General features: G+C 40.9%; 1 protein-coding gene across 7 annotated transcripts; it reads left to right on the forward strand.

The window, feature by feature from the left end:
* The first annotated feature begins 47,967 nt into the window (after nucleotides 1-47,967).
* Nucleotides 47,968-226,095, forward strand: CHD7 (chromodomain helicase DNA binding protein 7). Of its 7 annotated transcripts, none has more exons than XM_021671224.2 (38): nucleotides 47,968-48,220; nucleotides 107,968-109,806; nucleotides 140,672-141,102; nucleotides 154,929-155,070; nucleotides 160,040-160,177; nucleotides 161,197-161,262; nucleotides 167,591-167,646; nucleotides 175,684-175,798; nucleotides 179,027-179,110; nucleotides 180,617-180,754; nucleotides 180,851-180,972; nucleotides 181,328-181,571; nucleotides 182,633-182,809; nucleotides 186,849-186,992; nucleotides 188,388-188,643; nucleotides 194,571-194,781; nucleotides 195,307-195,502; nucleotides 196,156-196,323; nucleotides 196,563-196,742; nucleotides 200,061-200,171; nucleotides 200,261-200,466; nucleotides 203,260-203,459; nucleotides 203,645-203,804; nucleotides 207,901-207,990; nucleotides 208,434-208,537; nucleotides 209,879-210,008; nucleotides 210,415-210,487; nucleotides 210,645-210,702; nucleotides 211,396-211,624; nucleotides 211,873-212,081; nucleotides 212,204-212,872; nucleotides 213,761-213,921; nucleotides 215,366-215,593; nucleotides 215,837-216,280; nucleotides 219,961-220,182; nucleotides 221,248-221,388; nucleotides 221,650-221,754; nucleotides 224,116-226,095. In XM_021671224.2, the coding sequence occupies exons 2-38, from the start codon at nucleotides 108,142-108,144 to the stop codon at nucleotides 225,031-225,033; spliced, it is 8,991 nt and encodes a 2,996-aa protein (XP_021526899.2). In that variant the 5' UTR covers nucleotides 47,968-48,220; nucleotides 107,968-108,141; the 3' UTR covers nucleotides 225,034-226,095. The 7 variants fall into 7 exon arrangements, with proteins under 7 accessions (XP_021526899.2, XP_021526942.2, XP_064240293.1 ...); XM_021671267.2 differs by having other exon boundaries at nucleotides 213,764-213,921; XM_064384223.1 differs by lacking the exon at nucleotides 47,968-48,220 and adding an exon at nucleotides 68,595-68,677.
* Nucleotides 226,096-264,556: the final 38,461 nt, after the last annotated feature.

The raw sequence follows: 264,556 nt of genomic DNA on the forward strand, positions 1-264,556 counted from the left end.
GCCTCGACCTCCTGTGCTCAATCAATCCTCCTGCCTCAGCCTTCTGAGTAGCTGGCACTACAGGCACATCCCACCACGTGCCACTAGTTTTTGTATTTTTTGTAGGGATGAGTTTTCACCATGTTGCCCAGGCTGGTCTCGAACCCCTGAGCTCAAGTGATCTGCTCACCTTGGTCTCCCAAAGTGCTGGGATTACGGGTGTGAGCTACCACGAGTAGTCCTTTATCAGTCTTGAGTGCTTTTTTTCCTTCTTTCTTTTTAAACTGACATGAAAGTCACATAATGTAAAATTAGCTATTTTAAAATGGACAATTCAGTGGCATTTAGTACGTGCACAATGTGTGTAACCACCACCTCTATCTAGTTTTAAAATGTTTTCATCACCCCAAAGGGGCCCGCATTCCAGAAGTTACCCCACAGTACCCATCCACCCAGCCCCAGGCAACCACCATCTGCATTCTGTCTCTATGGAGTTACCTGTTCCGGATATTCCATATAAATAGAATCTTACGATAGGTGACACTTTGTGCCAGCCTCCTTTCATTTTGCATAACGTTTCCAAGCTTCATCCACACTGTGGCTGTGTTAGTACTTCAGTATGTGTCTATCTGATGATCAAATAGCACTCGTCTGATTTTTCTAAATTGAAATAAAAACATTCCTTTAATTTTTTATTTTAAAATTGATTAACATTATACAAGCATATAGTTTTTTTAGAAACCGGATAGTATTACAAGGCTTATAATAAGAAAGCAACCCCCGCTCATTTTGTACCCACCTCACAATTCCCTCCCCAGGGCTCTTAGCCCTGTTTCTTACCCACTCCTTCCTCCGCATTGGGCATCGCTTGTCTGAAAGCCAATGGCCCCCAAACAACTTCCATCTCCCGTGTGAGGAGGGATGGAAGCTGAATCCCTGGCTATGTGGCGTTTGGAGGGAACCCAGAGGCAGCCCCCGACCTCGGCTCACTTCCCCTGGTGACCGCAACCTGTTCATCGACATTTTGCTCTGCTAAGTCAAATATTTGTTGGCGTTTCTTGCACACTGCTATCTCTTCTCCTATTATCTTTGCCCTGTGCGTTTGTACATTTTATTCCCTTGATGGCATTTATTGAGGTCTTGTGAAGGTGATAAATGCATGTGTTCAATACACCTTATTTAACTAGAAATCCAGTACATTCCTTTTTAACAATAACTTCATCTTCCTTTTAACTTGTTAAAATGCAACATGTTTGCTGCAAAAAAAAAAAAAAACTAAAGAAAGGAGAACATTTCAAAACTACTCACCACATCTGGATTCTCCACAAACCCAACGCTGAGATGATTTGGGTGCCAATACTTTTGCCGGGAGGTGATCCCAGGAAGCAAGGTGAAAGAAAGCAGAAATGAGATGGGGAAGAGAAAAAGCTCACCAAGGTGTTGCCACTGCTATAAACGTTACTGCTATCGGTCCCTGGTGCTCATTCTCCTGGAGACCCTCTGAGACAGTGGGAAGGACACAGCCAGCAAAGGGCACCTTCTGTCATCGGTGGGGGGTTCTCCTGGGACATCAGCTCCTCAGCACTCTGCTTGCCCTATACACTGGCCAGAGATGCCCTTGGGCAGACAGACTAGGAAACTCCTGGGAACTCGAAGTGGTGACACGAGGATGGGCCAGGGTACCAACAGCATCTGCTCAAAAGACTGAGCCAGGCGAGGTGGCTCACGCCTGTAATCCCAGCACTTTGGGAGGCCAAGGCGGGTAGATCACGAGGTCAGGAGTTCAAGACCAGCCTGGCCAATATGGTGAAATTCTGTCTCTACTTAAAAAATACAAAATTAGCTGGGCATGGTGGCACACACCTGTAATCCCAGCTGCTTGGGAGGCTGAAGTAGAGAACTGCTTGAACCCAGGAGGAGGAGGTTGCAGTGAGCCGAGATCATGCCACTGCACTCCAGCCTGGGCAACAGAGCAAGACTCTGTCAAAAAAAAAAAAAAGAAAGACTGAGACGTCCACCACCCAGAGAAAACAGCATCTTGCTGGATTTCTTTCTGGTTTCCTTCTATGATTACGTATACATGCCTTCTTTTATCAAAATGAAGCGACACTGAGGACACTGCCTTCTTCCCCACTTACCTTGCATAAAACCTTCCAACGTTGCTACATAGTTGTAACGATTAGGAGTGTTCAGATAGGGGCTCTACCACTTACTAGCAAGAAATTGCATCCCCTCACTGGGTTCCTCAGCTGTAACATGAAAGGAATCATCGCCCTTCCTCATACAGATGTGTGAGGAGGGTGAAACACATTGTAGCATGTCAAGTTCTTAGAAATCTGCTTGGCACATGCTAATCACTGGACAAATGTTAGCTCACTGTCATGCTGCACAATTTTGATGGCTGCACAGTATTTTTTTTAGCAGCTAATATTTATCGAGCCCTTATTATGTACTAAGCATTTTACATGAATTAACTTAATCCTCCCAAAAAGTCTGTGAGCTGATCTGTCACCCCATTTTACGGACTGAGAAACTGAGACCAGAGAGGTTATTAAGCAATTTGCACAAGAGCACAAGGCCAGTAAATCAGGAAACTAGTTTTTGGCATCAGACAGTCTTTGCCAGCCTACAGCTATGAATAAAATACAGTTGCCACAGAGTTTTCTTGGAGGATGTCCTCTTAACCCACATAGGAATGTGGAGAGGAGTAGAAACAACACAATCATGTTGTGATTATTGTTGATCAACAATGTGTATTGCATTAATAGAACAAGAACGGATAGTTTATCTGTTAAACCTATATCCCGGGCACTTTACACTCAGGCAAGGCATACTTTTGTTTTCTTAACAAAATTCATGGCCCCCAAATTCATCTTAGAAAAACACCTTTGGTCAGTGTTAGAGAGTGAAATCCTCAGGTCTGGCTTTCAGCTGTGGAGGAGGTTCCAGAGAAGGGGTGAAACCTTTGGGCTGCACAGAATTTCACTGTGAGGGTATCCTGTAATTTATTTAATCAGACCTTCCTATTGACTATTTAGATTTATAAATAATTTAGGCAAAACCATCAACACTCAGTTATTATCTTCAGAGATAAATCTTTGGGGACATCCACAACTCTTTCACTTGAGTCCAGGAGTTCCAGACAGCAGTGAGCTGTGATCATGCCACTGTACTCCAGTCTAGGTGACAGAGTGAGACACTGTCTCTAAAAATAAAAAATAAAATAAAATATAAAGATTTCTTTAGAACACATTCTTAGAAATGAAATTACTGGTTCATAACGTATAGACATTGTTAAAGATTTTATATCTGTATAATTTCCCTCCAGAAATGTGCCCTCCAATTTATACTCCAATCAGACTTCGAGAATGTTCTGTTTCCTGCACTCTATTACCAATAGTGGATTTTTTTAATTTGAAAAATATATTTTTGGCAACTTGATGAGCTCATATTTTGTTTTAATATCATTTATTAAGCAGTTAATCCTTTCCTCAGTACATTTAAATGCTTTAATTTCAGGCAACTTTCATATGCATATTTGAACCTGTTTCTCAAATTTTTATTGTGCCATGGATTCTATATTCTAGGCTATTGCCACCATTTGAGACCCTCATACTTCTCTTGGGATTTTAGAAAATTGAAGTAAATGTATGGTTTAATTTGGGGGAAATTGATATTGTTATTATACTAAATGTTCTCATCCAGGAGCAAGAAGATATGCCCTTCCATGCAACAAGGACTTTTTTTTTTTGAGACGGAGTCCCACTCTGTCACCAGGCTGGAATGCAGTGGCACAATCTTGGCTCACTGCAACCACCACCTCCCAGGTTCAAGCGATTCTCCTGCTTCAGCCTCCTGAGCAGCTGGAATTACAGGCATGTGCCATCATGCCCAGCTAACTTTTGTATTTTTAGTAGAGACACGGTTTCACCATGTTGGCCAAGATGGTCTTGATCTCTTGACCTCGTGATCTGCCCGCCTCAGCCTCCCAAAGTGCTGGGATTACAGGTGTGAGCCACCGCGCCTGGCCAGAACTTTTTTTTTTTGAGCCGGAGTCTCGCTCTGTCACCCAGGCTGGAGTGCAGTGGCACGATCTTGGCTCACTGCAACCTCTGCCTCCTAAGTTCAAGCAATTCTCCTGCCTCCCAAGTAGCTGGGATTACAGGTGCCCACCATCACGCCTGGCCAATTCTTTGTATTTTTAGTAGAAACAGGGTTTCACCATGTTGGCCAGGCTGGTCTCAAACTCCTGACCTCAGATGATCCACCTACCTCAGCCTCCCAAAGTGCTGGGATTACAGGCATGAGCCACCACATTCAGCTGTAACAAAGACTTTTTAAAAACATTTAGAGATAATGACATGCATTCTAGAAACACTTCTGTTTTAAGGATCTCTGTTTTCAAAATCTAAAATTTGTTTTGTTTCTACATTTTCAAATTTAGTTCATTTTAGGAAGGAAATTTCTGCCTGTTTTTATTTTTTGTTTGATCAAATCTAAGATGTTCTATAATTTCTACTAACTCTCATTTTCATCGGTTCTTATCTATTTTTATGTTCAACTTCTTGTTTTCTATACATCTTTTAGTTTATTATCTTAAAAAATAGTCTTTCTTGGCCAGGCACATTGGCTCATGCATGTAATCTCAGCACTTTGGGAGGCCAAGGCAGATGGATCACTTGAGTCCAGGAGTTCAAGATCAGCCTGGCCAACATGGCGAAACCTCGTCTCTACTAAAAATGCAAAAATTCGCTGGGTATGTTAGTGTCCACCTGTAATTCCAGCTACTTGGGATGCTGGGGCAGAAGAATCACTTAAAGCCGGGAGGCAGAGGTTGCAGTCTGCACTCCAGCTTCAGTGAAAGAGTGAAAAAAGTAAAAACAAATAAAAATAAAATAGTCTTTCTCTTATTTTAGCTATAAAATGTCATCCAGGAAGAAACAGCAAATATTCACTCCGTATGCATTTGATTCAATTCAATATGAATGAAAATTCTCAAATGCTGAGTATTTGCCAGGTAAATATAGCAAATCATATAAATGTGCTATTTGATAATATAATATAATATTCTTTCATACTTATCATCCAAGTCATTGAGAAACAGTAACTGTCAGGATCATTGCTTGTGCCTCAATATTTTCCACATTGAAACCCTGCCCGGTAAGCTGGCTCTTATTGACTTATTTTAACCTTCTTCTCAAGAAAAATTGTCCTTGGTTGGCTCTGTGGCCTGTTCTTTCTGCTCCTGGGATTTGGTGAGAATATGTTGTTTCTGTAGGCCACCTACATACCACACTTCACAAAGAAGGCTTTCGGCTCTCTTTCTCCTCCCTGCATTGGTGCTTCTGACCTTCTCAGTCCCCCTGGACCGGACTCCCTGCTCCTCTTCTCTCCAGGCTTCTTGCCGGGTTCCCGGGATGTGCACTGTAGCACCATGTGAAACTGCAGGAAACTAGAAACAGCGTGCACTTATCAATAAGGGAATTTTAAAGTAAAATTTCAATCGATTCTGCAACTAACTAGCATATGATCTTGAGCAAGTTAGTTAATCTTTTCATGTCTGTTTTCTTAATCAAATGAAGATACCAATAATACCCATTCTGTGGGATGGTTATGATGATGAAATGGGCTAATACTTATAAAGCAGTAGAAGAATGCCTTATCCGCCAAGCAATATCTATGTGTTGGTTAAAAAGAAAGAAAAAAAGGGGAGAAAAATCTAATGATGTTCAGATCAGTTCTGGCTATTGTAACAAAAATACATCTTAAACAACAAACATTTATTTCTCACAGCTCTGCAGAGCAGGAACTCCAAAATCAAGGTACTGATGTATCTGGTTTTGAGAGACAGCTTCTTTTTCATTGTTTCTTCTGATGGCCAAGAACTCCATCTCTAACTTTTTTGTTTTCCTAAAAGGACATTAATCCCATCATAAGAGTCCCACCCCCATGACTTCATCCAACCCAAATTTCTCAAAAACCCCACCTTCTAATACCATCTCACTTTGAAGTAGGGTTTCAACATATGAATTTCAGGGTGGGGCACATTCAGTCTATACCACATGGAATACTAAAGAATGGTTTAGAAATCAGGGTTCTCTAAAGCCAGGTGCAGTGGCTCATGTCTGCAATCCCAGCACTTTGGGAGGCCAAGGTGGGCAGATCATCTGAGGTCAGGAATTCGAGGCCGGCCTGGCTAACACGGTGAAACCCTGTCTCTACTAAAAATACAAAAAATTAGCCTGGTGTGGTGGTGGGCACCTGTAATCCCAGCTACTTGGGAGGCAAAGGCAGGAGACTTGCTTGAACCCTGGGGGAGGAGGTTGCAGTGAGCCGAAATTGAGCCACTGTACTCCAGCCTGGGCAACAAAGCAAGACTCTGTCTCAAAAAATAAAATAAAATAAAATAATAAAATCTTGGTCAGGTGCAGTGGCTCATGCTTGTAATCCCAGCACTTTGGGAGGCAAAGGCAGGCAGATCACCTCAGTTCAGGAGTTTGAGACCAGTCTGGCCAATATGGCGAAACCCCGTCTCTACTAAAACTACAAAAAAAAAAAAAAAAGATTAGCAGGGCATGGTGGCAGGTGCCTGTAGTTTCAGCTACTCAGGAGACTGAGGCAGGAGAATTGCTTGAACCTGGGAGGTGGAGGTTGCAGTGAGCCGAGATCACGCCACTGCATTCCAGCCTGGGCAACAGAGCGAGACTCTATCTCAAAAATAAATAAATAAAAAAAAATAAATCAGGGTTCTCTATATATGACATATTGTTAAGTAAAACAATTTACATGTGAATCTATTAAGTTCAAGACGCATGATGTGGAATAATACATTTTTATGATCATAGTTACACACATACACATGTGTATATACATATATGTATGTATCACATATGCAGGAAAAACTTTATAGGGGAATACATCACAAATTTTGACTAGGGTAACTGATTTCTGGAGACAGAATTTTTCTGTTTTAATTCTATACACTTCTATACCGTTCGATTCTTCTTCTTATTATTATTCCTTATCTGTTAAGAGACAGTGTCTCCCTCTGTCACCCAGGCTAGAGTGCAGTGGCGTGATCATAGCTCACTGTAACGTCAACTCCTGGCTCAAGGAATCTTCACACCTTCACCTCCTGAGTAGCTGGGACTATGGGCATGTACCACCACACTCAGCTAATTTTTTATTTTTACTTGTTATAGAGATGGGGTCTCACAATGTTGCCCAGGCTGGTCTCCAACTCCTGATGTCAAGTGATCCTTCCACCTTAGCCTCCCAGAGTGCTGGAATCACAGGCATGAGCCACTGCACCTAGCCTTGTTTGAATTTTTATAAGGATATCACATTAATATGTTACTTGTATTATATAAATTATTGTATATTATTTGTGAAAATTATTTTAAAAGAAAAATAGGTAAAGAGCATGAACAGAGACAATTTCAAAAAAAGAAATTCAAATGGTTCCAAGCATATGAAAAGATGTTTACAATCAGTGAAATGTAACTTGAAATAATGATATACCAATTTTTGCCTTTGCAGGTGGCAAAAAATACCAGCCAGTATGTAGAAACTTATGTTGCTGGAATTTATAGTGAAACATTTAAATTTATGAGTGTGTGCGTGTGTGTGTGTGTGTGTGTGTGTGTGTATGAAATGAACCAGTGATCTCAATTATATACTTCTGCCTCATCTTACAGAAATTTTGGCACACATGCATAAAGATGTGTGTATAGAATGTTTCCTTAAGCACGATTTGTAATAACAAAATTACTTGTATTTCTATTATAGGGTAGTGGATTGTGGAATACTATGTAATCATTAAAAAGATTATTAATTTTTTTTTTTTTTTGAGATGGAGTTTTGCTCTTGTTGCCCAGGTTGGAGTGCAATGGCCTGATCTTAGCTCACCGCAACCTCCGACTCCCAGGTACAAGCGATTCTCCTGCCTCAGTCTCCTGAGTAGCTGGGATTGCAGACATGCACCACCACGCCCAGCTAATTTTTTGTACTTTTGGTAGAGACTGTGTTTCCCCATGTTGGTCAGGCTGGTCTCGAACTCCTGACCTCAGGTGATCCGCCAGCTTCGACCTCCCAAAGTGCTGGGATTACAGGCGTGAGCCATCACACCCGGCAAAACACTGTTAATGTTTTATGTACTCAGCTGGAAAGTTCACATAGACAGTTCCCAACTTACCATGGTTTGACTTAATGATTTTTTTTTTTTTTTTTTTTTTACTGTACAACACTGTCAAAAGCAATATGCATTTAGTAGAAACCATACTTCAAGTACCCAGGCAATTATTCTGTTTTTTACTTTCAGTATACAATTCAATAAATTACATGAGCTATTCAACACTTTATTATAAAATAGGTTATGCTTGATAATTTTGCTCAATTGTAGGCTGATATAAGTGTTCTGAGCACATTTAAGGTAGAGTAGGCTAAGCTATGATGCTTGGTAGGCTAGGTGTATTAAGTGAATTTTAAACTTACGATATTTTCAACTTATAATGAGGTTTATTTTTAACTTTTTTATTTTTCGAGGTCCTAATAATTATTGGGTAGCTCATGATGAGATCAGGACACAATTTCATCATAAATTTAAAAAGCACCTGTATTATATTTAAAGAAAAAAATTTACAGAACAATATTTATGATAGGATTCCATTTTTGTAAAAACAATAACAAAAATGAAACTGCTGGTAAACTGAGGAAAAAATAAAAATAAAAAAACACTCAACTTCAGTGTAAATATGCTTTCAAAGCACAGAAAAGTGATGTCCTCAAGTTTACACATTGTATTGAGTGGTGACCAGAGCAGGAGGGGTGGGGTGAGGAAGAAGGAGAAATTATAATATTTTTGTTTGTTTTTTAAGACAAAGTTGGTTTCTGTTATCCAGGCTGGAGTGCAATGGAGCAGTCTCGCTCACTGCAACCTCCACCTCTGGGCTAAAGCGATTCTCCCACCTCAGTCTCCTGAGTAGCTGGGACTGCAGGTATGTCTGGCTAATTTTAGTATGTTTTGTAGAGATGAGGTTTTACCACGTTGCCCAGGCTGGTCTCAAACTCCTGACCTCAAGTGATCTGCCTGCCTCAGCCTCCCAAAGTGCTGGGATTGTAGGTGTGAGCTACCCTGCCTGGCCAAAGTAATAATGTAAGTGATAATGTTTAATGTCGGTCTGCATTGCTTGTATTTGTTTCCATGTGCTTCTATTGCATTTAAATTTTAAAGTTGTGTGTGTGTGTTTTAAATAGTCAACATTTTCATTAGCAAACCCACGTGCGACTATATTTTCATAAATGGTAGATTGTAAAAATGTAGATGCTAGGCCAGGCACAGGTGGCTCACACCTGTAATCCCAGCAGTTTGGGAGGCTGAGGTGGGAGGATCACTTGAGGTCAGGAGTTCAAGACCAGCTTCGCCAACCTGGTGAAACCCCGTCTCTACTAAAAATACAAAAACTAGCCGGGTGTGGTTGCATGCACCTGTAATCCCAGGTACCAGGGAGGCTAAGGCAGGAGAATTGCTTGAACCTGGGAGGCAGAGGTTGCAGAGAGCTGAGATCATGGCACTGCACTCTAGCCTTGGTAACAGAGTGAAACTGTCTCATAAAAGAAAAAAACAGTAGGTGCTAGGGACATATGGGCAACCTCTGTACTTTAAGCTCAATTTTGCTATGAAGCTAAAATTTCTCTGAAAAATAAAGTCTATTTTTTAAAAACCAAGTGCCCCAAATATTGTTTTGGACATTAAAATGTTTAGCTTTCTATCACAGATTCCAAAACTGGCAAACTCATATCAAGAAAGAAATTGCATGCAACATATTGTTTCAAAATAAAATGTTATGAGACTTTTTTTTCCTGCATTAAACACTTTACATAAAAGGAAAGAGTTTGTTTGAAAAAACAAGCGTAAAGGTTAAGCATATTCTTATCAAATGTTCCTGCAATAACGTTCCTTGGTATTTACTCATATGAGTTGAAAACGTAGGCTCACACAAAAGCCTACAAATGAATGTCTCTAGCAGCTTTATTCATAATTGCCAAAACTTAGAAGAAACCAAAATGTCCTTCGATAGGTAAATGGATGAAAAATGGTGGTACATTCCTGCGATGGAATGTTACTCAGCAATAAAAAGAAATGAGCTATCGGGCACAAAATGAAGTGAAGGGGATCTTAAACACATATTGCTAGGTGAAAGACGCCACTCTGAAAAGGCTCTTCACTGTACGATTCCAACTACATGACATTTTGGAAAAGGCAAAACTATAAAGACAGTAAAAAAAAAAAAAGCAATAATTGCTTGGGGTTTTGGGGAGATGAGAAGACATGAATAGATGGGACACAGGATTTTTAGGGCAGTGAAACTACTCTGTGTGATACTGCAGTGATGGATACATTTCATTTTGCATTTATCAAAACCCATAGAAGGGGCCTGACATGGTGGCTCACACCTGTAATCCCAGCACTTTGGGGGACTGAGGTGGGTGGATTGCTTGAGCGATGGTACAATCTCCACTAACTGCAAACTTTGCCTCCCAGGTTCAAGTAATTCTCCTGCCTCAGCCTACTGAGCACCTGGGACTACAGACATCCACCACAATGCCTAACTAATTTTTATATTTCTAGTAAAGACAGGGTGTTGCCATGTTGCCCAAGCTGTTCTTGAACGCCTGAGCTCAAGAGATCCGCCCATCTCAGCCTCCCAAAGTGCTGGGATTATAGGTGTGAGCTTAAAACTACTGATTTCCGTTAGTAATAATAATAGGCATTCACCAATTGTAACAAATTATCATATGAATGCAAGATGTTAATAAAAGGGGAAATGAGGGTGGGAGAGGCGGTTCGCAGAAACCTTTCCATAAACCCAAAACCTCAACAACAACAAAAAAGTAATCTAGGCTAGGTGCTGTGGCTCATGCCTGTAATCCCAACATTTTGGGAGCCAAGGCGGGTGGATCGCTTGAGGTCAAGAGTTTGAAACCAGCCTAGCCAACATGATGAAACCCTGTCACTACTAAAAATATGAAAATTATCCTGTAATCCCAGCTACTCGGGAGGCTGAGGCAAGAAAACTGCTTTAACCCAGGAAGTGGAGGTTGCAGTGAGCCGAGATGGTAGCATTGCACTCCAGCATGGGAAACAGAGCAAGACTCCATCTCAAAAAAGAAAACAAAAAGTAATCTATTCATTTAAAAAATAATTTTAAAAATACTCTATTTGTTTGTTTAAATGTATAAAGTTTGTGGTTCATGCTTCCCAACAGATCTTCTGAAGGGAGAGCCGTGGGCAGAGCTGTAACTCAGCACAACTCAATTGTCGCTTCGAATCAAAGGCAAGGTCAGGTGCTCGAAAGATGAACAGAGAAGCATGCAAATGGCAGGAAGATTCAGCTGCTTTCTTTGCATAAACAGAAACCCCCTCAACAAAAAAATAAAAATTACTATCCTTTCAGTACTTTAGCGTTCCTGCCTCACCTTGTATTCACATTCAGGCCAAGAGCAAATCCTACTGTCAGAGTCTGTTTCCCGACCGCCGTTCAGACTCACACAAGAAGACCTCTGACTAGTTGTCCTACTGGCCCTGTCTGACCAGTCTTGGACAAGGCAGGTAGTCTATTTCTTTTATTATTATTATTATTGTTATTATTATTAGTTGAGATGGAGTCTCACTCTGTCTCCAGGCTGGAGTGTAGTGGTGCGATCTCGGCTAACTGCAACCTCCACCTCTGGGGTTCAGGCGATTCTCCTGCCTCAGCCTCCCAAGTATGCTGGTACTACAGGGGTGCGCCACCATGCCCAGCTAAGTTTTGTATTTTTAGTTTTGCCATGTTGGCCAGGATGACCTTGATCTCTTGATGTCGTGATCCACCCACCTTGGCCTCCCAAAGTGCTGGGATTACAGGCATGAACCACTGCACCCGGCCCAGTGGTCTATTTCTAAATGTGGGGTCATTTTTGTATCTGAGTGCCTGGAATAAATGCAGCTCACTCTTGGCACACATAGGTGTCCTCTTCCTTCGATTCTGTTGGGGTTCCCCATTTGCTCACATGGACCTTCATGAGGTGTCCCAGTTTCTGACCCAACTCCCACAGGAACACAACTCCTAGAAGGCAGGCTATGGGATTTTCACTGCTTTGTTCTCTGGTGTATTTCCTGCACCTGAAGCCACACCTCATTGACAGGGGTATTACAAAAATGATTGGTAAATGAGTGAATAAAGAAAGGAAAAATATATAAGCATAGTTTTCCCAACTGTTCTTTTTCCAGAAAAAACTCTTATTCTCTAAGATTGTCTTTTTCCAAGTTGTTTCTATTAAAATGGCTTTTTTTTTTCTAGTATAATAATAGAGGTTGCCTCTGTGCAAGGGACATTTACCTTCCACCATCATCCTTTGTACCTTAGGGAAGTGAAACTATTCTGTATGATGTGGTAGTGGTGGATACATGTCATTTTGCAGGCATCAAAATCCATAAAACGTACACAAAGAATGATCACTTATGCAAATTCCTAACTTTAGTTGGTAATAATGTATCCATAGGCATTCACCGATTATAACAAATTATCACACTAATGCGAGATATTAATAATAGATGGGTAAGGAGGTACATGGAAACCTTTCTATAAACCTAAAACTGCTGAAAAAAATAGACTGTTAATTTAAAATATAAAAAGTACTCTATCAATTTGTTTAGTAGACTTTTGTTTTTGTTTTGTTTTTGTTTTTGTTTTTTTGAGGCAGAGTTGCTCTCTGTCACACAGGCTGGAGTGCAGTGGTTCAATTTCATCTCACTGTAACCTCCGCCTCCCAGATTCAAGCGATTCTCCTGCCTCAGCCTCCTGAATAGCTGGGACTACAGGTGCCCGCCACCATGTCCCACTAATTTTGTGTTTTTAGTAGAGATGAGGTTTCGCCTTGTTGGCCAGACTGGGCTTGAGCCCCTAACCTCAAGTGATCCACCCACCTTGGCCTCCCAAAGTGCTGTGATAACATGCATGAGCCACCACACCCAGCCTATTTAATGGACTTTTGAATACTAACCTATTTAAAAATAAATGAATACAAGTTAAAAATAAAATAACAAAATAATATCTTTTATGATGGCACCTTTTTTAAAGAAAAGTCCATAATTGGCACAATAAAAATTTTAAATGTGCAATTCTATATTAATTTCCTAAATTTATTTAATTTGCTTAAAAAACAACTATGGCAAAATTCTCAAATCCCAAAACACTGAATATAGTGACTTGCATATATTTGGCACCCAAATATTTGATAACCGAATGAACCATCTCTATTTCACAAGGCTTGGAATAAGTGTATGGACTTCACAACAATAAAAGTGTCCCTTATGACACTGTTGAGGGCCCTTGTCACTTGTCACTGTACTCTCACAGCAGATTCCTAATTGTTTTCTCTGGGACTGGGCTCCTCCAGCTGGAAGCCATTATTCTCACACTTCCCCTAGTTGTTCATCTACATGCATACTTGGGGTGCACTCTGGGCAGGGCATGGGTGTGGGCTGTCAAGCATTGGGGAGACCTCCCCCCTATCCTGAAGCCATGGGGTGGGTTGCAAGTGAGGCTGTCTCCCTGCATCAGAGTCACTTGGGGCTTGTTACAAACACAGGCTCCAGGAAGCAGAGTGCAAATGGGAGTCCCCTGAAACCTGGTTGTAAAGTCACTCTGAGAGATCTTCCCAAGCTGCTGTGTCCCTTTCTGTTCTGTGCCCTCTTCCCCTGTAGCTGCAAGCCAAAGAACACCAATTGCAGGAACCCCAGGCTGGGCCAAGAAGGTTTCTACTAGTGGCTCAGAAGGAGCACGGCCCTGCCTGTAGCTGGATTTCCCACTCTTGTCCAGAACTGTGAGAGAATATAGTTCTGTTGCTTCAAGCCACCCAGTCCGTGGTACTTTCACAGCAGCCCTAAGAAACAAATACAGATTTTAAATGTAATGTTTACACAGTTTGTTTTTTTGGTTTTACTTTGGTGATGATATAATTTGAATTTGAACCACAGAGGGTTGTTTGTTTTTGTTTTGAGATGGAGTCTCAGTCTGTCACCCAGGCTGGAGTGCTGTGGCTCAATCTCGGCTCACTGCAACCTCCACCTCCTGAGTTCAAGTGATTCTCGAGCCTCAGCCTCCCGAGTAGCTGGGATTACAGGCGTGTGCCACCATGCCTGGCTTTTTTTTTTTTTTTTTTTTTACTTTTAGTAGAGATGGAGTTTCGCCATGTTGCTCAGACTGGTCTCAAACTCCTGGCCTCAAACCATCTGCCCGCCTCAGCCTTCCAAAGTGCTGGGATTATAGGCATGAGCCACTGTGCCCAGCCAGAACCACAGTATTGATGGAGTTCTGTGAGGTGCATACTCCTTTTCATTCCACTGCAAATCCACTTCCTGGAAACCTGCAAAATGGCATACACAATACACAAGGGAGTTCCCACTGTGAGAGCTATGGAGGCTTCTGGTTGGTCTCAGTTTGGGGTGTATTTTCAGCCCAGCTTCTCATGTGGTGGGGTGCATGTGAGTCCCCTGAAGATATCTTTAGCCTCTGGATCAGATGATCCAGGTACAGCCATGCGGATGCTGCCAGCCTTCAAACCACACTTGTGACAAGGCTTTTTGTTTACAACCCATCCAGGTCCGGGGAAAACAGTGGGCTCATTTAGAAGAGTGCAAGGGATGGATTTAGGGAAAGGATGAAAGTTTCCCAAATATGTTGTGAATCCTACTGGCTCTGGGATGAATGCTCTAACAGTAAACAGAGGACCACATTTCACCTTAATTACTTGCTTTTATTGTCAAGGTCTTAGGTCTTTCGGACTCCAATTTACTGAGGAAGAAATAGCTAAAATGCCTTGCATGAAATTGGATTTTGTTATCAGCTCCCTAGTTACCTGCTTGGCAGCTGACTCTTATCTCTCTCTGGGATTTTAAAGCTTTTCCTAAGCGCAGATGCCCTGAACACTTAAAAATGCTTTAATAATGATAATGTTAAATTAAATAACAATTGTAAAGGAAGTCCAATTATTTTCACTTGTCAAACATCTAATTATTAAAGCAGAGAAATTTATTGTTGGGACACATTAATCACTGTATTGGGGTGATGGGTGGGGTGAAATATAAGTAGGTATTGCTTTTTTATGTTAATATTTGACAGTGTGAGGAATGGATTTCAGCAGATTCAGAGCAGCATTAATGATATATCAGATGCATCAGGTCTCATTCGTCCTAGGCTACAGCATTACATGTAACCATAACCATTCACTTACATCACTACAGAGAAGCGCTAGACATTGAGTTGGCCATGCTGTACAGGGAGTGCCTTCAACATGGTCCTGTGACGGCCTCTGGGCGTGCAACTCCCCCGCTGTAAAAGTCATCCATAGCATTTCTTTACTGGGCTTTATTACTGCAAAGAAAACTTTTTTCTTTCACGTGATTTGACACTAAGAATTATTAAAAACAACTTAACAAAACCAAAGCTATGACAAAGAAAATGTTGTGTATGTATCATTTTTATTCTTGGGACTGGTTTTATTATTTTTGGAACTATTACAAGACTTCTGTTAAACATGTTGAATGTTAAGAGGAAACAGACTCTCAGCAAATGTGGAAAACCAATTACAGAAACATCTCTGCTAGAACTAGAGAAACACAGAGAGGGACCGAGGAGAAGTCTGTCCTCCCCCTTCTCCCACTGCCCAAAACACACAGATGGCAGAACTGCCGTGAAGAAAAATACGACGATTATATTGTGGTCCTTATTCTTCTGTTTACAAGCAAAAAAAAAAAAAAAAAAAAAAGCCACTTGTGAGTCAAACCTATTTATAATGTAGTAGAGTTCAACACAGAATTATTAAATCTGATACAGGAAAAAGTCATATAACTTAGACCACGATTATTTTCTACACACACACACAAAGCTTCACCACTAATAAAATAATGAAATCAAATTACATTACACTTAAATTTCAAATCTTAATTTATGGAACTTTCAGGAGCATATCTGCTGTGAACAGTATTATAAAAGCATGCTATCGTGTACACATTGATTAAAATATATAATTTTATCTACACAAATGCTGACAAGATTGAAAATTTTTAAATTCAATTTTGAAACTTCAGAAATCTGATTTAGGGAAAAGAATCAACAGAGGAAATAAACTTATTTTGAATTATTATTCAGCTTTTACTTTCCCATGTTCTACCATGACTGAGGCTTTGTGCTAAGCACCAAAAATATACAGATGAGTAAGACACCATCTTTGACCTCAAGGAACTTCCAATTTTGGAAAGGCAAGGCAGCAGTTAAAATTCAATATGGTAGCCAGGCTTTTGCAGTCCCAGCTATTCGGGAGGCTGAAGTGGGAGGATCACTTGAGCCCAGGAGTTTGAGGCTGCTGTGAGCTGACTGTGCCACTGCACACCAGCATGGGTGACAAAGCAAGACCCCATCTCTGAAAAAATAAAAATTATTTTCTCTGTAAAAACCTGAATAGTAATAAATAAGAAAAAAATAAATAAAAATTAAAGACATATACAAATAATTTAAAAATATAATGTGGTAACTGAAATAATAGTGACAGCCCACGTGGAAGGGGCTCTAGGAAGTCTTCGTATTCTTGGCAGAAAGAACAGCATATGCCAGGTTGAGAGCAGTGGGTGGGTTAGAGCGGCAGTCTGATGCATCAGAAGCAAGGATGCAGAAAGCAAAGACCGCAGTGTAGACTGGAGGTGAAGGAGGGGCTGGACCATGATGGGTGTCTGAATCAGGCACCATCTCAGGAGGACATCAAAGGTATATTCCTTAGGGGGTTTTGCAAAGACTTTTAAGAAGTGTGGGCAGAGTTAAGGGAATCAACACGGTGAGGTGCCCAGGGCCCAGCAGCAGTAGGAAGCCAGGCCCTCCTCTAGCTCCAGAGGAGAAGATGGCATGGCCAGAGTCGGGCCATGCGCTAGAGGCCAGGAAGAGTGGACACTTGTTGAGCCCTAAGAAATACTAGAACAAAGATCCAGAAAACTAGGTGCTTGTTATCAGATTTTAAATATTTTTAAATATTTGCAATATATTTTAATATTTGGGTTTGAGAAACATCACATGGTAAAAGCTTAATTATGGAACTCGTGAAAAAAAAAAGACACACCCATTATCCAATAAGAGTCCAGGTGGTTCCATTTAGTAAGGCCTGAGGAGGTGTCTCCACTGCCACTGGGGCACCTCGGGTGTTAAGACACTGGGCACAGCCATGCCTGTCACCCCGATGGCAGAGTGACTCGATGGGTCGGGCTTGCCAGCTGCTGCCCTTCCTCCACACTGTTCCCTAGATGTCACTTCACTGTACAGGAGCTAGAGAACCAATTGCTGGACAAAGATAAAGAGAGCTAAGTGCTAAGTGCTAAGTGGGAGGGTGTGTGCATACAATCCTTTTCTCCCTCGCAGCCCGAACACCAAATCCTCACACTGATCCTTAATCACAAAAGTTAAACAGACTTAGCCAACTCAATTTTCAGTGATAATGAGCATCATAAATCACATGGATTAATAAGTCACAAACAATCCCCTTCAGAACAATTTTATTTCTAACTTTTTAACCCTCCTTATATAGGTGCTGCAAACAAGCAACAACTGGGATTGATCTGACTACCCTCATTTTCTCCTGTCTTTGGCAGAGCTACAGATGAGCACTCTAATGGCCAGAAACTACAAAACCAGTGCCTAAAGAGAGAGACCACAGGAACTGTAAGGGGTAGCCACCCGTTAGCCTTGATTGCCAATAGGGATGGGACAGCTCTCAGCCAAAGGTACAGACTGAAGAAGAGAGGCAAAAGAAAGTCTTAAAAACACAGTCCTTAATCTCAGCCATGCTAATGAACCTCCAACATTCCTGTCCTGCGCTCTTGGTTCCTCCTCCCTTCTCCATCTTCTGAATATTTGGGTGACTTGTAGGCATTCAGCCAACAATTGAGTGACTGAGTATGCCAACACCTCTTTTGGGACTGACACATTAGATGCCACAAACACAGCTAGTAGGTATAGAGTTCGGTGAAGCAATAAGTCTGAAGGAAGAAAAAGAGGGGAAAAGAAAGGGAACAGAAAGACGGGAAGTGGAAAGATTTACCCATGCACTGCTATCCATGCCAAAGGTCTGTTTAAAAGAACACAGAAGTCCGGGCATGGTGACTTCTGCCTGTAATCCCAACATGTTGGGAGGCCAAGACAGGAGGATCACTTGAGCCCAGGAGTTCAAGACTAGCCTGGGCAACATGGCAAGTCCTCATCTCTAAAAAAGTAAATAAATTAATTGGGTGTAGTGGTGTGTGCCTGTAGTCCCAGCTACTCAGGAGGCTGATGCAGAAGGATCAACTGAGCCTGGGAAGTCCAGGCTGCAGTGAGCTGTGATCACGACACTGCACTCCAGTCTGGGGTGACACAGCAAGACCCTGTCTCAATCAATCCATCAATCAATAAGAAAGGACAGAAGAAAATTTGAAGGGATAATTCTGTTAAAAATTATATGCAGTGGCTCATACCTGTAATCCCAGCACTTTGGGAGGCTGAGGTGGATGGATCGCAAGGTCAGAAGTTCAAGCCTGGCCAACATGGTGAAACCCCATCTCTACTAAAAATACAAAAATTAGGTGGGCGTGGTGGCAGGTGCCTGTAATCCCAGCTACTCAAGAAGCTGAGGCAGAAGAATCACTTGAACCCAGGAGGCAGAGGTTGTAGTGAGCTGAGATTGTGCCACTGCACTCCAGTCTGGGTGACAGAGCAAGATTCTAAGAAAAACAAAATTATACGGGTGCTTGACTTAACAGGTGGCCATCTTATACTCACATAGTCACCTGAAATATAAATGAATGAAAGGGTTAATGCAAAAATGTTTAAATAAGTAAACTGTCCAGAGTCTGATCAAAATGAATTAATAATCTCTGAGTTGAAAAATAAATGTTCACATCTATATCTATACCTTTGTTTAGTGGGTGGTTGAAAATATATAGCCACAGGGCTTTGAGCAATCAGTTAGGCTGGAATCCCAATTCTATACCCACCAACCATCAGGCCTTGGGCAAGTTACTTAACCTCTAGAGTATCAGTTTACAAATCTTTTTTTTTTTTTTTTTTTGAGATGGAGTCTCACTCTGTAACCCAGGCTGGAGTGCAGTGGTGCGATCTTGGCTCACGCAACCTCCACCTCCCGGGTTCAAGTGATTCTCCTGCCTCAGCCTCCCAAGTAGCTGAGATTACAGGTGAGCGACACCACATCTAGCTAATTTTTTGTATTTTTAGTAGAGACGAAGTTTCACCGTGTTGGCCAGGATGATCTTGATCTCCTGACCTTGTGATCTGCCTGCCTAGGCCTCCCAAAGTGCTGGGATTACAGGCATGAGCCACTTCATCTGGCCCCTCCAAATCTTTAAAATGGGATAACTGTACCCGCCTCCTAAAATCTTTGTGAAGATTAAATAAAATACTTAGAACGGTGTTTGGCATATACCAAGTGTTCTATAAATATTATCACTGTATATAGATTAATTTAAAGTTACATATTGACTACCAAAGCAAAAATCCTAAGGAAAACATGCTGGAAAAGTCTCAAATTTATTTTTTGAGGCACTTAATACCTTATATAGTCTGTATCATATTGCCTAAAGTTTGTGTTTATTATAAACAGCTTTTTATTTCACTCAGCTTCATCTCTCTAAATTGTAATCTCTCAATAACTTTTAAGTAAAACCAATTTAATTATAAAAATTAACAATTTGGGCCTGGCGCAGTGGCTCACGCCTGTAATCCCAGCACTTTGGGAGGCCCAGGCGGGTGGATCACGAGGTCAAGAGCTCGAGACCATCCTGGTCAACATGGTGAAACCCCGTCTCTACTAAAAATACAAAAAATTAGCTGGGCACGGTGGCACGTGCCTGTAGTCCCAGCTACTCAGAAGGCTGAGGCAGGAGAATTGCCTGAACCCAGGAGGCGGAGGTTGTGGTGAGCCGAGATCGCGCCATTGCACTCCAGCCTGGGTAACAAGAGCAAAACTCCGTCTCAAAAAAAAAAAAAAAATTAACAATTTAAGTACTAGGAGTTTAAATAAAACTAAATCTGCTTCACTCACACAACTATTTATGGTTCACTTCTAGGAACAGCCATCAGAAATCATGCTGATGATTTCTGCTTTTTTATCCCTATATTATGACAGACAAGGGTGAGGCATCTAGAACAACTGTCATTTGAGGAAGCTGCCACAATGTTCTACAATTTTCCTTATAGCTTTTCTCTTTTCCATACCAAATAAAATAAAATAAAATAAAATAAAAGACATACTGCATCAGTACAAATTTAAGGAAAGTCTGTAAATTTACTTAACATCAAATCTGGTTTAGTGGAAATCATTCTAATAAATGAGGTCATGTCTCTTGCAATGAATCATGTCATTAAATTTATCTTCTTTTCTGAATTCTTTCCTTCCTTCATTTGTTTGTCATTTCCAAGTCTTTAATTGTTGTTGAATACTTAGATAAAATCATTGTTTTTTCTTAAGTTTTGAAAAGATATGAAACTGATGCTCTATCACTACACATCTGCTTTTAACTTCACAATTTTTTTCTACTCAGTGTTTTTAAAGCAAATACCGTTTATTTTATTCATTCAAAATTTTCATTTATCATGTGTATCTCTTATTTTACTTGTGTCTTCACATATTCCTCTGCTGTTCTAATACTGCTTTTTAAATTTTTTTAGACACAGGGGTTTAGTGTGTTGCCCAGGCTGGACTCAAACTCCGCGGCTCAAATGAACTTCCCAGGTAGTTGGGACTACAGCACTGCACCCAGCCTAATCTTCATTTACTCCAAAATTACACTCTACAAGATTACCACCTCACTTAAATAACACCCACGTATTTTGAAAGATAATCTGGGAATAACTATTATCTTCTCAAGGGCTCCTTCAAACGTCTCATCTACTCTAAGGCCTTGAGATATGATTCAATCCATAGGACACATCAACATTTCAACTATAGTCAGAATCAGAGTATTTTAACAATGGAAGCAAACTTGGAAAGCTAACCAGTCTAGCGTCTTTACACACATGGAAACGAAGACCATACATATAGTTACTTTTGCTTTCAGATGACTTATCATAGGTCCTAATTAAAGGAATCCTGAAGACAAAGCCAAGTCATTTTTATAACACTTGACCCTTTTCAAATACCTTAATATTTTTCATTTTAAAGGAAACCTTTATGTCAAATCCAATTATTTTATCTCCTTGTTGAAGCTGATCTTGTGTTTTAAAACAGCACCTTTATGCCAGTCTCAGAATCTCAAAAGTTACATTTTCCCCCTACGGTGATGTTCCCACCACTGAAAGGCCCCCAGGCGGGTGGGGACGGGGAGGTGCAGGATCCTAGCTCCGCACCCATTTTGATCCAGAGAAGGGCGGTCGAGTAGGGACTGAGACGGCCGCGACCAGACAATGTCCTGCATTCACCGCGGCCTCGGCCAATCACAGGCCGGCGCCTCCCGGCCCCGCGCGGCGCCACCGGGCAAGGCTCCAGCCGGAGGAAACCCTGGCTCCCGGAGGCCATCTGCGGCCATTCCAGTCGGAATGTGCGGCGCTTCCACCGTGCCCTGCCCGGGGAGAGGGAGTCTGGGCGACGGGCGCGGCGGCAGCAACCGGGGCAGGGTCGCGCACCGAGGGCAGAACGCGCCGCCCTCTCCGCTCGAATGCGGCACTGTCCCTTTAAGACGATCCTCCTCCCGGGGCCGAGCAGCGCTTCGGCGGCCCCGCCGCAGGGGGCAGCGACATCCGGGCTACCGGGCGGGCTGCAGCTGAGGCCCGTCGGACAGCTCTCAGTCCCCAAGGGACGCCCGGCTTGCTGCCGCTGGGCAAGAAGAAACCTCCGGGCCAAAAGATCCCCCCAAGTCCAGAGTCGCGCCGCGGCGGCCGCGTCATCTGCCGCCACCCGCCCCTGTCTCGCGAACTCGGGGGCCGAGATGCCGGGGCCAGCACGCGGGTCACGAACGCTCAGCCCCCGGGGCCGCGCGGCGCGCGTCCGCCTCAGACCCGCCCCACCTCCTGCGCGTGCCCAGGGGGCGGGGCGCATGCGATCAGCCAATCAGCACCAGCCGTCCCGAGACCGCCCACGAAATCCTCTTCGGGGGCCGTAAGGCTTGGAGAACTTCGTAGGGGGCGCGGCGGCTGGCAGCGGGTGTGGAAAAGCGGGAGCTGCAGAGGGGCTAGGAAGGTCGGCGTGGAGGCGCTCGCCCCATTCCAAAGCTGTGCGGAAGTGAAAGGGGCGGGAGCGGCTGGGAGGGGCGCGGGCAGCGCGTGAGAACGGGCGCGGGAGGGCCGGGGGCGGGGAGGCGCCGGGAGCAGGTGGTGCGGCCGGAGGCGGGCGGGAGGGGCTGGCACGTCCTGGAGACGGGAAAAGCGGGGATGGATGTGCTGAGCTAATAAGCGTAGAGCCAGCGCTGTCAAGGTTTATTTATGCAGGACAGAGAACTTGAAGAAGTTATGCACTGACTGGTGGACACACAGTACTAAGATTTTCCTCCTTTCAGTTTAAAAGTGCTTACATATTTCTGAAGCTTAGTGATATTTATTAAAATTGAAAGTTGGTCACTTGATATTTTATTATGGGGTTGGGAGAAAGAGGAACAAAAGGAATTTATAAAGCAAAAGCCATTTCTATGATGCACTCTACTAAAAATTTGAGAACGAATGTGTTTCAACAATCGGATGCCTTGAATTAAGTTGTGGGAGGTTACAGTGGGGCTTGTATTGGCTGGGAGATTCACTGCCAGGTGGTCATACACAAATCCCTACCCCAAGCTCTCATTTTTCTACCTGCAAACTTAGGCCACTGCACCCTCGCCTGTCTCACCGCATGTTCTGAGATTCCGCGTGTGTGAGGGAGGGAGGGCTGGAGCGCAGGCCGGCTCGGGGTGGGGGGTCCCTGGGCGCCGTCTGGGCCTCCCTCTCTCCCGGGCGTGCTCTGGACCGTCTCATCCCCTCCCAGCGTGTCATCCTGCTTCCGGAACCCCCGCGTCCTGAAGGCCAGGCATTTTTAACTTGGGTGCCACAGAAATCTCAAAATCTAGGCGTTGTCAGCGGAGCTCGGTACCTTCCCTACAAGCCTAGCGTGTTGCCTGTCTCAGCAAAGACAGCACTACAATCTGGTCATCGTCCCCTTACCCCGATTCCCTAAGCCCTGGGATCCGTTTAGCTTCCGCGCTTCAGGCCGCCTGGCTGTCGCTGCTGCCGCCGCGCTCCGACGCCCCGACGCCCCGGGGCGGGGCGCGGCGTCTCCCACCTGGACCCAGGCGACCGCTCAGCGCTCTCTCCGCCTCCGCCCTTGCCCCTCCCCCGTCTCGACTGCGCAGCCAGTCAGATGCTTTATTTCAATGTAAATCCGATCGTGTCACTCCTGTTTACAATCTTTTATGGGCTCTCTGTTGCTTTCGGTATAAAGTCCTGTCTCCTTACATTCGCTTAATAGGGCCTTCCTAATCCAGTTTCCGCTTTCGTCTGCGGCTGGATCTTTTACCTTGGGCGGCTCCTCCCGCCCTTCTCCTCGTTCCGGCCAACCTGGACCGCTTTCACTTCTCTCAACTTGCCGACTCCAGCTGCTGCAGCACTTCTCCGTCTCCTCCCTGCCTCCTTCGTTTCCTGCACCTCCTTCCACAGCGTGAGCGTTCAGGGCGCCCGTGGGACCCCTTTCTCTGCAGCGCACCCGTAGCCCTGCTCTACAGTGGGCTGCCGTCCGACCTGGGCGCATCCCACGCCAGCCCTTTGGAGCATAGGCTGCATTGTTCCCGTTTCCTAGGACAGTCCTGACAACACTGGCAGAGCCCAATAGCTCTTTTAGGTTACACAGTGATGGGTGCAGAAAACCAAACAAGTAACCTGAGATCTTTGCCGATTGATGCATTTTATATTGCTGTTATTTTTCAGTTTTAAAATTTTCTTATTTCTTTATAAGAATAGCATGTTTAAAAAAAGGATTTAAAACTGATGTGACGTTTTACGTCACAAACAATTCTAAATCTCTTTTTAGCAGAAAGTGTGTGTGGTGTGTGAAATGAAATCAGGAACAGTGGCTTGATGTTCAATGCACATGGGCAGAAATGTTCACTTTAAGCTCAGATACTGAAACTTTAAAACAGCTGAAACTCATGCCCCAATGATTAAAGGAAGGCTCAGAAGAAAAGAGCAGTAAGCTGAGCTTTATTAATTTGTAGGCTAGTAATTATCAATAGGTTAAGAAATTGCTCTGTTACTGGCTTAAAAAAAAATCCTAGTACTGTTAATATTTATTTTGTTTATATGAGATGTCAGTGTAACAAATTGAAATTCTCATTTTCCTAGTGCTCCCTCCCAGCTAGCAATGATAACATATGTGCCTTTGGATCTGTAGTATTTCTAAACATGGTCCTGCTACACACTTTCCAATAAAGTTAAACAGGAATTCTTTGTTGAGCTATGTAATATTTAGAGGGGAGGATAGGGGAATAAATCTTAACTACTGCAAATCGTTTCCCTTTAGCCTTACTCTGAAGGAGATCCTTGTTGGTTTTCTCATTACTGTACTACTAGGCTGTTTACTTTGTTACACTTTGGTGGAAGGGAGCAGAACTTAGTAAATAATAAAAATAAAAATAAGGGGGGAGAGTTTGTTTAATAAAATAAGCAAAAAATAAATGAAATATAGAAGTAAAGTAATAATGCACTGAATTAGAAAAATTTGTTTCCATGCTTTTGTGCTATAATTACATAAGATCTTATATCAGTCAATTTAGCTAATGAAAACAATATTTCAAGCAGAAGAAATAGACATTATAGTTATTTACTGTTTCTACAAAAAAAAAAATTCTCCAAACATGCATCTTATCTGTTTATAGGACCTGTCAAATAACTATTATAAACAAATGATAAGAGAAAAATAAATGCTGAAGTAATGGCTTTTCTTTTGGAGGTAGGCTTGAATAATTTTAAGTTTAGAAAACATTTTAGACACTCTAATTTGGTAAAAGCGCTAAGGTTACACTTCACTTACATTTTAGCTAACTGCATTTTTCACTTTTAAAGCCTGTTAAAAAAAATCTTATTTCTAAACTTGATGGAGTGGTAAAAGATTTTTTTAAAGTCTTTATAATGAAACATTTTTAATAGCTAGTTTTAAGAGTATATCTACAATGGAAATACAGTACATTTCAGCCTTATTTATAAGCATGCCAAACCTGATTAGGTGACTACTTGAAAGAAACATATTTAAAATAAGATCTAAGATTGCCAGAAAAGAAAAAAAAAAAAAGAAGATCTAAGATTGCTGTTTGCTGCATTTGTTGGTTTAGCAGAAATTTCCAGTTAATTGGGCATTGAAAAGACACTGCCAGCCTAGTAGAGATAGGCAGATAAGGTGACTAGAGAAAGGGAGAGTAGAAAGAGGGGGAGATGTGGAACTAAAAATCTCAGGACTAAGTCAGTGAGCTTTATACCTTCTGGAAGTTATGTCTGACACTTAGTTTCCACATTTACAGATTGGGCAACTATGTGCCATCTTGACTACCTCACAATACTGATATGAGGATCAAAAGAGACTAATGTATACCATAAACCTTGAGACACTGGACAAATAGTAGTTATGGATACTATTGTATACATTCAACTTTGGACTTGAAGACATTTGGTTTTCATGAAAATCACAATAATAACCATATATGTCTCTCATATGTAATATAAGAAGTATAAAGAACTCTAAGAAGGAAATAAATTACCTTTTCACAACTGTGATTCATATGTACTTGCATTTGCTCATGGGTAATAGATGATTACGAGAGACAAAATAGAGCTGATTATTAGAGACAAAAATTAATAATTGTAGTAAGTTTGCAGAGGAATCTAGTACAGTCTAGTTTTTTTATGCTTTAAGTATTATAAAAGCAAGGTGACATTTGTGTATAAGGAAGAAACTAAAAACATAGATAAAAATAGGGCAAGTATTTAATGAAGAATATCATGTTCAATACTGTCAAAGATTGAGAAAGAAGAAAAATATTCTCCATTGACAGTATTTCTGTGCTATTATTGACCCATGATAAATCTGAGGGATTAAGTAGCAATGAAAGCAATTCTGTATTATCCAGACATCTTCATGTGGCCAGCAGTTAGTCATCCTAATAGGTTTGACTGAGAACTTACTATGTGCAGAATGCTTTAGTGCACACTGCATGAATGGTAAAATAAATATAAGATGCATTTTTTTTCTCAAGGAGGCTAAAATTGGCTTCTGAAAAGTCAAACAAAACCAAACCCTAGCCCATTTGTGATTGCCTCCACTCCTTTTTTTTTTTTAATATATATTTTATTGCACTTTAGGTTCTGGGGTACATGTGCAGATCATGCAGGATTGTTGCATAGGTACATACATGGCAATGTGGTTTGCTGCCTCCATCTCCGCCCCCTGTCACCTATATCTGGCATTTCTCCCCATGTTATCCCTCCCCAACCTCCCTACCTGCCACTGTCCCTCCCCTATTCCCCCCCACCATTCTTTGCAAGGGAAGGAGAGCTGGTTGGGTAGTTCCCCTAGCTGCTCATCTTTGCAGCTGCCTTTTTGTTTGTTTGTTTGTTTAGATGTGGAGTCTCACTTTGTCACCCAGGCAGGAGTACAGTGGTGCATCTCGGCTCACTGCAGCCTCCACCTCCCAAGTCCAAGCGATTCTCCTGCCTCAACCTCCTGAGCAGCTGGGATTACAGGTGTGCCACCATGCCTGGTTAATTTTTGTATTTTTCGTAGAGACTGGGTTTCACCATGTTAGTCAGGCTGATCTCAAACTCCTGACCTCATGATCCACTCGCCTTGGCCTCCCAAAATGCTGAGATAACAGGCGTGAGCCACCGCATCTGGCCCCTTTGCAGCCTTCTAACATGCTCTCCCAGCAAGCAGTAGAGGAGGACTCAGGCCAAAATCCATCACCCTTATGCTCTACCATTCTATAATTATAGTCTGATTCTTTTGGATCCTAATGTTTTCAATTTTCTTAAGTTGCCCTTTAAAACATGAACCTCTGTAGGAGGGGTATAGATGGTGCTTTTTATTATTATTATACTTTAGGTTCTGGGGTACATGTGCAGATCATACAGGATTGTTGCATAGGTACATACATGGCAATGTGGTTTGCTGCCTCCGTCCCCCCGTCACCTACATCTGGCATTTCTCCTCATGTTATCCCTCCCCAACCTCCCCACAGTGGGGGCACTATCCTTCCCTTGGCCACCCCCCAAACAGACCCCAGTGTGTGATGCTCCCCTCCCTGTGTCCATGTGTTCTCATTGTTCATCACCCGCCTATGAATGAGAACATGCGGTGTTTGATTTTCTGTTTGTGTGTCAGTTTGCTAAGAATTATGGTTTCCAGATTCATCCATGTCCCTACAAAGGACACAAACTGATCATTTTTTATGGCTGCATAGTATTCCATGGTGTGTATGTGCCCCATTTTCGTTGTCCAGTCTATCATTGATGGGCATTTGGGTTGGTTCCAGGTTTTTGTTATTGTAAACAGTGCCACTATGAACATAATGTATGCATGTGTCTTTATAATAGAATGATTTATAATCCTTTGGTTATATACCCAGTAATGGGATTGCTGGGTCAAATGGAATTTCTATTTCTAGGTCCTTGAGGAAGCACCACACTGTCTTCCACAATGGTTGAACTTTAAACTGATACCTAGATAATCTTTTACCTGCTCAGCAGAGATTGTTCTTATCCTGCAGAGAGCAAGAAAAAGAACAAGATGAAAATGTCAGAGAAGGGAAAGTAGGCAGCAAAGGCATAGATGCAGAAAGGATCAATGACTGAGTGAGGTGAGCTCAAAGCAGCTTTGATGGCTTTGCCTTGGAATAGTGTCACCTTAGTTCTGTTTCTGAGCAGCTCTGGCGTCATAGCCTGGGGTTCTTGCCTCTGCTCTTAGGCTTGTGGGGTCTGCTTCTCTGGCCCTACCCATATTCCTTGCCTGTCATGGAATTCAGCTGAGTTCCAACTGGTTTGATGGTAAACTAGAAGGAAAAGCAGTCCCAAGGTTGGAAGACTTGAGTTCTCTGTGACTTTGAGTCATTAAGACTTTTACAGACGACTTCCATTTCCATATTTGTACAAAGAGAGGGTGAATGACTTCCCTCTTCTGCTCTGGGTTTCCCCCTTTCTCTGTGAACTCTCCCTTCCCCCTCACTCGTTTTGCTGTAATTAAGCCTCTACCACAGGCGGCCAAAATCCTAGATGACCCCAAAATGTGGAAACAACCCGAATGTCCATTGATGGATGAATGAATAAACAAAATGTGATACAGACATACAGTGGAATATTATTCAGCCTTAAAGAGGAAGGAAATTCTGACACATGCTACACGATAGATGAACTTTGAGGACATTATACTAAGCGAAATAAGCCAGATGCAAAAGTCATACAAATATTGTATGACTTCACTCATATGAGGTATGTAGAATAGGCAAAATTCATAGAGACAGAAAGTAGACTAAAGGTTACCAGGGGATGGGGGAGAGGTGGAAGTGAGGAGTTAGTGTTTAATGGGTACAGAGTTTCCATGTGGGATGATGGATAAGTTCTGGCAATGGATAGTGGTGATAGTTGCACAACAGTGGGAATATAATTAATGCCACTGAACTATACACTTTGAAAGAGTAAAAGCTATATATATTTTACCACAATAAAAAGGTACATTAAACCAAACAAACCTGGAAGGCTATGATGGGAACGCTGGCTGAAGATGCGTTTTGTGCGATTTACCTAATGCCTTGCACCTCATTTTTCTGTGTAGCTGTTTGAGTTTTGACCCAGCCTCAGTCTTTCCCTGAAAGACAGGACCCCTCTGTATTCCTCTCCAGGCAATGCTTTCCATGCTCCCTCAAATACACACTCCTGGACCTGGTCTAGTATCCACAGTCCCCTAGCTCTAGCAAAACTCTTCTACAATTTCCTGCCACCACCCTCAAGCTGCTGTCCTATCCCCAATCTGTCTCCCGTGTTCACTGGGGACATCACCTGTAACTGCTCCATTTCTGAAGTACATCCATGTGCTGCCTATAACCACAGCTTCCCATCCTTCCTGCCTGACTGATTTTATTCCACCTGCTCTTGAACCGCATGGAAATCCCCATTCTTTCGGCTTCTGCCCAGGTACCTGCCCCATTCTGATGCCTCACTGTGTACTCCTCCCTGCTTAATCTATCCTGTCTGCTGCATGATCTCCTGAATGCTGCTGGGTGGTTACCCAGTTATGTGCACTTGGACCCCTTCCTATTTCTTTATTGTCTGCAACCCAAAGTGAGGTTTATCAGTCCTTTTCTACAAGTCCATTGGTGATTTCCTCTTCTAACCTTTAAAACTTCACTCTTTAAGCTTCATTCCACAACACTTTAGTTGGCTACTAATGCCATGTAGGAGAGCGCTGTTTTGTCATGTTTCGTTCTGCATGAACAAAAGTGCTGTGGTCTCTCTGTCCCAACTGTCTGCTCCAGCAGATCCTACTGCCTAGAATACTGCTTCTCTCAATTATTGATTTTTTTTTTTTTTTTTTTTTTTTGAGACAGAGTCTCACTCTGTTGCCCAGGCTGGAGTGCAGTGGCGTGATCTTGGCTCATTGCAACCTCTGCCTCCTGGGTTCAAGCAATTCCCCTGACTCAGCCTCCTGAGTAGCTGGGATTACAGGCTCATGCCACCATGCCGGCTTTTTTTAAATTTTTATTTATTTTTATTTTTAGTAGAGACGGGGATTTCACCATGTTGGTCAGGCTGGTCTCGAACTCCTGACCTCGTGATCCTCCCGCCTCAGCCTGCCCAAGTGCTGGGATTACAGGTGTGAGCTACTGCGCCCGGCCAATTATTGATATTTTAAAATATCAAGTCATTACTTTTTGCATTGTCCTTTTCTTCCCATTGACTAGTTAATTTTAATACTTAGTATATAAATTAGAGTTAGGTTTGCAAGTACAGAAAATTGCCAAATAACAATAACATAAACAAAATAGAAATTTTAGGCTGGGCGCAGTGACTCACGCCTGTAATCCCAGTACTTTGGGAGGCTGAGGTGGGAGGATAACTTGAGGCAGAAGTTTCAGACCAGCTTGGGTAATCCAGCAAGACCCCATCTGTATATAAAAATTAAAAATTAGTAAGAGTGGTAGTGTGCATCTGTAATCCTAGCTACTTAGGAGGCAAGGCTGAAGCAGGATTGCTTGAGCCTGAGAATTTGACACTGCAGTGAGCTATCATCATACTACTGAACTCCAGCCTGACAACAGAGTGAAACCCTGTCTCTATTTAAAAAAAGAAAAAATATATATAAGTTTTATCCTAATCCTGTACAATTTCAAGGACAGACGTGCCCGTCTGATACGTGTTTACTGCATACTGCACGTCTTAAGGATCAATTCTCTTTCAGCTTTGCTTCCCCATCCTGAGGCTGTACTATGTCTTTGCAGCCCAAGATAGGCACCAGACTCAAATTACAGGCAGCAGGGTAGAGGGAGGGATAATTTTAAAAAAGGGTAGATTTAAAAAAAGGCTCACACAACAGTCTTTCTAGGAAGCTCCCCAGTAGCTTACAACCAATATTTTGTTTATATCCTGTTGGGCCAACCTAATCACACCTAGCTGCAAGGGAGGCTGAGATACACAGTCTTTCTTTTGGGAAGCCACGTTTCCCGCTAACAATTCTATTAGTGTGAAAGAAGAGGAGCAGTGAATTTGGAGGACAAGAGGAGGGTTAGGCCATAATTGTCTACATTTTAAAAGAGATCTAAATATGACATCATAATCCAGATGAAATCTAGATTTCAAATGTATTCCAACCCAATCTTAATCTCCTTTGTTGGAAGTTCTGACATTTAGACTCAGTAGTTCTTACTCCAAGCAAATCACTACATTTCCAGGGGTTTTTCTCTTATCAAGTGGTCTAAGAAACTAGCACTGTGACCTTGTTGGGATGAGGCATAGATGTGAGCTGAAAGGAAGTGGTGGTAAAGGTGTAAGTAGAGTGAAAGGCTCAGTAATTATATACAGAGAGAGGATTTTACATGTCGACACTTGATTATGACCCCTGAGCCTCACTGACTGGATTTGTTTTGCACTGTGTTTTTCCCTGAATTTTCTAGGGAGTGTGCTTTGCACTCTACTGGGCACTTGCAGTTCCACCCCGGGCAGCTGGAGGGCTCTATTCCACCATGGGCCACTCTGGGCGCACATTTGTCAACCGTTGTCAATTGATGCCCTTCTCCAATCGCCCAAGAGAAAGTGGCTTCAAAGGCCACAAACAATCTCCACGGCAGGACAGAGTGCTGGCTGCTGCTGCATGGGAGCCCAGCCTGCACTCCATAGAGTCTGCTGTGGTTTAGAGCCAACCTTTGCCATTCAATCATTTCTGTTTCCATTATTTTTCTTTTTTCACAGTTCCTTCCACTGTGTCTTCGGAAATGCTGATTCCTCTCTTTGCTTTGTGCCGTTTTTATTCGCCAAACCGATTCCCCTGTAAACTGACTTCTCTGACTCTCCAACCTCACCACAGGACCAGCCCTCCTTCTCTCTTAGCTAAGGGTGCACCGCTCCTGCCTCAGCATCTTCTAGTGGTCTGTAAGCCACTTTCTTTCCTCCTGCAGGCTTGCAAGAACTTCCTTACTTTGAAAAAAAAGGCTCCCTTGTCTTTGCTGCTCTGTTCCTTTCTCTGCTTTCATCACCAAATAAGGAAATTCACAGTACCCGCTGCTCCCATGGCTTCCCACCACTCCAAGCTTAATTTTTTGTCATCTAGTTGTATTTGACACATCTCTATGAAATGAACACCATGATGTCATCAGTGAACTTTGAATTATCTAATCCTCTATTTTACCTAATCTGGTAAAGGCATCAGAGTCCTTGATTGTAACGTGGCACCATTGCCATTGCCCATTCATCAACATTTTATCCTGTGGCTGGTGCAGTGGCTCACACCTGCAATCCCAGCACTTTGGGAGGCTGAGGCAGGCAGATCACTTGAGCCCAGGAGTTCGAGACCAGCTTGGGCAACATGTGGATACCCTATAGCTACAAAAACACAAAAATTAGCCAAGTGTGGTGGAGCATCCCTGTAGTCCCAGCTACTCATGATTCTGAGGTGGGAGGATTGCTTGAACCCAGGAGGTTGAGGCTGCAGGGAGCCATGGTTGCACCACTGCACTCCAACCTGGGTGACGGTGCATGACCCTATCTCAAAAAAATTTTTTTTAAATCTTGCTTTCTATCACACTACATACATTTTCTTACCTTATATGATATTGTATTTGGCAATAAAATAATAATACCAATAGCAAACATTTAATGAACAATTTATTTTGTGTCAGGCAGAATATAAGATGCTATACACACACATTTTTTTTTATTATTATACCTTAAGCTCTGGGGTACATGTGTAGAATGTGCAGGTTTGTTACATAGGTATACACGTGCCATTGTGGTTTGCTGCATCCATCACCCTGTCATCTACATTTGGTATTTCTCCTAATGCTATCCACCCACCCCCCTGCTGCTCTCTCTCCCTTAGCCTCCCATCCCCCGACAGGCCCCGTGAGTGATGTTCCCCTCCCTGTGTCCATGCGTTCTCATTGTTCAACACCCACTTATGAGTGAGAACACGCGGTGTTTGGTTTTCTGTTCTTGATATACACGTGTTTCATTTAACCCTCAAAATAACTCTATGAGATAGATGAAATAATTATCTCTACTTTACAGATAAGGAAACTGAGACTTGGCAGCTTACAGAGGTTAAGTGATGCGCTCAAGATGATAGATATAGTAAGAGTGAGAGGTGGAATCAAACCCAGGCTTATTGAATTCCAAAGCAGTGTTTTTTGCCAGTAGAGCGTACTGTTGCTATTCTGGAAACCTGTAGTTACTCTTTTCCTAATTTCACCTTAAATATGAAACTTGCCCAGGACTCAGTTCAGGTTACCTGCTCACCTGTCTATAGACATTCACTTTCACAGGGAAGTGTTGATTTTCGTTGGGCGAACTCTCTCCTTTACTTAATTTAAAAACTTTTTACTATGGGAAAAATTTAAACATACATGAAAATAGAAAGAACGGTATAATGACAAGCCCCCTCCCCAGGTGCTATCACTCAAGTCCAACAATCATCAATTTCTGGCTACTCTTATTTTCTCTATACTCCACCTGTCCCCATCTCCCACCCTCATTGGGTTATTTATTTATTTACTTTTTGACAGTGTCTTGCTCTGTTTCACGGACTGAAGTGCAGTGGTGTGATCACAGCTCACTGCAGCCTAGAGGTTGAGGGTCTCAAGTCATTCTCCTACCTCAGCCTCCGGAGTAGCTGGGACTACAGGCCATGTCACCACACCTGATTAACTTTTGTATTTTTCGTAGAGACAGAGTTTTGCCACATTGTCCAGACTGGTCTCAAACTCCTGGGCTCAAGAAATCCACCTGCCTCAGCCTCCTAAAAGGCTGGGATTACAGGCATGAGCCAATGTACCTGGTCTATCCCACTGGATTATTTAAGGCAAATGCAGAAATCATATTAGTTCATCTGTAGAGATTTCAGTATATATCTTACAAATATAAAGACTCATTTAAAAAACCCTAACCACAATAACAAAAATACATCTAAAATTTAAAAAGAATTTCTTAATATCAGTAAATATCCAGTGACATCAAATTTCCTCAATTGTATCTTACCTTTTTTTCCCCTAAGAGCTGCTTTATTAGATTAGGATTCAAATAAGGCCAATAAGTCACACTTGGTTCATGTGGCTCTTTAAGTGCCTTTTAATCTTTAGATTCTCTTTCCTTCTTTTTTGCTTTTTTCTTGAAATCGATTTGTTGAAAATGTTGGATCACTAATCCTGTGTAATATCCCACATTCTGGGTTTTGCTGATTGAATCCCCATTTTTTTTTTTTAACACATTTGCCTCACCCAAATTTCCAGTGAATTGGTAGTCAGATCTAGAGGCTTGATCTGATTCAAGTTCACTTTTTGGCAAAATTTCATGTAATCCCAGCACTTTGGGAAGCCGAGGCAGGCGGATCACAAGGTCAAGAGATAGATATCATCCTGGCCAACATGGTGAAACCCTGTCTCTACTAAAAATACAAAAAAATTAGCTGGGCATGGTGGCACACGTCTGTAGTTCCAGCTACTCGGGAGACTGAGGTAGGAGAATCACTTCAACCCAGGAGGCAGAGGTTGCAGTGAGCCAAGATTGTGCCACTGCACTCCAGCCTGGCAATGGAGCAAAACTCCATCTCGAAGGAGAAGGAGAAGGAGGAGGAGAAGGAGAAGGAGAGGGAAGAGGAAGAAGAAATAATCCTGGCCAGGCGAGGTGGCTCACACCTGTAATCCCAGCACTTTGGGAGGCCGAGGAAAGTGGATCATGAGGTCAGAAGTTTGAGAGCAGCCTGGCCAATATGGTGAAACCCCATCTCCACTAAAAAAAAAATACAAAAAATTAGCTGGGCATGGTAGCATGCGTCTGTAGTCCCAGCTGCTCGGGAGGCTGAGGCAGGAGAATTGCTTGAATCCAGGAGGTGAAGGTTGCAGTGAGCCGAGATCACCCTACTGCACTCCAGCCTGGGCAACACAGCAAGACTCCATCTCAAAAAAAAAAAAAAAGAAAAAAGAAAGAAAGAAAAAAGAGAGAGAGAGAGAGAAATCCTGTTTACCAGCTGGGAGCAGTGGCTCACACCTGTAATCCCAGCACTTAGGGAGGCTGAGGTGGGTGGACCACCTGAGTTCAGGAGTTCGAGAGAGTCTGGCCAACATGGTGAAAGCCCATCTCTACAAAAAATACAAAAATTAGGCCGAGTGCAGTGGCTCACACCTGTAATCCCAGCACTTTTGGGAGGCCGAGGCGGGCAAATCATGAGGTCAGGAGTTCAAGGCCAGCCTGGCCAACATGGTGAAACCTCATCTCTATTAAAAATACAACAACAACAAAAAAGTAGCCAGGCATGATGGCTCGCTCCTGTAATCCCAGCTACTTGGGAGGCTGAGGCAGGAGAACTGCTTGAACCTGGGAGTCGGAGGTTGTAGTGAGCCAAGATCGCACCACTGGACTCCAGCCTGGGCAACAGAGCAAGACTCCATCTTGGGAAAAAGAAAAAAAAATACAAAAATTAGCCGGGCGTGGTGGCACTTGCCTGTAATCCAAGCTACTTGGGAGGCTGAGGCAGGAGAATCACTTGAACTCAGGAGGCGGAGGTTTCAGTGACCCAAGATCGCTCCACTGCACTCCAGCCTTGGTGACAGAGCAAGACTGCCAAAAACAAAAAATTCTATTCACCAAGTCAGACACAGAAAGAGAAATATTGCATGTTCTCACTCATAAGTGGGAGCTAAATAATGTGTACACATGGGCATAAACTGTGGAATTACAGACATTGGAGACTCGGAAGGGAGATGGGGGTGGATGATGAGAAGTCACTTAATGGGTACAATGTATGTTATCCAGGTGATGGATACACCATCATTTCACCGCTAGGGAATCTATGCGTGTTACAAAATTTTTACCCCATAAATTTATACAAGAAAAATCAGAAATCGTATTTGCTTAGTTGGTATTCAGCTTGATTCTTTACCTTCAGCTAACTGCTACATCATTTCACTTGGATATTCTGCCATCTCTCAAAATTAACATGTGTAAAAGCAAATTTATCTTCCCTCCACAGGAGCTTTCTCTCCTGACACCTTCTCTGCTTCTGCTATCATTTCTATTGTTCTTTTAAATCACTTGGGTGATTTAAAAGATGATCAGATCTCAGATCATCTTACCCTTTTCCTTAGCTCCCACATTCAGTCATAAAGACCCTGCCAGTTCTCCCTCTAGAGTATTCAAACCCTCTCCTTTTGATTCTCCCACCCACTATCCTAATACAGGCTCTAAACATATTACAGTTGGCCATGACTTACACCTGTAATCTCAGCACTTTGTGGGGCTGAGGTGGAAGGATTGCTTGAGCGCAGCTTAGGCAACATAGCAAGACCCTGTCTCTACAAAAATAAATAAAATAAAATAAAAAAGGATTACAATTACCTCCCACTGGTCTCTTTTTCCTCAATTCCATCCCATATACTGCCACTTGACAAATAGCCCATAGCATCAGCGGTATCTTTTTCTGTGCTTCCTTATTCACAAACCTTCAATAGCGACCCATTTCCCATTGAATAAAGTGTAAACTACTGAGAGTAGTTCAACATAGTCTGGTCCTAATCTACATTTCCAGCCTACCAAACAATTCATATTGCTTAGCATTAGCCATTTATTCCACTGCCGTGGAAATCAACAGACTTAAACATGCTTAGGTAATGTTGTATCTGACATCCTTTCTTAGCGTTAAATACTGGAGACTCAACAGTGACTCAAGAGCTGGAATAAGGCAAAGCTTCTCTCTGAGGATAATGCTGGATGTGTCTCGGGAGACACTAGGAAAAGGGAAAGTTGTCACCCTGGCAAGACACTGGTTGCTGCTTTCTTTTCTTATTATTCTTTCATAACAAGATGTGTACACTCCCACCTGTTTGTCTGATTCCTGAAACGTGGGACTTGCAGTGGACCCACAATGCAGAATGCCAACCACCTAAGCTCTTCCCTTGTATCGTCTGCTCTCTATCTCTTATTACAAACCCAACACACAAACATGCAACAAAGAATTCCCAGCTACTCTTCCAAGAGCTCTGTTAAAGTAGACCAGTGGACACCTGCATCCCGAAAAGCCTTCAGCCAAGACACTTGGGAGCATTATCCTGGCTCACAGTGATCCGCCCAGTGCTATAACACACTGTCCCCTATGTAAATTCCCATGTGACACTTACAAAATTTGGTGACAGAAAGAACTAGTATCAAAAGAGCTGGTACACTGTCTTTCTGTCCATAGTAAAAGTTATAAGCGTTTTTTTTTTTTCTGTTTTTAGGGTCTCACTCTGTTGCCCAGGCTGGAGTGCAGTGGTGTGATGATGGCTTACTGCAGCCTTAAACTCCTGAGCTCAAGTGATCCTCCTGCCTCAGCCTCCCAAGTAGCTATGACTACAGGCATCCACCACCACACACAGCTAATGTTTAAAGTTTTTTTTTTTTTTTTGTAGAGATAAGGTCTCACTATATTAGCTAGCCAGTCTCAAATTCCTGACCTCAAGTGATCCTCCCACGTAAGTCTCCCAAAGATCTTGGATTACAGGCATAAGCTACCTTGCCAGCCACTTTATAAGCTCCTTAATATGCATTTGGGAATGAGCTGGTATATAAATTAAGTGAATAAAATACTACCACATTCCTTTGCCTCAGGCAAAGGTCAATTGATCACCTAAGACTCTAAGTTTGCATATTATGTGCCTTCTAATTGGACTAGTGTCCCACCCTGCTCTCCTGTCACTTCTCCCTGTCCCCAAATTCTACCCATCCTGTAGAGTTCATTTGAAAACCCCCTCCTCCTCCGTGAACTGCCTGCCTGCCCTAGCCTATAGCAAGCCTTCCTTCCTCTGAGAGCCTCTCATATTGTCTGTATGCTATTCATTTGCCACTTACCACACAGTCTTTGAATGTTAGTTTTATAAATTTTGTTTAAATTTGAAAGTAATATGTGCACATAGAAAATTTAAACTATATGAGAGAAGAGCCCAGAAAAAAAGTCTTTTTGCATCCACAAGTCTTCACCCCAGAGGCAATTACTATTGCTAGTTATTTGTGTTTAATTTTAGACATAGCCAAACATACACACACACAAATACACATATATGTACATGTGTAAACATATATGTGGATACATATGTACATTTGTAAATCCTTTCTTTTTTCCCCACTGCTGTAATCAAGCCATATACACTCTTCTGCACCTGGACTTTTTGTTGTTTTTTTTTAAACTAGCATAGCTTGAAGATTACAGCACATCTGCACATAAATATCTACCTCATCTTTTCTAATGTCTGCATAGTTCCTATTGTAAAGATAAACCATAGTTTATTTGATTAGGTATGCCATCATGGTTCATAGCTCTTTGATTCAATGTACTCTTTCTGAGGGCAGTGGAAAAACTATGTGTATGTTTAATATATTCCTCCATGAATCCAGTACAGTACCTTCCACACAGGAAAAGCTCAATAAATACATACTTGTCAATTTTCATTAGTGAATAGTCAAGTAATGTGTAATTATATTTTATAATAATATTTAGAAATAACTTGAGAGGCTGGGTGCAGTGGCTCATACCTGTAATCACAGCATTTTGGGAGGCCAAGGTTGGAGGATTGCTTGAGCCCAGGAGTTGAGACCAGCTTGGGCAACATAGTGCGACTCCATCTCTACAAAAAAAATTTAAAATTAGCTGTACATGGTGGCATGCACCTTTAGTCCCAGCTACTCAGGAGGCTGAGGTGGGAGGAATGGTTGAGCCTGGGAGGACAAGGCTGCAGTGAGCCAAGATTGTGCCACTGTACTTCAGCCTGAGAAACAGAGCAAGACTCTGTCTCATAAATAAGTAAATAACTTAGGCCGGGCGCAGTGGCTCACGCCTCTAATCTCAGCACTTTGGGAGGCCAAGGTGGGTGGATCACGAGATCAGGAGATTGAGACCATCCTGGTCAACATGGTGAAACCCCATCTCTACTAAAAATACAAGAAAAAAAAAAATTATCTGGGCATGGTGGTGTGTGCCTGTAGTCACACCTACTCAGAAGGTTGAGGCAGGAGAGTTGCTTGAACCAGGGAGGCAGAGGTTGTAGTGAGCCAAGATTGTGCCACTGCACTCCAGCCTGGGCAACAGAGTGAGACTCTTTCTCAAAAAAAAAAAAAAAGAAAAAAGAAAGAAAGAAAGAAAAAGAAAGAAATAACTTGAGAAAGTCTTATAGCATTATCCAATCACCACGTGTCCTTCATTGATATTTTCTATGGACCTTTGTTCGTATCTACAGCACAGTTTGGAAAGGCTTGACCCTGAAGTATATACTAAGTTTCAGCACCTCAGCTCATGAAGAGCAAGGGCTAGGCTGAGGGGGCCTGACGCCACAGCAGTGGCTCCAGCCTAGATCCCATGTTCAAAGACAAGAGCAGGGAATCTACAGTTCCAAGAGAGCCACTGCAAGGACACAGCACAACAGCGCACTAGGAAGCCAGCCCCACTTCCCCTCCCAGGAGGTGAGACCTTCACCAGGGAGTAAAAGGACTCAAGAATAGACCTTTTACTTTCTTCCTGTAGCTTCTTTCTTCCCTGTAGTGGCTACTGCAAAACGTGAACACTTTCCTCATGTCTCCTGACCACCTGTGAACATTGTAATCTCAGCAGGTGATTAACTACTGAGTTGGGTAGAATAGAAGATATTATAAATGAATTTGTTAAATATTCTACCACCTCTCTGCACTGCAACCTATAAATTTACTGCCATTTTAACCACTGTTTCTCTGATTTCGGAAACGCAGGTATAAGTGCTCCCACCAACCCTGAACTTGATCTCCTCTCCCTGCTCCCAAAACCTTACTCTTTTATGTAGTTGTTCCCTGCCTACCCCTGGCTCCCGCTCTTAGTCTAGAAGCATGCTTATCACTTTGATAGTAAAACAACAACAGAACAAAATAAAACAGAAAACAACTACCCTCTCTTTAATGTAAGTTCTTTCTAGATACTATCCCGTGTCTCTTCATTACATAACCAAGCTTCTATTAAAAGAGCTGTCTATGTGTCCTCAACTCCCAATAACTTCTCACCCCTTTGCAATGTACCTTCTACTCTCAACACTTGAAACTGAAAAAGTTAACAATAACCAAATCCCACGGAGCCTTCTCATTCATTTCCTACTTGGTCTCTCTGTGACCGTGGACACACTGCTCCTTCCCTTCTAGAAACATTTTACCTCGAGGTCTTATTTTTCCTTTCAGACTGATCTCTGTAATTTTTCTTCATTGGTTTATCTTTTAATGTCTTCTTTTATTACTTTTTCTGCCTATCTCTCAGCATACGTTTTACATGAATAAGCAGTGTTCCCCAATGAAGCTCACCTCTAGGGGTTTTCTATTCCACTCCACATTGATCCAGGGTTTGACCATGGGGTTGTGTTGGCCATTGGAATAACAGCAAACCTGAAGCAGGCAAAGGACTGATAAGTGCTTGTGTATTGGGTGTGCCTTATTGGAACAGAGACTGCCAGGTCATTGGGATGACCAAGATGAAAAAGCAAGTGGAGAGAGACAGAGATAAAGATAGAGATAGAGATAGGTAGGGGGAGAGAGAGAGAGAGAGAGAGAGAGAGAGAGCGAGGCTCAACTACCCCCGCTTTTCCAATTGAGTTAAACCCCCAGGTAACCCACCAGATGGATCATAATCTGTTTTAACCCGCTAAATTTTAGAGTGGTTCGATATATAGTAATAGATAAAAAATAGTATACAGTAGATACAAAAATATACAGTAATAGATAAAAAAGATCCCTGTTGTCAGCCTGATTTCCTCACCTGTCTCATGTGTTCCCACGCAAGCCCATCCATTCCAGTGGACTTAAGTGCTATTCATACTTCATAATTCTTACACCTTTATCTCTAGGCCAGATCAACCTTCTAAGTTCCTGTTTCTTACTTAATGGGCATCCCCATTTGAATATGCCACAAACCACCTCTAAAGGAATTCCCACACCAAAGCCCTGTGTTTTCCCACAAGCTGCTCTCACCTCCATTTCTTATCTTGGTCAGTGATGCAAGGCAGGTGGAAACCTAGAAGGGAATCTTCACCCTTCCCTTTCATTCACTTCCCAACATCAGTCATTCAGCAAATCTTACCAAACACGCCCGATAAACATCTTTCCATGTATTCCTTGAACTTGCTCACCTCAAATGCTGCCCTGGTCCAGGGCTTCATCACATGGTGGGCGTGTCACTGATGCTTACTCACCCTCAGCCTACCCTGCAGTTTGGTTCCCACGGCCGGCACCTCCATATTTGTCCCCTTCACTTTCCTGCTCACTATCTTTTTGTGCCTCCAAGTGACCTAGAGAATAAGGTAAACATTTCTTTATATGCTACAAACCCTTTCTCACTTGGCCCTTCCATTTTCACTTTTTCTCCCTGTGTGTGCTGTGCTCTAACTGAGCCAAATTACTTGCAGTGCTGACACTAGCCTGGTGCTGTCCCATCTGTCCCATGTATGTCTCTGCCGGCTTTCCCGCCTGATGGGCCTCCCCACCCTCTGCCATCTGCAGAGTCCAGCCAGGCTCGGCTCAGTTTAAATGTCATCTCCTCTGTTGAAGCCTCTCCTGCTCAGACTTAGTCATCCCGTCTTCTGAGCTATCACTGTACCCAATAACACCACAATTGCACACATTTTAATTGTAAAGACATGCTTCAATGCCTGCCACCCCCAGTAGATGCACAGAGCCACCTCCCAGGTGGGGTTTGCTTCATTATTGTGTTTACGGCACCCAGCACAGGGTATGATGCACAGCAAGTGCCAATAACCATTGGTGAATCATACCCTATACTCTTTCAGTTTGAATGCTTTGTAAAAGTATTTTATAATCAGTTAAGTTCGCACTACAAATGTCCATTTATTAGACTAGAAATGGAGACAGTGAGTGGCTTTGGGGATTACCCAATATCACTTAGATTAAGGTGTGTAACAGCAGGTCATGGAATATCAGAGCTGGTAACTGAGGGGAAAAGAGCTGAAGGGGCACAGTCCAGGTTGGAGGCAGCACCACTTTAGAACTGTTACCCCAGAGCTCTCTATCACTGCTCCTTCTAGACAGAGCACTGCCTCCCTCCACCACAGGGCGGAGTGGATCTTTGCTTCTGTTTTCTCTTCCTCCATCAGAAGTCAGCCTACAAGACACGCACTTAGTAACAATCTTGAGTCTAGACCATGCAAAGAAGTAGGCGGTAGCTTATATGTCTTCCCTTTTCTTGTCTTAGGAGGTCTTCCTCACTTTTTTTTTTCTCCCAGCTTCCAGTCTAGTTTTTCACATTCTCCACTCTACCAGAGAGATCTTTCTAAGTACAGATCTGACTTGTTACTCTCTCACATGAAGACTCTCCAATGACTGTCCATAACCTTTGGGGAGAAGTCTAGAGCTCTCCTTGGAACTTTCTACTTACCTAGTCTAATCTATTACCTCCTTACCCCTGCCACTTATTCAAGTGTGTAAGCATCTATTGAGTTCCTTCTACATGGAAGGCTCTATGGGACCTGGGGCTACTAAAAGACAAGGCACAGTCATTGTTTCCCAGAAGTTTACAGACCAATGATAAGATAGAACAAGAATTAATTATAATTCAACCTAAGTGTGTATTGATGGAGACAGGCATCCTTGGGAGAACAAAGGAAGAACAGCCAAGCTATTGTGGGGGGATAGAGAGAGAACACTGTGGAGGAAGACTGGCTCAGCCTCCATGCTCCACTCCTGATAGATCACTTGCAGTGGCCTGGACTCATTGGGCTATGGAAACCGCTGTTGTCTTCTCGGGAATCCCTCTTCCCCTACTTGTTCTGATGAACCTCCCTATTCTGATGAATTCTTGTGCCTACTCAAGACACAGTGCAAGGCTCTCATCTTCTAGGAAGCCTTCCCTGATGTCCCAGGTAGCAAAATTACCCCCCACCTTTTTTTTTTCTGTTGCAGGAGATGAACCTGGAATCTCCTAAAAATGAAGATTATTATTATGTTTTTAGAGACCTACAGGCTGGCCTCAAACTCTTGCACTCAAGCGATCCTCCCACCTCAGGCTTCCAAGTAGTTGGGACTACAGGCGCATGCCACCACCACGCCCAGCCTCACTCATTACTTTATGCTGTCACACAGCTTGAGCTCCTTGAGGACAGGACCTTACCATGTTCCAGTGCTATTTTAGACTCTGGCACACTGTAAGAATTCGAAAAATGTTTGCCGAAAGAATGGCTCAAACTCAGCTAAACATGCTATCTTTAGGCGCCAACAAACGGCCTAATTCTAGCCAGAGTGGTTTGCTTTTCACTTGATATGTTGACCTTACCAACCTTGCATTGCCAGCAAAAGCTCCTAGCAGTGTTCTGGGCTAATAGAGATGAAGTGGGAATTGGAGCTAATGGTTTTTCAACCAATACACTATCTGCTTAATTAAAAGATGCTATACTATGGGCTGATTACTAAAAAGTTTCACAACACAGCATATATACCCAATAAACGAAATAGTCCAGGAAGTTACTACAAGTATAGCATAAGAAAATATTTTTTCGGGCCAGGCGCGGTGGCTCACGCCTATAATCCCAGCACTTTGGGAGGCCGAGGCGGGTGGATCACGAGGTCAAGAGATCGAGACCATCCTGGTCAACATCGTGAAACCCCGTCTCTACTAAAAATACAAAAATTAGCTGGGCATGGTGGCGCGCGCCTGTAGTCCCAGCTACTCAGGAGGCTGAGGCAGGAGAATTGCTTGAACCTGGGAGGTGGAGGTTGCGGTGAGCCGAGATCGCGCCATTGCCCTCTAGCCTGGGTAACAAGAGCGAAACTCCGCCTAAAAAAAAAAAAAAAAAAAAGAAAACTTTTTAAAAAATAATGGAATCAATTCACACTCACATACTATCTATGTTGAAAACCCGGGAGCACAAATCTAACAAAGAATATTTCTTTCTTTCTTTCTTTCTTTCTTATTTATTTATTTATTTATTTTGCAGAGGAACCAAAGCCAGGTACACTTTAATTAGCATAAGAGGAAATAAACAGTAATTTTAAAGCAGTACAACTAATAAGGAAAAAGGCAACATCACATAGGCAACTATAATTTTAGACTATATGAAATGATAGAATTTTTTCTTTCTTTCTTTCTTTTTTTTTTTTGAGATGGTGTCTTGGTCTGTAATCCACACTGGAGTGCAGTGGCGTGATCTTGGCTCACTGCAGTCTCAACCTGCTGGGCTCAAGTGATCCTTCTGCTCAGCCTCCCAGGTAGCTGGGACTACACCCAGAATGGACCACCACACCCAGCTAATTTATTATTATTATTATTTTTTTAATAAAGGCAAGGTCTCACTATGTTGCCCAGGCTGGTCTCAAACTCCTGAGCTCAAGTGACCCTTCTGCCTCCACCTCCCAAAATGCTGGGATTACCAGTGTGAACCACTGTGTCTGGTCTCAAAATAGAACTTTTTAACGTAAAGGCAAGTGACCAATTTTTCTAACAAATACAGCAGCACTTACATATCCAACTGGCTTCTTTCTTTTCTATTTATTAATTATTATTATTTTTTTGAGACAGAGTTTTGCTCTTGTTGCCCAGGCTGGAGTGCAATGGTGTGATCTTGGCTCACTGCAACCTCTGCCTCCCGAATTCAAGTGATTCTCCTCCTTCTGAGTAGCTGGGATTACAGCCACTTGCCACCACACCTGGTTAATTTTTTTTACAGTTTTAGTGAGACAGGTTTACCATGTTGGCCAGACTGGTCTCAAACTCCTGACCTTGGGTGATCCACCTGAACCTCCCAAAGTGCTGGGATAACAGGCATGAGCCACTGCACCTGGCCGGCTTCTTTCTTTTATGAAAAGATTACAGAGGAAGATTATGCCATTATCCCAGTGAAGCAGAAAAAGTTTTTAAGATTTTTCTTTTTGCTGCTTTCTTCAGAATTTTATAGCCCTCTAAATACCTATATTTTAATTTTTTTATGATCTTCAATGGCAGCAAATCTTCATTATTTAGAGGCAAAATATGTTGTTTGGAGCTAGCCAAAGTCATTTGGACGTAAATTTGGTGAATGAAGAAGAATAATAGTTTTTAGTGGGGGAAGAAATAAATGCTGCTAAAGAAAGTTATTTTCTAGTACTTGCAAATTGGTTCTGAACACAATTTCAAAAAATGAGTTCCAAAAATGCATTGAAGGATGCCCTCAACACTAGAATTAGTGTAATTCACATAATATTTTAAAGTTTGAAACATTTAAGAGATAGGACTTGACTTTTAAGTGTTTGAGAAGTTGGATTTTTTTTTTTCAGTTATTTTAGATGTGCACATTATCTCCCCCACCCCAAGTATTATAGGTTGATACATTCTGGGCGATTTTTTCAAACAGAGATATTTATTTGTCTGTGGAATTCAGCATTAAGTCTGAGCTCTTAAAAGAGACTGTTTCTATTCATGTCCTAGGTAGGTCAAGTTTTCTTTGGTATTTTTCTCAATTACTTTCTGCTTAGCTCACTCCATTCTTCAATGCCCTCCTTCCCAGGTCCTTAATACATTTCCACTGCCCTCTGGCTACATGGAACTCAGGCCTGTCCTATTCCTCCAGGGCTCAGACTCCAAAATTACCATTCTCTCTTATCACCAAATCCAAATTACCAATCCACTAGATTGCAAACTCCACGAGGGCAGGACGTTTTGTCTGTTTTGTTCACTACTGTATCTCCAGCACCTAGAACCAATCCTGGAACCTCTTAGGCACTCGAAGTTGAATGAATGGCTAAGTCTCTAAATTTGTTAAGTTTGGCTAGGTGTTGGAAGGAAAGCAACCCATTGAACCAATTTACACTCATCTGTGAAAGACAGTAGTCTCTTATCTCACTCTAAGATATTTGCATACTTAAAGGGAAAGCTTGTGAATTCAAATTACTCTCATTGGGAAAACTTCAATAGTGAAGCAAATGGAGAAAAAACATTCTAGCCTAAAGGGGAGTGGGGGTGGGGGTGGGAGGGGGCAGGGTGCGGTGGGGGGTGGTGAGAGCTTCAACTCAGGAAGGCCAGATCTGCCTGGGAGTTTGCTCCTGAGGGCTTCTACTTTTTAAGGCCCTTCACGTTCCACACCACTACATCTAAAAGCTTAGAGACTTCTTCATGATGGCTCAGGGCAGTGATCAGGATAAGGAGAATATAAGTCAGAGAGAAGCTGCAGGACTGTTTTTACATCGGGCACTGGTATATTTCAAAAGTTGTTAACAAGTTAATTGTAATATTGTAATTTCACTATACATAGATGTCATGTTTCTTTCTCCTGTGAGTTGCCTTAAAATAGATGCACATCTGATATGGAGGTAGAGCATATTGTAAAAGATAAGACATAGTTTTTCTTAATGGCACATTATTTTTAAAATGTGTTCTAACACAGTCAGGTACTAGCGATTTTTTTCTAGACATTGTGTCCTGTTTTTAACCACCCTCTGCCTCACCCCACATACCTCTAAAGCATCCTTTATATGCTTTCACTGGGAAATATAAACTTAATGGAAACGGTAGCCTAACCTCAGAATTGTGATTCTTGGTTTATGACATGGGGTTTAAAACAGATGGAAGTTGATTTTAGTGTTTTCAACTTTTTAAATGTCAGAATTCTTTCTGTACTGTCTTCTATTTTCTTTTTATCTGTAAATTCCTTAATCATTAAAACATTTATTTCTTTTAGAACACAACTCAAATATGTGATGAAAGCAAGCTACAAGCTGTTCATTTAACAAATCACAATATAATTAACATATTTATAACATTATTACTAAAATCAGAAAGTACATGTCTTAGTTATTAAGTCTAGGATATTCAGACTTACTGAATAGTTGTAGTAGTTACATAATGAGATAGTTTTGATTAATCTTTTGTCCAAATAACAATATTTTGATTACAGGATTAGCACTACAGGTAGTGTAACCATCAAACAGTGAATGAGATTAGTATATTTTACATAGTTTTGCTATTTTCTCAGTTTATTTTGGAGTCCAGTAATAAGCAGTCTGTATCTGCCATAGGACAATCTTTGGTTGATATGAGTTCCTTTCTTGATTTTAAAATAAGTGCAATCTTTAACCTAACAAAATTATCTTAAAGTTTACAATTGATGGTTTAAACATTATAATTGCTCCGTACTTTGCAGTTAGAAGGTGCTTAATACATGTTTGTAGGTTGATTTCCTAAATTAAAAATCAGCAAAAAAATTTTCTTTTCCTTCAGGTTTAATATTCATTTTGCATCGGGAAGAGAAATGGAATAAGAAGCTCGGATTTTTAAGACTATGAAATCATGTACAAGTGCCATGTTGGCCAAAGAATGAGTAAAACGTTCTAGTCTCGACACGTTTAATAATGGGCACGCATCCTATTTCTTTGTTTCATAATCATTGCGCTCTCAGCCTTCTCTCTCTTTTTTGGTATGGTAACAAATTCGACAAAATCAATGCCATCTAGTTAAACTTTTTGATTAAGTAGTGATCCGGTGTCCTATCCAAGAAGATGTAGGAAAAGCGATATGGAGAAGCAGGCATGAACCCATCTGGAATGGAATGCGTCCATTGCGAATAATTTCATGTGGGAAAATAATTTCAAGTTGAAGGATAATTACTGCAGAGACGGCCAGACACCCCCGGCTGGCGGCCGCGCAGCGTTGGAAATTCTTCGCCGCAGCCAGGAGGTTCGCAGGCGGCGCGGAGCCCCGCTTCCTGCCCCGGGGTGGCGCACCCGGCTCCGGGAAGGTGCCGCGCGGGGAGACGTGGCAGCAGCCCCTGCAGCCCGCGCCCGGGCGCAGCGGCCGAGCGCTCCGAACAGCCGGGCAAAGAAGGCTGCGCAGCAGCGGCGCACCGGCCGGCGGGGAGACCCGCCTGCAGCGTCGGCGCCCGCCCGGGGACGGGAAGTGGCGTCCAGCCCGCCCTTGCGGCCCGCGGCCCTGCAGCTCCGCGCCGCCCCTTTTCTCTCGGCCTCTCCCTCGGCCTCCGCCACCCCGGCCGAATTCTTGCATAAATTATGCCAGGCGCGCCTGACGTCAGGTGGCGGCGCGCGGGCGCGGGCGCGGGCGCGGCGCGGCCCGGAGGGAGCCGGCGGCGGGCGCGCGCGGCCCCGTGGCCTCGGGCGCGCGCGGCGTGTCGGACACGCGCAGGCGCTGGCGTGCTGGGGCCGCGGCGGCGGCGGCGGCGGCGGCGGCATCGGCGGCATCGGCGGCATCGGCGGCGGCGGCGGCGGCGGCGGCAGCGCGGGGGTTGAGCCGTGGTGGTGCGGACGCGCTCGTGCTCGGGAACTATCGGATTAAACTTGAATCGAGTGAAATTACACAAAGGAGCGCCGCGGAGGAGGCGGCCCGGGGACCCGGAGACCCTGAAACTCACCAGAGCCCCGTTCGCCCCCGGCCAACTCCGCGCCCGTGGATTCAGCCCCCTGGCCGCGGCTGCCGAGCCAACTCCGGAGCCCGCTGTGCGTTTTGTTTTCCTGTCGGCACAAGGCAGCGGAGGAGCCCGACCGACCCGGTGAGCGCGAGAGTTCGCCCGGCGCCCCCGGGAGGGGCGGCGGCGGCGGCGGCGGCGGCAGGAAATCGCTCCTGGTCGGGGCAGGGGCCGCGCCAGTAGTTGGGAGCGAGGAGTTGGGCGTGTGCGGGGCGAGGGGCGAGGGGCGAGGGCGGGCGGGGGCCGGGGCCGGCGCAGGAGCGCAGCGCCGCCCGTGCAGTGTCGACGGCGTCGCCGCTCGCGGGGCCCGAACCTGCGCCCTGAGCGCCGCCCGGCGCCCCAACTTTTGCCTGCGTCCGCGGGGCCGGCGGCGGCGGGGGCGCGCGGTGCGGCCGAGGGTCACTTCCTCGCATGTAAATGGCTTTTTGTTGTGCTGCCGGCGTGGGGGGGTGTACGGGGGACAGGAGGGAGCGTGTCTGCGCGCGGGGGAGCGCGAGCGCGTTTCCTCCCGCCGGCGCCGAGCACGAGTTGCCGGCTCCATTCGAGAGAAAAAGGAAGGAGGAAAAGTTGGGCTCCAACTCAAGTGCGAGCGGGCGATGGGCGCGCGGGCGCGGGGCGGCTGAGCAGCGGCGGCGGCGGCTCGGGGACGGCGGCGACCCCCGCCTCCCGCCCCCGCCCCCAGCTCCGGACCGACCACGCCGCGCTCTCCGGGAGCGGCGGCCGCACCGGCGCGAACAAAGTGCGTCCCTCCCGGCACGGCGGCGCCAGCCCGCGCGGGGACTGCCACCGAGCGAGGTGGGTCGGTGGCGGGGAAAGTGCGCGGGGCGCCGCGTGGGGCGGGGGCAGCGCGAACACGCGGCGCGGGGGGCGTCCCGAGCTCAGCCTGTGCCGGTCGCGGGCGCGGAGTTGCGAGCCCGGAGTTGGGGGCTCCTGGGGATCCCCAGCGGCTCCCAAGTGCGCGAGGAGGAGAAGAAAGGGAGCGGGGCAGGGACGAGCGCCGGGAGGCGCGGCGAGGAGGGGGACCCCACCTTGTCGAGCTGGCCGGGCCGCCGGCGGCGGCGGCAGCTACATAATAGCGACTTTAACCTCCCAAGGCAACTCGGCTCCCCCGCCCCCAGCCCGCCGGGGGTCAGCGCCGGTGGGGGGGGGTGTCACCAGGTGGCCCCCGAGGTGGCCCGGGTGCGCTCTGCCCTCGCGGAGAACAGCGGCTCGGAGCGTGAACGGCCGAGGTGGCTGGAGGCCAAGCGGTCAGCAAGGAGAGGAAAGGAGGGCGGTGGGGGACGCGTTGTTTGTTTGGTTCGCACTGGGGATTGGGCTTGCTGGGGGCGCGGGGCTCGGGCGGGGGCGCGGGCACCGCCTGGGCTGCGGTGCGGGGCGGGCCGGGCGGCGCGGGGCCGGCGCGGTCGTGGGTCGGGGGGCGGGTGTTGGCGGCGGATCCCAGGCGGGGGTGGGGGCGCTGGTCGGGAGGCTCTGGGGAAGGAGCCGCCGGCCCCGAGCAGCCATCATTACCGAGCCGCCTTTCTCCGGATGGCTCTGCCTCGAGGAACCCGGAGCCGTGGGAGCGCACCCCAAACTCCCGGCTGGCCGCCCGCTTTGTGAGCGCCCCCGTGGAGCGAGCGGCGCGGAGAGTGCTCCTGCTGTGGGTTGGACTCTTTTCCTGGAGGTCACTTTTAGAGACTGTTCACGCCTTGGTTTTAAACTAGTTTTTTCCCCCTCTTCTGAACAGACAATGGACAAAAGAAAAGTAGCAACCCACATGGAGAGAGTTTCCTTTTGAATTGCTAGAATTAGATACACTATCCAGCGCTCCACTTGCTAAGTATACTTTTTAGTTTCCCATTGTATATTATCTAGCAATCGATTTAAATAACTTACCTTAAAATGTGTCTCTTTGGGGGCTTAATTTCTGGAATACATTACGCGTCTTAATTTAGTTTTAAAGGATTATGTGGAGGCCCTGATTTTTTATTTTCTAAAAATTTTAATTTAAGCCGTCTTTCCATTGGGCGATACCTTTCTAAGGGGTTGAGTGTTATTTCACCCCAATTCTCTCTTAATAAGGGAGGGAGTACTTAGTATACGTAGTAATCAAAGAAGAAACAAAATACGTGTCTTTATTTCTTCACTGATCTTGTCTAACGATGACAAAAAATGTCTTAGGAACTGTGACCTTAGCAGCATGAGTACCTGATTTATCCCAGTTATAATTACGTTTAGATTGCAGTAATGTGTAAGTACTAGGTAATTCCTATTTCAGGAATAACTTGAGAAGTGATTTTACGAAGTTGATTCCTTCTCCCAGCCCCCAGAGTACATCTGTCGCGCAGTGTTTTTGTCTTGGTGTTGCACAACAGAAGCCCTCCAGTCTTTACCCTAAAATGGCAGCTTTCATTTGACTGGGGCCCATTCATTGACAATGATAATAAAGAGGCTGAAAGCTAGATGCTTGGGGCATGGAGTAGGGCTTGGTTTGCCTTTCTAGGTGATAAGTAGGAGACATTTTATGTCTTCCAGTTTGCTCAGGAAAAGTTTATTTTCCCTGAAAAAATCTGACTTGTAGAAAAAAGTTATAAAGTAAAATAATTTGGAAACGGGTAAGGGCTTGAGCAACAAATTTTGGAAGCGAAATTTTCTTAGATAATTTTCCCAATAGTGGAAATAGGGCATTCTCTCTTTTTTGGTAATCTGTTGATAAAAGGACATAATGAATTTTTGTCAGGCTTGTAACAGGTGAATTTCCTCATCCTGGCACTCAATAATTGGGATTGTTTTCTAGCATTGTAGGTTTTATTCTCTTTATATTTTCTAAGTTTTTCTTCTGTGCGAGTTACTAAATTAAACCACGATGAATCGTATCCTGGGTTTATGCTTTCGAGATTCAAATGAGTTTTCAGATAAGAAATAAATTATAATTTAAAAAGACTGGTATTTGAATTCTAAGTTGTAGTTATATTCATTTTCAATGACCTTATTTTTAAATTAGTTTTTGTTAAAAAAATTACTTTCTCTTATATGTCTTAACATGGAAGGTAAAATAGAGAAATTAGTGTTTGTATAGGTGATGGTTAAAAACCCAAATATTATTTTCCTCTTCCAAGGAAAAAAATAACAACCAAGTTGAAAATATAGAAGTCAAATTTACAACGATGTATTCAGTAACTTAGTTTTAAAATAGTACTTTCATAGATACACCAGTATTTGGTCTAGTTTTTAATCAGTTCAACTTACAGGAACATTTTCAAAACTTTTTTTGTAATGAGTCTTCTAGATTAGCCTTACTTTTACTGAGTTAAAAATGAATACCATGAAGAATACTTTTATAATACAGTAACATCAAGGAAATGTTACAACTGTTTCTTCATAAAGATGAGAAGTCAATAACATGTTTATAGTTTTTAAACAGGTGAAAATAACAGGAATATTTTCAACTATGAGAGAATACACGGCAAATGCTTCCGTGTGCCTGCTGTGTAACCCATAAAAGCGATGTAGGTGCCAAGTTAGTGTAGCTCTTTCAAACCTAAGATTACAGCATTTTATTCTCTGTGCTTGAAAAAGTTTGCTTGCCACACAGTCACCATGCCTTTAGTTAATTTTGTTTCAGCAAACCTTGGCAAGCCTTCCATGGTTAAGATAATAAAAGGCAGTACTTTCCCTCAGGGAGTTTACCATCTAATAGGGGACCATTCTATAGGTACACAAATATTCACATTTGACTTTTAAGATAAACTTACAAGTAATAGTTATCTTTTATTCTTCACTAAATACAACCTTTCGGGTTTGATAGCAGACACCATACTCCTCTTAGAAACGTCTACTATAAATAATGGCATTGCAAGAATAAAAATGCTTAGTCAGGTCTGAGAAAATGGCTCTTAAAACTTCAACTTTTTAAGACAGTGATTCTTTTCCAGCTTTCAAATGATTTCTACCTGTAAAAAGTAAGCACATAGTCACATAGCTAAATTCACCGAAAAAGATGGAGAAGGATGATTTCAGGAGTATATTGGCTCTTTGTGACCCTTTCAGTTGTCTTGTTCATTCATGTGGACATATTTGTGTATCTTAAAAAAAATCTATTCTTTTTATGCAATTGGAAATTCAGAATTTAGCATTTTTCTAAACAGGTTTCCAAAACCATTATAGTTTTGTTAGCTCAGGAGATAAAATCTTCCCCTTTCTCTAGAAGACTATTATTTAGTCTTTTAAAAAATTATTGACATTCAAAGGTGACTGATATTAAAATATAAAAGAAATTGAGAATCAGTAATCACTTGGTTTTTCCACAAAAATTACAAAGATGGAATGATTTATTTCAATTTGGGTATCACTTAGGTTGCAGTGATGGCAGAAGTCCATGGGTGATTATAATGGTTGTTAAGAGCTGGGAAGGTAGTTTAAAACACTGTGACTATGTGTCCATGTTTTTCTTTTATCAATATGTTAAAATTTTTAATTGAAATCACATCTATGTGATAAAAAGAAGAAATAGAAACAGGAAGTCGTAATGATATTGTCAAATAAAAATTCATTTTATACTCATTAGAGAATCATTGGATATTTAGAGTGTGAGGACCTTAGAGAGCTGGTTGAACTTTCTCATTTTACAGATTAAGAAACTGAAGCCCAGAGAGATTAATTAAATGAACTGCCTCTGGCTGGCCACCCACTGTTGCAGAGCTTATCTCAATTACAGCTATCTTCCTAGTGCCTAGCATGGTGCTGGTGCGGGACGGGTGCTTGCCTTGTCTTTGTTGGCCCTGGAAGGGTACAGCTCTTGCTCATGTTCTAACTCAAAGGTACCTTCTGGCTTTAGAATCCTATAGTATAGGACAAGGTAACTCTTCAAGGTGTTCCTAAATTAACAATAATTTGCTTCTACTCTTTCTGGAGGGTTTTGTTTTGTTTTGAACTATGATTATCCATTTAGAAAAATGCAGAGACAATTATTTCAAAATTTGATAACTGTTCTTACTTTAGATGGATTTATTCATCACCATAACTAGATTCCTGTTGCATTTTAACTAATGTTAGGTGACTGATTGCCAACATGATTGGTTTTGCAGAGAAGGATTTTTTGGGGGGCTTCTGTTCTGCTTTTACTTTGAGAATTAGTAATGTCTTTTTAAAAGTAAAAAATAATGTAGATATTTATGAAGAAACATAACTTGGTAGTGAAGGCTGGTTCACTCTCAGGCTTGTTTACTTATGCTAATGTGGAATCTAAGGCACTTTTTAAAGTGACTCTTTGAGCTTTGATTCCACTGTATGTGTCAGGATTGGCTTTCGTGGCCACAGAATCTGGACTGTGATTAGTCTTCCTGTTTCATCTGTGTTTTTTTTTATTTTCTTATTGATTCAGCTGTTTGTTGAGTACCTATTACCTGAAAGATGCAGTGCTATGAACTGGCAAAACAGTGGTGACATGAGAAGACCTGGTAAACACACAAAAATAGAGGTACCGTAAGGTCATAGGTGTGATGCAGCAGGTGCCAGGAGGAGTGACAGCTTAGGATTTGGGGATTCCATCAGTTGGGTGGAGTATTAACCCTTAGGAAGTGGCTTTAGCACTGCCATCCGAATGATGGTAGAAGAAGGGGTTGAGGGCATTTCAGGCATTGCCCCTCACCTGCAGGGAGGTTGTGTGTTTGAGGCACTCAGAGAGCTGCAAGACAAGACTCGAGAGGCAGGCAGTATCCAACTTGGTCAGGGCTTCCAGGATATTGAATTTGGAATTTTTGAAAAAAGCAATAGGAACCACTGATGAGTGTTAAGCAGTGTTTGACATGAGCAGAGTTGTGTTTTGAAGAAGATCGAATTGGTGGGTGGAGAGAAAATAGGTTGTAGACAGTATCCTGCCTGCTTTTGTTGTGGTCTGTGGGATGGGGAAAACACCATGATTTGGATTCAGTTGGTGGTGTCCATGGGGATGGAGATAAATTGACAGATTTGAGAGATATTTAACAGTTTCAGTGAATAGGACTTGGGGATAGATGTGCTCTCAAGAGGGAGATCTCAGGGCATATAGGTTTCTAGCATGTTCCCTGCTTGGCTGGTTGGCTACTGATGCTGTTCACAGAGGCAGGGATCAGACTTGGCTCAGATTTGAGAAGGAAGATCATGAGTTCTTGTAGCATGTAATTGAGGCAGCTGATAATGGACCGTCATACCGTTGTTTTATCCTTTGCATTGCTCTTGGCATTACAGAACTTTAAAAAATAACCTGCTAGCTTTAGCCAGAAGATACTAGCATATGGGGAGCCCATCAAGGAATGTGGATGGGTTCAGTGAAATGGGAGAGGGGAGGGAAGCTTTACTTGCTGAATACCTTGCACTTTGCTTGTTACTTGCCTTATACATAGCACTTTGTAGGAGTTTGCTCATCCCAGGTTGAGGACAGAACCCTGTGGCAACCAGACCTTGCCACATTTTGTTCTTCTCTATCTCCCCTTATGAAGGCTGCTTTCTGTTGGTAGTCGCATATTCGGACGAAGTCTTTGGGTCTCCACATGCAGCTGGTGGGTCCCACATGCTCTCAGGGAGGCTGCAGTTCTCCGTCAGAGAGAGTTGTATTTTAGGAGATGGTTATAGTCATACTGAGGCAAGGTAGCAGTGCATGTTTAAATAAATGTGGAGAAGAATACCAGTGTTGATCAGAACACTTACCTGGTTTTTAGTGGAGTATGTACAAACCGGTTTAATAAGTAAATTACCTTCAAAGTTGCTTCATATTGCTGACTGTAATGTTATATAAGATAAATTATGAAGATCTGGGACATTAATTTTGAAGGCTTTTTGAGGGAAGTATTTGTATTTTTGTGTTTGCCGGCTTATATGGGTGATAATGTTATCCTTTTTGTTTTTGATCAGATTTTGTTCTTGTATGCATAAAGATATCCTTCCTGGGACTCAGTGTCTTTGATTAGGGGTCTGTTTCAAAGATACTTCTATTGTCATTGCGTGTTCCTCACAGGCCTTGCTGGTGGCCACTGTGACTCAGTCAAGCCCACTGGGTCCCTTCCTGTCTTGTGTTGGTTGTAGGGACATGCTCCATGTGAAAGTTTATCTTCACCTGCAGTAGTTTTGAGTGATTATCTGAATAAGCTTAAATTCAGGAGAAGTAATATTTCCATGTGTGGAATGGCAGGAAAACTTGGTGCACTAACTTCAGCTTCAGATGGGCTTTTGCCAACTACTCTGTGGCAATTTATCTCTAATACTATTTCTTCAACATACCAGTTTTAAAAAAACCCCTTGAAAATACATTCTGTCATTAGGTCTGACCAGCAGTGTATTCTTAGGGTGTAAGAGATCATTTCTGAGAGATGTAGACATTGAATGGAAGGGCACACGCAGGCTCCTGTGGATATGGCTTTAATGGAGGAATAGAGGAGCTGCTTCTTTGGGGCCTGTCTTCTCTCCTGGCATCTGCAGTGGCGGAGGAGGCAACAGAGGTCATGTGGTAGATTTTCCACCATGTATTTCATCAGGATAAGCTTGGGCAAATAGCCACCTGCTGCTGAGCAGGGACTGCCTGCAACCTGGATTTCCATACCCAGCCTTTGTGTAGGGAGAGGCATGGAATTAGACACATGTGTTAGTTTTGACACATCACCTTCTCTCCCTAGTATCCTCAATGTAAAACAGTCAAATTTCTACACCATATTTTCAATATGTCTAAAAAAGGGTACATGGTACCTTAGTAGTTAATTTTCCCTCTAGTTCTGCAGCAAGTTTGGGGAACTACTTTAACTTTTTAGAATCCACTGTGTCCTCTTTTCATCCCTTTGAAAGAAACCACAAACATTTTATTGATTTATTCATGTTTGTTTTGTTTTGTTTTTGAGATGAGGTCTCACAATATTGTCCAGGCTGGATTCTAATTCCATAGCTCAAAGGCTATTCCTGACTCAGCCTCCCAAGTAGCTGGGAATACAGGCATGCACCACTGTGCCCTGCTACATAAACATTTTAGAATTCTGTTCTGTTGATATTTAAAACATAATGAGCAAATGTGCATATTATTTCAACACACCTAAAAACTATTAAACATCTTTAACATAATACTAAGCAGGCAAATAGTGAGAAGTCCCTTGAAGAATCATAAATGTGCCTTTAGTTTTCAAGGCGCAGTGCGTGCTAGTGTACTAAGTGAATAATAAAATCAATTTGAGCACAGGAATATGATTTAAAATAATGCCTCAGTTGGTGATGTATTTTGAAGTGTATGACCCTAGCAATTATTTATGGTTAGGACTGGCACTACATTGAAACTGTTTAGTCCACATCCTTAAATAATTTTTTTTTTAACTCTCTTTTATAGTGTTTTATGTTCTTGTATACTTGGCCTTGTTGTGCTTGAAATTTTGCTTTCACCAATTGCAACTGATCCACTCTTGCAAGAAAAATCATGCATACTCATCTTGAGAATTTTAATATCTGATTAATAGTGTACCCCACCCTTAAGTGTGTGTTGGGCTAATCAAGTAAAATAGTGCAGAAATAATAAAACAATATATATATTTTTTGAGACAGAGTCTTGCTCTGTTGCCAGGCTGGAGTGCAGTGGCGTAGTCTCGGCTCACTGCAATCTCTGCCTCCCAGGTTCAAGCGGTAACTTCCACCTCAGCCTCCCAAGTAGCTGGGACTACAGGGCGTGCCAAACACCTGGCTAATTTTTGTATTTTTAGTTGAGACGGGGTTTCACCATGTTGGCCAGGATGGTCTTGATCTCTTGATCTCGTGATCCACCTGCCTCGGCCTCCCAAAGTGCTGGGATTACAGGTGTGAGCCACCACGCCTGGCCATAAAACAATATTAAACATAACAGTAATAGCCATAATGACTGGCTGTTACTGAGCATTTCCAGTTGCTTAGTTATTCAGCTGAATGTTTTCACAGATCATTTCATTTCCTCATCGAAGCAACTCTAGGTAATAGGTTAGAATTATTATCCCCATTTTACAGATCAGGAGACTAAAAGAGCCAAGAAGTTAAATTACCCAGGGCCATACATTTCTAGCACATGGTGGAGGAGGAATTTGAATCCAGATTAGCTAGACTCCACAATCTGTATGCATAACCATCGTGCTGCCATTGCCACTTAGACCAGCTCTGGAGCTTGCATTGTTGCCGTCTTTATAGACAAAGGTGTGTTAAAAATACCCATGCCATGCTGTGATCCTACCTATTGTTATGTCTTATCAGCTCGGGTTATTTCTGTCTGTACTTCCTCTGTTGGTGCCTGCTGTAGTTGTGGGGCCATACGTCATGGGATGCCTTCGTCCTTTGCACTTAAGGCCCTCCCTCTCACATGGAGATGAGGGGAAGAGTTGTTCTTGTGGAGGTTTCATTCTGAGGTGGCTGAAAATTTGAGTTGTGATGTCAGACAGATCAGGGTGTGAATCATGAAAATGGAGATAATTCTCCCAACCTCCCAGGGTTATGGTGAAGATTAAGTGTGATACTCTGCCTGACACACTTGGTATAGCATATGGCATATATATCAATTAGTTACTATTTTTATTAGTTCAGTTTAATCATTGAACTTACCAAATCACATGTATTGATTTTACTTTTAGTTTAAAAAGTCCCTCAAACCATAATCCTACAGATGACTGGACAAAGATGAGTGGCCCAAAATGGTGACTGGCTACACAGTTTTCATTTTTCTTCAGGGGTAGACATGTGAAAAGTAGTATCTTTGTCCATCAGTGCAACCAGATGTTACTTGCCTAATTCTCTTGTTGATTATATGGAGGTAATTCAGATATCCCAGGTACTAAAAGTGACAAATTTGAGGGAGCACTTCTTTCTCTCTAGTTGTGAGGATGTTCATCTGCTACCAGAGTTATGGCTGTCTTTCTAGTGAACCAGTCACTGCTTCTTTGTCCCAGATCTACATTTCTCCAAACATGGTGGGTGATGTCATCCTAGATGATCAGTGGTGTGGGCATGTTTGATCAACTCTGGGAATTGCAGTGTGTTCTGATTTAGATCAGAGGCCATGGGGTGTTCTCAAAATCTGTAGGAACTCCAGATTCTCAAATCTCAGAACCTTTAATTCCTCAGTTCCTTCCCCGCAAGTTCTGTTTACCACGTAAAGAGAAGAGGTGGGATCTGAAACGGGAGTACCTTTGGGTTTGGGTCAAGGACGTGAGTAGCAACTGGAACATGAGAAGGTTTCTTAGGAAAAGGAAGGCTCTAGGGTAGCTTACTTAGAATTTCACTGCTATCCAGATTGGCGGGGAAATGGAAGAGATGGAGTATAGATAATTTTCATTTTATTCTTTTCTATTTCTTCACTTGAAAATGACTTGAAATAACAAAATAAATAAGGCAAAATGTAAATAATTGATAAGTGTGTATTTATGGGAGATCCTTGTACTATTCTAACTTTACTCCAAGTTTGCAGTTGTATCAGTATCAAAAGTTTTAAAGGAACAGTGAGTGACTCCAAGGGGTTGATGTCAGTAGCTTGCATTTGTGGAGCATAGAGTTTCTGTCAGTTAGCATTTTGCTAAGTTATTTATGTGAACTGTTTTTGCTGAATCCTGAAGTAGGATTAGTCAAAATGCTGAGGTAGGAACAATAATTGCTATTTTACAGGTGAGGAGGTTGTTTAATAAATTTGTCTAAGATCATAGCTTTTAATGAGTAGTGTTGGGACTCAAAGCAGGACAGGCTTATTTAACAGCCTGTAGCATTAACTACTCTGCAGAAATTGCTTTGGATGGTCCCATCGAAATAACCTAGGTCTTAGAAGGATAGGAAGTAGAAACATCATGATCTTACACACCTACACTTTCTAGCACCAGCTCCTGAGAAAAATCGAGAGGCTGAATGGCGTCTGTTAACAGATTACAGTCAGTGAGGCCTCTCTCCTCAGATGTTGTATCTTATCAATGGCAGACACTTTCAACCCGAAAGACACATACTCGTTACAAGACTTGTTAGTGCTCCAACCCTGTTTTCATTTATCATTCCAAGATGTAGCCAACAACAAAGTATTCAACTTATTACAGAATTGACTTCCTCAAAGTTTCTCTCAGTGTTTATCCAAGATGGAATTCACTTAACATCTTTATCTCACTGCACAGGGCGAAAGTTGCCTTTGAAAGAACTCAGGATACTACTTGGGCTCTAGATCACAGCACTTGTTCCTCGTATTTGCATTAACTTGTGTGAATATGTAGCCTCTGTCAAATATTTGCAAACTGGTTCTGTGAACACACAGGACAACAGGCTGTTTTTCCACAGTCATACACTCAGTCGTATTCTCAAATAGGTATAGAGTTCAAATCTATAAATCAATAGCCCTATGTTACAGGGTGGGCGGATGTTCATTTGCCAGGGGATTAAAAAAAAAAAATCCCAAGTCTTATTACTGCTTTGTCCCACACAAACAGTCTATGATGGTATATTTTTGGATTTTGTATGTGTTTATAGTTTTTTTCTTTTCACAATTGAATAAACTGTTGACTAGCTTGAATATAAGCCTCTACTCAAAATGTAAATTTTTCTATTTTTGGTGCACTTAATATTTTAATCTTTGTCTTAATTGTGTTAATTTTCAGAGCTGTGTTTATCACCAGATTTAATATGCTAGCTTTTCAATGTTCCCATTCATTAAAAAAATAAAAATAAAAAATAAACATCCAGCCTGGTGTATGAAGCAAATCTGAAGTTTTCTAGGGAACTTTGTGGCTACTCTGGGGTGCTGACAGCCATTCCATTTAGCTGCTAAGGGCCAGAAGGATAAGGACAACTGTCTTATATTCTGTCAAATACATTAATAAGGACACAATTCAAGGACATAGGTAATTTCCCCACACTGTGGAGCACACAGGTGGTTATACTGCTGTAGCTGAATTGCTGGCTGGCAGGCAGTGCCACTGCTGTAGTGCCAACATTTTCGTTTTTGTTGTTGTTTTACTGTTGTCTTGCTGTGGTGAAGAAAGGTGAAGGTGAATGGATGGGCTGTGGAAGTGGCACAAACACCCAGGCTGCACCTAGCAGACTGGTTGACAGTTGACGACTCCTTGTCATTTTCTGCAGCTCAGTATTTTCAGGACTCCAGGAGCTGCTCATGTCATTGGCATCATTTTCTTTTTCTTTTTTTGAGATGGAGTCTTGCTTTGTCTCCAAGGTTGGAGTGCAGTGGCGTGATCTCAGCTCACTGCAACCTCCGACTCCCTGGTTCAAGTGATTCTTGTGCCTCAGCCTCCCGAGTAGCTGAGATTGCAGTTGCACGGCACCACGCCCGACTAAATTTCACCATGTTGGCTAGGGTGGTCTCGAACTCCTGACCTCGGGTGATCCACCTGCCTCAGCTTCCCACAGCACTGGGATTACAGGCATCCATGCCCCGCCGACATCATTCTTTATGGATCACTACCATAATACTATCAACAATAATAGTGCCTTTGTTTGGCAAACCTGTAACATGACTCTTTACTTCTTTATAAAACTGCTTCAGCCAGCTATCGACCTAGAGAGTGATTTGACTTGTTTCACCTACTAATACTAGGTGAGAGGTAAGAAAAATGAGTCTTTTTATTCAAAGCATTAAAGCATTAATTCATACACAACTTACTTGTGCATCTTTTACTCTTCTAATACTCTACTTTGTGTAAGGAACCCCTGTCTTCCTTTTCTCACTGTTTTGAGACAGGTGTTCAGAAGATGCTTGTTCATCATCCCCCAGGCAGAAAAAGTAAAGTAGTGGTGGCTATTTGAGTTGTGGGGCGAGGAGGGAATGGCTGTCTCTGAGCCTGGGCTCCTGCCTCAGTCCTGCAGCTAATGTTCTTATCTACTCCTTTCTTCCACCTCAGGATTAAGAAGGTACAGAGTTGTTTTGCAGAAATAATGCATCCATTGGTTTTTAAGATTAGAATGGTGAGCTGGACCGAGGTAACTTTCTCATATGTTTTCTCCAAGAAACCATAAAATGGGTCTGTTTTAGATTATTTTAAAGACCCTGTGGAATTTGCAAAAAGTTTATCTGGTGAGCTTAGAATGACTGAAAAAAATAGATATTTATTGGGAGTTAGAATTAACACAGTGACTTAGGGTGCTTGTTAAAAATTCAGATTCCTCAACTCCACACCAGATTTATTGAATTAAATCTCCCTGGGTCATCTAGAATCTGAATTTTTATCAAGGTGCTTCTGATGTACTTTGAAGTTTAAGAAGCAATGTGGTTATATCAGTATGTTAGTTATGCAATGAACATACTTTAGAAATGTGAAAAATTTAGAAAATGGTAAGGAACATGTTTGACCATCATTCATATTGTAAGAATTGGAAAAATTCTTACAATGTATTTTGCAATATTGCAAGTAATGTTATTCTCTTACATGTAATTGAATGAATGTGGCTGCTGTTTGACACACCAATTACTGTAAAGGTGAAGATGGATGACTGATTAAGAGTTTGAAACCATAGTCTTTAAAGGTGGAGCTAAAAGGGTTGAGGATAGATTGCTTCATATTTATTTATTAAATTTTGTTTTCATTTCTACCACTGAGTAATTAAAAGCTTATTTTGTGTATAGTTCTGGTTTACATGTCTACAAAGCTAATAGATTTGATAAGCTACAGTAACTATTTCGGGGCAACCATTTCAAGCCAGTGTTATTTCCAAGGGCATGTAACACATTTAAAGTGAGAATCATCTTAAAAGGTAATTTAGTGAGTGGGTTAGTGCTGTCTTGGAGGACTTGTTAGCATAATTTCCTGTAAGACAGGATGCTTATATGGAAGGCATAAAGGAAGCACATAAGGCAGCTTTTTTTTCCCAGCCCTCCTTCCACCTCCCTCCCTTTTGGATAGAACCCTTACTGACCACCATCCTGGACCTTGGCAGAAGGCGTCATTGGATTCCTGAGCTTTCCCTTTGATGCAGCCTCAGTTCCTTATTCCTTTTCTTCCTACCCCCTAAATATAGCCAGTTCTCAGGGGTTTGATCCAGGCATCCTCTGGGTCTAGTTCAGGCCCACAGCAACCTCATTTGTGACTGACTCCTACATCTGTATTCTTATTTCTCGTATCACCCCCAAACTCCTCTTTTTAATGTTCTCAACCTGTTTAAAACCGAAGTCATCATATGATAACTCCTCCTTTCTGCAAAAGCACAAAACAAAATTGTGAAAGTCCAAGCCCAGTCCTTTGTCTTGAACTTAGGCTCTGCACCGCGAGTCTGCACTGGTGACATCAGGTCCTGGAGGCCCAGTTGATGGCCTGCTCCAGACTCCATCTCTTCAGGGGACTCCACTTCCTGTGTCCTGGCCTCTTGGCATTCTTGTCCCCTCCACTATGTAGTGCTGTCCCCAACAGCCCCTTGGCAGAGCGCAGTTGCAGGCCTGCTAGGGCATTATGGTCACTGTTAACTTGCATGAGTGGAGAGAGTACAGCAAAGACCCATGTTAGGGGACTCCTTCCTCACTTCCTTCCTGCTCCCCTGTGGAGCAAGTCCCTGTCTGTCTGCTGTGCCCTTCAGACCTTGCCACCCCATTGTTCCTGCTGCTCAGAGCTCGTTGGGGCACCTGCAGAGAGAGGGTCCCCCCTCCAGCTCTGCTTCCCTGGCAGGGCTTGTGGGGTGCCTTCCACAGGTGGGGTCTCTGTTGCTGCTGAGCCCAACGGTTTAGTGTCCAGGTTCCCTGTCTTGGGCAGGGCAAGGTTGCCCCTGCACCTGTGGCCTGTCTTTCCCTGGCTGCTTCAGTGACAGAGGTGCTGGCCCCTGCTCGGCCCTCTCCCAGACGGATTAGGATGTGAGTGAGAAGAGGAGAGGTGAGTTATTCTGGCCTCCTCAAACCCATTACCACATTTCTGGCATCTGATTGGAACACATTTTTCCACGGTAGCGTTATTATGGCTAGGCAGTGGCAGGACACCGTGGGTTAGCCCAGTGCTTTTGTAGGTTAGCACCACAATGTCAATATTATAATGTTATATCCGAGGGAAAGTGATTCAACTAGCAGCTCAAGGCGTTTTGGGGAGGAGCTGCTTGCTCCTGTGAGCCCCCCTGGGAACTGTCCTGTGGAGTGTCATGCCAGCACCATGGAACCATTTGGTGGCACCAGCATCAGAGCAGTCACCTCCCTTGCCAGCGGACCCATGGGTGGGTTTCAGAAAACTGGGCCTATCCAAACTCATATAAGCGTGAACTTTTACATAAAGAACCATGACCATGGCAATTCTAAGAAGGACTTTAATGAATGCAAAGGCATGGCCACTAAAGACAAGGAAAGACTTCAGTAATGTTTTCAGATTTACATCTCTAAAGAGCAAATGGCAATTTCAGTGTGAGGCTTAACAAAATCTTTTTGGCTTTTAAAAATGTAGATGTGCCTGGTGAAAAGTGTTATTTTATTAACTCCTTTCCAAGATAAATAAGGACCACGGGCAGGCAGATCTTTGGGCTGTTCCTGCTCACTTATCGGTATAACTTTAATGTTTGTGAAGGTGATGTGAGATTATGGCTGTGCTAAGCTCTGTGGAAGATACTAAAAATGCTACTCCTAGCTGAATAGAACAGGTTAACACACTTATGACCCTTTGGAACAGGACAGTACAATCTGTAATTAAGTGCTAAGAAGGTGTGATGTGGTGTAGTCATTGTATAGTGGAGAAAGAAATCAGGAAGCGTGACTTGCCCTCTCCTTTAATAAGTTAGAGGAACTGAGTGATACTGTGAGCAAAATCATGGAGAGGCCGTCAGACAAGGGTCCTGGCAGGGAGCAGGTGGCCAGCCCAGAGCAACCTGCAAGGACCAAGGCAGGAGCCCTTTGTTCCTGGTGTCCTCCTGGGAGGGCAGATTTGCAGGAACTATGGCCCCTAGGGAGAGCAACACAGCCACAGCCAGTGCCTGTTCCCCTCCCCCCCTCAACCTTCAATTCAAGGGCCAGTCTCCTGAGACTCAGGGAAGATCACTTAGCCTGCCCTGAGGAGAGGGGCAGCAGGTTGGATAGGTAGGGAGAGGTTGGACAGTGGTGAAATTGGAAGCTTCGACTGAGTGAGATCCTGACTTACATTACGTGATGGAAATGGAGTTGAAAGGTTAGTTTGGCAACGTGATGGATTGCAGTTGAAGAGAGACTAGAGGCAAAAAGTCAGAGGCTGTTGAAATAGCCCAACCAGGAGGTGGTAGAGCTTTGGCTAGGCAGGGAAAATGGACTGAGAGAGGAAAACACACAGCCATGGACACTCATGGTGGAGGGAACAGGGACAGGGAGCTGCCTCACAAGGCCTGGCATGGAGTGGAGAATGGCTTAGAGAGTCTCCTTTCAAGAGAAGTAAGGTTGAAATTTGGAACTTAGATTTGATCCATAATAGAAAACATTTGAGGAGGGAGAGATGTCTAAAAAGATCACTTGAGAATGGTTTAGAAATAATGTTACTCCACTGATAAAGGTTTGCAATTTACAGGTCAAGAAAATAGATATCAAATATTTGAAAACAAGTTCTAAAATAAAGTTCCGATAAAAATGATCTTGGAGCTGTTTCACATATAATTTGACATTGCTTTTATAAATATTCTTACAACATTGGGTAAAATCAGAATAATATGACGGAATTTGATATTAGTATTATGCTTTCAGAATCAAAATAGCACAATGGTAATAGCACAAGAGGGCTGCAGAAATGCAGGTACTAGACAAGGAAGTTGGTCAATTTAGCATACTTGACCTTTCTTTTGGATGCGTGTGCTGTAACATGGGGAAGCATTGTCTCATGCTTTATGCTTTAACTAATACTTATGTATGGGTCTATTAAAAAGGCACATCAACATATTCTGTGAGAGAATACAACAGAAACGATTGCAGTCTGAAAGAAAAGTAGTAAAGGATATAAGTAGGTAATGTATAGAAAAAAATTGTCAATAAACACAAAAACTTCCAAATGATGGAATAATTTAAAAATGCAAATTAAATTAAAATGAGATACTTCTCCTCCTTATTAAATTAGCCAAGATTTAAAAATATTCTTTATGCTGCTAGAATATGGTGAGACCTGCACACTCACTGTTGCCTGAAGTTTTTTTTAATCTTTTTTTTTTTTTTTTTGAGACAGAGTCTGACTCTGTCACCCAGCTTTGAGTGCACTGGTGCAATCTGGGCTCACTGCAATCTCCGCCTCCCAGGTTCAAATGATTCTTCTGCCTCAGCCTCTCGAGTAGCTGGGACTATAGGCATGTGCCACCGCACCCGGCTAATTTTTGTATTTTTAGTAGAGTTGGAGTTTCAGCATGTTGGCCAGGCTGGTCTTGAACTCCTGACCTCATGATCCGCCTGCCTTGGCCTCCCAAAGTGTTAGGATTACGGGCATGAGCCACTGCACCTGGCCTGAAGTTTTATAAGTATAAACTTTTTTTTTTTTGTAAAGAAAGTAGAGACTGTATGTATAAATATCTTTACAAATGGCCATTCCGGTTGTATCAGTCATCTATCCCAAGGAAAAATCTAAAATCCAGTCAACTGTTATAAGCCACAGCATTTCTTTCTGACATTGAAAAATTGAGAATGCTTAAATTTATGCTATAGTCATGTTAGAATATCATGCAGTCACTATAAATCACGTTTCTAAAAAATATGAAGCTTAAAAACATAGGGTATAAAACATATTAAGTATATCATGGTTCATATGATTTTATACAAATTAAATATTTACTTTTCAATTTTTAGAAATATTTCTATGACCAAGTGTCTACAGGAATACAAATTAAATTATAAACATAAGAAAAGACTAAGGGAAATACATCAATTTTAAAAATTATTAGTTTCAGGGATTGGCAGTTTCACTTAGTTAAAAACCATGATTTCACAGTTAAACAGATCTGGTTTGAATCTGCCTGACCACTTAACTAACTGTGTGACCTTCAACAGTGACTTCTTATCTCTGTATGACTTACTGGCTTCTTGACCACAGACACATTACTTAATTGGTCTAAGACTCAGTTTGTTCACCTGTGACATGGGAGCAGTAACAGTATTTCTTAGTTCACAGGCTTATGTGGATTAACGCAACAGTGCATCTAAAATGCTTGTTGCATCATTAGCACCCAACTAATGTTAATTATTTGGATTGCAGGTAGTTTTTACTTCAGTCTTTCTACTTTTAAATATTCTAAATTTTATACTGTATGGATTGTAGAACCCAAGAAACTCTCTGGTGTTGTATGTGGAAGGAAGGACTCTGACAGGTTTTCAGTAATTTCGTGGTATAGACAGGGAAATTTTTTTTAGGTACCATAATTTTAAACAATGATATATCTTGAAACAATACTTTCAAATTTTGTGTTGGATTTTTCTTTTTCTTTTCTAGATTGCTTGGCAGTTTTGGCTTTTTTTTTTTTTTTTTTTAATCTCAAATTTTGTTTTGCAGTAAGTTAAGTTTAATAGGAACCTTCCCTACTTTTTTTTTAAATTTTCTGAAATCAAGGAACACAGAATCATTTTAAAAAATTTTCTCTAGGTGAGATCTGAATTTGATTAATATTAGCTGCACATTTAGCACGCAGATTTCAGACCTATTTAGAGCTAGCTTCTGTGCATCTCACCTAATTGTTTAAATATGTGAGCATGATTTTGATATTTGGGAGGTGGAGGAGAAGCCTCTTGAGACTTTTGAGCTGGAGTTAAAAGACTTATTGTGTCTTGGAGTGAGTTGGTGTAGGTTAGTAGGAAGACTTTAACATCTGGTGCTCTTTCACCTTGGAATTGTATCTTTCTCATAGAAGAAACACATTTGAGCTGCATACAGCCTGGAAAAATTTCAGGCTATGTTTTCTTCACAGGAAGGCAATAGCTCTGTACTTAAACTAAAATAGCTTCAAAGTTTTTGTCTCCTTGAAGTTATGTTACGTTTAATTTACTCTCAAACATTATTATATCTTGTATAGCAAACAGAGGAAGATAAGAAAAGTAAAAACAGAGACGAATTGTTAACATTATCCCCAAAATTATCAATAAATGGATTGTTGGTAACATAAGACTTGAAAACCATAGAATCCAGAATGTATGCAACTATTTTTTGTTACTGTATTGCATTAAATTTAAGATGGTGTCAATTGTAAGATGTGTTCTATTTCTGACACGTTGAAATACCAAAAAAAGGTTGTAGAATTGATGAAATCTAGTAAATAGTTAAAAAACAAAAACCAAAACCTAGTTTTTAGTCACTTGTATTTTTCAGTTTGGTGTATGGAACAAAAAGGAAACTCACCTGAATGCATCTGAAATTGTAACTTAAACCTCTAAATCTTTAGCAGAAAGATGCCCCAGCTATGTACGACACTTTAATCACACGTGGTACCACCTCTGATCTTGCTCCTTACGTTGTGCACAGCACACAGAGCACCACATAGATGCACTCATGAGTCAGGTGTTTGAACATGACCCTGCTCAGCTACTGGACCAAATGTTACCAGTGGTCAACTTTTTATAGTGTTAATCTGCCAGACTGCTGTCAACACACTGGGTACCATAAAACAGTGTTGCCAAGACTGTTCCACAGGAGTGATGCCCAAAATCTGTTAAAACTCACAGTAAAACAAGAAATGTACTGCTAACCACTTACAGCCTGACTTGACAGTAATCAAGCATTTGGGTATAGATTCTAAATTTCACTAGGCCAGTGCTTACCTTGTACATAAGCAAAAGTAGGAGAATGAATGGTTCCTGTTTGTCAGAAGTTTAAAATCAAATTACTCAGTAGTACAAAGCAGGGAAAGACCCCCTTTACCTCTTTGTATTGAGGATAATTTGAGAGGATTTTTGCATCAGTTAGGGTGAGGCCAATACAGGAAGAATATAGGGTAGGTAAACTAATTATGATGATTTCAGAGAGTCCTCCCCCACCAGCCATAGGAAAGAATAATTTCACATAAAATGATGGCAATTTAAAGATTTCTCAAGTATATAATTAGAGGTTGGAGGAGGTAACATGGCATAAAGGTTAGAGGCAAGGGCTCTGGAGTTAGACTACCTGGTGCTTAGTTGCAGTACTCCCTGCCTTCGGGATCTTGGACAGAAATCCTGTGCCTGTTTTCTTGCTTATAAATAAGGTTGCTGATAGTCCCTTCCTCAGTGCTTGGCATACCAAACATTCATTGAGTTGAACTATAGTTAATATTGTTATGGCTTGCTTTGTTTCTTAGTAAAGAGAACATGGAGGTGAGAGGTGTAAAGGTTTACAGAGCCTTGGTGTCTAGTAGTATGTCTTGCCTTGTCTCTGCTCTCTCATCTTGTCTCATCTCGTCTCGTCTCTCCTTTTCTTTTCGGGCAGGATCTTGGCCTGTCACCCAGGCTGGAGTGCAGTGCCACGATCACAGCTAACTGCAACCTCTGCCTCCTGGGCTCAAGTCATCCTCCCACCTCAACCTCCAGAGTAGCCGAGACTACAGGCACACACCACCATGCCTGACAAATTTGTGTATTTGGAGAGATTGGGTTTCACCATGTTACCCAAGCTGGTCTCAAACTCCTAGGCTCTAGCGTGGGCCACTGCTCCTGGCTAACTGTGGAGTTTTCAAATAAACATGGTAGGTAACACATTTCTCGGTATTGTAGTGAATAGTATGCAACTTGAGAGCAATTAGATATTAGCATATTTAAAAGAAAAGATTGTGAAAGTATGATTGTGGCAACTACCTATAGAACATTTTGCTGGTGGTATCTTGGTCAGAGTTTTCTAGATTTCCCCATGTGTCATTTGGCTAAATATGGAGTGGTTTGAACATGGCAGTGTGGATTTAAGATATAATGAAGTGTAGGAGCTGTGCTTTGTATGAGATGGCAAGGGCATATCTATTTTATTCCATAGATTTGTCTTAGGTGATATAACCCAATATCTTAATGTCACCAACAAATTATGTGAACATCCAGAAGAACTGAAATGATTTCAAACATTGGTAATTTAGCTGTTTGGTTTCTTTTTTTTGAGATGGAGTTTCACTCTTGTTACCCAGGCTGGAGTGCAATGGCGCGATCTCGGCTCACTGCAACGTCTGCCTCCTGGGTTCAAGCAATTCTCCTGCCTCAGTCTCCCGAGTAGCTGGGACTACAGGCGTGCGCCACCATGCCCAGCTAATTTTTGTATTTTTAGTAGAGACGGGGTTTCACCTTGTTGACCAGGATGGTCTCAATCTCTTGACCTTGTGATCCACCCGCCTCAGCCTCCCAAAGTGCTGGGATTATAGGTGTGAGCCACCGCGCCCGGCCAGCTGTTTGGTTTCTAATCACCTAGAGGAAGCCAGGGTGATGTGATAGGTCCTATTTTATTACATTTCACTTAAAAATTTTTTTTTAAAGACTGGAGTAGCCTGTTTTGGAGCCAGCTCAGTGTCTGTCCCATTGCTATGGAATATACTATAGCTCCTCTATTTCCTTCCCTAGAGCCTCTCACTATTGTTGGTTAACGTGGGAGAGGCCATAGAAAATTAGAATAAGAAATAGGACAAGACCTTAAGGAGTGTCTAGTCCATCTCCATTTCTACCCCGTGCTCCCTGACTTCATGTATCATCCTTCACATTCTGCTCTCAGCTGCATAATGGGTTAGATGGGATTCTTTTTTCTTGTTGGTTGTTGCTTGATAACTTGAGATTATTTCTCTTTTTTCTTTGAGTTGGAGTTTTGCTCTTGTTGCCCAGGTTGGAGTGCAGTGGTGCAGTCTTGGCTCTTTGCAACCTCCGCCTCCCAGGTTCAAGCAATTCTCCTGCCTCAGCCTCCTGAGTAGCTGGGATTACAGGCACCCATCACCACCCCTGGCTAATTTTGTATTTTTAGTAGAGATGGGGTTTCTCCATGTTGGTCAGGCTGGTCTTGAACTTCCAACCTCAGGTAATCCACCCGCCTTGGCCTCCAAAAGTGCTGGGATTACAGGCGTGGACCACCACGCCCGCCAATTTGAGATTTTTTCTCTTGAAACGTTTTAAATTCCAAACAGCCAAATTGTAGAAGATCATTATGAATGAAACTAAATACTAAATTAGTACTTGGTGGTTGCTTACCTTAGGCTCTTTCTAACCATATTGGCAGTTTTTCACCTTCACAAAATGCGTCTGGGACATTTCTAGAAGCTTACCATGTTAGAGTAATTATAACTGCTGATGATTGTTCTGGATTAGGTGTATGTTACCTACAGGTTGTGGAGTTTGTCAGTTGATGCTATGTTGAGAGTGTACTAACCTCATAGGAACTAAGGTCTCATATGTATCTCAGTCCAAACTAGAAGATAGAGACAATATTAAGCCCCAAGGCATCAGCACGACAGAATTAGATTACTGCATTTGGCCTAACATGATGAGACAATGCCACGTCAAGTGATTGAATAGTTGGTAGTAACTATTAGGTTGCTCATTTTAGGTAGCAGCCTAAAAGTCCTGCTTGCTTGGGTGCTGGCTGGTGCCTGTTTAGCCAATCACATGGTCTCTCAACATGCAGGTTTGTAATGCCAGATCTACTGTTGGCAGCCATTGGAGGCAGTATAAGCTAACGGTTAAGAGCGGGTCCTGCAGTTAGAACCCGGTTCTAATTTAGACTCCCCACTGTACCATAGGATCTTGGGAAAGCGACTTAAGTTCTGAAGAGGGCCCAGTGCCGGACACACACACACTGTAAGTGCAGCGAGGACGATGATGGTGGTGAGACGTCAGGCAGGTTGTCACCGCCTCAGAGCAGCGTGCTTCTCACAAGTGGCGTGCTGCTCACAGAGCGCAGGCTGCTCATTTGAATTCTGTCTCAGGTTTTGAGCTGAGTGAGGTTGTGAATAACATTATATTTGAGCTGGAAAGTAATCTGAAGGAAAGTGAATACAAGATACATGCTGACTTAAACTTGATGCGATCCTGAATGTCTTGTGTGAAAGCAACAGATAGGTAGCAGCAATCTGACCAACTTAGCAGACTGTAGGTACAGTTTTTCAAAAAGATTCACAACTGATCCATTTTCATGAGCAGCAGCAAGAGTTTAGTCACTCTGTCAGAGAGAGAGCTGTGTGTAAAATGTTCACAGGTTATATAGTACTGAGTATGCAGGTTATGTAGTACTGACTACGCAGTAAAGTCCTCAGTAAATGGTCATCATGGTGGAAGAGATCCCGGCTCAGAGCACCAGTCTTTTCAGTTACATGAATTCATTCATTTTTGGAAAGTCTTATAATCAGTCTCTTTATTTGAGGACTATCCCTTTTGTTTCCCAAAATAAGTATAAGTCCCTTAAGGTTAGGTGGATTATTTTTGCCTCTTTCTACTTTTCTAGCTAGTTATACTTGGATGTTTGGTTAGGGCAGATGGGATTCACTAGTTTTAATGGAAGGGCATTTTTTTTTTTTTACCCTTTTTTACCTGAAGATCAATCATGGCCTTTCCATTTACATAGTCATTACAGTGTGGATTAGTTTATTGTATCATAGTTTTTTCTTTTGTGTATCTGTCTACCTTATAATGGGAGTATTTCCTGATATTCCTTTCTTGAACTGCTTTTTATCAGACAATTACAGTTTTTAAAGAGTGAATTTTATTTGGAAAGGTAGGCTTGGGTAAGGAAAAAACACTGCTGATTTGAAAGGTATCTGGTTTAGCAACAATTCCATATGAACCTATGAAATATTTTTAACCTTCCTGGAGATCTTAAAAAGTTTCTCCTGCACTGTTTTTGGGGAGAGGCAGCCATCATCATTGTGGCTTGTTTAATTTTTCTGTAGGGCACGTGGGTCTTGATGTAGGGTTGTTTTCTGCACCCAGTGCCAATCATTAAGTTCTGGTGTTGTGCGCTGCAGTCTTGCGGAGTGGAGGCTGTGCCTTCTCCCTGCAGTAGTGTTTTCTGGAGGTATTACAGAACAAAATAGAGAAAAAAACGTGGACTTTAAAATTAATGAGCGCTAGAATCAAATAACAGCTCCTCCATTAACTAGTTTTGTGATTTAACTGCTTTCAGTTTCCTCATTTGCAAAATATAGGCAGATAATATTCAGGCATAGTTGTGAGGATTATATGGGGGCAGGTGGTCTGTGGGTGGGTGAGAGGGTGTATGATGCAAAGCCCCTAAGGCACAGTGCCCTTTCCCCAGGGAGCACTTACTAAATGTTAATTACTTTTTCTTCTGCTTTAATACTAATTTTGTGTATGTGGTGGGTATATAATCTGGAAAATGTAGAATAGTCTTATTTTCGATATTCTACTTTGTTTTTAGACTAGGTATCCCTCCTAATTTTTACTTTGGTGTAAATATAGTTTTTGTATTCATATCACATGTGGTGTCTTGTCGCTCTTGTTTTGGTTTTCTGTGACTGTCCTTTCCAACTTTACAGAACATGTGAAATCTATGTAGTCCCCTAAATAAATAAAGCTTCTAATGCTAAGACCTTCAAGCAATAAGCTTGTGGGAAGGTGGAGACTGTGATCTTGGTTGTAAACTTAAAAACAAAATCTCTTACACCAATCTTTTCCCTGTTACAGCTTTCCAGTTGCTGGTGAATAAAATGCAAAAGTGACAAAGAATTTGCATATATTCTTAGGGACCTATAGCTTGATTTTCATAGTGAATCTTGCTGTCTTTTGCTGTGTAACAAACCACCTTGAAACTTGGTGGCTTAAAAGAGAAGCCATCTATGTAGCTCAGAATTTGTGGGTTGGCAGTTTGGACTGGTGTCAGCTGGACTCACCCCTGCATCTGTGGTCAGCTGGTAGTTGATGACCTCACTTCATTGGCTGATTGTTAGCTGGGGCCATATGTGTGCGAGTGAGAGCGAGCCGCATGTTCCAGCAGGTTGGACCAGGCTTGTTGACATGGTGGCAGAAAAGCAGGCAGCTCTGGTGCTCAAGCAGTTTTCAAGTGTGTTTGCCTGAAGTTTGTTGTTGTCTCTGGTCAAAGCAAGTTCCATGGAGGCGTGTGGGAGGGACTGCTCCAGGGAGGGCCACGTACTGGGCCACCTCTGCAGCCATCTTCTACAGAGAATGTGCATCTCTCTTTTTCTCCCCCACTTCCTTTTTCTTATTGTGGTAAAATACACCTCTTAACTATTTTTAAGTGTACAGTTCAGTGATATTCAATGCATATTCATAATGTTATGCATCCATCACCACCATCCATTTCCACAACTCTTGTAAAATGGAAATTTTATACCCATTTCAGTTCCCCACATGTGCCTATCTCTTAATTCTTCTGGAAAATGCCTTTGAGCAGTTATTGGTCATAGCACCAAAATGAAAGGTCTGGGGGAGAACATGTTAAAATTCATCGCTTTCTCTTCCTCTTATGGTCAGGTAGGGTTATGGATAGGAAATGAGAGGACAAAACAAAACAAACACGGAAGACTACTTGTGCTTTCATTTTCCACTCTCCTCCCATCACCCAATTGAAAAAAAAAAAAACAAATTTGTGATACTTCAGTAACTGGAACCACGAAGCTCTCTCATTTTGTTTAGCTGCATTATAAAATTAATGTTACATTTCTGTCTGTGAGTACAAACTCATCCATGGTATTGTCCCACCCTTTTATGGAAGGACTGTCCCGCCAGCAAACAGCCCTCCCATCCTGGGGTCATCTCAGCAGCTGCTTTGGATTTTAATCACCTAAACTGCCTGCCTTCCCTCCGTCGAGCCGGTTACCAAGCCTGCTCTGTATTCTGCTGCATCTCTGAAACAGCTCATAACTCCTACCTCTCCCTGAGCAAAGTCATATCTGACTTTGCTCTGCCAGTTGAATCTCGATTTAACCATACCTCAGTTCCTGGATCCACAACCTAAAACTTTCTTTTAATCTTCCAGGGCCCTCTGCTTGTACCTCCTCTTCCGCCCAGTTCTTTGGTTCCTCTCCTGCGTGGCCTAGCTCCACTCGTGCCATTCTCTGACTTACGCCATCTTAGGGCTTTTCTCCCCTGATGCGCTCCGTGCCCCTTTAAAGAAACACTCTTGTTGTTAAACCTACTCATAGAAAAATTTCTCCTTCATCTGAGTTTTCTCAGTACTCACGTCATATATTTTGTCTTACTCTTCCCAAGGTATTGGCTGTAGAATTCATTGTTTCATGTTAATGTATTAATCCAAAAGCATATTCACGAGTATGGGCTGGGCACCATGATGAGTGTTGGGGATGCAGAGGGATCACAGTTATACCAGGTGCCCAGGCTGGTGAACAGTGGGCCGAATAACCACACAAACCTGTGAAAGTGCAACTGTAATAATTGCTTGAACAAAAAAGGAGTGGTATGTGATGTCAAGGAGTGGGTAACAGAGGCATTTAACTTAGTTCAAAAGATGTAGAAGGACTCACCTGAGGAAGACAAACTTGGGCCGAGGTCTTCCTGCCCAAAGGTTCTGTGGCTACACTGGGAGAACTTGGTCTGTACCCTAAGAGCAATGGAAAGGAGTTACTCTGATTATACCATGTGCATAGATTGGAAGGCCTGGAAGGGGAAGACTTTTCCATAGTCTAGGCAAGAGGTGGTAGTGGTTTGATCTAGTGTAGCGGTCTGGCTGTATATAAGCAGAAGTGGGTGGGTCTGAGAAAGATTTAGCAGGTAAAATAAAAAAAGATTTGATGATGAGTTGGGTGTGGGAAGCCACAGGGGCCAGAACGTGTCCTGGGTGACACATGGATTACTGCTTTGCCTAAACGGCTGATATTCATGGGACTACCCCTAACCCATATGGTGCCTTTGCAACTTAACAAGAGGTACCCTTTCTCTTGAGGACATGGCTTGGCTAGTGGAATACTGGCTGAACTTTTACACCTACTTCTTCCTCTAGTCCCTCGTGTAGTGAAGGGACTGTTCAATCACACTCCTTACTCCAGCAGCCCCTGGCCAGTCACCAACATGTAGGCTTTCTAGCTTTCTTTCTCCACTCCCATCCTAACCAGGTGAGATTTGTCTTAAAAAAAAAAAAAAAAAAAAAATCAGTGGCAGAGACTTGAGATTGTAAAAGCAGTGGGCAGGATCCAATTGAGAGGTGAGCTATAAAGGACTATGTAGGAATGAGAGAGTAAAGGGTAACTGATGGTGTAAGAGTCCTGAAAGGTAGATAAGTGTGCAGTCTAAAAGTGAGGGGATAGCTCTCAGCCTAGAATCGCATAGCTGTCCTGTAAACAAGGAAGCAGGAGGAATGGATGGATATAGATGTTAGTGAGCCTGTGCATTTGGCTTTAGGAATTCCCACAGTTAGCCATCAGAGGGGCTCCTGTTTTCTCTGCAAAGTAGGAAATGAGATTACTTGTTTATGTCTTGCCTCTTTAACCAGAGTATAAATTCATTGAGGACAAAGAGGTATGTATGTATAAACATGCTTATTTGTTCTTTCACAGCACTAGTTTGATACTTAATGTTGGATTTCATTGAAAATTGGATTTGTTGAAAAGTTAGACTTGTTACTTAGGGTTAAATAAGACATTGCATCTAAAAAAATGACTCACACAGTTTGTAAAAATATTAAATGCTGTAAATAGGTGCCATATTAAATTATTCCTAACTACTTCCTGAATGTTACCAGTTTAATTTACGATTAGATATCCATAAATAAACCTTATTGAATAAGAATGGCAGAATTTGTGCTAACAGTTTGGTGCCTGGGCTTTAGAGAAATGCACTGACCACCTATACTTTGAGATTTAAAAATAAAGTATAAAGATAATGGTGATGCTTGTAGAAGAAAAACAGGGAGACAAGCAAGCTACATGGAATAATAGCTCTTTACATCAACCCCTATGCATTGATTAACATTATATAATAAAATGAGTCACATTTGTACTGTGTTTTACTGCTTACCAGGTGTTTTAATACATGCTGGCACAGTAATCCATATAGAAAAGGTGGCATTTTATAAAAGAAGAAACTTTGGATTTTCTTAACCATGCATATAGTAGATGGATATGACATCGTTGATTCTAGGTCTCAGGATCCCAAAGGAAAGTCAAGAGCCATTCACCCTGGGCATCCCAAAAGGATACATGTTTTTAAATGGTCCTGAGCTATGCAGTTCCAAATGACATGGAGAATCTAATGGAAACCCATAGACTCTTTTACACCATGGTGATTGCATTCATTGGATCTGATTGCTGTGGAGTGATATAGCAAGCTTGATTATTCATATTTTTTTTTCCTGTGTGAAATTACTTAATGTTTGAAGTTGAGTTAGTTGAACCTTTATGAATTGCTTATGTTGATAACATTCAGAAAGTAGTTAGGAATAATTTCATATGGCACATCTTGGTAGTAGTTAATATTTTTACACACTTGATAAAATAGTGAGTTTTATGATACCAGGAAATATTTTTGTGCTTGACTAGAAGTTTGCACATAGTTTAATAAAAATAATTTAAACAATATCCTGGAACAATGTCTGAACAGTATTGGTGATGAAAAAACCGAGGGTGACACTAGACCACTTGTTATACAATTGCATATTATGAAACTTATTTTTAATAGTGGATTTTGCTCCAATTATGGAATACTCAGAAGTAGGAATTAGAGCTGTAGTATATAAAAAGACAAATTCAAGAGTATCACATTTATCTTCAAATTGTAAGGACAAAACTATAGTAATGTATAATTTGGTGATTTAAGAAGTTTTAAACCTCTCAGTGGAACTATTTTGCCATTTAAAAAAGTTTACATACTGAAAGTTAGTTTTCATATATGAAAAAAGGAAGTTATTTTAATATTGCTTAATAATCTACAAAGATCTTTTAAAATAATGTGTTAGTACTAAGATTCTGTATAGGAGCTCTGAATATGATGTAAAATCTGATGAATATTAGTAAGAAACACCTTTTGATGCTGTCTGGTACGGTCTTGGAACTTGCTTATTTATGCATCCACAGAGACTGAAATTTGCAAATATTGACAAAACTAGATTTATTGAGAGTGATTTCAGTTACAGTAGTGTGAATCTCTACATCCAGCAGTTTCCCTTGACTGGTAGCTCTTCTGTGGAAAGGAATTTGCCTGCTTTCCCTGAGTGCTCTTCTGTGGTCCTAGAATATTTGGAAATCTTCATTTAATGTCTGACTTAGTTAACTCACATGTTCCCTGTGAACCAAGTTAGATGTCTGTCTTAATGTAACTGATAGTTCAGTTACTGATTAATGGATTGGATAAATGAGAAAAGTTTACAAGTTACCCTTGTATAAGAATCTACTTTGAGAGATTTTAATAGTAACTATGGCGAATTGATTACCAGAATTGGGTAGCTATTAATAGATGACCAGCACTTACCGAAAAACCTACTTTGGCAAAGCAGGATGCCAGGTATGTGCGAGTTTGAATAAAACGCTGCGTATGATCTGTCAAAACATTGAGATTTCAAGCATTTATTATATGTAGCCAGTTAAAGTGTGGGTGAGGGTTCCTGGAGGAATTAGCTTTTGTGCAAGATTTAAAGAATGTATGATAACCAGAGAGAGCGGTGATAAAGGTCGAAGGGCGGTGCGTGGGAGGAAAGCAGCCAAGTTTTGTATTTAGGAAACAGGAAGAATTTGGTCTGGGTGAAACAGGCTCATGAAGATGCTCAAGGAGGGTTTTTTAAAAATGAATCTGGGATTATTTTTACACGGGGAAGGGCGACACCTGAGCTGTGCTTTGAGTATGAGGCATTCAAAATCACACCTTTCTCCCCATCCATTCCCAGGTCACCCAGGAATACAATCGCCATTTCATCTCTGACTTTCTCTCCTGTTGCAATCCTCCATATCCAGAGTGTTGGCAAAGTCTGTAGATTTTATCTCCCTGCATTGCCTCTCAGATCCTGCCTGCCTTTCAGTGTCTACTGCCTTCTCTTCTGGACTCCTGCAGAGACTTCTCAGTCTCTCTGGTGCCTGCATCTCATCGGCTCACACTTCTGGACACCCAGCTTTGTGTTTAACCCTTGAAAACAGATTGCCTGCCTCCACCTGGGATGCAGGCCTCTCCTGCTGCCTGCCTACATTTCTAACTGTAGGATCTGCTCTTCTGTAAATATAGTCCACAGCAGGCCTAACTGGATTATTCATGGTCCCTAAACACTCAGTCGGTTCCCGCTTCCATGCCTCTTGCTCTTGCTTCACCCTATTTCAAGTACCATTTTGTCCACTCAAACCCTGCTTTGCCTGTCAAAATTCTGCTCGTTTTCAGGTTCTGTTTCAAATACTACCTGTTCTGTAAAGCCATTTCTGATTCTCTTCAACCGAATGCAACTTCCTTATCTTACATTGTCCTTCCATTCTAGCTATTTGGGGGCACATGTCCCTGTGTAGGCTGTGCAGCCAGTAAACATACAAGTGAGGTAAAGGGCCCTTTCTTTCCTGGGGTGACTCATTGCTCTGTCACTCCTCTGTCTCAGAGGCTTTTTCCTTTTGCAGAATTCCTAAGATTTTATTGCACTTCATTATCTATGCTCCTGTTTTCTTCTTTTACATTATAGGCTCTTTGACGGCAGCCTAGGGCTATTTAATATTTTCCTATTAAAGGGTTAAGGTCTGATTTCTAAAATAGGTAACTTCATTGTAACATTAGCTAACCATAACCCAGGTGCATTTGTGTAGCTTTTAATATTTTGATAACTTGATAAAATGGTGGATTCCCTTAAAGAAGGGAATCTTGCATATGCTTGACTGGAACTCAGCTAAGTTAGAGGAAGGTGCAGATGATAAATATAATGTAAAAAATACCAACGTTTATTCACTTTATTTTTGTATCCCTGTAGCAGCCAGCAAACAGCCTAGAATAGTAGGTTTACAGATTTTGGTTGAATTGAAAATTAATAAAAACTCTTCGGTAAAAGTTACTTGCAACTAAACTATAGTGCCTAATCAGTGTCATTGTGGCTTTCTTTTTTGCTTTTCTGACTAGATTGAGTTCAGGAAGAATTTCTTGTCTACTTTTAATTCATAGCACCTAGTCCAATCTGACACATCCTATGTACATTTAAGTTTTTAAATAGAAATTTAAACTGTACTTGAGGGTAAAAGAAATTATTAGTTACAATTTATTCTTATCTCAAAAAATGGGAAACTGTTTGAGATGATCACTGTTTTAATTTGCTGGACTGCATAGTAGCCATTTCACTATAAGTATATGGAAGCATCGTGCTGTACCTTAGGTACAATTTTCAAAACCCAATTTAATCTTCAATAGCAATGATAATAGAAAACGCCATTTAAAGATAGCAGCTCTCCCACAGAGTTTAAAATGTGTCTTATAGTAATAATTTATATACATTTATGTATTCCTGATTTGTTAGTAGTGGAGTATTTAAGATTGGAGATCATAAGTATGGGTTGCTGGGAATACTTTTCATTGTTTTTTTAAATTTCAGATTTTTATTCCTTTAGTATTGCTTATAATAGTAGTTCTTGGAGTGATTACAAAAATCCACTCCATTTTGGGGGAATGAATTCTCCCAATATCCCTTTTTTCTTTACATCTTGTTTAGATGAAATGTTCTCTTCTGTTCCTAATAGTGGGAGGAGGCAGTGGGGAGAGGGTATTGAAGAAAGACATTTTAGATTTCAAAATACATGTTCTTAGTTGATTATAATTTTTGTGCAGACTTTTAAATGAAAACTTTTTTTTTTTTTGTCATATTGATGGTGAGATAGTTTAAGCAGCCATATTCTTTTTGGCCACACAGAAGGCACTCATCCTGGAAGCAGAAGCCAGCCTGATAGAGGGCAGGTGCCATCACTGCAGTGTGCACAGTCATGTACGGCGTCGATTCACTCAAGACACCCCATTTAGCTCTGTCTCTGTCTTGTGGAAAATGGACATCTTTCCTTCTTCACTGTACCATCTGTATCAAAGTTGGTAACCTTTCTAACATGGAATTGATTTCAAGATTCAAAAGCTCCGTGTCTTTTCTGTTATTAAGAACCCAGATTCATTTTTATCTATTTTTATCTGTTTCCACTGCCCCTTAGCATTGTTTTCCATGTCCAAATCCTTAATCTTGAGGTATTTTAAATGCAAATATTTTTGTCATGATTAGCCTGAAACCTGTTGGATTTTAAAATGGTGCATTTTAAAAGAATAGAGTGCAATGTGTACCTCAGGGAGCAGTGTGATTTTAAGAGGGCAACACCGAGACTTCACTTAGAAACAGCTCCAGCTGCAATGGTGATGTGTGGCTGTGATGGCCAGCTCCTAGTGTCCTGCTTAAAAAAGAGCAGACACCCGTATTATGTGCAGACACCCATCTGCACAAGCTCACCTAGGCAGGAAAGGATGCACAGAAAACCACTGAGTTTTGTTAGCTTTTGAAAGTTACACTAGGCAATAGGCAATGAAAGAGGGAAATAAAACATATTTTTTAATTCTTAGTCTTCTTTACTGTTGGGTTTTGGTCCTTTTTTATATCATAGTTTACTTTTACACTAAATAAAATAGACCAGTTGACATTGGGTGAGCACGAGGCCCTGATAACCTGGTGTTCCCTACAGTTCTGCTCCATGTACAAGTACCTCTAAGATCTTGTGGACAAGGAGAGCTATTAAAAGGCTGTGACTGTCCAGCTTTAAAGTGTAAGCATTGAATAACTATTTACTTTGTATTTAAGAACTTTTAGTAGTAGACCAAGTATAGTCCCACATCACAGTTGTAAAGGAAAAAAGTGATTAACTCCTGGGGGGAAACATCTCTGTGGTCTGCAGAATTCCATTTCCTTGTGGAGGGGATGAGAAGGTTGTAATGGAGTCCAGAGCAGTTTCAAACCAAAGTGGTGTAGCAGCTTCATCAGTATAGCTTGGCGGCCTAGTGACTTATAATGAGGGTGGCATGTAATTAGAAATTGTCCCTGTCTTTCCTGAGTACTGATGTAAACCATGGCTCAGAGGTTAATTCAAATAATAATTAATATTGGTCTCTGTCAGTACAGGGTGGTAATGAAATCTTTCGTTATTTGATGACTTCGACTTTAAATGTTGAGTGAGGAGTAGAAATGGTGTTATTCCACTCGCTAATTGTAGGGCAGCTCCAACAACTGAATGCTCTATGGTAAAGCATGCGATTTGGAAGATGTCAAGCACAGAATTTCTTTGTAGCCTATAATTGCCCATCATAGAAGTTATAACATGACACAGAAATATTAGTGTTATTTTATTTTCTAGAGTGATAATTATTTAAAGTGAAATATTAGGAAGGCAGTTGATCCTACCATTGTAGATTGAGGATCCGCTTTTGTTGGTCTCCCGTTTTTCCTACTGTATGTGATACATAAGTGTCCAGCACAAAACTACCCATTCAACCTTAACAGATTGTGTGTACACGTTAATCTGAAAACAAAACCACCAAATGACTCGTTGATTATCAAGAGCCTTGATTGTCCTTTTCGACCTTGAAAGTCATTGATTCTGTAAGTTGGTGCACCACATTTGATGAACATCTTCCATATGCAGAGGTGGGAGTTCCAGATGATGTAGAAGATAAGATAGTTGATTTAAGAAGGTTATTTGGAAATACACAGGTATCTGTTAACACAGATTAACTAGCTTTTAAAACTGCAAATGCCAACTACAGTTGTTTCCCTAAAATAATCTTGGTGGAAGGAAAATGTTTAGGCAGGTTTAAAAAAAAATAATTACAAATGCTTCATTCAATAACTTGCTTTAAAATTACAGTTTTTTTTTGTTTAATGTTTGTTGACTGAACTTTCTACAGCTTAATCGCGGAGGGTAGTGTTTGGTATCATTCTAAGCAACATCATCTTTGTAGAGAAAAGTAATAGAAATTCTAAAAATAAGAATTTTTCAATGATGGAGGACTCTGAGATGCTTCAGATATCCAAACAACAGAACCTTTCTAACATGTAAAAGTAGACACAAGAGCAGAATCAGCCTTCTGGCATCCCTCATTAGGTCCATTAACTCAGGCTTGCCTTGTTTATTCACATTCTCACTGGTGTTTGCCATGTCCTGTGTTATTTAGCAGCAAATCCCAGGTAGCATAGTATTTTTTAAAAAAACAATTCAAGTTTTATCGTTAAAAGGGGAGCTGGCTGGTTGCAGTGGCTCATGCTGGCACTTTGGGAGGCTGAGGTGGGAGGATCACTTGAGGTCTGGAGTTTGAGATCGGCCTGTCCAACATGGTGAAAACCCATCTCTACTAAAAATACAAAAATTTCCTGTCGCGGTGGTCACGTCTGTAATCCCAGCACTTTGGGAGGCCGAGATGGGAGGGACACCTGATGTCAGGAGTTTGAGACCAGCCTGGCTAACAGGGTGAAATGCTGTCTCTACTAAAAATACAAAAAAGTAGCTGGCCGTGGTGGTGCGCACATATAATCCCAGTTACCCCGGGGAGAAGGCAGGGGCCTGAGACAGGAGAATCACTTGAACCCAGGAGGCAGAGGTTGTCGTGCGCCGAGATCGTGCCACTCCACTCCAGCCTGGGCGACAGAGTGAGACTCCATCTCAAAAAAAACAAAACAAAACAAAACAAAAATTAGCAAGTGCCTATAATCCCAGCTACTCGGGAGGCTGAGGCAGGAGAATTACTTGAGCCTGGAAGGCGGAGGTTTCAGTGAGCTGAGATTGCGTCACTGCACTCCAGTTTGGGCGACAGAGTAAAACTTCGTCTGGGAGAAAAAAAAACAAAAACCCTCTTTCCAGATTAAATTGCTATAGAGATTTTTTGCAGACATTTTGTTTTTTTGTTGTTGTTGAGGTGGAGTCTGGCTCTGTCACTCAGGCTGGAATGCAGTGGCGTGATCGCGGCTTACTGCGAACTCTGCCTAATTTTTGTATCTTTAGTAGAGGCGGAGTTGCACCATATTGGCCAGGCGGGTCTCTAACTCCTGACTTCATGATCCGCCCACCTCCACCTCCCAAAGTGCTGGGATTATAGGCGTCAGCCACCGCTGCCCGGACGGAAATTTTTTTAAGTTGAAAGGCAGTACTATATTTGAGAAGGGATTGGTAAACATGCTTTCTTAGCTTGAATATAGAGGGTGATAGGCAATTGTTGGGCAGTAGGATCAGTAGGTTTAATTTGATTTCAGCAACAATCCTAGAATTCTGAAATGAGAATGACTGGGTCAAAACACTTTACTTGCAAAAGCAACGTTCTTTCTAGGGTGTTAGTGTTAAGATTGTTTGGAGGCCAGAAATTTGGAGGAGGTGGTGGGCGTTGATGACGAGCTTTTTTAGAGCTGTTGCTGCCTGGGGTAGACCAACAAAGATTACAAGAGAAGCCAGGGAAAATGCATCCCACTGGAATCTAAGTGACCTTTCCCACAACACCAGGTCTTGTCATTTCTCAGCCTAACACCTTAGATCCGCTTCTCATTGCCTGCCTGAATATGAGCCAGGAATTTCGATGTGATTTCTTTCCTTCTTTTTCTTTCTTTGCTTTCCCCTCCTGCCCCCATCCACCACCCGTTTTCTTTCTTTGTAGGAAGATAGTAGACGTAAATAATCTTCAATAAAAAGACAGTTAAGAAAAAACGGCATGCCTTAATTCCAAAACTCCGGATTCGGACTCTCAGGGCTGCTTGAGGTTAGCGCGGGGGCAGAGCCAGGCCTTGGCGGGCGGGGTGGGTCGGGCTGGGCGGCGCTTCCGGGATGGGTCAGTGCCCGAGAGGACAGGAGGCCGCTAGCGGGGCTCCTGGGGGGCGGGGTGACCCCTGGGGCGGATGTGGGGGCGGAGCAGGGTCATCGTTGGCACGCGGAAGGCCTTCGCAAGGCCCTCACTGCCGGCACCGTGGCCTCCCGCCCACACGGGGCACTCGCTTCACCTCCTGCCCGCCTTCGTGGCTCGGGGCCGGTGCTCTGGCCACTTCCTGACCGGAAGGCCGAGCCCCACCTGGCCTGACAACATGGCGGCCGGGAGAAGGCCCCGTACCACCCGGGCTTCCGGGCGCAGAGACTGGTCGCGAAGTGGGCGGGAGTCAGTGAGGCCACCTCACGCCCATGCGCACCGCTGTGAGGGTCATGTCCAGCGCTGGCACCTGGCTCCGCCCTCAGCCCTCCTGGCCCCTAAGCTTCTCGAGTTGGTCACACTACCCTCCCTTCTCGGCCTAGTTCCGCCCTTTCTTGGCCTCAGGTGCTGCACAGGCCACGCCCTCTGCTCAGAGCCGGAGCCCTGCTTGCCACCTGCCCTCCCTCGTGGCTCGGGCTCTTCCTCGCTCTGGTCGTCTCGGGAGGCCTTCCCTGGATGGAGCCCTGGCTAGGTCCCCGTAGCCCACAGCCCTCTTGTAATTCTGTGTTCCAGGTCTGCCCTGGGGAGAAGGGGACGGCCGTGCCTGGTGCTGACATAGCTCTATCAGAAAGGTGCTCAGTGGATGAGTGAATGAATGAATGTGGTGGAGCATGAGGGCCCAGGCGCCATAGTGGGGAGGGGCAGGAGGGAATATTCTGCTGGCAGCCACAGGAATAGGAAAGAGAAATATTGTGTCCGAATGCTTTTTGTGTGTGTGTGTTGGTGGGATTGCTCAATGCATGGCTCTTGATCAGTGAGAAATGTGACTGGAGAAAGACGTTAAGAGTTTTACAGCCCATGTTAAAAAGTAATAGCCGCATTGACACGATTTGCTTTCTGAGACAGATGAAGGTGAAGAGCTAACAGCTTTGGGCTGAACTTTGGAGTGCATTTTTATTAATAAGGCTAGCCCTCCTTTTTTTGTGTGCGTGTGTGGGGGGAGTCTTGCTCTGGCGCCCAGGCTGGAGTTCAATGGCGCGATCTCAGCTCACTGCAATCTCTGCCTCCTGGGTTCAAGGGATTCACCTGCATCAGCCTCCTGAGTAGCTAGGATTACAGGCACCGGCCACCATGTCCAACTAATTTTTGTATTTTAGTAGAGATGGATTTTCACCATGTTGGCCAGGCTGGTCTCAAACCCCTAACCTTAGTTGATCCGCCCACCTCGGCATCCCAAAGTGCTGGCATTACAGGCGTGAGCCACCGTGCCCGGACCCTTCCTCTTTTTGGCTTTCACTTGGCCAAAGAGGCTTCCCTTTGGGGCTGCGGCTGAGTCATGTTAGTGGGCCGCTGGTGCAAGGGAGCCATCTGAAACTCCCGAGAGCAGGGTTTCTCCTTTTCCTCTGTGTATGGCAACACTCTACTTTTAAAAAAAAGAAAAGAAAACAAAAAATCTAGCTACATGATATAATGGAAAAAAACTCTGAACTTGGGCTAGAAAGTATAGGCCACGATTTTGTTTCTAATATAACTGTGTATATGGACAGAACAGTTAACTATCCACGTCCTGTGTCTTCCTTTGTGAAAGGTGGTTACACTGTACCTTCACAACCTACTTCATAGGACTTTGATGCAAAATGATATAGCAGATGTTAAAGTACTTTCCGAAACCATTGTTTTCAGAACTTTTATCACATTGTGGTATTAGAAACCTCGGAGTCCTCCTTGACTCTTTCACGTGCTACATTGAATTTGTTCTCAAGGCCTCTGGCTCTGCCTTCAAAGTACATGCAGAATCTGATACCTTTTTGCTTTATTTCTACCACCCGGTCCAAGCAGCATTTTTTTTTTTTTTTTTTTCTGGAGATGGAGTCTTGCTCTGTGGCCAGGCTGGAGTGCAGTGGCCTGATCTAGGCTCACTGCAACCTCTGCCTTCCGGGTTCAAGCGATTCTCCCGTGTCAGCCTCCTGAGCAGCTGGGACTACAGGCGCACACCACCACACCCAGCTAATTTTTGTATTTTTAGTAGAGACAGAGTGTCACCATGTTGGCCAGGATGGTCTCGATCTCCTGACCTCGTGATCTGCCCGCCGTGGCCTCCCAAAGTGTTGGGATTACAGGCATGAGCCACTGTGCCCGGCCCAAGTGGCCTTTTGTACTTGCCAGTGTTACTGCATTAGCTCCCCAACTGCTCTCCCTGCTGCTGCCTGTACTGCCTGCAGTCTGTTTCCAACGATAGCGGTCAAATCATCTCTCAGAGCTGAAGTTGGATCATGTCCCTCCTCTGCTAAAACACTTTCATGACCCACCTCCTTCAGGCAAAACCTCAGCCCTCACAGAAGCACCCTCTGCTCCAGCCTCTCCCACCCAGAATCTCATGATATGCCACATGTTGTCTTTGCTGTCCTTTAGGGGCACAGGTACCAGTTCCCCTCTCAGTCTCCACACTTGCTCTGACCTCCTCAAATGCTATCAGGGCCGCTTAGGGCCTGCTAGGATGACTCCTCAGCTGCTTCCCAGTCATATATAACTCTCTTCTTCCCCATGAGGCAACCCCTCACCACCCAATTTAAAATCGCAGCGCCTTCCTCCAACCTGTCCCCCTGCTGTGATTTGGTTTTTCTCACTTACCTTTTAGTTATTATTTATTCTGTTTGACTCTTATCCACACGAGAATTTAATTAAGCTCCATGAAGAAAGGAATCATTGTCTACAATGTTTACTGATGCATGTCCAGTGCCTAGAACAGTGTTTGACAGATGGTAGGTGCACAGTACATATTTGTTGCTTAAAATTATATGGGAGCTAATCATTAGAGGGAGAAACATCTTCAGTTCTCTGCAGCACACCTTTTGGCATAGTATAGCTGATGAAACTGTAATCAAGATAGCAAATATTGTTATACTATAGTGGCTGTCAGAAATTAAAGACAGTATTTTTCTTTGAGACAGTCCTAATTGGCAAATTATATTTTCCCCCTGTGTTACATGTACCTTAAGCTTTTTTTTGGCTGGAGTAATGCACGAATGGTGATATGTATGTGGGCACAAATATTAATTTTTTTCAGAACTTTCTTGAAATATATATTACTCTCAGACTGACACATTCTTGTTAGTATTGATTAAATATGCTAGGAGTTAGTTTGTCTTGTCCATGAATTATTAATGGGTCAAATCTTTGTACTGGGCACTCTGGGAGCCCTGGGGCAATAAAGGTGTACAAGGCACGTTCTGTGCCTCCCCTCAGGAGCTCATTTGCTGGGGGACCGTCCTCATGCAGGAGGCAGTGAAGCTCAGCTTCAGTGAGTGCTGTGAAGGAGCAGAGAGTCCATTGTGAGATCAGAAAATCAGGCAACCAACTTCTCATCCCCACAGTCTTCCTGCTTAACTGAAAGGAAACTGAGGCCTTGTGAGGGTTATCAGCAAGCAGAACTTGGATGGATGCCAGATTTGTTTGACAAAGGCAAAAAAATTGTAATAAATTATTTTTCTAACATCTGGCCGATTGTAAGTATGGTTATTCGAAAATATTCAAGCCATAAAACATGCGTGAAGTAGAAAGTGAAAGCCCCCACCCCTGATACATTCAGGTACGTTAATTAATCTTCAGGGTTTTTTGTGGGAGAAGAGTTGCAGAGTGTGAGCACGTTATAGCTGTGCAACTCCTTTTTTCCCAAAATAATGTGGCTGATCTTTTCATACCAACATACAGAGTTCTAATTGATCTTTTCAGCTAGATCAAATGACTGTGTCCTGTTCCATCTAACTTCACTTATCTGACCTCTTTCAATGGCCAGTTGGGTCATTTCAGTGTTTCAGTATTGAAAGTGGCATGGCTGTAAAGATCATCAGCCTTTTATATACCTCTCTGTGCACATTGGGATAAATTCCTAGCAAGGGTTATTGCAGGGTCCCAGACTATGTTTATTTTAAATATGGTACATGTTCCTGGATTGGCCCCAGAAAGGCCGTATCAGTTCCTACTTCTTTCAGTGGTGTACGAGTTACCCATTTTTTTTGTTTTTGTGTGTTTTTTTTTGCACTCATCAACTGTGGACATTATTGTCCTTTACCAATTTGATAGGTGCCTTTCTTTTATTACTAATGAAGTATCATTCCATGTGTGTTTTTGGCTTTTTGTGTTTCCTTAAAGCCTGTCCTCTGCACCATTGTGCTGTTGCATCTCCAGCTCCTGTGATTGCCTTCCGTGATTGAATATCATCGACGTGAGCCTGTGTGCCCTTCTCCGTTCTAGTAGAGAGAGAGTAGAGGCTAAGACGGCTGTCTCTGAAAGCAGTCTCAGGGATTATTCCCATTGCTGCCACTTGCCAGCAGTGGCTCCTTGGCAGGCTACTTAACCTTTAAGCCCTTGGTTTCCATTTCTCTAATGGGGGTAACAAGGATTAAATGAACGAGTGCATCTGAAGCCTTAGCACAGGGCCTGGCACGTGAGTAAATGTCCAGGAAATGCTTGCAACCATCAGCAGCAGCACCTGTGTGGGAAATTACTTTCCCTCCTCCCTTTTCTGTGGGAGTCCCTGAGATCCTGCTCAGCAGCCTGGATCCTCAGTACTGGTGTTCCTTTGGCAGCTGCTGCTTTTCCAAGTAGACCCTTTTCTCTTTGTCCTTTCATGTCAAGGGCTCTGAAGTGAGGTCCCAGACCAGCAACATCAGCCTGGGCATGAAGCCTGGGCATTTTATTTCTGATTGGTCTTATGGATTGAATTGTGTCACTCTCTCCTACCCAAACTCATATGTTGAAGCTCCTAATCCCCAAGGCGATTGTATTTGGAGGTAGGACCTTTAGGGAGGTAATTAAGATTACATGAGGTTATAAGGTAGGATCCTGATCTGATCGGACTGGTGGTCTTAGACAAAGAGGAAGAGAGAGCTGGCTCTCCCAATTTCCAAAGAGGCCATGTGAGCACACAGTGAGATGGTGGATGCCTATAAGCCAAGAGAAGCGGCCTCAGAATGAATCCTGCTTTGTCAGCACCTTGATCTTGGACTTCCAGTCTCCATAACTGTGAAAAATAAGTTTTTGTTTAAGCCACCAGGCTGTGGAGTTTGTTATGGAGCTCTGACAGACTGAGATTGTTGGGGAACCACAGTCCTGGTAGTTGGGTGCCTGCTTCAGACATTATTGTTTCTAGGCCAGTAGTTTGTGCATCAAAATGCTTGGTAAAGCAGACTGCAAGGGCTTACTCCAAGAATTTCAGATTTAGGATTGGTGTGGGAAGTCACATTTCTAACGAGTTCCCCAGTGCTGATGCTGCCAATGCTGGTCCGTGTCTGGAGAACCACTGGTTTATTTGGTGTGTCAGAGAGGCTTCAGGCAGGTGCTAGGAAGACTTGGGGTAGGAAAATGGCTCTCCCACCCAACTAGGAAGTTGTTTAAACTCTCAGAGCCTCAGTTTCATTACCTGTAAAAGGGTGATAATATTTATTCTGCTCATTTCATGGGATTATTGAAGCCAGATGCATGAATGAAAGCTTTTGGGTCCTCCTCTCTTCATACAAAGTAGTTGGGCTGGGGTTGGGGTTGTTGCATTCTTTTTGCAAAAAGAGAAGAACAAACGAAATGCTGAAGCATTCTAATAGTAAATTACAAAGCAAAAGTAAGCTATTTCCTTCCTTTTCTTCACCAGATACGACCTGGTCATCTGATATGCTGACTGCTTTGGACATTTGTCTTTACCCACTTCTCCTCTCTGCAATCCTCACACCACCTTGTCTTGAAAGCCAGAGTTTAGCTAAGAAGCCTTTATTACAGTGTCTGTGGCTCCTTATTCTGGCCTTGCCTTATCAAGGATGCCTGTGGCTTTTTTTGGTGATTGAGATAGTGAAAATTACTGAGTTTCTGGTTCTACTCCATGGGTACGATTGTGGCCATGCTTTTCATGTCCAGGGTACTATAGTTGAAAGGTCTTCTTGTGGATTTGTTTTGCCATGCTTAGTGTTGTACAAGTTTTAAATATATAATTACTGGCATATTGTATTTTCAGCAGTGTTACCAACCAATAATAAGGTCGCTAATCATTTAGAGCTATGGTTTTCACATGAGAACCCCAAAGAGCTTTGGTTTATGTTGGCTAGATCTATATAATTACTACATTTGAAATTAAATCTGAGAAGTGTAAACATGTTTAGTTTATTTAAAATCAACATTAGGTCCAGTACAAGTTAATATAAATAGCGTAACTTTTGTTTTTTTTAAAACAAAAGTTTATTGAGAATGAGTGACATTCCTCCCTATTTTTGTAAATCTCTTTTATACCTGGTTTGAGAAAACAGCTAGATTCTCATAGTTGCTTCTGCATTCAGTCTGTTACAATATGTTATTTCGGTTGAAGAACATGAAGAAATCTGGTCTCATGTGGACATGTAATTAAAAAGGGAGGAATTTTTAAATAGCTTTCTCAGATAATTTGATACTACATCAAAACTCTACAAGGGGTAAGGGGTAGCTTCTTAAAAGTTAGTTTCAATGTAGAATCTAAAATTGTATGAGTGAAATTTCTGTGCTTGAGTTCATTAAAATCTATTGGTCTGTCTTGCACTTTGAATGGATCTTTTCTCCATTCGTGGTTTTATAACATCATTCATTGATAATTTGGAAAATATTGGTTTAATGAGTTACATAAATCTTTCAGATGCTGGCATATTTTATTAAACAATTTTTTAAAAATTTGTATTTGTTAATATTACCACCTATCTAATCAGAAGGCCTTTAAGTATCAGAAAACTGTCAAGTTCCTGGTGGTAGACACACGTTTTCCAAAATTCCTATTTTACGCGAATGCTCAAATTTTATATTGGCAACAAACCTGTCAATTGTTTTCCTGGCTGTAACAGGCTTATTTTGTGGATTTTTGAAATGCCTGCAAAATACTTAAATCTATATAACCATAGTTTTTCAGTTGTTTTTTTCTCTCCTAGGTACAACTGGTGGTCTTTGAGAAAAGCCTGCACCTCAGTCACACAATCTACTTCTCCTCCACCTTGAATGGAATTGGTTACTGACATTTAACCACCATCTAGAAGGAATGTAGGAATGATGACATAGAGAGCACATCTCTGTGTATAGATAGGCTACTCAGAGACATTTGGGGGAAGCAAGTACTCTGCTGGTTAAAAGAAAAAAACCTAACATAGTTGACTTAATATGCCAGAAATTATGTAAATGAATGTTGTTTTCTTCAAATAGTGACCTTGGAGACAGGACAGCACATTCAGTGATAACGCCAACGGTTAGAACGTGTTTAGAATGCTACCTTATTTGGAATTGCTTCAAGTTATGACTTTACGCTTACTCCATAGATTTGTATTTGGATGTACTGTTTTAAAGTTGTAAGGCCTCAAATGCTTGTTAAGTTTTTCCCACTTATATCTAAATATAGTTGCCTAGTCTGCGAAGACCCTGTTGCATAGTGGGGAAATTGTAGACACATTCTTTAGCAATTTAGGGTATTTATCACACAGGACCCAGCACCATGCAGAGCAGACGTAATTCCCAGAGTCATAGACCCGGGTCCCCGCCTCTGCTCTGCCACTGACTGGCTGGGTGGCCTTGAACAAAGCATTTGCCTTCTCACTGTTTCTCTGTGAGGTTAAGTAGTTGGCTTAGGTCTCAAGTCTTTTAGCTCTCACGTTCAATGATTCACAGATTCTAGAGGCATGACAGCATGATTCCCTTCATACTCTGGGATGGTGGTTCATCAGGAGGCTTGCTCCACTGCCTTCCTGTCCCTTTTGGCCAGTCTGTTTCTGGCCTAGGAAGGCAGCAGATTTCCTGTGGTTGTGATTTTTAAAGGCACTGTTTAATTCTTATTGCAGCACAAGAGTTCAGAACTTGAGTACCGGCATTCGAGTATTTTAGATTATCAGCTCCTACAGAGATACCCCATATGTTTGGGGTTAAACTGGGAGCAAGGAAAGTTGAGTGACTAGATTAAGGTTGGTACAGGACAGCAGGGGGAACAACTGACATTTACTGACTGCTGTAAGCAAGGCGTTTTGTTAATAGCCACTGTGACAGTTAAATGAATTGCTTCCAAGTAGCCCTGTGAGGGAGGTGGTGGAGGTGATGGAATGCGTATTTTCATAGATGAGGAAGCTGAAGTTTAGAGAGCTGCTTTAATTTGCCTGAGGCAAAGGGAGTGTTTGGGCCAGATCTAGCTGGTTTTTTTTTACAGTTGGTTTACTCCAAATTTCTCCTTTTTTCTTCATCCCTTCCAAGCCATTAGATTTCTTTTTTTCATTTTTCTCTGTGACTGTTTTAAGCTGTTCTAAAGTGTTGGAGAGATGTCACAATTAGACATCATTAATAATTGAGAGGTGGTGATTTTATAAATAAACTTTAACATTTATAAACTTAATTTTTGATAAAGGTCAATAAAAACTAAAGAAGAGAAAATACTGATGTTAAGTCTTAGGCCTGTGTTGAAATGGACGGCCCAGAGCTATTAGATGTATGAAATTGAGGGCAGATAAGCTTTGGGACAAGCAAGGACAGAATGTGCAAATCTGGCATTCAAGTGTTTCCAATTTGCCTTTCCATATTGAGAACAGAAATTCAAATTTTGGTGGATTATTTGTTAAAAAGAACTGTTATCTTTTATTTCTTCAACAAGTGCATTCATGTACCTGCTTTATCCTAGTCACAGTGATAAGTCTTGGGGATAAAGAGGCAGGAGTCCATAGCCAAGGGCCTCTCAGAGTCACAGGGCTCCCGGCCAGCGGCTTGAGTTCCTAAACTCTGGATTCCAGATGTGGGGAAATGCACTGATGTCAGGTTGTTAGGGATGGAAATGTCTTAAAGGAAAGTTATGGTAGCTCTTCTGAAGGTTTTTAAAAATTGTGGAAGTCAGGATCAAGGATGGCTTGAAGATGAAATTTCTTGTGGTTTCTTGATGAGAGATCTCTTCTATCTGCATAGTTAGGAATTCTGAGTAGTATCCCAAAGTGTACCATCAAGGCAGATCATAGCAGAGAGTTGAATTTTTATGTATTTTTTTTATATTACTAAGCACATTTTTTGTTAGAGATTTGAAATAGTTAAGTACAGCATCCCCGGGGATGACATTTGACATTAAGCTATTTTATTATTGGAAAAGGAAATTATGTGGGTTACTTCTCACTCAGATTTGTTCAGAAAATAAATGGGAAATGGAAAGAATATCTTAAGTATCTGCATTATAGGATGCCCTTGCAGTTACATTCTGAACCTTTGAATTGTTATTTTGATGGAAGGGTTACGGTTATGTGGCAGAGAGCTTATATTGTGGGTGATTAGGCAGAGATTGTGTGCTGCCAGACCTGTTTAGGAGTAAAGGGTAGCAAGAGGTTTTACCCTTCTGAGAAAATTGCTTCAGCTGGCTCCCTTGTTTTAGGACTAGCACTTCAGGCTTCTGGGACTGGCTCTGGGAGGTACCTCAGCCATTTTCCTGGAGATGGTGCCAGCAGATGCCAGTGCCAACTTACCTTTCCTCTAGGTGGGAAGCAGGGGGATTTCCACCAATGAGAACAAGTGAATGTGTTCTGAGAAGTGATGGTTTACAACAATTGATGTCAGAAGTACACAAGTTTACTACCAAATACAGGTTCTCATTTACCTGCAGGGAGGAGCAATTACTTTCTGATTACTAATAGTTTCCTGGTAATTTTCCCATAAAACGTAATTTTGCATTTAAAACTGAAGCTTCACTGAATCATTTACATATTATATATGCATTTGATTTATGTATATAATTATATTTTATCAATTATCTGTGCTTCTTGAAATTTGGAATATTTTTCTTTCACCAGAAGTTTGGATTTCAGAAGAGGACAGCTATACTTAGCCTATTTCCAGTTGTGAGGCTGGTAAGGTTAGCATCTTAGAGTGAAGGGACTTTTGCGATTCTCTTCAGCTCCCTTTCCACCTCCCTATCTTACAGATAAACCGAGAATCAGAGAGGTTAAGTAACTGGATCAAGGCCACACAGCCTAGTTTAATATTTTGTATATTCAGATTTTTCAGGTTAAAACAGGAAGTGTGTGATCATCTGCATTGAGTGCTAATTAGCTATCAAGTACCTCGTTAAGTGCATTACATCACACAATCTAATTTGGCCTGATAAATTAAAGGTAGGTGGGATCATATGTATTTTACAAATGAGAAAAGAAATTTCTTTGTAGTGTAGGTTGAGTTCAGAGTCAGTCTCAGACCTTCAGTGGGCTCATAGTGTTCTGCTGATTCTTTAACACAAGCATCTCATGACCACTGCCTCCTGCAGAACTCATCGAGCCAGTTGTAGCCATCAGCATGGAAGCACATCCACTGCTGGTTTCCTTCTGCCATCTGCACCCACCTTCCTGCGTATCCTAGGGGGTTCTGCCTCTCCCATCTCATCTCTTCAAAGATGTTTCCTTAATTTCCCCCTTTGCCTCTATGCCCCTTCTTACTCCTCTCTCCCTCTGTGCCTACTTCTGTTAGAGTTTAATTGTATATTTTGTGTAACAAATGCTTATGTAGTGCTTTCTAATTGGCAGACATTGTTTTAAGTGCTTTACAAATACTAATGTGCTTAATGTTCTGAATAACTCTCTGAAATAAATACAACTATTATCCCCATTCTATTTTATTATTTATGTATTCATTTTGAGATAGGGTCTTGCTCTGTTGCCTAGGCTGTAGTGCAGTGGCACGATCATGGCTCACTGCAGCCTCGACCTCCCAGGCTCAAGGGATCCTCCCACCTCAGCCTTCTGAGTAGCTGGGACTACAGGCATGTGCCACTCCACCCAGCTAATTTTTATATTTTTGGTAGAGATGGGGTTTCCTCATGTTGGCCAGGCTTGTCTTGAACTCCTGACCTCAAGTGATCCGCCCACCTCGGCCTCCCAGTGTGCTGGGATTACAGGCATGAGCCACTGCACCCTGCCCATAGTAACTACTCTTAAAGTTAATATCCAACTCGTTGAGTCTGATGGACACTTGTCTTATCTTCCTTTCTTCTTTGTAACATCTGAACGGTTGGTCACTTCCTTCTTAAAGCTTTCTCTTGGTGTTTGTTCCCACCTTGTTGGCTGACTCCTTTGCCTGCCCTCTGAGTGTTGATATTCTTCAGGATTCTGTCCTTGCTCTTTTCTCTTATCATTCTAAATATGGTTTCAGGTTGACCTCATCTGCTGCAACTTTGTCTTCCTTCTGTTTGTCAATGACTTAAACAGCCATATCTCAGCTCAGCATTCTCTCTTGAGCTCCCTGCTTCCATATTACTGTCTCCTGGAGAGCTCTGTGTAAATTTTTTTCTACACCTCTCTTCCATACCAAATAAATAAATCCTGCTTCTCTCTTGTTCCCCACATTTCAGTGCATGGTTTTTACCATCTGCTCAGGTACCCAAGCTACAGTCCTCATTATCGTCCCAGACTCTCCTTCATCCAGCAACAAGTCTCTCTTGAGTATGTCTGTCTCCTTCTTTGTAGCAACATGGTCTCTTACCTGAACTCCTGTGTGAGCCCTTGAACTGTTCTTCCTGGCTCCAGCCTCATACCATTCTCTTCCAGTCTGTGCTCCACAGTTTAGTAAAATGTGCAACTCTCTAAAAAGCATAATTTAAAAACTGTGGGTTCTTTGGCCCTGTTGATGGGAAATTTGCCAGGCCATGTTGCCTTGAAGGGTCTACTCTGAAATCTGGAGCGGGTCATTACACTAGCAAGCAATTGTAAAACTGGAAGGGTGTCATCAGTGTGCTTTTTTATTAATGACACAGTATTAGCGGAGAGAAGGAAGATGCTTTAATTCCCCACCCCAACCCAAGACCCGCCCCTCACTTGTGTGAATTAAGTCTTAAGGAGCCCACACAATCATTGACTCTCCCATGTTTTTGTGGCAAGAGGAAGGAGTGTTAGTGATATACTGAGATGTTATGTAATGGCTAATTCCACACCTATTTTAAGGCACTGTGTCTGGCATTGGGGGTACAAGTGATAGACATAAAAGGTGAGGTTTTTCTTTTTTTTTTTTCTTTTGAGACAGAGTCTTGCTCTGTTGCCCAGGCTGGAGTGCAATGGCGCGATCTCCGCTCACTGCAGTGGGCAAGGTCTTTCTTGATGTGCCTGCCTACCTGGGGACACTGTGCACATTTATAGAGATATAAGGGGACATTGAAATGGTTTTTGATGAAAGAAATATTGAAATATAGTCTGTGTTTACAGGTTAACCTTTAAACAGTATATCATTTATTTAAAGAAAAACATAAAAGGATTCTTTCAAAATTAAGATAACAAAGTTTATTTATTTTAACTTTTAGGTTGGGGGTACATGTGAAGGTTTGTTTCATAGGTAAACTTATGTTACGGGGTTTGTTGTGCACATTATTTCATCACCCAGGAACTAAGCCCAGTACTCGATAGTTATCTTTTCTGTTCCTCTCCCTCTTCCCACCCTCAAGTAGACCTCAGTGTCGATAACAGAAAATTTAGATTTATTCTACCAGTGTTATACATAATTCTGAAAGGTTAAAAGCTACTAAATAACAAGTTTGTATGTGGCCAATAAAAGTTATTTGGATATGATGATCTAAGCAATTTTGAGTACAAAGTGGTATTTAAGAACTTTTGCCATAAGTTACCTCACTGTTATAGGATGGCAGGATTTTAGGGCTAAGGAAATTTGACATTTGGACACACAGAGGTCCAGGCAGGTGTCCAACCAAAGCACAGAGTGCTTGTGAATGTGTTTTGAAGTAGAAAATTGAGATATGTGGTCTGTCAGAACATATTTTGCCAAACCTTTATTTATATTCTTTAGATTTGTTTAGTACAATAGTGACTTTCCAAATGATTTCTGAGAAATGGGCATAAAGTAGGGATTTTGGTATGTTTAGAGATATAGCAGATATTGGGGAGGAAACTTGAAAATGTGGGTAGGTATAGTATGATGCAAGTATTATCCCTGATGAAACCTAATTATTTAGATTTCCTTATCTGGATCATAATTTTATTATCAACTGATGTATAGTAGTTAAACTCATTAAAACCATACAGATGGGTGGGTGTGGCAGTCTGAGGCCTTAGTAAACACTGTATTTTAAAGCTGAGTAGGTGTCTGGTTCTTTTTGTAATCTTTGATTAAACCAAGTACAAAATTCAAAGCTTCATAGGTAGACTTAAATTATTTTCATCATCCTCATTATGCAAAACAAATGTCATGTCTGGTAGTAGCGTGTCTTTTCACTGTACTTACTTTTTCTTATATTACAGTCTCTTTGCTAACTTGATGTGTACTTAAATATTGATCTTTGATCAAAATGGACACAATGTAGCAATTTATGACTACATAAGTGCGATCTTTTTTCAAACTGAAATATGAAGCTTACCTACAAATTAGAATACTCTCCTAATGTCAAGAGTCTTGCACACTCACATGTATAAACTACTTAAAATTAGAATTGGTTAGTCAAAATGATTTTTAGGGAAAATATGTGAGGCAGAAGCATGTCATTACAGTCAGTGCTCACTGATGTAGAATAGCATGGTGGCACAAAAAAAGTAATCCAAGAATTTGTTACAAAATGCTTTGTATTATAGTTTTAAAAAATATAATAATTACTGACAATATTATAAAAGATGTTTCTTGAAGTTAGTTTTCCCCCAGTACATGACTATCTGGAAGGAAGGAAACTCAGATGACTGCTGGGGAATAAGGAGAGAGGCCAGTTTGGGGTTGAACCTTTGCTGAAGATGTAGGAAGATGTTAAGTTATATATACAGAGTTTGTGGATAAAATTTTGTCTTTTATCATGTGCTGATATGAATGAAGACATTTAATTTGACTAAAAGATGGCATGTTTAGCTGCATGGTATTTGTAGTTTTGATTATGGTGGCATTATAGAACCTACTTGCATTTATGATAAATGTAGGTACAGTACACCCCTCCATCCAAGTTTTTGCTTTCCATGGTTTCAGTTTTAGCGGTTTCAGTTACCTGCGGTCAACTTTGGTATAGAAATATTAACTGGAAAATTCCAGAAATAAACAGCTCCTAAAGTTTTAATTGTGTGCCCTTCTGAGTAGCATGATGAAGTCTTGCACTGACCTGCATTGTCCTATCCAGGAAATAAATTATCCCTCTGTCTAGCATACCTACGCTGTAGATGCTACCTGCCTGTCAGTCACTTTGTAGCCGTCTTATGGTTATCAGGTCAACTGTGGCAGTATCAACGTGGTTGTGTTCCAGTCACCCTTATTTTAGTTCAGAATGGCCCCAGAGTGCAAGGGTAGTGATCCTGGTGATTTGGATATGCCAAAGAGAGAAGCAGGAAAATGCTTCCTTTAAATAAAAAGGTGAAAGCTCGTAAAGAAAGAAAAAAGTTTGTATGTTGAGATATACATAAATCTTAGAAGTAAATCGTAAGCATTATTGTACGAATGAATCTTCTGTCAGTTAAATTGTGAGGAAAGAATAACAAATCTGTGCTAATTTTGGTGCTGTACCTCAAACTGCAAAAGTTACAGCCACAGTGCCTGATAAGTGCTTAGTTAAGATGGAAAGCACATTAAATTTGTGGGTGGAAGACATGGATAGAAACGTGTTCCAATTGACAGCAGTGGGATTCGGTACTGTGCATGGTTTTGAGTATCCACTAGAGGTCTTGGAACGTATCCACTAGAGGTCTTGGAACATATCCCCGGGATGAAAGGGGCCTACTGCATAGAAAAAATGTTTCCCAAATTTGTTATAAGTTGAAATGATTGTGAAATATTGGATGTGAAACTGTTAACTCTTTATTCTAGTCTTAATTCCATCTCCTTTCTTAAATGTAACTTGATTTGAAACCAAAATGGAATATCATAGTCACTGAATAAGTTACATTTATTTTCTTCAGTTTTTTTTCTTCCTGTAGGTTTACCTTTTTGAGATTGGGTACAGTTTTCCAAAATATTTTTTCTAATACTCTTCCAAAGATCTCAACCTTCATTTACAGTTTGAATTCCTGTTTGTATTGTCTTCTTCCATGATGAAAATTTGAATTTTTATTATTCCTGTGTATTTTTTTTTGCAGTACCTTAACAGGCATGGGTCTTCAGAAGCCCTGCAGCTCCCTGTGTGACCTCTGCCATTGGTATGCTATGATGCTTTGCCTGTCTTTGTGCTCAGGTTTATTCATGATGGATAAGGCTTCCTTCCCATCACACGTGCCCTGCTCTAGCAAAGAGAATAGACAGATTATTTTCAGTTGTGATGTTGCCCAGGAAATTTTTTTTTTTCCTTTAAGAAAAAGAATGTTGGTGGTGTATATCAGAAAAGACTGTTTATACCCTTTTTATCCCTTGCCTTTCAAACCAGGCAGGATTGAGTACACTTTTAAACTCCCCCAGAATATGAAAAAAGATCCCTTTTCAGCTTTCCAGAAATTTTTTAAAATGTAAAAGAATGTAGGAAATTGCCAAATCAGTTAATCAGTGGCAACTGCAGTAAGTACATGAAGAGCATGCTTTTTGCAAGAGCAGCTGGCTGTTTGCTGCTTTCTCAGCCCTTCAGCATGTTTGCCCTTGCCTCACCTCTGCATCCTCCTCCAGAGGTTCAGTGTCAGCCGGTGATTGCCAGAGGGTCCCCGGACAGAGCATGAGCACAGGGAAGCTCCTTCCTTCCTTTCCTTCTGTTCCACCCTCACTTTTTGTAGACTTGACCTCACCTGGAGTTTGTGTGTGTGTGTGTGTCAAGTCAGTAGCTTGAAGTAAGTCTAGAATGCATGGGAAAATCTTTCCTAATGGTGATTTTTAAAAATCAAGCTAATAAACATGGTGTCATTAGCCCTTTATACACCATCCTGAGCTTTACAAAACCCAGGATATTTTATAATATTAAGCAAGATACATACTGGCAATCAGCAAATTTTGTAAAATGTACGTAACTCTTCCATAAGTCTGCACTATAAGCCTTCTTGCCAGGTAGGTTGAAATACGTTTCTGAAATTTAATTTTTTCCTGTCCAAAATAAATTACTTTAAAAATTTTCATTTACTTATTTCTAGACCTGTGTCTTCATTTGACTTTCTTCTTTCTACTATATTACAATGAATTAGGATAACATTCAAAAGATACGAGACCTGGTGCGATGGCTCACACCTATAACCCCAGCACTTTAAGAGTCTGAGGCAAGAGGATTGCCTGAGCCTAGGAGTTCAAGACCAGTTTGGAGAACATAGTGAGACTTTGTTTTCTTTTCTTGTTTTAAAGATGGCGTTTAACCATGTTGGTCAGGCTGGTCTTGAACTCCTGACCTTGTGATCTACCTCTCTTGGCCTCCCAAAGTGCTGGGATTATAGGCTTGAGCCACTGCGCCCGGCTGTGAGACTTTTTTTTTTAGAAAAAGAAAATTAACTGGGCATGGTGGTGCACAACTATAGTACCAGCTACTTGGGAGCCTGAGGTGAGAGGATCACTTGAGCCCAGGACTTGGAGACTGCAGTGAGCTATGATTGTGCCATTGCACTCCAGCCTGGGCGACAAAGCGAGACCCTGTCTCTTTAAAAAAAAAAAAGATGTGGGATAGATACACATTTTATATAGCTACATATTTGATCTACACCTAGATATGGTATATATAGATAAATGTGTCTTCATTTCTCTTTTGCTATGCAATGTTGAGTACTTCAGGTGCTATTAGAATGTGTGCTCATCTGTTGCTGGGCCATGTTGTGTACATGGAATGAAGACCCTGCTGGATGTATTTTCTTAGTGTCTGCGATGGGACAGCAGGTCAACTGTCTCCAGGTTAGGGTCAAGGTGCTGGACACCTCAGTGGGCTTAGCCTTTAGGAGTTAGCTTCAAAGAGTGGTATTTGAATTTTGAATTGCAGGGCGTAAAGGCCATTCTCTATAGGACACAAATTTCCATGATCCTTGTGCTTTTGTGGCATAACTTATGTGTGGGGTAATATACTCCTTTGACAACTTAGGAAAAAGCTAGTGCTGTGGGCATGCACTTAGTTTAATCTGTTAGCCAGGTGCTATTTCATTAGCTGCCTTGAAAGGAAACATATTAGCCTCAATATTGCATGTAGGAACAAAAGAACAACTTTTTTTTTTTTTATCATAAAGTCTACTCAATATCCAGATTCTTCAAAGTTATGTAGAAATAACTGAAAGATTTCTGCAAGAAACCTGTGAAATAGCATGTTATGTAACACAGCATTAGATATTAATGTTAACTGCATTTTTTTGACTTTCACAAATGATTGGCAAACAGATGGGCATATCTTTAAAATTAAACCATCTTTAGATACCCACTCCTTGTAAACCGTTAGATTAAATTTGTCATTAAGGGCTATTCATAATTCTTTGAATGAAGTCAGTATTGTTTCTTTGTCAGACACAAATGTCAAGACTACTTTCTTTAAGTGACGTATCTTTGTATTGCATTGTAATTCTTTGCAACATGTGTCCTTTGTTTTTGATCCATTATATTAACTGAGTGGTCAGTGTGTGCTATCCTGTAGGAGGAGCTCAGAGTCTGAGAGCAGGACTTCCCAAACTTTACATGCACAGGAATCACCTGGGGCCGTTGTTAATAAAAGGCAGATTCTAGTGCAGGAGGCCTGGGGTGAGCCGGGGACTCTGTGTCTTTTACCAGTTTCCAGGAGTGCCAGGCATGCTCTCTCAGGACCCCACTTCCCATAGCAAGGCTCCAGTCTCCAGAAAGAGAGGGAGGTGAACACATAAGACCAGTAGTGTGCTTGACACTTTTGTAGCTTCTGCTCATGTTGGTGTTGTGGTAGTGTCAGCGAGGGCTTTGGAATCAGCCTGAAGAGGGAGGGCTGAAGGCAGGAAGCTTCCGGAGATGGGTGATAATAAAGGAACTAAGACGAAAAAGAGGCCAGGCTGTACAGTGAGGGGAAAAGGAGGCCAGAGAAAAGAACATGGTTTTGAAGGTGAGGAAGGTGTGAAATAGCTGATGGATGGTTGGTAAACTTACAGTAGTTTGATATACCTAACGGGGGTGTTGTTGAGTGCTTCAGGGGACAGAGGGAAGGGAGTTAGGGGAGTTGAGAATGGAAAGGTCGATAAGGATTTGATTACTAGTGCCTTCAAGCATGCTGGAGCATTTGGACTAGAACCTGAAAGCTATGGGAGATCCTTTTAAGGATTTTAATCAGGGAGAGATATGATGCAATCTGTGTTTTATAAGATAATTCATTTAGTAGTGTAAAAGTGTTGAGACGAGAACTTTTTTCTAAATGAATGGTGACAGGAAGGATGTAGGCTTATTTCCCATTGTTTGACTAGGTTGAAGAGATAGACGGAAATAATGTTACTGCCATAGGGCGTGCTAATATAAGGCACAGCATTGCTCTATATGATGTCAATAGTTTTCCTTATTAAAAATGTGCCTCTTCCATTAATATCAGCAAAATGAGAGGTAATGTAGTAATATGACCTTATTACTTTTCATGGTTTTATTTTTAATATGATACTTGTGGACACACAGACCTTAGAAGGACTTCACATACTTCTTTTTTTCTTTCTAAATCTTTTTCTGAATTTTGTGTAGTTGAGAATTATTCCTAACATACTGAAAATTATTTGTGAAGAAATAGGAATATATGTTGGGAGATAATACAGAAAGGAGACATAGATTGTAAGTATAGTTAACATAAAATATGATATATGGAAAGAGTACCATATATTTCATCCTAAAGGGTAGATATGGACCTCAAAAAGAATACTAATCTCTGAAGAGGAGAAAATAATTTTTACAGAAGAGGATTGCTGCCATTTAATATTGCAGTTATTTAAACATGTTACCTCTAAGAAGAAACACATAGGAGTGATATCCATAGAATTTTCTGCAGTGATGGAAATGTTCATTTATAGGCACTGTCTAGTAGGCAGCCACCAACCACATGTGGCTTTTGAGCACTTGAAATGTGGCCTGTGCGACTAAGGAACTGAATTTTAAGTTTTATTTAGTTTAAGTAATTTAAATAGCAACATGTGGCTGGTGGCTGCTGGATTACACAGCATAGTCACAGAGTATTGGCAATGCCCTGGCATATTGATGAGGAAGAAAATGTGGTCTTGGCCCCCTTGGCCAACCCAGGGGTTTCAGAAAGGGCATCATTTGGCCCATGAAGCAAATATGGAAAATACTTTGTGGCGAACTGATATGCTAGTGTTGGTGACCTGGGGGACACTTCCTGATTGTTTATCCAGGTTCTTTTCAGTTGTATAGATGACTCCTCCTCCAGCAAGCATTGGCCCTGTTAGACGTTACCAAGTGGCTATCGGGGGCGGGGTTGTGGGTGGGGCAGGTGGAGGAGATTGCTGGTAACAGGCTTCAGGATCTAGCTGAAAGGACTTGCACTTTGAGTGGAAGCTCAGCAGTGTGAGCCCTTTATCTTCTGTGTGTCCACCTATCAGTGTGTGGATTCTTTGCCCTTCTTGATACGTTTTGCAGCCTTGATGATTGAGAGGCATCTCCGTGGGTTATGGTGAGGGTGGTGATGTGTGCTGTTTTTTTCAGCTGCAAGATGCTCCCTTGGAAATTCTGATTCATGCTCCACCCCCATCCCCAGAATTATTACCACAGCTGTGTTCTATACCTCATGCTCTTTGGAGGTAGAGGAGAGAAATTTAAATAGAACAACTCAAAATCAAGCCATAAACAGCAAAATTGTTTTTGACATTCTAATAGGCAAATATCCTGTGATTTCACTCTTGCCCACATTTTGGCTGTTTATGAAAAAAGTTCCCCTTGGATGATGTTTTACTTACACAATTGGACAAAAAGTGGTTGAGCTATAGGAGATACTTTGCATATAAAAGGTGTTATGTATTCACCTATCTCCTTGCTAGGTTTCCAGTCCACACCTCTAACACAAAACACCTGTTCTGAGTCACTACCAAATTAAAACTCAGCTGTGCAAATGCCATTCTGCTTTGAGAAGAGTGAAGTAAATAATTGTTGATGTTGTTTTGGAAGGTCAGAAAATCACTATATATAAAACAAATTTAATAAGTAAAAATTTAAAATGTTATAACACTTTATGTATACATATATTTTTTCAAAATATTAATATTTTTGGTGACATTTCTTACATCTTGGTATCTTGTGCACCCATTGCTTTTATCACTAATTCTCTCTGTGCTTGGATCTGCTCATTCTTCATTTGGCTATTTCCCAGTAAAATTTACCAGTAGCTCCAATTTGGTGTTAATATATGCTTGTTTCCTAAAAGCTATATATAGGATAATTTAAAAACATTTTTGGAAAGGAAATTCTCTTCTATTTGGTGATGAAAGCAGTTGTTTTAGTGATTCTCTGAATAAAACAGACTTAATGTAGGCCTTTAATATTTTGTCCTCACTAGTAAGCTGCCATTTCATTCATTCATTTCTTTCATCTTTGGGAACTGTCACTGAGATGTTTAGTAGAAAGTTTACTCCTCTCAGTCTATAAAAGGATTTTTTTTATCTGTTAAATGAAGAGCGATTTGGATTAGAAGGTTTTCAGAGTGCTTGCTAACTCTAAAATGTTTGTAATTGGTTTCACAGTGCACTTCTCACGTTGATGATTCTGTTAGTTGAGTGATCTCATTGTGCCCCCTCCTCACTCCCAAACACAGGCATCTTCTGAACTGTCCTTCAGTTCACATCTCAGAAAATGCTTGGCAATAGGGTACTGAGTCGAAACTTGAATTACTATATCTCCTTTGTATGGATCTGTACTGCTTGCTAAATATTTTCACATCTAGTTAGACTGTTCCTCATCAGAAATTACCGAGGAGTATTTTGTGAAGTGGTAACCTACATTCTTAATAACATAAGCCCCGAATCTTAGTTCTTATTTAAGAGATTTGTCATTTACAGATACATGTAAGCTCCATGAGGACAAGAGGGAATTTCATTTTATTCACTGATCTCTTTCCAGCTCTTAGACCAGTGCCTGAATCACAGCAGGTGCTCAGTAAATACATTTTGAATGAATGATTGTGATTTGGGAGTTAATTTTTACATAAAGCCAAATCAAACATAAATGCAACTCAAATGTTTACTACCCAGGTGATAATTATTAGACTTTTAAAAATGTCATTGCTAATTTGTTATTCCTGTTTCTTCTTTTTAAATATTTTATGCTGTCCAGTATGGAAGACGTGAGCCCCATATGTCCATTTTTTTTTCACTTGAAATGTAACTGATAGGAATTGAGATGCACTGTAAGTGTAAATTACATACTGGGTTTCAAACAATACCAAAATATGTAAGCTAGCTCATTCATTTTTTTTAATATCGATTATGTCTTGAAATGACAGTATTATGCGTTTGTTGGGTTAAATAGAAATTGGTAAAATGAATTTCACTCTCGGTCTACTTTTAAAATGTAGCTACTAGAAAATTAAAAATTAAACGTAATGGCTCTCATTTGTGGCCCATGGAACAGTGTTGATCTAGACTCAGAATATCTAGATATTGAGTGTAGACAAGGGAGAAGCTTTCAAAATGAAGTCTTGAATGAATATCCTTTATAGAAACACAAAATTATACATTGCAGCTGCAACTTGGGAAAGTGGGCATTCAGATGGTCTTGATCAAATTTAAAAAAGGACCAAAACAAATTAATTAGATTAGCTCAAATCAGAAATATGAAATGCAGCTACCAGATGGATTCCTGGCATAGCTGCCAGCTGGGTCTTGAGGTCAGAAAAGGGGCAGGAAGGCCTTGGTGGCTGTCCCAGTGAGCGGTCACTAATGACAAACTACAAAGCCAGTTTTTTAACTTCCCTGCCTGGACTTCACCTTAGCGTGGTTATAGTTGTGGTGAGCAACATGCTTAGTTGATGCTATATAACGCTGGTGTTTTTCGTGCCTCGGGATGGACATTTAGTAGAAAGGTGTGGGGAACAGGAAGGAAGAGGAACACAGCCAAGGGTCAGTATGGTTACTCTCAGGGAGGGCTTTCTGTTTTTTCCCTACCCATGTCCCTCGTCTGAATCTTAAGCTGATAAAAAGTAAGCACCAACTTCATTGCTGCTTCTCCAAGTTTGATCTAGCTCTGCCTCTGGTCTCAGTGGGCTTGCAAGAGAAGGTCACCAGTGGGCTAAGCCATCCACTCACTCTAGGCTCACTTTTACCTGGAGCTGGCCCGGAGTCTCATCCAGTCAGTAGCATTTCTTCCCATACCAGCGGACCCTGGAGGATGAAGCTGCTCCTTCCAAGACACATATGTAGACGTTCCTTTCCTTAAGCTAATTTGAAAGGTTATTTTGGTAAGTGGTTGGTCTGCATAGCTGGTTTAAGTTATTATTAAGTCCCATCCAGTATCTATTTCTTTGAAAGTTAGAATGAACCTTAATAAATGACGACTGACTGTTTAGCCTTCCTAGGAGTATATTTAATTTATGAATATTTGTTGCAACTGGCACTGAAGATGCCTACCTCTCTTTATTGTGGATTTTAAAATAGTTGCATAGTAAAGGAGCATGTTTTCAGTAAAGTGGCTTTCATGCTCACCTTATTTTCACCCATCTGACCTCTGTATTTGGAGAAAGTAGATCAGAAAATTCATGGCAGTTAGCGGCAGAGTGAGGAGACCTTTGACTTTAGCTGACAGCTGTCACCTGAAAACTACAGACCCCGAGACCCTCTCAGGTGTTATGTCTGTAGTTCTGACAGTGAACAGGAATGTTGTTTACATTTTCTGTAAGCAAAATCTCCTCTTGTTAGGAATGTGTTAGAATAGGGCAGGCAGAAACGGAATTTATACGTGTCTTACTGGTAAGTTCTCAGGAGTGTTGGTCAGCCCATTGTTCATTCCCATGCTCTTATGGAAGCGTGTCAGTAGAATTTATGACTGAGCCTGTTTATAGCATCACTTTGGAAATTCTTCAACAAGATACTGTTTTTTCAAGTGGGCTAGTATCACACAATGCTTAATATACTTATAAGAGAGAAAAAATGAGTTAAATTCCAAAGATGTTTAAGATTTCAGGCATTTTTTCTATATGAATTAGTTCTTTATTAGGCTGTTGATTTAATTAGCACTCAACAAAACCACTTTCCTGTTTAGACTGTCAAAGCATTCTTTAAACTAGTTATTTTAATCCACACAGGATCTGTTAGAAAGAGTTCGAATAAAATGCAGCATGTTACATAGCGTACCTGTGCGCGGAAAGCACGTCGGGTGCGAACGCAAGTGCCTGCCCACTTGTCTCCCTACCTGCGTAGGTCCCGCCTTGTCCCAAAAGGGCTTAAGGCAGTGGTAAGGAGAGCATATTTTGAACTTTAATCTGTTAAAATAATGTTCAGTTTTGGAGCAAGTTGTGTTTCTAGTTATGAGAATAGTCATTGTCTACAAAGTATGCACCCAGCTAGTTTTCTCTGAGTGGTCACATGGGCTCCTGGTCCACCAGAGCCCAGCGTGCCTGTGGGAAAATAATGAGCCTGGGCTGCCCTGTGTCAGTGCAGACTGGGACCATCACAGGCCCAGAGCCATGAGTGAAATTGGCCCTCTTGGAGAATGAAAGCTTTTCTTTTAGTCTCTTTCTGAATCTTGTATATTTCTGCCATTAAGCATAATGAAATTATGAATTTATTATGCTGTTCTCAAGGTTGCTTTTTCAACATCATTATGAACACTTTCTTGTTAGATGCCTCTGTGGCAGTTACATAGTTGTATGTGGGCTGTAAATATCTAATTTGTATGAAATGACCGATTTTGGTATTTGTATAATCCTCTAGTCAATTTAACTAAGTTGAGCTTTTCACAGCCCTCGGTGCTGCTGCTGCTCATCTGATTACACCGCTCAGGGGAATAAGGTTAAGGGCGGGCTGTTGGTAACCAGAGCATTTCCAGGGCTTTAGTTCAGCAGATGAGCTGCTTGGCTATATTCATACATCTGCTTGCCTGCTGTGGCAGCTGCTGCTGCTTCATGTTGTGTTCTTTTGTTCTGTTTCATCCAAGAATGGAACGCTAGGAAGTGTAGTGAATGGATTAATTTAAGGTTAAGGTTAGTGTTTTGCTTGCTTTCTGAGTAACCGATCATAATAATGCTTCTGGTAGAAGCTAATGAGTTTCTCTTAAAGTGAACTAAATTTATAAAATACAGCTCAGTGAGGGAGCTAGATTAGTATTGTTGATGGAGACCAAATTCAGATGTACAAAATACTGGCAGTTTTATCATCGCATCCTAATTCTGTGTTTTCTTCCTTCTTCTCTCCTACCCCTGACTCCCTTCTAGGACCTATATCCAGACTTTGCCTGACACTGCAGGGTCCAAGAGAATTAAAGAAATATGGAATGACATGAAGAAGATTAGTTAAGGATTATAGACTTTGAGGGCAAACACCTCAGTGAAGTGAAGCACAGGCAAGCTCCTGAGCTGTGGTTTGGAGGAGCCGTGTGTTGGAAGAAGATGGCAGATCCAGGAATGATGAGTCTTTTTGGCGAGGATGGGAATATTTTCAGTGAAGGCCTTGAAGGCCTCGGAGAATGTGGTTACCCGGAAAATCCAGTAAATCCTATGGGTCAGCAAATGCCGATAGACCAAGGCTTTGCCTCTTTACAGCCATCCCTTCATCATCCTTCCACTAATCAAAATCAAACAAAGCTGACACATTTTGATCACTATAATCAGTATGAACAACAAAAGATGCATCTGATGGATCAGCCGAGCAGAATGATAAGCAACGCCCCCGGGAACGGACTCGCGTCTCCGCACTCGCAGTATCACACCCCTCCCGTTCCTCAGGTGCCCCATGGTGGCAGTGGTGGCGGTCAGATGGGCGTCTACCCTGGCATGCAGAATGAGAGGCATGGGCAATCCTTTGTGGACAGCAGCTCCATGTGGGGGCCCCGGGCTGTTCAGGTACCAGACCAGATACGAGCCCCCTACCAGCAGCAGCAGCCACAGCCGCAGCCACCACAGCCGGCTCCGTCGGGGCCCCCTGCACAGGGCCACCCTCAGCACATGCAGCAGATGGGCAGCTATTTGGCACGTGGGGATTTTTCCATGCAGCAGCATGGTCAGCCCCAGCAGAGGATGAGCCAGTTTTCCCAAGGCCAGGAGGGCCTCAATCAGGGAAATCCTTTTATTGCCACCTCAGGACCTGGCCACTTGTCCCACGTGCCCCAGCAGAGTCCCAGCATGGCACCTTCCTTGCGTCACTCGGTGCAACAGTTCCATCACCACCCCCCTACTGCTCTCCATGGAGAATCCGTTGCCCACAGTCCCAGATTCTCCCCGAATCCTCCTCAACAAGGGGCTGTTAGGCCACAAACCCTTAACTTTAGTTCTCGGAGCCAGACAGTCCCCTCTCCTACTATAAACAACTCAGGGCAGTATTCTCGATATCCTTACAGTAATCTAAATCAGGGATTAGTTAACAATACAGGGATGAATCAAAATTTAGGCCTTACAAATAATACTCCAATGAATCAGTCCGTACCAAGATACCCCAATGCTGTAGGATTCCCATCAAACAGTGGTCAAGGACTAATGCACCAGCAGCCCATCCACCCCAGTGGCTCACTTAACCAAATGAACACACAAACTATGCATCCTTCACAGCCTCAGGGAACTTATGCCTCTCCACCTCCCATGTCACCCATGAAAGCAATGAGTAATCCAGCAGGCACTCCTCCTCCACAAGTCAGGCCGGGAAGTGCTGGGATACCAATGGAAGTTGGCAGTTATCCAAATATGCCCCATCCTCAGCCATCTCACCAGCCCCCTGGTGCCATGGGAATCGGACAGAGGAATATGGGCCCCAGAAACATGCAGCAGTCTCGTCCATTTATGGGAATGTCCTCGGCACCAAGGGAGTTGACTGGGCACATGAGACCAAATGGTTGTCCTGGTGTTGGCCTTGGAGACCCACAAGCAATCCAGGAACGACTGATACCTGGCCAACAGCATCCTGGTCAGCAGCCGTCTTTTCAGCAATTGCCAACCTGTTCTCCGCTGCAGCCCCACCCGGGCTTGCACCACCAGTCTTCACCCCCACACCCTCATCACCAGCCTTGGGCACAGCTCCACCCATCACCCCAGAACACCCCGCAGAAAGTGCCTGTGCATCAGGTAAGGGGACACAGAGCCTGCCTCTGTATTGCAGTGTGAAATTCAGCATGGCTAACTTGTCTAATCGAATTTTTCTTTAAACTTTATGAAAAGCTTTTTTATTATAAGTACCTTAATTTTTATCTTGTTATTGGCTTATGCATTTTTTTTATTCAGGCAACAATTCTTGAATCTCCCTGTCCCAGGGATTGTGCTAGATGTTAAGAATGTGTAGATAACTAAGACTGAGTCCCTGCCAATGAGGAGCTGGGTGGCTGCTAGCAAGGAAATGGACAGAGGTCTTAGAATGCTCATGAGACAAATGCTTTTGTTTCCTTCTCTGAATTCTTCTTTATTCTTTTTCTCTGTGTGTGTGTTTTAAAAATACACTGACACTTGGTTTCTAGCAATGATTTATGTGTGTGTGGTAGTCTCCTCCATCCCTCCTTTTGTACTGTGATGTTTTTCTTGGGAAGCTGAAAAATATGTGTACTTTTATGATACTGATTTTACCAACTGTGGAATTTGTTAGTATGAGTTTAAATTGCAAATTGTAGAAAATCACAGTAAATGATGATTCACAGAAGATGTTCAGTCTCTAAGAGATTTGGGCACCGAGCTACTCAAGTAGTCTTCCTTTTTTGTAAGCTGACATTTTTGTTATCATTCAGATCTTATAAAAGAACAGATTAAAGTTTTAAATTATCATAGGCACAAAGACATTTTTCCATTATAAATTTTGGTATTTATGCCCTAGGTCTATGGAAGATAAATTAATGTCCATGTATACAGATTATTCTTAGTGCTATTTAAAAATACATAGTGATTACTAGAATTGCAACTCTGTTTTTGTGGTACACTGTAGCTGATTTTAGAGCTAAAAGGCATAGTGCTTGTTTTGATGGACTTATAATCAATTTTGGGGAAATAAGACCTGCATGTGAAAATACAGAAGAGTGAAAGACCAGGCATGATTATGTGACAAGTGTTCAGAGAGAGGAAATACCTTTAGGTGAGGATGCTTGGAATTTGGCAAGGCCTTACCCAGGGGAGGTGAACCCAAGTCAGCAGTTCAGACTGGGGGATGGTTTGCTAAACAACTGCTCAGGAAGTCAAGTTTGCTGCAGGGAGTAGGTTGGAAAATATCAGTCAGTGCCAGATTGTTGTGATCTTGGATTCCTTTTTAAGGAATTGGACTTAAATGGGGAGGGAGCCAGTGATACTGATTAGACAGTTCACAGGACAGGTGGAGAAGCATACAGAAGATGAAGTGTGAACCTGTTATCTAGGCCTTCGAGGACAGTTTGGTCCAGAAGGGTCAAACTGGGAGCAGAAGGGACTGAAGCAGTGTTGAAAGTAAGAGGATTTGGTCAGGAAACAGAGCTACTCAAGGCATCTCAGAGCATTTTTGTTTGTTTGTTTGTTTTGTTTTTTTCTTTTTTTAGTGGTGAAATTTGTCTTCTGCACTTTTTATCAGTTCATTTAAAAAATACTTATTTTATGCCAGGCATGGTGGCTAATGCCTGTAATCCCAGCAGTCTGGGAGACTGAGGCGGGCAGATCACCTGGGGTCAGGAATTCAGGGCCAACCTGGCCAATATGGTGAAACTCCATCTCTACTAAAAAATACAGAAAATTAGCTGGGTATGGTGGTGCATGCCTGTAGTTCCAGCTACTCGGAAGGCTGAGGTAGGAGAGTTGCTTGAACCCAGGAGGTAGATGTTGCAGTGAGCCGAGATCATGCTACTGTACTCTAGCCTGGGCAACAAAGTGAGACTTCATCTCAAAAAAAAAAAAAAAAAAGGCGAAAAAAAGCACACCAATTTTTTAAAAAAAGTTTTTTAGATTCAGGGAGGCATTTAGTACAAAGGCTCTGAAGCTTCATCCTCAGCTGGGCTTGGGGAGTGGAGGTCAGGAAGACTCCTGGGACCACAGGACAAATAGTGGCTTCAGGCAAGCTGCCCTCAGCTGGTGGGGAGGGCAGCTTCCCTGAAGCCCTTGGTGATTCTCATATAGCCTCAGGGCAAAACACCCCTCTTCAGAGCGAACCAAAAGTACTGTCCCTGAGGCCAGCAGACTTGGGTAGCTTTTAGGACAGAAATGAATGTGACTTAGTTTTTAGGAATTATTATTTTCTTATTCCCTGGAAAGTTTCTTACTAAGTGAGGGATTTTTTTTTTTTTAGAGCAGTGGTTTCTCAGACTTCTCATTCCAGCATCCTCTCTACTAGGGGGCGAGCACAGTTTGGAGACCCCCTGTGCTTATAGTCTGATCCCTGGATGAGAAGTGTTGCTCTCCTCCAGCTTTCCTACATTTTAAGAGTACAGATACCTCAATGGGCATTTCAGAGGACATGTGCGAGTCTGTGGCATTTGAGTCCCTGAGCAGTGGAGGCTCCATGCATGCTGTGTCCTGTGCTGGACTCCGGGAGAGCCCACATGCATTCCCTTCTTCTTTGAGTGTGTCATTATAGGCAAACCCAGGACATTTACAGGGATGTAAACTAGGACATTTGAGGTATTTTCATTCTGAGTACAATTAGATTTTCCATTTTGCTCATTGATTATTTGCTTTCTTATTTCTGCTTAACTTTACATCCTCTTCAGATTTTAACACTCAGTTTTGAACATAAGGTTAGGGAGGTGTTAAGTCTTAGGCACAGAACATAGACTTTTAAAGTTAGAAGGGTATGTGAACTCCTAGCTCTATTGCTTATTAACCTGGTAAACTTAGGCAAGGGATTTAACTTCTCTTTACTTCAGGTTTTTCATTAGTTAAGCAGGAAAAATAGCACCAGCACAAAGGGTATTAGATTAAGTGGGGGTAACATATACCAAGTGTCTAGTATAATGTCCACTCCATGGCATATATGTTAATTCTCCTCTAGTTTTAGTTTCTGATCTCTTGAAGTAAAAACCTTGCTACATAATTATGTCATTTCACATATAGATACAATGTAAAATTAACTTTATTTTTAAGGACAGGGAAAATATCATATAATACAGCCTTAGTTATGAAATACCTAAATTTGATTTGTGCAAATACTACCCCTCTTTTAGCCTGTATTGCCACCTGTGAGGAGGATAATGTTATGGGTAATTCAAAATACTATCCCATACCTTTAAAATCTCTCTCTTGAATGATTGGCATTCTACCCAAGCAAATATTTTTATCTAATTATGTTTTGCTTTAGAGCTACTGAAATTATTTTCCATTTTATATATTATCGAGTAGTGGCTCAGTACTATACTGGGTGTCATGGGAACCTACCAGATTAGGTTGAAATGTCCATTTAACCTGATGCCTGAATTATCACATTCAGATAGAGTTACTGACTCTTCTTGAGTTTTTCGCTTTTTAAAGATAGAAATTATGCTGTTTATGCATTTCCTGGCTTCTGAATGGAACACATTTAAGTATCTTTAAAGATAAGTTTAACTTTATATTGAAAAGTCAACAAAGAAAAATATTAGAACAAAAAGGCCACAGTTCATCAGATCAAAATGTGAAAAATTATACATTTTTGTGTATGGACATTTCTTTAATGGAAGCACTAGACTTCTGATTATTTGATAAGATTTACAGGGAAGGAAAAACCCTAGCTTATATTTCTTTTCAGTAGCTAATTAGAACAGTCTTTCTCAAACCTATTCATCTCAGACCTCTATATATTCTTAAAAATTATTGGGGACTCCAAAGAGCGTGTGTTAGTTATGTGAGTTATATATATTGATATTTACTGTCTCAGAAAGTTTTAATTATTATTATTATTTATTTATATATTTATTTATTTTTGAAATGGAGTCTTACTCTGTCACCCAGGCTAGAGGGCAATGGCTTGGTTGTGGCTCACTGCAACCTCCACCTCCCAAGTTCAAGCAATTCTCTGACTCAGCCTCCCTAGTAGTTGTGATTACAGGCACCCGCCACCACACCCGGCTAATTTTTTGTATTTTTAGTAGAGATGGGGTTTCACCACGTTGGCCAGGCTGGTCTTGAACTCCTGACCTCAGATGAATCCACTGGCCTTGGCCTCCCAAAGTGCTGGGATTACAGGCCTGAGCCACTGTGCCCGGCTAAAATTTGATGAAAATTTAAAATGTTGATTTGTTAATTTTTTTAAAAAACAGTAAACTATCATGTGTTAACATACATAATACTTTTTAAATGAAAGATTAACTTTTCCCAAGACAAAAAATTAGTGGCATTGTTTTATATTTTATCAAACATTGATTCTCACATCTGCTTCTGAATATTGTCTGTGCTAGTCATAAGCCTCTGGAAAAGTTTACTGTTCATTTGGAGAAAATGAGAATGAAAAAGCAAATAACATCTCAGGATCATGTAGAAATAGTTCTGATCTCACAGAACCTACAGAAACCCTGGCTCATAATTTTAGAACCACTGGAATGAAGGAAAGAGTGGAGGCTTTGAATCTGAGCTTTTGAATAGAAGCACCTCCGCTTACTAACCCCCTGACGTTGGGCAGGTTACTTAATGTCAGGCCATCATTTCATTATCTCTGAAGTGAGGGTTCATATACCTTCCTGGTTAGAGGCTCAGTGAGATGAGTAGTAGTGTCTTTTAAGTGCTTAACAGTGGGGACTCAAAAATGATACATCTAGCAAGTGTTCAGAATTGCCTGTTGCAAAGTTTTAAGAAGAATTTTACATATTTCAGTGTCAAACACTGTCATTGCTGTTTGACTTTATTTCTTTGGTTTTAGTGAACACTTACAAATATTGAGGCTTCCTATGTGCTTTTCTTTGAGGGAGAGAGAACAATCTTGCTGTGTGAGCTGGAAGAAACAGGCAAGGATATGCCATGAAAAACACACTGTGGAGATCAGCTCTGGGTGATCCACTCTTAAAGTGGGTGAGGCGGGGGTCTGGGAGGGCTTTCTCGGGGGAGTGCTGTCTTTGCTGAGATGTGAAGGATCAGTCTAAGTTGAGAGAAAGAAAGATAAAGGAGGAGGGAAAAGAGCTTAAGATTTAGGAAACAATGAGTGCAAAGATTGGAAAGGCTTGAGTGTCGCTAGTATCGCTGGAATGTAGGTCTGGGGCTTAGTGGACAGAAAGCTGTACAGTCCTGGGCCTGTGTTACTAGAGGGCACTAGGAGGTGTTTTCAGCATGGACACAGCACCATGGGACTCTCTGCAGCACCCAGGAGTGTGAAGAGAGTAGAGAGGGGCTGGAACCGGAAATGGAAGGTTTATCCGTGCACTGTGAACATGGATGAGAACAATCTAGAAGGAAAGCACAGAGCAACATTTTGTTCATTTGAAGAGCTTATCTAAAGGAAGACTGGTTAAGTGAATTGTCCTTCAGGTTACAGGCAGATCCCTGAGTTTCTGGGTAGAATTTACATCGCACAGTCCATAGACATGTCCCAGATCATGGATTATGCTCTTAAATGCAAAGTTCTGGTGGAATTTTTAGGATCTGCAACAATGTCCTTAAAATAAGTTTATTTTGGATACATTTGTGCCTTTTTCATTAATTTGGTCCTGAAATACAGTCATCATGAAACAGAAGTAGACAAAAATTTTAAAGGCCACTAAGATTGAGGTTATAGGTAATAGTTGACCATTTCCTCATTTTCCCTTGAGCTTAAAAAAAAAAAAAAAGAAAGACCTGGAAGAAATCAGTGGTACATTTTTTTTCCCCCCAATTCTCCATCTTTAAAAAAAAATAGACTTTCTGGGAAAACCTTTTATTGATAAATCTCAAGTAGCATCAATCTTACACTGAGATTCTTTAATTTCACCCAGTAAATAAAGAATTACAAGGGCCTGTAATCCCAGCACTTTGGGAGGCCATGGTGGACAGATCAGGAGGTCAGGAGTTCAAGACCAGCCTGGCCAACATAGTGAAACCTTGTCTCTACTAAAAACATAAAAATTAGCTAGACGTGGTGGCGCATGCCTGTAGTCCTAGCTACTTGGGAGACTGAGGTGGGCAAATTGCCTGAACCTGGGAGGAGGAGGTTGTGGTGAGCCAAGATCATGCCACTGCACTGCAGCCTGGGCAACAGAGCGAGACTCCATCTCAAAAAAAAAAAAAAAAAAAAAAAAAAGAATTACAGACATGGGCCGAGTAATTGGCAACTACTAAGTAAATTTATGGAGAAAAGTGCATATGTATGGTAAGGATTATGTATGCAGGTTGTAATCGGAAATAGACAAAAATACCTTTTTAATGGAGTGCAGACATATCTTGTCAGTACTACCTCCTCACTTGTGTAGATGTCTGGGGAAGATGGGGAAACAAAATATCTCTAAAGAAAAATTGGGTTTTACCTAAGTAATATTCAGGGGCTTTTGCAAATGTACCCACCTTCAGAAAACAGGCACCCAGGCTGGACCTCACTGGAGCAGGTTGCCCCCTTGGGTGCTCACAGAGAGAAGGCAAAGAAATCACTGCTGTCCCATCTGCTGTGGCCCACTGCTAATTCTTCATGACACCTTTAGTTAAAGCAAGCATCCAGCTTTCACTGGTCTCTCTTTTCCTGGGTGTCTCTTTCCTGCTCTCAACAGCCTGTTGTTTCTCATGAAGACTCTTAAAGTATTCCCTCTGACTACCTCAATTTGTATATACTACAGCTTATTGAGTAACCTGTGTGCGTTTTTCCTCAACATCCAACAAGCTGGTTTATTCTAGAGGTCAGAATTATACCAAGTGTAGAGTTAAAGCCCAGGGAAAATTCTACTCTGTCTGTACTCTCACCCCATAGTCTGAAAGCATGAATGGCTATGTGATAGCCTCGCCCCTTAGATGGCTTTTATTTTGTACAAGAGTATTTTGTGTGACATCAAAAATATTGTAGGCACTAATTTAGTTTGTTAGTTTACCTTTGAAGCCTGGATATTAGGCCTCTGCTGGGTGTCCCAAGTAGCCAATTGATTTTCTTAAAAGAAGTCACTTTTGATGCTGCATTTTCATCTTGGTATCTTAGGCAACTTCATGAAAGGCAGTGCCACATGAAAGAAATACTTATTTAGTGCCTGTTATGTGCCAAGCACCGTGTTAAGGAGAGATTGTTGGTATGGTGGAAGGCAGGGAGGAGACAATGGCCTGCACTGAGATGGAAAGGGAATTTTGTTATTTAAATGTAATATTCTGGCTGTCCTTTCTTTGTATGTTACTGTGTTCTAGACCAGCAGTGTCCAGTTATATTATGGGAGCTACAAATACAACCCGTTTATGTTGGTATAGATTTTCTGGTAACCACATTTTACCATTAAACTGGTAAAACTAATTTTAGTAATATATTTAATTAAACCAACATATCCAAGACATTATTTCAACATGTAATCAGTATAAAAAATTGCTTGTGAGATATTTTACCCAAGAATTTTAAAGCTTATGTATATTTTAGACAGATTGGGTGAGCTGCATCTCAGTTGCTCAGTGACCACACATGGCTGGGGGCTGCATATTGAACAGCACAGGCTACACTCTTTCCTCATCAATTGTTGCAAATTCTTGTTAAAAACAAGTCAGAGTGTAAATAAATTTATTCACATGTAAATAAATGTAAAATTGTTAGTCTAATTATGACGGTTATTTTTTAAGACAGGTGTTACCCACCTTCGCTATAAGGTTAAGGAAGTAGTAGTGGTTTTTTTAGGTATCATGAATAAATACAGTACTGGGGGTGTGGCTTTGCTGGGGATAGTAATATCAGTTCTTGACAAGATACATTATTGAAATTTGATTTCATTTGTTTGAGTTTCAAAGAAGGCTACCTAAATGGTGTTTATCCTGTAGGAAGAAGTAGTGTGTTTCTCTGAAAGGTGGATTACAGACATCCTCAAGATTTTAGCTTTGAGTGGTGTTTGGATACTTTTGGTAGTTAATTCCTCGCCCCAGTCCCCCAGCTTTTTGCCTCTCTGTCTCTAATAGAATTGCTTGTTTCTTCATGAAGTTGATTCTCCAGGATAAGCGAGAAAGCCTTCATTTTTACTATTAGGCATGCTCCCCCCTTCCCATTTCCTTCACTTTTTTCTTCTGTGCTGCTTTTTTCTTCCCTGTTTTGTTACTCTTTCAGAAAGGCAGTCTCTGGCACAGCAGAGCAATAGTTGGCTGAGGAAGGAAAATTGGGAAGTGAGTTAAGGGGACAGTTAGGGGAACAGCATTGTGAGAACTAATCTGGAGAATTTACCCTAGCCTTGACATCTTAATGTTATTTTCCATTCTCTGTAGTTACAGCTGTAAATCTATAGATAATCCCTAAGTAGCCATGCAGAGATGGCCCTGGTATTTCCTTTGTTGCTGAATGCAGCTCTTTTATCAGTGAAGAAAGTCAGTAGCAAACTTGTACTTGTCCTTTTGCCTCGTAAAACTTTAGTAGTTCATGGTGTGTCACCAGGAGTGAGGTTTTATTTTGTTTGTTTTTTCTTCACTTAGTGTAAAAAATGGAGGAGAACCTTCTAGGGTTAGGACATGACACTAGGAGTAGTAGTGATGGAGAACTTACGAGGAAGTTGGCAAAATGTCAAGAAATTGACAGTGTTGTGTTTAAAAAAGTCAACATAGATGCAGGACTACTCACACATCTTGCATGTTTTTTCCCCTGGACAATTTCCAGAACAATGGGAGTGACGGCCAGGGAAGGCTGCAAGGCATTTGCTTACCTCATATTTTAAAGATTGGATCAAAAACATGCCTTTTTGATGCTCTTTAGTATTAATAAAGACTAATATTTCTGATATTCTTTAAAATGTATTTGTCCTGTTTTCCTCTACTGCCTTCTGTGTTTAACTCTAAATCATTCTGTACCATAGTCTTCAGGAGTTCTAGACGTTAACATTAACTGTGTTAAATGTGTAACTTGGCTCAGTGTGTGAAAACAAAAAAACAATTGTTTTAGGGTGTTAGCAAGCATTATTCTTAAGAGTCTTTTTGTTTTGGCCATGGGTATAAAGAATTGGAGAATATTGAGGAGGTGCAAGCAGTGATGCTGGGAAGCTGTGTGGAGGGTTTCTCCAATGGCAAGTAGCTTAACTTGTGCCTTTCCTATCTAATCTCTTTATAGGCTGGCTGAAACAGGTTTGCAATATTAGCATAGGAATTCCACTTTTACCCATTTGGTGGGCTATGAAGTGTTCTGGCCTGTTGCCAGCGGCTGCTCAGTTTAGGGGTTGGGAGGTTGCAGGGTGCATATTCTTTCTTGTGAACAGGCAAGGAACTTTAGCTCATTCTTTTTCTGAAATCTTTTTGTTTTTTGAAGTTATATATCCAAATGTGCTCTTTAATAAAAGGGGAGCATACAGATTTAAAATTCTTATTGAATATAGAAATACTTGAAATTAGAGTTTAATTTTTAGATCATGTTTCTTGATGGACTCTTGTAACCTGAACATTCTCTTCAATTAAAAAACAATAATAGAAAATTGAGGGATTTTTGCAAGTTGTGATGTGTTTGTTTTCACTGTTATTTTAAAAAAACATGTCTAGCATGAGAAGATACCAAGTTTAACCACTTTGGAGCCCGCTTGAAATAAACTGTGGGAAACTAACTTGGAGAATTTACCTTGATCTTGACATCTTAATGTTACTCTCCATTCTCTGTAGTTACAGCTGTAAATCTGTAGATGATCTCTAAGTAGCCACATGGAGAAATGGAACTGGGGCAATAAATAAGTAGAATATGCTGACTTTGCTTTAAATTGGTCCATTACTAAGTTAACTCCATTTTTGGCTGTTCAAATGTGTCAAAGACATTTCCGTGAATGAGAGCTATTGAAATACATGAAGCCATACCTTGGATTAAAGGAGATAAGTCAGAGTTTTTTAGGGAAAGTGTTTGATTTAAGTAAGATGCTAAGTAGTATTTCATTTTTGTCAGCGATTTCTCTGAATGTTTTTTTCTGTTCACTTTAAATGTATTTATCCCGACAGTGGGACATGTCAAGGGGGTAGTCATCTTCATACTGGAACGAGGTGCTGTGGGAACCCCTGCGCTCAGTGTCCTACCTAACCTGACCTCTGAGGCAACAATGTGTCTTCCTTACTTGAAAACAATGGTAGAAGACCTAGATCAAGGAAGGAAATAATTTTGTCTAATTTTGGAAAATGTCTTTCCTTAGATCTGAGCTTAAGGCTTGCAGTTTTAGTTTTTTCAAGAAAGTTCAAAACCAATATTCACATACAAATAAGGTCTCTAAGCCAGGATATTACTGATGAAGAAAACAATAAAACAACAACAGTAAGACACTAGCCGTTCATAGAATAAAAATGAGCCCAATAATAAGATCAGGTTTTGTTTTGAGATGGAGTCTTGCTCTGTCGCCCAGGATGGAGTGCAGTGGTGTGGTCTTGGCTCATTGCAAACTCCGTCTCCTGGGCTCGAGTGATCTTCCCACCTCAGCCTCCAGAGTAGCTGGAACTATAGACACCCACCACCACACCGGACTAACCTGACCTCTGATGCAATTTTTCTATTTATAGTAGAGATGGGGTTTCACCATGTTGGTCAGACTGGTCTTGAACTCCTGACCTCAGGTCATCTGCCTGCCTCAGCCTCCCAAAGTGCTGGAATTACAGGTGTGAGCCACCACTCCCGGCCCCAAATCATGAGATGAGTTTTAATAAGCTCCCCACATTGAGGGGCCTTGTTAGATGCTAGAGTGTTATTTCATACTGAATATGAATTTAATCCCAAAGTAAGTAAATGCAGAGACGCGTGTCAGTTTATTTCTTTCATTTAATGTTTTCTCTGCCATTTTTTTAGCCTCTCACGCCTCCACTATTCTGTGTGGTGGTCACACGCTAGGCGGAGCTGCCAGGACTCTGCCCCTCACTGCTAGCGCAGGTTGCCGGGCAGGCAGGAGCACAGTTGTAAAGACCACAGGCTTCACGTACCCTGAGAGCTCCATTTGAATATGGTGCTTCCATTTTTTTCTTAAGTCATCTTAAATACATACTTAACTTTCCCTAAACCTCAGTTTCCTAATACGGTAATTGTACCGATTGCACAGAATCATTATGAGAATTAAATGAGATAATGGCTGTGAAGTTTTTTTAGCATAGCATGTGGCATGTGGTACATGCCCGATAAATGTTAAATGTTTTTATTATAACTACTATTGCAGTGGTTGTCAAAATGAGCTTTTGGAGTTCTTTTCTTTTTTAACTTTCTACCCTTTCAGTTTGAAGTAGAAAGATTTTCCCTTATTTTGGAAAATAAGATATCATCTATCAATGCCTTAAAAATCAGCTTATTAGATTCTCCATAAGGCAGACAAAAATTCATAATGTTTTTATGGGAGGGGTGAGCAAAAATCACCATCACATTACTGTATTTCTTTTCAGTTGAATCTCTAGAAGATATTACTATATATAAAATACCAGCTGCTTTCTAAGTGTCTCATTTCTTTTTAACTTCAACCAAGGTGAAAACCATCACTGAGTTTTCAGAAACTTCAAATGCAGGTTAAGTTGACATCCTGTTTCGTATTGCTAGGGATGGTCGCTGGTATTCCCTCTAGCATGCAAGAAGTTCACCCACTGACCTATAATGTATATAGCTCTATATAGAGACAGTTCAGCAGTACTAAGTCTTTGTTAAATATAAATTTAAACTTAAACAGATACGTTAAATCCAATGATCCACTTCACCCCCTTGTTATGAGCACCTTCCTGTGTTTTCATGGTGTGCCTTCCAAAACCCCGAGATGATATTATATACTTTAGTGAATGGCTTCCTCTTGAGTGGCACTGAAGACCCAGTTGTGAACTCAGTTGATTTATGAAGGCTATCACACTCAGGGTCTTTATAATCCTTCTTTATCCTAATCTTTTTTTTTTTCTTAAAAACTAACTTCGTATGTTTTAAAGAGAGGGAGACACACAAGAAAATTAAAAGGATGGTTGCAGTATAATTTAGTAGCTAAATTAAAAAAAAATAGCAAGGAAGGTAGTTCACATTTTTTCAAATAAGTAAGGAAGGTTTACATTTTTGGAGACAGTTTTTATCCATAAAAAAACATTTATCAACAATGCTGTAACACCATTGCCATTTTTTAAGAATTTGCTATTTAGAATGAGAAGAGACTTTTATGTAAGAATTGAGCTTGGAACCAGGTTTTCTCTTCAAGAAAGAGTGGTTATATCTTTGCTCAAGTTTAAATATAGGGAGAAGACCCTTTTGTTTATTGTCTTCGAACTTTGTAAACTATAGTTTTTAAATATTTTTAACAATATTTGTATATATTTTTAAATAAAAATATTGATAAAAACGATATTGAAAAAAGTAAACAGAAAACCTATTTATCTAATGCCCATCAGTTGTAATATGTTTACTAAATATTGTGTATAATGTTTATATGTATTTTACTGAATTATAATCTATATGCAATCTATGTATAAAATGAAATGTTTCCTGAATTTTATACTATAGAGTAATTGCAATCCAGGCTGTCATTTATGTTCAGTAAACTCAAGGTTTAAGAAAAGAAAAGCCTTTTAAATATAACTGTGTACTGAAATTTGTCGGAAAGTATCTAGTATTTTCCAAGTTTTTTTTTGAAGAAGGTTTGCCATGTACTTTGATATCATGCTAATAATGAATGTTTGTAGAAAATGTATAACCTAGTACTGTCAGTGAACTTTCTGTCATGATGAAAATGTTCTGTATTTTCTCTGTCCAATATGGTAGCCACTAGCCACAAGACACATTCTATAGGAGCTCATCAAATGTGATATGCTGGGACAGAGGAGAGGGAGCGAAGAGGGATCTTGCAGGGTGGGGAGAGAATGGCATTCAGAGGCCTCCTGCTGAAGGAGCTGTCTTCAGGGCTGAGCTATTCCTGATGGCTGGAAGCTAGCCAGGACCAAGGGTCACATGACAGCAGCACAGCGGCCCCTGGGGAGGGAGGTGGGAGAAGATGGGACTGCAGAGGTGAGGCCAGTAAGGAAACTGGGAGTCTTGTTCTACAGGAGTAAAGGGGCAGGAAGTAAGATGAGTTAAGTTTTAGAGTTTGAGATTTAGTTGGGACATTGGACCTTGTGAATATGGAGCTTAGTAGAGAGTTTATGATCTTGAGGCCTGGGAAGAGGAGCAGAAGCTCTTTAAACCTAGCACAGACCCCCCTGGCCTGTCCCTTCCCCTCCTGACCTGAGCCCACCACTCACTTGGACATCCTATCACTGCTCCTATCCTTTGTCTGGCTTGAGGGCCAACTTCTGGGGCTTCAGTGGTAGATAGATAATCACCTCCCACCGCCATCAGTCAGTGGGCTGAGGTCAGAGAGGAAAAGAGAAGCATACGTGGGTCTGAATTCACAAACATGCCTTAACTTTCATCTGAAGTGACTGAAATATTTCACCGTTCATGAACCATTAAGGTTTTAAAAGTTTATTTAAAAATTATGTGCAATGAAATCACAAGCCATTTTGGATTAAAAATAAGTAAGATTGAGCTAGTTCAACTAGTACTGGAAAATGGCTGTACCTTTTTATTTTTCGTATCAAATTCTGAGAACTTTTTCTGGGTCTCTTTCTAGGAGTGCTTTTGTTTGGCAGTGCCTCTGTGGGAATGAGATGAGGGATTAATTAGTTCATGGTAGAAAGGGAATATTTGTTGCTGACATGTTGACTCTTACTTAGGATATTCAGAGATGAAGTAAGAAGCTCATTCATCTATTCAGCCATTCATTCATTCATTCACTCATTCACCAGTCAACATTGTTGTGCATTTACAATATGCTGGCTGCTATGTGAGGTCCTGAAGGTGTAGAAATAAGCTGTTCTTCCCTTTAAAAATCCCAGTTATCATGCAGTGATCTAACTGCATTTATGCAGAGATAAATACAGACTTGTATAGGAGAAGAAATACAGGGCCAGGAAGGAAGGTGAAACTGGAGCCAGGTGAAAGGGGTGATGAAGGAGAAACTTACACAGACATACTACAGAACATGTTGCTTTCAGAGAACAGCAAATGTTGCAACATTGCCTTGGACCAGTCTTCAAAATGTGCCTTCATTTATGTGTGCATTTGTTAGTTCTACAAAAGGTTCAGGGCACTGTGTTGAATGCTCTGGAGGTGCAGCTGCTTTAAGGTGTAAATGCATGAGGCAGCATGAGTGCCCTTTTCAAGAGCAGAGAGCACATGAGCAGCTGCAGTACCCAGACTGAGGAGATGTGACATCCACATTAACATTTGAAGGCGTGGTGGGACTTTGATATTCCACCCGTAGACAATAGGCCTCTGGTATGTGTCAGTGTCTGCATTAGATGTTGGGGATATGCATACCCACACACCCACCCACACATGCATGCACACACATGTGTATGTGTGTATAAACGACGGGAGTATAACATGCTGCTGTCCTTCAGCAGCTCACAGTCTAAAGGACTAGAGGATCTAATAATAGTCAAGCAACGTGATGTATGTTACTTGGCCTTGTGAGAGCACTTGACTCCACCTGGAGAGATCAGGGAAGGCCTTGGGAAGGGGTTATGTTTAAACTGAGTTTTGAAGGTTGAGTAGGAATTAACTTAGAGGAGAGAATGGGAACGGACACTGTAGGCAGGAGGACTGATACATCCACAAGCACTAAATTGGGAAAGAGCAAAGTGCCTTTGTGCGGCTGCCACTGCTGGGCTTGTGGGTTGCAGCATGTGTGGTGGAGAGGCAGGACATGGGACAAGAAGGCCTGGGGCAGCCCCCACGAGCGACACTGAGGGTTTTGGCTTTCAGCGTGGTTCACAGGGAATCACCAGTCAGTTATACAGAGGCATGGGCATTTTACATTTTAGAATGATCTTGCTGAAATCAGAAGACACGTTGACCAAGATGAGACCAGCAGGAGGAAGACACGCAAAGAAGCCCTTTGGTTCGGGCGTGGACTAGAGAAGCGCAGGTGGAGGAGATGGCTGCTGGGAAGATTCGCCAGGAGGCAGGTCTTCACTACCAGGTGGACGTGGCCAGTGGGGTGGAGAAGAAACAAAGTTTTTCTCTGGGTTGGATGACTGTGTATCACAGCGACATTAACCAAGCTGGGAAATGGGTGGTTGGCAGAGGAAGGTGATTCTGATTTTTGGCATGCTAATCTTGAGATGCCAGGAGGAAACATCCTGTCTCAGGTGGAAATAAGCATCTAACTGTGCTCTGCAGACATGGAATCCTGATGACCACCCAGACTTAAGGAAGAACATAGAGGAACCAAGTCAGGAAGGGGCGGATGAGGGAAGAATGATCAGTGCGAGAGATGATAGAGAGTAACGGTAGTAGCAAAGGGTCCCCTAACTTTGATTTTTGAAAAACTTCAAATCCATAGGAAAGTTAACCGAATAATAGAGTGCACAGCTGCTTATCATTCACCTAGAACTAACAGTTGCAAACACTTTGTCACTTTAACTTTAATCCATTGCTGCCATTGCCCTCCTGAAGGAAGCAAGGGAGGAGGCCATGGAGATATTTTGGCGAGAATGCTGAAGGCAGAGGCAGCCTGTGCTAAGGCCGGGAGGTAGAAGGATGTGTAGCTTGTTGTCTGTTGGTAAGGAATTGATGTGGCTGGGGTGAGAGAAAGGGGAGAATTGGAGGAGAACGGTTAGGGGAGGCGGCAGGGGTCCATATCATCGAGGGCCTTGCAGGCCATGGTGAGGTGAGGACTTCAGATTTTCCTGTGAAGGAGATGGGAAAGTACTGGAGATCTTTCAGAGAAACGTGATAGAATCTGATTTGCATTTTGAAAGGATTGCTCAGACTCTGTAGCAAATTGACCAGGGTGGAGGGCAGGGCTAGCAACAGGAGACCAGGTAGAGAGGCAACTGCTATAGTCCAGCAGGGTCTGATGGCACTTGGACAAGGATAGTGGGGGGAGAGGCCACTGGGAGTATGTCCTTTGTCTACGTTGAAGGTGGAGGCAGCGTGCTTTACAGAATGGATTAGAGGTGATTCAAATGTAAGACTAAGTGAAGGGTCAAGGGTGACTCAAATTTTTGGCTTCTGCTACTGGCGTGGCAACAGTTTGGGGAGAGGGGTTGGGTGGAGAAATCAAGAACCTGTTTTGGAATGCATTAAATTTGAGGTGCCTTTTGGGATGTCTGCATGGGTCTGTGGAATAGACAGCTGGATAGAGAAGTCTGGAGTTGAAGGAAGTGGTCTGGGTTGGAGAAAGGACTTTGAGAATCATTGGCATATAGGTAGTATTTAAAGTGATAGGTAGATTCCTTCCCTGGGAGAGAAGAAAAAGCACAGATAGAGTTGAGATCCAAACACGGAGGCCTGGAGCACCCCAGAAATTATAGGTCAAGAAGTTGATAAGAAACCAGGAAAAGCCCGGAAGGCAGGAGGAGAGAGAGCTGTCCTGCATGTCATGCAAAGAAGCAAGGAGTGAGCGGCTGTGACAGGCGCTGCTGATAGGTCAGGTGGGATGAGAGAGGAGAGCCTTGGAGGGCACCTTGATGAGAGCAACTTTTGTGGAATATTAGTGTGGTCAGAGCAAGTTCAAGAGTGAATGGGAGGAGAGGAAGTGAAAACAGCAAATATTGTGGCTCTTTCAAGGATTCTGATCTGAAGAGGAGCAGAGCTGGAGGAAGATGTGTTAATAGAGGCTAAGCAGATGCTTGAAAAAGTGAAGAAGGTGAAGTAGAAGGTTGTGCAGCTGGAAAGAAGGTCAGGTAGGAGGCAAATTCAAAAGTAGGTTGGTAGATGACTTTGGAGGAGATAGCTATTTAAATTAGTCCTCAAGGCAGACTTGTTTTAAACGATGGGCTGTTTGAAAGAATGTTGCTACAAGGGTCTGTGTGGGAGTGACCGAAAGCCAGTGCAGAGCTCGCCTTGGCTGGTGTTCAGTGGCTGCCGAAGCTCATAGCACTCTGGTGGTGGATATCCATGCTGTGCTGTCGCAGCCACATGCTCAGCTCTGCTGGGAAGAATTTGGGTCCCCAGAGGCTTCCTGTCCTTAACTCCCTGAAGTCAATGCTGTTCGCCTGCCCGGCAGCTCTGTGCGGGACTCCTCACGGTGCTAGGGCTCACCCTGAGTGACTGCTGTTCTTGTTCTTTCTGACTTCTTCCCTCCTTCCCCGTCACCTCTTCGTGGTTTATTTGCTGTAGATCTAGGATTTCAGAGGCTCACAAACATGAATGAAGTTTGTATACTTAAGCATCGTCATTCTGTGCATGGTGAACTGTCCGATAATTATTATTTTATGACATATTCAGCATAGACTAAAGTTACTGTGAGAAAACCTCACAGATGTTAGGTATCTGTGAAATGAGATGGTATTTTATAGGAATGTTGTTCTGAAAGTTTTTTTATGGGAAAAGTAAATTGTATTTGAAGGTTTTGTTTAGATTTGTAATTGTAGTATATTTTATTTTATTCTGGTCTTTCTATCATAGTTTTTCAAATCAATTTTATTTTTCTGTGTGTATCTGAGAAACTTTCTTGATACTTCCCTCTGAAATCATCTTTACTTCCCTCACCCCCTGTTACAGTTATCTCATTCCTTACTTTATTTTCATTTTTGAAGTGTGGAGCTATAGTTATCATTGAAACAGGACCAGAGCAGAGACCCCCAGATAGTCTGAGAGAAGAGATTTTAGAGATCAGCTCCTCCAATTCCATTCTGGATGAGGAAGTTGAGGAGTTGAGGCATCTTGAATTGTTTTCCCACATAATTGTTATGGTCAGAAACCAAGACCTTATATTAAATCCTTTAAGTTTTGCTATCCTTCCTTCTAACAACTTCTCTAAAAGGAGCCACTCACAGGGAGTGGGGAGTGTACTTGGATGGGGTGGTTGCAGCCCTGCGATACCATGTGCCGCTCAGTGTTAGGGCCATCCGGGCCAGCGCCACCCTGACCCTGTCCTCCAACCTGTATTAGGTTGGTCCTTCCTCATTGAGATAAATTCGTTCTGCATATTGTTTCCTGTTTGCCAGCTGTCCCAGGGGAGGGTGGGGGTGGTGACAGATTCAAAAACCTGTGAGATTGCTCCCCAAATAATTGCTATTTACAGTTCTGAATTCACTGTAGTAGAAACTAAAGAGAAAATCTTTAGGTTCTTAAATTAGGGACGTGGTCAGTACTAGACTAGATATTAGACAATTATTACATTTTGGAACTACAGAGCTTATTCAGATAATTTTGAATAATAATATTAAGCTACTGTGAAAACAAAACGTGCACTCTTTTGTTTGAAGTATTCATACATAAATATTGCTAAAACACTCCATTTTATGTGAATAATTACATTCTTATTCATCACCCCAAATTGTATTTTAAATGCAAATATCAGAAAATTAAGTATTTGTATTTTAGGCTGAAATGAAGATATTCTGTAATAAGTCATCTAAAGAAATATGATTTCAAAGTAGGGATGAATCTTTGATATATACAAGTTGAAATAGAAACAAACCTCAAATACAAATCCTTTTGTAATAGCATCTCTGTAGCATTTTTCAAAGCGTTCAAGTATTTCCAAATAAACGTGTGTTTAAGAACTCTAAGGCTGCCAAATAGATGTTGACGCTAAGGCCAGCCTAAATCACACAGCCGTTTAAACTGAAACAGCTCAGTTCAGAGGGTACTGCTGTTTTATAACCATATTTAAAAATCTGTTCCTCTTTTACTCCCTCAAACTGGGTTCAGGGATATAATGGATCCCATTATAGGTAAAAGGTCTGTGACTCAGCCATCGAGCTACTCAAACTCTTGGCTGTTTTAATTGCCACCATTAAAGCTTTAGTACTTTTATCTCATAAAAATAGATATCATTGATGTAAAAATGTGTGCCTATTGAAGATCCATGTGTACCTCTGCCCTTATAGTTAGCTAATCAACCATTTGAGTTGGAAGTTAGTTAGGTTTTATGCAGATGGGAACATGACATAGATCACAAATTTATTCAGATTTAGTCATTTAATTAAGAAAAAAATTCCATGTAGTAATAAGGGCAACATCTAACTAGAATGTCTTCCAAGATGAAACTTGTTTTGGTTTGCCTTTTAACTACATTTAATTGATGGAACGAAGGTGGATTTTTACTAATCTCTTTCTTGAACCCAAGAGAATAGTGTTTCTGTGATTCTAATACTGTGACTTAAGTGATTCAGGGAAATACATGAATCACTCTTCTGTCCCTGTTCGACACATCTGTTTAAGTGTGGTAATTGGAGATGTTTCTCTGGCTATATTTCGGTGTATACTTGTAGGCAAAAATAAAGGCCTGCAAAGGGGAAAATAGCAAAGTGTGAAGGAAACTCCAAGAACACAGTGGAAACTAAATATTAAGTTGTGAAAAGCTAGTTTGTTCTGGGCTTTTCCTTCTAGTATTTGAGCATGTCACAGCCATTCATTATTCATATTGCAGTATGCAAACGAGGTGCAGTGACTCTAGAAGGGTTCTAAAACCAGTACATCTCAGGAAAGCTTAACTTCCTAACCACTGTGTACCTACACATTGCTTCCTCTGTTGTGAAAATAAATTAGCAAATAATTGGTGGGACAGTTTACTGAGTTATTCTGTCCTGCGGTTGTAATTGTGGGATTGTATTCAGATAGGAGAAAATGTTAACTGTAAAAGGGACTCAAATCTGAACAGTTCTAAAACTAAAACCTACCCACACAAAACATTTGTGAGCTGATATACATAACCAGGCTTCTATTCTTGCCCAGCTGTGTAGATTCAATTATAATAATTTTCTCAGTTGCATAACACTGCTGTTTGTTTATTACTGTGTTATTAGTCAGTGAATGAACCTCCCTCTTTTTGACCCCTCAGCAGTGTTTATAAAACACTTAATTGCTTTGGTGTCTTCTGTTTTGTGTGTAGTTCCAGCTGGAAGGAGTCATGGGGACACAGTCCCCTCTAAGTGTAAAACTGACTGTTTCTAATGTGCAGCAAACTTTCTTTCCAAGTAAGTATCAGGAACCTTTAATACTGCTTATAACACAGCTGCTTAGGTTTTTTTGGCTTGAAAATAAAGAGGTTTTTTTTTTTTCCTTTTTAATCTCCCTGTGATGATTTAAGTGGTAGTTAACTATCTAGCTTGTTAGACTCTAGCTTTTTAAAACGCTGTTTTGCTTATCGTAGGCACTCCCTTTATCTCACCTGGACTCTTCCTGTCTGAACGAGTCCTAACTCTGTCCAGCTGTTACCTTACACCCGGTTCTCTTTGTCATTACATCTTCCATTTCTTTGGAGAAACTTTAGCAGAATTGTATGATCTACAGCGATTAGGTAGTAGGCATAATGGTTGAGAATGTGGGCTTTGCCAGAGAGGTTGCCTGGTTTGAATTTTGACTCTTCGTTTCGTATAACCAGCTTTTTGTGATGTGGGCCAAGTTTCTTAACCTCTTTTGATGGCTTCATTTTCCCATCTGTAAAATGGTGATAACTTCATTGGTTGTCTGGAGCACTGCTGGGCACAGAGGTGCTCAGTGATACCACAGCAGTGGCCTCTTTAAGGCTTAAAGGAAGTCCTTCTGTGCTGTCTTTATGTGAAAGGATAAATATCTCACTAGGAAAGGGGAATCCTAGATAGAAAAACAATTTCACATGAGAGTTGCAGAAGGTTGTAAAGTATTACATTAGTTGTTTATCGTTATGTGACATCTTACAGGTTGAATATCTCTCGTTCAAAATGCTTGGATCGAGAAGCGTTTTGGATTTCAGATCTTTTTCAGATTTTGGAACATTTGCATTATGCTTATTTGTTGATCACCCCTAACTCAAAAATCTGAAATTCAGAATGCTCCATTGAGCATATCCTTTGAGTGGTATTTCAGTACTCAGAAAGTTTCAGATTTTGGAGTATTTGGATTTCAGATTTTTGGATTAGGGGTACTTGCTCTGTGTCGCAAACTTTATGGCTTAAAACAATATCTGTTTCCTCTCTCAGTTTCCATAGATCAGAATTTGGGCATGGTTTAGCTGGGTCCTTGACTAGGGCTTCATGAGGCTGTAGTCAGAAGTCATTAGAACTGTGTTCTCATCTGGAGTCTTGACTGGGGAGGAATCCACGTTCAGGTTCATCCAGGTTGTCCACAGAATTTATTTCCTGCACTGTATGACTTTCAGGGGAGGGTTTCTGTAATTGTGTGTTGCCTGGGGCCACCTTCAGCTCCTGAAGTCCACCTGAAGTTCTGTGCCATGTTGGGTTCCCCACCTTGGTTGCTTTCTCAAAGCCAAGCCAGCAACATAGAGTTCCCACCCTCAAGAAGGGTCCCCACCCTCTTTAAAAGACTCCACCAATCAGACCTAGCCAGAATAATTGCCCTTTACGTAACTCCAAACCAATTGATTTGGAAATCTCGATCACACACTTGAGAAATCCTTTTACCTTGGCTGTATTCTGTTGGCTTGAAGGTCACAGTTCCCTTCAGCCTCAGGAGATAGAGATAATGGGGCCTGTTGGAATTCTGCCTCCCCACAAGATGTACATGAGTTTTTATAGGAAGAGAGCAGTCTATCATTAAGCAATTATTGCAAACTAAATTTGCTAGACTCTCAGTCTTTGAATCCTGGAGAACTTGCCTAGAGTGTGTAAATTAACTTTATCACTGTGCTTCTTATAAATTGATTTTTTTTCCTTTCAAAGATTGTTCTATTCCCAATTCTGCACAAACTCCTGGGATTGTCCAGTGTTGCAGACACACCTTTGACAGTCTTTGAAGTTTGATTTTTAACATTCTTAGGAACAGCATAGTAAGTTACTTTTAATATTGACCCTTTTAAGGTAGTGGAAACTTAAATGCAAACTTGGTAAAAATTGCTTTTCCAGAGTGAAAGCCTGCATTTCTTCTTTCCAATTTAAAGATTAGACTTGCTGTTGAAGATACCAGTGATAGCAAAATACAGTGTTAAGTAAACTAAAAAATTGTTGAATTGAATGAAACTGTTTTTAGTAAGTTTGGACTTTGTCTTTAGTGTTTTTGAATAGGCTCTGTCCATGCAAAGCATTTTGACCAGCCAGGAAGCACTGTTGCTGTTTTTTGTTTTGCCCAGTTTGATCCCTAGTAAGCTGGGTTGCTTCAGGTGTGGGTGTCCACTACCAAATCCAAACTTCCAGACACCTCTTTGAGAGCACTTATGGACCTTAGGGCTAACTTGAAATGAACAAGACAGATGCCTGTGAGACTCAAATTGGTTCTGTAGATTCTCATTCATGTATTAAGAAGAGCCCACTAAGGCAATGGCACTTCATGCAAGGTGGTGAAGAAAAGAGAGAAGGGAGAGAATGAAATTTACCTGTTAAGGCCCATGAACATACTGCCTTTGCTGTTTATACTTCTAGAAAATAATGTCTAGTAAAAGAACGCTTGCCGATTTACTGCCCTAAGGAGCTTAGAAATTTAGAACGAGAGGGTGAAAGTATGCTCAGATTCCTCTAATGGGCTCATATTTTGGTTTGCTTATGATTAGTCAGAGGTACCATGATGTTCACATTGGAGACCCTGCCCTTTCTTGGGTTGTTGCTCTTATTCTGTCATTTCCATTCTGTCATTTATAAAGCAGCAACAATATCACTCACCTCACCAACCTCATAGAGTGATTATAGGAATCCGAGAGAAGAGGTATGTAAAATGCTCAGCACAGGGGGATAGGTGGGCAGCCCAGCTGCCTCAGGGGGCTACCCCTCTGCTTGTGGCCTGGGAGACTTAGCAATTTACTCACTGTTACTGCAGTGAACTTTGCATTGTGTTGCATTTGTGATGGTTTTGCTCCTTTCCTGCCCAGAAAAGTGATGGTTTCTGTGGGCCCTCTTTCCTCTCTCAAAATTACTTCAGGGATAGGAGATGTTCAAGATCAGGGACACAGTCTAAATACTGGCATACACTTTTTAGAAGGCTAGCACATGTAAAAACATCATTCAAGTCTCGTATAAACAAGCTAATTTTTGCAAGCATTTATGAAGCAACAGAGACACATCAAAAGCATGTTCAATTTAACATCAGTTCAACTCTGTGCCCTAGGGGTGTGTGTGTAGATAAACAGGCTGTTTCAACTATATGGCTCCTAAATGCAAGCCTGTGACTTCATCTGGTACTTTTCCTAAGAAGTAGCAATGGATCTATGACAAAGATGGAGATCTTTGAAATACAGTAAGTGGCGAATTGGGGAGAATTTTCAAGGAAGGGCAAGGAGCGGGCTTATTTTTTGTGGTTCTCGAGGAATTGGTTCAGTCCCTGGGACAAAGTGGGTCTCGATATTGAGTGCATTGAATCATGCTAGTGGAGTGATTTTGAGACTCACAGTGGATAATGTTTGTTAGCTGCAAAACACAGTAAGAATGCCAGTTCTTACCTACGTTTTTATCTTTGGGTGAAATTAGTGATTCTCTAAAGCTTTATTTTGGAACTAGAGTTCTTCCCCAACTCTTTGAAGGCAAAAATCTCAAATTTGTATTAAATTTTTTAGCCATCTTAACCTGCAGATTAGGGTTAGGATCTGAAATAGAAGTAAGGCTTTGATGGTTTTGGAGAAGGACAGCAGTCTGCTTCCTCGGCTTGTGCTGCAGCTATGACTAGGGTTGGAGAACTGCACAGCCACCCGTCTGGCTGAGGCTACCACTGTGGGGTCCTGGTCACATTCCAGAGCTTCTCACAGAGGCTTGGTAAAGTACATGGGTTTTGTAGCAATAGCTCCTGTGTTAGAATTTCAGTTTTGCCATTTTCTAGCTGTGTAACTTTGGGTAAATTAATCTTAAGGTTTCAGTTCCATTATTTATAAAGCAGTGATAATATCACCTCACCAGCCTCACGTGCTGAGGAACTGAAGAGAAGAGGTATGTGAAATGCTTAGCAGAGCACATGGTACATGTAACTGTACTACAGATGATTAAAGGAAACGTCATTCAGTACAGCGTTGCAGGATGGCTGTAGGACTTCCTGATACCTTGGTGCTGTCTCTCCCCTCAGCACCCTCGTCCCATTGCCTTAGGAGGGCAGCCTTGTTGGCCCAGCAGCATGGCTCTGTGCTTGCAGAGCTGACCCTCACCCACTTGCACCCTGGGCCTGCAGGGCAGCACCCAGACAAGGGTAGACAGCTGGTCAGAGTCATGGTGGTGGAGAACAGACAGGAAAGGGGAGACGGCTGGAAGGGCAGTGGTGGGTATGATGGAGGGTAAATGCCTTGTTCCTTTCCACTAGGAGGGAGCCTTGTTTCAGTTGGAATTTCTCAGACATTTAGAAAAGGGTTTAGCATTGGCAGGGTTTCACTGCTTATGTTATCCCAGTCAATCTGACTGTAGAAACACCACTACAGTTTTACGCATTAAGAATGCTGTTGGACAGTTCCTGTGGTATTGCTCCACTCCTAAATATGGAAAACATGCTTAGTGTTCTGTTTCTGATGTGAAACTTTTCAACATTAAATCTAACATGACTGACTTGGTTCATTATTTTCATGGTTTTGGATGCTACTAATTCAGAATGTGTTTATAATTCAGATGCTGTAAAGGTAGGTGGTTTATGTTAATTTTTAGCCATTAAAGATTTTGTTTGTATGGTGAATCTGTTCAAAAGACAGCTTTAAAACACAAGCAGAAAGCCAAAGATTCAAAAATGTCTTCACATACTTTTTCAACTAGATATTTCAACAGTAATTTAAAATTTTTGTTTATAAAATTTAATGATAATGAGGTACACACTAAATTATTTCATTATGATATTTCAAAATTCGTTTTAACTTTGTGATTATCTTGACTGTGTATATAACAAAAATTATACAAGTCATTCTTATATGATTATACTACTTTATTCCTACTAGTGACTTCAATTAAGAATAAAATAAACTCAGCCAATTCAGTAAGCTGTTTCAGTGCATTTTATATAAAGTTGTATTTGTGCATAGAGTAATATGCTATTTTTAAAAAACATTTGGTAATGTTTTGAGAAAGACAGATGGACAGATACACACACTTACTTACCCCTGTGCTAGAGAAGGTGATGAATTTGCCATGCCATCGCTATATCAGTATATTCAAAAGTATATTTTGAAGGATGTAGATTTTGTTGGAAAGAAGGGAAGCCATGGCTAAACACCCTTAGGACACTCTCTGTACTGTCTCCAGTGCCCCCATTTGCTAGTCTGTTAAGGGCTTGGAAACTCCTGCAGTGAAGAAAACTGAATTTTGGTTAGCACAGATTTTTTTTTTTTTTTTTTTTTTTTTTTGAGACAGTGGCTCTGTCGCCTAGGCTGGAATGCAGTGGCATGATCTCAGCTCACTACAACCTCCATCTCCCAGGATCAAGCGATTCTTCTGCCTCAGCCTCCCAAGTAGCTACGATTACAAGTGCATACCACCACACCTGGCTAATTTTTTGTATTTTTAGTACAGACAGGGTTTCACTATGTTGGCCAGGCTGGTCTCCAACTCCTCAGGTGATCTGCCTGCCTTGGCCTCCCAAAGTGCTGGGATTACAGGCGTGAGCCACCACGCTCAGCTTAGCACAGAATTCTTTAAATTCATGTTACTTGAGACCTCTTTTTATGTGACACATTTGAATATCCTTAACTTGTTCTCTACTTTTTGCCTTCTCAATTAATTCATATAGTCATTCAATAAATATGTTTTTCTGGAAATTGTTAAGAATAAGCTGAATAAAACTAGCTGGCATATATAAGACTTGAACTTGGTCCTGAGTTCATGAATACTGATTTTAACTAAGCAGAAAATATTTCAGTTCTTGATTCTCTTAAGAAATTTTTGTGCTTATTTATATCAAATAATTAAAGTTTACAATTATCCCAGTTGACCATTCAAACTAATATCTGCTCATCTTGATCCTCCTCCCTTACAAAGCAGATTTTAAAAGCTTGCTTGTGAAGCGTTTGTATGTCTGCAGTCACCCAGTCTTAGGCAGGATTTGTTGTCAAGCTGGTTCCTCTGCCTCCCCGCTTCTCTCAGCCTGGGACAGTTTTCAGAAAACCTCTCTGGTCTCAGCCTGGGTAAGGTGGTGTGTACTCTTTCCCAGCAGGTACTATGGCTGCCTTGTTTACTGTTAGAACCTCAAATGTTTGTTAAATAAATGAATTGGGCACTAGATACCAAATGCATTTTTGTTCTTATCAGTGTCATTGTTACAGTCTCAATAGGACTTACTGAACCTTTGCTAAATGCTCTTTTGAATCATTGCACATTCTTCTGGCTGAAGATCGAGCTTCAGTCTTCATACCAGAATTCCTTTTTTGAAGAGTGTAGAGGGGTCAAGAACCTGGGGAATACTGGAAAAAATAAAAGTTAAGAATGTCTGTAATAGAAATACGTCTCCAAAGCCATTTTTAAGATACCAAATAGTACGTTTCAATCTTAAATGACTACTTGATACTTGTATTTTCATGAGCCATTTAAGCAATAGTTTAGTGTTCTTAAAGCTTGTATTCATTGTTATATGGGTCATAATTGGCCTGCCTCTTCTTCACCAGAATCTTATTTTCTCTGAGAGCACAAGTGCCTCTTCCTCATTGCCTCCCCTTAGCTTAATTTGTGGGGAGGCTTTTGTTTCCATAAGTACCGTGCTATTCTGGTCCGCTTGGTACCATCTTTTCTTTTTTATAAAGCATTATTTTGATTTAGGCTTGTTTGTATGTAAACAAACATGTACATACATTTGTCTATAAATAAAATGTTTGTCCTTCAGTGCCCTGTATTACAAAATGTTGCTTTGCAGAGATCGTACATGTTGGAGGCATTGCACACACTTTAACATTGCATCATTCGCTCATGCTGTACTCAAAATTGCTAACAGGCTAAGGCTTCAGCAATATAATTAAGGCAAAACATGATGAAATTAGATAGCTTTTTAAGCCAGAAAATGCTGATGAGTTGTGGAAGAAAAGCACATTGAGATAAATAAAAACTTTCTTTTTTACGTATCTTTTCGTTTTCTTTGATGATTCTCCTGTGCTTAAAAGAAGCAGAGGGAAGCTCCCACTTCCCCCTCCAGTCTCCTTTGGTTAAATTTGCATCTTGTCCATCCTGCTGTTTTATATATAATAACTTAGTTGTATGTCTTTTCTAATTTATATGTTCTGGACAATGGAGTTAAGGAAAAGAACGATTGTCTTTAGCTTGTAGTAATTTTTTTCAACACAACACACATACCTTGGTTCATTTTGATTTATAGTTTAAGTATCAGTTACACTGTTTTAAGTTCCAAAAGTTCATGGCAGTCTTTATATATTCCATAATGTTCCAAATGGCATAAGGAATTATAATAGGATATATGTTAAGCAGAAAGTTTGACAGGATGTTATTTAAAAATACCTTCGGTATCTAACATTCTCTATGTTTGCTCTAATAAATGAGAGGTTTTAGGAATGCCCTATATGGTAATATCAGATGTTAATGGCATTGATTACCTGTCAGGCAGTGGGAATTGATGGGAAAATGTCTGCTGTAAAATTAAATAGCATTAGAGAAGACTGTACCATGCATCTGGTGGAGTGGGGGGTGTGGGGGGAGGACATGGCTGGGCCTGGGAGACTTTGTCAGGGTATTACTGGGAGCTCCAGGTTTTTTTCCCCACATGATTAAGGCAGGCCATCTGTTCTTTGTTAAATGTTTACAAAAACAGCTTTTCTCTAAAAGATTTAAGGAGATGTGGGTCTGGTAAACACTATATTTCTGAGCACCTTTTCCACCCTATTTTAGCTAGTACCAAAACATAATTCTGCTGCATATCAAACAGAATTAATACTTTTTTGTATTTTAGCTTCACTTGTTTCCTCCTTATGCAAGATTAAATTTTTTACTGAGTTACTAATTTATGGCTTCATTTATTACTAAAAGGAGCATCTAACATGATTTGTATGCTAAAGTGTGTGGATAAATTTTAAATCTTTTTTGTGTTATGTGTTTTATGCTTTTTCTAATTCATAAATGTGTACCAGGGAATCTCATTAGAAGCTGGTGTTTTGTTACTTGGAGCGAATGCCATGCAGATTAAAGAAAGGTAAACATACCTGGTATTAATTCTCCATTCTAAGTTTTAATCATTGTTTAGACTTTGCTCTTTCCCTGTCTTTCCAGGAACAACTTTTTCTTTCATTTCCTGAAAAATAGCTTGTCCCAAATAAGTTTGATCTCTGTGCCCTGTGCAAAAAAGACAGGGTTTTGGCCTTTTTAATTACATTAGGTAATAATATGTACAAACTAATTCAACTTACGTAAACTAAATAGAAAACAGTTAAATCAGGTCCCATTGATGCTTAGGTAATGATAATTTAGACAGTGCCTTTGTTAACGTGTAAGAGTGTTTGTGAGGAAAGGATAGAGGGGCCGAGGGTAACTTTGGCAGTGTTTAGTTAACTGTGTTATCCCTGCGTGGAAATCTGCTCAAGTACATCTACATCTGTGTGTTCTTCAAACTTTGACCTTGCTTCTGTGTTCTCCTATATATCATTACTCTTTTCCTAGCCTCATTCTCCCTTAGCTATGGCCAGGAAAGGGCAATAGGTATTGTAAGATTTTTAAAAATGCCATGGGATTCTGGGAGAAACTTTGGAAATCACATTATTTCCTAAAAAATTAGGAAATAATATGTACAAACTAATTTGATTTATGCAAACTAAATTTAAAACAGTTAAATCAGGTTCCATTGATATTAGGTAAATTTTAGTTTTATAAACTTTATTTCTTAGAGACAGGGTGAAGTCACCTATCAGTCACCTAACCCAAAACCTTCATTTTGCAGAAAAAGAAACTGAACCCTACATGGGTGAAGCTATTTTTCCCAGATTATACATGGCTAATGGTAGGGCCCGGACTTGAATTTTAATCTCTTGACTCAGAGTTCTGGGCTCTTTCTCTTAAACCAGTGCATCTAGAGAATTAAATGTAGGTTTCCAGGCCGGGCGTGGTGGCTCATGCCTGTAATCCCAGCACTTTGGGAGGCTGAGGCCAGCAGATCACCTGAGGTCAGGAGCTCGAGACCAGCCTGACCTACATGGAGAAACCCCGTCTCTACTAAAAATACAAAATAAACCAGGCATCGTGGTGCATGCCTGTAATCCCAGATACTCGGGAGGCTGAGGCAGAAGAATTGCTTGAACTCGGGAGGTGGAGGTTTCGGTGAGCTGAGATCGTGCCATTGCACTCCAGCCTGGGCAAGAGGAGCGAAACTTCATCTCAAAGGGTGGGGGAAAGGAGGTTTCTGTAGTAGACATGGCAGGTTCTAGTGAGAACAGTATAACCACCTCCTTTTCAGGCAGTGATATTTTTAAAAAATGTTTTTCGGGTCACTGGACACTTTAGAAATTAAGTAAAACCTGTGGAGTCTTTCCCAGAAAGACTGTGTATAAGATGTCAGGAAGAGGCGGACAGAATCAGAGAGCACTAGATTTAGAAAACTAGATTCAGATGTGAGCTCCGTCACTAACTGTGTGGCCTGGGGTGGCCACATCACCTTCTTGGACTTTTCTTTTCTCAAAGATGGGGGTAAATTATCACGTTTTTGTTGTGAGATTCAGGTGAATTAACACATCTAGCTAATATAACCTAGCTTGGTACATGGCATCAAATAGCTGCTCAATAAATATTAGGTGTCTTGGAATCGAATGTACAGTATCTATATTTTAATGTTTGATTCTAACCTTCCTCCTTTGCTCGTAGTAAGCTTTGGCGTGTACATTAGTCACGAGGCTCTGCAGATGTGAGCCTGGGCTCACCTGCCTTCTCCTCTTCTGTAGGTCTAGTACTGAGGAGTGAGAACTCTGGAGCTATTGGCTTTGATGTCAGTCTTAGTTCTGTCACTTAACATCTGTACCTTCTTGGGCAAGTTACTTCATCTTAGAGTGGCAGTGTCTTTAACTATAAAATTTGAAGAATCACCTAACACTTAGGGCTGGTGTAAGGATTGAATGGTACCACGGGTGTAAAGCATATGCCTGGCACATAGTAGATCGTTTATATTACAGTTAGTGTTACATGCCAGAAGAAGCATATGAAAAAGACAGGAAATTAGAGACATATGTAGATTTAACATTTTCAAGTATTTTGTTGAAATGTAAAGGTTCATTAGATGTCATAATTCATGGTATAGATGATAATCCAGCCAGCCCTGCCCTGCTTTAGATGGTAAGCTATGACGGAGGTTGTCATGTGCAGGAGTCACTTCCTCTGATCTTGGCTGACCACTGAGAATCCCATCCCAAATGTGGATATTTTCTACTCTATTGAACACAGTCTCTGGGTGTATCCCAAATGAATGTCAAGAATCTCCTACAAGGCATGTCACATTAATTTATTTGGGTTCTCTCTTCCTTGGTGAAATTTTGAAATGTGAAGGTTAAAGAAGTTAAGAAAACATTGCCCACCTTTCATGTCAATGCAAGAGATTTAACCAATCCAAAATCGTTAAGTGTTGGTATATGCTTTTAATTTGATATTTTAATGTCATTTAAACCAGAAATGAGTTGTATTGTGTAAGATTTATGTGTTATGTTTACACTTTTATTTCAGACTTTCACAGTACTAGAATCTTGCAATGTTCAGTATACTTGTTCTTTTTAAAAATGACTAAATTATATACCTTTAATTTGAGTTTCCATTCTCATATGAGGCTAGAACTCCACTTAGATTTATTCTTTGCGGCATAGCTTTGCTACTGTTTTGCCATTCACCATTTTCATGTAAGCTGTTTAAAAAACAGACAATGTCTTCAGTTGAATGAGTTTTTACTTCCTGAACTGATTTTTTTTACTGTATTAACTAAAGTGGTGTTTTAAAACCTTCTTATTTAAAAGATTGTCTCTTAAATAAACATACTATTTTTTGGATGAGAGAAGATGATAGATTCTACAACTGTATAGTTGGAAAAATATTTGCTACTTGAGTATAGAATAAGTTTCAGGAGCATCAGCCACTAACTTTCAGTTCTTTACTGTGAAGAATGAAACTAATTTTAATTCCTATTTGTGTCTCTTAGCATTCGCCATCGGAGCCCTTTCTAGAGAAACCAGTGCCGGATATGACTCAGGTTAGTGGACCGAATGCTCAGCTAGTGAAGAGTGATGATTACCTGCCGTCAATAGAACAGCAGCCACAACAAAAGAAGAAGAAAAAGAAAAACAACCACATTGTAGCAGAGGATCCCAGTAAAGGTTTTGGTAAAGATGACTTCCCTGGTGGGGTAGATAACCAAGAACTAAATAGGAACTCACTGGATGGGTCTCAAGAAGAAAAAAAGAAAAAGAAAAGGTCAAAGGCAAAAAAAGATCCGAAGGAACCGAAAGAACCCAAGGAGAAAAAAGAGCCCAAGGAACCCAAGACCCCGAAAGCCCCTAAGATTCCCAAAGAGCCAAAGGAAAAGAAAGCAAAAACTGCCACGCCAAAACCTAAATCCAGCAAAAAGTCAAGGTAGGCTGTGGGCAGAAGCAACAACCGCAAAACATTGATGGTACAGAAATGAGAGCCAAGTAGTTACAGCCTGTGAAATGGGGGATGGGGAGGGACACACTGATTTTTGTCATTATTGAGCTGCTTTCTCTAATATCCAAACTAAAAAGCTAAGGCTTATAATGAACTCTTGATTTACAGACCTTACTGGATAAAAATTAAAAATAATTTTTTTATATTTTTGTGAAAACTTACCATTCAGCAAATGGAATGAAGTCAGCAGTATAATTATGTGTGAGAATAGACCAGCAACCTCATTTTCAGTGATGATATCAAACTGGACAGGAAGGATTATAGAAGAAAGGTCACTATATTTCACTAAGCATTCCAGCCCTTCTTCCCAGAGGTTGAACCAGGATTGTTAATTCTCTACACTTAGCAGAGTAAGACTTCCAGGAGCAGGATCGGAATACTAGTGAGCAGCGAAAAAGAAATCAAATAGTACTTGTCCATTGGATATGTGTTCAAGAGTAACATGAATTTTAGGTTCTAGGGAAGACCCTCTTTCACCCCATACTCCCCCTCATCAATTCTCTGACTGCCCCCCAACAAAGAAGCATTTTTACTCAGTAAGAAAAGCTGAGAGGAGAAGACATTGAAGACTAATTTTTTTCATTTGTACCGAATGTTTCTTACAACTGTTCTGAACCAGTTCCAGACATCTGAATCTATTTTTCAGAATGTGGCTCATGTTAGAAAATATAGTTTCCAGATGGAACTATGGTCAGCCTTGGTTAGTCCGAATCTGTTTGCAAACTCCATTAGAAAACACTCTCCACCCTATACCCTCATGTGCACGTGTAAACACACACCTGTGCATGCACACACAGTCAATTCTGCACTTGCTGTGAACTTTTTGAGATTGATGCCCTGTGTGTGCATGCACAGGTACACAAACAGAGGAGATTAATTGTGTGACTAGAAAGATGTTGCCTTGAAGTGAAAGGACAAACCTGGACTTGCAGCTTCTGCTAAAAATAATCTAAACAACTCCAAATACATTATTATGTGGTGTTTTAAAAGTTTGAATCATAGCCATTTAGGAAATTTTGCCCTCAATATTTTTTATGGTGCCAGAGTAACTGAATTATATTCACTAACTCAATCTTACAGATAGTTTAATATTTGCATTTACTTGTGAATTTTCTTTGATGCCTCAGTGTGTGGTCTCCTAATTGAAAACCATCACTTTTTTTTTTCTCCTTGTGAACATTCTTTTAAACTTAACACATTATAAAATCTGTTTTATTTATTTAAGAAATGTTTTATTAAGTGCTATTATTTGCAAGTACTGTTTTAAGAGTTAGGGATGTAAGGGTGAGGAAGAAAGACATGGGTAGAATTTTAGTTTGACTTTATGAGGTGATTTGAAAAATATGTAACTACCTAAAGCTAAGTATTATGCTTTTGATAGGAGAAAGCATAAGCTTATTTCTCCAAAAGAGAAAGAAATCAAAGCAAAAATCTTAAAAAGAATGTAATCTTTTTTCTTTAATCTAAAACATAGGCATCTGTGTTCTAAAGAAGCTTTCTGGAGCTCAGGAAATACATCACCAGTATTAATCTTAGCATCAAGATATATATCTGATTCTAGTTTTCATATTAATTTTTATAGTTATCACCTAATAGTAAAAATTCATTTAAAAAAGAAAAGAAAAGAACACTCTATATTGAATATTGTCGTGGATTTCCAAGTATATCCTTTCAAGTTCTGAATGTACATCAGACTGGCCCTATGTTTAAAAACTTACTTAGCATATCCTTACCTCTTGTAGAGTCCTTTGGGGCAGGTATTAACATGCTGTATTTAACAATGAAATTTGTTAAAATTTCCCCAACAACTGTAAGAAACTCTTTGAAACTTTGAGCACCAAACCTAGTCAGTCCCAGGCATGCCATGTCTTCTTGGTGCAGATATAGACCCTGTGTTTATCCACTAGAGAAGCAGTCGGTGCAAGTATCATAGGCTTGCTGTCCACCCTGAAGCATGAATCAGAGTCTGTCCAGAGTGAAGTGTTTGGCGTTGCTGAATCTGAATTTTGGCTTTGCACTAGAGTCACGAGCTTTTGGTAGGAAGAAAAGGGTGTATTTTCTCTGAAAAAGAGTGTCTAGTACCTTCCCCGCTCCTGCCACTTTTGACTAATAGTCTCAGTCAATGCCTGCCATAGGCACCAGTTATTTTCACCCTAAGTGGTGTGAAAATAATTGGATGGAACACATCTGATGAGCCTAGGGATGTGCAGGTTAAAAGGGAACTGCTGCAATGTGGCCCAAAGACTTAGGATGCCACACTGAGGGGCAGGGCACGAAGAGTGTTGGCGGCGCCTCTCTTGGCCCTGGTCACTTGACCACTTATAAGGCCACTGCTGCTTTACAGTGAAGTGTGGTGAGGACATTCCTGGATTTCCCTGTTGTCGACGGTCAGACGGGTGGCTGTCCAAGCATATGGTAGTTGAATTGAGGTTTTAAGTAAATTAACAAACCAGACCATTATTTTGTTGAACCTCATTGTTTCTCTTGATCTGATAAATTGAGTATGTTGCGTTGTGGTCTCGTTGTTCTACTAAGTGTAGAAAGGAAACAGCGTCCCTGGAGCAAGGATTACTAGAGTGCATACAACTACATGTAAATTCTGAATAGCATAGTAGAATAATTATGTAAATTGAATATGCAGTGATGAAGGTAATAGGGGGTTTGGGTTATGTTAGCACTGGGTTTGAATTGCCATAGCAGTTTGCTTTTAAGCACTGGAATACAACAGTGGCAATTTTGTTTTGCAAAATGTTATGTGATACCAGTTATTTCCATCCTTGAATAAGTTAACTTGATGAATTTGTTTATACAGAAAATAATTTTCCTACAGAGAGCTAAAATAGAGGGAATAAACAGAACTGAAATGAAAAATTTAGCATGGGACTGCTCAGATCTTTATCCTGCAGCCCTGTATGCCATATCATTGCTGTGTTCTGCAAACAAGTGTGCTGTTCTTTGAGCGGGAGGTAAAGGAAGTGGCCCTCGGGTGCTCTGGCTCTCTCTGCACTGTGTCACTGGTAAGGAGAGAGCTTGGTCTGCGTCACTCACACTCACCATGGTGAAGGACATGTGAAGGCTGGCTGTTGTCATAGGCTGATTTTCCTTGTGTGCCTCCTCACTGCCTGGCATCCCATCTTGTTCTGTAAAGTGGCAGAAGCTTGGATTTGTGGCCGTTCCCAGAGAACTGGCCTTTTTGACAACCAAAATATAATCATACATGACTTTCCTCTGCAGGAGGACCTACAAGAATCTGCTCCAAAATTGTTACATAGAGTGGTGGTGAAACAGGAAAGAATGTTCAGCATCACAGAAAGACATGTAAAAACCGTGATGAGAAAAATGGGCCACATTCCTCTTCTCTAACCAGGCTGTATCTTTTTTCTCTTTCCTGTTTTATGCTAAGTATATATTTTTTTCTATCCATTTTTCTAGTGCTCTCCCCAGTTGTCCTTACAGCTTTCAAATATTGGTTGTTAATACTGAAAATAACAGCAAAGACATTTGTGGGTTGGAGAGGATGCCGTTTTGCATATGGAAGGATTCATGGAGCTGGAATATGAGGATTTGCATCCTTTTCAATGCATTTTCTGTTGTGCATGCATGTGCCTTGTGAGATGAGAAAGAATTTGGAGGAAGTACTTCCTTTGAATGATTCTTGAAGGATTTAGTGGTCCATTTAGCTATATAAAGATTCTTTGAATGTACAGAAAGAAGGGAACTTGGCCAAAGATTGTGACTTGACTACTGAAGCTTAAGTTAAATGAAACAACACAGACTTGCTGCTAATGCAGTTTCTAGGAATGCCTTTCATTCCTTGCTTTATACTCTGTCCCCAATGTTAAACTTAGTAGAAAACTAAAATGTTATTTTTCAATTAAGAGTGAAGTTTTATTTTAAACATGCTGTTCTTATTAAAAACACACACACACACATACACAAAATATCAAAAACATGTGAGGGTGCTTTTTGCAAATCATACTATCGTTATCATTAATAGTAATAGTATCTATGTAGCAACTTTCTCTGAGGAACTCAGCTTTTCAAATATTGTTTTCTTAGTTACGAGCTGAAAGAGTAGCAGCACCTACCCGAGCAATACTTTTATTTGGCCACCAAGCCCAATGGTGGTATATTTTTATAAACTAATACATATTTTATGGTTTACTCTTATATCTGTAAAATTTCTCAATAGAGATTAAGCACAAAAGTAACCCATTATGCCAGTTGTACTAATAAGTACAAAAACCCAGGTAGTCAGATATCTTCCTGGCAGGTATGTGGGTAATAAAATAAATTAAACCCACAGCCTTTCTTTGATTTTTTTTTTTTTTTTGGTAGCTGTTTGTCCTGGTGATTTTCTTATTCTTTATTTTACTCATGTGCTATGATTTACCATTTACTCTTAATGCAAGACGTTGGAAATTTGAAAAGACAGAACTAAGTGTTTTAGACCCTGTGCCTGGTGGAAGAGGGTAGATGTTTTTTACACGTGTGGTGATAAATGAATCTTTGGGCCGTTTCAGTGTTGGTGCCCATGAACATCATGTGGCTCTGCCCCCGATCTGTCCTGCCCACTCTCTGGTTCATTAAATCCAAGCTTGTGCTCTCTTTCCTGCTGTCTAAAATGCTGTCTTCTCTTCAACAAAAGGACCATAGGATCTTTTGAATCCCAAATCCTTCATTCCTTTAGGGGAACCACCTCAAGGCCTTACTTTTGCCAGCTAGCGGCAGTGGCCCCATTGTGGCCCTTCCTCTTATTTGATTTTATCTTAAACCGGCTGAGTAAGCAGGGTGAGAGGGTCATCAGCTGCATTTAGTACAGACCCTGGTTTCTTTGACATGTGTGGTTCAGTTCAGATCCATCAAGGGAAGAGAATGCCTAGCAACATTGACCTTGAAAGCAAGTGTGCCAACTCATGGTCTGTGCCAGATGCAAGGTGGGCCACATTGGGCCTGGTGGAAATTTGTTCTGCCCATCCAGTGAACTGCAGTGGACTCCAAAGCAGTGGCCTGTTGCCACTCTGGTTTATATGGGAGAAGGTGGTGTAGACCCCACTTTGAACTCTCACTGCACCCATCAAATGGAAGTTCAGATGTGAGGAGGCCGTGAGCCACAGTGGGATGTTAAAGGGAGATATTTCTGGAGACACATTCCTTGAAAGTATTCAGTGGAATGTTAGGGTGGAGTGTATGTTGCCATACAGTAGATGTGATTGCAATGTTAGGGTTGGCAGGTAAAGAGCAGAGGAATCAAAGGCTGATTTTATCTTTTATTTAAATAAGTCTGTATATGTGGAAATGAAATGTTGAAAAATGAAATTCCGTACAAATGCGGTTTGTACCTGATATGTAAAGATCTTTATGTTGGTTGTCCTCTGCCTGGACAAAGGCCCCCTTGAGTCTTTGGATGCTTGTGCAGAGCCGCTGTGCAGAGCATCAGTCATCTGAAATGCCAGCCCTCACTTCAGCTACATTTATGTAGAAGTCTATGTGACTTAGCTTTCAAACATTAAATAGGAAATTGAGAGTGCGAATAAAGAAAAAAGACATTTTTTTAAAGTTAGACAATACCCTTAAACTTCCATAGAACACTAATTTTATATGTTGCCCTGACTTTGATAGGAATAATATAATTTTGTGGGAAAGTTTGGCCTCTCCTGTTGGGGTGGATGGTGATAGTTTTTTCTTTGTGGTTTTACCATTTAATCTGCCGAAGTCTCATCTCACCTGTGGCACCTGATTGACATGTGGACAGGCAGCATGGCTCATTTGTTGTGTTAGCCTCCCTGGCAGATTAGAGACCATAATGGTGAATCTAGGGAGGGGGTTCTGACTGCCAAAGTTACCCTCACTCGTCCCCCTTTCTACTTCATGGGATTGCTATGCATGAATAAGAGTGGCATCTTAAAATGCGACACAGGTAGTCAAATGTGTGCCTTACAGTTTTGCACTTGGAAAGATACACTATGGTAAAAGGCCATTGAAAGGCATAATTTTGCATCAGTTTTGTAGTGTCTAATTGGTTTAATTCTTTATGTTATGTCCAGGAAATGGAGAGTGTGGATCAAGAAAAAAGGCATTGTTCTTTTTTAAGTTAGACAATACCCTTAAACTTCCATTAGAATATTGATTTTATGTGTAGCCCTGAGTTCTATAGGAGCAATATAATTTCATGGGAGTTTGGCTTCCATTATGATGCCAGGTGATGCCACGTAGCCAAAATGTTAATGTCTGTGTTAAACTTCTATGATCAGATAACACATTAGCTAACTAGACTTCTTTTCCATGTTACTTCTGGCAGATCTGAATTTAATCCATAAAACTCTGTAACTTGTAGATTTATTTTCTTTCTTTCTTTCCTTTCTTTCCTTTTTTTCTCTTTCTTTCTCTTTCTTTTTTTTGACAGACTTGCTTTGTTGCCCAGGCTGGAGTGCAGTGGCATGATCTCAGCTCACTGCAACTCTGGGTTCAAGAGATTCTGCCTCAGCCTCCTGAGTAGCTTGGGACTACAGGCATGCGTCACCACACCCTGTTAATTTTTGTATTTTTAGTAGAGTTGGGGTTTTACCATATTGGCCAGGCTGGTCTCAAATGCCTAACCTCAAGTGATCTGCCTGCCTCAGTCTCCCAAAGTGCTGGGATTACAGGTGTGAGTCACTACACCAGGCCCCAGGTGACTTTTGTCTAGGATCTTGCTCTTTTTGTCTAGGCTAAAGTGCATCATTGCAATCTCGGCTTACTGCAGCCTCAGCCTCCTGGGCTCAAGCAATCCTCCCTCCTCCCACCTCAGTCTCTTATTTTTTTGTTTTGATTCTTTCAGATCCAGATCTATAGACAGGTTTTTTTGTTTTGTTTTGTATTTTTTATAGAGACTAGGTTTTGTCATGTTACCCAGGCTGGTCTCCAACTCCTGGCCTCAAGCAGTTCACCTGCCTCGGCCTCCCAAAGTTCTGGGTTTCCAGGCATGAGCCACTATACCCAGCTGGTGACCCATTTTAAAGAACTTAAAACATTTATTAGTAATTCTTCATTGAAGTTGTACATTTGTTGTCCATAAGTAAAACAGAATTCTTCCTTTCCTGCTAACAGTTCTCCTTTCTTTTTCAACTAGAACAGTAGGGTGAAGAATTTGTGGCTGGGGTTTAGGAATTGAGGGTGGTGACACACCTGCTTGGAGTGAAGCACATGGATGCCAGGCTAGGTGCCTGAGAACCAAGGGCGCCTGAGGCTGCCGGGTGCAGGATTACAGGCTTCTGGACACTACGCTGAGCACTACTGGGGCCTTTGCCAAAGGGGCGCTGGAAGTCTTGGTGTGAAGTTGTTGGCCTCTGGGTTTATTACCTGCCATTCAGAGTTTGATTTGTCCCCTTCCTCATTAGTTTATTCTGTCACTGCATTTTATTACATTCTAGTTTAGCTGTTAAATACATTTTTGTCTTAGGACTTCCTTTGAAATTTTTATTTTGTGGGGTTGGTTTTACTCAATGATGTGCCACGTTTTATGCTGCTTTAATTGGCTTTTTAGAACTTTGTACTTTTATCTTTTTTTAGTTTGCCTTTTTGTCCTTTAACTTTCCTTTTCATTGTCTGAAAAACTTATCAAATAGTAGACAGGGCTTAAAGGAAATGCTCTGCTCTTAAGTTGAGAGGCTAGACACTCTCCTCTGCCAGCATTGAGCCCTTGGCCTCCACCTGGCTGTGTGCTTTATTGTGGCAGCCCAGATCATTTTAGAGTTGTGTTTTGCCACAGGCATTCTGCATCACATTCTGTGTGGCATCCCATGCCACAAAAACATCTCTTGTACTTCTTATCCATTAGGTTCATTTCTTTATTCAAAAGCCTTTTCAGGATATAAAGTGTAAGAATATGCTTTAATACCTTTCACTCTTTGGAAAGATTATAATGTAACACTTTGGAGAAGCTTGAGTCTCTGAAAACAAACCTGATTAATCCTCATGACCTAAGCCTCAAGGTTAATTTTTCCCAGTATGGTGAGAAACTTCACTAACTTATCCCATCTGAAGGGACTGTTTGATTGAGAACTCCTTCCCGTTGTCCAGATATCCTCATTAGCTGACCATATTCTCATCACACTTGGGTCTCCAATGTGGTTCTTTTTCAAATTTTCTTTCTCTTCAGGTCTTAGATCATTAGGCTGACACTAATCAGTGTTTAACTGTGTTCCATTTTTGTAATAAATCAGGGCAGCTACCTGGCTTTCCAGTAAGTTATGGCCCTTTGTATCAAGCTTTGCTTAGAAAGCCAGTAGAAGGAATTAGTTGTCTATACTGAATCCATCCAACCCCATTTCAGGTAATAGCACTAGGCCGTCCTTACTATCTTACAGTTATAAGCTGAACATGACTCCTTGCATAAAGGTAGATTGCCTAGACTATCTCTCCATTTGACAAATACTGCTCTCTGAATACAAAGTTTGTGTTCTTCTAATGCCTGCTTCTAAGAGTTCGCATGTAGTTGGTGTATGCCTTGGTGCCACTGGTGGCGATTGCAGAACTTAAGACCTTGGTCACTTAGCTATGGACCCTAAGCACATCCAACTACCCACCAGCGTAACCCTAGTCTCATGATAAAATAAGAAATGTAAGGCTGGAGGAGGAACTGTGGCCCTTCAAACCTCCAGCAGCATCCTCAGAAAATATTCTCCATCTGATTACAAGAGCTTGTCTAACATAAGGAGTGGATGGCTCTTTATCTCAGTGTCTTGCTTCATGAGTGGACGGCTCTGGGTCCCAGTCTCTACCTGCACAAGTGGATGGCTCCACATCTCTCTAGCCTCAGAGTGGATGGCTCCATGTCTCTCTAGCCTCGTGAGTGATGCCTCTGTGTCTCTCTATCCTTGTCAGTGGCCCCACGTCTCCCTAGCCTTGTGAGTGGGTGGCCCCACGTCTCTCTAGCCTTGTGAGTGGGTGGCCCCACGTCTCTCTAGCCTTGTGAGTGGGTGGCCCCACGTCTCTCTAGCCTTGTGAGTGGGTGGCTCCACGTCTCTAGCTTCATGAGTGGATGGCTCTGTGTCTCAGCCTTTAGCCTCAGGAGGGATGGCCTGCTTTTTGGTCATTATCAGTAAAGATGTGAGATAAGCATCATGAAATAAAAGAAGTTTGTGAATATGGAGGCAAGGTATGTAGATGGTATTCTTTTCTATTGGTTTCGAAAAAATACTAGGTTTCACTCTATTTTTTTAAACTTTAATCTGCTTTTACTGAGCTTTATAGGTGTTTCGTCAAGGTAGATGCTATGTGGGGTTTTCTTATATAAGTTAACAAGAAAAATATTTAGAGTAGTGCCTGGTACATACTTGGGGCTATATATGTGTTCACTGTTGTTATTGCTATTACTTGTACTGTTGTAAGTAGATAGTTGACAATTACAAGTAACCTACTAGACTTGGCACTAGAAGTGCAAACATAGTAAGACACAATTTCTTCTCTACTGGAGCTTACGTGATAGTTGGAGAAAGACACACATATGGTGCTTTGGTTTTAATACATTGCAGTAATATTACCACCAACTTTTGTATATTTTATATATCCCTTGTATAGGGTACAGCACGTGACATGTGGGCGGAGTGAGGAGATCATACCTGGTCTAGACAGTGGCGATTAGAAAACGCTTCTTGGAATGAGTGGTGTCCAGGCTGTCTTGCAGATGAGTAGGTTGGGATGAAAGTAGAGGTAGAAGAGATACATGTATGTTTTGGGGAATAGTTCTCTATGCCTGGAACATAAGAGGCAAAGGTCTGGTACATATGGATGTATGGAGGACCGCAGACATTATATGCAGAGGATTGAAGCAGAGGAATGCTCCGTCAGATTTGCATTTCAGCTGGTTACTCTGGTGACTTGAGATGAGTTTTCAGGTGATGCATTGGTGGCATTACCGTGATGCTGAGGTGGGAAATGCAGGAAGACAGAGCAGGTTTAGGAGAGGAATGAGGGCAGACATGATTTCTTCAAGGCTGGTACCATTCAGGTGTGGAATTTACAGGTGTTCCCTGTACATGGCCTAGTTATTCTTACGATCCCACTCACAGACTGCTGTGTGGCTGTCGGCCTGAGCTAGGCCCCATTTATAGCCATCACTGCAGCTGTTAGAGGAGTCTTGTGGTTCTGTATCTGTGTCAAGCAGCTCAGCACCCTCATCTTCAATATTGCAGTGTTGGATTAAGGGATGTTACTTCTTAAATACATTATTTGCCCCCCACCTAGAACAGTGGCCCTTTTCATACATTCCAGCTTCTGTTGTAATTTGGAAGAGGAATGTATGTCCATGTTTTGGGTTTGACATTATAAAAGACTAGTTTTGACTCTTACAGAGGTAAATGATAACTATGAATGTGGACTTTCTGTCCTTTCTTCACTGGTCTGATGCTGTATAGCCCTGCATGTGGGGCATGAGGGTGATGAGGCAGTGGGGAGCTGTTGTGATTAATAGTCTGGGCAGGAAATTATATGTGTCTGAACTAAAGCAGTGGTCATGGTCGTGGGGAGGAGTGCACTGTGGGTTTGTTTGCTTGCTTGTTCTTTTAGCTAGTGTTTAGCAATGTCAGTGGAGGCTTTCCTTCTATGTATGTTGCTTGGATGAAGTCATCCTTGGTAAAGGTGGGGTCCTGTCTGTAAGTTTCTGCAGTTTATTCGGCCCAAGTGGATCTGAGCCATGGCCAGAGAATACTTCCCAGACTCAGCTGCTTATTTTCCACATGGGTGTGGATGTTAATCATCTGTGCCATTTTGTCATTTAAACCTCATAATGAATCTTGGAAGAATGTATAAATATTAATCTTATTTTACAGATGAGGAAACTGAGGCTCAGAGAAATTAAGTAATGTATCCAGGGTCACAGCCTATAAATGACAGTTCAAACTGGAACTGAGGTCTGTCTGACTCAAATCAATGCTCATATCCACCATTCTAGATTACCTTCATTTGTTAAAAGAAAAATCTTGACTTGGATAATTTTGGGTAAAGCAGTTTTAATACAACACTTACTTGAAAATCTCAATTAGCTTATTGCAGAATAGTAGCAAAGGCAATTTAATTTGCATAACTTAATTTTGTCCTTGATGGTAATGTCGTGGGGGGGACACTGAAGGTTTTGTTGCCTTTTTGACTTCCTAGGGTGTTCTTTGATTTGTATATTGCTGCCTGGAAATGCTTAGTTGTCTCTTAACAACATGAATAGTGCAAGGTCTGATGAGTTTAGAAATCTTTCCATAGTCAGATCTGGGGTAAGTGCTTCCCTTGGCTACAGGCTTTTTGTCTAAACACTTGGAGAGGGCCTGTCTGACTTTCAGCTATCTTGGAGGTTCCATGCAGTTTATTCTTGGGAAGGGCAGATGGAAAATCGTTAGCACTTCTCTCCTTCAGCAAATTGATGTTTCCTCAAACCTGGGCTCTGGTTGGCTTCCAGATAGTAAGCCTTTTACTCCTGTAGGATCCTGCATGCAGGGCCCGGCAACCCCTCTAAATTAAACCGTGTACTTCGCTCTGGTATAGAGAGGTCACTGTGAAAAGCGCGAGCTGCCAACTCACTTTACCTGGCAGTGGTTCAACTCTTTGACAGGCCTACCTCTGATTTAAACAAATTTGAGAAATATGTAAAGTTTTGGAAGCAGTTTTGCACTGATTTGATAAAAGAAACCACAAAACACTGCAGCGCAGGTGTTGAGAATGTTTGAAAGCTGATTGAGGGAAGCAGATGGCTTTAGTCAGTGGCATCCAGCCAAAAGAGCAGGTGCTGGTCATGTGACCGCTGGTTACCAGGGTAATCTGATTGCTCTTGGCGTGCAGATGAAAGGAAAGGGGCCCAGTGTTCAGCTGTAGTATTGTATAATTTGTGGCAGTTAGAGCGGAAATAAATGCTGGAAATGGAACCTCATAGTAGGGGAGACTTCTGTCCATGTGTAGCGTAAACACTAGGACAGTTGGATGAGGAACGGTTGTATGGATTTTTTTAATTTTAAAAATATTATGCTTTCTGTGGATCTTTTGGAGACAAAGTTTTTAGATCACTGCCTTTTTCTTTTCTTTTAAATAAAAATAGCTTTTTTAACCTAACTGCCATTTGCTATAATCTTGAATTATTTTCTTATGTAGCTATTTTCTATGCTAAAATGTTAACAAAATAAAATAAAGCTCTATTAAAAATAACTAATTTAAGATGATCAAATATTCTATTTAGTTGAAAAAATACATTTTAGGTGTGTGATGGTACTTTATTATATTAACAGAGCTTTTGAAATATTTTATGTGACACATGCTTTACTCAAATAAAAGCATATAGATATCTCGACTTCTTTTTGTTTTTGTTTTGTAGTAGCTGAGGGTAAAAACATACTGTTTAATGTATTCTGTCAGCACACTTCCCTGAGAACTTACAAACTTCAGTAAATAAAGCTTTTAAAGATTTTTGAAATACAGCTTTTGTTTTTCAAAATTTATTGGAATTTGAGGCTCCCAAGAAAAATATTTTTTTAAAAATCATTACTGAGGTTGGATTATTCTCAGTGTTGGATAACAAATGGTGACTGGTGTTAGAAAATTTGAAGCTGATGGCCAGGCACGATGGCTCATGCCTGTAATCTCAGCACTTTGGGAGGCGGAGGCTGGCAGATCACCTGAGGTCAGGAGTTTGAGACCAGCCTGACCAACATGGCAAAACCCTGTCTCTACTAAAAATACAAAATTAGCCGGGTGTGGTGGTGCATATCTGTAATCCCAGCTACTCGAGAGGCTGAGGCAGGAGAATCGCTTGAACCCAGGAGGTGGAGGTTGCAGGGAGCCGAGATTGAGCCATTACACTTTAGCCTGGGCAACATGAGTGAAATTCTGTCTTAAAAAAAAAAAAAAAGGAAAAAAGAAAATTTGGAGCTGATTTGGAAATAGAAATGGAAGGTAGCAATAAGTGTACGTTCTGAAAAAATGTCAGGTAAAGGTTCTAGAGGTGATGGCAAACTCAAAATTGCTTTTTTTTTGAAGTTTATGCCTTTTATCTTATATAACATTCAAATTCTAATAACATTTGTCAGCAGCATACTATGAAATATGCACTTTATTAGGGTTGCTTTGCTGTATTTTTATATTTCAGGAAACTGTCTTTTGGAGAAAAAAAGGCCAATTGCAATTATCTCAGAAAACATCTAGGACCAAAATAAAGCTTATATTTAATAAAGAACACAGCACAAACTAAAATTATGTACAGCAGGAAATTACTATGTATTTTGATTATACTCTAAAAGATTATAAGTTGACCAAAAATGTAACTCAACAGTATAAAAGAGGACACCTTCTAGTACTGGTCAAAAGAATGCTTAAATAAGAGTATATAAAACTATCTACAAAAGACACAAAGAGATGATCATGATATCATTTTTCATGACAATTTATAAAAGTGTTCTGTACCTTAAAAACTTGATAGCAAAACTAGAGCTTAATCTGATTTTTTATTATGGCTTGATGTACTTACTGGCAGGCTTTTTGCACAAATGTACTGTGTGTGGTATTAGTTTTTGCATGCAATTTATTTTTAATTAGGCCATATATTTGCTAAAAGTGATTAATATGGAATTTTGCAGAAAAACTTAATTGGGAGTTGCATTTAACTGTAAATAGCCAACATGTATTGATTTATCAATTGCCATTAATACTTTTAGGATATTAATGTGGGAAATATAAGGTATGAGACATGCAGAAACACATTAAAAAGTGAACACTAAGTGATCCACTTTGAATTCTAGTAATAAGAAACCTGACTCAGAAGCAAGTGCTTTGAAGAAAAAGGTCAACAAGGGAAAAACAGAAGGTTCTGAAAATTCAGACTTAGACAAAACACCCCCACCATCTCCTCCTCCTGAAGAAGACGAGGACCCAGGTGTGCAGGTAATATAATTATTGTGATCCCCGAACCTTGGTTATTTAGCATGGGTAACTTTAGCTGTGTATGAAGTACACTAGATCTCCCCTATCTTGTTATAGAGATGCTCTTGAGATGTCTTTATTGCAGTCTGGAATATTATCTCCATAGCAATGAGGGGGAGTGGGTGCAGAACAAGAAATTACACTCCTGACGAGAGTGGCTTGGTTTGCTGTCTTTCACTCTGTAATTAGTAAGACAAAGATTCTTCATTTATTTCTGTAAATGTATATTTTGCTGTTTATGTTATTGTTAGCATATTGGTTAACATATTGTTAATATACTGGCTCATTTAAAGCTTCATTCACATTTTTACATTCCTCTAAAGTTTGGTTGGTTGTCACTTTTTAAAATTTTGCAGAATTAAAAATCAAGATAAATTTGTAGTAGCTTGTCTAAAGTTTTTGACATCTGACAGTCAGAGTTGAGATATATTGAAGTAATGTAATTCATGTAATACTAAAGTTTTTATGAACAAGTCAGTGACTTCCCGAATGGCAGCTCTGCAGAATATTCTCCTGAGTTGAGGAGAGTTTTTATAGGAATGAGTTGAAACACTAACCCTGAAGTAAACGTGAGGAATGTAGGTTCTTGTGTATAAAGTACACTGCCTTCACTGATTGGACTGAGAAGGACCCTTACACGTGACAGTTAAAAATTATTTCCTTGTTCGGTTTCCTGGAAGCATGCCAGTGTGGTCCACTGGGATGGCTGGGAATGTAACTTACGTGAATGACATCTAAGTTGTCAAGGAGCAGTTACTGAAGAGTTGTCCTGGAGTAGGAAGCCGGCCTCGAGAAGCTTTCTGGACTTTTTCTTATTTAGTACACACTCAGGATTTTTCACCTGTATCCCCACCAATCAGAAACAAAATATTTGTAGTGTACAGTTGTATTCCAAAGAACTTCAGATATTTTTGGTTTTGGCTTTTTGTTTGTTATAGTAGAACTCCCTGATATCTGAAACTTCCTAAAATAGCCTTAAGGCTAACAACCTGAAAGCGGGGAGGGAAGGAGAGACATAGAATGAATGAGTGTGTTTTGGTTTAGTTGGGTTTGGTTGTATGACTAACCTACTGATACTTTTGGCAGTGTGGGTTATTATGTAATTTTGTTTTATACATCAGTGGAAAGATATTGGGAAGGTAAGTAGATACCATTTTTTAATTGCTGAGGCTGTTTTACAACTAAGGCGTTTTAATGATTTTTATTTTTTTACTGAGATCTGGTCTTACTGAATCAAGTGTTTTAATGATTTTGAATTCTATTTTTATCCATAAGAGTATTTTCTCCTGATTTATGTTTGCCCTAAGTAGGACCTTTATGACAATAGTATTTAGACAACATTAAGAATTTGCTTACATCAGTAGAGGAATTTCTGTTATTCTTTCACAAATACTACTATTGTTTTTTTAAAAGTCTGTTTATATTAATTTAGACTCAGATGGACCTTATGAAATACTAGCTTTGTTTTTTTTTTTTTTCCTGCTGCAGTTCAGTTATAGAAAACTGCTACTCAATTCAAGTGAACATTGGTGTATCCTTTCTAGTTGGCTAGGGCCTAACTATTATGTGTTTAATAGCTAATATAAGCAACCACCCAAGATCTGACTTTTAAAGCTGTGCTTTCTTGGTATGTCTGACACAGGAAGTGATGCTGACTGGTTGTTTATTTGTTTCTTCCTGTACCACATGCATGAAGGGCTTAACATTAAAATTCGTGAGTTTTGTGATTGATTTACTAAGGGATGTGTCATATAATTTTAATTAACTCAGAATTGTGTTGCAAGGTACTACAACACTGAGATCATGGAAACATGTAAATGTTCTATTCGTTATACCTGTTTTAAGTATCTTTTCTAAAGCAATCCAAGTTTAAAAAGTTGATCTATTATTTTAGTGTCAATTCAAAAGTTTTTAAGTTATGGTTTAAATGCAGTTCTTACATTTCATTTTGATTCACAAAAATCTTTCAGATAATAATAGTTTACCAAGTCACAGTAGAAACATTATGTATTAAATAATTTAATTTTACCTTGGGGAATTGTAAAAGGAACCTTGATACTCAAAATAAATGTAAGATCAATTATTATTTTAAAACTAGCGAAGCCATGTAACATTAAGAAATTTTATAAAATTGAGTTATAATTGTATTTTGGGGTTGTTTATATGTATGAAGTGACCTCATATCCACTACTAACTAAACCCCATCACTATTGCAAAGATTTATATCACAAAGTTGATAAGAGGAGGAGCTTACATTTTAAAAGTTAAACTTACCAACTCATAAATTTCTATTTAAAAAGAAGAAAGCACCCTGTCTTACTTCACTGGATGGAACCCTTCTTGAACATCAGAGTGGGATTTAGCATAATGTGGATTTGTCTTAGACCCTTTCCAGTTACTTACATGGTACAACACTGTGACAGTGGAGCCTCAAGCAGGGAAAGCTGATGAAACATTGCAGGCAGATCATCAGGAGCACATTCCTCCTTACTGGAATGGCAGCATAAAGATGGAAATATAAATGAATCTATTTAAATTGAGTTAAATCCACATATCAGATGAAATACACATTATGATAAATTTTGCAGTATCAAAGTTGTTCTTGATAATGGCCTTTTATGTCTTGAAGAATTGGTGGTCCAGAAGTAAGGACTGGTAAAGTGGGCATGAGAGCAGGAGTAAGTAGGTCGGCTTTGGAAGGAAAAGGGAAGCTGTACAAGGTAACTGGGCCACTTTTCTTTGGAAAGGTGGAGCTGATTAATGATGACTTTAGTCCTACTAATTACATCTCATGTATGTACCATGTACAGTTCTAAATGCTTTGAACGAATTACCTTATGTGATCTTCACAGTATTCATATGAGGTAGTTACTATCATTAACCCCATTCTGCAGACCAGGAATCCAAAGTCCACAAAATTACTTGTCCATGGTCACATGATACGAGTCGGGGCCAGTTCAAACAAGGGCACTGGGTTCTAGGACTTAAAAGGTCAAATTGCTACCTAAGACATGGGGAAGGATTGCAGATGGCAGAACCTCTGCTGGAATCTCTGTTGCCTCCACCTGGAATTGATCTGGGCAGCACCAAAGCTTTGTCCTGTAGAGGAGGGTCCCAGGAGGAACCTCTGGCCCATGTCACTACTCCCTCTGTGTAAGCCACAGGGAAGTCTCTTAATAAACTTGACTCAGAATGGTCTCATATCAGAAAAGTACTTTGCACCACTGTGGCCACAGCTGTGTGTGACTTGGAGCTAACAGTCTCTAACAATCCATTTGATGGTCATATTATACCGAGTTTGTATTGTGAACTGTCTCAAATCCCTTTTGAAGAGCAGGGAGAACACAAACGTAATAAGATTAAAATCAGGCAGTCCCACTCTTTGGGGAAAAGTGCTGGGCTTGTGTTCATCCTGGCTTAAGAGATGACCGTGCTGGCCTTGCCTTAGGTGCACACAGTGAATGCTTTGCCTCTCTCTGCCTTACTCTCAGCTTTAACATTCATGAGACTCTTTAAAAAGTTTCATTTCATAATTCTTAGAAAAAAATTTATATAAAATTTTTCTTCAATATTTTTATTTCTTCTATGTGCTTTGCAAACTCATTCCATAGGTTGTAATATTCTTGAATTCATTAGCAGCTTAAAACTTTACATTTGTCATTTTCAAACTTAGATTTCACATGCATATATGAATAAAAAAATTATTTCTCCTTATTTTTAATTACCTTACAAAATGAATTCTTTGACAAAATGGTTAAATAACATAGAATTATTTTGAACAAAAAGGTCAGAACCTCTTGTTCTGCTCCATTCACTTCCCTCCCCATCATTAATAGTTATTAATAGTCTGTTATGTGTCTTTTCAGATTCCTTGTTATTTAAAGCCATACACATATACATTCATTTTTCAGCAAATACTCATTGAGGTATAGAGAAGTAAACAAGATATACAGTCTTTTTGTCTTAAGAAGTTAATATATCGATGAGCCACACATCCAAATAGATACACAAAATTTTTTATTTATCTTAAATAGAATCTTAAGCTACTTTCGGTTATGTGGCTCATTTTTCTTATTTTACAATTTCTCTTGCAGATATTCTCAAGCTTCCTGGAAGTGAAAGTAGTGAGTCAAAGGGTCTGCATGTTTCAAGTTTTGATAGACAGGACCACGTTGTCCTGCAAGATTGTACGGGTTCCATTTTGACCACAAGACTGAGAATACCCAATTTGCCAGTAACCCTGCTTATACTGGCTGTTTAATTTTTAATTTTAAACCACTATGGTAAAAAATACTATATTTTAAAAAGTTACTTTTCATAGTCATTCATTATGAATTTTTCCATTTAACCCTTCATCTCTTCAGAAATTTTCAGAGAATTTCTTTTAGGATCAAGATTTAAATATAAAAACCTTTTATTTAAAATAGCCTGAACTATGTTGGATAGTATTATAACAGGATGTGTATAGAACTTTGTAATTTACACATTATCTTCTAATGCAGTTATTTTGTTTTTGGACTCTTTATGTGGGAAAAATGTTAAAACGTCCAAAGGTAGAGGGAGTAATATAATGAACCCCCATAGATTGATTAGCCAGCTCCAGTATTGCTGCCACTTTTGATGGACATACTGACTGAGAGAGGAACCAGATTTGTTGTTATTTCCATTTTCCCAGTTGAAGGGCACATAGCTGGGAGTGGCAGAGCAGGACTACAGCTGTCCCAGGCGTCTGACTCCAGATTTCCACCCATTTCTATTGTATTTGTTACCACTGTGATCTTTTCACATCATTTACAGGATTAACATTATCAACCTTTTCCTTACGATTAATTAAAAAAAATCATTCTTCAACTCTGAGACATTATAAAGAGCATTTTTCTTTTTAATCAATTATTAATTTCAAGGCCACTGTTTTGGGTTTTTGTTTTAGAAGAGACGGTCCAGCAGACAGGTGAAGAGAAAGCGCTACACTGAAGACCTGGAGTTCAAGATTTCCGATGAGGAGGCAGATGATGCAGATGCTGCTGGGAGGGATTCCCCCTCCAACACCTCACAGTCAGAACAGCAGGTTAGTGCCAGGTCTGTGGGATTCATGGATGCATTTTAAAGATGGACTGGAAATTTCATTGCCGCAATCTGAGAAGTGCACTGGAAGCATTGAAGACTTTCAGCAGGGGAACATCCATCTAATGTTGGATAATGTGCTATGGGAAATTTGTTGTTTAGCAGTATCTTTTAAAAAGCTCTGTTCACTGCAATTTATTTTTATATAAGCCTGTGATATGTAATTTGACACAATTTTGGAGAATTAATGGTCTATGCTGAGGAAGAGTCAGAGCTAGAATATAAGGAGACTGAATATACCTCTGAGAATTCAGTGCTGTGGCTTCTGGGACTTTAATAAACCACTCAAGCTTGTCTCCTGCTGTTAGGCACTGTGAGAACCCCTTTATGAAATTACTGCCTTGTAGTACCCAGCAGGGTGTACTTTATTCTCTGTGCAATGTAAATGATGGATAAAACAGTTTGTATAAAATATGGGTAGTAATGTAGGATTGATTATTACAAAGATCTTTTGAAAAATGCATTTTTCTTACCACTACTGTACTTTAGTTAACAAACTGGTAACCCATTGAAAAGTATATTAAATGCACCTTTGTGTTTCATTTGGTAAGTTGTTATATAATGTTTTATGTGATGTCCAGAGATAAAAGATGCCTACTATAGCAGAATGATGAGTATATTTACCTCATGGGATAGATGAAGAAAAGTTATATTTTTGACTGCTAACATTCAGAGATTATTTTGTCTTGGTGGCTAGAATTTCTGCATGCTCTCTAGTTTTAAGGACCTATGCTGGTCCACATCATTAAACCATATAATCATGAATTAATAAGCACAAATCTTCCTATTGCCTTTCAGTAAGGTGAGATTTTTGTTCCTTTCAGTTGCGTTTCTCACTGATAACTTTGTACCCAGTGACCTAAAGGGTGTGGAGGTGATAGCAAAGGAGAAGGAGTTCTTGCCTTTATAGCTTAGGATGAGATGTTTTCTATTTGGACTGATTCATGTGACTTTATTTTTTAGGAATCTGTTGATGCAGAAGGCCCAGTGGTAGAAAAAATCATGAGCAGTCGTTCAGTAAAAAAGCAGGTGAGCATCATTTGGAGTGATTGAAATCGGTGGGGTGTATGAGACTCTTACGGATTGTTGGCTTTGTAATTTTCTTTAAAATTCTAATATTGTAAAACAAAACTTGTAATAATATTTCTAATCCTGTCTAATTTATTAACCCAATGTGAATCTTTGGGACATTTGACACCAAATGAAATTAAAATATATCAAGTAGTCAGTGCTTTGTTACATCATTCAGAGTAGACTAGAAACTCAGACGTCTCCAAAGAAATGTATGGGACTTTCAGAGTTGTAGACTGTGTTTTTCATAAATGTTATTCATAAAAATCATAAACATGAATTTACTTCTAATCTCTCTTAGGAAAGTTTCCCCCTCTTCCATGTTAGGATGGAAATTCTGTTTGTCATTTTGGCAAGTAGGTGTTTTCTCATATGTTTTTGAACATTTTTTCATATACAATTGAATTATTCATTAGTGTTTTTCTTGCCAATGCAAAGATGAAATACAGGTCTGTTTTCAGTGTAATTTAAAAAAATAGTTTGACTTAGTACTTCAGAATTATTCAAAGTTTGTGTTGATCTGCAAAGGTGAGCTCTAAGTATCTGTCACTAGCTTGATAGCTTTGTCATTGAGGGACTCATATGCTCTTTAACGAAAAATGCCAGTGACACTGTGTTTTCTTTTACTGGTGAAAATTCCCTGTTTTATCTCGGTTACCTCTTTTCTTGCCCACTTTGAGAAAATGCTTTGCTTAGTTTGAATAATTACATAAAACTGCAGGTGCATTAGGTATTACAACATGCAATTTTCCGTGTCTCTAGAAAGTAGTAGACACATAGGTGTCTGTGTCACAGTTCTTTCTTTTTATTTGCTTTCAAGGAGGGTGGAACTACAACTTCGTGTTCCAGCATGTAAAACAAACTTTTAAAAAATTTGAAAAATACAATAAAGACATGGTCTAGCTATGTTGCCCAGGCTGATTTCAAACTCCTGGGCTCAAGCAATCCTTCTGCCTTGGCTTCCCAAAGTGCTAGGATTACAGATGTGAGCCATTGTGCCTAAACTTGTTTAATTTTAGTAAAATGTATAGAAAGTGTAACTTCCCAGTAAGAGAGATGAGTAATGGAGGACTTAGAGGACTCAGCGAGAGTCCTATAATAAAGTGAGATCCCAGGCTTATCAAATAGGAAACCATTACTATTCAAATACTGCTACTGAGTGATCCTTGAACATGTTATTGTACCAGCAGTAAACTTCTCTTTACTTTCATTTCAATACTGTTTGTGTGATCCAAGGTATAAATATTTATCGGAATATACATCTCTAGTTTATATGAATATAATCAAGAGCAACATTTCAAGTTGTTTTCCCATTGAGTATAGGGGATATGGGACGTGGAGTGACTGGCTATCTGGTGACTCTTTGGATGTGAAGATTTCCTCCCTGACGAATTAAATGATAAAATCTCAGCCAAATTTCCCACCTGTTCAAGTAGAAACGAGCACTATTTAACTCATTAGAAGGTTGCATTTTTGTCCTACTAATGACTCTAGAACTGCTAATTTGTGAATTGTAGATATATGGTAAAATTTAAATACTTGACATGCTTTGAAGAATAATCCCCTTCACTGAATTGAAGTGACTTGTTTGAGTAAATAGCATGTCGTTTGGATGGGATATATTAATTTTCATTCAATTGATAGTGCTTCAGCAGGCATACTCAGCAGGTTTAGGGGTTGCAAATTATAATTAGCCCTATTATTCAGAGCTGTTTAGACTATACATTATGTTGAACATTGCTTTTTATTTCTGTTTTGCCCACTTCAGGCCTTTTGTTTTCTTTTCCTCTTTAGCTACCCTTTAAAGATAGGTACCCATGGTTTAGGAATACATGCTATTAACCATTTACCGATGACTGGGTTTATCTTACCATAGGAGATTAAAAATCACTGTACAGGAGGGTGGACATTTGTTGAGTTGGTGAATTTGAAGATGGAGAAAATTAGTGGAAAAATTATTCTGGAAGGGAGATATGCTTTGAGATGTGATTTAAAATAAAGGAGAGATGTGGAGCTCGTGGAATTGCTTTTCAATTGCTGATATTAAAGGGCAATAAAAAAATTAGAAGATACTAAACATTAACAGGTGCTAACTTTTAAAACTACTGATATTCTCAAAGTAGGTACTTTAGTTATCACCTTTAATAACATTAGAAGAAAGTGTTGCAAATAGAAACAAAAGGAAATTTGAGATTTTTTTGTGGATTCTATCTATGCCTGCTGGTCTGTTTCTTATTACCATGAATAATTTAATAATTGGCTGTGAGAAGCATCTTTATCTCTGCCAGGCAGCACTGTAGAAACTGGCTATGAGCTCTCAGAGCCTGTCACTGCATGGTGTTGACACAGAGTAGAGACTCCATGTTTTTCAAACATGGAGTTGACCTCATCACTATAGCCTGAGAATCATCATGATCCATAATGATGGAGTTGTGTAAACTCACAAAACTCATCCGACAGAGGCATCCGAATTCAACACCTCATGTTAAATAGGCATTTATGTTGTTCTAAATCCATAGGTTAATGTCCATGATACCTAGCTGCATGGGATAGTCAGTGCCTATTTGAATTTTGAGGTAGATATATGAATGGTTACTTTGATTGTATAAAGGGTAGTTATTTTGTTTTCCTTGGTTAGTCATCCTGTAGCTCTTTCTGTTTTGAGACATTCATCTTTGGAGAATAATTCCAATCCTTTTTTTTTTTTTTTTTTTGTATCAGAAGGTCAAAAGTAGTTTTAAAAGTGAATTGTGACTGTATCCCTAAAATTTTTTATTTTTCTTTGACTACAGGACATATTTTCAGACTGTGTTTTAATTCTCTTTAGTCGAGCCCCTTAGAGTGTAAAGAAGACAAAACTCTTCATCTCATCCATTATCATGCCCTTATTTTTTCCCTAAGTGAACGGCGATTTGGTGTCTCCAGTAAAGTATACAGTAGGTTGGGCCAGAAGTGAACGGGGATTCATACCCATGCCTTATTGATAACTTTATTGAGGTGCTTTTTCATTCTTTTGCGTATTATTTAACTAAATGTTATCTTTTTTTGCTATGTAGTTTAGTTTCTTGACTAAGAATTAATTTAGTAGTAAGATGCTTAATTTAATTTAGTAGTAAGATGCTTAGGAAAAACCTAAGTTAGGCCTAGACTCTGGATGGCTATTTAGAATCCAGGTGGCTGGAGAACTCATTTATTGCCTTCTCACAGTTTCTGGGTCGTGTGAACAATGGGACAAGTATGGCTTAATATATTTGAAACTTTAAATTTCTTATGAATAATAAGGATTTCCATAGATGAATCTCAGAGTCTAATGAAAAGGTTTATACATTTCTCAGAAAAATTCTACTAAATACATAATATTACTGGGTTCTCAAATTTAATGTGGCTGCTCAAGAAATAAATTCGATTGTTGTGTGTATATGTGTGTGCATGTATGGAAATAGTGCTTTGACTTAGTTACTCGTTTGCCTATGCCCATTGTAGAATGGCTTCTGAAAACAGGGCTTAGAGGTGAGAGGTTTCGGGATTGGGGCTGTTTTAAGCTACTATCAGAGGCTGGTCAGACTGCCTCCCATTTAGTAAATAATTGAAGTGATGCTTCTGAGGGCTTATGAATTCACATACTTTTATTAATTGTTTTACTGTTCAGTAAAAGAAAAGATGATCATATTTATATGAAAGGAACAGTGAAAAACAGCACTATTTCTAATTCTAGGGGCAAGAAGAAGGTGATCCAATATGTGTGGCCCGTTAAACAGAACAAAGTGTTATATTCTGAAACATCCAAAGGATACAGGCCCTCGGACAATTCTATACCAGCTCCAGGTGCTGCTAAAGGAAGTTTCAGAGCCTAGTTGGTTCCTCTTAGGCAGCCTAGACTCTCTTGTTAGGCATTTTCACAGCAGTTTTCCAGAGGAATAGCTGATCATGACAATAAAATGGGTAGTAATGAGAGTTGGGGACAGATCGCTGTAAGAGTCAGCTTTCTCAAACAGACTTGAGACAGAATAAAAACTGTCTTTACTGTTCAAGATTTGATCCTGTATGTTTTGGTGCCCACTTAGAATTATGGGATGACGAGACCATTTAGAATGAGAAGAAAAGGACAGTATGGTAGAAAAGATCAGATAGAAGAATCAGGAGAAATAATAAGAGACATGATAAATTTTGTTTATGATTTATAATATATATATATAGGTTATATAAATGATATGTAGTTTCTAAAATGCCTTCAAAATTGAAAGAAATATAATTATTATCAGAAGAGTAAAAGCTCAGACATTTGAGTTCCATTCTTAATCTGAATTTCATGATAATGCTATGTGAAGAATCAAAGGATCTAGTTTCATCCTTTCTTCTCTTTTTCCCTGATCATCTGCTATCTTTTTGTCTTTCTACTGGAATGTCTGGTTCTATATAAAGATAATATATCTCGAAATGGGAGTAGAATGGAGAAATATTAGGGCTAGAGAAAAAAGTAGGGTAGGTCTTGGATGGATTGCCACTTGAACTGGCTAGTATTTATTTATAAGTTAATTCCATGTTCCATTTATGTTGGTGGTTCTTGAAGCCATCCAGCAAACATTTCTTTTTATTTTGAATAACTAAAAGTCTGTGACATAGAAGGTGTTCTGAATATATTCATTTAAAAGAATTCTTTAGAGTTATGATCTTTCATAAATCCGTTAGGGCACAACCAGATATTAATAGGTACTGACCATTCCTGCATATCCAGACTCCTTCTTGATAATTTCTAGGCAGGCAAGAAACTATTTAAAATATAGGTTTAGCTGGGTATGGTGGCTCATGCTGTAATCCCATCACTTTGAGAGGCTAAGGCGGGGGGATTGTTTGAGCCCAAGAGTTTGAGTCCAGCCTGCACAACATGGTGTAAAACCCAGTCTACAGAAAATACAAAATTAGCTGAGTGTGGTGGTGTGTGCCTGTAGTTCCAGCTACTTGGGGAGGCGGTGGGGTGATGGGGGTCGCTGAGGCAGGAGGACTGTTTGAGCCTGGTAGGTCAAGGTTGCAGTGAGCCATGTTTGTACTACTGCACTCAAGCCTGGGTGACAAAGCCAGATCCTATCTCAAAAAAAAAAAAAAAAAAAAATTAGGTTTAACTGATATAAGTGAGCATTTCAAAGAAAAGTTTAAGTTCACAATCTTTGAAAATAGTTTGAAGGTTAGAGATTGAGGGGACTAGTGCCTTTGAACAGATCCGTGCCAGTCTGTTACCCAGTAGAGGCCTTTGCGCTTTTGTTTCTTCTTTGCCATCTTCCTACTTGCTTTGATTTTTTTCGAAGCATTTCGAAGGTGGCTGAACAGCCATACAGGACCCTTGAGGCAGGCTTGGGGTCTCTTATGTAAGAGTGTAAAAGCAATCCCCAAACATCTGTAAGTGGTGTTTATATTTTAGATCCCTGATTTATCTGATCAAATGTTCCAGAAGGAAATTACATATTATGACTTGTTTAACAGCCTAAAACCAAAAGGGGAATAAAGAGAGATGACTAAAATATCATCTGAATGTTATCTTCTGCATACAGTACAGCAGGTAGGATCAAGGGAGATATTATAGATAATCTTACCACTGAAAACTCTTGATTTGGCTGACATGTATCACAATTTTAACCTTACCTAAATGTAGTATTTGGAGTGTTAATTTTATTTGGCTGCTATGTATGTGAGACATCTTGTCTGAGAGATTTTAATTGTACCATTGAGTGAAACTAAAACTATGAATAGTGATGCACTGAAATTACAGCGTAAGAACAAGGTTTAGTTTTATATGGTTTCTTGTTTAGAGTTATTAAGTATATGGAGAAATAAATGTCTTTTAAATATTTTAAAACATTACAAAACCCACAATGTAAAGTTGCCATGAGGCAGCCAAAAATAATACATATGGCATTCAGGAGAGCAGTTGCTAATTGGCTGCTGCCTGAGAAAATGGTACACTTGGCGTCTACTTAACACTGTGGGTTTGGCAGAAAGCCAAATTTGGGGTCAGGTTGTTGTGAATGAAGCTGCATGTGGTTAGGGAGGAGTTAAAGTGATTCATGTCTTAGAAGCTCTCGCATGTTGAGCAGAGGTGCGTGCATGGGCCTAAGTGTGGCAGTCTCCGTGGCCCTGACCGCCTCCCAGTGCACAGCGTACTCATCTTACGAGAAGGTCCTGTTTTGCTCTTCTCAGTCCGGCTTTGTGCTCATGTGGTAGTAAATTATGACTTTTGAAATACTCTAGTAGGTGGTTTTAAGTATGTGCCTGAAATTTTCTTTTGTTGCAGAAGGAATCTGGAGAAGAGGTAGAAATTGAGGAATTCTATGTGAAATACAAAAACTTGTAAGTAAATTGCGATTTTGTTTTTAATAGGGCGGGGGGGCTATGTTTTCCAAGAACTAAGCAACCATTTTTTTAAAATTGGGAAATTAAGAAACTTTGATTTATTTAGTCATCATGGCCTGGGAGACCATTTTTTAACCAACCTGTGTATCTTTGATATTTTATGAATTCAGTTTTTCTGGAAAATGTGTGATTGGTGTAAAAGTTGACTAACTTCTACATATAACCAATAAGTATTTTTTGAGAGGATAAAAACTTCTACAATAATAGAAAAATGAATAAAGCAGTGTTTCCCTGTCCTCTGATCATGAATTCCACCCCCTGGGGCTGCACTTCTTCCCTTCACCTGTGCATGGGGGCAAGGCCCTAGAGACGGGAGCTCTCCTGTGGAACGAAAGCGCTAGAGAACCATGACATCACTCAGGTTCTAAAATGCAGTGAGGTATAGTTTTATCTATTTTGATTTGTTTCTGATATTTGTTTAGTAGATTTGAATTGCATAACTTAAAAATCTGAACTGAAAACCACAGTGAGTTGTTGTCCTTGTGGATTCTGTTGTAGGCAGTACAGCTGGCCCAGACAGACATCGTGATGAGCTGGGATGTTTTCAGTCAGTAGTCATTCTGCTGAAGAAGACTGAGGCCATTTTGTAACAATCACAGAACAAAGACAAAAATGTTCATTGATAGTGTAAACATTAAATGTATTTTGTATCCCTTTTAAGGCAAAGAGCTAAACCACCATATTAATACATTCTTAGGGCTTTAAAGAGAAGTTCTGAAAACAGCATCAGGAAATTTATCCCACCCTAGAAAATGAAAGCATCAGGTGCCATGGATTTTTTATCATTCTCCCTTGTTGTAGTTGGCACTGTTAGTAAATTGATGCACTTCTGAAGAAGTTCTGAGTAAAACCTTTTACCAAGTAAAAAGGTAAATCTCTATCAGTTTTATCATGAGTTCAATTAAATCAGTCTGACAATTTAAAAAATGCTCAGAAAATGTTAACTGTCGTCATTCTTTTGTCCTCAGAGCATGTCAGTTTACACTTGTGGAAATTATGCCTACAACACGATTTCCTATGGTAAGGAGGAGGTAAAACTAAGTAAACCAGAGGGAGAGAGTTCCCTTGTAGATTTACCAAGTCAAAACAAGAGCAGAGGCGTTCCAATATCAGTCACCAAAATAATGGCACTACAAGAGAGACCTCCAGATCAGTGCGTGACAGTGAGGCCTCCTTCCAGTCAGCCTGTTAGTGACCCCAGAGATGGGCTCTGAGCTCCTGACCAGGTGTCACTGCCAGATCAGGAGACTCTAGCCCTCCTCCAAAGTCATTTGAGATGAGGTAAAGGGAGTTTTGGAAAAAAATAGCTTTCCTGACTGTTATTACTGAGAGCTAAGAGAAACTAAGATTTCCTTAAAACTAAGAGTTTTTGTTAGCCTTTTATTTGGACACAATTTCGTGTTTGTAGGAAAATTATAAAAATAGTACAAAAATTTCTGTTTTTTTTTTTTAATGTGTATCTTATGAAAAGATACTTTGAGACTTAAATATGGTAATGGTTGCTAAGTGGTGATTTACTAATTCCATTATTTCTTCTACATTGATTGGTTGGGTTTTTACTATAAAGAAGAGCTTTACCTTCTTGTCCATTTGCTAATTTGTAGCCGTGCGGACTTGCGGTTTCTCATTTTATTCAAGGGGTTATAACTCTTTACTGTTGTAGTAGTATTTACTTTGCTCACATTATCCCGGATTTGGCCAGTGGGAGCCTCTTCAGACTGGCTCTTCCATCCTATTGCCTTGTCCCCATCTTTCTTTGAACACTTTCTTGCTTTCTGGCACCAGAGGATGTTTCAGGCTCATCTTGTAACTCCCCTGTTTTATACAATCAGTTACTTCTCCAAGAATACTTGGTTGCTTTTAGTGAAGAGGGACATTGAGAAACCAAGATTTGGGCCTTAGGTGTGCTCCTTGTTGCTGAAGAATTGTTGCTTCTAGTCTCTCTCAGTAGATAGGGCTGGGAGAGTGTACACATACATGTGGGTGTGTGTGGAGATATATATATATATCTCGAGTTACACACAAATTTATCTGTTTGTTATATACACACACATATTTATCTACCTGCCTAACACAACAGCAAAAAGAGTGCCTATATACTGATACTTCCATTACTATTCCAGCACCACAGGCTTTGTTCTCTCCTTTCCCCTTTAATATTAATAATTCCCTCTTCAACCAGAATAAACCTGGCTCTCTTATTTTTTATATTTGCTTTTTTGTCAGTCCTTACATGTATAGGAAGTGATTTCAGAATTACTTGTTAGCCCATATTTCTGTAAAAAAGAGCCTATATTTGTTTAGTTTTTTTGGGCATAGGGACTAAAACTTTATCCAGAATTTCCTTGGGTTGGTTATTCTCTTTTCTTGCCCCACCAGTGTAGTTTGTTATTTATTTCTGGGGTCCGCAACCCCCAGGCTGTGGATCAGTACTGGTCATGTCCTGTCAGGAACCTGGCCGCACAGCAGAAGGTGAGCGGCAGGCAACTGAGCATGACTACCTGAGTTCCGCCTCCTGTCAGATCAGTGCAGCATTAGATTCTCATAGGAGTATGAACACTATTGTGAACTGTGAAGTGAGGGGTCTAGGTTGTGTACTCCTTATGAGAATCTAATACCTGATCTGAGGTGGAACAGTTTCATTCCAAACCACCTCTCCCCGCCCATAACCCTGCCCCAGTCCGTGGAAAAATTGTCTTCCACAGAACTGGTTCCTGGTGCCAAAAAAGGTTGAGACCTCATGACTTACTTGATACACAGTGTGTTTCCTTAGTTTTGGTTTGTACTGGTATTCCATTTTAGCCCCCTGTTGATTTTTATTAATTGTTTTTCAAGTTTGTGAAATACTAGTATGTTCCAAAAGTCAGAACTATACACAAAAGAAGTGTAGTCCTCCCTTCCTTTCCGCCTCATTCCTACTTATTTCCTTACTAATCCTGGGTTTATCCTTTCTGTAATTTTTGGCATGAGCATGCAGGTATAATTTCCTCTTCTTTCTTACAAAAAAAAGAAATTGGTATACTGTTAGTACATTTTTGTGCTTTGCTTTTTTTTTCCCACACTATATTCTGGAAATCACTTTGCATCAGTTTGTAGGGGTCCCCCTCGTTCTTTGTTACAACTGCCTAATATTCCATTGCATGACTGAGCCATAACCATCCAACCAGCCTTCTATGTATGTGGGTGTATAAGTGGCTTCTGATGTTTTCCAATGACAGATAATGCCACAATATATATTCTCATTCATATCTATAGATTTTCAGCTTGTTGGAGGCATGACTTCCAGGTGAATTCCCAGAAGTGGGTTTGTTAGATCAAAAGGCACACGTATATGTATTTTTGAGAGATACTGCCAAATTCCCTTCCTTCAGGTTGTGTGAATTTGTGTTCCTATCAACAACATATGCAGCAAACACCTATTTCCCCACAACCTTTCTAGCATAGTGTGCTGTTCTACTTTTTAATTTTTGTAAGAAATTGTATTTCAGTTGAGGTTTTATTTAGCATTTTCTCTTACTATGAATAAGAACTCCTTTTTATAAATTTAATGGCCACTTTTTACATCTTGTTGTGTCAGTCGTCTGTGTCTTTTGCTCATTTTTCTGTCATGCTCTTCTCAACTTTTAAGAGCTCTTTATATGTAAGCGATATTAGTTCTTTATCTGGGTTATATGTTGCAATTATCTTTTCTCTGTTTGAATTGTCTTTTGACTTGATGGTGTTTCTTGTATTATATATTAAAATTTTTTGTACAGTCAGATTTAACAATTTTTCTTTTATTGTTTCTAGCTTTAGTGTCATAGTTAGAAAGCTTTTCCCTATATCCAGATTACAAAGGAATTTGTCCATGCGTTCTTTGTGGTTTTATTTTATTCATCTAGGTGCCTGATCCATTTGGTGTTTATTCTTGTGTAATGTATAAGTCATGGCTGTAATTTAATTCTTTTTCAATTGTTGTTCTAGCACCATTATTAAAGAGTCCACTTTTGGCTGGGCATGGTGGCTTACACCTATAATCCCAGTACTTTGGGAGGCCGAGGTGGGCAGATCATGCGGTCAGGAGTCCGAGACCAGCCTGACCAACATAGTGAAACCCTATCTCTACTAAAAATACAAAAAATTAGCCAGGCATGGTGGCAGGTGCCTGTAATCCTACCTACTCTGGAGACCGAGGCAGGAGAATCGCTTGAACCCAGGAGGCGGAGGTTGCAGTTAAGCCAAGATTGTGCCATTGCACTCCAGCCTGGGCGACAGTGTGAGACTGTCTCAAAAAAAAAAGAAAAAGTCCATTGTTGCCTCAGTGATTTTTCAGATGTAAACTTTATTATGTCTTAAAGTTTATTTATTTTATTTATTTATTTTTATTTATCTGTACTTTATGCCTTTGAACAGACTGTCTATTCAGAAGCCAGTACCACACTGTTTACTTAGGGAGGCTTTATAGTGTATTTTAATATCTGGTAGATCTAGTTCCCTATTAGCTTTTATATTTTAATGTTTTCCTGGATATTCTTGCATGTTTTTTTAATATATAAAATTTAGTATTGTTTAGCTTCATATAAATGCCTGTTTGCATTTTATTTATTTACATTGTGTTAAATTTACAAATGTATGGTGTATGATTTTGAGTTACACAGTGTGAAAACAAGGGTGCCTTTTCAGTTGGTCCAGTTAAACTTTTATGTCTTGTAAGAGTTTTAAATATTTTCTTGCACAAATTTTGCATATTTTTAATTAAATTTATTGCCAAGTATTTTATCTTTGTTGATATTGTGAAAGAGGTTTTCACTAACATATCTCCTTATTGGTAATTCTTGGTGTGAATGAAGACAGTATGTTGACTTCTATATGCAAATTTTATATTCTGCTACATTACTGGATTATTTTATTATTTTAGTTAGTTTTCTAATTGATTATCTAGGGTTTTCCAGGTACTTGATCATATAATCTGCAAACAGAGATAGCTTTACTTACTATTTTCTAATTATTATGTCTCTTATTGTTTTGACTTGTCAGTGACATTGGCTAATAATCTCAAATACAATATTGAATAATCATGGAGATAATAGGTATCCATGCTTTCTGATCTTTGTGGAAAACTCTGTGGTGTTTCTTCATTTAGTAAGATCCTGTCTTTAGAACTAAAATCTTCAAATATTGTGTTAATAAAATACCTATTAATTCCTATCTTCCTAAGTTTTAAAAATCCATTACGGGTGTTAAATTTTGTCAGATGTTTTTTCAGTATCACTAGAAATAATTGTGCGATTTTTCTCCTTAGATAACTTAATATTGTGTATTTTTAGTGGATTTCCTAATATTGAACCAACCTTGCATTCCTGAAATAAGTAACTACCTGATCATGATGTATTATTTTATTAATGTGAAGTGAAGTTGTATTTGTTTAATATTTTATTTAGTACTTTGCACTGATATGGGTAAGGGATATGCTCTTTACTTTTTTTTTTTAAACTGTAAAGATTAGGTATAAATGTATACCTGTTTCATAAAGAGTAGTTACATTTTAAAATAAAATTTTGTTTTCCAAAGTGACCATAAACTGTGTTATCTGTAGGGCCTAGTTCAGATTATTTATTAGCATTATAATATTTTTCTTACATTTACTTCTTCATAACTTTTAAAAAATATTTTAGTTCTAGTCCAGTTAGAACTTTTTCTTGCCTTAATTATCTATTAACACAAAGCAGTCTATTTGTGACCCTTCATTCTTCCTTCCTCTTCTTCCTGACTAAGTCTCCAGAATGGGTTATCATCAGGGTCTAGAAAGCAGAGTCACACTGAAAATTTCAACCTAGTTTATAGCAGGTAAAGCAGGGCTGGTGCCACCTCAAGGCTACACAGGTGGTGCTTTGAAGGCATTTGCACCTCAGCCAAAACAAGAATACTAACTGATTGCACAAGTGCTTTTTCTGTCAAATAATTTGGAGACTAGGGCAAATTATTTTTATTTTATTATTTTATAATGCAGTGGTGTGATCTCAGATCACTGCAACCTCCACCTGCTGGGTTCAAGTGATTCTCCCGCCTCAGTCTCCTGAGTAGCTGGGATTATCGGTGCACACCACCACGGCCTGGCTGATTTTTGTATTTTTAGTAGAGTTGGGGTTTCACTATATTGGTGAGGCTGATCCCAAACTCCCAACCTCAGGTGATCTGCCTGCCTCACATAATATGTGTTTCTGATTATGCCAGTATTGGATATTATTTATTAGAAATTTGAAAACTACAGATTGAAAGTAGAAAATAAAATACTTGCAGTCCTAGCACCCAGAAATAATTATTACAGGTTGAGTATCCCTTATCTGGAATAGTTGAGATCGGAAGTGTTTTGGATTTTGGATTTTTTTGAATTTTGGAATATTTGCCTTATACTTTAGTGGTTAAGCTTCCCAAATCTGAAATCCAAAATACTCTATCAAGCACTTCCTTTGAGTATCATGTTGGTGCTCAAAAAGTTTCGAGTTTTAGAATATTTTGGTTTTTGGATTTTCAGATTTGGGATGGTCAACCTGTATTAGCATTTTGATACAATTTCATCTAGTCTATTTTGTGTGTGTATGTACAGTGTTGATATCAATTCATAGCTATATAAGTCATATGTATTTAAAATCCTTTTCTCCCTCAATTATAGAAGGACTAAATGAATCTTGCCTTTGAAAATCATATTGCATAATTTATCAGTTATGTGCTACTTAATATCATAAGCATTTCCTATGTCATAAATCATTTTTGAAAATTTTTTAATGGTTGTGTATTTTTTTTTACTTTTTCATTTTCTAAACTTCTGACTTCTGCTAAAGCACAATTTCTAAGAGTAGTAGTATGTTGATTCTGAAATAGGTATATATATTCAAGCATATCATTTCTTTTAATGTCATCACCAGAAAGAGAAATAGGAGGCTGTCAGGGTTATTTGGGGGGCAGGGAGAGGGTGATGGGACAAAAGAATATTGAAGAACTAAACAAAAGAATGTCAGAGTTGCCATGAAATATTAACTGTTGACCTGTGAGTGTTGGAGAAGGAAAGGGAAGTGCAAATATATTCCAGTTCAGGTGAGGGAAGACACCATACATGCTCAGAGCAGGAGGTGGTGCATCTGAGGGGAAGGGGTTTGCCTAGTGCAGGTATAGACGATACCAAGTGAAACATTCACAGGGGACCAAGGGACATCATTGCAGAACCCTGTAGGACCATAGCCTGGGAGACCAGGAACTGATTAGGAGGAGCTGGTGAGGGGCATGGCCTGGTGTTCCAGGAGCAGACAGTGGTTCTTTTCCTCCTAGATTGCTATAGAAGGACCAGGTTAGGTTTCCCTTTGGGACTAGTATGACAGGCCTTGGATGACTAGGGTACCCTACACCTCTTATCTTCAAAGAAACTGCTATTTTAAATTTGAATTATTTTAACTTGATAAAAATCTACTTCTCAATGATAAGAGGTTCAAAGTGTAAATTCAGAATTGAAGCCACCCTGCAGTGCTAATTGTTTTATATTGAAGTATAATCCATTCACTTATGGAAATAGCTTGTTATTAGGCCATTCCCTCTCTCACTCTCTCTCTGTATCTCCTCCCTCTACCCCGTCTCTGGTAGTGGGTAAGAGAGCTGGAGGCTTAGGTATGTGTGTGCATGCGCTCTCTCTCTCTCTCTCTCTCTCTCTCTCTTGAGAGAGAGAGAGAGAGAGAGAGAGATGGGGTAGGGGGGAGAGAGAGAGAGAGAGAGCGCGCACGCATGCGATCTAGACAGAAGGCAAATTTTAGGCACTACTATTGATTTTCTCTTCTTATTCAAACACTAGTGGGTATATTAAGTGTCGCTCAGCAGCCTTAATAAGTAATTAAGCAGGTCATTTTGTTAATTATCTGTTTAGTTGGCTTTTTTTAAATAAGAGAAGACATAATAAAGGATTAATTATATTCTACATATTTCAAGGATATTATTTTATTCTTTCAGCTCTTATCTTCATTGTCAGTGGGCATCTGTAGAAGATCTGGAAAAAGATAAGAGAATTCAGCAAAAAATTAAACGATTTAAGGCAAAGCAGGGCCAGAACAAGTTCCTTTCAGAGGTACGAAATACCTGCTTACTTTTCTAAAGTATTTACTTTATTAAAATGTTCTAAATTTAAAATTTTAGTTCAGCAAATTAAGAAAAACTAGTTAACCTCATTTGGTGCTGTTACTTGCATATTGGTAACTGGTTTTTGCTAACAAATTTGTAAACAGGAAATTTCTCATTCTTCCTGTTGCTTATTCTAGAAGATACCGGTCCTTATGATATTATGTGGAAATAGCGGTGATGGTATGATAAAAATCTTGTAAAGAAAGTACAGTCACTAGACGATGAAATTAAGTAAGTGGACAAAAGTTCTATTGAGATTGAGCAGGTTAAGAACTCTATAGTAAATGTTTAGTACAAGTTCTAAGATACAAAAGCTTAACTTCTGTTGGGGAAAGTATGTGACAAATTTCTTTTGTTCAAATCAATACCTAATCACAGAGTTCACTAAACTCATTTTCACAAATGCTGTGCTGTACTATAGAAACTGGTAATGATATCTTTGCCTGTGTTCCTTTATCCTAGGTATCAGCTATAGAAATACAGCAATACCTAGGGCAGGGAAGAAAATCTGCACTTAATAGAAGTGCCAGTTCTGCCGCTCCGTACGCCTCCCACCCTGCCCAGTACAGTCACTTACATTTTTTTAAAAGTGCTTTCACAAGCTGCTTACTAGGGTCTCTAGACTTTTGATCACGAATTTGGTTTCATTTACAGCCTCAAGTAGATAAAAGAAAAACCCTAACATTGAAAGATAGGACTTGCTGACTTATTAGTTCCTCTTTTTATAAAACAGTTGACAGAGTGTAAACTGTAAAGAAGCATACAATTTGATGCAAAATAGTATCTGTTTAACAACCTACTTTTCACTGCTACCCGTTTTTGGAGATGAAGGAAGGTGGGACAGAAGAATATTTAGTACTTTTATGTCATAAAATCCTTATACTATCAGGCGATAAGTCTGTGTTCTTCTGGGATCTGATTTCCATAATCCCAACTGGCCTATGGTAAAGTCTGCATTCGCTGGGAGGTCATGTGGTTGCTCTTTTCCTAAAGACGTGTTGGCATCACCACCTCTGGCTCTGAGTATGCAGCGTTTTCGGCAGTACAGTGGTTAGCACTGAGTGGAATGGAGTTACTCAAATGTGACTCAGTTCTTAGATCTTGGAGAATGTTAAGGAGATTCTTTCTTCAAAAGAATTTTGAGGAAAATTGTTTCGAAGAAAGAATCTTAATATTTGATTTTGAAGACAGTGCTGTGAGGTTCTGTTTTTCATGCCCTTCTTAATGAAACCAGAGTTAAACTTATGTGACATTGGATGAGCTGAAATCATTAGCCTTCTTTTAGAAAGAGACACCATATGTTCTGCTGACCTTTTCTGTGGGCGAGGAGGAGGGAAACAGGCAAAAGCACAATGATAGCTTTCCCCCCATCCCTAAATCCTGGTCCTGGATTTAGGGATGGGGGGGAAAGCTACCATTGTGCTTTTTACATTTATTTGTATTCTGTCTCCTGTAGTCACACTGTCTTTAGGAAATTGTGCCTAGCCCTAGCTACACATACCAAGGTTGAATGTTCATTATTTACCTGGTAACTTGGCAGCTAGAAATCTTAACTTCTGTCCTGAGTGGGAGTTAGCAGAGAAGGACCGCAGTCCCCTTCCTCCCTCTCTTACACATGCACATGCCTTTGTTTCATCCCATACATGATCACAGCTTCAAATCTTCCATGGTTGTGCTGCTTTGAGATTTTCAGTTTCAGCTGCTTTTACATTCTTTGTTTTTCCTTAGGCTGCCTTACAAGCCTGCTGCAACTAAAATCTCTATTCAAAAACATCATTTAGACTGAAAATGTCGTCACATGTCTGATGCAATAGATTACTCAAAGGGTAGAAATGTTTAGGAAAAGTTAAGGATTTTAATTCAGCACTGAATATGAAAGCTCGCGTTTAAGAACAAGTTTTTTTAAAGAGAGTTTTTGCTGTCAAAACCTAGTTGTGGGAAAGTTTAAGTGTTTCTGCTGTACATGGATAACATGTGTTTACCTAAATCTAGAAGCTTTTGACAAAGCCAGTGCATTAATATCCTAATACTTTATAATAGTTGAACATTTCAATGGATTTTTTTTTTTGCCTTACTAATCACCTCTGTGTCAAAGCCTGAGGTAGTTGAGACACATATTTGTGTTTCTGCTTTTTGTTTCATAATTCACAATTCAAAGCTTCCCAACTTGGTGTTTTAAGGAGGCTGAGTAGCCAGGGAAAGTTTGTTCTTGAGCAGATGACGACTCAATTGTTTATCTTTTCAACCTGCAATTCAAAGGTTAAGAATGGTGTCTAAGTGGCTTCTAGTTTGCCTTTTGCAAAATATTTTAATGCAGTTATATTTTTGATAAGTTAATCAAGAGGCCCATATAATAAAATGTGTCTCTTGTTTTCTAACATCTGAAACTTGTCTGACCCTAACTTCTCTTGGGTATGGCTTAGTCTGTAACTTCCTTTTGAGCCATATTCTAGTATTTTATATGAGATACCTTTGCAAGCAGCAGTATTACTTTACTTTTGTAAAGATTGTTTAATATATTGGTTAAATAAGCCAATTATTTAGGCCTCATCTCTTTATCCTAAATACTTTGCCCTAGACATTCAGTATAAGTCATTAGAACACTTAGATTAATGACAAGACTTATCTAAATGAGGTACTAATATTGATTGGCAAAGACTACCAAACGTTGTAAACTCTGTTCATGCTAAAATATGAAATTAGTTGGTTTCTATGTATTTGACTTTTGAATAACATTTTGTAAATGATGCTGTAAAGCATCAGACAACTCCAGGAGTTATGAGATTCTAAGTAACACTTTGCATGACTCTGATTCTTCATTGCAAACTCTAGTTTCAAGAATGCTAAATGCATTGCATGCCATAAGCCTTTTGGATTGCTCATTAGTGAATTGTAATTTCACACTTCATTTAAAATATTCTTAAACATTCGCTCACAGTAAAAGGTTTCACACGGTAATTAAAAGACCCAGTTAACAAAGTCTGAGAAGTCTGATTTTCTCATGGGGAATGATTTTGCTAAATTGTAGCATTTCAATTAATATAATAGAATTTGCCAAATACAAGATTTGTATTGCTGTGACCCAAAATATTATTGCCTGGTAGAAAAAGTGGAATAGTATTTCATCTCGGGAAATAAATAAACCTTTTAACTTTTTTTTTCCCCTTTGGTATAGATTGAGGATGAGCTTTTTAATCCAGATTATGTGGAGGTTGACCGGATAATGGACTTTGCACGTAGCACAGATGACCGGGGAGAGGTAACAGGAGATCATTTGTATTACAAAGTGGTGATTCAGGCAGCCCATACATGTTTATAGAGAAGATGGTAGAATCCTAGACCTGGTCTTGGTCAGAGCCTTGGACTGTGACACACTTGGTCTAAATTTAACTGAAACTTAACGATTCATTATTATTTTATGACTTAATAATAGTGCTAAATATGTTTTAGTTTAGTCTGAGAGCTTTTTAAGAACAATCGATTTTCAGTATAAAACAAATACATTGACATTTTGTACAGTTCTACAGTATGTCCAAAAGAATGTCCAAAAGAATTCAGTACATTTTGGTATAAATCTATCATCTTGCACAAAGTATCTTCATATACCTGAGTGTCACTTGTGGCAGAATGGAGTTTAAGATTATTTAGCATTGGGCATCATTAGTGAAGTTGATGAATTCATTTAATGTGGTACGCAGAGACCAATAGGCATTATTTCTTTTAAAATATCCTGGTCTCAGCACTCTCATTTTGCTTTGCAAAACCCTGTGAGATTATAAAGGATATTTGATAGGAAAGTAAGAATGAAGACAAGTGTAGTGACTTCTGAGTATTGTGTCTTGATAATGATGTGCCCACCCACCACGAGTTCTGTCCTTCCTGGCTTCTCCATGTAAATTGAATTTTATATATACAATGTTTGGATCTTGCTTATCGAGGGAGGATCTGCATAGAACTCTCATTTTCTTCCAAACTCTGTCATGACACTCTATGCTGTTTCCAAGACCATATCTGTAACATGATCTGTACTTTTCTGGTTTTGCTTAGTTATACTTTTAAAAAATATTTCATAGCATATTTACATTGTACAGCAAATATTTTTCACATCACAACCAGATCAGCGTACCTTGGTCTTGAAATGAAGGTCAACAAACCCATGTGTTTTCTAGAAGAAAGACAAAGGAAATCCTGTTGATCTGCATTACCTGAAATATTTTGCCTCCAGCCTTCTAAAGCTCAAATATATTATTTTAATGTGATTGGATACAAACATTATCACTCTTTTTAAGGAAAAGGTAGAATTCCTAATAAATTTAAGTCTATGTCTCATTTTTTAAGAAACCATCCAATTATGTAAATATTTAAATATGCTAGGATGATTTACCATGTAAATCTGAATCAAACTCTTGATGAATGATTTGTACAGGTAAAACAAATCTCAAATTCAGCTTTGCTATTTACTAGCTATTTCTTTATACTTCCTGGCTTTTGAACATCACTTACCAATGATTTTGATAAAAGGCTAATTTGTTCTGATAAACCAAATAATACTGTTTCCAGTTTAGACTTGAGACTCTTAACTAGGAACAACTGTTTGATGGTCATAGTTTTTAAATTTCTGTCAGTTCAGACTTACTCATGCTGGGATAATATCTATAGATAAATGAAGTAGAGCATGCTTTTCCTTAATGCATATGGAAATATATATAAAATATATGTATGTGGTCAAATGAATCCAATTCTGATTTATTTAAATCTGGTCCAGCCTGTGACTCACTATTTGGTGAAGTGGTGTTCACTTCCTTATGAAGACAGCACGTGGGAGCGGAGGCAGGACATAGATCAAGCAAAGATCGAGGAGTTTGAGAAATTAATGTCCAGGGAGCCGGAAACAGAGCGTGTGGTAAGAACTGGCTGACGGGAGAGAATTTAATTTGAAAATAGCATAGTGGTGTGATCTTCTGGGTACCACTAATGGGATTTACTATATTTGAAATAGGAGCGACCTCCTGCTGATGATTGGAAGAAATCGGAGAGTTCCAGGGAGTATAAAAACAATAACAAACTCAGGGAATACCAGTTGGAGGGAGTAAACTGGCTACTTTTCAATTGGTACAACATGTATGTAAAACATGTTTTTCTTCACTTTTAAGTATATCTGTAGCTCGTTTAGTTACTGAAAACAATAAAAAGGAACTTAATGTTCTAACTCTAATAAAAAAATTTTTTAAAGCAAGCATTGGAAATACATGTAATATTTATTTAACAAATGCGAATACAGAGATTGATATCAGTATGTAAAAATAACTTTTCATCTTTGAAAATTTTGTTTGAAAATATATTTTGTTGTATCTAAGAGAACATCTAAAGCCTTTGGATATGCATTTGTGAGTACAATGGTATATATTTTGTGAAATAACAGCAGTGTCTCATATCCATACTCATTAAACTTTTGTACTTTATTTTCCTCCCAAAGGCGAAACTGCATTTTAGCAGATGAAATGGGTTTGGGAAAAACTATCCAGTCCATTACATTTCTCTATGAGATATATTTGAAAGGAATCCATGGCCCTTTTTTAGTAATTGCCCCATTGTCCACAATCCCCAACTGGGAAAGGGAATTCCGAACCTGGACAGAGTTGAATGTGGTTGTGTATCATGGGAGTCAAGCTAGTCGTCGGACCATTCAGTTGTATGAAATGTACTTCAAAGATCCCCAGGTAAAAATTTCACGGGTTGTATTCTTTGTGCTTATTCTGTGCATTTTTAAGGAGTTAAAAAAAAATCAAAGTCTTGGTGACTTGGGAAGGTCTAATTTTTGCCAAATTGAGAAATTTGCTTTAGATATTTGACTCAATTTATGTTTGTATTATCTTTCTAGGTCTGTGAAACATCTCTTTATTTTTATAGCTTTGGTTTTTCTGATTATTAGATTAGAAGGAGTGATTTTTTTTTTTTTGCTTTTGATGATCACTGAAATCCATTTAATACATTGATATGTTAATTAGTTTTATTTTGCAAGTCTAAGAGAAAACTAAACAAAAAATGGTGATATTAAATGTGAATAGAAAGAATATTTTATTATGCTATTGCTAGAAGTAAAAAATAGTAAGCATGTAAAAAGTCCTTGAAATATATGACACATATGAATGAAATATATCCCAAGGGAGGAATTTATGCTTTGGCTGTGAGTGGCAATTGCTTTAATTTTTTTCTTACTCTAGTTACCTGTATGCCGTTAGTGTGTATCAACAGTGAAGCATTATAAATGACATGATAAGAAGGAGTAGTATGTGCTAAAATCATTTTATGGATAGTAAATGGAAGTCCTGTAATTGTAAATAGGACTTTTGCCATATATATATTATTGCTATTTATATATATACGTGTGTGTGTGTGCTTGTTCTAAGTATATAATCTGACCTACAATTAAATAAAGAAGAAAAAAATATTGAAATCTGTATTTATCTTTAGATTTGGGAAATTATAAATTCTGTCTTAAGTGAATGTGTGACTAGAATGGGTACACTTAGTGGTAATTGATACATGTGATCTGCTAGGAAATTAAATCCAAAATGTACTGACAGTTTTCTCATTTGTTTTACAATTCTGTTTTACCATATAGTTAAAAACCGCCAAAATAACTTGAAAACAGAATGTATGTCACCTAAAATAAAGAGGTCTTCAAAGAGATAACTACATATATTTAATATTTATTCATCCCTAAAGTTACTTATGTAATCATTAAATGCTTAATAATAATTCAGAGTTGTCCTTGTAGGGTCGAGTGATAAAGGGGTCCTATAAGTTTCATGCCATCATCACTACATTTGAGATGATTTTGACTGATTGTCCTGAGCTGCGGAATATTCCATGGCGCTGTGTAGTCATTGATGAAGCCCACAGGCTGAAGAACAGGAACTGCAAGCTGTTGGAGGGACTCAAGATGATGGACTTGGTCAGTGATCATACTGGTGATTGCACTGACCCTGAATAGAATTGTTGCTGATTTGATAGTTTCATGGCTCCGAATTTGATGCCTGTGAAGAGTATTTGAAAATCTTGTCAAATATTGTGATATATTCTCTGGAACTTTCATTTATTCAAAAGTTGTTGCCTTTTGGATTCTTATATTGTTGGCTAGTATCTTTAAACAGTTGTATAATAGCGGAGTATAATCATGATATCTTCACTAAAGTGAGTTTCAAGTATTTGCCTTACCCTTTGCTCATAAATACAGATTGATCATGCCAAATACAAAAAATCCCAGAATATAGAACTTTTTGAGTACCCACATAATGCTCAAAGGAAATGCTCATGGGAGCATTTTGGATATTGGATTTTCTCATTTGGGATGTTCAACCTGTAAGTATAAATGCAGCTATTCCAAAACCTAAAAATATCTGAAACCTGAAACACTCTGGTCCAAGAATTTTGGATAATGGATACTTAACCTGTACTGCCATTTCATTAACTGTTGAGCCAAGCTTTACCTCAGTGATGACAGTGCAGTTATGTTCCAGGGCTCATATTTTTTTTGCCATACTGTGGCCAGCAGGACTTGTAGATGCAAGTTCTCAATGAGTTGGGTAGGATATCTGAGGTTGGTTTAGTTCGTACAGATGCTTAGAAGTTTGGGGCATTACAATGCCTCGGATTTGATCTGAGTTTTTACACCACACTTATCCCCTTATATAGTGGTTATGATCACTTGTATTTCATTTTTAATATACATTTTAAAGTAGAGTTACAGTCATTTAGCATGCCTTGGGTGATTTGATGAGTTTCACGGAATTAGAAAAAGGTTTTTAAAATACTTGTAGAGCTAATTTCATCTTTTGTTAACTGAGAGTTTGAGATGAGGAGTATCCTGTGTATTCATGGCCGTATGTGTTTAGCTAAAGACTGGTACTACCAAAAAACACCTAAAAGCTGTTTGTTGCAGCTGATTCTCTGAAGCAGCTTCTTTTATTCTTAGAGATTGGATTTGCCAGCTATGCTTTTAGTTTAAAACAAACAAAATCTAGTTTTGATTAAAGGAAAAAATCTGACTGAATTATCCTATTTAGGATGGGATTTCCCATTTTTCTTCCTAATGAATTATTATTAAAGCTATCCTAAGTTCTGTCTCAAAGCAGTTGGCTGTTACTTGGTGGCCAGTCCACAAAACAAATGAGAGTGCTTAGAAACAGTGAATAGTCTCAGGGACCTTGGTAAGCATGTGGAAGAGAAACTCTGGTTGTATTTGTTCACTCCAGGCTATACTTAAGCATTAAAATCAAGTACATTTGTATTTGCAGGTAAACACTAATGCTTGTGATATAATCTAAATATATCTTCTCAGTAGGGATGCACTTTCATAGTTTTCTACTAAGAGACAGTTACATCACCGTTTCCTGAAGGCTTAAATAGTCATCTGACTGAGTTTATCTGAGTTGTGTTCTATTATTAGTTCATATGTTCCCAGATAGTAGATTCTTACTGTAAAACATTCTTTCAATTGTGAGTATACATTAATTTAACTCTATCACCATCAAACAATCTGTTTGTCATTGGGCTATTTCAAAGTTTTCTATTATTTATACTAACATTTGATAAATGGATTAGAATCTGTTATCCAAATAATTTTCCTGTTACATATTGCAGTGTTCTTAAGCTTTTTCACATAATGACACATACAGAAAATGATAGTAGTTGAATTCCATACTCAAATAAAAAGAGAAGGCTGCTCACTGCCACAGGACACCACCAGTCCTAGGTGTCCTGACTGTCTCCAAGGACTTACAACCTGTACTCACTCTTGGCTCACCAACTGGGAAGTTTCTGATTAGCACATGAACAAAATATTTATTTTTCTGATAATCAAGAATCTTTATTTGAGAAGAAATGTTTTCAAGAATGGAACACATTATTGTTCTTCAGAATATAATTGTATGTGTCCAGTTCTGAACAGCTCGTTGCCTGGTCTTTTAAAGTAAGGATTCTTACTTTAAAATAAACATCTTGAGAACTTAGCCACTTGCTACTTTATATTCTTCCTAGAATAAGTCACAGTCAAAATAGTGGGTAGTAACTATATCCAGCTACAGCACAGGCCACAGGGAACTGCTGTTACCTGCACTAGACTGAGTTGTGATGAAAATGCTCTTGATGGTGATTATCTCCAAGTGCATTCTCAGAAAGGAAGACCAATGAGTGTCTTCAGCTCTGCAGGCACCAAGGAAATGTTTGCGAAGATGATACGTTGTAGGGCAGTCACCATCTTCACAGTCCTCCACAGGAGCTCTGGGAAAGTAGCCATCTCCTTGTCCCCCATCTACAAGGAGGGGATGCTGTAGAGGTAATAGTAGTTCTTCATTGATTCCAGTATCTCATCTTTCATTGTCAGGAAACCCCACACAAAGAGTCTGCTTAAAATGAAATTAAATGCACATCACTTCATCGAGCTAAATGCAATGGTAACGTTGTTAAGGCAAAAGCATATCTGCCGGCATAGGAGGAGGTGATAAGCTCCATCACCTGAGTTTCTTACATGATGTTTTGTGAAACTATGCATAGTAATTGTGTATTTTTTCATTGTTACCCACTTTCAAGTAATCATTTGGTATAACTGGCTGTTAACAGCCATTGAAGGGAAGCTGCATAAGAAAGGAGTTCTTTCCTTTTTTTGAATACGTTTATTTTGAAATTAATAAGTTAAAAAGGCTTTAACTTTTAAAATATTTGGTTAGGCAGTCAGGATTTAATTTAAATCCTAGTAGTAATAAAGGATATGAAAAAACTGGGAGACACTATATCAATACAGCTCATTTATCACAATAGCTTTTTCCTGAATCTCTGATGGGACTTAAATAAAATTCTGTATAAAGTAATCCAGGACTTGGACATGTCAGTATTTGTGGCCCAGGCTATACATAAGTGTGGTGATACATTAGAAATCCTGAATTGAATGATTAATTTACTGAGTCTGAAGATGACGGTTGTCCACAAAACTTCCTCAGATACTTTTTTCACAGGGGTGAGAGAAGAAGGAATACTAGCATATTGAATTCCTTCACCTCACTTTCAAAGAGCATCATTGACGGATATGACATGGTAGATATTAAGAAAATTAGTATGTTCTTCACTTATTCATCTAGTATTTACTGAGTGTATACTCTGCTTGGCAACCAAGACTTGTCAGATTCCAAGTTAAGTCAGAATATTGCTGTCTCAACTACTGGGAGGCGTAATTGCTTTCTGAAATAGTTTTATTAGCTGTGCTGTGTACCAAATGGCCAAACAAAGTAGAAAATCGTAGGGTTCTTAACATTAATAGCTCACTATTATTAAGAATGGTCATTGTAAAACAGCTCCTCTGTATTGCATATATAGAAATAGGAGGGATAAGGTACAACTGCATGAGGAAAGCTGGGGAAAGAGCTTATAACAGGAAGAATTAATTAAAGAAATACCTAACTTGGTTCAGAGACAAATTTATAAATAGCATCTGATTAAAAAAAGTGATTGTGGTATTTACAACCCAGCTGACCTCTTTGCCAGTTGGAAATTTTTGCAGAACAAAATAGTTTTTCATATGCTGTTGCATGTAGAACTTCTTTTGTCTCTATAAAGTGAGTCATGCAGGAAGCAGATGGAGAGATGAGAGCACTGTTGATGTAGAGAGCAGAAAGAAGCGTGCACGCTTCATCTGAGTCTAGGGATTCTACGAAAAAAAAACTTAACTGGTGGGGAAAGAAGCATTGAGACTTGGGGGACTTAGAAAGCACGGCAAGACTCATTTGAGAACCCCGTAGAGTTCTGCAGAGAACTGTCTACACATCCATTTCCCTGACGCAGAAATCGTGCTCTAATATCTCTGTTTTCATGCCTGATTCTTATACTTTGCCTAGGATGGATGAGTAGGAGTAGAACAATGGGTGTCTAGTGAGAGGCTCTGGTTTTAAGAAAGTGTTTTTGTTACAACTTGGTTAGTGGCTTTCCTTGCGTTACCTCAGGAACACAAAGTGCTGCTGACGGGAACCCCACTACAGAACACTGTGGAAGAACTCTTCAGCTTGCTTCATTTCTTGGAACCAAGTCGCTTCCCTTCAGAAACCACCTTTATGCAAGAATTTGGTGATCTAAAAACAGAAGAGCAGGTATTTATCACCTCCGCTTTGTATTTTAGTCATAAAATTGAAGGTCAGCCCATGAAATGGCAAAGTAGTAATAATTAAGTTATTTTAAAGTGTGATTATATTACAGTTTTTCCCAGCTAGTACACAGAACCTTAGATACCCTTTCCTTGGACTTTTCAGATCATTATCATAAAGGTTTTCTTGTTTGTGTGTCTATTTGCTCTTGTCAAGAGCTGTTGAGATTTATAGAGAGGTTACATACCTGTTGCTGTAATTTTCAGAGACAGCTGTGTTGTGCAGGTGGGTGGTTGTGCTATGTATGTGTAATTTTGGGGATGTCAGAAGCTGTTGACATTGGTAGAGCTATTTGCCTACTGCAGTTCTGAGGCTCTGTTCTTTCTGAAGCATCTGCACTCAGCCACATGGCTTACTTCTTCAGGCCTACATATTTTCACTTTAGAAACTTGGGGCATAACTACCATACAGTAGTTCTGTGAGAAATAAATGAAGTATTGTGTATGAAAAGTACTTGGCTTTTTTTTTTTTTTTTTTGAGACGGAGTCTTGCTCTATCACCCAGGCTGCAGTGCAGTGGTGTGATCTCGGCTCACCGCAACCTCCGCCTCCCAGGTTCAAGTGAATCTCCTGCCTCAGCCTTCCAACTAGCCGGGACTACAGGCGCGCACCATCGCACTCGGCTAATTTTTGTATTTTTGGTAGAGACAGGGTTTCACCATGTTAACCAAGATGGGCACTTGGCTATTTTATATGCTGTAGGAGTTGTGTGGGTATTAGTTATAATTTGTGTGCTGTATTTGAAATAAATATGGAGATAGACTTGAAATCTTGGTTTTTATGTGCCTCCTCCCCTGACTTACTGTCTAAAACCTCTTAGCTCAGTTGAGTAAGGTCTGTTTTTTTTTTCTAAAATAAGAACTGTATGGAGTACTCCGTTCTATTGCCAATCAGCAGAAAAGAGAACCAGGGAGAGATGTCTTTGCCGGCTCCCTCGTGCAGGGACTAGATTGCTCCTGGCTCACTTCCTCTCATTCTTTAGCTCTCCCTAGAAAGGAAGAGAATAGAAACTGAGCATTGTCATGACATTGTCTTGTTCCTCTTCTTCATCTTCCCTATGACTTAAGACAAACAGAAGGGAAAGCGAGATGAATAAGTTGAATTTCTCTTTCTGGGCACTTTTCAACCCTTCTGGCTATTTGGGGCTCCTGGATGGATGAAATAGTTATGCACTGCTCTTGTGAAAGCTGAAAGGTTAGCTCATTCATACTCTTCTTACCTGGGATTTGAAAAATGGAAATGGATGGTCAATGAGTGAGATAATCCTGATTTCTCATGTTAGAATGTGTTTTAACTTGCAAGCAAATCATGACACCAGTATTTACTTAAGGTCTTTTTTTAGGTGCAAAAACTTCAAGCTATTTTAAAGCCAATGATGTTGAGACGTCTCAAAGAGGATGTAGAAAAGAACTTGGCCCCCAAAGAAGAAACTATTATTGAAGTCGAGCTAACAAACATTCAGAAGAAATATTACCGAGCCATCCTTGAGAAGAATTTCACATTTCTTTCCAAAGGTGGTGGGCAAGCTAATGTACCTAACCTTTTAAACACTATGATGGAATTGCGGAAGTGCTGCAATCATCCATACCTTATCAATGGTAAGTGTGCCCTGCCCAAGAGCTTAAGTGATGATTGAAGCACCAGAAATCCCTTTCTGCCCCCAGACTGGGGATTTCATGGTGTATGGTCATTCCTGTCTCCTGTCTACTCAGCGTGGGTTTCACCAGCTTCCCAGTTTCTGTGATGCCTCCTTTTGTTATTGCTGAGGGCAAGTGACCATTGCCTCAGCAGTCCCTGAAGTGGAATCTCACCTTGCCTTTCTCCTGCCTCCTTGTGCTTGAAAAGAGGTGTTGGTGTTCCGTGGCTAGAAGTCATCTGAAGTGCTAACCGCTAAAGAGAAATTAGCCCCTAATGGAGGTTTTCTTGGGGTTTGTGTATTTAAAACGGAGATGTTAAAGAGGAACTTAGGTGTGGGCAGATAGCTATTAGCTGTCTCAAGCCTTTGATAGAAAATGTCCTCATATTCTTCTCAGTCCAGAATCATCCAGCACCTCTGTCCTCTGAGAACAAAAAGATTAACTTAAAGCTTTGATAATTTATAGCCTTCCTCTTTTCTTAACTAAATTCATAGTGTTATATAACTCATGGCTTAACACCTTTATATTTCTGGAAATCAGTAAGATGATTACTATTTCATGCTTATGATGTATAAGATACTCTGGAGAATGCAAAGGTAAATAAGAAGGGAGCATTCGCCACAGTTAGCTGAGAGATTGAGATTGGCAGAGGCTTTAGAAAAAGAAAGGACATTTAGACTGAAGTAATAATACAAGCAAAGAGAGGGAGTCAGGAAAACAATGAGGAACTTGCCCAAAATAAAAGGCACATGTAAGAAATGTATCTTCGACATGCTCAGCCCCTGCTGCAGAAGGCCTTAAAGGCTAGTGCATGTTACCTCCACTCTACTCTGTAGGCCGTGAAGAACCATGACTAGCTTTTGAGCTGAGTATTGATCAGAAATATGATTCAGGGTGATCCGTCAGGCAACATCGTACAAAAAGGATGCGAGGAGGAAAGACAGACAAGCAGAAAGACCAATTCGGAGGCTATTGTGTTCTGGGCAGGAGTTAATGTGGTTTAAAGAAGGGTGGTGCAGGCTAATCTGGGAGACTTGTACACCATGATACTTCGCCAGCAGTGCAATTAGATCCCTTTCTAAGGAAGAAGGTGCAAAACCCCATCTGTCTTTAATAGTCTGTGAGGTTCAAGGACAGCTAATTTAAAGAATTCCTAGTCTTTCCCCCTTTAATAACTTATACGTCATCAGCCACCCCACATTCAGAAGTCTCCAGTACTAATTCACAGAGTAGTCCACGCCAAGAAGACAGTCTCAAAGCGTTGCACCTGGGATTATTGATGTGGTGCAATGGATCAGTGAATTTCTTTTATATATATATGTACCTTTTTTTATTCTTGAGATAGGGTCTCACTCTGGCACCCAGGCTGTAAGTGCAGTGGCACAATCTGGGCTCACTGCAGTCTCAACCTCCCAGTTTCAAGCAACTGTCCCACCTCAGCCTCCTGAGTAGCTGGGACTACAGGCACGTGCCACAATGCCCAGCTTATTTTTTGTAAAGTCAGGGTTTCTCCTTGTTGCCCAGGCTGGTATCAAACTCGTGAGCTCAAGCGATCTGTCCCCCTCAGCCTCCCAAAGTAGTAGGATTACAGGTGTGAGCCACTGTCCTAGCCAGTGAATTTCTTTTTGTGCTTTTAATTTTGTCTTCTAAAGAAGTATCCTGTATGATGATTACTTGTCTAATACTGCCAACCTGCAGCGTGTTTAGGAGCTTGTACGGCCGTTACGGTGAGTGTCAACTAGCTGTGTTGTGAGTTGGAGAGATGGAGCTTAGGGTGACTGATGGTGCGAGCTAAGGACACGTGTGTGCATGCAGTGTGCACACACACGCGTTTGCATTTAATAGCTGGTACAAAAGAAAAGAAATAATAGCCTCCAAAGGGAAAGAAAAGAAAAGGAGATACAAAAGGGTTTGAATGCTACCAGCAGGATATGTGTGAAAGGGGAGATCTCAGCGATGGTGGTTAGATTGCCACCCCTAATTCCATCAAGTTTACCCTGTTTGATCATGTATTAATTATATACATTGAACATTGTGGAATGTTTTTCCCCAAAACACAGCTGGTGGGTCTCTTCGTTTGCTGATTGCTTTCCAGGGTCATCCTCTGAAGCATGTTTGTTCGCCAGGAGCCTCTTAGGAATCCCTAAGGCTTGGCATCTGTGGCAGTTGTTTTAATTGGTCACACCTTGAGCTCAGATTTTCTGTCCTTACAATGAGTTAAGAAGTATTTGTTAACCAGGTGTCTTTGTCCCTGAATTTGGGGAAGTCGTAGTGAAAAAGTATAGATACATACACACTAAGCACGCAGCTGCCCAGATAACTTATATAGACGTTGTATTGTGTAGAGGTTGCTCCAGGGCCACTACTGTTCATTCTCATCCACAGTCTGGAGTAGAAACATATCAAACATTGAAAAGGAAATTCTTTAATTTGGGAGATTACATTGAAATTTGAATTGGTTGTGGCAGAGTAAAGAAGCCCCAATCCACATTCGATAAAACACAACGTTTCCAGAATTATGAAAAATAGAAGCAATTTTATGTGCATAAATTGAAAGGAACATAAGTACAGGACAAGGAAAAAAGTTTATAAGTGTTGTCAGAACACAAACTGTCTGTAAATGAGAAATTTTTTTTTTTTTTTGAGATGGAGTTTCGCTCTTGTTACCCAGGCTGGAGTGCAATGGCGTGATCTCGGCTCACCACAACCTCTGCCTCCTGGTTTCAGGCAATTCTCCTGCCTCAGCTTCCTGAGTAGCGGGGATTACAGGCACGCGCCACCATGCCCAGCTAATTTTTTGTATTTTTAGTAGAGACGGGGTTTCACCATGTTGACCAGGATGGTCTCGATCTCTTGACCTCGTGATCCACCAGCCTTGGCCTCCCAAAGTGCTGGGATTACAGGTGTAAGCCACCGTGCCCGGCCCGAGAAATATTTTTAATGTGACCCTTAATTTTACTTGAATGCTTGGAACAGTGTCTGGCACACTCTAGACACTCTGCTAGTTGTTTTCTTGCTAAAAGTTAAGCAGGAAAGTTAAGCAAGTTGAGGTAACTAACTGAGTGACATAAATGGAGTTGCTGTTATTGGCCCAAGTTTTATTTGAATGGAATTTCCAATTTTTAGGTTTTATAATGTGAAGTTAAGAATAATGTTGAAAACATGTCCAGCGTTCCCTGCTGATTAGAGCTGACTTAAGAGTCGTTGCTGTTTATTATTTGAAGCACAGAGTGTGTAGAGAATAGTGGGCAAAAAGAAAACAAGAATGGGGCTTACATGGATGGAGTGAATTTCAGAGAGAAAATAGTAACTTGTTTTTTTTTCTGGTAATCTTCAAGAACAAAATATTTTCTTGTTTGTTCGTGGCTTTTATATAGCTAGATGACATTGCAGTTACTGTCCCGACAGTGACCATCTGTTGAAGTGAAAAGACTTCAAGCTGGAAGTCAGTGCACACTTGTTTCGAGTTGTCTTTGATATATATACACTTTCCAACGTAGTACCAGCCGTACATTAGGGCAGAACCAACAAAGTGTTTTGAGTTATCATGACCCATTTCCAGTCAATTTTCGGATGGATGTTTACAAATTGGGTATCAAATGTTAATTGATAATCTTGAAAATGCAGCTGTGACATTAGAAGGTAGCAGTTGCCTTCCTCCCCAACACCCTTCCTACCCTCTTTCCTTCAATGTTGCCACAATAAATAATGTCAGGACACTCATGTAGGAATGATGTTTGCTGACATTATTTTTCAGTGATGTATTACTAGTGTAAACTAGCTCCCAGTTGTAAAAACCTGAATTTATAACAAAGAGCTGGATTAATTCAGCAGTAGCTTTTGTCAGGTAAGAAATAATGCATTTTTTTTCTGACTATTCTTTATAAAATGGGAAGTTTTTGGTTGTATAAAAAAAGGCAAAAAAGTTTTTTTAAATCTCTGAATACATTTAAAATTAAATTTGTCTGCAAATTTAACTGAATTGTTTATATTAAAAAATTTTTAAACTAAAACGTATCTGATGTTTATTTTGTCAAAATGATTATTTCCTTTTTGAAAAATGTTCATTGGCCATTAATTTGTTTTAAATGACTAAATATATTTTATATTATTGTGGATTTTAACTTAGTATAGACAAAAAATAATTATAACCAAGTATTATAAGAGTAAAATCTTATTTCTGAATTTCAGAGCTTATGATGTACTGGATAATAAGAACACACTTTAAACAACCCTATTGTAACATGTTCACCTAAATCTGTTTCCCCTGTCTCTTGAGGGGATTGTCCTGAATCTAAACCTGGGTTTCTAAATTTCATATTTAAAAAAAATTTAACTTTATTTAAGAACATTCTTGCTAATGCTCTTAAACAGCATTTTGTTTTTTACTCTTGCATTTATTTTCCATATTTAAAGAAAAATTCTAAACATTAGCTTTTCATTCACATGGAAAAAGGAGTGAGGGCTAGTCCCCCTTCGTAAGAAGGCAGTGTACTTTGTGGAAGGCCTTAGTGCTTGGGAAGACATTAAGTGACTTTAATCTGTTCTCAGTAAATTATTTGTTGATTAATAATTAACAAGGTGTATTTCTAAATAGGGCTGTGCCATAAGGTATTTTCTCCTCGCAGGCTTAAAGTAGGGATAGGATTGCACTTTTGTTCCATCTGCGCCTGTTGCAGCAGTACCGTGTGAGAGGCTGCGGTTGCCTGTCACACTAACCCAAGGTCTCCCTCTTTGAGGTTTATGTATCCCCATCTTCTGTGTAGTTAGTTCACATGTTTAAAACTAGTGATAGGAAGGTAGTTTTAAGTTTCTGACACAGTTAAAGTCTGGGAAACAATCCCGTTAAGATGAATGTGTGTGTTTGTATTTTCTAAAGAATAGTTGAGCACATCCTCCACCTTCAGGGAAAGGAACTGAACACAACAGCTATGTCCTGATTAACCCCAGAGGCAGGAGGAGGCCAGACCAATGCTGTATAATTCTAGTTAAGCCACCTAAGCAGTTGAAGGAAGCTTAGCCTGCTGAAGCGTGTGTCAGGCAGGGATGTGGTGGGGCATCTTTCCTTAGGAAGATGTCATCTTCTTGAGAGCTTTTTCCAATGTACCAAAGTCTTTGGATCAGCAAAACTCCATGTGGGGCTATGAGGGGGAAAAGAAGGGTTTAAGCATAGAAGTCTTGTATCAAACACTGAGAGGTTTGTTTGTTTTTAACTTTAATAGATTTGGATAGTTCAAGATAGAATTTTTGCATCTTAGGAAAAATTATCAGATGGGAATGAATGTAGAGGGAGATTTAGAGATTACAATAGATAGTATGCTTAGGTCCCCCACAAAGATTTCAAGACATTATCCTGGAAATAAATTCCTCTTTTTTGTAGTTCCTTTGCCTATATTAAATGCAGTTATATACCCAAGCTACTACTGCTCTTATGCTGTAATTGTTAGGACTTGGTTCCTTTGTTTCTTCATTTCAGAACAGATTTTGTTGTTTGTGTTTATGTTCAGCTAGTAAACATTTCTTCATTTCTTTAGCAATTTAGGTTCCAAATTTTTTGTAGGTATCTGGCCCTTGGCTTGTTTCTGCCACTTCTGGCTTGACAGTCTGTTGTTGAAATTCTGTTTTTACAGACAGCAAACATTTGTTTGTTGAAAAATGTGGTTTTCCCCCTAAATGCCTCAATGTGTTGTGCTTAAAACTTTGATCCCTTTTGTACATCCACAGTTTTGTATAGACACAACTCTGAGTAAGTGGATGGATTCTTTTTCGTAAGCAGGAGTTTGGTGTTCTGGTTCTTACAGTTTGCAATGGGTTTTGAAAGCAAGTTCATTGTTTTTAGTAATAAAAACCTTTTACAGTATTCACATTATGCTGTCCAATCTCTGCAGGTGCTGAAGAGAAAATTTTGGAAGAGTTTAAAGAAACACACAATGCAGAGTCTCCAGATTTTCAGCTCCAGGCAATGATCCAGGCTGCTGGCAAGCTAGTGCTGATTGACAAGCTGCTGCCAAAACTGAAGGCTGGTGGCCACAGGGTGCTTATCTTTTCCCAGATGGTGCGCTGCTTGGACATACTGGAAGACTACCTCATTCAAAGACGGTGAGGGCCGCCATATTAGAATAATAAAAAGGAAATCTAAAATTACCTTCACAGGGCTCCAGGTGGTCCACCTAAAAGTGGTATTTATGGTAAAGGGAATAGAATGGGGAAAATGTATCACATGCCATTTTTAAAACTGTAGATGTACATGATGATTATTTTATATGATGACACAGGAGGATACTGCATACTTTTTTTAGGCAATTTTATTTCCCCATTGCCTTTATTTGAGTAGGGGAGAATAGTTCTTACTTAAAATTGAAATTATTCGTTATTTTACTGTTATAGGTGTTAGCTCTTTTTAGAGTTTAGCTATTTCCCTGGAGAGGAAGTAAAATAAAATTTAATCCTTGGTCATTCAATCAATTGTATAAAAAACTTCAGTAAACTCTATTTGTTCTGAGATTAGTTCTGTTAAGTGGTATTAGTCTTTTAATATACGTTCCATATTGTAATACTTAAAAAGAGGAGCAAGTATGTTGTCACTATGTGTCAGGCCTCCTTGTTCATACTGATGTTTTTTAGGTACCCATATGAAAGGATCGATGGCCGAGTCAGAGGCAACCTCCGCCAGGCAGCTATCGACAGATTCTCCAAACCTGATTCTGATAGGTTTGTTTTCCTCCTGTGTACAAGGGCAGGAGGCTTAGGCATTAACCTCACTGCTGCTGATACCTGCATCATCTTTGATTCAGACTGGAATCCCCAAAATGACCTCCAGGTAAATGCCCAAGAAAGTCCTCTGATGCCTTCGATAAAGAAGTCATTCTACTTGCTGTGACAGAGAGTCACCAGTCAAACCCATAAATTAATGTTGCATCATCACTCAGGCTGTGTCCTATGTTTCAGGGCAAGTAACCAACTAGTAACCTGTTGATTAATAACCGGAGAAGAAATTTTTTAGTACTTTAACCCTCTTCTAAACTGCACCTCTATTTATTGGCACGTATGGTCTTATAACTGGCAATTGAGTCTTGTTGTTCTTTGGTAGCCGGCTTAGCTCAGGCCTCCATAACAAAATACATAAATGGGGTGGCTTAAACAACAGACGTTTATTTCTCCCAGTTGGAGGTTGGAAGTCCAAGCGCAGAGTGCCAGCAGAGTCAAATTCTTGGTGAGGGCCCTTTTCTTGGTTTATGGACAATCATCATCTTGCTGTGTCTTCACGTAGCTTAAAGAGAGCCAGCTCTCTCTCCTCTTTATATGAGCATTAATCCTGTTCATGAGGACTCCACCCTCATGACCTAATTACTTCCCTAAGGCCCCACCTCCAAGTACCATCACATTGGAAGGAGGGTTTCAGCATATTCGTTTGGTGGGGAGACACAAACATTCAGTTCATTGCAATAACTATTAATTTCATTTTTCTTCCAGGCTCAGGCTAGATGTCATAGAATAGGACAGAGCAAATCTGTGAAAATCTACAGGCTGATTACAAGAAATTCCTATGAAAGGGAAATGTTCGACAAGGCTAGTTTGAAGCTGGGGCTGGATAAAGCTGTGCTGCAGTCTATGAGTGGAAGAGAAAATGCTACCAACGGGGTAAAACCACCCTTGCCCAAACCATTCATTTATTCTGGCACTTTCCTTTATTTAGCTAATAGTAAGACATTACTCAGCCTTTGATTATTTTTCGATCTCAATATTTTAACTGTATTTTGTCACACTTTCTTTGCTGTAATTCAGGTTTACTCTCTTTGAGAAAAATGAAGCGTTTGTTTAGTCTCTAAGCCTCTTTAATTCTAAATTATTTTGAATATTTTAAATATTTCTCAAAACAGGTACAACAGCTTTCCAAGAAAGAAATAGAGGATCTTCTACGAAAAGGGGCCTATGGTGCACTCATGGATGAGGAGGATGAAGGGTCTAAATTTTGTGAAGAAGATATTGATCAGATCCTGCTACGTCGAACCCACACCATTACTATTGAGTCAGAAGGGAAAGGTTCCACATTTGCTAAGGTGTGAATTGATCTGAAGAGTCCAGATTTTCCACAGAAGCATGAGGGAGTACATGTGAAAAGTGCCTTGTAAAAATGCTTACAAGCTGCATTGGGACCTAACCAAATTAATTATTAACTCCCTGTGGAACCCCTGGCACATGAAGCTTTCTATATGCTTTGGTTTTCCTTCTGTGTACCTGGCACTGGTATTTGCCCTCACCTTGTCGTCCTTGTATCTGCTTCCCAGCTCCTGGGGCTAATCCTTCACTTGTATTCTTGACTCCATCCTTCCCACTTCTGAGACCATGCTCCGTTGGCATCTTCCTTCTCTCCCAAATCCTGGTTTCTGAAACAGCCTATGAGAATGATCAAGTCACTCCTTTAAAAACACCGCTCCTCTATTTTCCCCTCTAGTTACAACTCCGTACATGAACTTATTTCAGGGCTAAAATCCACACTAACGTAATCTACTATGGCTGTCTCTACTCGCTCCCTTTCTACTTACTTTTGAGCTTCCAGCTTGCACTCCTTGCCTGCCTCTCTGTTAGAGCTGCTCTGGCTAGGGTCACCACTTAGTACACCTGATGGTTCCATCTGAGAGCCCCTTCTGAAGTCTCACCTGCATTTTGTTTTAGCCATCTGCTCTGAGGCCCACTCCATACTTTTATTTTTAACAGCTTTATTGAAATGTAATTAACTGACCATACAATTCACCTGTCTTAAGTGTGCAATTCAATGCCTTTACCATATTATAGACTTGAGCAAATATTACCACAATTGAAGTTTGGAACATTTCCATCACCCCAGAAAGATCCTCATGCTCATTAACAGTTATTCCCTATCCCTATCCATACCAGTCTCCCATACCTGGAAACCACGAATCTACTTTCTTTTTCTACAGATTTGTCTTCTCTAGACAGTGGATAGTTCATATAAGTGAAATCATGATGCATGATGTTTTGTATCTTACTTCGTTTACTTAGCATAATGTTTTTGAGTGTCATCTGTGTTGTAGCATGGATCAGTAATTATTCCTTTTTATTGCTGAACAATATTCCATTTTATAGTTATACCACATTTACTTTTTGATAATGGACATCTGAGTCGTTTCTACTATTGGTTATTATGAAGAATGTTGCTATGGATATTTGTGTACAGGTTTTTGTGTGGACCTGATGTTTTCATTTCTCTTGGATATATACCAGGGTGGAATTGCTGGGTTCTATGTTAACTAAATGTTGGACCCTTTGAGGAACTACCAGACTGTTTTCTAAAGTGGCTGTACTGTTATTTCCCTTTCAAGTCAGATAATAGGAAGTGTAGGTAAGGATATGGAGGAAATGGAACGGAACTCCACATCCTCCTGAATACTTTTTTATTGTCTTGAGTTTTTAGTTGTAGCCATCCTAATGGGTGTGAGGTCGTATCCCACTCTGGCTTTTATTTGCATTTCTCTGATGATGTTGAGTATCTTTTCATGTGCTTATTGGCTAGATGTAGGTCATCTTTGGAAAAAAAAAAAATTTTTTTTTGAGATAGAGTCTTGTTCTGTCCCCAAGGCTGGAGTGCAGTGGCATGATCTCAGCTCACTGCAACCTCTACCTCCCAGGTTCAAGCAATTCTCCTGCCTTAGCCTCTCGAATAACTGGGATTACAGCTGTGCACCAGCATGCTCAGTTAATTTTTGTATTTTTAGTAGAGGTGGGGTTTCACCATGTTGGCCAGGCTGATCTCGAACTCCTGACCTCATGATCCACCACCTCAGCCTCCCGAAGTGCTGGGATTACAGGTGTGAGCCCCTGTGCCCAGCCAGAAAAATTTCTATTCAAGTTCTTTGTTCATATTTTGAGTTTCTTATCAAGGTTTAAGACTTTAAAAAAATATGTGTTCTGGATGAAAGTTCTGTATTAAATATGATTGCAGATATTTTCTCCTAGTCTTTTCTTAATAGCATGTAATTTTAATGAAGCCCAGTTACCAATTTTTTCTTTTGTTGCTTGTATTTTTAGTGCATTGTCGAACCCAAGATCACAAAGATTTATGTTTTCTACAGATTTGCCTACTCTGGACAGTAGGCAGTTCATATAAATGGAATCATATGATGTATGATCTTTTGTGTCTGGCTTCATTCAGTTAGTGTAATGTTACTCATTCACTAGCATAACTTAGATTCCAAGTTTTATAGTTTTTACTCTTACATTTTGGTCTGTGATCCCATTTGAATAGAGTTTTGTGTATGGTGTGAGGTAGGGGTCCAACCCTTCCTTTTGCATATGGCTGTGCAGTTGTCCCAGCTACTCCAGTCTGGAAAGCCTCTTCTCCTGTGTGCTCTGAGACCCACATCTTCTCCCTTACATCTTTCAGCCTCATGTCAGGTTATTTTCTCAAAGCTCACAGTTACTATGTATTCAATATGTGCACAGCCAAACTTATCACCCCTGTCTCTCCCCCATCCCCATCTCTGTTTGTCCACCTGACTGACATTCAGTTGCCAGAGATGGATGCTGAGGTTTTTCCTGACTGCTTCTTCCTCTTTCATATCTCATATATACCCAGATACTGGGTCCATTAATTCTTTTGTTTTATTTTTAGACATGATGTCTCACTGTGTTGTCCAGGCTAAACTTGAACACATGGCTCAAGTGACCTTCCACCTTCAGCTTCCCAAGAATTTTACCTTTTAAAGAATATGTTTCTTTTCTTTTTTTCTTTCAGCATTGGTGTGACCTTTCCAACTTGTGACTCTAGATATGATGTGTCCGTAATGAGATTATTCCTATTTTCAAATAGTTCCTGGTTCCCTCGGGATAGAGTTCAAACTCTCTTAACAGCACATACAAGGCACAGCTTGACCTAGCTTCTCTCTCCGTCACCAGTTCAACCTCTGGCTCTTCTTCCCCGACTGCTGTCATCCCCTTTTCTCTCCTCTGTGCCTTGGCACTTGCTCTGCTGTGAACATTTTCACGTGCTTTCCTGTTTTATGAGTGTTTTAAAGTATGGTTCAGGCATCATTTTATGGAAGAGCCTTTTCTTCTCAGTTCCCAGCAGTGTCCTGCCTGAATCAGGTTAGGGGCCCCTCCTCTGTATATTGCTTGCACTGGTATATACCCTTCCTTCCTGTCGTTTATCATGCTGCAGCGTAATCCTTTCGTCTGGTCTCAACTCCTGGACAGTGAGCTGCCTGAGGGCCAGTCTGTCATTCTAGTCCCATTTACTGTAGTATCTGCTGTAAGTGGAGGAATGCGCAATATTGGAGCAAATGGGTAAACAAAAGCTGCTTTACATTCTGCTTCTGAGAAAAGCCTCTCAAAGTAATGCATTTCTTTTTTCTCTTTAGGCCAGTTTTGTTGCATCTGGAAATAGGACAGATATTTCCTTAGATGATCCAAATTTCTGGCAAAAGTGGGCTAAGAAGGCTGAATTGGATATTGATGCCTTAAATGGAAGGGTGAGTGAGAAGTCCCATTCAAACACCTATCTGATCTAAACCAAGAGCAACTCTTTCAGAAGATTCAAATGTATCTCCTCTTTCGTTAGAACAACCTGGTTATTGATACTCCAAGAGTGAGAAAGCAGACCAGGCTCTACAGTGCAGTGAAGGAAGATGAGCTGATGGAGTTCTCAGACTTGGAAAGTGATTCCGAAGAAAAGCCCTGTGCAAAGCCACGGCGCCCCCAGGATAAGTCACAGGGCTATGCAAGGAGTGAGTGTTTCAGGGTGGAGAAGAATCTGCTTGTCTATGGGTAAGTAGGACTCACTATGTGAGATGGAATTTTATTTTAACAGTAGTTGGAATTCCTAACTGGTATGGAAAAACTATATTTGTGTTTAAATCTGTGTAACACCTTTTGGCACAGTCAAATAAATGCTTCTGTAGTAACTTGACAGGGCTTTGGAGCCATTTGATTAATGTAATCTAAGTTGTTCAGATGCTCTGGAGTCAAAGGTCACCTGAAGTTAGGGTGCTTGTTTGTACCTTAAGGAATTATGCCAGGTTCAGATTTACATGTTGATTATTAATAATTAAGAACAAAGTGTCAAAGTTACAAAATCTTTTATTACTTTAGAAGCTTTGCATAAAATTTATGACTGTCATAATCTTTTAATATTTCTCTTATAAAAAATTTTCAAAGGCAATAATCTCACTTGTTAAATTCTTCCTTGCAACTCATATGAAACATGAATGGTCATTTGAACTTTGTGAAAGTGTTGTATTTTTCCTGCTGGACTACAAGTTTCTGAAAGACAGGATCCATGTCTAATTCATGTCCGAATCACTGTGACACCCAACATAGTACTTCGAATGGCGGGGTGCTCAGTAAATGTCTGAATCAGTCAATGAAGAATTCTCTAGCAGATTATGGGACTACAGGCAACTCCCATTAAAATAAAATATAAAAAAAACCTGCTACTAGAATAACCTCTCTACAGATCTTATGACATCCTGTCTTGGATGATTTCTTCCAGTGGATCACCATTAGTTTCAGAGTAAACACAAACATATGCTGACATGGCATCCAGAGCTCTCTTAGGCCCTTGTCTTCCATTGGTTCTTTCCCATGGGCAGACCAAGCTTCTGTTAGGACAGACGGCTTCATCTCCTTCAGTGCGCCAGGCGCTCCATCTCATCTGTGTCTTTGCACAAGCTCTTCCCACTGCCTAGAGGACTCCCAACATGCACCTCCACTAGGAGGTGACCTGACTCCCTTCTGCTCTCTGTAGGTGTCCAACTGAGGCATCAGCTTGTGCTCTGCAGTCGACTCTGGCCTGCACTTCCCATCACACTCATCGTGTTGTTTATGATTTTTGAGTCACCTCCCTCTTTTGCTAGATTCCAAGTTTGCAGCTCCTTGAGGATGGAGGCTCCTTCTTTGTATCCTCAGTGCCTAGTGCAGTGTGTACAGACACACAGTGCTGATAAATGCTTATTCAACAGAAGCCCACCCTCATTATCTGTGCAAGCTGGACATCCTCCCTTGTCTATTCTTACATGGGGCAGAGACTCACCCCCCTGCCCCTCAGAAGCCCTTTGCTACCCACACCTGCTGCCATATTTCAGCACAATCATCAGATTTGAGAGTTCTGTGGCTAACTTTAGGAATGGAGCACATTAATAACTCCTGCAGCTAATAAGTGTGCTTAGCGCAGATTGTCTCTTAGTCAGGCCCTTCCCTCTTCCCATAGTCATCACTGTACCAAACACCTATGTGCTGGGCACTATTTAGGATCCTCTCAGTCACTAGGGGTGTAGCTCTGAGGAAGACAGTCCTGGGTCAGTCAGGCAGATGAGCAAGCAGAAGTGGTGCAGACTGTGGCAGTGCTGTGACAGGGAAGCAGCCTGCTGTGGAGCATAGAGCCTGTCAGCTTGCTGTTAAGACACAGCTCCGGTGTTGTCTCCCCACTTCTGGGGTTAGGAGGAGTGAAAGGAAGAATTCCACAGAAGGTGGTGTGTACAGTCTGTGACTAGGTGGACATCACAAACCAGCCAGGGTAAGAGGGAGCACTGGGGTTTGGGTATGGAGGGGAAGTGAGGTGCCAGCAGACAGAGCAGTGTGTTCCGAGGCCTATCAGTGAGATCCTTGTGGTTGGAGAAACTGCAAGAAGTTCACAGGAGCCGAATAGGACCAGGGAGTGACAAGAGACCAAGCCGGGGCGAGAGGCAGGGCCTGAGGGAGGATGTACGCTGCTCTCTGCTCAAGATACCACTCTCAGTCTGCAGCGGAGGGGCTGTTCATACCGTGAGCACTGCCTTGGTGGCTCAGTCTGCTGCCGCCTGCCCTCTTGCCTATTTGTCGTATGGTCTTGCCCCACAGCTCCCAGATGAAACAGCACAGTACTATTTAGCCTGGGATTATAACATGAAACAAGCATTCAGGCCCCATGGCGTGTTGTCTGTAGGTAGGTTCTGTCTTCTGTCCATGGTCCTTTCTCCCACTCATTTCTCATGAGGACTTGAGGGTTAGCAGAACATTTTGCCTGTGAGGGTTCTTACGTGTGGGGTTATTACTCTTTATTTCAAAAGGAACCTCAGAGCTTTCCGGAACCTTTCACTAGTGACTGTGGCATCCCTTAGAGGTGGGTTGATGCAGCCATACTGCTCAGCATCGCATCCTTGATTTTAGGGTAGTCACACCTTTTATCTTGAGTTGCCTTTTATCTCAGATAGTTGGTCAACATCAAAACGTACTAATCATGACAGTATGAAGCAAAGTCTATAATTTCCAGGCCCTCGGTTGCACTCATGTCCTGAAAATTGCTGCCACAGCCTGCATGTGTCTGGGAAAGCCAGGGTTAACCTTGTGGGCGTTATTCCAGTGGCAGTTCAACTCGTGCACTTAAGAACAATGAACTGAGGGGCAGCTTGCTGTATAAGGGAGTGTTTTTAACTCTTGCACCCTGGATTGCTTTCCTGTCACCCAATGTGAATTGTTACTAGTTTTGACCCAGGATTTCCCAACACTGGTACCTGACTGTTAAAGTAAAGCGCTAAATCGAATCTCACAGGCACTTCTGCATGCTGAATGTTTGCTTTGCAGTTGGGGACGGTGGACAGACATTCTCTCCCACGGACGCTATAAACGTCAACTCACTGAGCAAGATGTGGAAACCATCTGCAGAACCATTCTGGTGTACTGTCTTAATCATTACAAAGGGGATGAGAATATCAAAAGCTTCATCTGGGATCTGATCACACCTACAGCGGATGGCCAGACTCGAGCCTTGGTCAACCATTCCGGTACGTCTCTGCCATGCTCTTTGTGCTACAGGGTCACAAAGCCACCAGGAACCTTTGTGACATGCTGTTGGTAAAGAGATGTGACATACACCCCGTATTTCCCTACCTCCTGCATTAAGCTCTCTGCCATTGACACTATAATTGGAGTATAAAGGCTTCTATTGTTATTATGATGGTGATTCTAGGTTTATCAGCCCCAGTGCCAAGGGGAAGGAAGGGAAAGAAGGTGAAAGCCCAGAGCACACAGCCGGTGGTGCAGGATGCCGACTGGCTGGCCAGCTGCAACCCAGATGCCCTGTTCCAGGAGGACAGCTACAAGAAACACCTGAAGCATCACTGTAACAAGTATGTTATTAGAGGGTGGGCCTGGAGAGCTTAATTCCCTTTTTGTTCTTTAAAAAATACATGCTGTTAGCCTTCCATGTTTGCAGATGCAGAACTCACGGATTTGGAGGGTCAACTGAGGGAGCTGAGCATCTGCAGATTTTGGTATATGAGAGGGGGTCCTGGAACCATACTCCTGTGGATGCGGAGGGACAGCTTTGTATTAAGACTTTTAAGTGGTATAGTCACTGCCTTTGCACAGCCTTACCATTTTTCTTGAAATGTGGTGTCAAGTTACAGGAGAGCATACCTTTAGGTGACTGATTATTTTTTTAACATGGTGAGATACACAACACAACATTTATCATTTTTACCATTTATAAGTGAACAATTCATTGGCATTAATTACCCTCACAATGCTATATACTCATCACTATCTTTACCCGAAATGTTTCCATCATCCCAAATACAAACTCTGTACCAATTAAATAGTAACTTGCCCGGCCCCTGGCTATCACCATTCTACTTTCTATTAGTTTGTCTATTCTGTGTATCTCCTAAGGGGAATCACACGTTATTTGTCCTTCTGTGTCTGGCTTACTTCACTTAACATAATATTTTCAAGGTTCATTTGTATTACGCTGCCAGAATTTCATTTCTGTTTACGGCTGAATAGTATTCCATTGTGTATATATGCCACGTTTTTTTTGTCCCAGTCATCTGTTGATGGACACTTAGGCTGGTTATTGTGGCTTTCATGAATAATGTTGCTGTCAACATTGTAGAGGACTGGTTTTTAACCAGGATCTGTCAGAGAATTGTAGTCATCATTATATGATCCCATCCTCAACTAACTGATTGCAGTGGAGGGAGGACTGGGGAGTTCATGTATTATTTTTTGCTTAATATTACCTCAGTTGCTGGGTCCATGTTTTCTACAAATGAGCTTAGAATCATATTTCTTACCTTTATTTCTAACAACTGATTATAGGTAATTGAAGACTATTGAACCTAAATTTGTTTCATTGCTTGGAACTCTGTTAACAGTTCCTATTAAACTAACATCTGCATATGTTGATTAATTCCTTATTCTGAATATGCATTTTTCCATATCACTAGTTCAGGCACCAATGCTACTTGATCAGCTCTATGTCCTAGCTTCATGTGACCTTGAGCAAGTTACTCAGCCTCTTGAGGACTCATTTTCCTGGTGAGTCCAGTAGACCTTGGCAGCAAGATTTCAGCTGGATGAGGCAGGATGTATGCATTTCTCTTTGTAAAAGTTAAAGGTAGCAGCAACGAAGTCTGAGTATATAATGCAGCATGCCAAACGCTTTATTTATATGGATTATCTGTTTGAGTTGTCTAAGATTAGTAAGATTTTTATCCCCATTTAACTGACAAGGAAACTGAGACTAAAGTTGAGTAACCTCCTTAAGGACCCTCTGCCAGTGAAGGGGTAGAGCCAGGTTTGAACCCGGGTAGACAAGGGCAGCCTCGGCTCAGAAGTCTCCCTCCTCCTCGGGACTATGGTGAGGCTCTAAGGCATCTTCAGAACCATTACCTCCCACCCTTTTGGTATCTCAGAAACTTGGTGGTTACTGCTGTGGCGTAAGAGTGCTCCCTAAAATCCCACCCACTTGCATTCTTAGAAAACCTCTGTGTCCTTGTGGTTGATGGAAACTTTATGTCAATAGCCTTCTGAGTTGTGGACTCAGACAAATGAAGGGAAGTGGTTCAGTGTGGAAAGAATGGCTCCTGTTCTCAGAGGCTGATGTGATGGTAGAGGCTTTTAATTTCCCATTCTGCTGTCAGTAAGACACTTCCGTAGGAGACCCTCCCTAATTAGTATGTGAGAAGTAACTGGTGTTCCTCATATCTTTCCACGCAATCTCAGAAGAAGACTTTTGGTGCTTCCCAGCTCATTGCCGAGGCAGAGCAAGTGGTCCAGTTGTCCTTTCCTGGTAGATCAAGTCTTGAGACTTATTGCCATCTAAAGTGTGGAAATGTTGATGACTGTTAAGATGGAAAATGAGCCCTACATTGAGGGACGTTCTAGAAAGTACTGGCCACTTCTCTTCACAAGTTTCAAGGTTGTGAGAGACAAAGACAGAGGGACTTTCTCTGGTTAAAGGGGACGAAGAGGACAGGACAGTTCACTGCCATGCATGTCCCGGACTCAGGGCTGGACCCAAAAACAGCCAGTAGTGGGAGAGCTAAAGAAGCCTGTATCAGGTCTAAGGAGTCATTCACCATCATGTCTGTCTAACTTAGAGAGTGCAAACTCCTTAGAATCAGAGGCCATATTGTGGTCATCTTTTTGTCCCTGCAGTGGGCAGCCAGCTTAGTGTATTCCACAGGGGCACTCAGCTTACCAGTTGCTTGGCTTAGAATTTTTCCTCTAGAAGAAAAGTGGCATTCACAGTTAGTTCATAAAAGCCTCATGTAACTAAAGTCCCTCCCAAAGTGGAAATCTTTCTCTTTTATCAAAGGTAGAGAAATTATTGGGTTCCCTGCCACTGTGCTGGTCTGTGCTGTGCTTGTTAAAAAATCCAGCCAAAGGCAGAGAGTGTTTCCTTGGAACTGTCCTTGCTGGGCATCCTCTGTAAGTGGACACTGGCCTTCACATTCTTCTCTAACCAGAGAAGAAATAAGGTACCTGTCATATGCATTTCAGTATGGCACAGTCAATGTTTAATCTCATGAGTTAACAAGAGAAAAAATCTAAATAGAAATAGAAATGAGTTATCCAAAGTGAGTCTCTTCAGGGATTTACAAGCTCACACTTGGCCTGTCCAGAACCCATGCTGGCCTTGAGTAGACTCGTGGTTGGGGAAGGGCCTGTTGAGGAACATCTGTTGTGGTGAACCCTAGTTGTTATTTTGAAGTTTTAGGGACAGTTTCCAGGCCCTGAGAGACAGTGTGATTAGTATAGTTGGAAGACCTAGTTCCAAGTGTCGCATGTGCAAGGTAACTCTGCGGCCTTGGATTTGTCACTTACGTTCTGCTACCATCAGTTTTCCCATTTGAAAATGGAAATTATAACTTGCCCTGCTTCATCATAGGGTTATCGTGAAGGTCAAAAGGGCCAGTATAAGTGTGAGACATTGGTTGTAAAGTTCTGTACAAGTGTACAATGAGATTATTCAGCTGGGGAAATAGCATTTGTACTATTACGTACTCATGGCCAAGAAGGCCATGATTCACGTATCAGTCCCGAATGCACACCAGGGCTGTCCAGCAGGGGATGCTAGCTTTGGTAGACTCTGGCTTTTGGGACTTATCAGGCAGACTTTATTGAAAGAATTATGTTTTAGCCATTGAGGAACTCCAAGCAGGATTGAAAATGTAGTTCCTAGAATTCCAAGGGTTTTAAAAAATTAATTTCTTGAGAATGATTATGAATGTCAATGAATTGGACACATTTTAATTTCTGAAGTTTTATTGTTTTTTTCAAACTACTACAACTTAGGTTCCCAGGTACAATAAACCAGAAGGAATAAAAATGTCTAACATAGTATTTCATACAGGAGAAGAGCAAGGACACACCTACCTTACCCCATCGCCATCTTCCTTTCTCGGAAGCAAAGTTGTATAATCTAAAAAACCTGACATTCCATATTGAGGGTTTATTGTAAGGTAGTAAAACCAGATTTTATATCTCGTTTATTCCTACAACTTCTGATGTGCTTCCAAAAATGGTATTAAGGCAGCAGCTGAGGAAATTTTATGAGATAATGAAGCAGAACAGTTACTGAAAGCCATCTGCTCAGTTGTTTACAAACTTGCTTCAATACTTCAGAGGCAATGGTAGGGTACGTGTCTAAACTTCACAAGCTGCACTAGGTAGACCTAAATGAAGTGCGCCTGGGCTGGGCTGAGCTCGGGCCCTCTCTGTGCAGTGTGAGCGGTTGCCAGGCAGGCCTGTTGGAAGCCAGCAGAAAGCACCACACAGAGGTGATTATGTGCCACCATCTGTCACGCTTCAAGCCTACCATACAGCATGGCTAATCAGCCTTGGCAGGATGATGGATGAACAGCAGCAGCTGCCAAAAGCCACTGTTGGCAAACAGTCCTGAAGTTAAGAACTTTTTCCCCCCTCTGTCTTCCTCTCCAGGGTCCTGCTGCGTGTCCGCATGCTGTACTACCTAAGACAAGAAGTGATAGGAGACCAGGCAGATAAGATCTTAGAGGGTGCTGACTCAAGGTTAGTGTGAGCTCACATTTGTTCTCGACCTCAGCAAGATAATCTGTAGCTGGAAAACATCATGGATTGTGTTTCAGAACCTCCATAAACCACTAGTAGTAACCCATCTCCTTTTTTTTGCATCTTGAATGCAGTATTTGTCCTTCGTCCTTGGGGATGTGATGAGAATCAGGAAAAGGCTGTTTGTATTTATGTTTGTAGTGGAAAGAGGTGTGAGCTAAAGCACTGGTGTTCTGAGATGACCCTTAAAATGGAATACCATGTGATGAAGTTCATTTATGGCAGAGGGCGACTGACTCATTCCCTTTCTTTTAATCTTTACTGATACCGCCCCACCATGCTCAGATGTTTATTGTTGGAGAGGGGGCACGTGAGCCATGTATCACATTCATTACTTGGATTTCTTTTTAATACTAGTATTTCTTATAAATGTTGTCTTTCAGTGAAGCCGATGTATGGATTCCTGAACCTTTCCATGCTGAAGTTCCTGCAGATTGGTGGGATAAGGAAGCAGACAAATCCCTCTTAATTGGAGTATTCAAACATGGTAAGTGACGTTTCTGTTTGAATACATCTCGACTGTATGGCTTGGTCTTTATTTAGAACTCTTTGCATACTCTTTTCCAAAGTCATAATATTAATGAGGATAGTTCCAAAGGACTCTTGGCGTCTACCATTTTTCTGTACTAAAAATCTAATATGAACTGTAAATATCAGATGCTGTTTTTGAATGTTTGTTGAGCATTTGAGAAGAAAACATTTCTTTCTTGGCTGTAAATAAAACCCAAACCATATTTGTTTTAATAATAGCCAAGTTGTACTATAGCTCTCCCTAAACTTTGCTTCCAGCTCGGCTTCCCTCGCTAACTCTGCCAACCAGTGTCAAAGTGGACGGTGGGCTTAACCTCTGCTATTAATCTGTACAAGTGCCTCCTGGGCTTTGTTCCAAGCAATATTTCACAAATGTCAGTGCTGAGAACTCGCGGCTCCCCTGAGTGGGATGCAGCCTTGTTAACTTTGAAAGGCTGGGGATGCAGAACTGGCATGATATATACAGTGAGCGATTCCTGATTATAATCCCAATTCTCTGGAGGTCGCGGAGGTATTCTCAGCAGCCCAGCCTGACTAAAGGGGAGAATGATGGCTTATAAAACCTTTCATGATTACAGTTTGGCTTGCGGCTCTACAGCAGTTAGGAGCGGTGTGTTGTAGTACACATCCTAATTGAATTGTGCTGTTCTGCCTATGTACTGCAGCCGCGTTTTGTGAGCTCAGCCTCAAAATCATTTTCCCGCAGTGCACTGTTGGGATCTGCCATTTTCCATCTAGTCAAGTTGGGCAGTCAAAAAGCAAATTGCAGTTTGAAAACCATAGAGGGAACAGTGTCATCTTACTGACATGCATCATCCTAAACCTAATAAGACAGGTTCGCTGGCCTTACGTATATGGGGATTTTTCAGCCAGCCATGCGAGTTCCTGCAGGACTGAGGCTATTCACAGGGTGGATGGGGGTGGACTCAATGCACCCCTGCAGAGGTCATAAAGGAACATTGCGAAGCCTTCTAAATGTCAAGCAGAATTAGATCTGGGGGAAAATAGGGTCAGAAATCCTCCCAGGCACCTTGCAGTTATTCTGAACCTGTTTTTCTATTAGTGTTTGTGGTAATTCTGGTAATATCCCTGAGGTGTAACTTGGCCTCCAGTAGCTTCCCTAGAAGGAGCGTTCCATAGAACGCCCTACTAAAACAAGGTCCATTTTGGATTCAACATAGATGCTAACCTTGACTGAGAAACAAACTTGCCGTGTTGTGGCAGTGCTGTGATTTTGCCAGTGATGGGGCCTTTCTTTGTTTCTGTGTGTGCTCTGTGCACGGATGGCACGGCACAGGCTATGAGAAGTACAACTCCATGCGAGCTGACCCCGCGCTGTGCTTTCTGGAACGAGTCGGTATGCCTGATGCCAAGGCCATAGCTGCCGAGCAAAGAGGAACAGACATGCTAGCAGATGGCGGTGACGGGTAAGAAGGACATTTTAAAATTTGAATAAACTTTATGTCAGTTTCCCATCTATTGGCAGGGTTCAATTCTTACCCTACACTACACACTATATTGCGTCTGATTTGAAGTTCAAGTGATGTTTACCTATCTATTCTGTTTGTATATCATAATGACTGTTCAAACAATATACATTATCTCGATAATCTGAAACTTGTTTTTCTTTTCCAAATGGCATTTCCCCCATCCTCCCTGGGCCCCCTCCACCACCCTGCCACAGCTGCATGTTTTAAATACTGATAGAGTTGCTTTTGATATCAAACCCATAATTAAAAGTAGCATTGGGCAGATTGTTACTCTTTCCTACCCTACCTTCCCTCTCTTGCTTATTAGTATGATTCAAATAATTTTTGTCTTTGTTTTACATAGGGGAGAATTTGATAGAGAAGATGAAGATCCAGAATATAAACCAACCAGAACACCATTCAAAGATGAAATAGATGTATGAACTTGAGTATATTGGCTTTTATAGGTCCATTAAAATATTATATGCCCATATAAGACTTGTTAAACTTTATAGATAATGGCCTTTTCTTTAAAAGACAAAGCAAAATGAGAGTTGGAATTAAAATAATTCTCTTTCTTGCTTTGCTTTCAAGGAATTTGCAAATTCTCCTCCGGAGGATAAGGAAGAATCCTTGGAAACACATGCCGCAGGTAAGGCCGCGGAACAGCTCGCATAGCTGAGCTGACGTGTGCTGAGCGGTCATTGTTCACGTGGTAGGGACTTGTCCTGCTTCACGATGGTGGTGTCTTAACACGTTATTTCTTCTACACTGACCTCTTTTGTGAATCACTTTAATTCTTGTTAATGGCTGTGTTTTCATTACATTGAATTTCTTAGATAGGATAACTTTTCTTTGACGATAATTGGCTGATTTATATTTTACACTAATCAGTGAAAAATGTTAAGCATCTAAAATATAGCTCTTGGGAATAGAGCATTTGCTAAGTATTTACCTAAAATATTTTCAGTTTATTTGCAATATTGACCTTTTACCTAATGTAAAATCATTACACAACAATTGTACAGTTATTTTTTATGCTCAAGATAATTATTGTACATATGTTAAAGGAGAGTACCTTATAAGGTAGTTTATGCTGTAAAGTATGTTTCTTTACGTAGGACTGATAAATAATGTTGTTTTCACCCCTTCTAAGGAGCTAAAAAATAAATAGTGTGTAAGTTTCAGGCAAAGGTTATTATTTATATTTTTAAAATGAGGGCACTGAGATGCCCTTTCCCACACTGTCATTTGAATCTTAATGAGTCATCCTGTTTCGTTGGAAAAGTCTGTGTATTGCAAGATTGCAGCTACACATTTCAAAAATGTTTTTCCACTTCTCCAGGCAAGCACAGTGAGAGTAATGCTGAGTTAGGCCAACTTTACTGGCCTAACACTTCAACCCTGACTACACGTCTGCGCCGGCTCATTACTGCCTATCAGCGCAGCTATAAAAGGCAACAGATGAGGCAAGAGGCCCTAATGAAGACTGACCGGCGCAGACGGCGGCCTCGGGAGGAAGTGAGAGCTCTGGAAGCGGAAAGGGAAGCTATTATATCTGAGAAGCGGCAAAAGTGAGTTTCTTCAGGGTTTCTCTCAGCTCCTGGTACATTCCCCTCTGCCCTGCTCCTGTAGACCCACAAGAGACAGGACTCATATCAAAGGTAGTGACCACCAAAGAAAGGCTTGCTCCAGCAAAGCAGTCCATCTCCCCACTCCAAATAAGTACCATATATGAAGTCTGGGGGAAAGAGGAAAAGAAACAGTAAACACTAAGCCTTTTCCTGCAGTATGATGCAAGCTAATATAATCTTTTTAACAGGTGGACAAGAAGAGAAGAGGCTGATTTTTACCGTGTAGTATCCACCTTTGGGGTTATTTTTGACCCTGTGAAACAGCAATTTGACTGGAACCAATTTCGAGCCTTTGCCAGGCTTGACAAAAAGTCTGATGAAAGTTTGGAGAAATACTTCAGTTGTTTTGTGGCCATGTGTAGGCGAGTATGTCGAATGCCCACCAAGCCAGATGATGGTAGGTACATTTAGCAACAAAGTTCTGTATGGAAAGACCAGTAAAGTGAAAAGTAAGAAAGCGTATAATGTAAAGTGCCCTTGAGTTCTTCCCGAGTAAATACGAGCCCTTCTCTGTTCCAGAACCGCCCGACCTCTCCATGATTGAGCCCATCACAGAGGAGCGAGCCTCTCGAACTCTGTACCGCATTGAGCTGCTGCGGAAGATCCGCGAGCAGGTTCTCCATCACCCCCAGCTGGGAGAGAGGCTTAAGCTCTGCCAGCCAAGCTTGGATCTGCCAGAGTGGTGGGAGTGTGGAAGGCATGACCGAGACTTGCTGGTTGGTGCTGCTAAACATGGGGTCAGTCGGACGGATTATCACATCCTCAATGACCCAGAGTTGTCCTTCTTGGATGCACATAAAAACTTTGCTCAAAACAGAGGGGCAGGTAATATATCTTCCTTGAACCCACTGGCGGTTGGATTTGGCCAGACTCCTCCAGCCATCTCATCGGCTCACATTCAAGATGAGAAGGTAATGGAACAAGCTGAAGGCAAAGTGGAGGAGTCTGAAAACCCGACTCCCAAGGAGAAATGTGAGGGCAAAGTAGAGGAAGAAGAAACCGACAGCGGCGGGAAGGAGAGCAAGCAGGAGCGTGAGGCCGAGGCCAGGTCTGTGAAAAATGAACTGAAAAGTGTCGAGGTTGGCGCAGACACTGGGTCCAAGTCTATCTCAGAGAAAGGTTCCGAAGAGGATGAAGAGGAAAAACTGGAGGATGACGATAAGTCAGAGGAGTCTTCCCAGCCTGAAGGTAAGGCCTCACTGCGGCCCCTCTCCGGATCCCACAGCAGCTGGTTGTGAGATGCGTTGCTTCTCGGCAGCACAGCACCTGATCTTTTCTTTTTCGTGAGTGCTTAGTGCACCTTTTCTTCTGTGAGGGGGTAATTTCAAGTTATGTTTAGATCTGGGTTTGCCCTGCCACCTTATAGCCCCTAAGCGTGGTATTTTGAACAACATAAACTCTGAGAAGAGTTGCTTGGACACATTAGCAACTTCCGGGTTAAAGATGGAAGTTAACTTACAGTCACAGTGTATTAAGAATTCCATGTAATTTTAATTTCAACAAATGTGAGGGAAAGATGATCGATCATTCACTGAGTAAATATTGTTAACCATTTTAAAACAAATGGTGCTTATTTTGTTTTGATTCAGAATTAAAGAGTAGGAGTAGAATCTAAAAATAATAACCAATTTTCTAAGTCTCAGTAAGGTTGCTGAAACTGGCCCCAAGTGAAAATAAAACACCTACTGTCCTGCTGTAGCTGGAACCTTCAACTTTTGCCAAAAGGTCAGCCTTTTTTTCTGTGTGGAAGAAGAACATAGGCTCTTGAGTCAATGACTTGGTTGACTGTCAGCCTCCTGTAAGGTTTACTTGCACAGTGCTAGGTTGGCTACTGACTAACCTCTCTAAGCCTCTGTGTCTTCGTCTGCAAGGTGGAAATAACACCATCTACGTTAAAGGGCTGTTGCAAGCTTTAGACAACAAAGATTTATAAGATGCTCAGTACCATTCTAGCCATGTAGTAGGTACTCAATAAAATGGAGCTGATTAGTATTCACATTTTTAATCGTGTCCTTTCTGAACTTCAGTTTCCCTGATACTCTGGTTGTGAGTAATGCGCATTAACTCATTTCTCAGCAGGAGCTGTCTCTAGAGGGAAGAATTTTGATGAAGAAAGCAATGCTTCCATGAGCACTGCTAGGGATGAAACCCGAGATGGATTCTACATGGAGGACGGAGATCCTTCAGTAGCTCAGCTCCTGCATGAAAGAACATTTGCCTTCTCATTTTGGCCTAAGGTTGGCAGGTTTTTGTTGCTGTTGTTTTCTTGACCAAAAAGAATTAGGATAGAGGAAATCTTTCTGGCTTGATTTTTCAAATAATTTTAAGGTAAACTTTTGACACAGTATATAAGACCATAGATTTTTCTTACACTTTTAAAGAATGATTGGAAAAAGCCTGAAGAAAAAAAATTGTAAAACAGTTTCCTAATAGGATGGGAAATGTGACGTGAAAGAAAGAGTAAGAAATAGAAGTGTTTATGTGGATGGATCTTTGGCTCCTTGTGGCTTTTAGGTTACTTACCTCTGTCTAATATAATCTGTAGATTATCACTGTGTTTTAAAAACTTTTATGCAAAATAAAGCCTTCAGATTTAAGACAACTTTATATTTTTGGAAACCTACCATCTTCTTAACTTAGGAGAGGATATGCTGTTGATCCATTTGCTCTTAACACATGATGAGATAATTCCAAATGTAGTTATTTTAACCAAAAGCAAAATGGATATGATTTTTTTTGCTAAACATTATAATTTTATAATTAATCCCTGTGTAATTTAGGTCTGTTTTTCAGGGTAAGGAAATAATCATCCTAATCACCATAACAGGACTGTCTGGTTTAAAACAACGCAAAAAATGAGCTTCAGTCAGCCTACCCCCAGGCTGGTCTTTCCCAGTATTATTGTTGTTTAAGAAAAAAGGTGAAAATTTTGACTGAAGACTGTCAAAGACATTTTCTTCCCTCTGTCTATCCCTTTAGTTCCCCTGTTATGCTAACCTCCTTTATTGAGTGTAGGAGGGAGTTTCCCAGATCAGTCAAAGGTTATAGTAGCAGGCACTTTTAATCTATGGAAACCCAGTCTAAAGCTGTAATTAGAAATTTTTAATGTACACGCTTCAATGAAATTTGAAGTGATAATAGGTAGGGAATGCAAATTGACATTCATTAGGTGTTCCTAGGTTGGTGCCCATTTCATAATGCTGAACTTTATTAATAGTGACGCTAATGATGTCCCACTTCCTGGGACGCACTGCAATCCAGCCTGTGGATCTGATGGGCCAGGGCGGCAAGATGCTAATGCAAGGTTTCCATTGTCATCCACTGACGTCCACCAGCAGAGCTCTATGTAGCTTGTACAAGAGTTACTTTTTAAATATGAAGATATTTTGAAGGTGGTGATTATTTAGTACATTTTCCTGTTTTATGTAATTCAGTGTTTGTAATTGAAAAAGTGCATGTTTCTCAGAAGCCCCCTGAGACCTTCTGCCAGAGCAGTGCCATTATAGGAGATTTTGTTTATTTAGTTTCTTATTTGGTTTCTTGCCTTGTGTTCTTTTACTTTTTGCCCTCCAGTTGACATTTAAACATTTTATGCTCTTCTGCATCTTCATGGATGTATTTATCTAGTAATTTTAACCAGGGCTTTGTTAAAATTTCTTATGACTTTTCCTCTCCCTCCAGGATAGAGTAATGATAAACCGATTAGACAACATCTGTGAAGCAGTGTTGAAAGGCAAATGGCCAGTAAATAGGCGCCAGATGTTTGATTTCCAAGGCCTCATCCCAGGTTACACACCCACCACAGTGGACAGCCCCTTGCAGAAGAGGAGCTTTGCCGAGCTCTCCATGGTCGGCCAAGCCAGCATTAGTGGGACTGAGGACATCACTACTTCTCCTCAGTTGTCAAAGGTGAGTTAGAATGGTTTGTTTCTGCAGCTTAAAAGGGAGCTCTCTAAGCCTTAATTCAGTTTGGGAGCTTATGTTTCACTGGTCCTCCTTAGAAATAAGATAGCTACTGTTTCCTCAGCTCTGTGCAGCACTCATGAGTGCTTAATTCCTTAAGCTTCTTGTTCCTTACTTCTAAAAGCCGGCCCATGTAGCCGATATAGTTTTGGCTCACTGCAAATCTATTCTGCTGGAATTTTTCAATAGGAAGATGCCCTCAACCTCTCTGTCCCCCGCCAGCGAAGGAGGAGGAGGAGAAAAATCGAAATCGAGGCCGAAAGAGCTGCCAAGAGGCGAAATCTCATGGAGATGGTTGCCCAGCTTCGAGAGTCTCAGGTGGTCTCAGAAAATGGACAAGAAAAAGTTGTAGATTTATCAAAGGCCTCTAGAGAGGCAACAAGCTCTACCTCAAATTTTTCATCTCTTTCTTCAAAGTTTATCTTGCCTAATGTCTCGACACCAGTGTCTGATGCCTTTAAGACTCAAATGGAACTGCTCCAAGCAGGCCTTTCGCGCACACCCACAAGGCATCTGCTTAATGGCTCCCTAGTGGATGGAGAGCCTCCCATGAAGAGGAGGCGGGGAAGGAGGAAAAACGTGGAGGGTCTTGATATGCTTTTCCTGAGCCACAAACGGACGTCATTGAGTGCAGTAAGTTGGGGAGGTCGCCTGCATGACGTGTGCACATGTTGACAGCTGGGGGTCCCGCGATGCTCACGGTGCTGGGCTGTGTTGCTCTCAGCAGCGTGGTATGAATGCCAGCTTCCTCCGCTAAAAAAGTAGTTTTACAGCGATCATTTATACAGATCGCTTGTCCTGAACAAACTGTAGCTTGAGGACGTATTCTTCCCAAGTTCTGATGTGTTGATTGCTCTGAGAAGAACAGCCCAACACAGATACATGTTCTTCTGAGCCTAGAATTATTATGTCTGAATTCTCAAGGTGGAAAAAGTTTCTGCTGTTAAAATTATTGATAACGTTTTAGGCCTGGCATTTATTAAAATTAGTATAAATGTTTTGTTTTGGACCTACGAGTTGTGTTAACATAAAAAACTGTGACTGCAAATTCTCCTACCTCCGTAAGCAGATATTTTAAAAATCTGACCTGTGCCTTTGCTGATTAGGTTTGTATAGAATATATGGACCAATGGATTTTTACTTTTTCCTTTCTCAATTCAGAGGAAATAAATGAATGCAAGAATAAATAAATAAATGAAAGAAAATCAAAATGATTTTCTTTCTTAATTTGTTTCAACTACATCTCACCCAAAAATGTGGTGCCTGACTCACTGACGACAAGAATTTTATTCCAAAGAGCGCAGTTACATGTGCTCCTTTTAAAAATGGTTTTGCTCTGTCCAGTCACCACAGTGGCTGGAGCTCCTTGTCTGTGCTGCGAGGAGTGGGTGCTCCGGGAAGGCTTCCAGGTGCTGGGCCATTCTGGGCCCATCCTCAAACTGGGACACAGTTTGGCAAATACTAAAATTTGAGATAGAGAGGAGACAGTTGTCTGTTTCAACACGTTTTTTTCCTCACTCCATCCCTATTATTATTTGCCTATTTTCTATTTCTTGAACCCAGAGCAAGCTTAATAAGAAGGCAGGAAAAAGCGTGGTTGAGTTAAAGTTCAGAAATGGCAAAATAACATTCACTGAAATTTGTTTGTCTTCTGGTGAGGTCTAATTAAAACAGAAGCATTCAGGTGGCTAAGAGTAAATTTTCAAAATTGATTACCAGTGCACCAGTCATCATAATGGTCATATTTGTTGACGTTATTACTGTTTTCAGAATCCTGTAAAAGTACACTTTGTAGTGGACTAGCTGTGACTTACGTGTTTTCTGTAAATTAAAATGCCACTTCTGGGGCGTGGCCCTCAGACAGAGTTGTAACACTAGTGATTAGCTTTCCTTTTTGAAACTACTCTACTTTGATAGATTTTGTTGACTGATAAATTCTTTCTCCATGAACTTCAACAAATTGGGAAGTTTCTGCAACTGACACTTCTTTTTGTTTATTATCATGTTCAGTATTTGTAGGGTTTTTTGTTTGTTTGTTTTGTTTTGTTTTTGAGACAGAGTCTCACTGTGTCACCCAGGCTGGAGTATAGTGGCGCAGTCTTGGCTCACTGCAGCCTCCCCGCCTCCCAGGCTCAATCGATTCTCCCACCTCAGCTTCCCAAGTAGATGGGACTACCGGCGTGCATCACCATGCCCAGTTAACGTATTTTGGGTGAGAACGGGGTTTCACCATCCCCAACTGGGGTTGCCCAGGCTGGTTCTTGAACTTCTGGGCTCAAGTGCAAGTGATCCACCTGCCTCAGCCTCCTGAAGTGCTGGGATTATAGACAATCATGTTCAATATTTGGATCATGACACAGGTTTGTCTATAGACCAGGTGTTAGGAATTAATAATGCAACCCAGGTGATTTTTTCCTATTGCAAGTACACACCCCATTTTAAATTTGAAGCTGACTTTATTCATTTCACTATTTTAAGCTGTTAAGAATTTGTTGATATTTTTCTTTTTCTAAAGTCATATTTAGAAAGCCTCAAAGAATTCCTAATTGAAGTTAGAGAATGTATTTTAAAAGCTTTTTTTTTTAACTGTCACATTTTGAAATGTAGGGATTCCTCATTTGGTGGTGTCGAGAGTGATGTGCATGTACATAAAATACCAGGAAAGCACTGATTGATCTGTAAATAAACAGAGTAGAAAAGAGATGTAAAGGCCAGCAGTGTTCCCGGGATGGAAGAGGACAGATGCTAGAATCTAGTATTATGTCAGCACTCTAACTGTGCCACCATGAAAAAGTAAGAGTGCATTCAGCAACATTGGACAAGCTGGCCCTCTTCCCTCTGCCGACCCTGAGAGTCAAAAAATAAAGTCCTGGAGTACACAGTGTTTAGGATGGGCTGACAGGTAAATAATAATGTGTCCTGGTTGTGCATACGTGCCATAACCAAGGCATACCTAACATACTTTGTGAGCCCAAAGGAAGCCTGGGAGTGGAGGGAAGAGGATATGGGGAGAAACAGTTGAAGAAGTTTCCCTATGCATGGCTGTACTTCAGTTAAGTTTTGAAGATCACATGTAGGAGTTGGTCATTTAAAAAGGGTTGGCAGAGAATATGTGTAAGAGGGAAGAACCTCTTGGGTTTGATGAACTGAGGAATTTGGTGAGGAAGTGAGCTTCAGCAGAGATGAGCTTGGAGAGAAGGCAGGATGCCAATCATGGAGGGCCTTGATGCTATGCGGAAGAAGTTATTTTGTCCTGGAGGCAATAGGGATGCAATTTAGAAAACAGCTCATTTTAGAAAACTGTCTCCTGTGTAGTGGTGTGGAGGTTGGATTGAAGATAGGTGGGGTTAGAATCAGGGAGATCATTTAGGAATATTGCAATAAGCTGGGTCGGAAGTGACGAAGGCCTGGGCCATGGTAAAGTTGTGGGGAAGGAGAAATGGGTGTCTGGAGGTTGAAATAATAGTTTAAGGACTAGTCACTGGATGATGGTAGAGTGTAGACTTCAGTTAGTGTTGTTCTAATGTTGCCACACATACCTGAGACAAAACATCCCACTACTGACAAAATTACATTGTGCACAGAGTGCCAGTAAGTTACGTACAAACTGGCTTTTAGAAATTCCTTTAGTATAAATTATCTTTAATGTCATTATCCAGGGATCCCCAGGAGAGACTGAGAGGCCGCCTTTCATGCATATCAGCTCAGATTGCACCCCCTATGTTGTATTCCCAGTGGCTGGCTTAGGATTTCAAAGCATGGAACCTTAGTGGATTGTTAATTTTTTACCTAATTACTAGTTCTACAGTGTGAAGAATGATAGAAAAGTTTCATCTTCTAACTTTTTTTTTTAATTGATATGAAGTCTCACTCTGTCGCTTAGGCTGGAGTGTAGTGGCATGGTCTTGGCTCACTGCAACCTCCACCTCCTGAGTGCAAGTGATTTTCCTGCTTCAGCCTCCCAAGTAGCTGGGATTACAGGCAAGCACCACCATACCTGGCTAATTTTTGTGTTTTTTTGTAGAGATGGGGTTTCACCATGTTGGCCAGGCTGGTCTCCAACTCCTGAGCTCAGGTGATTTGCCCAACTCGGCCTCCCAAAGTGCTGAGATTGCAGACATGAGCCACTGCACCCAGCCTCATCTTCTAACTTTTAATAGCTGTTCCCAAACTGACATTTTTTTCTAGTAACTATTTTCTTTTCTTTTCTTTTAATCAAATATCCATTATGCTAGGATAATATTTTCTTGAAATAGGACATTGTCAGAATCTCTCTCTTCATGTGAGAATTCATACCATTGTTAACTTTGCAGGAGGATGCTGAGGTGACCAAAGCTTTTGAAGAAGATATAGAGACCCCACCAACAAGAAACATTCCTTCTCCCGGACAGCTGGACCCAGACACGCGGATCCCTGTTATTAGTCTTGAAGATGGGACTAGGCTGGTGGGGGAAGATGCTCCTAAAAATAAGGATTTAGTTGAATGGCTGAAGCTGCACCCTACATACACTGTTGATATGCCAAGTTATGTACCAGTGAGTATTGCAGAGTTTAGAGTTGGAAGGAATCTTGTAGGCCGGTCCACTTCATTCCCTTACGACGTAGAAATCCCTGACAGCTGGTCCCTCTGCCTTGTCCTTGAAAGTTTTCAGGTCTCAAACATTTCCCAGGTCTTTGTTGTTGGATCTTCTGCATTAGAGAAACTAGCTTGAGGTCTGTCTTACTGAAGGCCGCCTTATGGTCATTTGAAGATGTGTGTTACGCATTTCCTAACTGTTTCCTTCTCCCATCAAACACATGTGATTTCTTCAGTTATTCTATGGCGTCGTTTCCAGGCAGTCTTAGTATGGGGGTAACACTGTTAAATGCACTTTCTCTAGTCTCCAGACAAGGCCCGGCCATCCCAGGGTGCTATGAAGCCATTACTTCCAGAGATTTGACCAGTTAATGCAGCCCAAGATTTTATTAGCTGCTTTTACGGCAACTGATGCTCGTGCCTTATAGTAAACATTAGATAATTCATATCTCCACATAGTTTGTCACACAAACTGTTTGCTAGGCAGCAATGCAAGTCTTTTGCTTTCTATATTTATGTGATTGATTTTTTAAAACTTAAATATAGGATTTTCATTTTATTTTGTTGGGTTCAGCCTAGTGTTCTTGCCGCTCAGAATGTACCCCCACTCACCAGGAGATCTGTCTATTTGTGGGTTAGTTATCATCACAGACAGTCTCATGTTGTCGATGTGGTATCATCTCTGTGTTTATTTAAGCCACTAACTAGAAATTAGTAAAAGTACTACAGAAAGCCTCCTTTAAAAGTACCATGACTTGTTTAAACATTTGAAGAAAAACTTTAAGTGAGATTATTGATACACAAAAGGAAAAGCAAATTCTCACTTACGTGTTCCTTAATGTACAGGAGTGAAAAAGAAGTTTTTTCTTTCAAAGAGAAAAATATAGTTTCTAATAGTAATAATTAAAATTATTCTTGAAATTTCCATAATAATGAAGATGATCTGACAGTTCTCTTTGGCATTTATATAGAGAAGACTAAGGACTGCATACCAGTTTTACTAAATATGTTTTTTCTTTTGCAGAAGAATGCAGATGTGCTATTTTCCTCATTTCAAAAACCGAAACAGAAACGACATAGATGTCGAAACCCTAATAAATTGGATATAAACACTTTGACAGGAGAGGAAAGGGTGCCTGTTGTCAATAAGCGAAATGGGAAGAAGGTAAATGCTGGGAGACAGAGTTGATCACTGTGCGATTTCTTAGCCCAGAAAGAAGTATTTTATCCTGCCCTCTTCTATAAAGGAAAAGAATCCTGTCTGCCCAAATGCATGCATGCGTGTGTCCATGTGTGTGCGTGTGTGTGTGTGCGTGTGTGTGTGTGCGCGTGTGTGTGTGTGTATTATAGAAGGGGAAGGGAGTAGATTAATGGAGAGTGGAGGGAAGACTGTATTTTTAATCATTTGTCAAATGCCTCTACCCAGATGGGTGGAGCTATGGCGCCTCCAATGAAGGATCTACCCAGGTGGCTGGAAGAAAATCCTGAATTTGCAGTTGCTCCAGACTGGACTGATATAGTTAAGCAGTCTGTAAGTACAAACTGCATTTCTGTCAGGAAAGGTAGCTATACAAAGCTGTTTTCCTGAGTCTTTCTTATTTTCTGTTGCTCATTAATTATTCAGTAGTAACTTATTCTTAGCTTAAAAAAGAATTGACATAATACATGGTTTTCATACATCATTTCATACATCATTAATACATCATGATTTCTTACATCAATACATCGTTAATCCAAAGTGAATTCATTTGTCAGCTCCAATTTAAAAGGTTTTTGTGTGGCATACATTCACAGTCTTGGAGGTAGACTTCTCCATGGGGGATCACCCCAGGTAAGCTTACTTAACAGCTCATCTGTGGAATGGAATGTATGGTGGTTGAGATCATTAAGATTAACTGTGATTTCTGATTTAAAACAAACAAACAAAAAAACAAAAAATACAACAGTTTTGCCTTAAAGATTTGTTATTATTAACTTTTTAAAAATTAATTCATGACATGCTGATTCTTTTTTGTTTTAATTATACATTAAAAATAACTTTGCTTTGGGTGTAACGTTCTATCCGTCTTAACACACGTGTGAGTTTGTGAACCGACACTGTAGTCAGAATAGGGTTCCCTCACTCACCAAGTTCCCTCACACTATCCTTTCTCCGCCCCCAGCCCCTGGTTGCCGCTGACCTGTTCTCCATCCCTATCTTTTTGAGAATGTCCTAAAATGGAAGCATGAGGGACATAAGTGTTGAAGCGATTTCTTTCACTCATCATATGGTGGTCGCATGTATCACAGTTCAGTACTTTCCATTGCTGAGTGGCTCTCTCCATTGCATAGATGTGACACTGTGTGCTTAGCTCTCACACACTGAAGGACATCTGGGTTATTTCCTGATTTTTGAAGCTATGAATAGAGCTGTTATAAGCAGTTGTATACAGGTTTTGGTGTGAACATAAGTTTTCATTTTTCTAGGGTAGATACTAAAACAATTACATTTTCCATATTTTAAAAATGCTTTTTCTGTGACATATATTTGAAATACTCAAAATAACACATTATAGAGGGAATAAAACATCCTGGGTTTATATTATATTACACTAATTTATAATTTTTCTTCCATACTTTTTTTTTTGAGGCAAGGTCTTTTTCTGTCACCCAGGCTGGAGTGCAGTGGCAAAATCACAGCTCACTACAACCTCAGCCTCCCAGGCCCAAGCAATCCTCCCACCTCAGCCTCCCAAGCAACTGGGACTGCAGGCACATATCACCAAGCCTGGCTAGTTTTTGTATTTTTTGTAGAGAAGGGATTTCACCACGTTGTCCAGACTGGTCTCAAACTCAGCTCAAGCAATCTGCCCACCCTGACCTCCCAAAGTGCTGAGATTACAGGTGTGAGCCACTGATGCCCAACCAAAAATTTTTTTAATTGACAGATATTTAATTGACAAAAATTAATTGATGAATAAAATATATATTCAAGGTGTGCAGCATGGTGTTTTTTGTTTTTTTTTTAAGAGACAGGGTCTTGCTCTGTTACCCAGGCTGGAGTGCAATGGTGAGATCATAGCTCACTGCAGCCTCGAACTCCTGGGCTCAAGCAATCCTCCCACTTCAGCCTCCTGATTAGCCAAATAGCTGGGATGACAGGCATATGCCACCAAACCTGGAATTTTTTTTCATTTTTTGTAGAGCTAGGGTCTTGCTATATTGCCCAGGGCTGGTCTCAGACTCCCGGGCTCAAGCAGTCCTCCTCTTAGCCTCCCAAAGTGCTGGGATTACAAGCATGAGCCATTGCACCTGGCTCCCAAGTGATGATTTGATATAATTATACATTACGTACTTTTAAAAATGTGTGATGGGTACATAGTAGGTGTATATATTTATAGGGTACATGAGATATTTTGGTACAGGCACATGTTACATAATAATCACTTTAGGTAGATGAGATATGCCTCACCTCAAGCATTTATCCTTTGTATTACAAACAATGCGATTATACTCTTTTAGTTATTTTTAAATATACAATAAATTATTGTTGACTGTGTAGTCACCCTGTTGTGTTATCAAATATTAGATCTTATTCATCCTGTCTAACTCTGTTTTTGTACCCTATCAGGTATTTTCTGATGTATTATTTCTTGAGTTAGTTATGGATGCAGCTAACTTGACATTTACCTCACTGATGAGTAGTCCTTGAGCAATTTTTCTGCAGTTCAAGCTAACATAATAATAAAATCAGAAGGTTTGCTGTCATAAGTTTTATCATTGAGCTGTTAGAAGAGAAGAACTACTTAGGTATTTCCATTTGGACTGGCAGGTCCACCACAGAGGCTCACATTGAGATCCAGTTGTCTTCGGCAGCCCTTATAACCATTGTTTGCCTCCCCCTCTCCTCCAGGGTTTTGTTCCCGAGTCGATGTTTGACCGCCTTCTCACTGGGCCTGTGGTGCGGGGAGAAGGAGCAAGCAGAAGAGGAAGAAGGCCCAAAAGTGAGATCGCCAGAGCAGCCGCGGCCGCCGCTGCTGTGGCCTCCACGTCAGGGATCAACCCTCTGCTGGTGAACAGCCTGTTTGCTGGAATGGACCTGACGAGCCTTCAGAATCTCCAGAATCTCCAGTCGCTCCAGCTGGCAGGCCTCATGGGCTTCCCTCCAGGACTGGCAACAGCTGCCACCGCCGGAGGCGACGCGAAGAACCCTGCTGCTGTGCTGCCCCTGATGCTGCCAGGAATGGCGGGCCTGCCCAACGTGTTTGGCTTGGGCGGGCTGTTGAATAACCCTCTGTCAGCTGCTACTGGAAACACCACTACTGCTTCTAGTCAAGGAGAACCGGAAGACAGCACTTCAAAAGGAGAGGAGAAAGGAAATGAGAACGAAGACGAGAACAAAGACTCTGAGAAAAGCACAGATGCTGTTTCGGCTGCTGACTCTGCGAATGGATCTGTTGGTGCTGCTACTGCCCCGGCCGGATTGCCCTCAAACCCGCTAGCCTTCAACCCTTTCCTCCTGTCCACCATGGCGCCGGGCCTCTTCTACCCATCCATGTTTCTACCTCCAGGACTGGGGGGATTGACGCTGCCTGGGTTCCCAGCATTGGCAGGACTTCAGAATGCCGTGGGCTCCAGCGAAGAAAAGGCTGCTGACAAGGCCGAGGGAAGACCCTTTAAAGATGGGGAGCCCCTCGAAGGCAGCGATGCCGAGGAGAGCCTGGATAAGACTGCAGAGTCCTCCCTCTTAGAAGACGAAATAGCACAGGGTGAAGAGCTAGACTCGCTTGATGGGGGGGACGAAATAGGAAACAATGAAAATGATGAATAACCAGTTCCAGTTCAAGTGTTTAAAACCTTTGACAAGTGGTAGTCCTACTGTTTACACTCACAGTTAATGTTCATACCTAGTTTTATAAGCTGTTCTGTAACATAGTGTAGCAAAAAAAAAAAGTCCAAGTCATGTTATACAGGTGTGTCAAAAGGTATCTTGGTCATTAAGTATTGTGCAGTGCATTATTTATTATCCCTAGGAGAGATGAAATTTGAGAGGTGATCATGTCTTTTTAAGGAAACTTACATAATGCTCTGCTTTTCTTTTTTTCTCTTGGTACCATTGGTATTATAATAAAGAGCAATTTGTAACTGAGTGGCACTAATGGAAGGAAGTGCTGCTCAAAGGAAGTATGAAGTTATATATTTAATTTTTTTAATTTTAATTTTTAATTTTTTTGCTGTGAAGGTCAAGATGAAATTTACCATGCATATCATACTTGCTCATTCGTTTCCCTTTTTTGACTGTATGGGGGTTCCCACACTCGCACATACACACACATCCATACACTCTGACAATCTCCACGCTAGTGTGAACGCCTCTGTCCCGAGGCGCAGCAATAATAAGGCAGCTGTTGAATGTGAAGGGTCCCTTTGGAAAATTAACCTACTGGGAGGGTTCTTGCCAGACAGAACTGCAGTTCCATTGTCTCGTGGTCTTGTAATGCACTGGTATAAACAAAATAAATAGATGAATAAATAAAGAATGAGAGAAGAGAGAATCAGGTACCTTTTTTAAATTAAAGGACTTTGTTACTTTAGCCACAAAGCTAAAACAGCATTACCTCAGCTCTAAACTAGCCTTGAAGTTTACAGACATGACTTTGTAAATGTATTGTTTTTCTTTGTTGTGATGTCCTTTTATTTTTTCTTTGAAAACTGCTATCATGTAAGATAAAATGTAAATTGCTGCCAACTGTAGTAATGATGCTTTTAATAAAAGTGACCCATGATATGCAGAGATGTAATTATAGAATGTAGTATGTAGGGAAACTGGTGTTCACTCTATTTTTTGTATTCGCAATAGATGCAAATACAGCATTCTGGCTTTTGTACGGTTTCTTGATATATCCTCTTATACTAGATTAGCTTTTAGTAATACACTAAACTGTCTCCAAGACTAGACAGGAAGGAAAACCTTGAATTACTCTCACATAATTCCACTCCAGATATCTCAACAGAAATGCACACAAAAAGCTCCTATTACTCCCTCAAAAGGGCATCTGAGACTGAGAATACTTAGAAATGTGTGCAGTGTGTGATAATGTGGTACACTGAAGAACAGAAGGGCAAAAGAAAAATGAGGCTTTAATAGGCACAATATCTAGGTCATTTATCCTTGGTTAATGGGTAGAAAAACACAATGCAGTAGTGTCAGCAAGGGACACAAAGGCACTCTGGTGTCCTGCAGACCAGCGCTCATGCCAGAAACCAGTGTGTGGAAAAACCCATGTGGAATTGAAACAGACCCACTTAAGCACGCACGCGCGCACTCGTGGTCTCAGGATGACTGATCTACTGATCTGTGGACCCCTTTTTGACTTTCGATATTTAAAGTAAAATATAATTTGAGATCTACTGTTTTTACCTTTTTATGTCACCTGAACCAGTACAAAGCTATATTTCCATCCAGTTAAAAAGCAGAGGAAGGGATCGGACAAGGGTGTTTTGTGTATGTTGCCTTTCTCCACAGCCTCCCCTCAGGACGTCTACACACAGTCCACCCCAGCCAGTGTGCTGCCAGACAGGTGGTCTAAATTCCCCACCAGACAATGAGATTCAGTTCGTTTATGCCCCAAGATGAAAATAGCCCCTTAAAGATTCTGGAAAGGAACAACCTGCACCCTCCACCTTACAGACGCTGTGATTGCTTTTATCGTCATCACCATTGAAAGTGGATGGGCTGTGCATGTTGGAGGAAAGTGCCTTGGAGAGAATATTTTTTGAAAGCAAATTATTTGAACACGGAAAAGTAAAACTAGGTCTTTGTAAAGCATAGGGAATTTAAGTATTTAAGTAAAGACTAGCGGGGAGAATTTGCTTAATAAATTGAGTCATTAAAGGGTCTTTTTATAAAGTTCTTTGTAGTATTGGAAATTTTCCTATGAGCCTCTGCAAATAGACAATATAATGTGACAGTGTTAGAATAAAATTCTAAGAGCGATGATGATCTTCAAAGCCATCAGTTGCTCGTGGCCAGAGGACCCCTGAGTTGATGGGGTCACTGGCTTGTTATGTGCACCATCCAGTATTCATCTGTTGATATGGCTTTAATGTCATTCACATTTTCATATTGGAAAATGCACTTTTTTCTTCTAGTGAAATTCATTCTTGGTAGTAGATCTTGAATCTACCTAAGCAAGAAGTATTTTCAATTCAGTCATATACTAAGGGGGGATGGTGTGCCTACCATTTAGAAAGCACTGAGATGCCAAGGGTTCCCCTGGCGTTGCTGCCTGATGGAAGTGCTGCTCTTCCCTGAGGAGGCCGAGGCCCGGGAATGGGCATCACCACCAGCAGTAAGCACAGGAGCGGGCTTGAACTTAGGCGGTCTGACCGCAGAAGCCTATGTATGTGCTCCTAAAATACTGCGCTTTTAGGTCTCTGAAAGAAAATTATTACATAAGAATGAAAGTTTGCTTTTTTTCCCCTTCATGACATCTCAGGTTTGAGGTTGGGAATTAAGAGAAAGTCTTGAATTACAGCCTTAGCTCTGCCTGAGGAAATGAATTCCACCTACCTCATTTAAATCTGGATTTGTTTTGCCCCACAAGTGTTTCTATCTTATAAAGAAATCAAGTCTTTAAAAAGAATTTGTTCAAATAAGTTGCAGAGATAGTAAATTGCCAACCTGGTATTTGAACCCTGATTGATCTAATTCCAAAGCCCAGGCTCGTAACCACTGTGCTAGTGTAATTAACATTCATCAACAACATTGGGTGCTGTGTGCTAGATGCTGTGCTGGGAATACAGAAATGAAAGCAGACTGGTCACCTGCTGTCATGCAGCTTACATTCTAGTACGAAGAGATGGATAATAGATTACAAATAAAATGTGTGCAGAGCAAGGAAGACTTTTTTTTTTTTGAGATGGAGTTTTGCTCGTGTTGCCCAGGCTGAGGTGCAATTGCATGATCTTGGCTCACTGCAACCTCCACCTCCTGAGTTCAAGTGATTCTCCTGCCTCAGCCTCCTGAGTAACTGGGATTACAGGCATGCACCACCGCACCTGGCTAATTTTGTATTTTTAGTAGAGACGGGGTTTTACCATGTTGGGCAGACTGGTCTCGAGCTCCTGACCTCAGGTAGTCCGTCTGCCTCAGCCTCCCAAAGTGCTGGGATTACAGGTGTAAGCCACGGTGCCTGGCCGGAAGACTCTTAAATAAGGTGATAGGATGGTCAGGAAAGAGCTCTTTTATGGAGGAGACAACTTAGCTCACACCTGAGTGATGAGAAGCCATAGGCAGACTAAGATCTGGTTGGAGAATGGTCCAGACAAAAGGAATGACAAATACAAAGGCCTTGAACTGGGAATGATCTTGGAATAAGGAGTGGAGAGGCCATCTGCCTTGAAAAATTGGGAGGCATGGGTCAGATTACATAGGGCCTGGAGGCCCTGGTGGAGGATTTGGGTTTCATGCTAAGTGCTATAGAAAGTCTTCTGAAGGCTTTATGCAGAAAATTTGTCATTTTCATGTTTTTAAAAGATCATTATGTCTGCAGTGCAAAACTCCCCTGTAAAGGGAAGTCAGGGATTCCAGCTGGGAGGCAGCGGTAGCAGCCTTGGGTCAAGGTGGTGGTAGTAATGGAGAAGGAAAGCCGGGGATGGATATGGGATTTGTTTTGAAGAGGTACACTCTCCAATTTGAATGAACTTTTCAGTGAATAATTTGTATTCTTCAGGACAACTACTAAAAACCAACAGATAAAGAATGTTCACCATGCTATTTTTTTAAAATAAGAATCTTGTGATTTGTGTTATAAGAAGATACTGGGAAAAGAAATCTTTCCATCATGTCCTGTTACAAAATTTTCTTTTTAGTTCAATGAAAATTATTTGTTAATTGTCGGAAGAGTTTTTAGAAATTACTTCTGACAGAGGAGGTGGGAGTGTATGAGCATTGTTGAAGCAATGTGTGTGTTACAGCAAACATCTCTGTGTCTCTAGGGCCATCAATAAATTTAAATTAGGAAGCGAAACAGTGTAAACGACTTCCACTAACAAGCACTTAAAAGTTAGAATACATCTTATTCATTCAACTTGGCTCTCTAATGAGCAATTTTATGTTTTCTTAAGCACAGGTAAGATTTATCACAGTTTTACACACATAGTAAAGTAAGCTACATTTGACAAAATAGATGAATAAATTACCTTCTGAAATATTTTACCTAATGTAAGACTAAGCATTTCATCATTGAGATTTTTGATAGAGGAGTCACTTAAATTGGAGATTTTCTGGTAAGGGTTAGGATGATCGTTTTCTAAGTATTTTGGGCTATTTATGTTATTTTATGCAGTGCAGCATAGCGCCACCCTCCCGATAGGTCTATTGGTCTATAAGCCTTCTTTTGGATCCATAGATGCAGAGTTGAATTTTAATTTGGATCTTCTTAATCAGATGTGTACTATGTAATTTAAATGAAATTAAAGAATAAGGTAGTGACAAAGTCTCACATATTCCTATATCTAATATCTTTACCTTCAGAACGATTTACTCTTTTTTTTTTTGAGATGGAGTCTCTCTCTGTCGCCCAGCTAGAGTGCAGTGGCGCAGTCTTGGCTGACTGCAGCCTCTGCCTCCTAGGTTCAAGATTCTCCTGCCTCAGCCTCCCAAGTAGCTGGGACTACAGGCATCCGCCACCATGCCCAGCTAATTTTTGTATGTTTAATAGAGATGTGGTTTCACCATGTTGGCCAGACTGGTCTCAAACTCCTGACCTCAAGTGATCTGCCTTCCTCAGCCTCCCAAAGTGCTGGGATAACAGGCATGAGCCGCTGCATCCAGAAGAATGATTCACTCTTAAAATTCGTTTTGCTCCTAAGCAGGTTGAAATTATCTTCACTTGAACAAAGATGGCAGAATTCCATTTCCAGATGTTGCAGGCATGCTATTTAAGTGTGCTGGTGCCTCTCCACAGTAGGATCCTGCTGTGAGCCTTCCCTTCTCATGAGGTCTTTCCTGGGCTCCGAGACAAATGTCATGATAAATTTGGAGCTGTAGCTAAAGGACAGCCTAGAAGATTTCTAATGTATAATAAATAAAAGCACTAAGTCAAATACTGCTTAGGAATCACCTTATACTTCAGGTGGCTTCCTCCATTGTCTCTTCCCTGCCTCTGTATTTTGATCTGAAAGCTCGATTTCAAGATTACAAATGAGAGAAACCTGATTCTCTTCTGTGACAGGAGCCAGGTACTGCAGTGGTTTGCAATTCAAAACCTCATAATTGTCAGCCTTGGTTGAAGAGACTTCAACTTGGATGTAGGCTGGATGACTGAAACCTAAGCAGCCTGTAAATTTAATAGTTTTGGGGAATGTGCATGACAGTTTGGAAAACTCATCCTGTTTAATGTGTTTCACCAGGTTTCCCTAGGAGTCGGGAAGCTCAAAGTTTTAGAAATCAGCATTCGTGTTTGTTAAGAGGCACTGGTGAGTTAATCCACACTACACCCTGGTAAGCTGGGCCAGTCTTGTTGCTACCATCCCTTTACCAGGTGAGGCGGGGCTATTTGCCTGAGGCCAAGTAGTACACAAGTGTGGTGGCCAGAACTAGAATTTGGACTTCTCCAGTGGAAGTGGTGGCTGGCTGTGGGCCATCTGTCTTAGGATAAACCCACCGTCAATGTTAATTCAGGTCTAGGATCTTAAACAAACAAAAACCTAAAATAGATCAAGCTACAAGGTCTTTCAATGAACAACTGATGATGTAATCTGAAGAACAAATAGAAGGTTCCAGAATCTCATGCTGCATTGCAGAAGTGATGATTGAAGAATGCCTGAAAGGTGTTCAAGTTAAAAAAAAAAAAAAAAAGCAGTTAACAAGCAGCCTTTATATCCATGCTGAGTTAATGATATGATCTATGCAACTGACAGTCTAAATATTTCTGCACATTTCTGAGGATATTCTCTAGGATTTCTGGATAGTGAATATTCCCCTTTCTTCTAGCTTGTATCTGAATGGCCCTAAAAGCCAGTCCCAGCTTGTAGAAATTGAGATGACAAAGCCTGGACCTTATGGTTCCTACCAGGATGGAAGAGAGCCCCAGCAAAAGACTGTTGCTTCATCTGTCCCCACCCACGGGGCTTTCCTAGGCTATTGTAGCTCTCACAGCAGATTTGCATATCTGTAGCTGCAGAGCTAATGTTCTCTCTCTAGGCTCAGGGGGCCCTGTGAGGCAGCTCCATGGTCCTTTCCATTTTATTGTAAGAGTTGGTGGAAAATGAGAGGCGGCCATTGTGTCTGGCTGCGGAGGCATTGTTCTTCCCCAGACGAGGCTGGCCTGCTTCTCAGCTCCCAGTTTCTGCTCCTCCAGCCACGGCCAGCTTCTGAGGAGCAGCTGGAATGACTCAGAATTGCCCCAAGTGTTACTTAAAACCATAAAAAGAAACTTTTACTCTCCAAAATGTGAAGTTACAAACAGCCCCCCAAACTCCTTTTCTTGGTAGTCCTAGTGTGCATAGAACCTGTGTGTTCTAATAGTAACACAACCGTGGCAACTCAATGACAAAGTGCTGGCTCGCCCCTCGGCCCCCAGCCCCTAGCCCACTTTGTGAAAAGAATTTCATTGACCATCAGAATATGCGGTGGTGGCCCCGGGGATAAAATTAAAACAAAAAATGCCCCTTTACATTTCAACCGTAAAACCATCTGTTGCTGAGGACTGAGCAGGTATCAACTTTATGACCATTAAAATCTTGCTGTTGGGGATAGTTACTACAAAAACCTGAGTACTGTTTACCATGTCAGGGAAACCAAAGCTTTTTGAATTTATGTTGCTTTCTTATGTGGTTTGGGGGCAGGTCAAATGAGCAAAACAACAGTGGCCTGCCAAGGTACAGAGGCCTAGGAGGACATGGTGTAAGATGTATGCAAGAAGAAAAGCAACTTGGAGAATCACTTGTTGTTTCTTGTATTTGGAGCACAAATGACTCAATGGCCAAAAAGTCATCTCCAGCTGACTTGCTTCCCATGCCTGTTCTGGTCAGAAAGCTTACCCAAAATAGTTTACTGTTTTACTTTGTACTACGATATACTCACTACTGGACACGCATCTGAAGATTTTAAGTGCATGCTGATCCGGCACATTTATTTGCATGGCTCGTACAGGACATGATGTACTCCCTGCCTTCCAGGAGATGCTGAAATCCACAAGAACTTGAAGGGTTAACAAACTTACTGTTTTAATAGCTGTTGCAGGTACCAGTTATCCTAGCTACTTGATTGTCAGCGTGGCCAAATGTGTTGACTAATGAAGAAGGTCCTGAGCCCAGACACCCTGGGAGAGGACATGTGGATTTGATCAGTCGTCCTTGCTCCTTGCAGTTTTAACTTCCTGCACCTGATCACTTTATCCAGAGCAGGAACAGCTTTAAACTCATCTTGTTTTGCTTTAAATATATACCATCTAGGTTTCTGAGTTATTGCAAAAAAGAAAAAAGTTGAGGAAATTCAGTGAAATCTCTAAGACTCACATCTCTCCTGCATCAACATGACCATGATATTCCACTTCTCTTAGAGGTGCCATCAACGGTGACCTAAAAATGATGGCATCCTGCCGCTGGTGTCCACAAGCTGATTTCCTTCTGGATCTGGACATGCTTGCTTGATGGACTACATGCAGCCATGTTTTGCTTTTGGCCTTTCTGCATTATGTCTCTGCTCTCTTAGGGACAATTGTCATGGAGTCTTTTTGTTTATTAAGGACACTTTCTTTTGAAAGCTGTGCCAGGGTTATGCTAAACAAAGGGAATAACAGGCATCATTCTTGTCCTTAAGTAGCAACCAATTGGCAAGTATTTAATGTGCAATTGGAGGGGGTGTTGAAGGGTAGGGGTGAGGGAAAGAGAATATAGTCACGGTTCTTCCAGGGCCTAAGCGTGTTGCTGAGGTAGTGCTTTGCAGATTTCGGGGCATTTATCCATGCATTCTCTCAATGGATACAACTTTGAAATAGGCTCTTTGGGACTTTAGAGATTAAAGAAATTAAGGTTCCATGATGGAAGTTTAGCAAGTGGTTTAGTTAAATCGTGCAGATAGGTCTTTGGACTCCAGATCACATAGTGTGGTTTCTTTACCACATAATGACAGCAACCAGGTAACTCTCGCCACACACACAAAGTGGCAGCCCTGTAGAGCAAGTTCATCTCTGAGCCTCACCGTCCTCATTTGTAAATTTGGAATCAAAATAATGATAATGCCTTTCTTCTAGTGTTGTGTGAAGATTAGAAATCCTGAATATGGCTGGGCACAGTGGCCTATGCCTGTAATCCCAACACTTTGGGAGGCAGAGACAGATGAATCACCTGAGGCCAGAGGTTCAAGACCAGCCTGGCCAACACAGCAAAACCCCATCTCTATTAAAAATAAAAAAAAAAATTAGCTAGGTGTGGTGGTGGGCACCTGTAATCTCAACTACTCAGGAGGCTAAGGCGGAAGAATTGCTTGAACCCGGGAGGTGGAGGGGACAGTGAGCTGAGATCGTGCCACTGTACTACAGCCTAAGCGACCAAGGGAGACTCTGTCTTGAAAAAAAAGAAAAGAAACGGAATCTTGAATATGCAAACAAAGTTCCTAGCATCTGGTGCTGAACTGGCATTCAATAAATGATCACTTTAAAAATTTTGCATTGGCCGGGTGCAGTGGCTCACGCCTGTAATCCCAGCACTTTGGGAGGTGGAGGCAGGTGGATCACGAGGTCAAGAGATCAAGACCATCCTGGCCAAGATGGTGAAACCCCGTCTCTACTAAAAATACAAAAATTAGCCAGGTGTGGTGGCGTGCCCCTGTAGTCCCAGCTACTCGGGAGGCTGAAGCAGGAGAACTGCTTGAACCCGGGAGGCAGAGGTTGCAGTAAGCCGAGATTCATGCCACTGCACTCCAGCCTGGTGATAGAGCGAGACTCTGTCTCAAAAACAAAACAAAACCCTTTGCATCATTTGATAAATTCTAAAGAAGTGGTACAGGAGAATGAAGCCTAAAAACACTGAGCAAGTGGCCGGGGTGGTGCTGACTGATAAGGAGAGTTCTGTCGAAATGAGGCTTGTGCCTGTCCTGACACACAGGCAGTTCTTGGCTGAAGACAGCAGTGCAGACTTGAGCTTGGAGTGGGTGGGAGGAGGTAAGGCTTCTGGAACGTCAGTTCTCAAACACTAGTGAGCAATACAAGTAGCCCTGGGGCTTTGTACATGGCCAGATTTGGATGAAAATTGTTTTTAAAGCCTCACAATACTCTTATTCCAATACATTCTAATATTTTCTGTTGTATTCTATTTCATTAGAATAAATAAAAGATCATTCTCCTCTAAACTGACTTAATGATGCAGTAGTGGGTGGTGGCCTGCACTTTGAAAAATCCTGCATTAAAACAAGGGTTCTTGCCCTGGGTCCATGGGTGGGCTTTGTGGGGAGGTGGGGGGGCCCAAATCCCCTGAATTTGGATGCATAGTTAATGTGTGTATTTTTCTACAGAAAGGGTCCCCAAAATTTGTTTGGACCTCAAAACACCTGTGACTTCCTCTTTGAGAGGGTAATAAGAGAGCCAGAAAAGCAGCTTTGAGTTGATTGGGGATTACTTATAATGCCACTTCGGAAATGGAAAACTGAGAAAAAACCCGTCCCTGAAAAGGAAAAACCCACAGGTAAATGGAACATTCCCTCCAAAATGCCTCCTGCCCAGAGGACTCTTCTCCCGCTTGTGTGACAGTCAGCAGTTGGGACAGCCTCCTTTTTCTCCTGCACCAAGTGGGGATGCTAATACCACCTTCCCGTGCAGGCCAGTTTTGAAGACTGAATGAGATAATGCCCGTAGAACTGCTTAGACTGGTACAAAATAAACACGTTCACAATGTCAACTATTGTGTGTGCTGTCCCTGTGTGGTGACAGTACCACAGAGAGTGTTGTCCCCATTGTATCTGTCCGGTGCTTTGTGAGTGTGTATTTGTTTTTAGTGAAATGAATTATTTTCCTCATTCACGAGCATGGAGGCTGATAGAAATGCCGGGCAATCTGATCTACCTCTAGGTCCCTCCCCGGGCCCTCACACAAAGCCAGAAGTCAGAAATGAGTCCTTTTCTCCCTGTCTGGTTTCTGGAGGCTGGCCATGGGGACTGAACAGCAACCCTGGCAAGCTAACACAGGTTCCTGGGTGCCCAAGGTGTGCCTGCCCTGCCAGATGGCAGACAGTGCCCACAGCTGCCACACCCTCCGCCCCAGCACACTCAGGATTGCGCTCTTGTTGTTACTCACCCTTCGGTAGAAAAATCAAACAAAACTGGGCCCTGGAGAGCTGTCCTCAGCTTTCCTTCTCTCCAGGAGGAACAAAGGTGAAAGGAAAAAGGGTTTTCTGCATAAGGTGCCCACCTTTGGGGGTCTGAATTTCTGTTCTCTTATTTTATTAATATTATTTGCTGCCATGCTGTTCAGTCATGAAGGCCAGGGCCCCACACAGCAGGGATATCTCTGGGTGCCACTGTGGGTGGAGAGGGCAGACTGCGGTCACGCCGGGCACAGGTGGGCAATGGATAGGGCTGCACGGTGGGCACAGAGCGCCTCTGCCAGAAACCGCCTCTTCCTTCCCAAACTCAGTTTTAAAGCACTCCTCCCTCCAGCTCACCAAGTGAGGTGCCGCTGGTTTTAACAGCTCCCACCAAGTAAAGAACGAAGATCTATACACATAAAGCGACTGAGCCTGTTTGTTTCTAATCGGGTGTTTTTCTAAGTAGGGTTCCCACCAGAAAAAGGCACATGCACATGTGTGACGGTCTGGACTGTGTCCTCCCCAGATGAACGTGCTGGAACCCGAGCCCCCAGCACCTCAGGATGGGACTGCATGCAGAGACAGAGCCTGTAAGAGGGGATTAAGGGAAAATGAGTTCGTATGGGTGGGCCCTGCTCCAACCCGACTGGTGTCTATAAGAAGAGGAGATTAGGACACACACAGAGCCGGAGGGAAGATCTCCTGAGGGCACGGGGAGAAGGCGGCCATCCACAAGCCCAGGAGAGAGGCCCCCTGGAAGCCAACCCTGCTGACCCCTTGATCTTGGACTTCCAACCTCCAGAACGGTGAGAAAAAGAGATGTGTGTTGTTTCAGTCACCCAGTCTGTGGTACCTGGTTATGGCAGCCCCAGCAAACTAATGAACTGTGTCTTTCATGAATTCATATAGCAACAGTTTACAAGCCTGGCCAGCCCCATCAGAACATGAAAAAGTAAGAAACCACCAGGCGAAGGGACAGCAGTTCCATGTGGTGCGGCCGTTCACTCAGCAGCGCTGTGGTCCACCAGATGGACTCGGGCTGATGGGAGTCCGGCTGAGTACTGATCAGCCAATGGCAGCTTGTGTGCCCCGGGCGAGCTACTTCATTTCTCTGGACCTGTTTCCCCAGATGGCTGGTCACAATAATGACAACAAGGCGGATGGCGTGGGGATGCTAGAGCCCATTTCAGAAGCCTGCAGTGAGGATTCCACCAGTTCATATGCATCAGGCACTGAGCCCTGAACTGCACCTAATAACACTCTCCAGCTATCAGCATTACAAATCTGAGAGCGGGGCCACATCTGGGGCCTCCTCCTTTCCAGATGTGTGACCTTGATTGAAAGTCACCACTTCCCTGGGGCTGCTCCATTTGCACAGCGAGGGCCTCCGTGACACTGTGACACTTGGGGAACCTTTTGGCTCTAACATTTTATCATTCTAACAAGTGTTGATACGACGAGCCATTCTTTGCAAAGAGTAGGGCAACATCTTGGTGAGTTGTGAGAAGCATAACATTTGAGTTTTTTTTTTTTTCATTCTACCCTATGTATTCATGGTTGACAAACCCAAGTAAATAGGGATGACTTTAGGGAATGTCTTTCCAGATAATTCTCCCTTAAAAAAATCTGTACCCTTGGATTCTGTAGGTAATAACAAAAGAGGGGGGGAAAGGCAAACTTCTACTTTTAAGCAGTGCAAAGTGACTGCAGTAAATCTGTTTAGGTATCATCATGTTTGACTTTAAGAAAATGGCTGAGCTATGGGCAAGGTAATTCGAGAAGATATAAATGGCTGCATTATAATAAGCAGACACCTATTTTAAGCATGATCTATGTTTTTGAGAAAATTCATTACAATAAGTCTTACAATACCAACCTCTTCAATGAATTTTTCATGTCTGCATACCAAGATATATATAAAACGATCGTAATCATGTACCTTTGGGGCAATGCTGAGCGCCAGCTGTTTCAGGGATGATTTATAGGTTGCCACACTCAAGGTTAATAATCAGGAGAAACAGGTTACAGTATGCAATGTATTTATGTCAGGTTAGAAGTTCAGTTAGTAGAGATAGCATGTTATAAGGAAGCACACACTTTTAATTATTTTCTAACTGCCCCCCACCTACATTTTTCTGCAATAAACTAAAACTGAATTATGTTTTGCATAGGGAAACCTCTGCTAAGCACATCTTCTGGTTAGAGTTGGCTTTATTTAAAGAGAAACCACAGCTAGGAATTATTAGCTGTACATATGAAAACACAGCTTGACGGTACTTAAACATCTGTGCAATGGGCCTACGTAGAGGGTATGATGGAGCTTTATAAACATCGAACTAATTATGCCTTTACTGAATTGCAGCATTTTGCCACTAGCAGGGTTTCTACCAGGATTTTCAGAGATGCAGTACATACAAGCCACAAGCTTATCTCCAAAAGCACTAAAATGGAAACTGCCTTTCTTTGGAGACAAAATTATTGCATCAGTTTCATTAAAACCTCAGAAATGTTCCCTTTTAAAGTTGAGACAAAAATGTATCCTGTTGACCTGCGAAACTGTTTACTGTAATAAAGAGAAAACATTTTTTTTCCATACAGAGTTTAGTTCATTGTGCTTCCCGCTCATTGTTGGTCTACACGCATGGCGTCTCTCTCCTGTTTCCTTTCTTGCTTCTCTTTTACCGTAGGTGTACTTCCTCAGCCCCCACCCACCCGGCCACCTAGAAGCCAGATTCCTAGTGTGTTTATTACATATGTATGCATGTATTTTTGCTAGTATATTTTTTCAAAATGTATAGTGTTTGTATGCATATATATTTAATTATCTGTATGGTATCTTGTTAAGTACCTCATTCTATTTTTTAAACTTGTGTGAGTTCATCTTAACAGCTCTATTGAAGTCTAATTGGCATACATTACACAGACTGGGTTAGATAAGTTTTGATACCTGTGAAGCGTCACAACAATCAAGATAATGAACATACCTGCCAGATTTCCTCAGGTTTCTCTGCTACTGTTACCCTCGACCCTCCCCAACCCCTTATACTCAGGCAACCACTAACCTGCTTACAGTGGGTTAATTTGTGTTTTCAAAAATTTTATGTAAGTGGAATTATATGGTATATAGTTTTTATCTGACTTCATTCATGTTGTATGCATCAATAGTTCTCTTCTTATTGTGGCTGAGGAGTGTTCCATTGTAGGAATGTACCCGTTTATTTATCGAGTTGCCTATGGATGGACATTTGGGTTATATCTGGATTCTGGCAATTATAAATAAGGCCACCATGAATGGCCATGTACAAGTATTTTAATAGACATATGCTTTTGTTTCTTTTAGATAAATGTATGAGAGTGGAATGTCTGGATTACACGGTAGGTTTGTATTTAACTTTTTTTTTTTTTTTTTTTTGAGATGGAATCTCGTGCTGTTGCCCAGGCTGGAGTATAATGGCATGATCTGGGCTCACTGCAACCTCCACCTACCGGGTTCAAGTGATTCTTCTGCCTCAGCCTCCTCCCGAGTAGATGGAATTACAGGCACCTGCCATCATGCCCGGCTAATTTTGGTAGAGATGGGGTTTCACCATGTTGGCTAGGCTGGTCTTGAACTCCTAATCTCAGGCGATCCACCCGCCCCGGCCTCCCAAACTGCTGGGATTATAGGCATGAGCCAATGTGCCCGGCCTATGTTTAACCTTTAAAGAAACTGTCAAAGTTTTCTGACACAGTGGTTGTAGCATTATATTTCCTATCAGAAGTGTTTGTATTTTAGTTTCTCCACATAATTGCCAGCATTTGGTATAGGCAGTTCTTTGAATTTTAGACATTCTAATAAGCACATAGTAGTTTTCTTTCTTTCTTGTCTTGTTTTTTGAGAAAGAGTCTTGCTCTGTCACCCAGGCTGGAGTGCAGTGGCACAAACGCAGCTCACTGTAGCCTCAGCCCTCAGCCTCCTGAGCTCAAGCAGTCCTCCTACCTCAGCCTCCCAGTACCTTTGGACTGTAGATGCATGCTACCTATAGCTTGGCTAAACTTTTCTTTTCTTTCTTTGTTCTTCTTTCTTTCTTTCTTTTTCTTTTTCTTTCTTCTTTCTTTCTTTTTTTTTTTTTTTTTTGGTAGAGAGAGGAGCTCGCCATGTTGCCAAGGCTGGTCTCAAACTCCTGAGCTCAAGCAATCTTCCCACTTCGGCCTCCCAAAGCACTAGGATTAGAGGCGTCAGCACCTGTACCTGGCCCATGGCATCTTATAATGGTTCTAATTTCTATTTCCTCAATGATTAATGAAGTTGAATATCTTTTCATGTATTTATTTGCCATTCATCTGTCTTCTTGGTGATGTGTCTGTTCAAAATCTTTTGCCAATTTGTAGGGCAGAGTGTTTGTTTTCTTATTATCAAGTTTTGGGAGTTATTTTTATAATCTGGATACAAGTTCTTTATCACACATACACTTTAATTTGCAAGTATTTTCTCCTAGTATGTGGCTGCTTTTCACTCCCTTAAAAGTCTTTTGAAAAGCAGAAGTTTCGAGTTTTGATAAAGCACATTTTATCAATTTGTTCTTCTATGAATCATGCTTTTGGTGTTGTATCTGGACTTTAGAGTCCGTTCTCTTGATCTATTAATCTATGTTGATACTGAATACCACACTATCTTGATTACTGTAGCTTTAAAACAAGCCTTGAAGTCAAGTTATGTAAGTCCTCCAACTTTATTCTTCTTTTTCAAAGTTGTTTTAGCTATTCTAGTTCCTCTGTATTTCCATGTAAATGTTAGAATCGACTTGTGAATTTCTGAAAAAAAAGCCTGCTGAGCATGTGGTTGAGATTACGTTGAATCTATGTATCAATTTGGGCAGGATGACATCTTAAAAATACCGAGTTTTCCAACCCACACATCTGATTTTTAAAAAACTTTTTCTTGTAACATTGACATTGTTAAGATTAATTTGTGTTTCTATGTGTATATGCTACATTGCTTCTAACTCTTGCATATACTCAGCATGTCTTAGTTTACTGTTGTTACTATGACAAATTATCACAAACTTAAAGGCTGAAAACAACACAAATGTATTATCATCTTACAGTTCTGGAGGTTAGAAGTCTGAAATCTATTTTACAAGGCTATAGTCAAGGTATTGGCAAGACTCGTTCCTTCTGAAAGTTCTAAGAGGCGAATCCGCTTGCTTGCCTTTTTCCATTTCTAGTGGCCCCTTGCATTCTTTGGCTGTCACCCCTTCCTCCATCTTCAAAGCCTTTGATCCAATCTCTGCTTCCATCATCATCCCGCCTTCTCCCTGGACTCCTCCTGAGAACTTACAGACTGGTGTGATTACATCAGGCCACCTAGATGATCCAGGATAATCTCCGTATCTCAAGATTCTTAATTTTATCACATCTGCAAAGCAGCTTTTGCCATATAAAGTAACATTCACAGGTTCCAGCGGTTAGGGCAGGGCATCCTGGGGACCCTTGTTCAGCCTACTGCACAGTTTCTCTGTCCACCACGTTTTAGGTCCCACTTTCCCTGTGGCAGGCATTAGGTTGGCCCCAGTTCCTTACCACTACAAAGAATGCTGCAAAGAGCATCCTCGTTTCATGTCTTTTTATGATCTTGTGTGCAAACTTTCTTTCTTTTTTTTTTTTTCTCTTTTTTAGACGGAGTCTCACTCTGTGACCCAGGCTGGAGTACAATGGTGCCATCTCGGCTCACTGGAACCACCGCCTACCAGGTTCAAGTGATTCTCTTGCCTCAACCTCCCAAGGAGCTGAGATTACAGGCACCCACCACCACATCCAGCTAATATTTGTATTTTTAGTAGAGATGTGGTTTCACCATATTGGCCAGGCTGATCTCGAACTCCTGACCTCAGGTGATCCACTCACCTCCGCCTCTCAAAGTGCTGGGATTACAGGCGTGGGCCACCATGCCTGGCCGTGTGCAAACTTTCTTAGGATTTGTGCCCAGAAATGAAATTGCACTGCAGGATCATTGATGCATGCATGTGGTGATTATAGCCGGGAAATGACTGGTTGCTCTCTGGAAAGGCTGTGCAGGTCAGTCGCTACCTCACCAGCTGCATATGAACTTTTCTGTCTCCACTTCCTCAGCAAAATTTGCTACCATTTATTTTTGTAATTGTTGCCAGACTTATGTCCTATGGTTGGGTTTTGCATTTTCTAATTACCAGTGAGTTTTGTGTATCTCTTCGTGTTTGTTAACCTTTTTGATTTCATCTTTGTAAACTGCCTGTTCAGCCCCTTGGCCCATTTTTCTGTTGGTGTTACTGTTCTCCAAGTTGGCTTTATTTAGAAAGTCAGTCTCTAGCCCTCTATCAGAAAAGTCTTATCCTAGGTTTTCCTGACTTTACAGTTTTGCTTTTCACGTTTAGGTTTTCATCTCTCTGGTGTCACCTTTGTCTGTGTTATCACGTAAACATGCAAGCTATTTTTCTCCATAGTGAGCCAATTTTCCCATTATCAGCTACTAAAAACTCTGTCCTTTATTGGTTTGTAGTATCACTGTTATTATATATTGAGTTCCTGTGTGTGTGTGTATGTGTGTGTGTGTGTGTGTGTGTAATATTCCATTAGCTTCTTTGTTCTTGCATCAATATCACACCTTCTTTTTTATTACTGTGACTTTACGCTATGCTTTATTTTATAGTGTGAAAGATCTGCTCTACTATTTTCAGGATGGATTTAGGTGTTGTATTCTTCCATATACATGGTAATATAAATTTGAGTTCCTCAAAAATTTACTTCCTAGTCATGATTATGATAGCATTGAAATAATGGGTTAATTTAGAAATATTTACATCCTTACGGTAACAAGTTAGCCATCTAAGGACATGGAATAGCTCCCCATTTTTTTCAGATCATCTTTTATGTTTTTAATCAAATTTAGTTTTCTCTGCAGGTGATTTCAGGATTCTTGGCCAGTTCACAAATTTTGTTACCATTACGAATGAAGGATCTTATTTTAAAATTTCTTGTTGGGTATTTTTTGGTATAAAAATTGGTACTCATTTTAGTAGGTTGATCACACTGACAACCTTTCTAAACTCTTGATTAGTTCTAATGGTGTGTTGTTGATCCTTTTTTCTAAGTAGATGATCATATTTTCTGAAACCATGCCAGTTTTATTGCTTTAGAAAATATTTTTCCCATAATCCTGTGAAAGCTTCATTAACTAAATTAAGAGCCTCTTATTCAAGACATTTCTACTTTTCTTGTTAAGTATAATAACATTTGAAAGGCACTTAATGATCACTCTCTTTCTGTCATTTCAGTATACCTGTGAGAAAGGCAAGAATTGGAGAGTTGTAATTTACAAGGATGTTGTCACTGTGAATTATTAAATATAAATTCCATGTTGGGCCTTTCTCTTTAGAATGCTTTGTTTGGTCAACACTTTAAAATTTACTTAGAAGAATAAATTTAGTTAGGGGAATAAAACTTAGAAAATCTTAATCAGAATTAAAGATAAAATGTGTAAAGTAATGACATCATATCCCAAGTAATTATCCATCTTTCAACATTCTCAGGATTACTAGATCCTTTCCTTTCTCAAGTTATTTGTTTACTCAGTAAATTACTCAGATCTAGCCTGTTCTATAAAGGTTGGGTCATTTTTTCCAAGTCAGTTTCACATCCTGTTTTTTTAAGGGAACAAACAATAACTTGGAACATTTTTTTGAGCTTTACCTATCTAGGAAGTGTGTAGTATCATGGTTTATACTTATATGGTTACCCTTAAGTTGTTCTAAGTATTTGCTATGTCTTAACTCATTAAGGTCTTCACTTGGAAAGGTCTGGTCCTTTTGGCTGAAATATCTAGGGGGAAATGTCATTGGGTCTGGTGCTGGGGAAAATTGGGATCTGAATAATTTTTTATTTTATCTGTCACCTATCAACTTCCCCATCACGGGACATACCACAGAGATGTGGCGGTTCAGCAGAAGCGCAGCCTTCCCTTTATGCACTCACATGCTGGAGCTGGAAAAAAGCTGGAGGAATCCAACCTGTTCAAGTTACGAGGAAGAACCCGCTCTCTTCAGCCCACCCAGCTGAAGGTGAGAGGCAGCTACTAACACTCAGGTACGCTGTCTCTCTCTCACCAGCATACAAAATGCCCTTCTTCCCACTTTTACAAGCATGAAATCTAGTTAATCATCAAGAATAAGGATGGGGTGGAAGGAAAAAGAAAGGGGCAGATATAGACTAGATAATAAGTAGCACTGTATATTGTTGGGCATTTTTTTCTTAAGGCTCATATCAATTAAAAAATATATAGATTATGATAGCTAACACCATTAATCCTTGCTATATGCATTTTATGTGGATTATCTCATTTAATCCCTGCAAAAGCCTATGATATGGGTGTTATTGTCATTCCTATTTTATAGATGAGAAAACAGACTTCAAAATATCAAGTAACTTGCCTATAATGCCACTAGACAGTGGCAGAGAAAGGACCCAAATCAAGAACTCTCTGATGCATAAATCCATGTCCTTAACCATCAGCCTATCTGTGGGCAATTTCCTTACCTCCATTTTACAGCTATGGTGGCGGAGTTCTTAGATACAAATTACGGCAACCAACTCTGGTTCACTTACACAGAAAGAGAGTTGGTTCATTTATGCAGGAAGAGGAAACCTAGCAAAACTCACCAACTCCAGGTTGCAAGAAACTTGAAGTTCTCTGAGACACCCAAGGGAATCCCCCGATCCCATCTATGCTCCTATTGTTCACTGCAGAGAAGCAACTCCATTTCCTCTTTCTTAGCAGATGGATCACTTCAGTAAAAATCCATACCAACCCCCGCACACCACGCACTTTCTTTTTCTTTCTTTCTTCTTTTTTTGAGACAGAGTCTTACTCTGTCACCCAGGCTGGAGTGCAGTGGGGCGATCTCAGCTCACTGCAGCCTCTGCCTCCTGGGTTCAAGCGATTCTCCTGCCTCAGCTTCCTGAGCAACTGGGATTACAGGCACGTACCACCATGCTTGGCTAATTTTTGTATTTTTAGTAGAGATGGGTTTTTCACCATGTTGGCCAGGCTGATCTCGAATTCCTGCCTCAGGTGATCCACCTGCTTCTCCCTATGCTTTCCTTTTTTAATCCAGTGGCAAGAGAACTTTGAAATGCCCAGGTGTGAGTCTCAGCTTCAAATACAATGGAACCATTGCTGCCTTGCCTGCTGGAAGCATTCGTCCCTTATTTATTAAGACCTCTAACAAAGCCCAGAGCTATCGGGTCAGAAAAAAAAATGGCTACAAGTGGTTGTGAGGCTTTACCATTCCTCCAACCATCCCTATTCACGGAAGAATCCACTGCATGTGGATTGCTGGTTCCCACCTTCTATATCGAGTAACGTGAACTCATCATTTTTGCAGGTCCAGAATGATGGTTCACTATCAATATCATTTAGTTTAAGAGCAAGGTGTTTCCCCCTACATTTGCCATTTCTAGAGCTGAGTCTTCATTTGTTTATGCTGCTGTTCTACATGGCAGCTGCATCTGAGATGTGGGCTGCAAGGCAAGCTTGGTGAATCCCATGGACTTCAGCCCACTGTCTGTCTTCTTTCACTCAAAAGTGAGTGCTTTAGTGAGAAGCAATTACGTGTGAGTATGAGATACCATCATGATTAATACAGCATTCATGAAGACCATGTGGATCATGAAGGAAGAAGCTTGGTAGGAAGGAATGCCAGTGCAATCCAGGTCCATGATAAGTGTTTATTCCAGTGATGACAAATTGCTACCTCTACAGTTATGGAAAAGATTCGAGGTAATCAACAGGCTACCAAAAGGCAAGCTGCTGCTCCTGAATGTGGTGCCACATTGACATTCAGTGTTCATCACTGAAGCAGGCAAGTGGGATATGCAGATAGCCGAGGCAGATATGCAGCCATGTGAGGGTCCGTATGCATAGCTTCCTCCCTGCATGGCCTCTCACTGCATGTACCTATTGGGTAGCACTGGGTTTCTGGAGATAGTGGCTGACTGATATCCTGCAAGTGGATGATCATGTCCACCTTATTAAAGATTGCCTCCTTCACTGGGAGGAATTTTTGGTGATAATTGTCATGGCATTTTTGGTGCCTGTTCTCAGAGGTCAGTCTATATTCTTTCCCTGATATGGTCACCAGCTCTTAAATCTTGCTCTTTACTAATTTTTTTACTAGGTGGCCAAACAATTAACCACTGTCTGCACAGCCTGACCTCAGCTCCTATCTCCTTCTTGGTAAAAGAGACAATGAGAAGAACCAGTTATTTATGCTGGGATGATTGCCTTTCTTTACCATGTTTCAAGAGTCAGTGTCACTCTTTAGTAGGCTACTCCTAGAAAACACCTACACACTGTGCAAAGTCATAGACACACAGATTTTTTTTTTTCCATTTTCAGTCAACTGATCAGAAGGATTCCCCATGAGACTTAGGTGTGGGTTGAGGGAAGGGTCATAACATAGTAGGCAATGTGCCTGGGTGTGCGAGCCGTCTGCCTATACAATTTTCTTATGCCTTCAGTATCTGCACAGCCTGAGTGATGGTGCTTTTGGGAATGCCTGAATTTCTGGCTGGGAGGATGAGATAAAACCTACTTCATAATGCAGTGCTCAGATTCACCTGGTTTTCTATGATTAAATTTGCAACATCCATCAGGGTCCAGTAGCAATCCTTTCTCAAAAGAAAAATAATTATTGCCAAGAGGTTGTGGCTTTACTCCTAAAACCTAGGGGCCTGGCAGAGCCTTCATATAGTTGGCTTATTTGCTACTTGCATTTTGGACACCCTTGGATCCAATCTTAAGGCTCAAATGGAAGAGCTGTTTCTGCCACAGACTCGTTCAGTTAGAGACTGGTGGGGACCTCCTTAAAGCCAGTAGCCTTTCAATTACCTGGTGCATGGGGGAGAAGGCACTGCCAGATGTGGCATATGTTGCCTCCAAACTCCAAAGAGGTTCACAGAGTATTCTACTTCTTTCTTAGGGGCTGCAAGGTGAAACAATTTAGTTCTTTACTTTTGAGAAGATGCCTTCAGAACCCCATGGATCTCCCAGAAACTTTACTGATGTGTCCTTTATTTTATTTTCATGGGATACCTCTGGCTTATGATATCTTACCAAGAAATCTATGGCACTTGCTGTTTTCTGCTTTCTGAGTCCTATCATACTGATGTTATCAATGTAGTAGACCAATGTGATGTCTTTCGGGAAAGCAAAATGATCAATTTTCCTTTAGCACAGAGCCCTAAAGCGAGAGGATGAAAAGGTCGGTGTCCCGCCTGCCAAAAACAATCTTCTTCTGATGTTTTGTATTTATTAGGATGGGAAAAAAAGTATTTTTGAGATCAGTACCTACATGGAAAATCCCAGGAGCTGAGCTGGCTTATTTCAGTAGAGAGAGACCACATCTGGGACAGTGGTGGCAATTAGAGCAACCATTTTATTAGCCTTATGATAATCCACTGCCATTCGTTCTCCAGACCCCTTTTATCCTCTGCATCACCTTGAGCTCTGTTGCTCATAACTACTTCTGTTTCCAGTTCCTTTATCAATGAACATCCTTGGTCAGAAGCAACAGGCTCAGGCTGATTTATGTGTGGTACATCCCCTCCATCTTTCAAGTCTTCAGTAAAAGAACTTATCTTTGCGGTTCCCCCAAGCATAGAACATATTTTTTTATTTACTATTTGCTAGGGAGAGTATGTTTCAGGGACTTCCATTCAGTTCTTCCACCACTGTAGCCTTTACTCCACCTCTAAGAGAGAGCTAAAGTGAGGACTGGACTGATTATTGAGATGACATGTGCAGTCAGTCAAGGAAGGGCTCAGGGTTCCACCGAATCTCCTGGGAGAGGAGTTTGGTCAAAACTCTGTTTCTTACCTCATTCCCCAAAAGCTCCCACTTTGATGAAAGGACTACAGTGGTGTTGTGGGTCTCCAGGAGATGGTGTTTGCTAAGAGCATCAGCAATCTATCCTGTAGAAAATGGGAACCATGATGCCACACAAAAAAAATTAGTCTTCACCCGATGCATGCATCTCTCAATGCATTGGTGAAGGGAGTTTTCTTGGGACCCTCTTTGGAGACATGGTGAGGTTTGAGGGAATGTGTTTCACTTCCTTGCTCATGATAAATCTGCTCCCAACCTTTCTTGCTCTCCAACTCCCACGTCTTTGGAGTCCTTCAACTATATTTTATCAACTAATGCATGGCATCTCAATCTCATTCAGCAGGGACTATCATTGAGTACAGGTTTCTCTTTACTAAACAAGTAAACAACTAAAACTGTTCCCAGCTATCTGGGCTAGCTCAAAGAATCCAGACACTCTGGAAAATATACCTAAATCTATGAAATTCAGTTCAATCTTCAAGTGTGTACTTCCCACCTTGGTGTGGCTCCTCACAATACATCTTCATATGTATTTGCCAGATTTGTGCTAAACTAAATTTCTTATTTGGTATGCAGTTTTGGGGTGGGGCTAAGATTTGGTATTCTACTTGGCCTTCCAGATCATTCTAAGACCTGACTTTAGTTAAAGAGCCAATTAGATGTCTAAGAAAGTTATAGATGTGAGTCATAAAGGTAATTTTTGCTCAGATGAAGTCATTGGGGATGTTCTTCCACAATATAGCAATAGCTTTGTTGCAAAAAAGAGGATGCACTTCCTTGGTCTGCATGGAGAACTCAGGGGGAGCCAGGGGATCCATGCACTCTGAGTCCACTGGATCCCCCCAAGTCCCCCATTTCAATTGTAGGCTTTTACTCATTCCTAATCAATGTGCTGTATTTTGCATAAAAGACCCAGTAAAGCTGTGAATGCATAAGGATACAGTATCCAACATTGAGTTTAGTTTTTGACCTCCTCATATCTATGGCTGCAAAAAATAAGAGTTTCCTGTAACAATTACAAGCTTAATGACAATGCTTTGAGTCAAGAATTTAGATATTTGAACTTTTCTTTTTAAGTTGCCCCCCTCTGTAGAGACAACTAGATCTTGAATTCCTCATAACCTTCATAGCACTGCGGGCAGGGACTCACGTCCCTGCTGAAGTCTGCTGTGAGGGAATGGGCACTTTATTTGAAGGATGACAGGTCATGATGAACCATTTTGCCACCATGCCATAAGACCTGACAGAGTCACATCCAGCATTTCTTTCCTGCTGCCTGCCCCAACTAGGCATCATAACCAAACCCAGATTCTCCTCATTACCATAGGGTCTGTTTCTGATAACCACTTCTGGTTCCAATTTCCCCATCTGTGGGCATTTTTAGTTGTAAGCAGAAGAAACTTACTGTGGTTGATTTAAGCAGAAAAGAAACTCATTAAAGAAAACACCACAAGTCTCAGAGAATTTCTGGAAGGGTGAGAGAACAAGGAATAATTCTCCCAAATCACATCACAGAACGTATCTAATGAAGATTGAGGCTCTTGTCGCCCACACCTGACACCTTGTTCATGAGACACAAGAACTGACGCTGTTGGATCTGTTCTTCTGGGATCTTGACTTGCTACAACCATTACTGCACTAGAGAGAAGTTCTTGTGCTGCCACCTCCTTGTGCCACACTCTCTGACTCCTAGTGCAGGGCATGTTCATCTCATGGTAGAGCTGAGTCATGCTTTGCCTTAGCAATCAGGGAGGCCACAGAAACCTGGCATTTTCAGCTCTTATAATGGGACCTGGGCTCTGCTTCTCAAAAAACTCATGAGGTGGGAATTTCCTAAAACTAGCAAGGGGATTGTCCAAAAGTTTGATTCATATACACTACACCATGCTACGGGATACATCAACAACTCAAGAAAGTCCCATTGATTACCTATTGCTTTGGGAATAGGTAGATGAATACAATAAAGTTTCTAAGATTATAAAGTTTAGAGTCTTGGGTGAGAAACTCATCTAAATAAGTATGGGGCTCTGAGAGCACAGAGGAGGAAATCATTCATTTTGACTTGGATAACTGAGGAAGACTTAGTAGAAGGGATGATATTTGCATTGTGTCTTGAAGGCTAAATAAGGTCTCATTAAAGAAAAGTGAGGGGTAGGATGAGGGGCATGTAAGGAGAGAATTCTAGAGTGTGACTATTAAGTTCGATGGCATAGTCAGGGAACATAAAATAGTCCAAAGTTAGTAGGATAATCTAGCCGAAAAGGGATGTAGAGAATAGATTTTAAGATCTTGAAAGCCTGGTTTTATCTTCTAAGGGGAACCAGTAAGGACATTTAAGCAGCAAGAAAAAAGTACAAAACTTCTGTTTTAGAAAGAGAACTTTGGAAGATGGTTTTAAGTGGAGAGGCCATAATCAGGAGGAGGAAAGTTAAGTGAGTTATTGATTACAAGGGTCAGAAGAAACATGAAGGTCATGACAATGGATGGGATTGGCCTAAGAATATTTTGGAAACACAATTTATATGATAAAATGAATATGAAGTACAAAGGAAAGGGAAGAATTAAAGATAACTCTAATGTTTCTGGCTTGAATGTCTGAGCCAGAAAGCCATTGACCGAGGTTGAAATACAGGAGGAAGTGACAGGTGCAGGAAGAAAACATGCTGTTTGGTTGCGGACTTTCAGAGTTTGGGGCATTTGAAAGACATGTGGGTTAGAAAGTTGGGTCTACAGACCAAGAGAGCGGTCTGGCCTGGACATACAGATTGGGATTCATAGGCAAGGAGGGGTGGTTGCTGGCCTGAGAGCCGACCAGGTTGGCTAGGGATAGTGGACAGAACTGCTGACTCCCAGGACTAGCAACACTAAGTTTTTAAATAGGAAAGGACTGGGAAGTGGGTGGAGAGGTAGAGGAAAAGCAGGAGAGAACACATTTTTGTAAATAAAAGAGAGGAGAGGGAAGGAAAAGGATATTACAAGAATCAGGGGTTACAATGGGGTACTTGGCTCCTTTTCTGAGCATGTCAATGGAATACCAGTGGCGGAGCTCAAACGTCAGTGAGTCTTGGAAGGGAAGCAAAGAAGGGGAGCTGAGGGGGAACATGATTTCATGACTAGATACTGAACAGGAGCCAGACTCCTGATATTTGACTCCAGGCCCGTGCACTCCTCTGGGGCTCCCCAAACACGTTGCTGGCACACAGTCCCTGCTGGCCAGTGTTTGCACATGAAAAAAGGGGTCCTGCCAAGAACCAGGTTTGGACTCTTAAGTTAAAGGAAGTTGAACATGCCTCTTCACCTGCCAGCTGCCTCAGGGAACCTAAGACTGTTTAATGTGCGTTGAGAATCTCTACAAGCTGGAGATGACACAACTCAGATCGTTTGTATTCCTTGGTTGTGAGTTCTTATTTTTTGAAATGGGTGTTTCAGAAGACACCTATGGAGAACTATCACCCTGTTTTATCCACTGTACCCAGTTGCTTCCATAAAAGGGTTATATCAGAATGCAATGTAGACTCAGGGGCCTGAAAAGGAGGGGGCACTAGTCCTACCACTGAGAGCCTCAGAGACTTTTAGCATCAGCTAACTGGCTGAATTTCAACCATTCAGAAATGTCTCTCCTTTTTCTTATATTTTAATATTTCTGAAATCAAGGTGGGCCTTATAATTGATAAATATACTTCATATAGTCCATTTGGCCGGGCATGGTGGCTCACACTGGTAATCCTAGCACTTTTGGAGGCTGAGGTGAGTGGATCACCTGAGGTCAGGAGTTCAAAACCAGCTTGGCCAACATGGCAAAACTCCATCTCTACTAAAATTACAAAAATTAGCCTGGAGTGGTGGCATGTGCTTGTAGCTCCAGCTACTTGGGAGGCTGGGGCAGGAGTGTCCCTTGAGCCAGGGAGGTGGAGGTTGCAGTGAACCAAGATTGTGCCACTGCACTCCAGCGTGGGCAACAGAGTGAGACTCCATCTCAAAAAAAAAAAAAAATCTATCTATCTATCTATCTATCTATCTATCTATCTATCTATCTATCTGTATGTATGTATATAAATACACACACACACACACACACACACACTTAACATAGTGCTCTTTTTCTTTTTTCTTTTTTAGATGAAGTCTCGCTCTGTTGCCCAGGCTGGAGTGCAATGGTGTGATATCAGCTCACTGCAACCTCTGCTTCCCTGGTTCAAGCGATTCTCCTGCCTCAGCCTTCCAAGTAGCTCAGACTACAGGTACCCACCACCACGCTCGGCTAATTTTTTGTATTTTTAGTAGAGATGGGGTTTCCCTTGTTAGCCAGAATAGTCTCAATCTCCTGACCTCATGATCTGCCCACCTCGGCCTCCCAAAGTGCTGGGATTACAGGCGTGAGTCACTGCACCTGGCCTAACATAGTGCTTTCTTTCTTAATGCCCTATGGTTGTTATTAAACCAGTAGTGTAGAACAACTCAGGTACTCATATTGCTGCAGGCAATTTTAGTACTAAGGGCTGATAAAAATTAGTGAGAGAAAGTTTGCAAAGAAACAGGACATTTACATAGCCTCAAATTATCTCATTTGCTCCCCACTTCCTTTTTTATTACAAAGGGAGAAGTAATAATGTTACTATGCAGAAACCTGGCAGACTCCACCCTGACCAAGGAGCCAGGGTTAACATCACCAGTCATAAGACATATTGGCATCAGGTACCTCATAATACGATGCAGTGAGAAGGCCGCATCCCTCTGTAATATCTTCCCAGTAATGCATCACCTCAGTCTAGTCACGAGGAAACATCAGGCCCAGCCCAACCGAGGGGCATTTCACACAATACCTGAGCAGCATTTTTCAAGACTGAGCTGAGCGACTGTCGCTGACCGGCAGAGAGCAGGAGACGTGACACCTAATGCAAGCTGGGACACCAAACTTGGTCCTGGAACAGAAAAAGACCTGAATGAAAAAACTGGCGAAATCCAAATAAAAGTCTGCAATTTGACTAACAGAATCATATGCATTTTTTCATTTTATAACTATATTATGGTTATTTAAGGGTTAACAAAGGGGCAGCTGTATGAGGAATATACAGGAACACATTGTACTATTGTTTACTCATCGTTGCATCTAAAATTATCTCAAAATAAAAGTTAAAAACAAAAAACAGACATTTAGTCTCTTCCCCATGTGATGCCCTGCACAGCCTTAGCACTCTTCAGAGAGCTGGCACAGCAAGAAGGTTCTCACCAGACGCATCCCCTTGACCTTGGACTGTCCTGCTTCCAGAACTGTACCCTGATAGCTACTTTCTTTCCCTTAATGGGACAGAAACAAAGACACGAGGAAGCTGTAGGCCACCGTGACCAGCAGGAAAGTTGGGATGACGCTGCAGAGTGAAGTTACTGCTTCCTCAACTCAGTTGAGCAGCATAGGGTGGTGGGAGAAGCAGGGACCAGGCAACACTCAGCTCACCCAGGACTCTCACCAGACTTTGGCTTAAAAGGGGCAGAATATGATGTTTGCCCTGTCACTGAAACCAGAAGTTGTTGCCTAAATATAGTGCCAAAAACTCTCTCTGAAGTCTCTGTTTAAGAGCCATGAAAGATGGGAAAATAGTTATTTCTTTTCAAATCCAACTCAAAAGGCACAAAGAGCTGCTTATGCTCATTGCCGGTGTGACAGCCAACTTTCCCTTTTTCACCAACCCACATAGGGGCCTCCTCTGGTCAAAGACCAAAAAGATAGTCACAGTAATATTTCATTAAACAAAACGACAACAAACACACAAAAGATATAGTGACCTGTAACCAGTGGCACATTTGAATGGAGGGAAGATGCAATGTTCTGCAACGTTCTGTCCTCTCCAGCTGCCACTTCTCTGAGCTGCTATATCAGGGATACTGTATGTGGCCCTGGCACTCCCTGGATATGGCTGGCAGAGGGAGGAGAGAAAGGAGGGGGAGGTGAGGGGGAGAGAGAGTGGTCAACATGGGCGGGGTGGGGGATGGGATTTGTAAACAGGTCTTTGGGATGCCTTAAATTCTGCCGAACCTTTGACTATTTGCTTATGGGATTGGCTTTAGAGATCATGATTTATCAATCTGGGATTAAAATGAAGAATGTCCCCTGGGAAGGAAACCAGTCTTGTGCCCCTGAGCCAGTCTCTTATTTAGAAACAGGTTTCCTCCTTATCACAGTGCAATCCAGGAGGAATTTCTGTGATGACAGAAATTTTTTGTGCCTGTGCTCCTCTTCTCTACAGTTGTCACACATGTGTCACGGAGCACCTGAACTGCAGCCAGTGTAACGGCAGGACAAGTTTAAATGTAAATAATCATGTGACAACTGGCTGCCAGTTGGACACAGCTCTAGGGACTAGCTTAACCGTTTTTTAAAATCATGATCTGGATCAATATAAGGAAAGAGGGATAATTTCAAAGATGAGTATATGTGTAATCAACCACCCAAACCCCAGAGATAGGTGAAAATAAGAAATAGCCAAATGAATAGTTTTACAATTGTACCCAGAATCATGGAATTTTATAGCTAGAAAAGACCTTAGAGCTCATCTGTTTCAACCCCCCTCATTTACTACTGAGAAAGTAGGAGACCAGGAGAATATGTAATTTTTCCAGGGTCAAGGGTGAGATAGGGGTAGAGGCAGAGCTGGGACTAGGTCTCCCCAGCCAAATTCCAGGGCTGTGCAGGATTGCACATGGCCTCACACACCTGGATTTGCAACCTCATTCATGTTAAACCTGCATTGGTACCAATGAGCTATAGATGCACCCCGTTTCTCTTCTCAATACTCCCACTGTTTAGCCTTATCAAAATATCCCAAATGGGATGTTTCCAGAACAATTCTTTTTTAATGAAAAGCATCAAAGCTGCTGTCTTTCAGCCACACGGTCTGTCTTCTGGCCCCAAGAGAGGAAAGCTGAAATGATAAATCCTCTAGAGGATACAGAATCAAGGACACCAGAGAGCTTTCTTATAAATTGCCTCTCCATTACAATTTGAGTATATTCACAATGGAGAACTCTAAATAAGATGAGGGAGAGGCTAATTCATTTTATAAACATCGCTTTAAATCTCTTCGTGTACCTGAGCCGTGAAATTAATTATGACTGTGATGAAAGACGAAAAAAAAAAGAGTTGTTTAAAACGGTAATGAATATTACCTATTACCAGAGCCTACTTTCTTAACCCGTTTACTTTCCTAAAGATGAGGAGATGATTTCATGGATCTAAATCTCCTTATGCAAAACCCACATGAGAGCAAACCACCATTAATCAGGTATTCAGCAGAAAACATATTCAGCAGTCAATCTGAATGTAGTATTCTTATCAAAATTTGTCTCTTTATTCTTCTAAAGCAAGATCAAGTTCCCTATTGGGGCCAACATTGGGAAAAATCCATCCTCAAATAGAAATATAAAATTCTAAAGATGAGTAACCACTTCTCAACAAGTGTGTGTGTGAGGGAGGCTGTTATGAAGATATTCCAGATGTTTTCCTTCTGGTGTGATTTTGGGGTCTTTGAAAAAGCCAGTTCCTTCCAAATTCACTCCTGCAATGTAAAGACCAAAGCTGCCACTTGCCTATTAAGGGAGATGGTCCAAGAAGTCTCACATGTCATTTGACTTCATTTGAATAAGAGCCTGCTCCAGTGAAGATTAAAATTCACTTACTGACATTGGATGCTTCTTTCTTCTTTTGCTCAAGGTCTTTCCTAAGCAAGATCCAGAAGCCTGTGGTCAAAGACAAACCTAGTATGTGAATTAATTTCTGCTGACTGTAAACACATACGCAATCAAAGTGACATCCTATGCATTCCATACAGCCTTGGCATGCCCAGAGGAGAGTGGTGGCTTCTCAATAATCTATACACATGTAAATTAACAAAGGTGCTGCATAAATAATTAAGGATGGGAAAAAATATTACAGCAGCAAATCATATTTAACAAACACTTTCTATGTGCCATTATTTCTTATATTCCTCATGACAATCTCTGAGATATGAAGAATTATTATCACCTTCATTGGCTGAATGGGGAAATTTAGGCAAAGAGAAGTGAAATAACTTGCTTTGAGGCATACAACTACTAGGTTACAGAGTCAGGATTTGAATCTACATTTATCTGACTCAGACCCCGAACTCCTAATAATTATATTAGTCTGCTATATTTTGCAGGGAGCAGGAGTAGCAACAGACCAGGAACTAATACATAATAGGGTCCCAGGCCTTCTGGACGATTATTTATGGGCTGTCAAGAATGTTCCTTGGGACCAAGCGTGGTGTCTCATGCCTGTAATCCCAACACTTTGGGAGGTCAAGGAAAAAGGATTGCTTGAGGCCAGGAGTTCAAGACCAGCCTGGGCAACATGGCAAGACCCTGTTTCTAAAAAAAATCAGCCTGGGCATGGTGGCATACACCTGTGTGCCATACTATTATTATATATTGAGTTCCTGTGTGTGTGTGTGTGTGTGTGTAATATTCCATTAGCTTCTTTGCTCTTGCATCAATATCACACCTTCTTTTTTTATTACTGTGGCTTTATGCTATGCTTTATTTTAGAGTGTGAAAGATCCACTCTACTCTTTTCAAGTTATATTTAGGTGTTGTATTCTTCCATATACATGATAACATAAATTTGAGTTCCTCAAAAATTTACTTCCTAGTCATGATTATGATAGCATTGAAATAATGGGTTAATTTAGAAACATTTACATCCTTACAGTAACAAGTATGTATGGGAGGCTAAGGCAGGAGGATCCCTTGAACCCGTGAGGTCAAGACTACAGTAACCTGTGATCATGCCACTGCACTCTAGCCTGGGCAATAGAGCAAAACCCTGTCTCAAAAAAAAAAAAAAAAGGAATATTCCTTGGTTCTACTCATTGCTCCACCCCCTTAATCCTCCCAGGTGCCAGGTGTGGATCCAGTCAATTGGAATATTTGCCTTCAGTGACTTTTACTCTTCATTCCAAGCTCCTTCTTTCCACCCCAGAGCCCTGCAACACTCTGTAGTCTCAATTTTTGTAGGTCCTCCTGTGCTCTCTCAAATCATATCCAATCTTCATCTACTCTGTGTTCAGAATGTAGTATGGGCGCTAACCGAATCAAGCTTCTTCCTTTAAGCCGAGTCTTTGACTCTGGGAGGACACAATCAATACCTTTACCTCATGTGTCCTGGTGGTAGGAATTTTAGCTGCACTGTTTGCCCCAGGCAGAGCTCTCACAACGATGCTCCCTTAATAAGGTCAGAGGTGGACAGGGAGGAAATGGTACGTGTGTTGGTATTATCATCAACTATTAAGTTTCGTGGGGAAAGCCCAACCTTTGCGTTGTACACTCTTACGCTTTGAAGAATCCAAGAGCTGTTTTAGAATTACCACAACGTTTGCTTTCCAGAAATGCAGCTTTCTTAACACGTTGAGGGAGAGACAATCCGAGAGTCAGCTTACTTTCCAGATAGATTTTCCTGGCAGTTGATATTTGGGTGCTGCTCAATGAACTACACCCCGGGAAGGGTAAGCTGAGAGTGGAAGTCTGTCATCCCCTCAGTGGGTCTCTGTTCCCAAGGGACTCCCATGCTGTGAACTGAGTGACACTAGCATTGAAAGAGGTGGTTTCTCTACACGCCTCGACATGGAGACTCCAATTGGATTTGCTCATGAAGCAGTGATCTGTCCAGTAGTGAGAATCTGGATCTCTGGGGCTTTGGAGAATCCCCATTTTCCAATGTGGCAGCCTCCTAAAGGATTTTCAACGGTAATTTTGAAAATTTGTGACTGTTCCCTGCAAATATGAGATATGACACCATTGGGTGATAATAAGTGTATCATGTCTTCATAAAAATAACCATCACTGGCTAAGCAGCAACTGTGTTCCGGGTGTCTTTCTTCAGCAGGTATTGTTCTGGAATTACACACATGTGCTAGGAATAGAGGCGGCTGATTCCTTCCGTGTTGTATCCAGTTATGCTGTTGTCCTCAGAAGCAAGGGCCAGGCGATGTTCATTCCACCGGCGTCCCTTGACGGCGACTCTTTTATCTGAGCCATCTAGAGGTAGGCCCCCTTTGTGACTCAGCCTTTCCCTTTCCATCTCTCAGCTCTGCTTTTCTCTGGCTTGACTTCACTTTGGGACCCACTTTCTCCATATGGCAGCTCCTGGCAATTTCAGCTTGCCTACTGCAGCAAAGAGTGTCTCTCTGCAGAGAGTTACAATGGGCATTCTGGAAGCCAGGTCCATTGGTTGTTGCTGCCCTGGTTTGGGTCATACGCTCATCCCAGCACCGGGCCAGGCTGCAAAAATGTGTGTGATGCTCTTATTGGCCAGTCCTGGGCCTGGAGCAGGGGGCTGAGCTGGGTTCAGTCCACTCCCTGAAAAAACAAAAGGCCTGAGAGCAGGACAGGGTGGGGGACCCAAGGAGCCCCAGGCTGCAGTGGCCAAAGGAGAAATGCCGGTGAATGCTCAGAGGCAAAAGCAACCTCTGTCAGCTTCTCAGACCCTCTCGGTCTGCACTCCTCCTGCCCCTATTTCTGCAGTCACTACCATGGAGTCTCTCTCACCTCCTTTTCTCTACCTCCTCACTGTACTAACTCTGCCTTTTACTGCCTCCGAACTTCCACGCCCTCAAGCCTCCTGCTTACTTTCTCCTCTGAGCCTCCTCCTATTTCTGCTTACTCTGCTGTTGTTGTTCCTCTTTTATGGCCTCACATCGAGTTCCCTGAAAGTGTATCTAATTGGGTCTGTTAGCCTCCAGGACAGAGTGTCCCTAGTAATCAGCAGGGCCATGGGAAGCCAGCTCACAGCCACCAACCAGCCTCCAGATTGTTTCCTTCAGGTGTGATGCCTTTGCCTAGGATGATGGAGCAGGATGATAGAGCCACATGTTGTGTTATAAATTAAGGGACCCACACGGAAGGTACGACCTTCGGTGGCTTTGCTCAGAGTACAACTGTCAGAGGTTCGTGGCCTAAACAACACATTCAGTATTTGTCCTAAAGGACCAGTCCTCATTATCTCTGCCTATGCTGTATAAACCTAACATAACACTTGCCGAAAGAAAGATCTATATAGAGTAGATGCAGGGTGCTTTTCTACACTCTAGGTGATACCACTGGTGGATGCATGACTGGTTGAAAACTCTAGAAACCAACAATCTCAATGTCTGCAGGAAGATGAGTTGGATAAGAAAAAGTGAAAGAGCGTAAGAAAAGCTAAAAGGTTATCATGAAAACGCTTTTAGAAAAACAAAGATTGGACAGCCTCAGTGGCTCACGCCTGTAATCCCAGCACTTTGGGAGGCTGAGGCTGGTGGATCACCTGAGGTCAGGAGTTCGAAACTAGCCTGGCTGACATACTGAAACTCCGTCTCTACTAAAAATACAAAGGAAACATTACCCTGGCATGGTGGCGGGCGCCTGTAATCCTAGCTACTTGGGAGGCTGAGGCAGGAGAATCACTTGAACTCGGGAAGTGGAGATTTCAGAGATCGTGCCATTGTACTCCAGCCTGGGCAACAAGAGAGAAACTTCGTTCCCCCTACCACCCCTCTCCCCAAAAAAAAAAGGAAAACAAAGGTTAAAAAAGATATTGGTCAGCTATTCCACACCTACAGGGAGTGCAGAGCATGGCTGATGGATTTCAAACATAGCAAGAAATAATCTTATTAAACTTCAGACAGGAATAGTAAGAGAAGCTTCTAAAAGCATGGTCTTACACAGGGCCATGGTGTAGATTCGTGACTACATCAATGTAATTGAAATTTAGGAGCTTTGTAATTTGAGTTCTAAAATTTAATAGAAATGGGAAGCCCAACAGTTCTTTAATTTCATTTTAATAAAGCAGTCTTCATTTTATCTACCATTCTGTCTTCCTCCCTCCCAACTGTGATTACTGGTAGTCAGAACTAGCAGTAGGCTAGCATAAAATTTAAGGAGACCCTCATTCCAGGTGCCAACACTGCATTTGCAGGAGCCTGAAAGCGAGGGCCTCCTTAAATATTGCACCCAGGGCTTCTGACCCTCTGCAATGCAAGTGTGGTGATTTCCTTTTCCTAAAAGCAAAACTTTTTGGTGTTTTAGATGAGGTCAATCATTTTATCCTTCTCTTTCTGACCTGGGTTAATAGACTCAAACTAAAAATGAAGAATTTCATTCGTATGTGTGTGAGACAGAGGTGAAATGCAAATTTTTCTAAATGTAAAAAAAAAAAAATATTGATTTTATGTTAGTTCACTTAAAAGAAAAACCCTTTTATTTTAAGATTTCACTTAAAATCAAAACACCCCTCCTGGCTGGATTTCTCCAGGGCTGCCAGGTGCCCTCCTCTGCTCCGTGCATTTCTGCATTGGCAATGTCTCCCAGAGTCCAAGTGCTTTCTAGACAGCTCATGTTCATCTGTCTTATTAATAATTGGCTGCAACCTTTCCAATTTTCCCCTCTAACAGGCTGGCAAAGTTTTGTTACTTATCACATTATGAGCTCAATTCTTCTAGATTTTTACATTACTCATCTAACACCTTGAGGGAAATTGAAGGATCACCTGAATAACTCTATGCTGATGAGGAAGCCTTTGAGGGAAGCACCGGCCTAGACAGGACCAGGATGTTCTCTGAAAACCTGGGTTAATTGTCTCCAGGCTGCTTGGCATAATCACCTCACTCAGCTTTCCTTCCAGCAGTGAAAAGAGTCGTGAGAACAGCTATCTCCCCAGAAAACAGTGGGAGCGGTCATCACCCATTCCCTCACTGAGAGGCACCCAATTCACTCATTCATTTATTCATTCTTCTATTTCCTAAGAGGACTTACTCTCCACGTTGAGCACACCGTATAATGATAAGCATGGCATTTCCTTTAATTTTCATGGAATCTATTCCAGACTTCTTGCTCTATTAAAAATACGTACGTCTATTCGGGAAGATTCTTTCTCAAACATTTATTCCTGGAGGAATTAATCCTTAGAAACTTTGACTTAGGGGTGTATCTTTTCAAAATTGTATTGAAAAATAACTGCCTTTTGATAAATAGGTATGAATCCTGTTAGAAAACAGCAGATGTTTGAGATGTAACTCTGGTATGAGTGTTGGAAAGAAAGGAGCACTTTCTCTCTTATGGGTTCCTGTGATGTCCTGAGGTTTCATTTCAGCATATTTGTTTGTTTGAGTTAGAGAGAAGTCAGAGAGGTCATATAGGGGCCACCTGGCTGGTCAGGCTGGTCTCTCAGGGGCACTACCAAAGCGAGTCTGTGGTCTGGTCCTGGCTTCTCAGGGCAAGAAATTATTTGTTAGGGCACCTGGAGGTGTTTGGTTTAGGACTGCCTGTTGCTTAATCAAAATCACAAGAAGCTGACATGTGAATCATAAGTCTATTTCATGCATATTTAGTGCAAAATATACCAGCCAAATGGTCAAGAATATGTGTAACACTGGTGGCTGCTGGTGTCTGTCCATAAGAGCCTCATGTATCCATCTCCATTGTAGAAAAGTCCATCTCAGGGCGCATAATAATTTTAGCCATTGGTCAGGCCATCCTCCTCCCTGGCTTCTCCCCAACAATATTAGGGATAGAGTGACAATTTCTAGATTAAATTCTCTTTCTAAAAGTTTCCACGTTTCTCATTTCAATTTGGAAGAGGCTTTCTTGAGACTGGTTCTTTTCATTCACTGTGACCAGCCTGGGGACCCATTTGGTGACATGATATTGCCTTTCTGAAAATGTACGCTCACCACCCAGTGGGCCTGGGGTTCTTAAATTTCTCTAAGCCATGCATTTACTGACTGTCCCTCAGAGTCTATCATTTCAATAGACAGTTGATTGCATCTAGTATACTAAGTGTTTCTGCATGTCAGGGGGCCCTTCCTGAAGGGCTGAATGGACCCCGCTGGTGCCTCCATGTACAGACAATTTTGATAACGACCACACAAAAGAGAAGAAATGATCGATGTGTCTATGAACCCAAAACAAACTGAAGGCCTGCTCTGCCTGCCTCTGCTCTGCCTGCCTCTGCTGAACTTCAACCTCGTTTAAGTGTAACAGAATTAATGTTGTGTAGAGGTCTCAAGATTTGAAAGCTCCAGTCCCTCAATACACACGCTGGTGCTCACGCATATACATTTGAACATATGAAAGAGTAAGTGAGGCCAGGCATGGTGGCTTACACCTGTAATCCCAACACTTTGGGAGGCCGAGGCGGGCAGAACACAAAGTCAAGAGATCGAGACCATCCTGGCCAACATGGTGAGACCCCGTCTCTACTAAAAAAATACAAAAATTAGCTGGGTGTGGTGGCAAGCGCCTGTAGTCCCAAGAACTCGAGAGGCTGAGGCAGGAGAATTGCTCGAATCTGGGAGGCGGAGGTTGCAGTGAGCCGAGACTCTGTCTCAAAAAAAAAAAAATAGAAAGAAAGAAAAAGAGTAAGTGAACCAGTGAAAACAGAGTTTTGCACTTAAAAACACTAAAAACACGTATAATCTTTCTTGTGTATATTTTCACAATCAAGTTTGTATGTTACAAAGTTCTAAAAATCTCAGTTTGGTCTGAATATTTATATTTAAAAACCAAACCTAATCTGATGGAAAAGCAGATGACGTCTCATTTATGCTTTAAGTAACACACTGAAATGTGTATCACGCCAGTGTGTGTGGGTAGGTTTTGCCTGTTCAAACTCTCACAATAGGCAGAGATGATTGATAACAAGACCAACTTGAGGTTGCTTCTCTGAAGCACCACCCTCTCCCCCCACCCCTGCAAGGACAAGTGGCTTTCTTTCAGTAGCATGGAGACTCAAAGTAAAAAAAAAAAAAAAAAAAAAAGTAGCATTGATTGGTTAGTCAGAATGCTTTCCAGGCTGGAAAACCACCACCAGAGGGGCCAGGAAATGACCATTTTCAGCCTTCTGTGGTACGTGAAGCATAAACCATACACAGTGTCATGTGAAACCAGAGAAACTCACATATTTCAGGAAAATCCCCTTACCCCTCAGGGTTGTTGGTTTTTTTTCTATGTGAATCAGATTCCTGTATTTTCCTACAGAGCAGCTATGGTTCCCGCTGGAAGGAAACGGAAGACTTCAGTTCTCTGGAGGGAGCTTCTCACACAGCATACAGGTTCTTGCTGAAACCCTGTTGCATTTCCTCTGTAGGGCACACAGGTTTATCTAAGCTGTGAAAGCAACACAGAGATAAGACCCATGTGTTTTCCTTGTTACAAAAAAGCTGTCTACTTCCTGTCTGGAGAAACTGGGGACACTTGATTTTGAAGGGACTTCAGCAATTTAAGCATAAAATCAGCCTTTTCCCTTTAATTTAAATTCCACCTCTCCCTTGGGTGAGGGCTGTTTCTAAGTTATTTAAAGATTCAGAAAGTAGCTAGAAGGTCACTGGGTTTGTGGCTGCATTGGCTCTTACTCTTGTGCAATAAAACCACATTCTGCTTGTTCCCTTAGGTGAGGGCAGAAATGACTGGACGGAATGCCCACCTGCCCATACGGTTTGAAGAGAACAGTCCAAGTGCTCAAATACTTTGAAACCTCTTAAGACATCAGAAATAGTAGGAAACTGCTTTTGGAGTTACAGAATATGTTAATGTTAACCCGTGTGGCTGGAATAAATGTGCAAGCTGATGTGTTAACCTCTGATATATGTGGAGATATTTCCCTTATGTAAATTTCAATTGTCCACAAGATAAGTTCATTTTCTGTACAGTCCAATTTGATTTTAACATTTTTTCATGATCATTTGTGTGTGTATCATTTTGTTTTTGGTTTCAATCAATGGTAGCAGTCTGAGATAGTCATGTGCCCATCCCAGGTCCAGTTGTGTAACTTTTAACAAGTTATTTAACATTCTCATGTCTCAGTTTCCTCATTTATAAAGTGGGAATAATAATAGTATCTACAGCCAGGCGCGGTGGCTCATGCCTGTAATCCCAGCACTTTGGGAGGCTAAAGAGGGCAGATCACTTGAGGTCAGGAGTTTGAGACCAGCCTGGTCAACATGGTAAAATCCCATCTCTACCAAAAACATAAAAAATTAGCTGGGTGTGGTGACATGTGCCTGTAATCCCAGCTACTTGGGAAGGAGGCTAAGGCAGGGGAATCGCTTGAACCTGGGAGGTGGAGGTTACAGTGAGCCAAGATCGTGCCACTGCACTCCAGCCTGGGTGACAGAGGGAGACTCCATCTCAAAAATAAAAATAATAATAATAATAGTGTCTACTTCTGAGGGTGCTTCTCTATTAATTTAGCAAACATTATTGCAGGGTCCAAAAGTGTTATGCATTGAAGATATGTGGAGAGTAATGCCCATCCCTGACTTCCTGGATCTTAGGGATCAGGGAGAAAAATGAAGGTGTAAACAAGCAAAATAATAATGATGATAACGCTAATGATCATTTCACATGGTGTTAAGCTAAGAAGAAAAAGAAAGGGTTACAAGGGTGACCTGATTGATTTGAGGGAAGGTCTCCCTGAGATAGAGACATTTAAATGGAAAAATTAAAAACATAAAATTAGGCAAGCGCTAGGTATTGCAGGCAGAGGAAGTGGAACGTGCAAAGGCCCTGGGGTGTGAATGTCTTTAAAAGGCTGAAGAGGCTCGAGCAGATGGTGCATGGTTAGGCATGTGCTGTGGGCTGATGGAGTCAACTGGCAGTAGGCAGGTCCAGATGGTGCTGGCTTGTAGGCCCAGAGAAGCAATTGGAGTTTTCCTGAGTTCAGTGGGAAGCCACTGGAAGCCTTTAACACAAGGGCAGAACTTGGCCTCATTCACATTTTTAAAAGAGCCTCTGAGAGCTGATCTTCCCTGGACACCAAGAACCACATGGTCCAAACATTTACTCCTGCAAACACTGGTTCCCCCAACTATGAAATGCTCAAGGAGGAGTAAGAGGTGGCTGTGCTGGGGGTGCCCCACAACCCTGCTCCTGCGGCGTCCACCATGATCCACATCTGCAGCGAGACTTCAGTGCCCGACCATGTCACCTGGTCCCTGTTCAACACCTTCTTCATGAAGTCCTGCTGCCTGGACTTCACAGCATTTGCCTACTGCATGAAGTCCAGGGACAGGAAGATGGTTGGCGACCTGACCGGCGTCCAGGCCTATGCCTCCACTGCCAAGTGCCTGAACATCTGGGCCCTGGTTCTGGGCATCCT

The sequence above is a fragment of the Aotus nancymaae genome, unplaced genomic scaffold, assembly GCF_030222135.1.
Source record: "Aotus nancymaae isolate 86718 unplaced genomic scaffold, 86718_ANA_hifiasm-v0.15.2.pri h1tg000036l, whole genome shotgun sequence".
NCBI lineage: Eukaryota > Metazoa > Chordata > Mammalia > Primates > Aotidae > Aotus > Aotus nancymaae.

Excerpts from the sequence above, each read along its gene's own strand:
- CHD7 (XM_021671224.2), top strand. The coding sequence starts at position 108,142 with ATGGCAGATCCAGGAATGATGAGTCTTTTTGGCGAGGATGGGAATATT. Across the intron at positions 194,782-195,306 it reads GACTACCTCATTCAAAGACG|GTACCCATATGAAAGGATCG; the intron begins GTGAGGGCCGCC and ends GATGTTTTTTAG. Across the intron at positions 208,538-209,878 it reads AATTGGAGTATTCAAACATG|GCTATGAGAAGTACAACTCC; the intron begins GTAAGTGACGTT and ends GGCACGGCACAG.